This window comes from Carettochelys insculpta, chromosome 10 (assembly GCF_033958435.1).
Source record: "Carettochelys insculpta isolate YL-2023 chromosome 10, ASM3395843v1, whole genome shotgun sequence".
NCBI classification, from domain to species: domain Eukaryota; kingdom Metazoa; phylum Chordata; order Testudines; family Carettochelyidae; genus Carettochelys; species Carettochelys insculpta.
In genome coordinates this window covers 43263458-43499852 of record NC_134146.1, presented here as the reverse complement: position 1 = coordinate 43499852, position 236395 = coordinate 43263458, and the positions used below count along the sequence as shown (strand labels likewise).

The window sequence follows — 236395 nt, the reverse complement described above, 5'->3', positions numbered from 1 at the left end:
CCTGCGGGGCTGAACGGAGCTGGTTCCTTGTCACCGTTCCCCCGACGGCGTGGGTGGACTCGTAAGGCACAAAGTGCCACCTGTAGCGCTCCCGCAATGCCCCCCCGCCCCCACAGACGCACAAAGCGCGGGGCTCCTCCTCAGACCCTGCCAACCGTGGCCTAACTAGCTGCCCGGCCTTGCCGGTTCCCGGGGCGCACTGCCTCGCGGCTCCAGAGGAAGGTGGCTAGTCCCCAGGGGATGGGTCCCCTCCTTCCCCCCGCGGGATCGCAAAGGACTCCTTCCACGTTCCCCCCGCCAGGGTGGGAGCTGGCTGATCCCCAGGGGAAGGAGGGCCACCTCCGCCTGTTAACAGACACCGGTAATGGGGTTAAAATAATGGGAAGGGGCTGGTGATCACCCCGTATTCCAGGAGGGGGCTCTTTGCCATCAGACACAGGAGGGCTGTTTCCTCTCCCCTCCACACCCCGCAGCAGGAGCCCGGCTACATGTTTCATCCCTTGTTCAACACACGCCCCCTCTTTACAGACTCCCACAACACTGCATTGTTTACTCCCTGGTTCCCCCGGGAGCGGAATGCTTGTTTATGCCCTGCTACAGCTGAATAACAGTCGAAGCAGAGGGGTGGGTTGCTAGGAAGGGAAGAGCAGGGTGTTGAATGATGGAGAGGTGAGGCAAGGAGCCGAATCCAGTGTGTAGTTTGATAAACCTTGTGCCTGTTACCGTGTTCACTTTGTACGTGATACGCTTGTTTTTCTCAAGCTTTTGCTTGTCTGTGTCCCGGAGTACATGTGCTTTGGAGTAGGGACTGTGTCTTCTGTGTTTGGAAAGCACCTAGCACATTGTGGATGCTCCTATGAAGAATACTTAGGAAAAGGGGGATCTCTAAATGAAGAGTGCTTCACTCCAAGAAAAAAGGTTTGTATGATGTATATAAAGACACAGCAGTGCAGGATTTTCCCTCGCATACAAATGGAGCCCTGGCCTCCCAAACTGCAGCAGATTTTCCCAAACAGGAACATAAAGGGCTGAAGAGGTAGCTCTCCAAAAACCCTTAATCTGGGAAATGACTCCATAAGGAATCAAAGCTTAAATGAGTACATCTCTTAACTTCTAAAACAAAACAAACTCCTTGCAATTACAAAATGTCAAATAAGGAAGGTTTAATTTTCTTTCTTTTTTAAAGTGTAAATGTATTCTGTGATATGAACAGTTAGGAGTTGAGAAACTGCCTACTAATCTCAGACAAGTAGCCAAAATCCTGGTTAAACATATAAAATTACCTTTCCATAACCTCTGATGGTTCTAACACTTTTTTCTATTAATCATGTTCTCTCATTTATATGCTAGGAAACTATAATATACACAACCTCCATAGGCAATTTATTCCAGTGCTTAACTACCCTGACAGGAACATTTTCCAAATGACTAATCTACATATCCTTGCTACCCATTGCTTCTTGTCCCAGTCTCAGAAATTAAAAGAGAACACTTCTTCTTCTGCATCCTTATAAACTTGTACATATTTGAAGACTATGATCATGTTCCCCCTTCGTCCTCTCAAGACTAAGTAATCCCATTTTTTCAATGTTTTCTAGATTTTTAATAGTTTTTGTAGCTCTTCTCTGGATTATCTACAATTTGTCCACATTTCTTGAAATGTGGCTCCCAGCACTAAGAACACACTATTCCAGCAGAGGCCTAATAAGCACAGAGTAAAGCATGAGTATGACTTCTCATGTCTTTCTTACAATGCTGCTACTAATACACACGGCCATTCCTAGGAGTGTGTAGGGCCTGGGTCAGGGGGCTGCAATCTGTAGCTCCAGAGCTGCATGCAGTGCTTTAAGGATTCCTTTGTGGCTCCTGATGCTATAATACCAATGTTTTTTTTTTGTTTTGTTTAGTTTTTTGTTTTAAAAACACCTTCCTGATTATTTTGAATAACCAGTGAATGTCTAAAAGCCCAACAATGAACAACTCATATCTAAATAACAAGCAATATGTGATCTCAAAACATTGGATAATTCCCCCTACTGTCCTTCACAGAGAAAGAAGGTGCAGCAGTGAAAGTCGGTGCCAGTAGTACAAACACATAAAATGTGAGGAAATAAAATATGTTAAAAGTTTATGAATGTCTTCCAGTAAACATATGTCACATTACAAATCATTGTGTGTGCACTGTTCTTAAAATAGGGAATACAACAAGTATGGTTTGATGTTATTCTTTAAGGACCATCTCGTATTCATACACAGTGCAGCTCTTCAATTATTGAGCCTTTTACCGAATTGGAAAAAACGTCTCTTCTTGCTATTTTGGTTGCTGATCCCTGGCCTGGGGTAACCCCCCACCATCACCAAAGACTCCAGGACCCCACTGCAGGCTCTACCCCATTGCTTAAGCCCCTTCCCCTGAGCAACACAACATGGGGAATTACAGGGGGCTGTGACATGGGACAGCAACAGGGGTTTCTCCCCTGCCTCATCCTGCATTCACAGCAGTGGGAGCTGAAGCAGCCCAACAGCCTGCTCTGCCCCACTGCCCTCTCCCAGTCTGCTTTACTCTGATTCAGCTACAATAAATGTTGGATAAATATAGAACCAAACTTAAGTGGTTTTGCGTCACAAGGACAGACAATAAGGGCCCAGTTATGCATGATGCTGAATGCCCTCCATTACTATTACTTGAGGGCACGCAGCATTTTGCATGGCCAAGCAATGAGAGGCTCAAAAGAAATTTTATGTAATAAAGAGTTAAGTAACCAAAGACTTGATGACAAAAAATGCTTAAAATCCTCTGGGAAGTCTAGTATTTCTGATGCTATTCGTTCTTTCCATGTTAAATATTTTGACAAAATTATATCATGGGGGTAAAATGAAATCTTGAATACCAGAGATCATCCTCCACAGTAAAAATGGCAAACAAAATTCCATTGTGGAATAAGACAGATATGTACTAGGTATCAAATGAAGTTATTTTGTAACTGTAAGAAGCACCAGTATGACCATATGTGGAATACCATGCCCAGTTCTGGTCAATAATGATAACAAGAATTGGCTTGAGCCAATGTAATTTGCATGTGAATTTGACTGATTAAAATTGTTTTGCTGAAAATATGCACTTCATGGTGTTTAAAAGGACAAGCTTGTTTACAGACTAATACTGCAGCAGGTTGCTGCAGCTGGGTGAAAATGGGGCACAGGGCAGCTGTTTTCAGGAGGTTGGACAGCCACTTGCAACCAATCAGACTGAGAAAGATGACTGCAACCAATTCCACTTTCATTTAGATTAATGTAAATCAGGAGTAAGATTGCCAACTCCGACTGAAGCTATTCTGGCAGATTGTCTTTTCCAACAAGACATGATGTCATTTTCTTAAAATGTCCTATTAAAACCTCCAGGATTATGTTCAATAGTCACAGGGAGATTGATGCTAGTTCCAGGAGAATGCAGGCTTCTCCTGGAGAGCTGGCTCTCTAATCAGGAGTGACAACTGAAGTTAATTTAGCTACTTCAGATTTGCACTGGTATAAATCAGAACAGAAAGTTAGTCCATTCATGAACATTCTTTTCTATTCCATACAAACAAGTAAGCAGTTTGCAATAATTAGCATGAATAGAGCTCATCCTGGGCTAAAGCTTTTAATGTACTATATACAGCATAATTTAATTCAACAATCGTACTGAAAAGTGGATTTTAATGGTATTTCAATGCCTAGAAGGATTTTCAAAATTATGTAGGTGCCCAACTCACATTAACTTCAATGGCACTTTTATGTGCCTAAATTCTTTTAACAATCTCACTGAGAGTTTTACCTAATCATGGCCTAAATAACTGCAATTTGAGTTTTATGTAGAATTTGTATTAATAACTGGTTAAGGATAGATAAATATGTTCAAGTTTGAATGATTATCAGAAGTCAACTTGCTTTAGAGAACAGTGAAAATCTTGAGAAAAAAAATCTCCTGAGCTTTTTGGTAAACTGATGTTCTGCTTAGGTTGCAAGAACCATGAAGGTATTTTAATGCATCTGGTCTAGCTAAAACATAGGAAGTGAAGAAACATCTGAAAATAGTAAGAGAGTTATAGGAGAGAAGAGAAAGCAATTTTAAAATAATAGTGGTCTAACTTCAAAGTGTTTAAAGATGTGGCTTGGATAAATATCCAAAAGTTCAACTGTAAACTTTAATAGGACAACTTTTATTTCATGGTACACGCACTCTCAAGAGTATCAGTTCCTGCTGTCTTACTCACTCTGGGCCAAATCCTGCAACACTGTCTAATGCCTAACAGGCTAGAAGGTAAGACAGCCATTTTGCTTCCTCTGTATTTGGGCAGATGGTGGTAGTTGATCAGTGTAGTCACAGATTCACAAGAATCTGTCCTGTTCCTTTCCTACTTCATTTCACAAATCTCTTCCATAGTATTAAGAAGTAGGTAGCCTTCATGGAACACATCTTTGGCCCTTCAACTCATAACCTGTTTTTCACAGTTGAGAAAGTGCTTGCAGAAAAGTGGTCCAGATTCTGCTTTGCGGAATTAGATGTGGCAAAACACTGATTAAAATAATGCATTTATAGAGTATTTTTCCATTATGGGATATTTCCAAGGAATTTTTTCATGCTTCATACAATCTTGTAAACTTCATTTCTCAAAGGCAGTTCCATATAAATCAACAGAGCACTAGTCAAAAAAGAAAAATTTACATAATGGATTTTTTAAATATTCCTTAACAAAATCTGTGATAAAATTGAGTTAATATATCAATTATATAGCTGAAATAATTACAGGCATGTTGTTATCGCCTCGAAATCACCATTATCAGCCCAGAAAATTCAGAATTTACATTGAATTAAATCCAAATGTTAAAAGTATAGAAACACTCAGGTACAGCACCCAAATAACCATTATTCTGCGTTAGTGACTTTATGCAGTAATCATATGTGTATAGTTAAGGAATGGTCTGTGGTCCAAAACTAGATCAAATTGATTTTTATTTGAAGATACACTAGGTTCTTCCCATCATGGTTGTAGAAGAAAGCTTGAAAATTTGACCAGTACATAGTCTAAAGGCTCAGAGAAAAGAACGCAAATATAAAGAATTTTTTTATTTTAGTTTATCAACTTCTTGTTACAGGAGATATTAGTGTCTTCATTGACTTAGATGCCTTTCAAGGAAAATGAAGTTGGGGGGAGGGGATGTTGCATTTTACTAGGCATCATCCCAAAGCTTTGGTATTAAAAACACTATTTACCCTGATGATGAACAAGTAAGAAAATATTTACAGACAAATTTGCAGCAGTTTTCCAAAAATTTACTATACACTTGCACATGAATAAGCTTCTGTTTGTAGCTTGAATAAAAAAAGCTTAGGCTGTATTGGAACCAGAGCTTTTATCTTCTCCTTGGTTGACGTACCTGTGCTAGTTCTGATCAGATTACTGTACTAAATATAACAGTGTATATATGGTAATCACATCTGAAACTCTAAATTCATAGTCAAGGCAGCTAGCCTCTTCTGACGTGCTAGCTAAATCAGAGCTAAAACAGGTATGTCTACCCTAGCTGGAAATTACACCACTTGCTTTACTGGAGGCATATCTTGCGTGTACGAACCTCAAATACAATTGTAGAGATTGTAAGCTCTATTTTAGAGACAGGGCTACATTTTAAAAAGTGGTCTATGCAAATATGATTACAAATCCACAAAATTGATTCACATACAATTTCAAAGATCCCTTTTGAAAACAGTGAGTCGTGAAGCACTGCATTTCTAAACAATTTTTGTGGACTGCAGTTTCAAAGCTTTTTGTTTACTGATATGCTAAAGAAAAAGTAGTTGTCTAATATTGCAATTGGCAAAGGAAGGAATAATAAATGTCAAGACATAATTCTTTGCACTTCTTTTGGGATGCATAAGATAAAAGTTGAGATTGTAATGCTAGGTTATTTTGTGTGTATTAATATGGATATAATAAGGCATTTATCTGTCTGAGGTCTGGAAACATATTCCTTCAGCCACATTAAATATTTCACATACGTAGGGTTCAAATTCACTGTGTAGAGGATGAAGAGGGTATAAATAACTCACAAAATACAACAGGTGGCATATTATTATATGCTGGCTGCCATTGCTGGAATCTAAAAAGAGAAAGTGATTGATTCAATTCATCATCAACCATATAATGATGGCCTGAAGTATCCATGTTAAAAGAAAACATTTGACTGTGCTCCACATGTAGCCTGAAATAGTGCAGATGAGTAGGAATTTCACCAGTTTCACCCATTTGTTCAGAACTCAGGGACATACATGCTCACCAAAATAAAAAGACTTATTTGAACCAATAAAGTACTTGTGTGAAAAAGTAGTTTTAATGATGCGTAAAACAAACTCTTGTCCTGCTTTTGCCACAGTCATGAGCTTCAGATTTGCCACTGTGTAGCTGGCCTTCATATGCTGTAAAAACAGAACGGGCTGCTGTCATTCAAAAAGCAAATGGGAGCACAAGCACTGACTTCCCCTCTAGCCAGAGGGTGGTCAACCCCACCTCCCTCCATCCCATGTCCTACGCCATCCCTCCCCCCAAATCCCCTGCCTCTTCCCTTCCCTGCTCTGCCCCCACCCGTCTCCCTTCTACCCTAGCCTCCAATTCCGTGCCCCAACTCTGCCATTGCCCAGCCTCTTCCCCATCTCCTCTGCTGAATGCTCCCTGTGCCTACTCTCCCCTACCATCCCAGACCTTCCTGAATGCTGCAAATCAGCACAGCACTTAGGAGCTGGTTGGTGGAGCCTCAAGCAAGCTGAGAGGTGTGGGAGTGGATGTATCCAATGGATGTTCCATGCCCACTAATTCTTCCCTGAGGGTGCTCCAGCACCAGAGCACCCAGGGAGTTAGCATGTATGAGTGGGAGCACCAGATGACAGTTGCTCTTGGCTGTGGAGACAAGATTCCTGATATAAGAATGCATACTATACAGTACCAGATAAAGTCAGATAACACTAATGTTTAAACCTTTATCCTAATTATAAAAGCTTCAAAAAGCTATTGTCATTGAGTGGGAAATTAACCCAGTAGAGAGGGGCAACTTAAATCCAGCTTTGCTTCAGAGGGCACAGATGCCCTTTTGTAGACCCTGCACATTGGAGTGAAGTTCACCCATTCACAAAAGCTGCTTTGCATACAGTTGGCACAGAGCTTTGTTTTGAAAATTTCCATCCACAGAGTAGTACTAAGACCTCTGTGTATTTTAACAATTTTAACTAGTTAATGTGATGGGACAAACCACATTAGAACTATGCCTGAAAATAAAGTTTAGATAAGACATGTCTTTTTAAGTATGATGGCAATGCATCCCCTTCCAGAATAATCCCCAAGATATGTTAAAAACTGAATTAGCTAGAATTATTTTCAAACATAGTTAAATCACAATCATTAAATCATTTCCCAGACCAGTGCAATTAGGGCCTTGAGGGAATGGCAGCAATAATGTCTTAAGGCATAGCTTAAAGATGGGTGATAAATCATACTAAACTGAGAATTTCCTGTTTTATCTGAATTTGTCACTTTTAACAAGGCTTCACTGAGAGAGAGGGAGAGTGTTGGAGGGCGATTTAAACTTTTTACCGTTAAAAGTAAGATATCAAATTTATATTTAATTATCCAAAGATAAATATAATTTATTTCTTTTGTATCCCACTGGCCTTCCTAATCCTTCCTTGGAAAAGATGTTTAGAAAGCAAGGTAACAATTTAGAATCTAACATTGTGAGCATGTTGATGCAGGCTCCAGCAGTTCTCTTACTACTATAGGCTGATTTTCTTGAAATTTGTATCTATTATTATATGCAACATGTATATTACATTTTAACATCTATATTATAACTTCTGGTCTCTTGTTAGTCCTCTTGAAAACTGTAAGCTATGTGTCTCTGTGAACAAGAGCAGCTCTGATTTTGTTTCCAATATTATATTATTTTAAAAGAAAATAATAAAGATTATAATTATTAATTACTAACGTGTACAAGCATTGGAAGATAATTAGAACCATCGTCATGGATACTGCAACAATAATCGCTAACAAGTGTATACCACACCGTTTTTCTTTCTTTAAATTACTCTTTGTACCACAATATTCAGCTGAAAATCTTCCACAGAAAGCAGGCCCTTAGTGTATTGGGTAGTAACTAAGGCCCAAAATTGTGATTTTTTTTATTATTTAAGAATCACTCAGGCATCAAGGCCTTTCAGAAAAGCCAGAACAGACGGCTGACAGTATAAAAACCCAAGCTACATTAGTTCAACAGTCTGAGGAAATTCACAGTTGTTCTCCCTTTTGCAAAAAGGTACCACTGGGTGCAGCTAAGACAGACTTCTCCTTTTTCCCTGTATGTGAATGAATGAATTTTTTAAAAAAATCAAACATTAAGATATGCTATTATGTGCTTGATACAGTAGTGAAAGAAGGGAACTTGTTGGAATATTATATTGCAATTAAAGTTTTTATAAGTATAAACTGAACATCAACATGGAGAGTGGGTGAACCACTGGCTTGTGGAGGCTATGTCCCCAGCCACACTCCTACTCAAGCCCCACCCCTTTTGCACCCACCAGAGCCAGGCCCTTCCATTGTGTCTTCTGGCCCCTGTACCATACCCCCAGTTTCCCTGTTATGGGCACTGGCCACCACTGTAGGCTAGTACCCCCAACAAGCACAAGGAATCCAGTCAACACTGCCACTGCCTTCCTGGCTCTAGAGTGTGGAGAGACCAAGCAAGCACAGCCCCCAGTTCCTTCCCTGATGATACAAGTTCTGAAGCACAAGGTGGCGGGGCTGCCAGCCATGGTGAGTCAGAAGCAGGAGGACAACGGGGCATGGAATGTGGGTGGGGCCACACCTGGCTGGGGAGGCATAGCCTCCCCCATGCCTCTGATATCTGCTGCCCATGGATGTCAACTATTAGTGATACATTTTGGGGCAAAATACTGTAAAATTTAACAACAAGGTTATCACATAGGCAATTTTGTTAGGGAAAGAAAGGAATTATGTTCATATTGATTTCTTCAGGTTAAGTAATAAAGTAATGAAGTAAGGCTAATATTTGCAATCAAGCATTCATGTGCTCTGAAGTTAATTAAATGTATCTGGGATGAAAGAAGCAGTTAATAAAAAGAACTGAAATCAAATAATGCATTTATAAAGACACATGGCTACAGAGTAGAAGAATCAGAAATGAAACTAGTTAGTAATGCATGGATTCAACTCAGCCATACAACCACCCACCAATGTCATAAAAACAGAGAACAGAAATGGAAGATTTATATAGCTTTCTGATCCGCAGTTTTTGAGCTGTCTTTGCATTGTATAATGGACTCTTAAATAAATTTTAAGAGCATCAAAGAATATACATGGATTTTATATGTTATTAATTAAGTTTGAACAGAACATTTCAGCAACTAGTTAGAATGTTTATGGAGAAATTGAAGCCTGATCAAGCATAACTGCAAAGTTAGCCAAGGAATGCACAACAAATATGGAAAATGACTTGAAGAGGTAAGTTGTTGACTGGAGCAAACCAGACAGTGTTCCAAGTATGTCCCAAGATGGCTCTACCAACATTCAGAAACTAATTTCTCTTACATAGGACAGTGTGTAAAAATGTTTCATAATATGATTGGAAAATTCCAATCCCAATTCCAAGAACTGTAAAGCTGATGTCTCATTCCCTAATTGGATGGTTAGAGAGGATAGCTCTAATTTTGGGTGGATGTTTCAAATCTTCAGCACAAGTGTGGGTTCATGTTGTATGGATATTGATTTTAAAGGCCTTAATAATTTTAAATTAATATTAGATAGGTTTGGGGTTAATTTTAAATGGAGCTATTGTTTTTATTTGGTTATATAGTAAATACTTGAAAGCATTTATTTAAATTAAAAGTTGATTGGTTAAACATAAGAAAGAACAAGTAATTAAATGAGCATTTATACTGAAATTGTGGTTGAGTGATTCTGCAAAATTATCCAAAAAATTGAAAACAGTTAAATTTTAAGTTATTGTAAGTTATTTGTTTTAAGCTGAAGTATTAGTTTTTGTTTTTAGAGCAACTTTTTGATTAAAAAGTTAATTTTACATTTAGTTTTGATGTTAAAAAGGCATTTACTTACTCTGTTTTTAACAAACAGACAAGGTAGGAAACAGACAGGATAGAAAAGATGGATGAAATATGGCTTTTGACCATGTTTTTGGAATATTGGATAGTTACAAGTAGATTCTTGGGCTGACAAGTCAACCACAACACTTGCCATCATGGCTGACAGACTTAGCCAAGCCCTGGAGGGGGATGGGGGCTTTAAATGAAAACGGTGGGGCTGGGGGCTAGCCTACTCTAGCCAGCCCTTCAGCATTGCCCAGGGTGTGCGGCCCAGGCTCCAGTGGCAATTTAAAGGGCATGGGGATCCAGCTGCCGCCATTGCTGATGTAGTGGCAGCAATGCTTAGGAGTCTCAGGCCTTTTTAAATCACCTTCCACCTTTGAGGACCTGATACCTGCTGAGTAGACTTCTGGCTCGTTGTGACTTTGGGTGACAGGCCTGTCTTCACCTACAGACATCCACCCAGTCTCAAGAAAATATTCACAAGCAGCCACACGGCATACAACAGAAATTCTAACCAGGAACCTATCCCTGCAACAAGCCACGTTGCCAACTCTGTCCACATATCTACACTAGTGACAACATCATTGGACCTAACCACATCAGCCCACCAGCAGGGACTCATTTATCTTCCTGCACATGCACAAAAGTGATATATGCCATCATGTGCTAGCTATGCCCCCCTGCCATATACATTGGACAAATTGGACAGTCTATGCATTAGTGGATAAATGGACATAAATCAGACAACAGGAATTGGAATACACATAAATCTATAGGGGAACACTTTAACCTCTCTGGACATTCAATAATGCATTTAAAAGTTGCCGTTCTTCTACATAACAATTTTACCACAAGCTTACAGAGGGAGTCACCTGAACTGGAATTAATTTGCAAATTTGACACTTAAATTAGGCCTCAATGGAGATCTCAATTATTTTACGCATTACAAGGGCAATTTACCCACCTTTGACATTCACAGGAATGGCACACATTCTACTTAACTTATTGTGCTTCATCTACGGGTCCTATTAGTGACAGATAATCCTTTTTTTCCCTCCTTCCTCCCCTCCCAACTATATAAACCCTGGATTCTAATTGTCTACTCCAATAATCTAAGGAAGCAGCTCTTACCCACAAAAACTCATTACCTAATAAATTTGCTAGTCTTTAAGGTGCTCCAGGAATTCTTGTTACTGGTTAGGACAGTTATTTGGTTGGATTTTTTATAAGACAGGGCAGGGTTGGATGCAACATAACTGATTTCAGGATCTGATGAAATGTCAAGATAATGAGATAGGAAAAATATAGGAAGAAAGAAACCGCAGGATAGAAAAAAAAAGAGTGAGTAGGGTATAGCACACAATAGAGGACTTTACATGCCAATACAATGCTGGGAGCTATATCTCTTTACTGGTGGGCTGAGGCCTGAATGTCATGATAATGTGTGAAATTTTACCACTCAGTGAAAAAAAGTTTCTCAAACAAGGGAAAGGCCTATTGGCCTCCTCTCAGAAAGAAAGTCCTTTGGATGAGTCAGTCTAAAGATGAGCTGAAAGAAGTTGAAGATGTGATGAACTGAGCTGGGATGCAACATGCTGGCATGGGGATGAGAGTGTTGAACTGAACTAATGATGTTTTTCTGAAAAAAAGGTTTGATGTTTTCTTTTTCAGAAAACCAGAAAATGAAAAAAATGGGCAGCCAAGTGTATTCCCCTCACTATTTTATTTATTATTTGGGCTGTTACATTGATTCTAGTCTATTAACTTTTGGTTCTACACTTTTTGCTTTTACTAAGCTTAATTATAATAGTCTTTGGATTATATTAACATAGACTTTTGGGTTTAATTTAACTTTTGTGTTTGCTTTTTAGCACTTTAAAACATTAAATTTGTAAACAAATTATTTGTCATTAATATGTTAACATTTTAAGAACTTTTGACATATTTTATAACTCTCAACTTTCAAAAGGTGTTCATTTTGTAGTTCCGATAGTCAGAACAGTTACCATCTCAGTAGTCCTATCATCATCTCCAAGACGCAGCACCAAGTTGGACCACCCAACAGAAACTGGATAAGAAGGTCTGTCTCTTTCATCATATTGCTTCCAAAAAGCTGAGGACACTTGGAAGACAAAAGAGATCTGGGGCCATCAACCTGGGAGACCTCCTGGTGGGTGACATCAAGTATCTGTCTCTGATACGTACCTTTAACTGTGTCTATTTTGCTACTATTCAGGGTGTCTGATAGCATGCCAGGGTGAGTCATGTGAGTGCTTCATTCCATCTGTTTGTCCTTTTAACTTTGTCTGTGAATACTGATAGCTGAGCAAACACATGATGATAAGCAATAGATAGGCTTTCCCTTGAACAGTCACCCAAATCAGTCAGTTGACTGCTGTCTGAACCTGAGTACTTAATTAGTATACATGGATGTATATGTGCTTTAAAATCAACATAGAGTTACAATGTGTGACCTTGTTTTGCAACAAGCTCCAATCAAGATTATTGTAAAGTAGCTTTGAAACTGAACAAATTACTGCTGTTAACTAAGATTATGGAACACAGGATATCTGTCATATGTACCAATGGTTTCTTAATGCTGGTCAAGTTTTACATGCATACAGCACTAAACCAAATCAACTGTACAAGCCTCTTCTACTGCTCTGAGTTTATACAATGTCAAATAGAGGACTTTGTTGGACAGATCCTAGAACTAATACATTTTGTGAGGAATTATCGTAAAATAGTTTACTGCTCTAGATCCATTGGGAAAGAGATCTTGGAAATAATTGTACAACTTGTCTTTTGATATACAGTCGACACCCGACTTACATGATTTCAACTTACGCATTTCTAGCAATAATACAAGCCAAAATTGTGTGTGGTGGGAATCTGGGAACCAGGAGGCAGCCTGGTTCCAGGCTACCCTCTGCTTGCAGGAGCCTGGAAAGTGACTAGTGCTGCTGTGCCTGGCTCTGGGCTCCCCACCCCTCATGGGACTAGGGAGCCAGACACAGCCAGAACCAGGGACCTGAAGGTGGCAGGGCCCCTCCCTCACCAGGTCCCAACTTACACAAAGTGTGACTTATACATGGCTGCCCAGGAATGCAACCTACGGGTAAGTCAGGGGTCCACTGTAAATTGGATTTTTTTCCTTTCTCTCATTAGCAACACCACACCTGATAACCATTTGGTGCTGGGGCAGCCAACTTACTGGCATCTGGTCAGGAAAGTTGACAACCATAATTAACACCAGTGAGCCCTTATTTTGAGGGATCCTTACATCATAAATCTAAACGATCAAATTCCCAAGCTCATGTTTAAGTGTGTTAGTTTCTGTTGCACTTGTGTAATTTGATTCTCAAAACTTGAATTGTTATATTGACCAGTTTTCTAGTTTATTAGCCCAATCATATTTTTGCCTTCTTATATCATATATTATAACTTGCTGTTATATATAGTTAATAAAACTAAAATCTACTCTGATTCATTTTCCTTACCTAAGCAATCAAAATTAAGAGAGCCCAAAAATGTGATATTGATAAGTAATTAAGAAGTTTGTTAGCCAACAAGGCTCAGGCTTGAGCTACTGTAGGATGTTAGGTCAAGCTTAGGTGACTTAGGTTGATTTTCTACACCATCAGTAACAGAATCATAGAACAATAGAGCTGGAAGAGACCTAAAAGGCCATCAAGTCCAGCCTCCTGCCCAAGGCAGGATCAAACCCATCAGAACAGCCCAACCAGGGCTTTGTCAAGCCAAGAGTTAAACACCTCCAGGGATGGAGACTCCACTACTTTCCTTGGTAGACCATTCCAATGTTTCACTACCCTCCTAGTGAAAAAGTTTTTCCTAATATTCAACCTGGAGCTTCCCAACCGCACTTTGAGACCATTGCTCCGTGTTCTGCCATCCATGACCACTGTGAACAGCCTCTCTCCAGCCTCTTTGCAACCTCCCTTCAGTAAGTTGAAGGCTGTTATCAAGTACCCCGTCAAGTCTTCTCTTCTGCAGACTAAACAGACCCAATTCCCTCAGCCTTTCTTCATAGGTCATATGCTCCAGCCCCCTAATTATGTTGGTCGCCCTCTGCTGGACCCTCGCCAGTGTGTCCACATCCTTCCTACAATTGGGGGCCCAGAACTGGACATAGTACTCCACATGCAGCCTCACCAAAGCTGAATAAAGAAGAATAATCACTTCTCTCGATCTACTGGCAATGCTCCTCTCGATGCAACCTAATATACCACTAGCCTTCTTGGCTACAACGGCACACTGTTGACTCATGTCCAGCTTCTTGTCCATTACAACTCCCAGGTCCTTTTCTGCAGAACTACTACTAAGCCAGTTGGACCCCAGCCTGTAACAATGCCTGGGATTCTTCTGGCCCAAGTGCAGGACTCTGCACTTGTCCTTATTGAACCTCATCAGATTTCTTGTAGCCCAGTCTTCCAATTTGTCTAAGTCACTCTGGACCCTATTCCTACCCTCCAGCGTATCTACCTCTCCCCCTAGCTTAGTGTCACCTGCAAACTTGCTGAGGGTGCAATCCAACCCCTCATCCAGGTCATTGATAACTATGTTGAACAGAACAGGACCTAGAACTGAACCTTGGAGCACTCCATTAGAAACTGACCGCCATCCTGACATCGAGCCATTGATCACTACCTGCTGGGCCCAACCCAGCTTTCTATCCATCTTACTGTCCATTTATCCAATCCACATTCCTTTAACTTGCTGACAAGAATATTGTGAGAGATGTATCAAAAGCTTTGCTAAAGTCAAGATAAATCACATCCATTGATTTTCCCCTATCCACAAAGCCAGTTATCTCATCATAGAAACTAATCAGATTGGTCAGGCATGACTTGCCCCTTCATGAATCCATGTTGACTATTCCTGATCACTTTCCCCTCCTCCAAGTGCCTCAAAATGACTTCCTTGAGGAGTCCCTCCATGATTTTTCCAGGGACGGATGTAATACTGACCAGCCTATAGTTCCCGGGATCATCCTTCTTCCCTTTTTTAAAGATGGGCACTACATTTGCCTTTTTTCCAATCATCCGGGATCTCTCCCGATCACCACGACTTTTCAAAGATAATGGCCAAGGGCTCATCAACGACATATGCCAACTCTCTCAGAACCCTCAGATGAATTCGGTCCAGGTTCATGGATTTATGTATGTTAAATCCACACTGCAGGGTCCATTCTGCCACCTTTAAGGGCTTCTAAGGTCAACTTTTGTACTCCAGCTTTTTACATGGAGTAATGCCAAAATTGACATTCATTCATAAAGCTATTTTTCAAAGCCTCCTTGATTAGCAGGTCCCCCACCCCCACTGTACTCTCTTTATTGCCCGGGTGTTTGGCTGCTCATAACTAGTGGCCAGGTGATCTGCCTCTGCCCTCCAGCCTGGCATGGAATTCCCCTCCCCCCACTTACTTTCACATCACATAAATTACAGAGTACACAGCAGACTGCCACCATGAGGGGACTGTTGCTTTTGCTGAGGTCTAACCAAGGTAGGAGGCTCCTGAATCTGGCTTTTAAATGGCCAAATGCACATTCTACTCCACTCTTCACTTGCTCAGCCTGTAGTTGAACTGCTCCTTACTGTCATCCAGGATGCCTGTGTATGGCTTCTTGAGCCAAGAAGGCAAGGGGTAACCTGGATCTCCCAGGATCACTATTGGCATCTCTATGTCCCCAGTGGTGATTTTCTGGTCTGAGAAGAAAGTTCCATTCTGCAGCTTTCTGAACAGACTATTGTTCCTTAAGATGTACATGACACGCACTTTTCCTGACCATCCCATGTTGATGTAGGTGAAATGACCCTTGTGATCACCAGTGCCCTCAACACCATGGAGAAGTGCACCTTGTGGTTTATATACTCTGCAGCAAGGCATTCCATCTATTGCATCACCACAATTAGTGAATTCCATTGTGGCAAAACCATCCACTGTGTCCTGCAGTCATTGTCTTTTGTAGCAGAAGGGTATTGATTGCCTTGGCTACCCTGGATCACAGCAGCCCCCACTGTAGATCTGCCCATTGTGAATTGATTGCTCACTGACCAGTAGCTGTCTGGCATTAGGGAAGGGATAGCTCAGGGGTTAGAGCATTAGCTCTATAAACCCAGGCTTGTGCGTTCAATCTTTGAAGGTGCCATTTGGGGTAAGTTAGGAAAAAAAACCCACTTGACAAGGTCCTGGCTGGGATGACTTACTGGGGGTTGATCCTGCTTGAAGCAGGGGGCTGGACTAGATGACCTCCTGAGGTCCCTTCCAGCCCTGTGATACCACAGAGCTATTGCCACTCACTTCTTAACTATCAGAGTAGGTTTCATTTCTGTAGTGTTGGGCTTCAGGGTTGGGGAAAGCTATTTGCAAAGTTCCATGAAAGTGGCCTTATGCATGCAGAAGTTCTGTAGCCACTGCTGATCATTGCATACACACAGAACAATGCAGTCACAGCAGTCTGAGCTTGTTTAATGGCACCCAAACCTGCACTCCACTGTGTACATACGATCAAGCAGATCCAGCATCTCCCAGTTCCTTCTCTCCAGTGTTTTGCATTTGTGTATGTCTGTGTCCACCTCAGAGTCTTTATCACTCTGAAGGCTGCTCAGGCTCTGAACATACCACAGCACAATGCATGAGGTGCTCATAATACTTGCCACAATAGTTTGAAGCCGGATGGGTTCCATGATAGCCTTGCAATGGTGTCTGCGCTGATATGTAAAAAGGGCATGAATATATTTTTTGTCATTTTTTTCCAAAGGGAAGGGGAGTGCACTATGGGAGGCTGACAACACACCCAGAAGCACCCATGGTACTTTTTAGCCCTGTCGGACACTGGAAGCTTACTCCATAATGCAAGGGGGCAGCAGGAACTGTGAGACAGGTACCCACGGTGCATTGTTGGGGGTGCATTCCATTGACTTCATGTGCCAGTGTGGACATGCACCCTCAATTTTACAAATCTGGGTGCTACAAAATTGACTTTAACAAATCCAACCTGATTTTGTAGTGTAGATGCAGCCTTAATCCCTAGACTCCAGCCTGTGCTCCAGCCCTAATAGCAGTCTTTTCAGGCCAATAACTAAACACCTGGGGCCTGGGCCTGTGTTCATGTCTCACTAGGCCCCAGCTCTGGCTCAGGCAACAAATAATAATGGTTCACTAGGCCCAGGCAGGGTGGGATGACAAACCAACACAGTCTCCAATAACTAGTGGGGGAGACTGATACCCTGAGACTGGAGAGTGAAATGTGCAGGCCCACCCACTCCACTGCATCCTGGCCCAGGGCCATAGCAATGGCAGAGCGGAAAGCAAAGATCTGGCCCACAATACACTGACTCACTACAGTTCCCTTTGCTCAGCATGCTCTCACTGGCTGCCCCTGCACTACTTCTAGACTCTCCCCTCAGGTATAACTCAGGGTCACTGGGGTCTGAACTCTCTGGTGAGGCCAGGATGTCTTCCTCCTTGTCTTTTAAGGGGCTCAGAGTCCAGGCCAGTCCTCTGTGTCTGGCACATCCTCAGCAGCCTCCCAGCTCAGGAGTGTGGGGGAGGCCTCTGTTTCCTCTGGTGGCTGGAGCCTGAGTGGGCTTCTGACCTGGGCAATAGGTAGTCCCACCCCCAGACTTCCAGTTCAGTAAAGGGCCAGGGGTAGGCTCTGCCCACCAGGGCTTGGGGATGGGTTCTTTCTCATCTTGCTCTGAGAGCAGCAACCCCTGGTCCCTACACAGTTGCTTAACTAAGATTTGTTTTATATCCTATTTTCCCTAAAAATGTTATGCTGAAAGAGTGTTTTCAATGTGCCTCCATGTCAGCAGAGTACATTCTTCTCTCATTTCCACCTGTAAGGTCCATATTCAGTAAAACACTTAACTCTTGTTGACCTTGAAGTCAATGGGACTTGTTAGTCTTTAACGCAGAATGTCTTTGATTCCAAACATCGAAGTGCAGTGCTTTTGTTCATCTTTATGAGCATGTGGCTTTGAAAGAAGATTGATAAATATATTGATTGTGGAGAAAGAAATCAGACACAACTTTGGAGAAGAAAATAGGATGTTACTAAAGCTGTGCCTTGTCCTTTTAAAAACAGTGCATGGAGAATCTGTGACTCAGCCTACAGCTCCTCTACTCTCCTTCTGGGAGTGAAGTAGGGCCTTGGGAGTTGTGGGGTGAGCACAAGAGACAATCTATCTCGGACTATTATGAATCTAGTGACTTAGGAATTAGAAAACAGTCATATCCATAGTATGGACTTGTATCAGAGAGCAGACCCACCTAGGCAAGCCATAGTGTAACATGCAGCCTCCCTCATTTTCCCTGATCAGGTAACCAATTTAATCACTGCAGGCACTTCTCTCTCACAATAATATCACTCCATAGGGCTGGCTTATTATTAGACTTTGATCTAAACTAGTTCATAATAAAAGTCTCAGCATAAGGTCCATTCATTAACCTAGCATAAATATCCATTAAGATCACCTGACATCTCATTCCACAAGAGCCCATATATCACATCCTGATGCTTCTGACCTTACCCAACACATGGTCCTCTTCTGTCCTGCTGGTGTTGGACAGCCACCTGAGCCCTTCCAACTAGAGTGAAACTCTGCTCTTCCCACAGGAACCACCAAAGCCTTTATGCTGGGAGCATCCTTGTCAAGAGAGCATGCCTTACACCATATGGCTCTCTGAGTTCTTCTGGCTCCAGCTCCCTGGTCATGGAGATATCAGTGGATAAGCTCCTGCACTGTTCTTCTGCCTTTAGTTCCCTCCAGTCCTTGGTTCCAGGTCTTCAGAAGGCAACATGCTTTACTACCTCCTGTCCTTCAGCCCTTTCTCATTGGGATTCTCTGTCTTGCAGATACCAGACAGCAAATCCACTTCTACATTGAGCCTCCTCCCAGGAACCACCATCAGTCTCCTTGCTTTGGCAGCCCTCAGCTTTGGCTCTGCTCCTGACTGGCGCAAGCCATGATTCGTCAGGTCTCTCTTCTCCTAAAGCCCAGATGCTCTGATTTATGTGTAATTAAACGGCCAATGTGGAATGTACTGAGAAGGAAGAGGTGTACCATTCCTACTCCCTCTTCAAGGGCCAGGGTCACTCTGTGACAGGATGAAATGCTGAAATTCCATCAGGTGCACTTTGATGGAGCTGACCACAAAAGCTGACTTTTGAAAGTTTAACAAATAATCTGAAGTGTTTTGAATCATAGATTGTGCAGATGACAAATCATGGCAGGTTTCCCAGAAATGCTTCTATTTACAAAGGTATGTAGATTATTTGCTGTTATTAAGTAGGACTTCTTCTGAAGCGTCCTACTCTGAGTTTAAGACACCGAGGGACCAGATGGGCACTGCACCTCTCCCAGTATCTCTGCTAGATACATGAGTGCACAGCTTACATTGTCCCATCAGTGAAATTAACAGTCAAGAGGTTAAAATATGGCTTCAGGGACTTTATATTTACTGTCTCTGCTTATATAATCTTGTTCAGAATAATAGTTTGAGTACATGTATTGCAGAGATATCAGATTAACTGCAATCAAGTTGAAAATACTGAGGTGGAATCTGGCCATTTGCATACCTTTTTTCTGTCTTCTTCACCATATTGTATTCTCCACTTTGTATCTATTTGATAAACTCCAACAGGGATTAATGAAGCAAGCTCCTTTAGTTATAAGAGGGCAATTCTGGTGAAAATTGCAAAACTGACCCAATTTTTTTGCTTGGTGTCTTGCATTCCATTACGTTATTACAAAGGTGTTCAGAACCTTATGCCTTCAGAATACAATCATTTCATTTCTTCTTTGTTGTACTGGTACCAACTGCTCTAGGTCAACTGTGTGGCATGGTAACAACTGCATTTACTGATTCCACAACCACCTCATTGCTTCAAGACTCATCATTTTAGTCCTAAATATTGTTGGTGCCATAAACTATAATTTGCACTATGCTCCATTATTTTCCATACCTATCAGTTCTAGCCTATCTTAATGGTTTTTCCCTTGCTATGCTGAATTGGTATCTCTGAAGGTGCTGCCATGCCCAGCATGTGAAATGTTAATGAAGAGAATGAGGAAGAAAACTAGTGTCAGAGACAGAACATGTTAAGATACTATCAAAAAGTCGGACTGGAAAGGATTAGTGGGAAGAGCTGAAACATGGGAAAAGAGAAAATGGAAAGACAGAAAGGACACAACAGCTGAAAGGATCCAAAGATAAGAACAAATAAAGGAAGAGGATGGAGATCTGCAGATGAAAATAGAACAGGAAAAGGACAAAAGAGAACACCAGAGAAAGGAATGGAAACTTTGATAAGGAAAGAGTGGGAAAGAATGGGGAAAAGAGGGAAAAAAGGAAGATAAAAAGATAAATGGCAGACAGGAAAAGAAGAGACAGAAAAGTGATATATGTTAAATGGGTGGAAAGAAAGAGATAGGACCAGAGTAAAAAGAGCAGGTAAAATAGAAATGATTAGGAAAAGACAGATGACAGGACATGGTTGATGAGACAAAGAGAGAAGCATGTGGGAATAGGTGGGTATTTGTGTGGATGGCCGTGACCTACTGACATTTTTCTCCATCATTGACTGATGTAGGGTTTGTTCTGGAATCACTTAGGGTACGTGTACACAGCATTTTGGAGCCCATGGAGTGAGTCTGCCAGCATGGGTCAACAGAGTTGGGATAGTGGGACTTAGTTTAGTGCTCTGACAATACTTTGTACACAGTGCTTGGAAGTTGAAGCGTATGTTGAAGCATGGGCTCTGAAGCCTATCAAGGGGAGCAGGAACAGTAAAGAATTAAACATTAAGATAAAATCTCTAATCTTTAAGGAACATCAGGTCCCTTCCTTGTCTTGGTAAGGTCCCAATCACCAGGCCTCAACCAGCAAGAGTTCCTGTGGTGCTCCTCAAGAGCTCAGAGCATAGTTCCTTTTATTTTCACTGTTTACCAGTTACTGAGCTACACTTTTTAAGTTAATCTTCCAATCTGTGCACGCTTTGCAGCTGCAGTGGGAGGGGGATGCCTGGATACAGAGTCTCTTTTTAACACCCTTCCTTCCAGTGCATGATTTGTGAATCTTATCATAGGACATAAGGGTGTGTCTACAAGAATCAGACTGCAGGATCTGTGCTTTTAAAGGGACACCATTACACCCACTGGATAGTACCATTTAAACTGCACATCAAATACTTTGAAATTTATTATTATTAGTAGTAGTAGTATTACTGCAGTGCCTAGGAGCCATAGTCATGGTCCAAGATTACACAGTGTTAGACACAGTGCAAACAGAGAACAAAAAGATGATCCCTGCCCCAGGGATCTTACAACCAAAGTAAGACAAAATAAACAAACAGTTTTATCATTATTTCCAGTTAACATACAGACATTGCTGAATAAAATATTTTTATAAAGATGAAGTCCATGATTTTAGCTACCTATAAGAATTCCTCAAGGGCAAAAAAGCCCTAAAGCCCCAAACCTCTACACAGGAGCAATTTATGCCTTCACAGATTTGACAATTTGAATCACAAGTGCAATAAGGGCTGCATCCTGCTGTAACTGAAACATTTCCCAAGTCTATCTCTGCTTTTCAATCTCTGTAATTTTTCGTTAGATCAAGAGTTACTCATTTTTGTTGGCAGCAAAGAAATTCCAATTTGAACTGCCTTGTATCTTCAATAGGAATTTTCCCAAAGTGCAGAAATAAAAATGTAAAACTTTGCTGTGTTTCATTACTTTTATTCTTTTGAACATTGCTTCTCTGAAAGCTCTGTGTGAAATTATTAGAAGACAGGTTTTGAAATGCTTGTGAAAGTAGATGCATATATGGGGCTCAAAGGGCCTTATTTAAAAAAGAAATTTGCCAGTTACCCAGATCTCTGGTTGGTTATGGCCATTCAAGGATACAGAATCCATCATTCGTATGATTATTTTTACATCTGAACTTTTTTTTTATACTAGATAGACTTGAAACTTTCAGGGTCATTTGCCCAGCATGTAGTGGAATGTCCTGTGCTATCGATTCCAATTAGCAAGACCATGTTCAATGGTCTTGTACCACCAATGCTGTCTAACTGCTTTCCACTTGGCTTTATATGTTTCTTCTTTGTTGCAGCTGCAACCAGGTCTATCCACCCTTTGATGGAAAAATTTCAATTACCCCAGGGAGAAGCTTTTAGCTTTATTAAGCATTGAAGTCTATACATTTGTTCTTTAGTTGAAGAGCAGTTCAAAAGAAGAGTTTCTGAAGAAGTAATCTGATAAATTAGGATAAGTCTTGTGGACTTTCACTGCTAATGTTTTTCTGTAATCTGAGCCTAAGAATCTGCCAACTCAAATACTGTTAAGCATTTCTTTAACATTTTTAGCCCCTGAGAGATGTTTCTGACAAGTAAATGGCTCTTTAGTGGTTGTGAGACTGCTGTGCTCTTGGCATAAAATTGATGTCACAGAAGACTGGATAGCTCAGGCACGATATGACAGGATACAGAACAGTTCATTAATTATGTTCTAGCTTAGGTGGACACTGAGAGAAAATTGTCCCTATTGTTGGCCATATGAATAAACTGGTGGTTTAAGTTCCTAGCTGACATATGTGCATGTCACTGCAACTAATTTAGGTAATCTCAGAAGAGAAACAAAGAACTGGATACACATGGTGGCTGAACTACCTTCACATTGTAGAGGTGGGCCTGCTAAGACAGTATGGTAGCAAAGTGACATGGAGGAAAGCTTGTACTATTGCTATGTAAGTTATATCTTCCCTATAGATTCAAAGAGAGCTTCCTTTTCTAATGCTGTCAAGCTTGTAGCTTCCCTCATCAGTGGATTCATTTTTATAAATAAATGAGGCTGTCACTTATATTTTTAGTGTTTGAAAATCCCACAAAAGTTGCATGTCAGTGATTTGAAATGGAAACCTTCATTATTGCCTCTATCTTGCAAATTAATTTATTACTGCATTTGAAGTCCTAAATGCCTTTTGAGAAAGCTGAACATATACTCTAACAATCTACCCAAAAGAAAAAACATGAGAGTTAGAAATTTAAAGAAGATAATCTTTTCGTTGTATGAAAATCCTGTCATTCTTGCTTTGCTGTTTTTAAGCTTCACATAATGCTGCTTCTTCCCCTCCACCCCACCCCCATTTCGGTAGAGGAGCAGTTCTTCCTAACTCATTCTGTACTGAGTAATGGGGGGAAACAGACTCATTCTGAAGTGCTCAATAAATGTCATAAGGGCACTAAGTTTATTGTTAACATCAAATTAGTCAAGACAATTCTAGTATTCTGGTAGGAGTCCTGAAGAAAGAGTAGGGAGAGGAGACTTACATAACAGAGGAAGAATTTTAAAAATTTGCATCCCACATGTGTGGATTTCTGAAACACTCATTTTGTATATATAGGTGATAACAAATACCAGTTTCAAGAACAGGTGATAGAATTTACATAACCAAATAGCATTTTACCAGAAACAATACCCTTTTTAAGTGGTCTGTTAACGCAGAGTGTTATACCCTTGACATCAGACTACTACAAAAACAAACAAACTAATTAGCACAAACAACAGAAACAGATTTTGGTGAAATTCTCTTCTGTGCAGTGGTACAACAAGTGCTTACACCACTTATACTAAAGCCATGCGCTCTCCCACTGACAGGTATGAATTTTACTCTTTATTAGTAATTAAATTAATCACAAATAACTCCCTGCAAAACAATAAAAATGTAAAGTAAAAAAAGAAACCTAAAAGCTGTTTGAAGTCTTTATCATCTACTTACAAACTCCCCAGTTTGGGAAACCTAAAATGGAAGAGATATAATCATATACACATTACTTTTACATCTTAGTCCCTTCAAGGGTACCCACTTGGCATCAAAGCTTTGTCTTTTTTTTAAAAAAAATGAAATCCATCTTACATGAACTATTAAAGAGTGATTCTGATCTGTACAGTGGCTCTGTAAAAACTAGCTCTGGGGCTCCATATTTATTGTCTCAATGGTTTTATACAAAATCTGACTGCCTGACAAGCACAAAGATTTATTTTTTCTAACTGCTGTCTCTGCAAACTCAGCCTGGATTCACCAGGGTGGGTACATCTGGGTCCTTCTGATGCATCATCACCAGCAACAGAGGTTCACATCATTTTACACCCACAGTTCTATTTGTATAACACCTACTTCTTCAACCCTATGGCCTTTCCCCTAACTGCTTTTGGACAAGAGTAACTGACTGAAACTTCATTAGTAAAATATTCTTATGATGAGGCAAAAAAGGTATAGACTCCAAGGCTAACAGATGAAAAAAGCTGTACTTTTTTTTTCTTTTGGTCATTAAAGACATAAAGTAAGACTGAACACACAGCCTAGGCACTCAAACAAGGGGTGCCGCCACACCCCGTGGCTTGAAATAGCAGTGACAACCCAAATACTATACATGGTTTCTGCCTTCAGCACACCCACTATAAAAAATAGTTCCAGTACCAATGTAGCTCAAACTGTGGAGGAAGAAAGTGCTATATTTTCCTATTCCCTTTTCAGATCAAGTCTGCATTTTAAGGTGCATGCTAAGGATCTTATTATCCTGATTTTTTTTAAATAGCCTCTTAGAAACTTGAAAATGAACAACTTGTGTTACTGTTGTTTAACTATGATGTTTATTCAAGGGTGTATTATGAATGAAAGACTAAATATGAGCATCATTTTCTTTTTTACATATCAGGAACACCAACGATGGAAACACGTGTGTGAATGAGATTTATTAGCTAGCTTGCACCCCTCTCGAATGCAGCCTATTTACTAAGCCTAAGATAAAAAATTGCCCTCAGTATAAGATGTAAAAAATGTTGATCTCTTTTTTTTTTCTAAATCTAGGCACCTAAAATTAGCTCAGTACACACTGTTCAAATCAGTCTTCTAAATACACATCCTAATTTTCTAAGGGGTCCTTCAACTGCTGATCTCATTGAAATTAACAGAAATTGTGAGTGCTCAGCATTTCTGAAAATTAGATAATTTAGCTACCCAGATCTGAAAAATTTGGCCATGGTCTGTGCAATCTGAAGAGACATCACAAGTCAGACACAAAAAACAGTGGAGGGGTTACTTTTAGAGGGACTTTGTTTTGTGTGTTGTAATGGTAAAATGTGCACTAAATTCCATGAGACGGATCACAGCTAAGTCTATAAACTGTATCTCGGATAAAACAGGGACTTCAGAAAAAGCCTTGGATCAATTGTGGATCACCTTTATAGGTCAGTAAGAAAACTGTTGCAGCCGTGATGCACTGGATAAGAGAGGCAGTAGCCCTTGCCCCTGTGCTTGCCCATGAATACTATAGGATCTCAGCTCTGGAAAAGGCACTAACCTCTGTTCTCTTGTGTGGCTGCATTACAATCAGTTTCTAAATTACATGATCACAGGCACCATCAGATTAAGATGTCAAGCTGGCAGAGGTGTTAACCTTCAGTAGAGCATGTCTTTACTCTTATGGAGCATAGATGCTAGACTGAGAATTTTGCTCTGGTTTTAGCTTTCACGCTCTCTGATGCATTCTCCAGCTGATGTGATATTAGATATTATATCTGAATGTGTAATTAAAGATTACATCTTTATACAGTATAATCTTTATACATAATTACATATATACTGGGGAGAGTTGAGCACTTATGAATTCCTACCATACAGCCTTAACATCCTATTACATAGTGGTGGTGGTGGTGTTTTAAATGAAATATGTAAGTTTGAGATTTAACATCACTAATGTACAAGGCATATTGCAAACCAGATCTTCAAGTAAATCCTATTCACTGGGTATTACTTGTATTCTTGGCATTGGAGGTGGAGAAATCAAGCCACCAAATAATCAGATATATTCTCTTCCAAAAACATATTTTACTGTCTAATTGAGAAACAATAAAACATAGGGTAGGTCTACACAGCAAAGTTATTTTGAAATAACAGCTGTTATTCCAGAATAACTAACCTAGTGTCTACACATCGCAACTGCTATTTTGGTTCAGGAAAAAGGGTTCCTTCCAAAATGGGGCCTTTTTCTGAAGGAACCCATGGACACAGCTGTTTTTGTTTTTGGAAAAGTCTCTTCTGGAAACACAATTGGAAGAGATTATGCAAATGAGGCACGAGATTTGTAAATCAGTGCTTCATTTGCACTCTTGATCTCCTTCATTTGCACTCCTCCTCTGAAAGGGGAAGGTAGCATAGACACAGGTGACTTCACTTGCTCCTAGTGATGGTTTTGGGATCAATCAACAACCTACTTTACAAAGGAGAACTTCAAGGTGCTGGTGAACTGCCTTCTTCAGGGGCTAGTCTGGCAACTTGGTACATGGGTTGCCCAGAAGGACAGACTGTGAATGGAGGTGTCCATTGCTGTGGGAGAATACAAGAGAGATCTCAAAGTCTTTTAAGAAAAATAGCAGAAGGCACTCTGTAAGGAAGTCAAGAGGGTGACATCTGCCTAGCAGTGGCAGGAATGAGGAGGTCTGATCAGATCTGGGAGGCTGGACATACATTGTAGATCTCTTGACCACTCCATGGAAGCCCATGCATTGCATTGGGAAGATGAATGCTACTCTCATGAGTTTGCTGATCTCAAGAACGTATGAAGGAAATGTCTGTGTCAAGACAAAATCTAAATTCTCCCCACTGATTTTCCTCCTGCAGCCCATTGCCCCACCCTGTATTCCTTCTTTCCAGATCATGACTTGAGTTCCACCCCCATGCAGCAAGACATAAGCTCAGCAGAATCCAAATCATAATGATGGGAAAACTCACACATTAAGTAGCACTCCTAGTGATATTTTGGCTGTATTCAGCTACTGTTCATCAGATTAGTTAGATGGTTTTGGGAAATAAAATCATCACCAAGAGGGCCATCGAGCCAGCAGCACTCCCTCAAGGTAGCATTGGCTGCCCCCATTAATATTTCTAATGACAAGAGTTTCCCAGTACTGGAAAGTATGTATTTGAGGCAGATAATATGACACCACTGCACTCATTTTGTTCCTTCATCTCTCTACAAGAAGGGAGGTTGGTAATGGCACAAGAGTCCTCTTTCTCCCCTGCACTCCGACCTGGGACCCTATGAGGGGAAGTGATATTAAATATGCTGGAGGGCTTCAAGGCTGCCGTCCTGTACCACTTCCTATCACTCACCTCCCCAGGCAGTCTTAAAGTTCATCATGTTGAAGTCCAACAGAAGATAGCCCCAAACAATTAAATCTTCAGCCCAGCTGGTAGCCTTCTTTCCTTACAGACTACAACCGGCTTCAAACTGCCCCAAGATTTTTGGTTTCACTCCCAGTGCCTAGGGGCTGTCACACATTCTCTCTCCACTCAGGATTTTAGACTGGCTGCATTCCTTGATAAACTTTTCATCCAGGCTCCCATTGTGGGGCTCAGACTCTTAGGCTTCTCTCCGTCCTCAGAACAAGGGAGAAAAGTCCCCATTACCACTTACCTGGCTTGCCTCCTTAGTCTCTCTTTCAGGGGCTGCAGTAGCTGTCATTTGTAGACTTCTCCCTTACAGTAAGGACTTCTGCTGTGACTTTACTCAGGAGTTCTGTGCTGCTAATGTCTGCTCCTCTTATGAGCTGCCTGCTTCCTCTTTGCGCTCCTCTTCCAGCTGGCCCAGCTCTGCAGGTGTGGCAGAGTGTGTCATGTGGGCCTTAATTGCTCCTTAATTTCTTTACTTATTTGGGGTTTTACACCCCATCACAAGCACTTGGGTGGATATTAGTTGGGAGGGAAGTGTTCATTTTCCTCTGCAGCATGGGGCATGGTTCACTTTCAGGTTTAAATTAGTGTAAATAGTGGATTTTCCATAACTTGAAATCTTTAAACCATGATATGTGGATTTTAGTAACTCAACCAGAGGTTATGTGTCTATTCCATGAGTAAGCAGATGAAGTTCCATGGCTTGTTACCTGCAGGCAGTCAGACCAAATGATCATGATGGTCCCTTCTGACCTTTAAAGTCTATGAGTCTAAAAGCTGGAAGAGATCCTCTCAGCTGTCTGATTTTCACAAAAACCAAAATTCCACCATGAGCAGAACTGTCCCATCCAAACAATGCCATGCATCTCAAAGAAGTACTCAAACGTTGTGCTTTCTAACCCATCATGTCTGTTCCACCTTGAAAGTCAATCCCCTTTGTTCTCTTTCCATACCAAGAAAAATCTGGGCATGCCCCAGACAAACCTAACTCTTCAATGCTTACATCAGGCTTTGTCTCATGTGACAACTTTACTGGATACCTAGTAATAGAGAAACTATATTGAGTACACACTCACACCAGTCCACACAGCTGGCTTGTATACAAAATCATTCCTGATGAGGACTATGTGCTGGCAGTGAGGTTCACTGCATGCGACTATGTGCTTAGCTGGAAGAAAGTGCTGTCTACACTGACTAGAAGGGTGTGTTCTGAGATGCCAAACCTACATCCTCCAGTCAGTACAGAGAAACCATGGGAGTTGACATCCCTTGACGTTTACCTCCATCTCTCAAATTCAGAGCACAACAGCCTTGTTGCTGAGGTGGAAGCTGGAATAATTTTTAGTCATGATTTAAAAAAAAAAACAAAAAAGCTTGTAATCTAAAGCTAATATCTTTTATCCATGTATCTGTGACCTTTGCGTCCAGGAAAAAATAGCACAGGAACTCTTGTTGGGTGGGAAACATGCAATAATTTTTATATACACTTTTCAGAAATGAAGAGATTCCGTAATTACTGTTATTTCCATCACTTGTACAATCTGGATTTATCTTCAATACAGGGAGCAGCATTGTCCACACTGAGTAAGATGCTGATCCTAGAATCTATGACACAGGTCTCCTGTTCCTAGCTATAGGGCCTTTACATTCCCTAAGCCTCAATTTCCCTATAAGTAAAACAGGGATAATACTTATTCATCTTCGTACAGTGCTGTGAGATCTTCTGATGCCCTGTAAGTGTTAAGATTTATTAGTAGTTCTGGAGTGACTAGCCTCTAATTTTACATTGGTATTTAAAAGTTCAATCTCTTTTTTCTACTGTTTTACTAGCTTTTGAAAAAGCAAGTTGATGCACAATCCTCAAAAACATCCATTGTTTACACCAGGCCAGGTTGGGACTAGTCCGTTTATGAGTGTTTTTGAGATTAGGAGCAAAGAGTTTCTAATCAGTAGGGCTAACAGCCTCACCAGACCCCTGGTCAAGGTGGAAGGGGCCCTACTCCACACCAACGGAGGTTGTGGGGCTAGGGGCAGCCAGCTCTCAGCACTGTCCAGACCGTGCCCTCCGAGCCCTCAGTACTGCTTGCAGCATGCCACACAATGCTCTGGCAGCATTTTACAGGGCTCCAGTCACTGCCACAGTAATAGCAGTGGTGGCAACTAGGAGGTCTGGGCCCTTTGGTACCAATGGGCCACAGGCAAGTTGTCCTCCCTCCCCCTTGCCATCAGCAGATCTGCATCTATCTTCTTCATTCATTTTATACAAAAACAAGTCATAACTCCAGTCCCTGCATTCAGCAAATCACAGGCACTGCTTCTTCTCTACCACCCACTTGAGGGTACGCAACTTCTCAAAAGAGAGGAGGAGGCAGAGTGTCTCCCCCACCCCACTGGTCCACATATTAGACTGAATACAGTAGTATGGGGCCAATGCACCATGCTGTGCACAGGGAACGCTTGAGGTACCATTCTCTCCCAGAAGCTCCAGTTAGGACAGGACAACTTTGTTCCCCTTCTTGGGGTTGTGTCCGAAAAGAACAGTCTAACCAGTTCTGTACATCCTTAGCCTTAAGTATCTGACAAATAAACAGACGGCAAGACAACCTTTTCCTTTACATTTACAGGATTGACCCAACACACAAGGAGATCAAAGTAAGACTTGCCATGACTGCAATGGGCTTTGGATTAGCTGCCAAATGAATATCTCCTTCTTATCCATTTGGTGGATCCAGATCCTTAGCTATTAACCCTTGGTGAGAGGAAAGCAGTAAGAGTTTACCATGGAAAAACTGAGACCTATTCATAACAATACCAGTACAAAAGGGCTACCTCTACACGGACAGCTTTCTTCGACAGAGGTCACTGTTGACAGAGAAACCTCAGCAAAACTGTTGACAGATAACATCTAAACACAAGAGCAGATTGACAGAGCAATCCGTTCTGTCGACAAAGAGTAGCCAGACTGCCCTGCCATCTCTCAACAGAACCGCTGACTGGAAGCTCTGCAAACAGGGCTGCCAGGAACCGGAAGTCCTTAGTGTCAACAGAAGTGTCTACATGGGCACTCTGTTGACAAAATGCTGTCAACAGAGGCACTATACCTGACTGGGGAGAGGTATAACACTGCCGGCTGAACAGCTGAGTTTTGTCAACAAACTCTTGACAGAGCGCTTTAATTCTGTAGACACTCAGCAAGTTTTGTTACCAAAAACCCAGTTTTGTCAACAGAAGATAGCCATGTCGACGCGGCCACGGACATTACAATTTCTGTCATTGTAACAAATACATTTTACGATGCACCAAATACCAGGGTTCACTTAGTATCGTGAACCATGAAAAAATCAGTTTATTTAGTAACTCTGCCTTTAAATTTCTGTGACTTTTCTTTGTAACTTAAAACCTACTGAAAATGTGAGTACAGCAACAACAGAGAAAAAGAAATATTATCAGGCATTGAGCTGTACATTGTTCCACTGCTGCCACCTAGAGTATAAAAATAGTAGAGTCATGAGAAACTGTCAAATGCATTTAATTAGTGCCTGCTTGTATTAAATAGTGAATACATATAATATTAATTATTTTTAAAATATTTTGTTTCACTGCTGCCACCTAGGGATATAAGAGAAGTGCAGTACTTATCCAACTATAGACACATAATTAATGGTTATTTGAATTAATTGTAGATAATAGCTTACCATTCTAATGTTTTTACCCATTACCTTTGTCCTCAAGGGCATTTTTACCCAAGGAAGGACAGCAGAATTTGACTTTAAAATAATGTAACAAATCAGTTATTCAAAAATGTAATTTGCTTTTTTTTACTTAAAAATAGAATGCAGTTACAGAAAAATATGACTTTGCAAAATGCTTTTATAGCACAAACAAAGAGAAGTCCTGTGGCACCTTACAGACTAACAGAATTTTTAGAGCATAAGCTACCATGGACAAAGACTGACTTCATCAGATGCACTGGAAAGGAGATTCCAGAGGCTACCCCTCTGATATGTTTATGGCATACACAATTATATATACAGTAGACCCTTGACTTAAGCAGAGGTTGCGCTCTTAGCAACCTCCACATAAATTGAATTTTTGCATAACTCGGGAGCCGTGGCTGTCTGTCCACCTGGGCTCCTCCATCTCGGGGGAAGCTGGGCAGGCAGCCACAGCAGCATGGCTTCTCCCCAGCTCGGGGAACCTCTGGAGAAGCCATGCCTGTCTCCCAGAGTGGCAGGGAGCCCAGGCAGCAGCTGGTCAGTTTCCAGTCTCCTGGGAGCGCTGGGAGCTGGGAAGCAGGCTCCAGATCCCCACTGCTCACAGGAGCCAGTTTCCTGTCTCCTGGGAGCAGCAGAGAGCTGCAAGCCAGTCTCCAGCTCCTGCTGCTCACAGGAGACAGGAAACTGACTAGCTGCTGCCTGGTTCCCAGCTCCCCGCCACTCTGGGAGCTAGGTGTGGCTTCTCCCTGACTTCCCCAGCTGTGGGGAGCCAGGGTGAAGCCGTGTTACTGAGGCTGCCCGCCCAGCTTCCCCCCAGCTTCCTCCCAGCTGGAGGAAGCCAGGCAGACAGCCAGCCAAGGCAGCGTGGCTGTCTGTCTGCCTGGCTTCCCTCAGCTGAGGGAGCCAGGCAGGCAGGCAGTTGCAGAGGGGCTTCAAGTTGTGCTTAACTCGCATTAACGTAAGTTAAGCACAAGTTAAAATCATGCATTTTGGGGGTTTACTGTATGCCTAAGGCACTGTAAAGAGATTAATGAGTGCAATTAGAAAAAGAAAAGAAGTACATTACTATTAAATGACTGTGATGATAAAAGGAATCTGCAACAACTAATGTATGTGACCTAATACTGTATATGAAAGTATAAAGAAGTTCCCCTTTGATGCCTTGAGGACAGTTGCATAATGAGCAGAAGGAAATATTTTTTTTATTTTATTTTTGTTCTTTTGGCATATTAAATTTCTTGCAAGCTCTGAACAACTGAGCTAGAAGGCTGGACTTCTCAAAGGTCAAAGAGTGGTCACCAGTTTACTACCTGCACTGTTCCTTCTACTGGCTTTTGCTGACTTAATCACCATAATTATTACTTTTCTTGCGGCCCTTCTGCCACTTTACTGGGATTCCTCATCTTGTCATGTCCACTGTGAAGGTTAGCACAATCCATACCCTTGCTTGAAAATTCTGTTGCTGTGCCTCACACCTCAGGAATTTCATGCAAGGATCTTCTTAGTTTCTTTCTATAATAGTAGGTTTGACTGAAAAAAAACCAAACCAATCCAGCCCTTTTCCTGGATGTTGACCACAGGACGTTCTCAAGGTGACTCTGCCTCATGGAAATAAAAAAGAATCCATCCACAAGTCTTTGCTATTTGCATCACATAATCTGACATGCCTGCCCACCCACTCGTTATAAAATAAGACTAACTTATCTATGAAGTAATGTTATTTTCAAAACCACTCCCCTCTCTGATTTTTCCATACTTGGTCATAGCACTTGTCACAATGGCCTTAGCTGAGTAACATTAACTGGACAATAAAACATGTCTCCCTATTGCTTCCAAATACTCACAGCAAGCAGACTATTGTGAGAAACATTTAATATAAGTAACGTAATCATTATTTCATTCTAAAATACATGGGCAAAACCACTCATCTTTGACTTAGAGGCTTATAAACAACTATTGTAAAAAAGGTTTGACATACTGAAATGTTAGTAACAGATCTGCTCAAATCCCAGGCCATGTCACACATAGGTCATGCTAAAAAAAGCTGTCAGCCACTCATTTGAAAAGAGCAGTCAACTCCAAGACTTGCGGCTTTTTTAACCTAATCTTTTCCCTATAAGACTGAGGGCATGTTATGGCATGTTTGAATTGCTATTTTAAAGAGAATAACAAAAAGGAGGCACTTAAGGCTTGTGAGCCATTACTGGAATGTGATCTGAGATCTCACTATGGGCAAATTATTATTCAATATATTGTGTAACAGCTCAGTTTTTAAACATGAAGTACTAATTAATACTGGGTATGATTTTGGTGACGAGGAAAGTGTTTTTCATAAAAAAACGGGTTATTGAAAAAGAAGGTGTTTTGCAAGAAATTATTTTGGGGACATTTTGTTTTCTGTGATATTCTTCTAAACAAACTTTAAGGGAAAAAACTCAATTTATTCACATTTTTCATTTTGAAATTATGCATATTGTCTCTACTTAGCTCATTTTCCAACTATTAATAGTTAAAATACCTTGGGAAAAAAACATATTCCCTGACCATTACAACTGAAGTAAGAAAACAGGAACATAATACAGAATGTTAATTCTCAGAGTGAGAACAAAACTGTCATTTTATAAATGAAAATATGTGCTCTCTCTCTAGAACAGGCATATTGGGTCAAACCAATGGTCCATTTAAACAATATCCTATCTTCTGAGAGTAGGCAATACCAGATGATTCAGAGCAATGAACAGAAGAAGCAATCAATCATCAAGTGATCCATCTCTTGCCATTCTCTTCCAGCTTTCGGCAGTCAGGGTCTAGGGCCATTGACCAAGTTTAGGGCTACACTACAGATCTCTTCTGAAAAAACTTCTTTTGAAAGATCATGACCACACACAAAAACGTGGATTGAAAAATCAATCTGCTCTTTCAAAAGAGAGTGGCCACAGCCCAGCAGCTCTTTCAAAACAACGGGCCAGGAAACGCAGCAGATAGAAAAATCCAGCACCATGGAGGGCTGCTCTACGCATTTTCTTCTGAAAGAATCTTTTGGAAAAAGGTACTCTTCCTCATCCGGGAGTGGAAGAGGACCACTAGAAAAAGTGCTGCATTCTTCTGATTTAATATTGAAAGAACGCATTTTTTGCGTAAGTGCTTCATGGGATTTTTCGAAAGAGACCTGGCTTTTTTGAAAAAACTTGCTAGTGTAGATGCAGCCCAAGAGAATGAGGTTGCATCACTGACAACGTTGGCTTATCTCTATTGATGGACCTATGCTCTATGAATTTATCCAATTATTTTTTGAACCCCATTATAGTTTTGGCTTTCACAACATCCTCTGGAAAGGAGTTCCACAGACTTATGTGTATTGTGTGAAAAAATTACTTCCTTTTTATTATTTTAAATTTGCTGCTTATCAGTTTCATTGGGTGATATCTGGTTCTGTTTATGTGAAAGAGTAAATAGCATTTTCTTATTCACTTTTTCCATTCCATTCATGATTTTACAAGCCTCTATCTTATCCCCCCTTACTCTTCTCTTTTCCAAGCTGAAAAGTCCCACTTTTTTTAGTCTTTGCTCATATGGAAGATGTTTCAGACCCTTACTCATTTTTGTTGCTTTTCTCTATAACTTTTCCAAGTCTAATATAAATTCTAATTTCTCTCTTGCTTTTTCTTACAGTTACCCATTTTTTCCAGCTTGAGAAACAGTAACAATCTGTGAAAAGACAGGAAGAAAGCCATGTTCCCAAACTTCTCTTTTCCCAAAGGAAAACTGAAATTTTCTAACAGGAAAATTTCTAAAGTAGAAGTTCATATGAAAATCTTGTGTGGAAAAAATCTTTGTTTTCCAGACAAGTTCCCTTAGTAATCAAAGGACAACAAGCGAATAATTTCTGTGAAGTTATTTAAATATATTTGCATTAATCTTGCAACTCTCTGAATCATGAGTATTAGTTTCAGTAGGTTTTTTTAACATTGTTTTATGATTTTAAATGGTTTTAACCATTTTTTCCCCAATAACAAAACAGGGTCTGGCCTGAATAGAACTTCTGGAGTTCTCTTCTTATCATTTCCATTACTCACATGTCTGCTGTGTGTTATTCTTAGTATCTATGACTCAAACTGTATTCTATTCTGAAATAATGTCTACACAGAATCCCATAAACTGTAACAATCTCTTCTCTGTAGTCAACATGGCTATGTCTACGCTACAGAGATCTTTCAAAAGAAGCCCTTCCAGAAGATCTGTTCCAAAAGAACTTATTTCAAAGAGTGCGTCCACACGAAGAAAAAGCAGGTCAAAAGAGTGATTTGCTCTTTTGAAAGAGAGTGTCCACACAGGCCCCGCTCTTTCAAAGAATGGGCTAGGGATTGAAAAATTAGGTGCAATGAGGACTCATCTATCGAAAGATGGGCCCTGCAGAAAGGACTGCTGCATTCTTTTGATTTACTTTCGAAAGAATGTTTTTGTGTATAGACACTCCATACGATCTTTTGAAAGAGCCCCCTTCTTTTGAAAGATCTTTTGAAAGAACTTGCTAGTGTAGATGCAGCCCATATGTTTTATGTTTATAGATATCTGGATGTTTTATACAGAAGTTGGGTCATGTAGTATCTTAAATTCAAATGGTTCAATTCAGAAGAGAAAACTTTTAAAGGATATCTAACTGTCAGGGATTTTTATCCCTAAGGCATTATCGTCCCCGTGTGTCAGGGGAAACAAGCCTCTGGCAGTGTAAAAATCAATGCAGGTACATGGAAAATCTAAAGTCTCATAGGCTGCCATTTAGCAGCGCCCCCCCCGCCAACGGTCACTGTGAGTCAGTTGGTTTCCCCGGTAACCTGAACTCATGAATTATAAATGATCATGGGTTTAAATTCCAGGCCTCTGATTGGCCCAAGGTGGATTTTTCCAGCACCTTCGGAGCCTCAGAGGACCTGAGTGAAAACAGGTGTATAGAATCTTGGATATGGTAATTAGCTAATGAATAATCATGAGATTGCTCTATAAATTCAGGCCTGTCAGTCCATTCTGTGGCCCTTGGGAACACAGACAAGAACTCTGTGACCCAGTATCGCAGAGCGTTGGCTGCGAGAAGCGGCGTCCGCTGATCTTTAGGCCAGCCCAACTGGGTGAAGAAGCTGTCATCACTGCGGCGCCTGTCTCAGCGGCGCCGCCATCGCCCAATAGCAGTGCCTCACCGCTGAGGGGCTGAGAAGCACAAGATTGCTCATCACCTCCATCACAGCCCCAGCGTACACGAGCAGTGAGGGAGCAGCAAGCAGGCTCCTTGGCGTACCTGTCGGGTGGCGAACTGGCCCGCAGCTCCAGCCGCGGGTACTGCGTACCCGGCAGGGAAAGCGGGAGCCTGCCAGTGCCATGTTACTGCTACCGCTGTTCCCGCCGTTAACACCATCAGCGCATACTTCAACGACTTCCATACCAGACGTGACTATCGGACACGACCCCTCTTCATCAGCTTTGACACCGGATGCGACCAATTTACCTGATTTTACCTATCGGACAGGACACGTAATAAAACCACACACACACACACACACACACACTCTTAACTAAGATTACCTGGGACATCAGGGTCCCCACTGGGGAAGCAGTGGTCGCTCCTCTGTTGCGTGCTGGCCTGACGAGGCGAGTGCTGCCCCGATGAGGCGAGTGCTGCCCCCGAAGACCTGACTCACAGAGCCGGGCCCATGAGCCCCAGGCTAATACTGACTTAATATTGATATTTTTGTATATATTGTGTTAATTATTACAATAGAAATGTTAAGCATAATGTAATAATTAGTTTTAAGTGTAGTCAATGCAAGTATTCTAAGGTAGTAGTTAGCATAATTAGGTAGCATAGCTTAAGATATTAAGTATTATTGATTACCCTATCCAAGCTTTGTTGTCCACATTCCCATGCTTTCACTGTAACCCGGTGAGTAAACTTAAGTGCGCCCCGGGTTGCAGGCCTGGTGTGGACGGATTACCGGGCACCAGCCAGGGCCAGTTTGGCGAGAAGAACCCGGCCCTTAGGGATAGAGGTGGGGAGTAGCGCCCCCGCCTTCCCACTGGAAGTCTGGGAATCTGGACACTCATTCCCCGTTTCCTATTTCCCTTAATCGATATATATTTGTATAGCATAGTGAAATATAGTAGAATTTAGTTCCTATAAATGTGATTTAGTTAGTTAATAATATAAAGATTTAGTGCTAAGTCGTTAAGTTGTGTCCCTCAATAAATCCCCCAGTTTTGGCTTCCTCTAACTGGTGTTCAGTCTTTAGTCTCTCTCTCTCTCTCCCCCCTCTCGCCGGCTGCCGCTTGCCAGCGGGGCTAAGTGGGGTCACGTGCAATACCCCGGGTTCCCTCACTTGTCTGGGGGGTGGGGTGGGTCTGCACCACCGTCCCTCCTTGAGGGTAGGCTCCCAGGGTTCTGAACGGACAGCGCGGGGGTGGGGGGGGGCTCGTCATCTGGTTGGCTACCCGAGGCTGGCTGAAGCCGCCCAGAGCAGGCGGTGAGGCGCCTTTAAGTGGTTTTCACTTTTTACCTGCGACACTAACTAACAGCAAAGGAGCACTGTATAGCATTTCGCACTTCCTTTTTCAAGTTGGATCTACCAGAACTCTGGGCTAACAGCAAGGTCACTGTAACAAAACCAAGTAAGATAAAGCTGCAAGTTATGAATCCAAAAAATAGGAGCAAAGATACATCTGAACTTGCAAATGCACAAGAATTTCCATCTTGCATGCAAGCATATCACTTCATAGAATCATAGACTCGTAGGGCTGGAAGGGACCTCAGGAGGTCATTAAGTCCAGCCCCCTGCCAAAAGCAGGACCAGCCCCAATTAAATCATCCCAACCAGGATTTTGTCAAGCTGGGACTTAAAAACCTCTAGGGATGGAAATTCCAAAACTTCTCTGGGAAACACATTCCAGTGCTTTACCTCTCTCCTGGTGAAATAGTTTTTCCTAATATCCAGCTTACACCTCTCACTCTCTAACTTTAGACCATTATTCCTTGTTCTGCCATCAGTCACTACTAAGAACAGCCTCCCTCCCTCCTCTTTAGAGCCCCCTTTCAGGAAAGATTATAATGATCTAGAAAAACTGAAGAAATGGTCTGAGATAAATAGGATTAAATTCAATGAGGAAAATGCAAAGTACTCCACTTAGGAAGAGGAACAATCAGTTGCACACATACCAAAATGGGAAATAACTGCCTAGGAAGGAGTTCTGTGGAAAGAGATTTAGAAGTCATAGTGGACAATAAGCTAGTATAAGTCAACAGTGTTGCAAAGAAAGCAAACATCATTCTGGGACATATTAGTAGGAGTGTTGTAAGCAAGACACAAGAAGTAATTCTTTCACTCTACTCTGTTCTGATTAGGCCTCAACTAGAGTGTCTTGTTCTGGGATCCACATTTTCAAGAAACGTGAACAAAATGGAGAAGGTCCATAGAAGAGCAACAAAAACGACTAACAGTTTAGAAAATATGCTCTATGAAGGAAGACTGAAAGAACTGTGTTTGTTTAGTCTGGAAAAGAGAAGGCTGAGAAGGGATATGATAACAGCTTTCAAGTATCTAAAAGTTTGTTACAAGGAGGAGGAAGAAAAATTATTCTCCCCAACTCCTGAGGGTAGGACAAGAAGCAATGGGCTTAACTGCTTCCTGTCAGGGTGGTTAAACAGTGGAATGCCTAGGGAGGTTGTGGAATCTCACTGAAGATTTTTAAGAGCAGGTTAGACAAATACATGTCAGGGATGACCTAGGTGGTGCTTGGTCTTGCCATGAAGTGCAGCAGTCAGAACTCGATGATCTTTCAAGGTTCCTTGCAGTTCTATTGTTCTATGACTCCATGTGCTCCATTTTCTCAAAGTTTACTTGACTTCTCAAACAATTAATAGAGAGTGGCAGTGTCAGATAACATGAATCAAGGTCTCAAGAAGCAGCACCCTGCTTACAAGATAGGGACTAATAACCACTAAATACGGTAGCGCTCACTGCTCTAATATAGCAGATGCTTTCAAGATGCAACTGCATCTATTCCTATAGTTTGGCTTTTCAGTAATTTAAATAAAAGCAAACAAATTTCAGCCTACACTTTCTCCCCAGATTTGGCTGTACCTACCAGCAGGGATTTTCCTGAGGACCTTTCTATCCCCACTCCTTCTACACTAAAAGGGCATTTCAATCCCATTTATATACTGAAGCTAACCTGCTATAACTGCTAGCATGAGTCAGCATATTCTGCATTTTATGCAAGGTTATAGCACCTAAATTTAGAGTGACTCTATGCAGGGATCTAGAAACTGTCTGCCAGCCTTGTCACAGAGTCTTATTTCTCCAAACTAGTATCCACAATTTTCTTTAATCCTTTTTCATCCTCAGGTTTTTTCCGATAGCATTTTTCTCTTCTTCGTGGAAATCTCCTTATAACAGAAGGGTTCTCCCAGATGTAGTCCATCCTTCTGTGGGTCACAGATTACAGAATGCCTCTACTAGAACTATCACATTGTCCTGGTTAACATCCCACTTCCTTCTGCTTTTCAGATTTTTGTCTATGTTTTCACAGTACAGTCCTTGGCTCCTTGTGAACAGCTGTAGAGAGCCCTATTCTTTCTGTGATAAATTCCTGTCAGAATTGGCTGTGTGACCTAAGTGGTATTTTCAGCTGCAGCCATTCCACAATGACTACCCAGCCTTTTTTGTAATTTCCAGTTTAAAAAAAAAATTGACCAAATTCCGCGCTGGCAAAAGCAGGTGTACCTCTGATTGAGGTCAGTTAGAGATGTGGTTATCTATATCAGAAATGAAATCTGGCCCACTCTACCTTTTCCATTGCTGTTGTCTATTAATCCCTTTATGTCATACTGACCAATTAAAAGTACACCTGTGCTATTCACCGGTCAATATTATGTTGAATAGAGCAGGGTTCACCTTTTTTTTTATTCTGTACTTTTACAACTAGCTAGATTTCATGTGTTGGGAGAAGCTGGAACAGAATGGATGTGCATGTAACAAATTTGTGCAAAAAACAATTCTAATTTCTCTTTAGACTATTTACTGCTTCTGTTCACTTCTCCTGTATCACTCTGTCTGCAAGATTTAAAATTAATATAATTTAATCGACATTTCTCCAGAAGAGCGATTTGGAAAGAGTTCACGTTGAATGTATCGCCTGCTAGAAGCTCCTTAATTTTTAATCATCTGGTAATAATTCATAGTCCTCAAATTTTAGCAGCTCATTCTTGAAAGGGAAATGGGCAATGGGCTCTTTATAGTATTTAATGACATTGTAATCTATTGGACAGCATATTAAAGGAGTATCCATTTGGGTTTCCTCAACATAATCTTTCCTTTAACTCTTGGCATTTAAAAGAAAATATTAAACCAGGAAAAATTATTTGATGCTGCTAGGGCCTTGCCTCTGCACACAGGGATCTATATTGTCTTTTACACCATTGTTAAACAAACAGCAAACCCCTCTATGGATACACTTTATGTCTACACAGCAGCCTTATTTTTTGGAATACCTTATTTTAAAATAATATCGCTACACACAAAGGCTATGGCTACGCTACCCCTCCATTTCCAAAGGGGCATGTAAATTACGGCCATTCGAAAATGCAAATGAAGTGCTGAACATTCATATCAGCACCTCATTTGCATTTTCAAATGGCCATAATTTATATGCCTCTTCCGAAAGGAAAGGGTAGTGTAGTCATGGCCAAAATGCATTTTGAAATAGCATTCAGCTATTTTGAAATACAGCATCTACACACATAGAGCATATTTTGAAATAAAGCCATTGGACATACTATGGCTTATTTTGAAATAGCCTCTATTCTCTGTCTAAACAGCTCCTATTTCAAAATAAGCACTATTCATCATGCAATGAAGTTTACCAATTTCTAAATAAGCTAACCTCTATTTTGAAATTATTTCAAAGTAGTGGTTGCATTGTATAGATGCTAGGATAGTTATTTTGAAATAACAGTTGTTACAGAGACAGGCTAACCACACGTATATGTACTTAGCACATGGATGGGATCATAGTCAAGGCAGCTAGCCCCTCATGCTGCTAGCATCTCTTTGGCAACAATTCTGATTTTCATCAGATTTAGCACAGCTACGTCTGCTCAAGCTGGCCCCTGAGTAAAAAAAAAAAAAAAAAAAAAACAGAAAGGGGTACTTCTCCATGGTATTGCAGGCATTGGTAGATCACAAAGGTCATTTCACTGACATTAATATGGGATGGTCAGGGAATGGTCACAATGCCTGCATCTTCAGGAATTCTGGGCTATACAGAAAGCTCATGGATGGGACTTTTTTCCCAGACCAGAAAATGAAGATTGGCAATGTGGCGATGCCTTTTGTATTATTGGGCAATCCTGCTTATCGTCTGCTCCCTTGCCTTCTGAAAACCTACACAGGAGCCCTGCATCACATAGGAAAACTTCAATCAAAGAATCAGCAAGTGCAGAATGGTGGTTGAATGCATATTTGACCATTTAAAAGTGAGGTTCAGGTGTCTATTGACCCATTTGGGCCTTTATGAAACTAATGTCCCCACTGTGATTACAGTGTGTTTTATTTTGCATAACATTTGTGAATCCAGGCGGGCGAATTTCCTGAACACCTGGAATACTGAGGCTGAGGCCATAGGCAGGATTTACTCACAGCCACCTACATAGCCATTCACCAATAACCATGTGGAAGCAGAAGCAATCAGGGACACTTTAAAAAATAGCTTCATGAATGCTGTGCAACACATATGATGACAACGTATTTATATGCTGTAATAACAACCAACCCCCACTCACCAAACTCATTTGTGCTCCCTACCCAAAAAAAAAGGGGGGGGGGCAGCTACATTATCTATAGGCCCTCCCCACCCCCTGTCTGGGTGCCTCTGCTACAGGTTCTCTGTGGACCTTTGCGTAGTTGCAGGCAACTGTGCTATGGGCTATCTTCACCACTGCCCCCGCTCAGATGCCTCTGCCATGAGTCCTCTGCAGACCTTGGCATACTGGTGGGCACCTACGCAATCATCTCTCCCCACCTCTGCCCTGTTCCCAGCAATGATTTGTGCACCCTACCACTTGTGCATGCCAAAAAAATCACAGCAAGTTCAAAAGAATAAATTTATTTTAGGTGGAAGAGAGGTTTAAGTGACAGGGAAAAGAAGCACAGTCAAGGTTGGTGGAATAGCCTTTTGCAGTGGCCCTTGGGGCTGTAAAGGCAGTCTTCCTCCCCTCCTGCCTCCACCGCATTCAGGGACTGTGACATCGGACGTAGGGGAGTGGACAACCTCTCTTCTGCATTGGGAGCCCCTCTGCAGCTCCAGTATGGAGCACAGGACCCCCATTAGGTCGCTCACTGCCATTATGAGCTTTGCCGTGTTTTCCATCGGTGTTGCCGCTTGCTCTCTCTGGAAGTCTAGCATAATGTGCTGTCACTCTGCTGTACTGTGATGTCACTTTGTTTTCATGTCACTGGTTTCTGTTTCAGACAGCTCCTGTTTGCACCTTTTGCGCTTCCTCAGTCTGTTTCCCATGCTGGGCATGACAGCTGGAAAGCAAAGGTCACTATTGAGATACAATTCACACCAAGCCTTTACCCATGGAACGAATGAGTCTCTGTCTCTTCTATCAGGGAAAGTTTCTTTTTGCAAGGCCACTTAAGGCTTATTAAGGATGGCATTCAAGGTGTGCCTTGCACAAGCCATCATTTATCCAGAACATTTTGTTGTGGACATGGTAAGCTATTGTCCACTTTATCAAGGGATGGGAGGCTACAAAAAAGGGTAAGACATCCGTTGTCCTGGAGTAGGGGAAACACTTTTTTTGCCAGTTCATGGAGTAATCATTCACAAATAGCAAGGACTCCAGAGCCCAGCAGCCACGTGGTGAGGGGGAAGGGTGGGGAAAGGTTTGATTCCAGTTACATGGATGGCTGGGTGTGGAGGGATCCCTGTAAATTGAAAAAGAAATGCCAGGGGGTGGGGAGTGTTTCCAGTCATCTGCCAAGTTGGAGTAAAAAGGCCATGTACAGGAAGGCAAACCGGTTTGCAATAGTAGGGTCTGCAGAGCCCAGCAGCTGGGTGGTGAGGGTAAAAGGTGGGAAAGGGTTCGATTCCAGCCACATGGGCAGCTGGGTGCAGAGGGATACCTGCAAATTGGAAAAAAAAAAAAAAGATGTGGGAAGAAATGGAAATGGGAGGGGAGAAGGACTGGAGAGCCTGCCAGCCACGTGGTGTGCAGGGAGATGAAGCACCCTCCAGCCATGTAGTGCAACAATGTGATCCAGGGACATGTAAATGGACAGGAAGCACTGAAAAAAAATCCAATCCAAATTCCTGTGCGTCTTCAGGTTGCCAAAGACGACATCATCCTCCTAAAACTAACAGGTAACAACAAAGAAGAGCTGCTCATCCTGTATGACCACATGCCTGGAAAATTTGCCAAAACACTTTGTCTATCTGATTGCCTGGCATGGCAATGTGTGCTACTGTGGAAGCCACAATAAGTCAGGACTGCCCAAAAACCTGGTGCAAAAATACAAGAGTGCCTAGATGAGGCATTTGAGGAGATCTCCAAAAAGGAAGACCACTCCATCCCCAGAAATATTAACATGCTGTTCTGAGGAGCACAGATGCATAGAAAACCTGTACCCATACCCACCTGCAACCCACTTCTAGCATTCTGAAAAAAATACTCACCAGAACAGCTTGGTCCTGGGGGCTTGGGGACCAACATGGGGGGACTAGTTCCAACTCTAGGGTGAAGAGATCCAGGCTGTCGGGAAGAACTTCTCCGGGCCCCTGCTGTTTGCCCCCAATCCTCCTCTCCATTGGCCTCTTCCTCCTGGCCCTCCAGCTCCTCTTGGGTCACCCCATACTCCAGACCAGGGCCTCCACAACTGTTGTAATTAATACTGGGCTAAGTGGGGGTTCCCCCCAAGAAGCACGTGCAGCTGTTCATAAGAGTGGCAGGTCAATGGAGATGACCTGGAACCCTGGATGGCTTGTTGGGCTCTGTGATAGGCCTGCTAGAGTTCTTTCACCTTCACCTGGCATTGCATAGAGTCCCTAAAGTAACCTCTGGCAGTCATCAACTGTGAGATCTTATCATATATGTTCATGTTTCTGTTGGATACCCTAAATCTGCTTGTCAGTGATTCATCTCTCCAAACTGCGAGAAGATCCATAATCTCCTGATGGCTCCATGCTGGAGCTCTCCTGCGAGACTGAGAACTACCAGGCAGATCACTACCCTGAGTGCTCATGATTGAAGGAGATGGCTAGGTACGATAGCTACCAATGCAGAGTGATGTAATGGGCAAAACAAATTCAAATTCACGGGCTTCCTGTGCACCTGGAGAGCAGCGGCCATACCTGGCAGGCAACCATGTAGCTTTGTGGGATACATACGGGACACTTCTGGAGGCTAATACATTTGATTTTGATATATGGTGCTTCCACACTGGCCTTTGTTAGAAATTTTAAACTCAAACGTGATGCTACACCCAGCCAGTGCTGACAATATTATATCAATATTAGTTGTCCCTAATTTGAACTAATTGTATTTATGGTGAAGACAGTGACATTTTAATATTGAGCTAACTGCCTTAAATTGGAATTTATCTCATAGTATAGATGTAGTCCTAGGGATCACGTCAGGGAAAAAGACAAACCTTTACAGAGTGGCGGGAGGGCCAGGACTATCTCCACTACCCTCTTCAAACTCACTGAGCACCTTAAGTTAATTGCCCATAAAGTAACTTGAGGTAAAAAGCATTCGATGTAGATATACTGCAAGTCCCATAGATTTAAAAAAAATAGTTTAAAGGCAAACTTTTAACTTGTCTTCATTGCAGAGATAACACAAATGTTCCCTTTAACTAAAGTCCTGTCCACACATAAAACTCTTTAGCTCTAATGTGATTCTTTTAAACTGAACTGGCTGGCCCATCAGAAACTATGGGGTACAGCTGCAGTTAGCACAACTCACCAGCTAATAACACACAAACTCTTTTATTCAAATGTTATTTCACAGTGCAGCTGTAATCACTGGAGCTAGGTTAACTCAAGAGGAGTTAACTCAAGTGTAGATAAACTTCAGTTAACTTTGCAGTGAAGAAATACCCTTAGTGAAACTGATGCACTGATGTGTGTTGACTTAGCCTTAAATATCAACTTAGATCAGGGGTTAGCAACCCCTGGCACGTGAGCCAACTTTCATCAACAAGTGAAGCAGGAGCTCAGCCCTGCCCCTTCTCTCCCATGCAGCTGGGAGCTTGCTCACAGCCATGCTGCCTGTGGATTAACAAAAGACCAGCTAATGCTACCAACCATCAGCTAAATGGTAAAGCTCTGCATCCTAATGTCTTTATTAATGAAGCTGTTGTAAGTAGGACTATTAGTGATGTTAAAAAGTACCATGGGCACTCAGACTGTACACAGACGTTAAAATGTCAAATTTCAGCACTCCACCTTAGAAAGATTGCTGATACCCGATTTAGATAATTATTTTATTCTGGAACAAGTACTCTACTTCCAAAACAAAGGGATTATTCCAGAATATAATCACTGTTATTTTGAAATAAATTGTCCACATGGGAATTTGTTCCAGAATAGCTACAGAAAAACAGTTATTATGGAATAGGTATGCTAGCTGATTTCCCTTTGTAGACAACCCATGAAACAACAGAACGGCTACGTCTACACTAGCCAAAAACTTCGAAAGGCCATACAAATGGCCATTTCAAAGTTTACTAATGAAGCGCTGAAATACATATTCAGCACCTCATTAGCATGCGGGCGGCTGCGGCACTTCAAAATTGACGCCGCTCACCCAGAAGGGGCTCCTTTTCGAAAAGACCCCAGCTACTTCGAAGTCCCCTTATTCCCATCTGCTCATAGGAATAAGGGGACTTCGAAGCAGCCAGGGTCCTTTTGAAAAGGAGCCCCATCTGGACGAGCCATGCGGCGGCGAGCCGCGTCCATTTCGAAGTGCCACGGCCGCCCGCATGCTAATGAGGCTCTGAATATGTATTTGCATGGCCATTTCAAAGTTTTTGGCTAGTGTAGACACGGCCAACATGTCCAAGACACAGCATCTCAGACTGAAACACTGGGACATGCTTGCTTAAAAAGAAGTATTTCACTGGGTCAACCAGTCATGGAAAAAGCATACAACACTGAAAGTATTATACCGGGCCAGCAAAATTTCCCGAAGAATGGATGCGCTAAGATATTCAAAGGCCATTTGCTGTGTTTGCACTAGCATAGTGAAGGAGCACATCAAGAACCTTTATTTACTTGTATTATGGCAACATCCAGAGGACTGAATCAGGCATTATGTTAGATACTGTTGAAACAGATAGAAAAGGATATTCTGATTGCCATATTGTTTACAATTTAACTAGTAAAATTAACAAACAATAATAGATTAGAAGCATAATGGCCTAAAGCAGCGGTTCTTAACCTGGGGGTGCATGCACCCTCTAGAGGTGCATGATGCCCTTTCTGGGGGTGCCAGATTTTTTTAGAAGGTAAATCATCAAAAACACAAATTAAGCACAGGCATGTAAGTACAACTACTTTGTTTCATCAAACCTATGTATTTATTACCATTATACATTTTTAATGATTACTGTAATATACAAACAAAATATTTATTTTCAAGTTTTTAAGCTAATTGTAGAGAAATTATCTCGGTACAAAATACAGTGTACCACCATGTTGTGGGGTATTTCTTGATGCATGTGCAGAAGATGATGTGGCAGTAAAGCAGCTTTGTTTGAATTCACTTAGCCGCTAACTGTTAGTGTGTCAGTAACAATTTACTTCCACAGCAAAACCCTGCAACATCTCTGGGTAGTACTTGCATATTTTTGTATGCCTACTGTACTATTATTTGTGGTAATAACATAAAACTATTTTGCGTATATTTAATATGCATTTAAAAGTATATAGGCCCCCCATCTCCATTTTTGATAAGGGGTGCAGGAACATATTTTGAGAAACAAAGGGGTGCAAGCTGCAGTAAAGGTTAAGAAACACTGGCCTAAAAGGTCATGTTTTGTGAGTTACTTCATGCAGGTAAGTCAGTGAGGTTACTACAGGTTTTAGACCTGATTCTGGCATTGAAGTTGGTCCTTTGTCCTTAAATAAAGTTTTCTCCCTACTCTCCATCTCTTCTTTCTATCTGATCTTATTCGGAAGGCATTAAGTTGAATTTGCACATCACAGTATTTTCCCTAGAAACAGATTGTGATGTTATGATGACTACCAGAGCAAACAAAAGACAAATCTGAACTACTGGAAGTTAAAAAACCGTACTAAAACAATAATTTTACATATGAATATTTATATTAATATACGTACAGGTTGAACCTCTCTAGTCGGGCACTCTCTGATCCAGCAACAGCTGTAATCCGCCATGATTTTAATTAGCTGGACAACCACTTATCACAGGTGTGGCCTTGTTTCCCATAGTCCCATAAAGTTTGCTTACAGTCACCAGGTCTGGTTCTCAGTGTTCTATGCTATTTAGTTCTAATTTACCCCTAAACTCTTCTAAGAGCCCAATAAGCAGTGGAGGTGTTGGTAGTGTGCTAGACAATATCGTCCTTCCATGGTTTGACAAATTCTCTCATTTAGTACCATTCAGGTCAAGAAGGTGGCGAACTAGAGATGCTCATCCTGTATTTCTAATGCGTCCAGTACCATCTTCTATATGCAAACATGACTCTGCTGCACAAAATTAAGGATTGTAAATGAAAGGGCTGAACCATCATATATTACAGTCAATGGAAAAACTCTCATTGGCACTAAGGTGGCACAGATCAGGCCTGAGAGTATCACAATACCCATGTGAGATAAGTAAATATTATTATCCCATTATACAAAGGCAGAAAATGAAACAGAGTGACTGACTGGTCATGTGACTCACCCAAGGTTACCTAGTAAGTCTGTGGAAGAGGCAGGAGTGTATAGTAATATAGTAATAAAGGGTTCCTTCTCTGTACTGGAGACCTAGGTGTATTATGCTTTTATTATAGTAGCAGCCCAAAAGACTTAAAATTCCATCTGCCCTGCAGGTTTGTTTCTACTCAATAGAGTGAAGTTTATGCAGCAGCACTAAGAAACTATTGCCTCCCCAGCTCCCCCGCTACAGCCTTTTCTGCAGGACAAGAAAGGTCTGGTCATAAAAATACAGAGGGAAAATGAAAAGTGGTAAATAAGCATATATTCAACACACCGCTTGCAGTATAAAAATACTAAACTATATTTTTCCCCCGCTGAAACCATCAGCAGTTTTGTTACAATCATGCATCCAGCCCAACAGGCCCATTTTTAGGTTTGTATTTTTAAAATTACTTTTATTATAAAGAAATATATTTAAAAGAGCCCCTACGGTAAATGGGAGCAGCAAACCGGAATATCTGAATAAGCCCTTTGAAGCTTGCAGCTTTATGAGCTCAGTACCTTCTGAAGTAGTCAGACACAAATGGAGACATCTCAGGCTTTGCACACTTACTTCAAACGTAAGTGAGTGACTATCAGAAAATTGGAGTGGCCATTAAAACTTCAAAGGAGAATTGTGACATGAATTTTACATGCCATAGTCCAGAATTTATTACTGGAAGATCTCATCAACATTTTCCAATTATATTATCTTTATCTGATTTTTAGGTCATGACTCACATATTTTTTTCTGTCCAAAATGGAATTTTATTGTTAATATTTTAATGCTAATCTCATCCAAGGCAGCAGTTTGTAAACTATAGCCAGGGACTACAGCTGGTCTAAAGAGCACTTGCTGAAGGTCCGTAGCGAGCTGGGTGGTCACATGGTGTTGGCTGCTCATCCTCATTTCTAATCACTAATCACATAAACAGAAACTAAAATTACTTTAAATAATTTTCTGATGTTGATTCTCCAAATAAGCCATTACATTAGTTATAGCAGGGATGTTATGTGACTGTGAATCACAGATGTGGTGGTCTACTTGGTTGTAGGGACAGAAAAGGTGACATATTCATGAATGGGAGGGAAGGGGTACATGAAACAATCTCTCTACATTATGTAGGGAAAAGTGCTGTTCCAAAGATAACCTGGACTGTCAAGGGATGAGCAGATTAGCTAGCAGACTGGTAAACAGACAGACGTTAGGGTGTACGTAGTTTTATACCCAGATCAATTCCTTCTCCTCATTTAAGAGGTTCTGCACACATTTCTGCTTACACATCTTCTCATATCTCCCCCAACCCTACTGTTCTGCTTATTCTGCTTCCTCACATACCTCATATTACCTTTTCCTTGCAAACACCTTTGTGCCTTCTTCCATTATGTACCCTCTACCTGAAAAGTTTTATTTGATTCTGCATGAAATGCCATCTCCCAGTCCTCAAAATCCATTTATTTCCAGTATCTCTAACAATGACCAAACTCTCACTTTAGCCTAATACAAGCCATAATCCAATGCCCATACTTAAATAGCACATTGAATCCCAGAATCATAGGGCTGGAAGGGACCTCAGGAGGTCATCTAGTACAGCCCCCTGCTTCAAGCAGGATCAACCCCCACTAAGTCATCCCAGTCAGGATCTTGTCAAGCTGGGACTTAAAATCCTCGAGGGATGGAGAATCCACCACCTCTATAGGCAACGCATTCCAATGCTTCACCACCCTCCTGGTGAAGTAGTTTTTCCTAATATCTAACTTATACCTCTCCCTCTTCAACTTCAGACCATTACTCCTTGTTCTGACATCTGACACCAGGGAGAACAGTTGCTCACCCTCCTCTTTAGAGCTCCCCTTCAGGAAGTTGAAGGCTGCTATTAAATCACCCCGAAGTCTTCTCTTCTGTAAACTAAACAGGCCCAAATCCCTCAGTCTGTCCTCATAGGTCTTGTGCTCCAGCCCCTTAATCATTTTTGTTGCCCTCTGCTGAACCTGCTCCAGTATATCCACATCTTTTTTATACCAGGGGGCCCAAAACTGTACACAACATTCCAGATGTGGCCTCACCAATGCTGAACAGAGGGGAACAACTACTTCTCTAGCTCTGCTCGAAATGCTCCTCCTAATGCACCCTAGTATGCCATTAGCCTTCTTGGCTACAAGGACACACTGTTTACTCATATCTAGTCTTTCATGCACCATAACTCCTAGGTCCCTTTGCATCGTACTGCCCCCCAGGATAGGGACCATGTCTTGATTCCCTGTATAAAATGCCATGCACACCTTTTGCCCCACATACATATGTATCTATATCTATATCTATATCTATATATATATATATATATACACACACACACACACACACACACACACACACACACACAATATCTTTATGCTACCATTTGTTGAAACACAGTCAGAGAAATCTATAGAATTTGGGATGGTGACCCTTTAGATATTTGAACTAAGAATCCACTTTTTCAGGTACTTTCTGATAGGTGTCCATTTCTGTTACATCTCACAGATTATATATAAACTGTCAGGACTTGCCCACATGGTGTGTTAGTCTGCACCAGAAGGGTGTAAATTCCAGTCCACTAATATGTCATGTGCTAAAATCTGCCCATGGCATGTTAACAGTACTATCTGAAACAAGGCTACGTTTACATGCACTGGGAAACTTTTAGTGTAACTTTTAGTGTAACCATCCAGGTCCACATAGACCAATTAGTGTGTAAAACACAGTTGTGGACTAGAATTCACTAGAATGGATTAGAAGTGAACATCCCACTGGTGCAAACTAACACACCATGTATGCAAGTCCTCAGTCACCTAATGACAGACAAAATTCTGACCTAGATCCTGAATTTGCACAAGTTTGGACCATTGCTAATGAATAAGGAGTAGAGCTGGGCAAATATGGTTCAATGACTGAAAAAGTTTCATCTGAAAAGTTTCAACTAGCTCTAGTAGAGACTACACAAGTTCAGGGAGTTTTGCATGACTGAGCTACAGTTGTGTGTGATTTTAATAGTGTCAAGAGTAGGAATGAAGTGTCATGCATAGGGCACAAATTAATATTGCTAAAAATGTAGGTGGTTTTCAGCGGAATTTAAGAAATGTGGTTCTGTTGTGTGACGGCATATATGGGGACCTAATTATATAGCTGCAAACTAAAGAAAATACTGAAATCTGTAGTTTTAGAAAATGGAAACCTATTTATGGTTAACAATAATTCTATTTTCCCCAATTGAATTTTTAGCCTTTTCTAAGAGATATCTCAGATTGCCAAAGTAACTGCAGGAGCTTCAGCCTCTCAGCTGAAGATGATATAGCTCTGAGCTATACCCAGTGACAAATGGATACATTTCTTCTTTTATTGATTGGCAAACAAGTCCCCCTATTACTAGGAGAGTCTAAAATTCTGGGAATCAAGTGGTCTTGAGATGGGTCATTGCAAACAAGAAACCCCAAAGTAAATTATTGATGATGACAGGTATTTTCCATATAGCAGGAGCTGTCTGAAATTCTTTAAATATTATTATTTCAGCATGGAAAATGGCTTTTTTTTCCAAAAATGAAATGTTTAGACAACCATTTTGAGTTATTCTATAGCACTTCCACAAGCCCTGTGTATGGTATGGCATGCTGGGAGCAGCACACAATGTTTCAGGGTGAAATAAATGTGTTATGGGCTTATGACAGCAGAAGAGTCTCTGCCTCAGCTCAGGAGCACTGGGGCTGGGATGCAGACCTAATCCTCACATACCTGTTTGTGGGTATGGAAGTAGCAGGTACACCATGCCTGTTTATTCTTAAGTATCTATAGTCAAGGTCTAGGTATTTGGAAATCAATGGGACGGCTCATGGTAGAAAGCTCTATGCCCATATAGTAGTGCTTGCAGGGTTAGCCCTTCCATTGTAAATTCTTCTAGGCAGAGACTTTCTCTCCTCTTCTGCAACCTTCCTGGAATGTTTTTCGTGCTAGGTATATGAATGAGGGTCTGAAAGCTTCATGTAGCTTCTCCCAACTATTCTATTGCAGACAGGAGTTCCAGGATGGGTGTAGAGGTTCTCTGATGCTACACTTCTGCACTTCACCTCACTTTCTGGCCTCACAGCTCTAACATAAATGTACCAAGAGGCTCTTCTGGCTGTATCTGTTCCAGAGAATCTTTTTGAAGAGGTCCCATGGAACAAGCAACCAATCAGTATGTTCTTGTTTGAGGAATCACCATAGAATCAAAGTGAGGGATTCCATGTGTCCCCAGAGCCTAATCCCCACTCATCGTGGGGCTATTCACTCAGGTCTGATCCCTATCTCCTTCCCCACATGGATCCCGATTCCGTGGGATCCTAACAAGGCGGGTAAAGATGCCATTACAAAGATGGGAAAGGGAGCACAGAGAGTCACAGATCTTGAGATGATGGGCAAGCCGTTGGCAGGCATGGAATTTGCTCCACACGGATGGCTCAACTGGACTGACTAGAGCTGCCCCTCCAAATAGAGAAACTGAAGTACATCTATGCATGGGAACACAATCTGGTCTTATGTTGATGAATTACTAGACACTATGGTATCAGACATCAGTTACAAGCCTCTAGGAGCAGTTGTTATTATAACAACTGTGGGTAGAAACTTATTTAAAAAAAAAAACTAGCCACCTTTTTCAAGCATTAACCTCTTAGATGTAACTATGGATTTCCTCCTGTTCATACCTGGAAAGCAACTTCCTCTAAGTTTTCTGGAAGAAAGGAGTTTACTGTGGAGACATGTCCTTTCCCAGACTCAAAAGATGTGCCTTAGTTGTGCATTTTCTCTAAATCAGTAAAATTTATTAATTTAAGAAAAATAAATTAAAAATAGAGGAGATTGGTCTTGACGCTCACTAGGACCATGCCACAGTAGCTTGTGTTGCTGCATAATGAAGCACCACTAGACAGAATAGTCACTTGTGGCAGGTAGCAAAGAAATTTCAATAAAGTAAACTCTCAGTATTATCAAAATTATACATTTGGGGCTGTTAGCGTGGCCTAGAAAAAGATGAGGACAGGCTCATCTCATTAAATGAGAAGAAATAGTGGAATTAGCTTGAATCTAATTACAAGCCACACTATCTAATGTAAAAACATGACTGTTTTTTCACTCCCATTCATTTTGGCTAGTAATTAGTTTTGGCCTCTAAAATGCCACCCTTTAATCATCCAAACACAGATGTGATTTGCCGTGCAATTTAATCTTGCTTTAATGAAGAACTAATGGACGCATCGCAAATTACTTTCCCTGTTGGAGAAAAATTCTATTTCCTGCTTTTCAAAAGATCAAGAGTATCTTGTGATAATAGCCCAAGCGGCCCTGGCAGCCTCATCGCACAGAGCAAACAAGCTCTTTTACTCAACTCCCAATTCAATGGAGAAAAAGAGGCTACAATTAGCAACAAAGCAAGGGAAACGCAGCATTACAGCCGAATCACTTTCTGCAGTTCAACCCTCAGCAACCACTGCCTTGTTAGAGCCAGGTCTAAAGTGTCAGGAGCGAACAATGTGCTGTGATAAATTACTCTCTTCAAACAGCTGCACTGCTAATTTTCAATTATACACACAAATGGCTCTCAGATTGGAAGAAAATGGAGTGTGCAGGGAGAACAGTAGTAGATTTCTATGTTTGTTTGGTGGTGAATGTGGAGGCGGGAGAGTGACATCCTGAAAAGAAAGCTGTAGCATGTGGAGTCCGTGTTTCAACACCAGATGATGAGCCCTCCCCAAATCTTACAGAACCTGGTGGTTTCCTTTCCAAAGCTCAACTCGGCTGGGAGAAGGAAGGGAGAAGCCAAATTAGTTAGATCCATTTTTAGATCTAAAAGGCTTTGACCCAGACCACTGAGGTGACCAAAGTATCAGATGTGAAATACCTGAACTTTGGAGATGCAGTTTCAAATCCTAGCAGAGCTGAGTTACCCCCTATTTCTACCAAGGGAGATACATTGTATTCCATAAAATTCATTCTGTAGGGGTTTTTATATGGTGGAAGCACACAAAACTGAGGTTATGCCGGGATCCAAAAAGTGCAGAGATCTTCAGTAACAGCTGAGGTTTGACTCACGCCGTTGGTTAACAATCTCCATAATCCAAGCTACTGTTGCACAATGGCCTACTGCTTTCCCATCCCATAATTCAAATAAAGTCAATGTTGACACCTTTACTTGGGAAAAACTGTGACTGAAATCAACAGGAGTTTTGCTAGAAAGAGGGACCCTAATTTGGGGATGAAAAGGACAATGAAGAGGTGAAACAGTATATTGACCAAATTATCCTGACTGTAAAAAGACTGTAGCTGAGTGACAATGATTTATATGAAGGGTTGATTGCTGGGTCAAATACTCCTTGCCTTACTCAGTCCTACTGATGTCAGCTGGAGCACTTGGATGAAAGAGCTCACTGGATTTGGCCAACTACAATAAGATTTAAATGAACATACAGTCATGGTTTGTTTTCTAAAGAATGTGACTAAAGATCAGTGTTCCGTAAAACCAGCCAAGTTGCACTGTCATTTTTGTGACAATGAGAATATGTTAGTTTTGCCTCAGATAGTTTTGTTAGTCATCCCTTGTCAAAAGTGACAGCTGATTTGGAGAGCATAACTTTTTATCTTAAGTGAGGCAGACATCTTAAAGAGGAGTGATTTTCAAATATAAGGTGCTTGACACTTCGTTAAAATCATTTTTTGACATATCTCAAGTTGCTTTTGAAAAATTAGGCCAAACTTCTGTTTTTCATGAAAGAGAAGACAGAACTAACATGTGCAAGATGAAGAATTATTCTTTGAAAATAGTACAGGTCAAACCTCTCTAGTCCAGCACTCTCTCATCTGGCAACATCCATGATTCAGCATGATTTTATTAAGTCGGATGTCCATGTATCCAGGTTGTGGTCAAGTTACCTGTAGCCCTATAAAGTTTGTTTACAGTCACCAGTCCTGGCTCTCAGTGTTTTGTGCTATTACTTAGCTTTAATTTAACTCTAAATGTCTTCTGAGAGCCCAGTAAGCAGTGGAAGTGTTGGTAATGCTGCTAGATAATACTGACCTCCCATAATCTGGCAAATTCTCTCATCTGGCACCAGTCAGGTCCGAAGAGTGCCAGACTAGAGAGGTTCAACCTGTAGTGTCTTGCATGGGTCAGTGGCCAGGTTGGTAAAATAATTTGGTTGCTGCAGGACAGAATATCACCATTTGCCAAAAATGGATTCTCCTGAACAGCTCTCATAAAAATATAAGGAGAAAACACACAAGGCAAGATACTCAGTTGATATAATATAAAAGTCAGTGGAAATATAGCAATTCACATCGTGTCAAGATCTGGTCCATAATCTCTTCACTCTGTGCACAGGCACTCATGCAAACCTTAAAAGTTCAGGGTAAATTTTAGATTAAATTTTAGGGTAATCATAATTACACAGTTTTCTTGAAATGGTCAAACATGACATAATTAAAATGTTTTTGGAAAGGGCTGGCAAACTCATATGATTTGTTATATAAATAGCTCTCATTTTGAAAGAACGTGAAAAAAAATCCAGTTGATTTTAATACTTCTCAGGCTAGCTTTCCCCCGCTTCCAATAAATGCTAACATTGTATCTCCTCATTATGAAGCACATTACCATACAAAAAGGATTATTTTTAAATTTAAAAATGACAGTCACAATTTAAAATGACTTTTCTCAAATATGGCTACTTGGCCAAGTTAGAGAGACTGGTAGCAGTACTGAATTGTGACAAGACACCTTTTTTTTTTTTGCTGAAGTAGGATTTTACTCACTCTAGTTTATAATTGTTACAGAAATTTAAACCTCAAACCATTTCAGTCCATGCTTATACTAAGCTTGTTAGTGGTTTCTGATGCTGCATATGATAGTGCTACAGCATTACCATAAATCAGCAGAATTAACTATGATCTTCAGAAGCATGCCTGAAAGTGGGTGACAGAAGTCTGCAATTTGGTGCTCTGAATATTATGATAACATTCTACATTAAATGTTTATAATCTACTTAGAGCTGAGCTTCAAGTATATTTTATATTTGTGCTTTACCCAGTATAAGAAATCATGGGCTATTATGGCAATCTGTGGTAACATTATTTGCAAATTCAAAATTAAAGAAAATATAAAAACGTAAGGAAAGCAAGTGTTTATTTTCTTCTTGATACTGCATTTTTAAATTAAAGAAATTAGAGTTTAGTTGCTGGTTTGCAAATTTAAATAACATTAAGAATAACCATACTTCCTCTTTTCTATTTGTATATACAACAAACTGTACCACTGACTCGATTTTAGAAACTCCAGATCCATACACAATGTACAAACTCTCTTGGCTTTAGAGATACAGGGTCAATTTCACCATAGATTTTTGAAAATGACTTATCTACATTTTTCATCTAGGGGTAAATAATAATTAGAAGTTATAGACAATAAAATCACATACTCTATTCTTGATATTCAACCCCAAAAACATTGTTATGACATGTTATAAAAGAAGGACATGATTCTGAGGAAGTGGGACCCAGAAGTTAAAAAAGGGGATCTGCCTGCCCTGTATTTTGGGTTTCACAACCTCCCCACTCTTTTTGCTGCTCCCCTGCCCCCATGTGGTAATTCTACATCAACGCTTTTCCAAGGATAAAAATGGGTGTGGATGGTATTTTCCTTTTTAGAAAGTATCAGTGCAAGTACAGTTTTGAATCCCTTATTCAATTACATCATTTCACAAAAGCCCCCAACATCCTCTCAAAGGCTAATGGGTAACTACAAATGTGGATGTTTCACCAGAATGCCATTGGAGCAGTACCATCAGTCCTGATCCCGTAAAGACCCTTCAGAGATCATAAGCCAGAGCCTCATTTACTCCAGGGCAAATTCTCTGCCACCACACAGACATAATTAATGAATGTGTGTAGTTTTAATTTTTTTTGCAAAGAAAAAAAGGAAGTTGTTGCATTTCTGCCTTTTCCCTATCAGAGGGTACCATGCTGCTAGAACAGAACAGCGGATCTTGGCCAGCTAGGGAAGGAAAAGTGCCTCCTTTCTCCATAGTGCCTATCTGGCCAGGTTAGGAAACAGAACATGGAAAAACAGAAGGGGCCAGGGGGCGGGGCAAACTGGGGAAATAGCTGAATGGGAGTGGAAGCACAAAGACACAGGAAGGAAGTATAAGGTCACGTGGGGATGGGAATGTGTGGGGCCACATAGGGAAATGTGGTGGCTGAGTGTGAACACAAACACAGTGGGACGCAGAAAGGGATGCAGGGCCACCAGGGGATTGAGGAGAGGGTGTCTGAGTAAGAATGGAGGGACACATGCGGACAAGAATTGATGTCCCTGACTGCATGGAAGAAGCTAGGGGTCAGCCACGGTCTGCCTGTTGGAAGTTCTCTAAAAATCTCTCTTTCCACCCCACAAAAAATCTTTTTTCCATACTTTTCCCACACATACCCAACAACTCTCCAAGTGCACACACTGGCTCCTTCATAGCAATTACTTCCTTCTCCCTCACCTCTTCTATTACTAAAGCCTCCCTTCGCCAAAGCCTTTGCACTGCTTCTGACAGATGCAGGAAATACTGCTCTGTAGTGTTTAAATGAATTATTACTCAAGAATTCTGTATTAATATGCCTAATAGAGAATCTATTTATAAAAAAAAAATCCTGATTTTTTTGTTATTGTCTGTATTGTTACAGACATACATGCTGGCATGTATTTTGAAATAAATGACCAAAAATAATTGATACCACCCAACTCCAAGGAGCTACTGTAACTGCCAGATGCACAGTACCAGTTGGCTGTTGGTTTTTATAAGGGCCTTTGAGTTGGAAAAGTTTATGGTGATCTGAACAACTGATGAAGATGCCAGACTGTTAGCTTCTGAGAAATTACTAAACAAAATAGTTTGTCATTAGTGTACAAATATAATTTTGGAGTATCAGAGGATCTGATTGCTTTATAAAAGGGAAGTTTTCCATAAAAATGTTGCATGTTTCTGACTTTGTAGCCAGAGATTTCAAGTCATTAGGGCTTTTCTCTATGTCAAGGGGCAGGTCACAGGGGCTTAAGGGCTACCCCGCTCTGTGAGCCTACAGAGGTCATGACTTCTAATGGTGAAAGTCTCCAAGGCCATTCTTCCTCATCAGGGCAGCAAGGTATAGTGGCAAGTATCCCCAGAGCTTCTCTTCCACTCTGGGCAACAAAGCCTACTGCCAAAAGGTTACATGGTCACCTCCTCTCTTGGGGCCTCAGTGCTTGGTGTCAACAAACCAAGGCACCAATGCATAGTACCAGTAGTCTCAAGCAGTATTACCTAGCATTGACAGTCCATGGCAAGTATGGGGAAGGGTGGGGACCCCAGGCCCACCCTATTCGACTAGGTTCTGTTCCAGATCCCTACACTACCAATGACTCCCACGGAAGAGTAGGGGTCTCCAGCAGTGTCTGCAAGGTCACTTCTCTTACAATCAGGCCCACATCAGGCATCTCCTAGCTGTGAGTGGCTCAGCATCCCCTTCTTTTAAGTGGCTCTCCATGGCATATTCAGGGTCCTTAGCCTTATCAGTACGTAGTTTTGGTGGTTCTTCCATAGGAGCCTGCAGCTCATGCCCATTCTCTTCCTCAGCCAGCCCACATTGAGGTGAACAGCTCCCTTTCATATTTTCCCTCCACTAGAAGCACAGCCACCAAGGATGAGGGGGTTTTGGCCTGTTGAGAACGAAGTAATTGGTTAACACCAGCTTGACCTGTGCACTATTGGCCCAGGTACTCTCAAAATGGCTATAAAGTACTCTGGAGCTAATTTTTTTTCTTGCTGCCCTCATTGAGATGTGTTTTTGAGTTATTGCAAGTTCTGTCTTGCATTCAAAGAAGCATAATCTCTCTTAGAGGTCACTGAAACACAGGGGGTGTGCAGCACCCAAGTTGTACCCATTCAGAAAGTGCTAAATACCTCACTGCTCACCCAGACACAGCTCCAATAATCAATGAGTAGTGGCAGCAGTGGTCTGGCCCTGCCTCTACCCACCTCTTTGGAGTGTCGGGGAGTCATGTAAGCTGCGTCCACACTAGAGAGTTTTGTTGACAAACCCCGGTTTTGTTGGCAAAACTCACAGAGCATCCACATTAAAAATGCCTTCTGTCAACATACTGTCAACAGAACTTGACACTTTTGTCAACAGCCTCTGCCTCTCCCCCATGAGGCAGATTGCCTTTCTTGGCAGAATCTGTTGACAGAAAAGCCATGTGGATGCGCCGCGGGGGGGGGCGGGGGGGGGGGGCTCTGTTGACGGACAGGGCTTCTGGGTCAGCAGGCGGCCTTGTCTGCTGTGCTTCTGCTTGGCTGCTCTCTGTTGACAGAGTGGATCAACAGAGTGATCCACTTTCACGTGTGGCCACAATCTGTCAACTGACGTTTTTTCGGAAGATATCTTCCCACAGTAACTTCTGTCAACAGATCACTGTAGTGTAGACATAGTCACAGACAGAGAACTTCTTGATCTCTATGGTGTGCAGTGGCTGGAACTGTTGCATGCTAATGCACAGGCATTCCAGCCCTCCCCCGATAAGCCCCCACTGAGCAGCAGAGAACAAAGTAGTAGTAATTATACATAATTATATTTTCAAAGTACGTCACAGATTCACACACATATGCACATGCACATACGAGCGCACATTAAGTATGTACTATGATACCTCTATTTTACAAGTATGAAAACTGAAGTATCACAAAGTTTAAATCACATTTCTCAAAAGTGACCTCTGATTTTGGATGCCTCAATGCTGCATACCCAACTTGAGATGCATTAAAAAGACCTGATTTTCAGAGGTACCAAGTATCTACAGCTTTAAGGCTGTGAGTGACACCTGTGAGTATCTGGCTCCATCTAAGGCACAGCACATTAAGCATCCAAAAATCAGAGGTCATTTTAAAATGTAGATGCCTAAGTACCTTGCCTGTTATCATATGGTATGTCAGTGACAGAATTAGGATGCAAGAGTTCTTGGATCCTGATCAGGTGCTTAGTCTGTGACACTGTAAGAAAGCTCTTCACTACCTTATCTAGTACTAGGAAACTGCAGTTTCCACTCATGATCATATTGAAAATTTGGTTTGTCTTTTCTTTTCGTCCTTCTGTGTCACATGGCTCCACATCCAACAACCGCAATGAACATTTTTCAACATACAATATAGTGGTTTCAGAATAATCCATTTTGGAGCTTTTACTCCTTTCCTTTGAGGCATATGATGTTTACCATAATTGGAGGGTGGACACCAAAAGCGACAGATCATTGTTGTGATCGTGTATATCTATTCTTAAAATCCTGCATTCAAAATATGAGACTTGACTTTGTGTGTCAGCTAACAAGAATGGCCATCTTGGCAAAAAGGGATTTTACTTGAGAGATGGCAGGCTGTAAAGGAACAGAAAAGGCAACACTATGATTTTCAGTATGACCAGATTATTGTCCAAGAAGCAAACTTTCAGAACAGACAGTGCCATCAAAGATCATCTGTTGAATAACCTCCTTGTGGGTAAAATTCATAACTATATAGAGAGTCTATACAAGTCCTATGCTCCATTCAAGTCCCATAAAAAGCTGTATTTTGAAGATACAGGCCTTGTTAATTTCATACTGAATGAATGTTGTCATCAATGATCTAATGAGTGGTCACTTTACATGGATTGTGCCAGGACACCTTGTGTTACTGCAGTTATTGGTGTTTACAAATACTTAGATTAGATTAAATAGGCAAAAGGGTCTTCATAGGTTGTTGTCTGATGCCATCATAGTTTGAATAGAGAGCTAATTTCCACTGTTCAAGTTTTTTTAATCCAAAGTCTGAGTTAAGTGGAATCTAAAGAAATAGAGAATTTTTATACCTTATTCATCACTGTTTCACCAAGTTTTATAAAACTCTCAAGTTAGAAAACATCTTATGTGTGTGTTTCCTAACTAGATTAAAATCCAGAACTCTAGTTAGCTTTTGTCTAACTGTTTTGCTGAGGGTGTTCTTCTAAGAACATGAAGGAAATAAATGATCAACACTGAAATCCTTGACATTTCTTTAAAAACCTTATTTTCACTGTTTAAAAATATGACAGGAAGAATTAATACCGGTTCTTCTGTTTCAATAATGGCTGTGATGCTGAAATGACAACAAACATCATTACATTTATATGCACATTTATGTAGACAAAAATTGTCATTACTTATTTTGGTGGAACATTTCATCATCTGCCCTAGAAACAAATAAAATTAGTATAAGCTGTTTTTAGCCGTCAGCACTGTGTCAACATGAGTAACTTACAACTAGACATGCCAGAACTTACTGGAAAATATCCTATTCCATTTTTAAAACGCTTAAGATTTTTTAATGTATTTATTTTTGAGTTTGATAGAATGCAGTGAAACTACTTAACTTGCTGTTGGCACCAAATAGACAGCAGAGCGCAGACTGCCTTCAGACACTGTATATTTAAACAAAATGGGAGAAATAATGATTTCTCTTGATGTATCTATTAGCCTGTTTTGTCTTTAATATTTACAACTATGAAATAAAATATGACCAGAAAATAAAAAAGCAAACTTAGAATAAAAGCACCATGTTTTTATTCCATTTGCAAACTTCTCGGAGTTACATGTATCTCTGGCCTTTCTATTATCTGTTTTCTCAGTTCTTGTTTATCACATCTGCCCATGTGTTTTGCTACTAATTGCAGTTATGATTAATTTAGGTATTGTGTAGTGCCTTCCATGCCATGGACACTGTATATTCCTTTTTGGCAATGAATCAATGTCACCACTATTTAGTAATGAGGTTGTGGAGGTTCTCAAATGGAAAGAAGCACAAGTATTCAATACTAACACTGCAATGAGTTTACTTCAATGATAGTTATTTAGGTTTGAATTAAATCCATTGTTCTAGAATAAAGCCTGAATGTTCAGAATCTATCTGGGTGGAGTATGGAGCAATTGGAGAAGGCCAATGAACAGGACTGCTATCCAGCTCTCCACATAAGTACTATTCCAGACTAAGGCTGTGCCAACCTGAGTGTCCATGAGCAACAACTGGCAAGTAACATGGAAGTGGAAGACATGACCTGGAGGAAGCAAGACCAAGCACAGCCATTTATCACCAGTCTATTTTAGTGGATGGATACATTGCTCATGGAATGACTGCACTCTTGAGTTTGTGAGTGCATAGCTATGGATATTGGACTGATCCACTAAGCAGCCATCTTGCCCTGTAACAGCGGGGACAGTGCCTTTATGCATATGGGTGGAGAGTGTATCTATGAATAGATGCTGTGATGAACAACTTCACTGGCCCTTCCTTGCTGAAACCTACAACTGAGAACTGGATCTGTATATTGTTTGTTACTCCATATTAGTGCTTAGGGTATAGAGTAACGTCAAAGCCACTTGTTACAGAGGTAGAGAATGGGGAGTAATGAGTCTGAACCCAACACTTGCTCTCTTTCCTTGCCTGCACAGGTTAGAGCAGTTCCTTTTACACAGAAGGTTTGTATGTACCACTGTGCCAAATGAGAAGTATTATTTACTTCATTTAAAAGAAACCATGCCTAGAAGCAACATGCACAAACACAACATCAGCGGATGCATAGGCTATGTGCCTGTCTATCTTTGTGTGAACCTGGTCCTACACTCACGATTTTTATACTTCTTTAGACATTTCTTTCTTCAACTTTGCTTGATAATAAAACATAAATCAAAATAAAGCACTTCAGGAGCCTTTTGTGTCTGTCTGCACTAGGAAACTGGCACAAATCACAGACAATAACGTGGGAGACCTTTCCTTTTATAAATTATTCTCACACCCTGCATGAATAATTATCGAAACTCATGAGAAATCAAGATTCTGACCACTACTGGACATTAAAAATCCCATGGCAATTTTTGTATGAGTTGAGGTATCAGCCCCTGGGGGAGAAGAGCTAGTCATTAAACATGCCGATAAAATGGTGATGGGTGCAGTCTATGAAGACAGATAAATCTGTAATCACATTCCAGTAATTGCATTCTTCTGACCTATTATCAATTCCTTCTCCACTTGAAGTGGGTATGCCATGTTTCTTCAGTTTCTTTCATGAACTGCCTTACAATGTTGCTGTGAAGTTTTAAAGAGTTTGCTGAGCTTCATCCCAGAGGTGAGTTTATTTTAGTGGTAGGTGAAATGATCCAACAGAGAATAAGTTTGGAAAATAAGTATCAGAGAGGTAGCCATGTTAGTCTGTAGCTTCAAGAACAACAAAAAGTCTTGTGGCACATTATGGACTAACAGATATTTTGGAGCATATTTTGATTGCTCCAAAATATCTGTTAGTCTATAAGGTGCCACAAGACTTCTTGTTGTTTTGGAAAATAAGGTTTGTAAAGCTTTCTGACATCCTTCTGACTGAAAACTTTCACATAATACAAATCATTATAATTTAATACACTAGCTAAATCCACATCAAGATATATAGGGCCAAATTCAGCTCTCATTTACATTGCATTAAATCTAGAAAAAAAACCATTGACTTCAGTGGAGGTACACTGCTTTAACTGCAAGCTCACTGAGAGCATAATCTGTCCCACAGTGCCTAACTTACTGTTCATTGTGTTCATTTTAACTACAACTGTGTCCTGAACATCAATCACATTCAGAGCAGAATTTGGCCTGGTTACACCATTGTAAATATAAATAAGCTTCACTGAAGTCAATGGTGCTATTCTAAATTTACCCCATGATTGGAAGCAAGAGTTTAGTTCCATATTTCCTAGGCAGATATTTGTGGAAAGGAGATGTCTGTAAGGATCCTGAATGTGGATAGTAAGAATACTGAATGAACTCTGCTACTACAGCAAATCAAGAGAGAGCTCCTGTAATAAGTGTATGACGTACATAAGAGACTGAAGAATAGCTGAAAGTAGGTCAGGGTTACAAAGAATTAATATCTCTGTGTCATGAAAAACATCAGTACTACTCCAGTGGCTAATTTGTATTAATTCAAATGCAAAGTATATTCCCAACTAAAAGAACAAACTAATAGAACCAGTTAAAAGACCAGGAACTTCTATCTCCTTTAGCTGTTGTTACTGCCCCTAGAGCAAAGAAACATTGCATGGTTTGCCTTGCCTCAGACTACTTTGACAGAATATAATACAAACAGTTCTCATTCTCTTCCTTTGCTTGCCTCAGGGATAAATGTTGTGTGACATCATTTTTGTTAAACAAGATGTAACAGCTAAAGAAAGGTCCCAGACACACTTTTTAAAAAACCTCAGATATACAAGGGAATAAGGAAAAGGAAATATAAATTTGGCTAATTTCAAGTTGCAGCATTTTTGTTCTTGTGTTTAAAAATATCTTTGGTAAGCATGTGAACTGACCAGAAATACATTTGTGTGCCAGTGGATAATGGAAAAAAGCAACTGGGGTTTTGCTTCTCATCCCTGATTTAAGTTAGAGTATCATCCATAATACAGCTGTTTAGAGATCAGATTTAACAGTGTATAAGCTATTTCATTAATGCAGATCTATCCTCTGTCTAGGCAACATAGGTGAAAAAAGGCAGAGGTAAGGGTTTTAATAACTGCAGGTCAAATAAAGTGAGGAATAATTTGCATACAAGCTGATTTAAATGTTTAGGGGCACCAAGAGGAAACCAAAATAAAACATTCTTGTCAGGAAAAAAATATCATACAAAAACTTGTCATAAATGAAAACAATTTACTCATGCCAGTATCCTTAAGTGGCACAAATTCTTCTGCTGCTGCTATGTTCTCTAATGATATTACGGCACATGGCACATCTCACCTAATCTGTTAGTAAAATCCTAAAGTCACTTATGTCAGTCTCTAATGCAAACCAAATGAGTCTTCCCAGTAATAAGAAGCTTCGCAGAATTAGTTTTCATTTTGCAGAAAATTGCCATTGGGGATGGCACTTTTATCTAAAAATTTCACTCGTGCATAAGCAAAAAACTCATATTATTTGGTTACATTCCATCAGTATGAGAAATAACATTGTGAAAATTCTATGCATGCTAATGATATATAGAAATCCACCTGCTTTCAGATAAAATGAGTTTAATTTTCTGTTGCCCACTGCCTGGTTGGCCTTTCATAAATTACTTATGCACAGCTATTATTAAAATAGAGGGAAAGCAAATTAGAAAGTCCTCCTATCTCTCCACTGGATTTAACCAAGGCAGGGCTATGACAGCTAGAGTCAGCGTTTTTGAAAAAATTCTGCTCTCTTGAAAAATTTTGCATCTCTATACAATTCTATGCCACTGTTGTAAACGTTCTGACCTGCCTTCTTACCAAATTAACCTAAATCCTTTCTATTTTTCAACATTAATGGAATCCTCTAGAGTCCTGCTGATATATTTTAAAATATATTTATTGGTTAATTTGAATTCCAGCATTTTGTACCTCATTTCTCAGCCCTTCTGTTATATCTGAACAGCTTGGAGCTTTAGCATTAGAAACTTACAAATTAAGATAAATACATCTGACAATTATCAGATCAAAACAACTTAACTTTTATTGGAATGTATGATTGCAAATTTCCTTTCCTGATGAAAGAAAAAAATGAGGACTGTCTGCTTGAAATAGTTAATTGGATTTGAAAGTACTATACATTTCAGGCAATCGATGCAGTTTTTGATTAGTCAATGACTACTTGACCTCTTAGTTTTACAACAGACAACTTGTTTTCATTTCTTGAGGTTCGTCCAAATCCATAGTTCATGGGGCCTTTAACTTTTAACTTCTGTTAATAATATTATTTTGCTTTTTTAGGATAAAACTTGCTTGTGATGTGTTAAGCAGCAGTGACAATCCCATTACTGCGAGAGGAGAAATACCTTCTCAAATTCCACTCCTTAAACACCGTCTGTAGCATTATTTTAAAACAATTTATTTGGTATTTTAGGTCCATATGCTCAAGAGTAATAATGTAAGCAGCATCTGTGAGAAATGCTAGACAGACAGACAGATCCCATTAATCCTGCTATCTCTGCCCAGGCAACTATTTCAGCTAAGCCCAGGGGCCCAGTTCTGATCCCATTTACATCAGGTAAAAATATAACTATCTTCACTTCAGCAGAATCACTCCTGGTTTACATTGGTGTAAAAGATATCAGAATGTAGGTCAGGAATTGCATGGCAGGGACACTTTTTTGGAAAAGAAGTACAGTTGTGTAGTCTTTATTCACATTTGTAAGTACTTCCTCACACAGCTAGTCTAGTAGTAACGTGAGTGAGTAAGGGCCACACAATTGGGCTCTTAGGATACAGGCTAGAAATTTTCTCATAGAAACCCGTATCATCACCATTGAAGCACAGCAGAAATATTTAATTCCCAAGAATTCTTGATGATCAGTGGAAGGTGCTAAGTAATCAGTTATTCATAGCCTAAAGAAGTAGAGCTTGATTCTATTGACTATTTCATCTTAGTATATAAGCAGTTCCTTTGAGTTTAATAGAACTACTTGACTGGGTCTACACAGAGGGATATTGCTGGCAGCTTCATGCTAATGAGCAGTCTTGCAATTGCAAATGGCCATGTATTAGCATCATCACGGCTAATTAGAATAGCCGCACAAGATCTTGCTGCTGGCAGAAGCTGCTGCTGGCAGTAAACAGGCCAAGCATACATGCCTCTGCCAGCAAAACCCACCCCTGTAACCAGCCCCTAATGCATGGAAAAAATAGTACCTTGTGTCATAAGGTACTCCTCTAAAGGCTACGTCTAGTTTGCAGGCTTCTGTTGGGAAGCAGTACCCCTCCGTGTAGACCCAGCCCTTGTGCCATACGGTACTACTCTATGGCTATGTCTAGATTGAAGTCACCTGCTTCACAAGCATTCTGCGGCGATCTTGGTCTTCCTCGTTCCACAAGGTAGAAGGGATGTGTCAGCAGAGGGGGGTTTCCCAATATTTGGCCCCAGGTGGACAGCCCAAATGTCGGGAAAGCCTCTCCCAACAGAACTGTCAACAGGTGACACACATGAGTGCTGCATAATTTGTGTATCTTTTGCTGACAATTCTTGGCAATCTAGACATAGCCTATGAGTCAGATCCTGAGGGCAGATGTGTGCAACACTGCTGCAGTCATTGGAACTAAACAATCACATCAAATGTGGATCTGGCCTAATGTGAACACAGATGACTCATCGGGCTTTAAATTATTAAAATGAAGCAGCAGCTTCTGCCAGCAGCAAGATCTTGTGCGGCTATTCTAATGAGCTGTGATTATGCTAATACAAGGCCATCTGCAATTGCAAGACTGCTCATTAGCATGAAGCTGCCAGCAATATCTCTCTGTGTAGACCCAGTCAAGTAGTTTTATTAAACTCAAAGGAACTGCTTATGTACTGAGATGAAATAGTCAATAGATTCAAGCTCTACTTCTTTAGGCTATGAATAACTGATTACTTAGCACCTTCCACTGATCATCAAGAATTCTTGGGAATTAAATATTTCTACTGTGCTTCAGTGGTGATGATATGGGTTTCTATGAGAAAATTTCTAGCCCGTATCCTAAGAGCCCAATTGTGTGGCCCTTACTCACTCACGTTACTACTAAACTAGCTGTGTGAGGAAGTACTTACAAATACGAATAAAGACCACACAACTGTACGTCTTTTCCCCAAAAGTGTCCCTGCCATGCAGTTCCTGACCTATATTCTGATATCTATATCTAGACATAGCCAATGAGTCAGATCCTGAGGGCAGATGTATGCAACACTGCTGCAGTCATTGGAACTAAACAATCACGTCAAATGTGGATCTGGCCTAATGTGAACACAGATGACTCAATCGGGCTCTAAATTATTAAAATGAATTAAACATAACATCTGCTGTTCAAAGAGAATGATGAAGCATACAGAGTATATTTCCTTTAGACTGCTGTACAGAGCATTTGGGGCCAAATTCCTAGTGGCTGTGTCTATACTACACAGAAATCTCGAAAGGGGGAACTGTCAGCGCCCGGTGGTTTCTCCCCACGATGGGTGGCCAATAAGCTGCGGGTGAGCCAGGGCCAGAACCCAGGGTCCTCGGAAGGGGAAATTACACCACCCCACCCAGCGGGAGAAGGAACACAGTCACTGTTGGGGCAATGTAATCACACCTAAGGTTACCCTTATGTCCCCGGCAGGAGGAGGCTTGAACAGAAAGGGAAAGAGCCAACACAAATTAAAAGTGCCACTTACAACTAATTTATTAACACAAATAGCAACAAGCAAATGCACATAAACCAGTTCATATTAAATTATTAAATTAACTGTGCTCAACTTACAAATATGCATTTACGATCCATTTTGTGTTCCTGTATTATTTAGTTTTATTATTCCGGAAAGGAAAAATATACTTATTAGGAAAAGGGAGAGGGAAAATGGAAAGGGAGTCTGGGCCGGGGCGCTACTCCCGGCCCAAGTGGCTGGTGGTGGAGATCACTGGGATCCTGTCCACAGTCGGCCTCTCTACCCCAGCCTTTTCCCGGGACCTCTGGCCCACTCGGGAGAAAAACAGCAGGAAGGGGAAGGAGATAAGGAAAAGGTTATTGTTGCCCTTTTGGCATTAGCCTTCTTATCACTTATTTACCTTAACATTTACTTACTATCATTAAAATACTAGTTTAACTATGAACGACTTTAACCATGAATGATTTTAACCAAGTGTGGCTTATCTTGGGTAGGCTATGTAGGCCCGGCCTCGTGGTGTCAGGCCCCCAGGCACTGCCTTTCCCCCGTCAGAGGATGGCACAGCAGGAGCCGCGACCTCCTGCTCCCCCGTAAGGGGCCCTGGTCCCTACCAAGTGTCTCTAAATGAGTTTCAGTGTTTGCGACCCGGGCTGAGCCACAAGTTTAGCAAGATTTACGTGTCCTGGTGTGAGCGATGTCCAGTCCAGGTTGTGGGTCACGTCAGGTGAGTTGTCCAGTCCGGTGAGATATATTCGGTGAATGTCAATCCCAGCACAGGAGCTGCTTGGGGGCGGTGGTGTGGCCGGAAGAGCAGTGATGACAAGATGGAGTTGGTGGGCTACCGGTTTCCTCACCAGGTACACAGTACCCGTGGCCGAAGCCACGGGCCAGTTCGCCACCCGGTGAGTACACCTGAAAGCCCACTTGCCGCTCCTCGATGCAAGCGCGGTGCTGGGGTTCGGAGGGGCGCTCAAGCGACAGCGCCACTTCTTAGCTGCTAGCTCTCCCTCAGAAAGGGCTGCAGCTGTAGTGATCAGCTCTCAGGCAGCGTTGCCTAAAGGCAGATGCTGTAGTGATTTGTTCAGCTCTTGAAGCGGCGCCACCCAAAGGGTGGACGCCGCAGTGATTTCTTCAGTTCTGGCCTCAGGAATAGCGGACGCTTGATAGCCACGCTTTCATGTATAGGGTCAGCAGAATCCTTGCCTGGAGTACCCAAGGGCCCCGACTGAGCTGAGGGCTCAGAATTTATAGAGAGTTTTCATGATTATGTATGAGGTGATTTTAATATTCATGATTCTGTGTCGCAGTTCTCAATTAGGTCCTCCTTTCGGCCGAAGGTTCTAGAATCTCTCTCCCTTCGGCCAATCGGAGGACTCCACTTGAATCCTGGCTTCATGAGTTCAGGTTACCGGGAAAACCAACTGCCTCAGAGTGACCATTGGTGCTGCAACAAAATGGCAGCCTGTGACACTTTAGGTTTTCCATGTACCCACACTGATTTTACCTCAGCCAGAGGCTTGTGTCCCCTGACACATGGGGGTGATTATGTCCTAAAGGTGAAAAATCCCCGACAGGAACATCAAAAATCTAAATCGAAACAAGAGATTTTGAAATAGCACAGTCACACACACAAAGCGGATCACTGTACTGGTCCACTATTTTGAAAGAGCCTCCCAGTCTTTTAAAAGGGAGTGTCCACGCAGCAACACGTGCCCTCTCAAAAGAACAAGCCAGAAAACACCGTGCATGGGGTCACATGGCCAACAAGCCCTTCCTGGTCCCATAACCAATGGCTCCCTTAAAGGGCCCCTCCCAAACACACCCACCCTGCACACACAGAGCACTGCAGAGCAGCACACAGCACTGGAGAGACTGTGCTCTGGGAAAGTCGCTGCGCATGGAGCACCAGCAGCTGCTGCAGGCTGACGCCCCATCTGACACTGGGGCCCGGATGGTCATGGCCCTCCTGGACGTGGTAGAAGCTCTGCGGCACACACACCCTGCCCCCACCCGCCCAGGGTCCTGCAGGCCCTGGCCACAGGGCAATCGCAATACCCTGTTCCCTGTCCCCTATGGAGCCTCTGGAGCCACCCCAGCACCAGGGACTGGTGGGAGAGGCTGGAACTGGGCCAGTGGGACGACAAAAGGTGCTACAGAACTTGTAAATGTCGAGGCAGACATTCATGGAGCTGTGCCAGTGGCTCACTCTATCTCTGTAGCACATGGACACCCACTTGCGGCCTGCACTCCCAGTTGACAAACGTGTGGGATCGCGCTCTGGAAGCTGGCCACCCTGGACAGCCATTGTTCGGTGGGATGCCAATTTGGGGTGGGCAAGGCCACCTTTGGAGCTGTCCTCCTGGACGTAAGCCAGGCCAGGGCCTCACACCCACCCTGGGAAGAGGGGAGCAGGCCCCTGGGTAAGGGGGCCCTGCAGGGGAGAGGGACAGGGAGCCCTTGCAGGGGAGGGGAATGGAGGGCCACGGGACTCCCTGACATGCAGGCCCACATGTCAATGCACCCCTCACATAGGTGATCCAAGTGGTCAACAGCATGATCGTACGGAGGGCTGTCCGCCTCAGGGACCCGGATGACACCATGGTGAGATTCACAGCCATCAGGTTTCCCAACTGCTTTGGCGCCCTCGACGGCACCCACATAGTGATCTGCATCCCCAGCCACAGCGTGGGCTGCTACATAAACTGCAAGGGGTACCACTCGGTGGTGCTGCAAGCCCTCATTGACACCCAGGGCTGTTTCAGCAACATCTGTGTGGGCTGGTCTGGGTGAGCCCACAACACTTGGGTATTCTGGAACTCCTGGAGGGGGCGCCACATGGAGGAGGGCATGTACGTCCCTGCTAGGAAACTCCTTGTGGGGGGACACCACGATGCCCCCATGCATAGTGGCCGATGGGGCATACCCCCTACAGCCATGGCTGATGTGCTCCTACACAGCGCCGCCTCAACCACGCCCGCAATACCGTGAAGTGGGCCTTCAGATGCCTAAAGGGGCACTTCTGATGCCTCAACACGCAGCTGGACGTCAGCCTGCCCAATGTCCTGGGGTGGCCACAGCCTGTTGTGGTCTGCACAACGTAGTGGAGGGCAAGCACCAGCATTTCATGCAGTGGTGGAGTGTGGATGGCGGCCCTGCGTACAAGCAGCTGCCCGTGGCTCCATGCCGCCAGGCACACAGGAACGGAGTTAGGGTCCGGGAGGCTCTCTGGGAGGACTTTGACCAGGAATCTCACTGACCCTCCCCCTGGCACACTGCGGCCCCCACCCACCCTGCATCACAGCCCGCGCACACAAAGGGGACACCAGGGTGCACAACACAATGGTTTACTGAACATAACTTAACCAACACACATAAATAAACTGCACATGAACAAAAAATGGTGTGGGGTCATTGTAAACGGGAGATAGATATGGGGACGAATGCGGGAGAACTATGTACAAAGGGGTGGGGCATGCCCCTGTAGAAGGGGCCACAGGCACAGGCAGGTCTAGTCCTCTATGGGGGTGGAGGGGTGGAACCCTCAGTGCATGCAGGGGCCCCTGCCACCTTGGATGCAGGGACCCTGCTGGAGCTGGGACGACAGGGAGGTAGGCTTGGGCAGGGGCTGGGATGCTGAGGGAGTGCAGGGCGGGGTGCTGGGAGGGGTGGGGGAACAGGCTCCCCCTGGCCTGCACTGGTGATGAGCCAGCAGCCCAGTGAGATGCAGGTGGCCAGGGAGAGGGTGGCTGGGATAAGGGTGTTGAGTTCGGGGGAAGCAGGGGTGGGGATAGAGGTGGAAGGGGGTGGCATAGGGTGGGGTAGCAGTGGGCCAAGACACCGGAGGGCCACAGCCGCCTCAGCCCCGTCCTCCCGCTCCATCTGGAGCCACTCCTGGGGGACAGGCGTCTGCTCCCAGATGGCAGCAGTGTGTGAGCCACTGCGGCCTCCTCTGGGTCAAAGCAATGGTGACAGCGGGCCCTCCGGGTTGGGTGGGCAGCAGCCTGGGCAGCGGAGATGGGGGTTCCCTGGCCCCATCGGATAGTGGGGCTGGTGTGCTGGTGACTGGGACAGGACTGGTCTGGCTCTTGGAGGATGAGGCTGTGGAGACACAAAGGGGAGAGAGGCCACCCGTCCGTGCTGCTGCCTGCCCCCACCCCACCAACCCCCTAAATGTCCCCCAACTTGTCATCCTCTCACCTGACCCTCCTAGGGAGTCTCGTGTGGCTGCTGGGGCCACATCTGTGGGGTGCCTGCTGGCTGCAGTCCAGCCCCTGCATACGTTCCTGCTTGGGAGGGTCGCGATGCTGTCCACGGGCGCCGGTGCTGGATGTCGCCACACCTCATTCTGGGATGTGTGGCCAGGGGGATGCAGAACTTCTCCATTTCAGTAAAGTGTGAATAAGTAATACCACTTTTCAGGCATGTTGTAAATCTTAATCATTGCTTGTAAAGTGCTTTCAGATTTATTGAAAGAAAGTGCAATAGAAATGTAATTTACAGTATTTTACAACACTCTTACTTTTTCACTGCCATTTCCTGCATTTGTAGAACTGTTTCTAGAACGGTAACAAAGAGGAAGCCGTGCTAGTCTATACACTATCAAAACAAAAAGCAGTCAAGTAGCACTTTAAAGACTAGCAAAATGGTTTATTAGGTGAGCTTTCGTGGGACAGACCCACTTCTTCAGACTGGTCTGAAGAAGTGGGTCCGTCCCACGAAAGCTCACCTAATAAACTATTTTGCTAGTCTTTAAAGTGCTACTTGACTGCTTTTTGTTTTGTTTCTAGAACAGTTTTACAGTAAAATAATAGGCATAGACACATGGGTAGCGGATATAAGAGGCAGAAGAAGGCAATATTTTCTCAAACTGACAGCCCTTCCCCATCCCCTTCCACCACAATTCTCCCAGGCTCTTGGGGCTGTCAGGATTTCAGGTGGGGGCTGTTCTGCCAGCCCTCCTGTGGCTGGGAAGGTTGAGACCAGGTGCAACCTGTGCTCTGGGGCCAGGAGGGGTGCGAGGCTGGGGTGGGTGTGCCCTCCCAGGTTGAGGGCCACCCTTCCCATGCTCCATGGAAAGCTGCGGCTGTGTGCGGCTCTCCCTTATGCTTTGTATGGATGAGGCCATACACCTCCCACACTCTCCCTCATGTTTCAGCCAGGGAACACTGGGGCTGCACTGGCTTGCCCCTACAGTGTGTGGGAGGGAGACCTTAGCTCCCACAGAGCTCTGGGTGGGTGGCGTGGGGCTGGGGTCTTACCTTTCTCAGCCTTAGGTTCATCCACCCCACAGGCATATCCAGTTCTTATGCAGCAGCATGTCATTAAAGTTTCAAGAATTTTAGGCAACCCTTAGAACACAGGAGTGGCTTTATCTCTGTGAGTAAAACCAATATCTCAAACTCGTGCCAGTAAAAGCTTTACAACACACTTCACTACCATCTCATATTCTCAAGCTTCAGGTGCCCAATCAAGAGTGCAGAAATAGTACAATGTGACTTAGCTGGCCAATGACACAAAAGCTTTAGTGCCATCCTCAAGCGTTCAAAAAAATCATGAGTCAGGCAAAATTATGAAATTGCTTGAAATCATTAGGTTTTCTTTAAAAATAAACACTAAATTTGGGGTTCTTTTTTTCACCTTCAAACATGTAAGCGCTTAATCAGCACTCGAGTCACACGCTACATCTTTTCTCCACCTCCACCACCTCTAAAAATTATTTTTTTTTAAAGAAAGATAGATTCATATGACTATGGGAGAATCTCAAGAGCTGAGATGGGCTTAAATGAATACCACCTCTCTCAAGACTTGAAATAAAATCACAAGAACTAGCAGCAATGACAAAGTTTGAAATTCATCCCATACAGGGGATGAAGACAATGTCTTTTTCAGTAAACTACAGCAAGCTTTTATAAATAATTTGTTAAAAATCATAGACCACAGTAACCAGAGCCTAGAATCTGCAGTTTTCTGCTAATTGTCTGCAGTCCACAGATCCTCCTCTCATGATGAATCTCTGTAGGCACATCCCACAATCTTACACAACAAAAGTCACTACACACACACACACACACACACGTCATATTTTGAAGCCATACATGGGACATAAGTAGTGTGTAAGTTTTGTGCTGGTCTGCTATTCAGTGCTGAATTTTCTCAGTAAAATACGAATGTAAAATTTCATCTGTTTGCAATGCAGTAACATGCAGGAGTCCCAATCATGGACCAGAAACCCACTGTTTTAGGCACTGGCTGAAATACATTACACAAGCCACAAGCTGAAATGCACGTTCATAAAACACTGACCAACTAATTTTGAATAATGAGTCAATTAATAAAAATCTAACTTTGATTACTGATTATTTGTGAATAGAAGAAAGGGTTAAATAAATAATTCTCTTTATGTAGCTCACCCCACAATCAGCAATGAAATACTAACATATGGAAAGCATGACAAAAATGTAAAAAGTACCTTAAAATCAAAGTAAGAACCCATGACTTTTTCCTACACTCTCTGAAGTACAGCACGTCCTATGCACCCAGTAGAGGACATCTTACAGTATTAACACTGTTGAAATGTTATAATTAAAGGTCTGTCAAAATTCCCATTAAATCCCTGATTTTCAAGGTTTAATTAATAACAACAGTTAAAATTAATGTGAACAGAATTAGAGCTACTGTCACATTCTTACAGCACATTTATTTTTTATTTCAAGTCTGTACAATATACAGGGTTGATCCTGCTCTCTTTACTCACACAAAATTTCCTACTGAAGAAGAAACTCTTTGAAGATAAAGCTCCACATTGAAGTCAGTGGGACATTTGCCAGAATGAGAACTATGGTATCTGCCCCTAGAACAGTCACAGGTTTGCAAAAAATTAGGCATTAATTGGATGGACATTTATTCACAGTTTTCAAGGCCCAAAGGGATTGCTGTGGCCATCTAGTCTGGCCTCCCATATAAAACAAGACATAGACTTTCCTCAATGTAATTCTTAGTGCTGACCTTTTAAAAAAAAAACATGCAATCTTGATTTTAAAATTATCAATAATGGAGAATCTACCATGACACTTAGTAAATTGTTCTAGTGATGAACTATTTTCACTGTTAAACAGTGTTCACTTATTTTCAGTCTGAGTTTGTCTAGCCTCAACTTCCAGAGACTGGATCAAGTTATCCTTTTATCTACAAGCCTGAAGAGCCCCTTACAGGTTATACCTCCCTGGTCCGGCATGGTTGGGACCTGACTAGTCCTGAACAGGAGAATTTGCCAGTTCAGGGGAGGTCCCCTGTGTGGGTTCCGCCAAGCCTCAAGCAGACACTCTGCCTTCCTTGCCCCCACCCACACACTGGGCTGCTCACCCAGCTGCTGTGGGAGGCTGGCCAGAATCTGTCCACAGCCCATGCTATCCCTGTTTGTGGGGCTTTGTGCTGGCCCATCGGGCTGATGGGGGACACTGGCCCCAAGCTACACCCTCCTGCACCTACCCCGCAGGGCTGCTGAGGGATACTGGCTTTTTGAGACATGGCCCTGTGCTGCTGCATGCTGTGAAGCTGCTGAGGGACACCAGCTTGCCCTCCTGCCTGGACTCTTCGGTCCTGGAGCATCCCTGGTCCTGTTGAACGAGGGAGGTTGCTGGACTTGAGATTGCCAGTTATAAGAGGTGCAACCTGTATTAAATATTTGGTCCCCATATAGATAATATTTGGGTCAATTTCACAGTCACAGGATATAAAAAACTGTAAATTTCATTATTTAAATCTGAACTTTCACATAGTTGTAATTGTCCTTGACCCAAAAAGGAGATGTGGGTGGTTGCAAGGTTATTGGGAGGGCTTGCAATATTGGTACCCTTACTTCTGTGATGCTGCTGGGTGGAGTGGTGCCTTCAGAGAGAGGCAGTTGGATAGTAGTGGCTGCTTGTCAGGAGCCCAGCTCTGAAGGAGATGTCTGTCAATAGACGTGCAAAAGTAAGGGTGGCATGGTATGGTATTCCCAACCTTCAGCCCTGCTGCCAGTGGGGCACTGCATTCAGAGCTGTACATGCAGCCAACAGTCACTGCTCTCCAATGGCTCAGCTCTGAAGACAACACAGCAGAAGTAAGGATGTCATGGTAACTGGCCAACAGCCACTGCTCTCCAGCTGCCCAGCTCTGAAGGCAGCAGAGCAGAGGTAAAGGTGGCAATACAAAACCTCCACTTAATATAACCTTTTGACCCCTCTGCAGTTCCCTTTGGGATCAAGATCCCCAGTGTGAGAAACACTGGTGTCCCCTAAGAAATCTGTATCATATAAGGTAAAAGTACACAGAAGACCAGATTTCACAGGACAAAACAAGACTTCGCAGTCCAGGATGTTTTTTATGGCTGTGATTTTGGTAGGACCCTACCAATATCAAGTCACCCTTCAACCTTCTCTTTATTAAGCTAATTTGAGAAAGCTGATTATACAATAATATAAATACAGTATTAGAATGGAAGTTCAAGCCATAATTATTTGCATTATGAAGAATATCAAAACTGTCACCTTTGAGTATTATTCAAGACCCTTATTCTACAAGCACCCACGCCTACAGCTCCTCACTTAGGGCCAAGTCTGATTCACTGAAGTTACTGGAAATAGATCCATTTATTTCAATAGGAGTGGTATCAGACTCTTTGTTACTGGGCATTTTATCAGAGTCAGAACTACAGGGCTGGGTCACCTGTTTAAAAAAAGACTAAGTACTGATATTTTCCTCTGCAGGCATAAGAAGGAATTAAATGTTGTTACTGTAACAATGGTTGTTAGAATCTTTGGAGACTGATCGAACCACCTGATCATGTGACAAGGCTATAGAGTTTTTCTAACATGGGATAATGTCATATGACTAATGCTAAGATATAGACAATGTCTCACCATATCTGACATGTACGCCAGATCTATGGAGGGAAATGAGCATGAATCACTCAGCCCAAAAGGGAAGTTGGCAAAATACCACTTGAGATGGTGGCTGCACTGCTCAGTTTTCTCAGAAGCAAGTTATACTGTATCGAAATTCAAGAGGGTAAACTCCTTTAACATACTACTACTGCAGCAGGCATAGAGATACCAGAGATACGCAACATATGCCAGTAGGAGCATGAAAAGAACTGCAGACTTCATTCAAAAGTCATTTAAATGTCATCCAGAATACTTTAATATATACATCTCATAGGAAAAGCATGTATTCTTGATAAGAAAGAAGTTAAGAGTTGAGACTGTTAACCATTATGTTTCAGACAAATAAAAAAAACTAAATCATGAGAATTTTAATAGTTAACAGAAGAATTAATTGGACACCAAATTATTTGCTGTTAAAAACTGATATCAAGGTCAAAACAAGGTTATTGTAAAAACTAACTTCACATTACAAAAACCAAAACCACTGTAGATTAGTGAAAGCTAGCTGCGTGGCCACAGTACTACCAAGATTGGGTCCCCATTGTACTAAACACGGTACAATTCATGGTAAGAGACAATCCTAGGCCTGAACAGTTCATAATCTAAATACACAACACAGTTTTACAGATAGGAAATTATGGTGAACAGAAGTTAAGTGATTTGCCATAGGCCACATGTTAGGTCTATGGCAGAGTCAGGAATTGAAATCACGTTGCCTGAGTCTCCAGTCAGATTGCTTCATGTCTTTTCAGTACAAACTGCAAAGACATACAAACCCAAAATGAATTTGTGAAGCAAGACCATGAATCCTATGAGAAGAAGACCAGTTTATTAAAGTCAGATGATCAAAGTATGTGTCTTGTCTGCTGAAGAATATGAGGAGGTATTAGTAGACTGGATGCATTAAAGACATAAAACACCACACTGACATCCTGCCACAAACACACACATCATTTAATCACCCATTAGCACTGAGAAATAAAATAACAGTTTGACTAATTGCAGAACTGCAAAAAGTTGGGGAAAGACTTCTTTAAGCAATCTTCACTTAAATAAGCTAAATTAAATGTCAATACTAAACTAACAAGACAAAACTAGGACTCCAAGCTTGCAAAAACCTCATGCAAAATGTGATGCTTAATATAATTTATGCCAATGACCGTTAACAGCAATAAGGCTGCTGATTAAGGGTAGGCAATGGAGACATCAGTAGAGCTCTGTGTCTTTGGTGAAGAACAAATCCCAGCTCCCTTCCCGTAACACTGCCTTGCACTTAGGAACTTTCAGGGTCTAATGAACAAAAGTATACATACATAGGACATTATTCTTCTCTAATCTATGCCAGGAGCAATCCAACCACAGTGAAGAGTTACGCACTTGATACAAGTAAATACTTATGTGTAAGCAGCTACGGTTACTTTGCGAAGAGTTCTATTTAAATTAATCTTACCATCACTCAGTTCACTTCTGGCTTCACTTGCTCGGTCAGCTGCTGCAGCAGGAGTACTTGCCTGGGCTCTAATGTGTTCTGTGTTGATTCCTGAGCAGGTTGTGCAAACTGACATAAATTCATAAACAACTTTGACGGATGCACTGCAGCATGGGACAGCATTCTGCTTTCTAGCGGCCAGCACACTGTAGCTTGAAGTAACAAGACTGTCATCAAAGAAAAACAGAAATAAATGAGAATTTTACAAAGCAAAGCTGTTTGTAGACACATACTACAAGCATCACCAGGTTCTGTTTGCATATAAGTGTAGATCCCATTCAGTTTAAGGCTAGAGAAAAAAGCAACATCCTTCTCTTACGATTTCCTGAAAACCTCAACATTCTGTATTTGTTTAATAATGGATTTGAAACTATTGTCATGAAAAGGAGCACCTCAGATAAGGGAAATAGAATTCTATCACATTGGAACAAAGGTGAAACAAGGAAAACCAACAGATGGATTGCTATTTGCACCTGTGAACAATACATTATATTTTATTATGAGCTAAAGTAAACAGGTACATCTAAACTGCACCATAGATATAGAACCAAAATGCCGTTGCTAGGTTCAAATTTCCTAACCTTTATTTCTCTTATTACTCACTTGTCCATTTGTTGTTGTTTAATTTCAGTTATTTAGATGATGTAGCATGTGCATTTGCAGGAAGTTTGACAGTGGGTACATTATAGGACTTAGTCTTTTTATAAATTGTGATCAAATGCCTTCTAGTTTGTGTGCGTGTCTATCTCCAAATTCAAAAGAAGGGAAGGAACAAAACAAAAAAACAAAACAAACAAAAAATTATCCCCCCCAAGATATTGATAAAGAAGTTAAAAAAAACTAAGGACATGAAGAGAAAATACCATTTAACTGCCTATACATGAATGCTAGGAGCCTGAGTAAGAAACAGGAAGGGGCGACTGAACCCTCCTCTGGTTTGTGTGTGTGCCTGGAGTGACTTTTAATGATTTTTAACTCCTGGAGCAGCTGCTTTAAAATCCAGGTGCTGCTTTAAGCAGCACATGCTTCAGGCAACCCCCACCCCCATGCAAGCGGGCGATCAGTCACATGGTACCTCCCACCCGCCAACATCCCTGGGCCTGCCTGCAATCAGACTCTCCCCCAGTTATGTGTATGCCTGAAATAATTTTTCATGATTTTTAATTCTTGGATCGGTTGCTTTAAAATCCAGGTGCTGCTTTAAGCAGCACACTCTCCAGACAACCCCTCACCCGCACCCCCACTCCATTGGACAACCAGAACCTCCCCTGGTTCACTTGCAGGCCTGGAGCAAATTTTTATGATTTTTTAAACCCCCTGGAGCAGGTGTTTTAAAATCCAAGTGCTGTTTTAAGAATGCCGCAATGCAGCCACCCACTACCTGCCAGGCCAACATCCACCGTGATACGTGCCCCCCATTCATTGCTTTAAAAAGGCTGGGCATGGACAAGCAGCAAATTTTTTTTCCCCATGAGCTGAAGATAGCTTACCATAGTGTTTATGGTAAACTTCAGCTGCAGAAGAACTTAAATCGTTACGATTGGAATTATGTTTTCTGCAGTCTTAAGAGTCACCAGAGTGACTTTGCAGTTGCAATTATGTCCTTCCACAGAGACAGAGGGCCATTCATTCTGTCAGTACGATCATTGTTCTGAGTAAAGATAAAAATGTTGCTACTGACTGTGCCATTAATATTTCTACATTTATTTTATCAGGACCCAACCTTTCTAGATGACAGAGAGGCCCCAGTTCGGTCCATAAGAGGTTCCCCCAAACATGGAGGAGGAGGTAGTCCTGACATGAAATACTGGAGAGTTATTTTGATGTTTTAACAAAGGAAAAAAGGAGAGCTGACTGAAGGAAAACCGTGATGCACGGTCAAGCACAAATGCATGCTTCATTCCTGTCCATAATGAACAGGCAGACTGAGCTGATTGAGAAATCACAATCAGCAACATCTGCCTTAATTGAAGCAGTGGTTGAGAAAACAAAGTCATCAAACTCTGCACTCCCACTCCAACACATGCCCCATTATATGTCACACTATCTTTACACATTACTTTCCCCTTTTAGGGTCCCTGTATCCCAAGGCCACTCCAGGCACCACCAATATATTCCACCCTTATCCCATTCATTCTCCTCCTCTGGATGGGGCTCTGCATTTCCCACCCACTCCAGGCACCAACATTTTAGACCTCCCTCAACCCAATCAGTCCCTTCTCCTGCTCCTGTTTCTGCATTCCCTGTCCAATCTACGCCCCCTACTTCTATACCTCTCCCCGCCACTCATTCTTTCCCCTCCCCTCGTCATTCCTCCAGAACAAGGAGGGGAAGGTCATGGAGAGCTCTGCACTCTGTCCTCACAAAGTCACGCCCCCAGCAGAAGGCTAACCCACAATGAACCATGATCTTATTATCCTTATGTTTTCCTATAGCCACCACTCTGCCATTAGTGCCACCTAAATTAAAAGATTATAGTTTGAAAAAAAAAAAGTTTTGTTTATTAGTTAACATGCTCTGGGGTTGGATGGGTGGTGATGGTTGTCATGCAGTTGGAGGGGGGTTTCATAAAGGGTAAGGAGACAGCATAGGTTAGGAAGGGTGCCAGTTAACACCCTTCACAGTCATTCACAAACTTGGTTTTCAAAGCAGCCCTGACTTTCAGTGCTTCTTTCTGGGCTTTCCTGTTTTCCCTTGGGGTCTATTGCTGATCATTTCTTGCTAAGATCTTTGCCCTCAGCACTCTCACAAGCATGAAACTTTCCCCCCTCAGCTCGCAAATGTTAAGAATAATATAGCAGGCCCCAATGACATTCAAATTCAACTTTATAATATCTAGTGTTAAAAAGTGGACTTTAACAAATTTGATTTTTTATTCCCAAGTCTAGGTATACCCTGATTTTTCACCAAACTGCCCCGGCCCCTCTCCTTAATGCTGGGAATGCATTAGACATTGGAGGAGCAGTGAGGCTAAATCAATATGGAGAGAGACAGGAGATGGAGAATAGAATTACAGTTAGAGAGCAGATTCTCTCTCCTCACAAACCAAGTCTATTTGAAAGGTTTTACTGTTTTCCCTCTATGTCTTATACAAATGTATCACATTACATGGAGGAGACTAGGAACAGAATTTCTGATATTTCTGATGAAATGTTAGGAAGAGATCATTTTATCCATTTGCCCATATTGAGACAAGCTTCCAAGATCTTCATTGTTAAGAGTAGTGCCTTTTTTGTATTAAAAATAGAGGAACCAGGACTCAGCTGGCTCCCTGCCCCCAACCCCAGCCAATCCCATGGCTGGGGCTGCTGAGGTGCCAGTACTCAGTTAAGAGATTTTATATGTTTTAATCTGGATTCCTAGACTCAAAACTTACAAGAAATGCTCAATACCTCCCATGAAATATATTTCAAAAGGCCTGATTCACAATAACCCTCTATTTTATTTATTAATTTTATGCAAAATGGGTGTGTGGCGTTATCACTGTAACTTGGTAGCCTTTTATACCCACTTTGCACAGGCATCAATAATGACACAAATGCAGGACAGTACTAAGTTTGGCTCGGTGTCTCTGTATGCATCCTGCTCTGTGGCAGTTGTGGAATTCTTTCAGGATTAAAGTTATTTTATTGATCTTGTAGGTGTTTACACGTATGGGACTGAAGAGAAGACTCCCAAGAAAAGGAAGTAAAAAGACGAAGGGGGAAAATTAGATTGACTAAATATTAATAAACACATAGCAGCATTGTGTAGATGGTCATTCACGAGCATGACCTGACTTTCAATTTAAGTTAGTCAAAGACATAGCTATAATGCAAGAATAGCCCCAGAGGTATTAGAGGTGGATAGGAAAGAAATAAGTCATGTAACATTGAAGAATAGTACCTGATATGCTGTGTGATACCGCTGTATGTGTAATAAAACATTAAGCTGGTAAATATGAGAAGCCAAGCACCTGAAGATGCCAAAGACTTACTAGTTTATGATAGCCAAGGACTGTAATGGAGGATCTTAGTGAAAGAGTGCAAAACTGCCAGTCAATACCTATAATCATAGTTCTCATGATCTTTTGACCTCACTGCATATAAAACTGAGTGTATTAACAAACTCTAGCTACTGTTGGTTGATTTCTAAATCTTTTGACCTCACTGCATATAAAACTGAGTGTATTAACAAACTCTAGCTACTGTCAGTTGATTTCTAATGAGAGAATTCTGGTTCATCACATCCCGAAGAGAACATATGTTTACTTATCCAATTATAATAAAAAGCACACCTTTTTTCAAGTTATAGGCTGAGCAGACAGAAGAGATTCCAGAAATATTGCAAGTCTTTTTGGAAAATGTAGGAAGACTCCCAGGATCTACTGCCTTCAAGTGCTGCTGCGGGCTATTTTGCAGGGTTGTATGCATATGCTGTCTCTATTAAATAGCTAAATAGAGAATTTGGATTTCTAGTAATCTTGACCTGGCAAGAGTTTGAAAAGCAAATTTTCTATACCAAACTGATGTTTACCTGGCATAAAGTAACATAACACCAAAGACTAAACTGGAGCTATACTGATTTATATCAGCTGAGGATCTGGCCCATTTTTTAAAAAGTTTGTCCAATCTGAGAAAGTGTGTAACTGAGTGGACGTGCATGGAGCAATATAAAAACTGAGATTCAGGTAACATTTCTGGAGTTGTGGAAAGCAATAAAGCTGCCAAGCTTAAAGCACATCGAGAGAACAAAGCTATGTGATAAAAATTATCTAAAAGCATTTGATTTATGGCAGGATTTCTCTACTGGTATGTGATACCTTAACACAGCATAGCAAGTATATTGCAGAGAAATCTCTGTATATGCTTTAGCTGGTGCTTAGAAGCATTAATATTCCCTTATGCTAAACAAATCTTTGCATGATCTTTGCCATTACTAATTCATAAATAGGTCCTGGTCAAACTGAGTAGACCAGGCCACATGATCATATGACATAAGACTTGCTTCTGTGGAGGATGTTCTTGCTTCTTTTTCTCCTGCTGCTGCCTAAGCAAAAGCTGTTGCCTTGACAACACAGGGCTTTCTCCAGTTCCTCACAAGACAATGGGAAGAAAGCCAAGTCCTCTTCTCAAAAAAAAAAAAAAACAGAACTGTTGAGAAACAAACTACTGTCTAAGCACCTTGGACCATTTAATGGGGACCCTGCCAAAACAAGCATCGAGAATACTATTAAAGTAATGTGATTTCCAAAAACTAGACACGGGCGCATCATCAGTCAGATGTTGTAAAGGCCAAGACCATAACAAGGTTCAAATATTGAACTAAATAAATTGATGGAAGATAGGTCCATCAATGGCAATTAGTGGCCCCTAGCCACAATGAGCATGGATGGTGTCTCTAGCCAGGGGCAAATGCTGAGGAGGCCACCAGCACACAGAAGGGCCAGAACAATCTGCCTCTGCCGTAGGCCCCACCTGTCCACACCCCAACTCCACCCTACCTCTTCCCCGAACCAATGCAGCTTGAGGGGCTATTGGGGCTGGGGTCCAGAGCTGGCGGCATGGGTCTGCCCCCACACTCACCAGCAGTGGTGGGGGAAGTGGAGCAATACAGACCCAGTTTGCTCTTCTCCCCCTCCCATAATGCTCTGTATCCTGCTCCCTTCCCCAAGTGACATGGCTGGAGGAGCAGAGTGAGCTGGAGCTGTGTTGCTTTGCTTACCCTGCTGCTGCCAATGAGTACAGTGAAGGGTGGATCCCTGTTATGGGCCTAGGCTACTCTGCTAGTCCCCAGGCTGCTCAGAGCCTCTGGCCATGCTGGCTGGCCCTGTGTTCCTCCTGCCCATTGCATTTGAGCGCATGTTCCCTCCTCATTTCCCCACATGCATTATCCCTGTCCTTAGCCTCTCTTTTCCAGAAACTGTGAATGGGTGACAACAGATGGATCACCTGATGATTCCCATCTCATTCCAGGCTAAGATTCAGGAGGACTGAAAACAGAAACAGTCTTTACAACTGATTTTCCCAGTGACTCTGTGTATAAAGTCAATGCTGATTGATGGGGATTCAGCAACATCCTGACCGAGTACGTTCGTCTTCTTTAGGCTGATGGTAAGCCCAAAGTCCTTGCACGCTTTGGAGAACCAATCCAGCAGTTTTTGAAGCTGGTCTTCTGTGTGAGACACTACAGCAGGATCGTCTGCGAACAGCATGTTTCTGATGAGGACTTCTCGCACCTTAGACTTAGCTTTCAGCCTTGCAAGGTTAAACAGTTTCCCATCAGATCTTGTGTGCAGCAAGATGCCCTCTGTTGAAGATCCAAAGGCATGCTTCAGGAGGAGTGCGAAGAAGATCCCAAACAATGTCGGAGCAAGCACGCATCCTTGTTTGACGCCACTCCTGATTCTGAAAGCATCCGATAATGCGCCGTCATATTGGATGGTTCCTCTCATGTTTTCGTGGAACGACTGGATCATCTTGAGTAACCGTGGAGGACAGCCTATCTTGTGGAGCAGTTTGAACAGACCATCTCTGCTGATGTCCATGAGTTCGTTTACCTCGGGTCCACCATCACTGACACCCTGTCATTGGACACTGAGCTAAATAGGAGGATCGGAAAAGCGGCCACAACTCTGTCCAGACTCAGCAAGAGAGTGTGGAATAACAACAAGCTGTACACTCACACCAAAATGCAAGTCTACAGAGCCTGCATCCTCAGCACCCTTCTTTATGGCAGCGAGACTTGGACCCTGTATGCCCGCCAGGAAAAGAGGCTAAACGTCTTCCACTTGCGCTGCCTCAGGCGCATCCTTGGAATATCATGGAAGGACAGAGTTACCAACACTGCTGTCCTCGAGCAAGCTGGAATCCCAACCATGCACACCCTCCTCAGGCAGCGTCGGCTCCGCTGGCTTGGCCACATCCACAGGATGAATGATGGAAGGATTCCAAAAGACATCCTGTATGGTGAGCTAGCCTCTGGCAAAAGACCTCCCGGACGCCCCCAGTTGCATTACAAAGATGTCTGCAAGAGAGATCTCAGAGAGGTAGACATCGAGCTGGACAACTGGGAAGAACTAGCAGACGACCACAGCAGATGGAGGCAGGGGTTACACAAGGGCCTTCAGAAGGGCGAGTTGAAGATCAGACAGCTAGCAGAGGAGAAACGAGCGCACAGAAAGCACAATAAGGACTCGCCAGACACCCACTACATCTGCAAGAGATGCAGCAAGGTCTGTCACCCTCATGTGAGTCTTTATAGTCACAATAGACACTGTAAATGAAGTCCTCAATTGAAACTTTAAAGGGCGCGATCCATAGTCTATGCAGACTGAAGGATGCCTACTACTACTGTGTATAAAGACAGGAGATACAATCCTAAATGGGAAAAGATATTTTGCAATTAACACCTGCTTTGCCATTTGTTCTGGGAGATAGGACAAGAATGGCCTTCTTTATACTGTGTGTTTCTTCTCCTCTAAATATCATGGGTTACAATTTTTTACCAAGAAAGACTGAGTTAAAAAAGGATTGGTGGGTTGAGGGGTGGAACAGGTTCCCTAGGCAGGGGTTCTCAAACTTCACTGCCCTGCAACCCACTTGATAACAAAAATTATTACACAATCACAGGGGAAAGAATTGAAGGTCAAACTCCATCATCATGGGCAGAGGGGAGGGGCCCAAAGGTGAAACCCAAGCACTACTGCTTGGGGTCCAGGGAGGAAAAGCCAGGAGCAGTGACCAGAGCCAAAACTTGAAGGTTTCAGCAGGGTACAGGGAGGCTGTAACCAGAGCCCCACCACCCAGGGCTGAAGCAGAAGACTGAACTCTACCACATTTCAGCTTCAGCCTGGGGCTGCTGGGCCTTGCACTTTGGCTTCAGCCCTGAGCTCCAGCAAGTCTAACACCAGCCCTGGTGAACCCACTAAAGTGGAGTCACAATCTAGGGCCCTAACCCACAGTTTTAGAGAATGATGCTCTAGAGACAATGACGAACAGAGGCATTTTTATACTATTGGGGCTGGATTTAGGGGCAAGTGACTCAGTGACTGCCTGGGGTGCTGGGCTTGGGTGGCACCGGGCTCAGGGTACTGATTTTGTTGCTAGTGAGAAAAGGGAAAAATAGAATATTTGAAGTAAAATGTTTCAGGTATTCCATACATGGCCTTATTTTTCACTTAGGCTATGTTTATATTTGGAGCTATTACACAATACCGAAGTATCCTAAAATAGTAACTAAGTGTCTAGGAAATGCCCCCGATATTTCGACATATTTTTCAAAATACCAGGTACGCTATTTTGGCATCCCTCTACCCTTGTTGTGGGAGGGGTAAGGGATGCCTCTAAGTAGCATGGTATTTCAAAGTGAACTCAAAACAGGATACCCTATTTGCATATCTGCAAATTGCAAATTGCATATCTTATTTTGAGTTAGGAGCATAGTGTAAACATAGACTAACTTCCTAGGATGTTGTGGACCTTTGTAGAATTTCAGAGAACCTTCCTGACTTTCTGAGAACTGCGTTTTCCTCAAGCCTCCTAGAATATGGCCAGCCATCCCCTTGTGGGTAACAGAGAGGCAGGGCATTGCCATGCAGTCAGTGACAATTGTTTTTGAAAGTATTGAATGAAACTAAAGTAAAGCTTCAGGACTGCTGTGACAATGATGTGAATGTAAGCCACAGACCTTTGGGGCATGGTGTACTGTTCTTTCTAACCGTAACTGGCACAGTTGAGTAAAGCCAAGGCCAGAATTTTACACAAGGCGAAAAGCCTCACAAACCAGATCACTGAGTTCTGGTTTCAGTCTCCCAGCTGTTTTCTTGGTAGCAGCATAAGGTAGAGCTGTCACTCATTTTCTGTCCTAGGTCTTTCTGCCTCTCTTTCCTTTTCTGTATTTTTCCCTTTATAACAGGCCTTTTCTCCCTCTACCAGTTGAAGCTGAAGGTGCCTGCCTCTGTGATTGGCAGTGCTGGTAACAGTGTGGGGTTGTGATCAAGCTGCTTGCTTGTAACAGAAGAAATTCTCTCCTTCCTTCCATCTATGCTCAGTATGGGGCTTGTGGAACCCATTACAGTGATCTCTGTTCCATATGGGATGGACATACTATGTTATCAAATAACTTGGTACCAGCTACATTGTGAACACAACAGCAATTAGTTTCACACATAGAGCACAAATTGCTTCCCGAAGTAAATAGCAAGTGATAATTCTTGTCTCCTAGTTTGCACATAAGAAGAGGAAGCCAAACTTGCGCTGGGAAGCAGGTGAGTGGCAGTGGCTCAATAACAGTCTCTGGAAATGTGCCCTGGTATTAGGTGGCGTGTTGCAGCTACCTCTCCGCAGAGTCACAGTCAATTCCTTTAATGTTAACAGCAAGAGAGCCAAAAAGGGCAAACTAAATCTTCCTGGGTCAAATGCAAGGAATGCATATTTGCTATTTGCTAGCCTGGCAGAGTTCAGAATCCACCTTGGTAATAGCACAGGCTTTATTCACCACACAAAATTACAGTATGTATTATTCAACCGTAACTAACTATCATACAGTGTGATTCCTTACTACCTTTCCCTATATCTCCCCTTCATTAACTGTCAGCATATCCATTTGCAATAATTCAGTATTAAAGTTGTACATCTTGTAGGTGTAAGTTTATTGTTCAAAATGACTAAAATATCTAGGTCTTCCTCCTTCTGGTAGCTAATTATGTTACCCAGATACATCCATCTTACAAAAGCAGCCTTCACCCTTTTCTTTTGCAGGATGTTTTCGTGGTTAAGCTACTGAATTGGGAGTTGGAGGAGTGGGAGTGAATTCCTTGCTCTGCCACAGACTTTCAGTGTGATCTTGGGTGAGTCACTTACCCCCTCTGTTCTCAGTGTATAATATGAGTGCAATAACACTCTCCCCTGAGCTGCGCACTACACTCCTGGGCCGGCCGCAACCATGCTGCCCGCGTCCCGGGCAACCTCTGCCACCCTGCCCATGCTCCCAGGCAGGTGCTCTGCTCCAGGCCAGACCCTGTCATGCTTCCTGCACTCTGGGCCCCATCCCACCACGCTGCTTGTGCTCTTCTGGCTGGGCACTCCGCTCCCAGGCCAGCCCCTGCTGCGCTGCATGCACTCCTAGGCAGGCACTTCGTTTCTGGGCAGCCCCCGCCATGCTGCATGCTCCAGGATTGGGCTGGCTGCTGGGTGCGGAGCTAGGGCAGAGTGCTGGGCTCAGGGTTATTGTGGGGGACACCATTTTCAAGGGGCCGCCAAAATTTGCCTGCAGATGCCAATTGGCTAGGACTGGCCCTAATCCTTAGATTCACTTTTAGGGTATTATCAGGTATTCTGCCTATAAAAACGATTGTGCAGTTTAACCAATTAATGATTAGGAAGTGCTTTGAGATTCTTTATTGGAAGGCACCACATTAGTGCTAACGAACCTCAAAAACACTCTACAGATCTGTCTATACTATGAATAAAGATGTTTGAATGAATGGAATTACTGAACATGATTAGAAGAAGACCCTGTGCTACTCTGGATAAAAGTGATGCATCAGTCTTTACCTCAACCAAGGCCTATTTCTTCAGTCACTGTACCTTGCATTGTCATTTATTCGAGTGCAAAGAAGGTGTCAAATGCAACTCAATCAGAAACCACCATTGTATTACTGCAGTTTACAGAGGAGTATCTAGTCATTCAGGCCCACTCTGTATAGGTGCACACGATGTATTGTGCAAGGCAGTAGAGAATCAAGTGCTGTCTCTTCCTGCAAACTGGTAAGCATAATTCTGGGGAAAGACAGCCACCTGTGCGTATGTAACATTTTTTCTATGGTTTGCCATTCTTTAATATAGAAATCCATCCCTGCCAAAAGTGGTCTATCAGAAATACAGACGTAGCTAACCATTTTTGTGTTGCTGTCACTAGCAAGACTTAGATGCATGAGTGGATAAATTTGAACACGTTTTTTTTCATGAAATCTGACAACAGGAATTGGAATAAACATCAGCGTATAGGGGAACACTTTAACCTCCCTGGACAGTCAATAATGGATTTAAAAGTACTCATTCTTCTGCAAAAGAATTTTACCAGAAGATTACAGAGGGAGGTATCTGAATTGGAATTCATTTGCAAATTTGGCACTTTTAAACGAGGCCTTAACAGAGTTTTCAGCTGTCTTTCAACTGCATTAAAAGGACAATTGCCCCAACTTTGATATTCACAGGAATGTGTCACAACCTACTAAATTTGCTTCATTCACTGGTCTTACTAGCAACAGGTAACCTTTTTTCCTCCTCCTCATTCTCTCCCACTCCCTGTTCCCTGCTATAGTAAGCCTGGATTCTATGTGTCTACTTCAATCATCTGAGGAAGTGGGTCTTACCCCCAAAAGCTCATGACCTAATAAATTTGTTAGTTCCTAAGTTGTTACTGGACTGCTTGTTATTAATGAAAGAAGTAAGTTTCCCCTCATTGCTCCAGGAATGTGCTTTAACCTGGACTTTGAGGAATAATTTCTAGAGGTGAGAGAGCCGATCCGTCTTCTATAGTCAGTCCTTGGCTCCCCTCCTAAACCTTCTGACAAGACTCCTAATCACTATCAAGTGTGAGAATGGTTATTGATAAGTTTAGCACTTGAGAGCCTGTGGTATTTGTTAACTTAAACCAGATCAGTCCTAACTCCTCTGCATTTGCCCGCTGCCACTCAACTTAACCAGGTCTGTAGTTACCTTTCAACTGACTAGTATCAATGATACATTTTTATTTTTAGAGCACTCAAATAGAGCCTCTAAGCTCTGTGCATGCACACACATATAGAACTACTGACTGAACATTTCCAAAGGGCAACAAGTCCTTTTAGAATAGTAATGAATATAAAAATCATTTTGTGCACTGCATGGGAGAGGTGCATTTCAAGATTTTGCCATACAGCCTCTATGAAAATTGGCCCCTAAGCAAGGGCGTGAGTCACTGATGAATACAGCACTAAGGCTTCATGCTGTGCAGCAAGAGCTGTAAAAGACATTAGAGGAACACAGGGGCGGAGGAGGAGAGAGCATGGGGGTTAGAGGCTGTTAAATAAAACCTAGTAATGGGTTTTATGTGAACAGTTTCTGAATGTTTTGAAAATGTACCACTTGATCACTGGGCATAGATCTGACTGCGGTCTTGGTGCCCTCAACTGGATGATACTATCAGGGGCTATAAACCTTTGTAGCTATAACTAAGGTCATGCCTCCTCTACAAGTCCCTCACTGCTGAAAGTAAATTAATATACAGTACTATCCTCAAAAAATTCTGCTACTGTAGACACCTGTATACTGGTAAAACTGAAGCCTACAGCTGCATAGTTCCATCACAAAATTAAACAAGCTATACTAGTAAAAGTGTAGCAAAACATAAAAGCAGTCATGTAGCCCTTTAAAGACTAAAAAAAAATAATTTATTAGGTAATGAGCTTTCATGGGGTGGACCCGCTTCTTCAGATCTGGAGATAGTGCTGCACTGGAACTGCTTTTTTGGTTTGTTAAGATACAGACTAACACGTCTCTCTCTCTAGTAAAAGTGCAGTCATTGACTCAGCAGTGTCTACATTAGGGCTTTGGGCCACACCGCTATATTAGCAAAATATATGTTATGCTCCTAACCACCACAGATATACCAGAAAAAATTCTTAAGTGTAAAGAGATTTACTAGAGATGATCACATACTAGAAATGGATTGGGTCACAAAGTTCAGGTCCAGATCCAGATTTCCACAATGTTGAAGAGTGCTCGATTTTTGGTCCAAAGTCTCTTTATTATAGAAGAAACAAAAACTGGTACCAATTTTACTTTTTCGTTTATTAACTAACAATAATGGGTGTCCTATAATTGATTCCACAACAATTCTGGATATGAGTAAATCACTTTAAGGTGCATCAGTTTCTACCCATCCAGGAAGAATGTTACAGGGTGTAATAAAGAAATGTCTTCTTCTTGGTGTTTTCTGTTTGCTTATATTCATCTCAAAATAAATAACAATGCAAGAAACTTTGCTGTGACAGCTCCACATCTCTACTGTCCTATTCTTCTCATTCCTGCAGTCTCATTAATCACTTTTTTCCCCATTCCTGGCTTCTCTCATTTTGCTGGGTGACTTCAATTTACGTATTTGTAAAGCAGATCTTAAAAAACCTTCCTTCCCTGAGTGTTGTGAAGCTTTTTGAGGTCACCAGATTAAAAGAATATGTTATATACACAAATATATATTATCCTTTGGGTTATTTTTATTAACTTGCAATACTGTAGCATTGGTTTTAAAATACTCTACAGTCTTAATTTTAAATGCCCTTAGAAGTAGGCAGCCTTTTAAATAAGATATTGTTTTTCCTGATGACCTATACATACTGCAGACATTTTTAAAGAAATGTTTATATGCTTGTTTTCATTCTGTTTAAAAGTAACAAGTTTACCTCCACAGTCATTTTCAAAAGTCAAGCCATCATGAAAACCTTTATTTTCATGCAAATGAGCTGTTTAAAGCACTGTGCAGAATCAAAATCAGTGAAGTCAATAACTGGATTTTTATTAGATTTTTATTAGATGCAATAGAAACTTGAACTTCTTACAGTGCCGAATAACTCTGGTTTTGCAGTTATATATTTTGAACAAATTAATAGTGACCTGTCTAACCAAAGATTCAATCATTTCAGAGGGCAAATAAGCTGGGGAAATTGTTTGTCAAGTTACAGCCTTATTTTGTTCAAAATTACTTCTCTTTTTCCATAAAGCTCTAATATGGCACCTATAGATTTTACCAGCAAGGGAGCATTTTCTGTTTGTTTTTTTTCCCCCACTAAGAATTACACTCTCCATTTTAAAAAGTGGAGCTTGACAACTGAGTTCTTGTTTAAAAGAAAAAAAAACAAACACTGAAAAATACAGACAAGCAGCACCATCTACTGGATTAATATATTGTAGATTAATGCATGTTACCAGGTACAGAATATATTTCCATAAGGCAAAGAAAGAAAAAAGTCATGCACACTAAAGCTTATTATCGCGACGTATTTAGTCTACAGCAGTGCTCCAATAAAACCATGGATATGGAATTTCCATGAGTATCATGAGCTAATACTTAGTACTGATACAGCATTTTATATTGTCAAGGTACAATATAAATAGTACACAAAACATGTTAAAAGAATATTACTAAGATGCAACTTTGATTTGGCTTCCTTGTGTATACACACAATGATACAGTGTTTAATTACTTGATCAGATACTATTTTTTCTGTGGGACCCTTGTCTTATTCAATGCAGATGATGAGCATCTGTTCATGACCATCTATTTAATATCTTGTTTTCTTTTCATTGTTCAGTGTGCGATTCCCCTATTTACTACACACTATTCAAACCTGATCTGAAGACAGAATAACAAACTTCCTAATATCTGAATGTTTCAGGTGTTCTTTTTCCTGTGCTTGGAAACAAATGAACCATTTGGGCTAAAATTTTCCAAAAAGTAATCAGCTGGAGGCAGACACACAGCATGGAAGATTCAAGATCAAACAGTTAAAGTTTGGCTAAGTTATAAGCAACTGAAAACAGGATCTTATAATCAGAAGCATCAAGAAATATTCACAATAGATGATGCTACCAGATCCCCCAACAGCTACCTAATTCATTTTCATAACTTTTGTTGGGAAAGATGTGTTGTTATTTAATTAAAGATCTCTATAACAATCAGTCTTCCCTTCTGTGTGTTCTCGCTATGTTGCCAACTCTTAACTTCACGAGTCAGGATATTTTGGCTAAGGCTGCAGCCAATCTGGGGAGGGGGCCAGAAGCTCCAGCCCTGTGGTGAATTTCTGCTATAAGAAAATCCCTCTTCTATATTATACTGGTAGGCCTATGTCAGAAACAAGTTCTTCATGTACACATGGCCTAGTTGCCACGTACATACTATGGATGAACAGGAGGAATTCAAAAATTAAAGGATAGACTAAGAGACTTGCCTGAGACAAGCAGCATTTCAGCACTTCCACTTCAGCAGAGATCTTCAGCCTTCTCTTGGCATAGATATGACTTGCCCTCTTAGGAAAGTTCCATACCTGCCAGGGCAAAAGAGTCCTTGTAAGGACAACAAAAGTACAAAACAAAGGAATCCACAGACTCCAGTATCCACCCCTTCTTTACAGGAAAGCTCCCTCAGTCTCAACAGTAACTCACAAGTACCCGTGCATTAATCCCTTCAACAATTTAAACAGTTGAAGCCCATCTTCCAAAAGTCAAGGTTAGCTCCAACTAGTCATAACCCTCACATAGCTCCTGGCCCTCAGCCTGACTTATATTTACTGAAAAGGCACAAAGATGAGTTACGTAACATATGTTAAAAAATAGTTGATCACCTGATATGTGAATGCAGGGAGTGTTGAAGAATTTAGATATTTTAAGGTGAGTGAAAATATCAGGAAAGTAGGGTACTATTTTTAAAAGCTCTACTATGTTTATTTAATGACATAGAGCAGGGTAAGATTGCAGTGGCATGAATATATGAAATATATGGTAGGTGGCAATTATGCACTCAATAGATGAGTATGCCTCACAATAAAGAATAAGCAAAAGAAGTCCAGGGCTGGAGACTGGGAGGAGAGTGGATGGGTTGCTCTGATGTAGCATTAGAAACTGGTCTTGATTTGCCCTCAGTCCTTCCAGTTCCTTGCATTGCCCAGGCCTGCTGACCTGCGCTTGTGAGTCTCAAGCTTGAGGGGTGGTTCGACTGGGGTATAGACATTTGGGCTCTGGCTACAGCCACGTTCTGGGCTCCTTACACAGGGCTCTGGAGCTTTGGCCCCAGCGGGGGCCAGAGCTGAACACCCACTTCGCCCGAGCCGGAATCAGATTGTTTTGAACGGCAGCGTCAGTATATCTTGAGCGGCTCGGAAGCCAAGGCTGGGGTGCCAGATTTAAGGAGGTCAGTGAAGCCTCAGCTGAGGAGGCGCTAGAGGCTGGGTTAGAATTCATGGATGAAGGAGGGAAGCCCAGCAGGTGAAGGCTGAATGGGGGGGGAAACAGAATGACTGCTCCTACCTGGGAGTAAGAAGCCAGGCTGAGCTCCTGTGAGGAGCGGGGGGAAGGCAGTGGCAGCCGGGGCAGCACGCCACCGGATGTCGAGGTCTTTCCCGCCTCCAACTTCCTGTTTGGTCCGTAACCAAGGGCTTCCCGTTGCTAAGGGAGCTGGCGGCGGTGGAGCCTGCTCCAGAGTTCGGAGCGGAGGCGGCCGCAGGGATCCTACTGCCCCAGCATGAGCAGCGCCGCCACCTCCTCGGTCCTGGCCGAGCTGGACTGGGACGATGGATTCGCCATCCCCGTGGCCAACGCGGAGAACAAGGCGCTGGAAGAGGAAGTGAGTGGGGAGGCTGCAGCCCGACTGGCGGGCACGAACCCGGCCCCGCCGGAGGACTGATCCCTCCCAAACTCGCCAGCGGGAGGGAGGCTGAAATGGCCCCTGCCCCTAGCGGGGAGGAGCGGGAAATACGGAATAACGAACCCCTTTCCCAGTCGTCCACCCTCCTCCCCAGGGAGGTGGGGGAACATTGAGCCATCCGTCTGCCTCCTTGTCGGGCAGGACGAACCCCTCCGCGCTCCTAGACGAGGAGCCCCTGAAATAACCCCCGCCCCCATGAACTCCCACCTGCTTCCCTAGTGGAGAACCCCTCCCAGGCCAGAGGCGCTCCCCGGGTCTCATATTGAGGATACTACTGCTCAGTTTACGGCCTGACCCAATGGCTCGCCAGGGCGCTGTGCTACTGGAGGCACCATTTGACAGCTGATTTTATACCACCCGCCCCAAGGGCTATCCACAGAGCTCCAGTGACATTTTTCATAAGGACTGACCTGTTGTGCTGGACAAAATCTTCATCCTTCGTCACTCCTATGCTGGTTCTGTGTTTGTGGGCATGCTGACAACCTCGCGTTTTCTATTAATAGTCTTCCAGGATAGGAGCTTGATTCACCATTACCCTACACTTCAAGCAGTTATTCATATCAATGCACAGAGGGTGTAATGTGCTACAAAATTAGAAAAAATATAGGTTTCACACCTACTTTGTGCTGGTTAAAATGACCATGTAAGGTGGAAGAGAAGGATGATGAGGCCCTTGGAACAGTGGTAGCCACACTCTGGCCCCTGGTAATTTCAGTTGGATGCTGTATTTATCATGTCCTGCCTTATTTAAACTGTTGTGAATCATTGTCATGTACTTACTGTTAAACACTAGACGAGTCAATTGCAAGAGTAGAACCATAGTTTACATAATCAGTTACTTTGGGATGCATTTGGCTAAAATATGATATATAAATAAATGATGATAAACAGAATTCCATGTCAAATTGGGTTTTATTTAGGCATAAGTAATATTACTTTTAAAATATATTTTTCCATAGCTCAACTATATTTATTTTTCTCTACCTTTGTTTTCAAAAATCTGAAATATATTGGCTATATTTTTGTAGTTTACATGTCATAGTTTATATAGTTGTAAACAGGCAGTTGTGGCTTGTTAAGTACTGTGTAGTATATATAGCTATTTGAAGAAGTTTATTGAACACAATAGATTATTCTGTTTGTTTATAGTTGCAAAAGCTGCAGAAAGAAAAGGCAAATCTAAATAATCAGTTGACTGACTTTGAAGAACGTATTAAAGCAATGACATCACATTTGAAAAATGTCAGACAAGAGTTCAACTTCACACAGGTAGGTTCTTGTAGAGCCTCCTTATCCAGTTAAGGATTCTACTAGATATTTTTCTCTAGTTTGTACTCATTTGAATCTATTTTATTACTGATGAGAGATTGCCCAGCCTTATCTTCCACTGCTTGCCTAGGAAACAAATTAAGACATCTCAAATATTATTTTATTGTAATTAAAGTGAATAAATAATGATTGTGCATGGAATGAAGCCTGGAAGGATAGATTTTAGGATAGTGTAGCAATGGGTACTTATGGAAGTCATATAGATGTTTGGACCCAGAAAAAATAAAACTCCTCTGAAAGAGGAATGCAAATGAGGGAAATTGAAAATGCAAAGGAGACACTGATTTACATATCTTGCACTTCATTTGCATAATCTCTTCTCGGAAGAGATTCTTTCGAAAGGAAAAAAACAGTGTACATGGGACTCTTTTGAAAATAAACTCCATCTTTAAAAGAACTGTTCTTCTGGAAACAAAATAGGAAGAGATTATGCAAATGAAGTAAGATATGTAAATCAGTACCTCATTTGCATTTTCAATTTCTCTCATTTGCATTCCTCTTTCAAAAGAGGAATACAAGTGTAGAGGTAGCCTATGTGACTCAAATTTTCAAATGATAGTGGTTTAGGATGACTCCGTTTTTTGATACCCAACTTCACACACTTTTAAGGGGGCTAATATTCACAGGCAGGTACTCAGAATTTTCTGAAAATCTCCCCCTTTGCAGGGCCTCAGGCTGGATTCCCAAAATCAGTAAATCACAGCTTACAGTTTCAAACAGATGTCTGAGAAGAAACTTAGTAATTAATTTACTGATGCAGCCTATGCGGAAGAGCGCTGAGAGGCTGATAGATGGTTTCCCTGCAGCTGAACCGCCTCTTAGTTTTAATGTGCTAGATGCAAGTTTTAATTAGCGACTGAGATGAAGAACACTATGTGCTCCTTCTTCTGTAAGAGAAAAACCTCCAGAAGGTAAAAGACTAGGTATTGTATAGGGGAAAATAGATTAAAGTAGTTTTGCCAGACAAAGAGAGGTACCCAGCTGGCATGTGGCAATATCCGTGTCAGCTAATCCATCTCAGTTCAAAATAATAGAATACAGTTTGTTGTTTGGCCTACTGAATCAGACAGAAAACTACATGGTGATGGAGAGACTAGTTTGAATATGACTGTCTGTACTGCTGGTTGGCTCTGAATTAGAGAACAGTGAAAAAACGGATTCTGAATTTTACATGAAGTGTTTTTGAATCACTTAGGTGGATAGGTATTGGAGAGGTAGCTGTGTTAGTCTGCGTCTTCAAAAACCGTAAGAAGTCCTGTGGCACCTTATAAACTAACAGTTATTTTGGAGCATAAGCTTTTGTGGGGAAAGACCCGCTTCATCAGATGCATCCAACCAGCAGTACAGACAGTCATATTCAAACTAGTCTCTTCATCACCATGAAGTTTTCTCTCTGATTTAGTAGGCAAAACAACAAACTGTATTCTTTGCCCATGAAAGCTTATGCTCCAAAATATCTGTTAGTCTGGAAGGTGCCACAGGACTTCTTGTGGTTTTAGCTAGGTAGGGAAGGCTAATCTGAGAAAATTAGATACAGGTAATTGAGTTTTTCATATTAATTCCGTATGTAAAAGTCCAAACACCAGTAAGTGGAGTTGCTCTGAATTAACACCAGTGCAGATCAGATCTTGAATTTCAAGAGTATTCATAAGCATTATTACATTAGTTCTGTAAAATGCATAGATGTAAAGTTCATAGTTTTATATAAGCATTAGCTTTATTAGAATTCTGATTTTGGTGAAATAATAAAAACGATATGGAGTGTTAAATGCCTGTTAACCATTACATGCAAAATAATGAACTATGTTATTGCCTAGTCTCTTTACAGAGCCAGAGAGAATGAAATTGAAACTGAAGAGCACTTTAAAGCCCTTGCTGAGAGAGAGCTTGGACGTCTCAAAAAAGAGATTCAAAGGCTGGAAAATGAGATGGTTTCCTTAAGAGAAAAGAAAAATACTCAAGAGGTAAGATTCAAGAATATTGTAATATGTAACCTGTTTATCACTATTTTTCTTGCAATAAGCTGTTTTATTTTCCTTTAGACAAATAAGGTAAAAAGGCAACAATTTTAACAATAGTACTTTCTAATAGAGCACTAATGCCTGTGACATCCCCTGCCTACTTGGGACTCAGTCTCTTCAGCCCTTACTCAGGAACATGTTAAGAGTTTTGTATTGTTAGGAACTGGAGGAACAATTACTTAATGTGTTTTAAGTTTCAGACATAACTTTTATTTTTTCCATTAGAATTACTTGTCTTTCAAGTTTTAAGTTGCAGCAGTTTTAGCTGGTAAAGTTTCCTGTAGCAAAACTCAGAAATACTTACTGTTAATCATGAAGTGGCATAGGTCTGCATAGCATGTAATAAATGAATAAAATGTTCCTATCTTGAGAAGCACATAGTACAAACTGGAAAAAATGTAGCCGAAAATGACAATGAAAGATTCAGTTCCACAATGTGCACAGTATTGTCTTTTTTTTTTTTAAATATAGAGATACACATCTCATAGAGCTGGAAAGGGCCTTGGCAGGTCATCAAGTCCAGTCTCCTGTCCTCTTGGCAGAAACAAGCACTGTCCCTCCCTCCCCCTTTTATTTGCCCTGAATCCCATCGTTCTAGGGATTCAAACCACTGAGCTATCCCTCCCCCACCATCAAGAAGTCAGTGAAAGTTGTGGGCACTGAGGCCCTCAGAACCAGGCCCAAATGAAGAGAAATGGATGTGTATAGAGGAGGCTTAAAACCATGAGGTAGATGCTTGCCCACAGACACGCACACATATTATTTTCTCTTCAGCTATTTTCCTTGTACTTTTTAAAAAAGTTAAATTGATAGCATACTTATGGTCACTTCTGGTTTAAAAAAGATCTGATGGGAATCTTTTATGTATTTTCTATAAATAAATACGCTTATAACAACACTTGGATAGAAAACACGTTGGCTATATTTCTTTCACAAATAGTTGTCTTTTCTTTTTTCAAGCCATTAGGCTAACTCTTATTTCTTAAAGTTGGCTTTCTTCCTTTTAGCTGTCTCTTTCTGGTGCTCAAAATGGTCAGATACTCCTTCTGGTTGTACACCTATGGCCAGATTCTGCCATTCCCTCTCACATGGCAAGGTCCTCTCTCAGTCAGTTGGGACCACTCATGGATCAAGAGTATCCAAATTTGTCTTTTTTTTGAGGTCGGGGGGCAATGGAGGGTAAACTGTTACATGATGAGTTTTATGACTTTCAAACTTTTTTAGAATAATATATTCAAGACCACGCAGAAGCTGGAAGCCTTAAGATGCCAGATGAACTGGGATCAGCAAGCTCTGGAGGCTTGGTTAGAGGAATCAGCTCAAAAAGACAATGATGCAGTCACAATCCAGAAGTATGCACAACAGGACGATGGGAAATTAAGGGTATGTAGATATACCATTTTTTAAAAAAAGTTTCCATTGCAGTATGTATATTTTCAATAGGAAAATAAGGCCATTTTTAGCATCTAAGATATTATCATGTCCTTGAGTCAGGTAGACTGAGACAGAGAAAGACAGGACGACATGTTCAGCAGGACTTTGTGATGATTTTCCATTTAATATGTCAGTTACGTTTAATTTAAATTCTTTTTAAAGGTCATATAGGTGACTGCTGTTATAAAGGTCTACAATGCACAGTTTAATACTTAAAAGAATATGTTTATTCTGCTGGAGAAGGCCAAAGTTTAGCCTGAAATTACATGAATATTTAATTATGGCCAGTAGTCACAGTAGGTAAAATTTTGCCATTAGGTTTTAACAGCGAGTTTATCCTAGATATCTATGACATATGACCTTCTGAAGAAAACAAAGGCAAATAATTTAGATGTTCCTGTTTACACCAAACTGGGCTGGTTATAAACAAGAATAAAATAAGGCTACTAAAATGAAATTGGCTAGAGCAATGAAACACTGTGATTAAATATAAAGTAGACTCATCGAGAATCTAGTTCAGAATTCATATTGTTTTCATGAAGCTTATCACTTAGGAAAAATATTTTTGTAAATAAATTTAAGTGTTCTTTGTATACTTTTCAAAGTAATGCTTATTTTACTACCATCTGCATTGAATGAACAGACAACTGAGATATCCAAATAGTACCATCGATAACAGGACTCTATTAGGGTTTAAAAAAGAGCTTGATAAATTTTTGCAGGTTAGGTCCATAAATGGCTATTAGCCAGGGATAAAGTATGGTGCCCTAGCCTTCAGAACAAGGGCAGGAGATGGATGGCAGGAAATAAATCACTTGATCATTGTCTTCTGTTCTCCTTCTCTGGGGCACCTGGCATTGGCCACCGTCGGCAGATGGGATGCTGGGCTGGATGGACCTTTGGTCTGACCCAGTATGGCCATTCTTATGTTCTTATGTTCTTATGATATTGAAGGACTACTCCTATGAGTAGTGGCTCCTTGTATGAGCGAAGGTTTACAAGATTGGGCTCTTAAGCTTTTTTGCATTTCAAACACATGATATAAATGACTCCTTAACTCCTAACTTAACTGTAGTAGAGCTTTGTATTTATAATTATTTACATTACTCCTTAAATAATTTATTTTCAGGTACTGACCCACCAGGTGGAAAAGATGAGTATGGAAGCTAATCAGAAACGCAAAATTCTTGACAATGAGCTTACAGAAACCATAAGTGCTCAGGTTTGTGTATGACACAAGTAAAGATTATTTTCCATATTTGAAGTACCACTACTTCTGAAAATGAGAAACCATTTTTAATTGCGCTTTACTTCCTTACAGATAGAGCTGGATAAGACAGCTGAAGATTTTCGCAGGGTTCACCATGAAAGGCAAGAGCTCATCAGACAGTGGGAAAGTACAATAGAGCAGATGCAGAAAAGAGATCAAGATATAGATCACTGTGCTCTGGTAAAAGATGTACTCAGCATTTGTGTTATGTAAATAGTGGCCCTAACCTGTGCTATTGTCTCAAATGCAAGAACACTATAAAGAGAATGGGCCTTATTTTGTTCCTTTTGTCATAACTCCTATTTACATTTATTCAGGTGTTTCATACTTAAGATACATTACAGAAGATTTCCTATGCCATTGCATCATTTTGATAAATATACTTAGTTTTCAAAGGGGAGTCCGATTAGTAAAGTACGGTCCCTTTCAACCTAAGTGATGCTCTTCTGCACTACTGTAGAAGAGTCTTGAGTTTAATTTTCAGTTCCAGTTGCATGTTTTCTGTTCCATCAAGGACTGGAGTGCCTTGCAACTTCTCTCTTGTCTTAACAGCGCTAAGAACTGGTAAACTTCTAAAAATCAGTAGGCTGCAAAAGGGGGTTGGGTTAGAATCGTAGGTCTGGGACGTGATTCAATGGGAAAATAGGGAATGAATTGTTAGATTTCTGACAGAGGTGACGATTTTTGTCCTCACGCACATGTGTGGCCCCTTTAAAAGTCAGCTGCAATTAGTGCTTATTTAAGGCCAGAATTTAACCCTAAGTACTTTATACAAAGATGAAGCAACAGTAGCATTTTAAAAAAGCCCATCAGAGTATTGTTTTAATTATGTTTTGCAAGTTAATTCTTGCTTCTAGGGTTTTTTGCCTTCTTCATCATCTTTGGGCCTCAGACGTTTATGTTTCTGTGCTAGGAAAAAAAAAAATTATAATGAAAGTGAGGGTCAAGTAATGCCCATTTTGCTTTGCTTTATATGTGCGGCATTTGGAATACACGCAGAAATAAACCCAAATATCAAAGTAGAGTTTCTGTGAAGCTTCAGAAGCCTCATATGATAGCTTCAGATTCTCATATGATAGCTTTTGATTTTGGAGAAAAGTGTCCTGATGTGTCTGAAAGATAACTCTGGACTAAATCTTAGCTTTGTTAGTATGAAATCGCCCTGAAAAATGGAGGAACTTCGGATTTGCATGTTTACACTTGGATTAGAAACTCAGGGAAAAAGTGTTTTGAACTATTCTTACACAACAGTAAACAAGATAGCTGTTTCTACACATGCAGGAAACATCAAAATATGTGGCCCCCTTTCGAAAGAATGGGAGGAACATCTACATGTGCAATGTCTTCTTTCAAAAGAAAATTGAAAAAATGGGGTGCAGACGTCAAAATCTGAACTCCGATCCCGTATCAGGAAAATCATCCCCTTTCGGAAAACTAAATTGAAAGAGTATACGTGTAGATACTCGACATCCCACTTTTTCAAAAGAGGGGTCCACCATGGCACCAATCAGCTGGAGCACAGGGCTCCTCCAGCTTGCAGCAGTGGGGCTCTATGATCCCTGTGTCCAACCACCTTAAAACAGCACACATGCAGGAACCCTGTGGCAAGAAGCTGAGAATGTTCTAGGAGCAGCCTCTGTACGAGCTCCAGCTGCTTGCTCTGAGTGATGCGACGATGTCCAGCACACAGCCGCTTCATGAGCCCCAGGGCCCTCACTCTGAGTCCTCGCAGGGCTCCCAGGATTCCGTGGGGGAGAAAAAAAGGGCCCCCCACCCCCGGTGGAGCAGGAGCTGCGGGACCTCCTGGGCCTCTGGATAGAGGAGGAGGTCCTCGATGAGATGGGCATCAAGCAGCATAACGCCACAGCATTGGCCCACCTGGCCCAGGGCCTCCTCACAAGGGGCCACCCAGAGCATACCACAGAACAGGTATGCAGTAAAGTTAAGGAACTGTGGCAGGGCTATGCCCAGGCCTGGGACCAGGCCAGCTGTTTTGGGGCAGTCCCAGCTACCTGCCCCTATTTCAGGGAGCTCCAAGGCATCCTGGGGTCCTGGGACAGCTCCCTGCCCCAGCAGTCCTGGACACGTCGACAGATGAGCCGCAGCCAGAGGCAGAGGAGCAGCCCAGACCGGGGACCCAGGAGGCTGCCATGACCACCGAGTGGTTGAGCAAGAAGGGGGATCTTGCAATCTACATCCTCTAACACTCATCTAGCCGGGCACCCCTGGATGTCTCCAAGAGACCCTCCGGTATGTATGCGGCAGTGTGCTCACCCCGATCTGTCGGGTAGGAGTGATGCACTGGCCAGCTGGCCGCACTAGGACCAGTAGTCCCAGGCTGCACACATGCCGGCGTGCCATGGTACATGGCACTTGTGGAACCCTACCAGCGATGACCAGCACTCGTCCCCAATGGACAGCACGGTGAGCCACATATGGGGCAGCAGATGGTTGGTGTTTGACAGCACTCGGGGACCATGCACCACAAGCCGGGAAGGACCACCTGTCTGAGAAGCCCCCTGGCCACCGTCCTGTCGGATGGGATGCCGAGCCCACTGGGGGGGCGATTGCCCCGTGGGGGCGGCAGGTTCCCTGAGAATGGGGGCGGCCCATGACCAGACCCCACTCTCCAGGCCATAGTACGCTACCAAGATGCTGTCCCCTTCTCCCCACAGCTGCACCATCCATGGGCTGGGAGAGCCCAGCACTGTTCCTGGTTCCCAGGAACCCACCAGCAGATGTTGAGGGTGGCCAGGCCCCACCCCACGCCACACACTGTCAGGGCTGCAACCAGAGGGCCCCCCACCAGGCCGAGAAGGACCCAGTGAGCCACTGCCAGGCTGAGATGGCCAAGTGGCACCTGCAGCTCCTGGAGGCTGAGCTAGCGTGGCAGAGGGTGGCATGGAAGAGGCTGTTGAACACCTTGGAGGGCATTGGCACGATGCTCCAGGAGCATGCGGCCAATGTTGCTTGCCTCCTGCCCCCCCCACCCCCCGCAGCAGTCCCCCTGCCAAGCCTGCTCCCACACCCCTGACCCCTGCCAGCCTTACCTGCCTGTGCTCCCCGACCCCTTCCTGCCTCGCTGGGGAGGCAAGGGATCCTGGGGCTGACAGGGCTTGTGGCCTACCACTTAAGCCCTGGAATGAGGTCTCCCTGCCCCCTTCCAGGTTGAGAGCCGCACCCCCCCCCACTTTGGTGCCCTCCACCCCCCTCCACACCATGCTCCCCCACCTGTACATGGTTGCCCATACCATATAGTTATTGATACGTTTGTTTACTATACACCCTCTCGTGCTGTGTTCCTCGGGGAGGGATGGTGGGTGGTGGATGTGCGGGTGAGGTGGTGGTGGGGGCCAGGGCGAGCGTGGCAGGGACAGTGAGTGGTGGAAGTGTATGGCGAGGTGGGTGCAGGACACAGGTTGCCATCTGCAAAGGCCTGCCTGAGGGCCTGCTTAATGCAGAGGCCATCCTGGTGGGTCTGGCGGATGGGGATGGGGCCTGGCTGCTTGAAGCCGGCACTGGTCGTGTTACACTCCCCTGCACATAGGTGTCCCCCTTGTCCTCCATGAGCTGATGGGAATAAGGGGACTTCGAAGCAGGCGGGGTCCTTTCGAAAAGGAGCCCCGTCTGGATGAGACGCGCAGCGGCGAGGCGCGTCAATTTCGAAGTGCCGCGGCCGTCTGCATGCTAATGAAGCGCTGAATATGCATTTCAGTGCTTCATTAGTAATCTTTGAAATGGCCATTTGCGTGGCTATTTCGAAGTTTGGGGCACGTGTAGTTACGGCCAAGGTGTCCGAAGGTCCACTCCATGATGTTGTGGGCGTTGCTAAGGTATTGGTTAAACACCTCCCAGATGGGGTCAAGACATCCCTTGTATGGCTGCTTGAGCCATGGCTGGAGGGGGTCGGCCGCATCTGCCACCATGCAAGGCAGCATGGTGATGTCCCTCCCCCACTGGGATCTCCCACTGGGGGATGAATGTGTTAGTCCCCATGCACCGGCAGAGCGCGGAGTTCTGGTAGACCTGGGCATCGTGGGTGCGGCCAGCCCAACGCACATAGTTGTCCGTGAACTGGCCTCTAGCATCTGCCAGGACCTGGAGGACCACTGAATGGTAGCCCTTTCTGTTGACATACTGGCCAGCACTGTGTGCCAGGGCATGGATGAGGCTGTGCATACCATCCAACTTGATGAAGCAGTTCAGGAAGCCCAGGTCCTCAAAGCCTGCAAGGGCAGCATCTGCATCGCCCAGACAGAGGACGCTGCACAATATCATTGTGTTGATGGCTCTGACAACCTGCATGGGGGGGGAGGGGAGAGGGAAATGTGTGCTCCTGTGAGCATGTGGTGGGCCATCTCTCCCTGCCCGCCTGGCCCCTGCAGCTGTGGGTTCCCTTCAACCTGGCCCCCCACATCCGCCCATGGGGTGGGGGGGTGAGTGACCCGGGCCTGCCTTACCTCCATAAGTACGGCCCCGACTGTGGCCTTTCCCAGCCCGAACTGTTGTCCCCCAGAGTGGTCGGAGTCCAGGGTGGCCAGGTTCTAGATGGCAATTGTGACCTGCTTGTCCAGGGTGCGAGCAGGCCGCATTCCACTGTCATGGTGCCAGAGCTGGAGGTGAGCCAGTGGCAAATCTCCTCAAAGGTCTGCCTTGACATGTGGAAGTTCTGCAGCTACCTCATCATTCCACGTCCCCAGCACCAGGCACTCCTACCAGTCGATGCTGCTGGGGTGGCTCCAGAGGTGCCAGGGCACCTAGGGGGTTGGGGGAGATGACCCAGGGGGGCGGGGAGCTGCTTAGCCACCCGAGTAGATGGGGGATGGCTTTGGTGACAGTGCAACGTGCTGACAGCAGGGTGTCCAGGATGAGGGTGTCCTCCTGTGGGATCTGCTGCTGTACCTCCATCCTGGAGCACAAGTGGGCTCTGCCAGACTGGGGACAGCTGGGCAGCACTCAGTTCGTGTGGGGTGGAATAGGGTGGAGGGGGCCCTTTAAGGGAGAAGCTGGCTGTGGCCCCGGAGGGGCTTGTCGGCCATGCCCCCCCTCCCCCCGCAGTGTTTCCTGCCTCCCTTCTTTCGAAGGAGAGCTTGGAGCCATGTGGATGCTCCCTTTTGAAAGACTGCAGCGCCCTTGGAAAGGATTGACCCGTTGATCTACTATTAGCGTGTGGTCACTCCCTTATGACGGCTGCTAGTCTGACTTCCACAGGTCTTATGCTAGAGAAGGAATTCAGGAGGGACAATTTAGAATGTGAGTTAATGTAGAAACTTAGCTGGACTATGGAAAGTTCTGTAGTACTTTTGGCCATATATTTGCTAGTGGCCAGATTCTGCAATCCTTCCTCACATACTCTGCAATTATTCTTGTTGATTTATTTTTGTGATTAAAATAAACAATTGTGATTCTTAATATAGGGACCAGGTCAGTGAAGTGAGATGATGCCATTTTTATGCAGTCACATTTCAAAGAATAGGAAAGTACTTTTACTACACTGTTGTTTTACAATAATTAAATTCTTGCTAAACCTTTTTAACGATTCTTTAAGAATTAAAAAAAATCTGCAATTTCCAAAAATCTGCAGTGTTAAAACCCTTACACCTGCTTTGAGAATCATTCATCATGGCTATTAATTATTGCAACCTTTGCTATACCTTCTCTCCTGTGCTGGTATGTCCAAATGCTGTTTGTACCTATGGCCTCTTCCTTTCTTGTCACCATTTTTTGAAAATTTACAGTGCCCATATTGCTGATTTTTAATACTGAGAACAGAAGTTATCCAAAATATTTGTAGTCGTTGATGTTATATATGAGTGAAATGTGCTGCATATCAAAGGCACTTGCATGGATTTGCAATATCTAGGCTGCCACATTATTACTTTAAGGTATAGCTTGAGTTGTTTATTTTTGTTAGTAATAATTTTAAAGTAAAGTACTCATCAAAAGCTAAGCATAACAGTCCTGCATCAATGCTTGTTGCGTTGTTTAAACATTTCAAATGTTTTTATTATGGTAGTTATTAGCCCAAGTAAGACAGGAGATCCGAAAGAAAGAAGATGTGATTAAAGAGAAGATTTGCTTTTTGGCTAACGAGACTGGGAACAACATGGAGTATGAAAAGCGAATTTCTGCTGCAGACCGGCAAGCTGCCAAACTCAGATTAGACTACCAAAACCAAGACACTTACAGAGTTAAACTGCAGGAAGAGGTAATAGTGCTAAATGCTTCAGGTAAAAGCATATAAAAATATAAACTCTCTAACCTTTAATTAATGAAATTAATATGACAGCACAATGCAGAAGTATATGGCGATCTAGCCATCATTTTCTGGTACAACCCTTTCACATAGTAACAAAATGTTTGCACTTGCCAACCTAGTGCAGGGTGCAGGAGTTTGAGGTTGAGCTCTGGTCAGTAATTCTGCAAAGGAGGAAGCATTTCACTATTAAGGAAGTGAGTGCCTTTTGTAAATGTGTTGCCTTCCGATGGCTGGCTGAACTGTTTCCCTTAAACAGTAGCCAGTGACAGTGACTACTGGATGCTTCAGAGGAATGTATAATGCTCTGTCTTTACCACACATATAATGCATCTAATTCTGTAGTATTGTAACATGGTGAAAAATAATTTCTTCTCCAGATGACCATTATATGCTCTGAAGAATCAGGGTTGATAGCCTTATAATTTTGTCCTAATTAAAATAACTATAAAGTCTATTCATTTTCACAAAGCTATCCAATTAAAGAGGCAAGAAGGGATAGTGTATTGGGTGGTACATCTGTAAAAATAGGAACAATACCTGCATCCTTCCTTCAAAGGTATATTTTGGGGATTAATCAGCTAACGATTATCAAGACGTTGGCATGCATAAAATGCTAAATATTAGTCTCTAGATGAACTATTTATCTCAATTACATTTTGCTGTAAAAATTTCCAGAGGTCAATTCTGTGTGGCATACAAATATTTCTCTTTATATATCTTAGAATGTATTGGGTAATTTTTATGAAACAGCTACATGTCTTTGTACTTCACGAACCTCCCTCAGTTTAACTAAAAGGATGTTGTGCAATCAGCAAAGTTTGGGCTAGTGCTTGTTGTTGGATTCAGACCATTGCCAGTGTTCACATGGAGCCTCACTGAGGTCAGTGGGCCTACATATAAGCACAAAGGTTTACTAATGCAGATGAAATGTCAGGATCTGGTCCCATATTTTCTCCTTGATCATTAATAAATATGTATCTGGTCAAGATAAATAAATTGGAGATACACATCTCCTAGAGTTCGAAGGAACCTTGGGAGGTCATGTAGTCCAGTCCCCTGCCCTCTTGGCAGGACCAAGCACCATCACTCTCATCTATTTGCTCCGCTCCCTACATGGCCTCTTCAAGGCTTGAGCTTGCAACCTCAGGTTTAGCAGGCTAATGTTCAAACCACTGAGTTATCCCTCCCCGTGAGGGTCACCTGCTGTGAATCAGTATGATTTCACAGGCTTTGCTGATTTATACAAGTTGATAATCTGAACCATTTTTTCTCTCATTTAGAGAAAACACTTTAAAATTATCTAGAATAATGTTTGCATTGTAGAAATACAGATTTGTTAGCAAATCACTAGCAAAATCTTTGAAATTTTTGATGGGGCACTGACATCAGACTGTTAAGCTTTAGCTTCACAAATAATAAGCAGTCCTGGAGCACCTTTAAAGACTAACAAATTTATTTATTAGGTACTGAGCTTTCATGGATAAGACCCACTTTCTTACATTTGGACTTAGATTTATATCCTTAGAATGTATTATCCAGTTTCTGGTGTTGGCGAGCTTTCTGAAAACTGTTTATAAATGCACTAAATGTACAAAATAGAGTAAGCAATCTTCATTATTCATTTAATTATTAGCTGGATAATTTAAAAGCCACTGTGGACAGAACTGCTTCTGATTTAGAATCTCTGAGAACAGAAATGGCCAATCTGAAGAAGGAAATCCAGGAAAAAAACGCCAGGTAAGATCAGTAAATTCTGAGATAAAGTTTATAACATTCTATAACACTCAGATCTTTGTTCAAGTTCTTCCTATCAATAACCTTAAATAATGTTGGAGACTTAAGTAGCAAACTAGCAGGATATTTTCACACAGCTAGAGTGTCTTGTTAACCTTATAGAGGATATTGCCTTTAAATACTCCCTGAGACTCATCTCAGTGAGAGGGAAGAAATCTGGTCTGTAACAGCTGTTTGAAATTGACATTAGTGGCCTACACAGTTACATGGTTTTAGATTAATATAATGAATTGCTTTATTATTAGGTTTACTTAATCAACTGCTCTAAACATTTTAGCAGTGTTTTTTGTGTAACCTTCATTTCATATCATTGTGCCTTGTAACTGTCTTCAGGTTAAATCATGTTAAAGACCAGAATGTGAATCTTTCAAATAAACTGAAGTTTGTTACTGAAAAGACATCAAGTTTAGAAGAAAAAGCTTTCAGGATGGAAGAAATACTAAAAGAAGAGGAGAAAATTGTTAAGGTAAAACCCTGTGGACACTATCTTCCACTGAGGATTTGTGTAAACCTTACGGGTTGTGTTTGGGACAAGCATTTATATATAGATTAAAATGGAATATACTTATTATAGAGGCTGCAGCCATTTTCCCTCAAACATTAAAGTACACAGGATTCAGTTGGCTCAATACTTGGATAGGAGAGCCCTAGGGAAAGCATTGTTGATGGATGACGTGGTACATTTATGGCTAAATTGTAAGAAGCTTTTGCTAGAAATTGGCAAGGAATATTAATTCCATTTCATGGAGGATTTTAAGATTTTGGAATTTATTTTCATTCTGAGTCAGAATGAAAACCAAAAATATTCACAGTTCTACACAAAATGGAATGACTGTTCTCTATCCACCTTTACTGAGAACCAGGGACTGCAAGCTCTGAGAGCTTGGGCTGCTGAGGACTGGAAGCCTGGATGCTCTGGAGTCGAGAATTTTCAGGTCCTTGGCTCCCCATCAGCCTGCACATGAGCTTTCCTATAATTTATTTTAAAAAACAAAACAACAAACTCTCCATATCCCAAATTCATAGATATTTATGAATATATTTAGCTTCTGACAGCTCTGATATGAACTACTGACATTTTGCCTGATGACAGGGTATTAGATGCTCCATAGCTTGTAAGATGACCTCATTACACAAATGTCTGAGCAGGTGTCCTCCAACAAGTGACAACAAAAAATACAGTCATGAACACCATCACATATTTTGTTGCTGCCACTTATTTTTCACAAATCCTGTCTTGTTTTACAATCAGTAGCTGTGTGAAATACTGCCCCCTCAGTAGGATTTTGGGACTCACTTCATAAACTTAGCTTTTGTGTTATAAAGTTACCATGCACTTTAACTTGAACTTTGAATATTAATACACAGCTCAGAGAAAATGAGCCTTAGATATATAAATTTAAAATAAATTTTTAATTAAAAAAACTAAGTACTGCAGCAAATCTGAAAATTAGCTGGAATTATATAATGTTTCTGTAAATTGAAAACTGCATGTGCTTCCCCATAAATCTTTTTCTGGGGTGGCTAAGTCAGTAGTAAGTTTCCTTACTTGCATATGTGGCAGATAACCCAAGATGACACCAAGCTTGGCAGCTTTACAGCCTTGGGGTAATATTTTAAATAAGATGAACTGCTCTTGAACAATGTCTGTAATGTATTAGTCAGAAGCATACATTCCATCAACATTAGGCATGCACGTCTATTTTCCACATCTGTTAATTAACTGTGAAAAGATATTTACTGAGAACAATAAAGGCAAAATCCCATATGTCACTTGTGCTTCAGCTTCTTCATCTATCTTGGACTCTGTAGCACAGCACAGTGTTGTAGGGAATGATTCTTATTTAGTGCACATCTGTTCTGGGAGCCTCTTTGTAAAAGGAAAAAAGTGTTTGTTTTTTAAAATAGATAAATATTAAAAATACAAACAGCTTAAAACCCTAATGACATGAGGGCCAACATGTGATCCTATTTCAGTTGACAGTGTTGCCATTAGTTCAAAAAAATTGCCCATAACTGGACATACAGAAATTAAAAATAAATAAATTTTAATTAAAAATTAAAAATAAATAAATATTAAAAGCAAATTTAAAAAATCATTTCCTCTCTTAGGGCCTGATCCAAAAAGCCATTACACCATTGACTTCAGTAGGATTTGGATCAAGTCTATATATGTGCCCAAGTTCTTGAGTTCAGGGTTCAAAAATTCTCCTTTAATATTTATTTCAAAAATAAAACTTTTTCTTTCAAGCACCTGCCTTCAAGTCATGTCTCAAACTAACAATGATGGGGGAAAAAAACGCAATTCAGATCGGGACAAGTAGAAATTCTTTTTTTTTTTTTTTAAAAAAAAAAAAAGAGTAAATAATCAGAGGGGTAGCCATATTAGTCTATATCTGTAAAAACAACAAGCAGTTCTGTGGCACCTAATAGACTAACAGATGTTTTGGAGCATGAACTTTCATGGACAAAGACCCGCTTTGTCCGTTGCAATGTAGTGGAGAGTCAAGAGGCAGGTCCAATTATACATGCTCATGAAAAGGAGGGAGGCCCAATCAAGAGGAAGGCCAGAGTTGACGAGGTCAGTTCAGTCAGGGAGGATGTGGTTCACTTCTAGCATCTGATGTGGAGGGGTGACTATCAAGAGAGGAGAAACTGCTTTTGTAATTGGCCAGCCACTCCCAATCTCTATTCAGTCCTTTAATGATGGGGTCAAATTTGCAAATGAATTGTAGCTCTGCAGTTTCTTTTTGGAGCCTGTTTTAGAAGTTTTTTTTTTTTTTGTTGAAGGATGGATAACTCTAAATCTGTTAACGAGCGTCCAGGGAGATTGAAGTGTTCTCCTACAGGTTTTTTTTGTATGGTACCATTCCTGATATCTGATTTGTGTCCATCTATTTTTTTTACGTAGATTGTCCAGTTTGCCCTATATATATATATATCAGAGGGGCATTGCTGGCACATATTACGTTTTAGATGTGCAGGTGAATGAGCCCCTGATGGTATGGTTGATGCAGTTAGGTCTTGTGATGGTGTTGCTGTTGTAGATATGCGGGCAGAGCTGGCACCGAGGTTTGTTGTAGAGATTGGTTCCTGGGTTAGAGTTACTGTTGTGTAGTCTATAGATGCTGGTGAGAATTTGTTTCAGGTTGACAGGCTGTCTGTAGGAGAGGACTGGCCTGCCTCCCACGGTATGTGAGAGTGAGGGATCGTTGGCCAGGGTGGGTTGTAGATCACTGATGATGCCCTGGAGAGGTTTTAGCTGCGGGGGGGATGCATGTGATGGCTGTGGTGGTCTGTTATTTCCCTGTTAGGTCTGTCCTGTAGCTTCTGGGTAGATGTCTGGCTCTTTCAGTCTTTTTCTTAACGTCCTTAGGTGGGTATTGTAGTTTTAGGAAAGCTTGGTAAAGATCGTGTAGGTGTTTGTCTCTGTAAGAGGGACTGGAGCAAATGCGCTTGTACCTTAGTGCTTGGCTGTACACACTGGCTGGTGTTGCATGCCCTGGATGGAAACTGGAGGCATGCAGGTAAGCATTGCGGTCCATGGGTTTCCGGTATAGAATGGTGTCTGTGTGACCATCACTTATTTGCAGTTGTGTTGACTGATCCAGGCTGAGGTTGATGGTGGAGTGGAAACTGTTGAAATCACGATGGCACTCTTCTAGTGCCTCCTTCCCATGGGTCCAGATGATGAAAATTTCAACAGTTTCCACCCCACCATCAGCCTCAGCCTGGACCAAAACTGTATTGAATACACACATTCTGATATACATTTTACTTGTTGAACAATCTGGAAAAAATCACATGGTAAGTCATTTGTAAGAAATTCATAAAAAAGCAACCGTTTTTCAGGTAGTGAGGGGTTAAACTGGAAAGAGGGAAGAATTTATAGTTTGCTGAAATGGAGAAGTGATGACAAGGAACAAAAGTTGTTCAGATATTCACCCCAATACTTTTGCAAGGAGAAACTGTAGGGACACTTTATTATACTCCAGCTGCAAAGACTTTTTAAGATAGCAAACAGTTTCTGAAACTTCTGATACTGAAATTTCATGTTTCCAATATCTCTTATGTAGAATATTTTATATAATTTTTTTTATGAATGACGAAGACTTGTGTGTCCATATAAGGCTTTATCCAAAACTGATTGTGTGTGTGTTGTAATGAGTAATTTGTCACCAGGAAAAAGAAACACAAATGAACCAGTTGAAAGAGCTCCATTTCAAGAAGACTCAGGAGTTACAAGTACAAAGAGAGAAAGAGAAATGTGTTATTTCAGAAATTGAGGGAACCAGAGCATCACTTAAAAACCTTAACAGTCGGTTACGCAGGCTTGATGCAGACACCTTAAAGCAACAGGAAATCATGTATAATCAGGTAAAGATGTTAACAAGCCCCCAATTTAATTTGTGATCATTCTTTGAGGCTAACATACAAACAGCGTGTTTGGGTGTTTTCTGTCTTTAACTGCTTAGAAAATAGTTTCTGAAATGATCAGTGAGTGCTTGTGCATTCTGCAGTTCCATCTTCCCAAATGCATGAATGAAATTGTTTGTGTGTGCGCGCGCGCGTGTGCATGCGCAAATTATTTTTTGCATTCTCTGTTCTCCACTATAATTTCCCAAATCAATTCTTCACTTTGACTCCTCAGAACTACTGATCCTTCAGGGTAAATTTTTGAAATGATACAACAGAGGTACATGCCAAAATCCTGTTATTTGCTAATGGGATTTATGTGCATATCTCCTGTGCACTACTTTGAAAATTTGCCCCTTTATATCAGTTTCCACTGGTGACGCAAGATTGCAACGCTACAGTAAGCCTCCCTTTAGCTGCCTATTTGTGCACTATGTGCTTTGTTACACTTTTAGAAGATTACTTATGATCTATCATCATACACTAGTCATTTAAGAGCATTTTGTTAATGTTTCACATTAAAATGAGAAGGCTATAGGCCATGAATTATTGTAAAATAATAATAGCTTAATTAGGCAACTGTCCTAAAGCCAAAATTTAGTTCCAAAGTTTATGTGCAATGATGTAGCATTGTAGAAAGAGCTATAATTATTTATCTCAAGCTCTCAATTTATTTTTTAAAAATAATTTCAACAGGATTTTTACATTCAGCAAGTTGAACGACGACTGTCACGGTTAAAAGGGGATGTTAACACAGACGAAAGGCAAGTTCTGGAAGCAAAAGTTGTTGAACTTACAAAGACCTTAGAAGAAAAGAAAGAGGCATATAATCTTTTACATACCCAGCACAAGAAACTTCAGGTAACTTGCTCCCACTATCATCTTTGGGGACATAAATTGTAGAAATCTTAACAAATTAGCTCAGGGAGATTTCTTCTTTATTGATTAACCTGCTATATGAACTTCATTAAGTTACACTGATAGCCTCACACCACATTTCTCTGATGTACCTCATGGGAAATGCATAGCTACTGGACAACTGGAATTTCTTGTCATCTGTGGTACTAGATGAATGCTGGGCCTGATCCAGTATGACTGTTCTTATGGCATGAAGGAGAATTTGGGGTTGTCTGAGCACAAACTTACCTGGCTTTAAATCTACTTTATTTTCAATCAGTAGGAGCTAAAAATGAAACTTCAAATTTTGTCTTCACAATAGGGCACCACTGAGACCATAATTCAATGATAATGCAGGTGGAACCTCTCTAGTCTGGTACTCTCCAGTCAGGCATGATTGTTGGCTACATCCATGATAAGTGGGCATTGGGCTAAGTTTCCTGCAGCCCCATAAAGTTTGCTTACATCCACTAGTCCTGGCTCTCAGTGTTCTGTGCTGTTGTTTAGCTCTAATTTACACTTAAATGTCTTCTAAGAACCCAGTGAGCAGTGGAAGGGTTGGTAAGGTTTCTAGACAATATTGACCTCGAGATTTGGCAAATTCAAATTCTCTGGTTTGGCATTGTTATAGTATAATTGGATTATATGTGGTTTTGTGCAATTAGGATTAAAGTTAATTGTTTAAAGGGGAAAATATTCAAGCTCACAAACCAAAATGTTGACCCATTATTTGTACAAGCAACTTCTTCTGTTCTTTAAAATATTCTCTTTGCATATCTTATATGACAAGTCACCCAATATGCATACGTAAGTTACTTTACTTGAAAGCACAGTTACCGTGAAATGTATAAATGCACTTAACTTGCTTCTAAATCAGTCCATAATAAGGTTGGCACACCTGCATTTGTGTTTAATGTGTATATACGTATAACTTCTCAGGTCATCACAATATTATCCCCAGAATTTTAGCCTTTGTTTCTTTTTTTTTTTTTTTTAAAGTCAAACTATGAAGATTTGCTCCTTTAAGTCAGAAAAGCTTGATTTTAAATGAAGCATCAGCACTTATCATGAATAGTTTATCAACAAAAAGGTTAAGTACTAACCTGATCATGGTCTATAATTACCTATATTGGGAAAAGTTATTTGATGCAAAAGGGCTCTGTTGTCTAGTAGACAAAAACCATAACAAAAACTAATGGCTGGAAGTTGAAGTCACCAAAGTGCAAACTGTATAAAAGATGCACATTTTGAACAACTAGTGTAATTAAACATTGAAATGGAGTTCCAAGGGATGGGGTAAGTTCTCCACCACCTGTGAGTGTTACCCAAATCTGGACAGTTTTGAACTAGATATGGTGAAATTTCATGGCCTATGTTTTGTAGGAGGGAAGACTAGATGATCATAGTGGTCCTTCCTGCCCTTAAAAATCTATACTTGAATGAATATGAAGATTGTATTATTGTATCATAAGAGGGCTTCTCTTAAGCCACTAACTATTTCAGTATGACCAGAAGAACACCACTGTGCTTGGTACTGTACAGACTACAAAAATAACAATTCCTGTGCCGAAGATTTTATAATTTGTAATATTCTATTAACAGCTAGTATTTGGTGTAGTATGTTTCCAAATAATGAACTAAGAGCTATTTATTTTCTAACAGAGTGATGTCCATTTTATCAAGAGAGCAATGGATAAGACAGGAGAAGAAATGACTGGTCTGATGATCAGAATAGATGAACTAAATCTTTTCAATGACAAATCAGATAAAGAGTTAAAAAAAGCCAAAGCTCTTAAGCAGGTACGTTGACAGTCTGTGGCTTTTTACTGAACAAAGTGTCAGGGTTTTTTATTTCATTTTGTGTTTGAAAAATACCTTTCATTTTTGTATTATTTCTCTTTTTCTGGCATTTGATAGGATTTGATGATTGAAGATAACCTCTTAAAACTGGAATTGAAACGTCTTCGAGATACACTGTACAACAAGGCAGAGCAAGTTCTCTCACTGGAAAAACGAAAGCTACAGCTAAATACTGCTATGGAAGAAAGAACTGAAGAAATTAAGGTTCACAAGGCAATGATTGAATCACAAATAAGATTTGTGGAGCAGGAACGTCAAAGCGTAAGGTACTTATTATATATATTCAAAACATTATCTTTGACATTCTTAACAGTAAATGGAAAATAGAAACGCCCTGTAGAATAAATTAAGATGTTCGCCAAAAGAGTTAGGTGAGCTGTAGTTAGTATACAATTTTCCTCTCTTAAATGTGTCAAATATCAGCTAACAGATTGTCTTTGAGTACAGCATTAATAAATTATTTTCCAAGTTTTTAAAAATCACTTTCATATAGTGTTGTCCCATGTAGGATCCAAAAGTATTTACAAAGGAAAGTAAATTTTATCCTTATTTCCCAAACAGAGAATTGTAAGGGACTTGCCTAGAGTCAGTAGCAGTGTTGGGAAAAGAGCCTGGCTCTTGCTGTCATTCTCCTGCTTTAACCATTACCCAAATATGTCTGCTCTCTGACTTCCGATCCTGAAGAATCATCATTTATTCAATATGAAAATATGCAATCTGGTACTGCAAACAATCTGCAATTGCATACCTATAGCCAATCTCTTTAATCTTAAACAGTAGCCAGAGATCTGGGTTTCTGAAATCCTATGCCTGACCCTTAATTGCTGTGTTTGTTCAAGATATCTGGTGTCTTTATTGTCTGCATATTTGGAGTTATAAACTAAATTATAACAGCCAAATCATTATTATGAAAGGACCTATTCATCAGGATTAAGTACTTGAGAAAACTCTGGTCTCCATAGGTGACCCAGTAAGTGAGCAATTCAAAGAGGCATTCTGAGAATCTCTGTCAACAGTTCCACATAATAGCTTTCAATCTCATATAGATCAGAAATGGCACACACAGCTCAGTTAGTTGATTAGTGTTAAATTAATATTAGAAAGTTACAGTAAAGCACAGACTTTTGTTGCCTTCATAAGAGAATTAATTCAAAATATTTGCTATAATCTTTAGTTCTGACCTCCTAATAGTGGTCTTGGAGTGTGTGGTTAAATCCAGCTAAGAAGCAAACACTCAGCAGCTGAGTTGGCAGGCTTTTATTCACCCCTCTACTAACCACACCCCACGCAATAGAAAATTAGAGTGATTTAGTGTGACTAAAGCTTAACTCCTCATCCAGAGTGCAGACTGTATGGTTTTCCTTTGACAATTACACAGCTAATTAGTACTTGCATGTAATTTGATTTGGGGTTGTTGCCTGCTGTTGCTTCTTCTCATTTAGCAGTAGCAGTATTCAGAAATGATCAGCAGGGGGCATCTTGTACAGCTGTAGAACTTACATGCCAAAGCTTTAAAGATTTGGGGGAGGTGTATTTCAGAGCTTCCTGTGATGCAAGGGATCTGCAATTTGTCCATTTTTTTTGCATTAGCATGAGACAAGCTGAGGGAGTGGCAAGAGGACCAGCTGCCTGGAGTTGGGGAGAACTGGGAACAAATAAGCCTACCTAACAGCAGTAGCAGTACTACTTTCATGGCTGGCTCCCTGCACATGTTCAGTCTACTGCAGTAGCAGCTCCAAGTATAGTTTTAATAATAGAGGTAGTCTATAAAAAGGTGCAAAGACAACCATGTTTCCTTCAACATCTCATTTGATGTTTTCACTTTCTTCTATCACTCAGTGCTGAATTTCAAGACCGTCTAAGTAAAATTGAAAAATTAAGATGCAGATACGAAATTCTTACCACGGTCATGATGCCTCCTGAAGGAGAAGAGGAGAGAACTCAGACGTACTATGTCATTAAGGTAATTGAACTACTTTATTGTTGGAATGCTTTTAAATCAACTAAAAACTCGCACTTCGAAAGTCTTTGTTTAAACTATAGTTTTCCGTGTTCTACTCCAATCTCCACTTGCTCATCCCAAAGACCACTACCTTGACCTCCCACTTGTTGTGCCTCTTGGAGAAACGTCCTAGATGCATACTTTTCTGATGTGTTGGGGAAAATGGCTGTTTTCTCTTTAATCCCATTCTCAGAGTGCAGGATCTTCTAACTGGTTTGCTTTCCTGAATGGCTTGTGGATCCTGAGGCCATTGGTCAAAATTGCCTTGAAGGAGATACTACAGTTTACTGTCATGCTCCTTTAGCTAGATGCCGTTTGGAATAGAGTTTTTAATAATTTCCTGTGGTACAGATTTCAGCTGAAAACTACTTAGAAGCTAGATTTCAGTAGAACTGTAGTTTAGACCCCCATCCTGCAAGTTGCTGTATGTGGAAGCTTACACAGGGCTCTACTGACTTAATTTTTATTTGTAATGAACTAATCCGTTCAGTCTCTTTTACAGGTCACAGACGTTAGCCACTCTGTTGAAATCCTTATACAAAAGGAAAGAAGTAATCATAGTGTTCTCCTTTACTCTTAAATTTGTATAATTCAAGACTAGATTTACAATTAGACTGCTCTGGACAACTTATATCATACTGTGGATTTCAAACCTATAACTTTCTTGGTACTTAGTAGCTAAGGCTTCTGCTTTGAGGTCCTAGCTGAACCCCTGTGCTCACGCAGAACTCCAAGAAAATCAGCTCCTGACAAGACTGGGCTTTAAGATTGAATTCTTATAAGACTATAGAAAATGGTTTTGTTCCTAACTACTTAACATCAGGTATTCTTCTGTTTTTTGTCATATTATTAGTGTGCTTCAGTAAGATACATGCAGTCCAGGGACTGCCATTACAATGTCCGTTTGATTATCTGTCTTAGGTCTTTGTTTTTATTTTTAGGCTGCCCAGGAAAAGGAGGACCTTCAACGTGAAGGTGATGATTTGGATGCAAAGATCCGTAAGGCTGAAAAAGAACTCATAGCCTTGCAAAATACCATGCACGTGCTTAATAATTGCAACAGCAATTACCGGAACTCTTTTAAAGCAGTAACAGAAACAAGTATGTAAAATGAACATTTTTTTTAAGTTGTGTGAGTCAAACACGAAAGTATACACCAGACACAGGAGTAAAGCAACGATACACTTAGGCTACATCTGCACTAGTAGCATCTATCTACAGAAGTTACTGTCAGAAGAGATACTCCATCAAAACTTCTGTTGACAGACCATGTCTACGCATAAAAGCGGATCGAGCTTTTGGGCCACTCTGTCAACAGAAGGTCCTCCAGGGCTACGTCTACACATGAAGCCTACATCGAAGTAGCTTATTTCGATGTAGCAACATCAAAATAGGCTATTTCGATGAATAATGTCTACACGTCCTCCAGGGCTGGCAACGTCGATGTTCAACTTCGACGTTGCGCAGCACCACATCGAAATAGGCGCTGCGAGGGAACGTCTACACGCCAAAGTAGCACACATCGAAATAAGGGTGCCAGGCACAGCTGCACACAAGGTCAGAGGGCGGACTCAACAGCAAGCCGCTCCCTTAAAGGGCCCCTCCCAGACACAGTTGCACTAAACAACACAAGATCCACAGAGCCGACAACTGGTAGCAGACCCTGTGCCTGCAGCATGGATCCCCAGCTGCAGCAGCAGCAGCCAGAAGCCCTGGGCTAAGGGCTGCTGCCCACGGTGACCATAGAGCCCCGCAGGGGCTGGAGAGAGAGCGTCTCTCAACCCCCTCAGCTGATGGCCGCCATGGCGGACCCCACTATTTCGAAGTTGCGGGACGCGCAATGACTACACGGTCCCTAGTTCGATGTTGAACGTCGAAGTAGGGCGCTATCCCCATCTCCTGATGAGGATAGCGACTTCGATGTCTCGCCACCTAACGTCGAAGTTAACTTCGAAATAGCGCCCAACGCGTGTAGCCGTGACGGGCACTATTTCGAAGTTAGTGCCACTACTTCGAAGTAGCGTGCACGTGTAGACACGGCTCAGGAGTGTCTACACAGCTTTCTTGTCTACAAAACACACTTTGTGTGCAGATGCTACATGAGTTTTGTTGCGAAAGCTTGAGTTCTCTATAATACTCTCTACTGTGGACATAAATTTGGCTGTGGAACACATTGATAGTAGCAGAAGAAAGCAGTACCCAAAACTAAAGCAAAATAGAAAGCCTAGGTACAGGAAAAAGATTCTATTAAGCTTCAAGTTTTCTTCTTTTTATGTAAATTCTTAAGCTTAAGTAAGGCTGTGAAAACTCTTGTGCTGCAGAATCCCAATAGGAAGTCATAAAGTGCTGTACAGGAACTGTACAAAATGTTTCCCCAGAAAGCTCATTAATCAGTGGTAGGAAGAATGGTCAGTAGGTCTTCAAGTACTTGAATCCCAAGGCAGCATAGCAAGGCATAGTGGTTGCAAGACACTGAGGAAAGCAGGTCCCAAACAATTCTGACAGAATTGTTAGTGGATGACAGTAGTGCTGCATAATGAAAACAGACAACTAAGGTGAGCTGAGGACTGTGCACTGCTGTTTGTGTACTGGGTAGATCACTTCAGACAAGCTGAATTCCCACTGTACAGTCTGTGGAGTCCCGTGGGATGTTTTGTCATTCACCTTTTGTTGAGAGATCACTGAAAAGTTACAGCTTTTTTCAATCAATCACACTTAGTTTTATCCATGCATCAGTGTAAACTGGGATGTCAAGAACTGTGTGGCAACTGGGTTTATTTAACTTAACTTGTGTGCCCTCTGCTGGTTATACCAAAATGGATCTTAAATCCTTATCCTTGCAAAAACCAGTCACTTGTTTCCCTTGTGTTATGTGAGTACTTTGTGGAATGTTCTCAAAAGAATTTTGAGATGTTTTCTGTAAGTTTAGCAATCAGTTGAAAGCAGGCACTGTGAGCACTTAAGACAGATGTTGTTTAAAGCCTTCCTAACTGGTGGCTTTTAATGTATTTATCATATAGTACAGTTGCAGTATTTATTTTTAGTTACATATTTGAACAACAAAATTCTGAATCTCCTCCCCTACCTATGGTATGATTGTAAAGGGAAGTCCTAGAGACTTCTCCAAAGCACTGTACATGAGGATGTTCAAGGTTTCTCCTTGCCCTGGTAGATGCTTCCACCAAGGACAAATCGAAATTATTATGTTTCAGTTTCATAACATGATTCAGTGTTGTATCACTGACTACATATAATTTTTTTAAATGTACAAATTCATCTATTCAACAATTGATCATTGCAAGATCAGGCATTTAAACTGCTGAATATACTACCCAATGTAGTATAACGCACTTGCAGCGTAAGGCAGCCTGGCAGAAGATGTTTGTTACCCGAGATATGGCCATAACTGTTGTTTTAGTATATATTGTACTTTGAATACTTTTTGGTGCGCTTACTATAAAATGCAGCCGTAGTCCATTTTTTGGGATGAAGCTCTCAACACTGAAATATCTTAGTGTGCACTCCTGGAGCAATGTTTAAACACTAACACAAGGTGTTTGATATTGTAGGTGAGGAATACAAAGAAAAACTGCAGTTAGAGGAAGAGAAAAGAGCTGCTGATGAAAAACACAGATACAAGCGAAGACAGATCAAAGAGCTTCAAGAAGACCTTCAGGTAATGGGTTTATGAGATTCTTATTTGTACAGGCAAAGCCCTGGCTTTTCATAGTATGGGCTATTCCCCCCCCCCCGCCCTTCATGGATTAAGTAGCATTCTGGGAATATCTTTCCTCACTCTTGTTAATTTAATTCCCTTCTTCATCCTAGTGCTCATGATAAAAGGTACAATTTTGAGAAGTGTCAAACTCAGTGAAAATCAAGTCCCATTTTCAAAATGACTTAAGCACTTAAAACTTGTTGAAACTCACTAAGTTTAAACTCTCAAGTCATGTAGGCACCTCAAAATTTTACCCAGGATTTGTTTTCTTACTACATATGAAGGATACATACACAAACTATTGTAAGCGATTTATGTAGTTATTCATCTGTTGTCCAGCCCCCCTGGAAAAAAGACAGGAAGCAAATATAGCGGTTTAATTAGGCTGCAACATTATTCACTTAACGTATATGGGAATATCTGGCAATAGCTTGTACAGTGAAGATCAACCTCTCCTTAGTTTTTTCCCATATAATTGCCAACCTACCCCATGACCCTATAAACTTTCCCATTTGTGAAATAAAACTCAGCTGTAAAAGGAAGGGGTTGAATGAGATGTAGGTACTTCTCTGCATTCTTTGAAATGCTCTTTCATTCCATTTTACCAATAACTATATTCCTTCCATAATGACTACCTGTACTGGATATTTCCCAGGGGTTTTTGTAAGTTATATTATAACCCAGCTTCCAAACTTGCCTTATATGCCAAGGCTCCAGATTAACTTCCCCACTGGGCTGTTCTCTACCATCAAGTGCCCCCCAACCTGTGGAGCATGAGATCACACCCAACACTTGCTAATTACTATGCAATATGGAGAAATCCAGGTAACTGCCTCCCCATTCTTGCAAAGGGCCTACCATGCTTTAGGGAGCCCATTCTATTCTGCCCTACCACCACAAGGAGTCACTTTTTCCTTTTGTGGCTTAGGCTGTTGCTGCTTGGAAGGGGGAGAAGAGGAATTACTCCCCCCCCCGGATTAGGAACGGGGACTTAAACTCCCCTCCCCCCCCCCCCCGCCCCAAACAAAATAGACAACTTTGGATTGCTGCAGTTACCTTTCATGATGCTAGGCCTCACACAAACCCAGTGGTCACTGGGGCTCCCGGCAACCCCCAGTTGCCATACGGTGGGGCCCTGCAGTTCCATGTAAGTACGAAGCAGAAAAGCCTGCTGTAGTTAAAGCATCTGCTGTGGGGTGAATGAGAAGAGTCTATCACCTTTTCATTACATATTTTACTTTCACCCCTGCCTCCGTGACCCTGGCTTTACACCCCCCTTTTCCCCAAACCATGCAGAGCTTGCTTTCCCAGGCACTTTCGCAAGTGGTTTGGGGCATCTTTGGTTTACATGTCGATTAAAGGCCCCAGCTAATGCAGCAGCCTGCCTACTTTAGTTGCTGTGAGCCTCATGCATGTTTAAAAGAAAACCACATCTCTCAGTAACATGAGCTATAAATACCCCATCCCCACTCTTGCAGTCAGCAGAAAGGGCAATGCTTCCCCATCTCATCCAGCTGCTTCCTGCTCGTCCCTGTAAGATTTCTACCCGCTTACTCCTCTGACCCTATTATAGGAAAGCCCTTAAAAAGGGGCAATAACTTTTCTTCCAGCCAGCAAGACAAGGACTCCCTCCACCCCAGCTTGCAATAAGCATTTTATGTAAAACTGCTTAACTAATCATACAAGCAAGAAAACTGATGGTAGGGATTATCCAATCATAGCTCTAGCACACTTTAAAAGGGGAAAGCGCTAATTAATGGCCAGATTTTTAAAATTGATAGTCAGTGGGAGTTTGGCTCCTGAATCAGGTACCACAGCACTGAGTAGTAAAACCCTGGAACACCAGTTAAAAAAAAAAAATCTGTCAAAAAGCAACAAGACTAAAAAAATCCGAGTTGTGGTAAGAGCCTAATACCAAATATTAAGTGCAATGAACTACTGAAAGGATAAAATCACTGTATTTAGCGTTTAGCAAACAGTTTAAAGAGATAATAAAACATTGTTCTTTAATATTCATGTTTGAGCTGTACTTATTGTTTCAGAGTATGGAAAACACTTTAGACATCATGATAAAAGAAGAGGCTGTCTACCAAGAAAGAACAAAAGAAAAGCATGGCCATATTTTGCAGCTGAACAATGAAATAGATCAACAGAAGCCAAAGTTAGAAAGAGTTATGACACAGGTTGGTTTAATAAATGACAACTCTTGTTTTATTGGTTTGAGTTAAAGTTGGAATATAGTAAAAATGCAGCACAAACTTAAATTTTAACACCATTACTAAACTGTTTGGTCTTTCAGAAAAGGTATTCAATTTTTTTCACAATACTGAACATTGCTAAATTGCATTTACCTGTTACTTTATGCCAAAGTGTTCCAGGCTGTCCAAAGACGTTCGATCTTTCAAGAAAAGTAAAATGAAAACACAGGAAGAAGATGACATTGACCTCCGTGAGATGAAAGACTACAACAGAACCATCGATAAATTCTTGGTCGATATTTTAGAAGCAAACCCTGACCTAACTCTTCCCTTCCAAACATACTTTCAACAGGTAGCATCTCGATGACTTTACTGTTACTAAAAATGCTGACACTGTTATAGATAGTAAAGAACAATTTAATAGATTTACTGCAGTGATTCAAAGACAAATGTGCCTCAGTTTCATAAAATACAATAAGACTACTAGAAGTCCTGTGGCACCTTACAGATTAACAGATATTTTGGAGCATAAGCTTTCATGGGCAAAGATCTGCTTTGTCAGATGCATAAGACTACTACTGTAAGACACAAGGATCCTGCTGTTGGCAATGAAAATCAGGGACTATACTAAAAGTAGCTGTTATCACACAAAGTACTGCAGAAAAGTGTGTGCGTGTGTCATAGCCCACTTGCAAAGACAGACAAACACTAGTATCTTTTCTCTTCTAGGCCGGTTTAGAACTTCCTACAACTGCTTCCATAGGTAGTCATTACAGTTCTAGATCATCATCTTCACAAAGCTCAATGGCTTCTGTCAGGTGAGTGGCAAAAAAATACTGCACCTTGCTATACCTTGTACTCCCACACCCCATCTCCTGCGTTTGTCACATCTTGCTCATCCCTGTTGACTAATAAGTGTCACAGGAGTCTCCTCAAGTCCTTTGTTAGACTATTCTAGAAAACGAAACTTATCACTTTAGATGCGTTGACAAGTCCCATGCCTGTCTAACCTAGTCCATTCCTTTTCGAGTTAGGATAGCAATTAAAGATTTTCTTGGTAGTAGCAGTGCTCTGAAATTACTTATTCATTTTCCCCCCTATTCTCCCCCATTCTACTACTCTGCTCTTTCACTGGAGTATAGTTCACTTTTAGATGATTTTCAGCTGGATGGAGGACCCAGCTCTTCTCTTTACAGAAGAGGTTTTTGCAGTTGTCTTCTGGACTATCAGTCAAACTTAAGTTCCCTTTTCATTCTTACAAATGAAGAAAATATTTTTTTAAAAAGCTTGTCCTTGTGGATAACTTAACAAACCAAAGTATCTTCTCTTGTTACAATGGAAATGTACTTCACCTGCAATATTACAAATATTGTGGCTTGAGTAAAGTCTTCAGCCATGACCACATAAGTTTCCTGTAGTGGTCTAGGGTCTCATACTACTGCCCCAAGAAATTCTCATCTAGGATTTTGAGGAAAACATCAAACATTTTGCCCACATAGTTTGTAAAGCTCCTTGCTCAGTTTCTTCCTCCCTCTCCCCCAATCACTTCATTATCAGTTTGTCTGTTAAGTGGGGAACAGACTTCTACCTCGGAAGGTCATCCATGCATATATTAAACATAAACCTGTAAATGTGGTGCATTAGTCTTACAAAGTGCTCACTTACCTTCTCCTGTTATAAACTATGGTTTTCCTCTTATTAATCGAGAGTTTTGTCTACATTCTAATTTTACAGTAACTGCTTTGTCTTTTAGATCAACCAGGAGTACTGCAGGTTCAGCTTCTGGCCAGGCATCCCCACTTAAAATTGTGGATCTGAATTTTCCAGTCAGTTCGCCTGCAGCAACAGCTGGTTCACGGCCTTCCAGTACAGCTAGCAGCTCCAGTAGTCTTCATAGCAGAAAGAGCCTGAAATAATATTTTGAACTCCGCTATGGTTCAGTCCCATCTCAATACTGATTTTTGAATTGGTAAAAACAAGTTAATGCACGTTTAGAAGAAGTCTGGTAACTTATCAGAAATACTTAGACTGAAGTACATGTTTTAATTTAGTAGCTAGGAAAAAGTTATACTTGTACGCAATGAGTTAAAGGATTATATTGATAGAATGACTAAAATAAAACTGCCTAACTTGTTTTTTATTTCTGCTGTTATGACTAAAGGACTTCTGGGAAATCCTAAGAAAGCATCAGTGATTCACATTGAGTTGACACTTGGTCAAGTATGTATTTCTAGGGAAACAGAACTAGCCTTCCTACTTTCTCCTGCAACAAACCACTGATCACATGGAGGGAGAGTACCTGCCACAATATTGATTTATGATCATTTCATGGTTTAAAAAAAAAAAAAAAAAAAATCAAGTAAGCATTGTATCTTAATTTTAGACAAAAGTAGACTAGATTTCTTCCTATTGCAAAGTTTGGGAGGGATAGGGATGAAAATTTGTAAATAAAGTCAACTTTCAAAGCTTTTATTTCTACTAGGTCCTTAAATATAACCTGTCACAAACAACTAATGAATTTATGTTTGAAACGTTATTAAAGTCTAGAAAAAGTTATACCATTTTTCCTCTTCCAAATGACAGTAACTGACAAACAAAATGGGTAAAGCAATACATTTTACTGGACTAAATTTCTATTTGTGTGTGAGAGAGAAGCTTTTGCTCTTACCCAAGTGACTTGAAGCGTTCTATGGAAGCTTGAAAGTTTCTCATCCAATGAAAAATACTACTTCACCCACCTTGCCTAATATTCAGGGACCAACAGAGCTACAATACTGCATACCATAATCAAACTAATAGCATGTTATGGCCCACTGTTTTTAGCTTCACATTTCCCACCCCCCCAAAGTGATTTGTACATTCTGTTAACTACCATTTCTTTGTTGAACCATTTTGAAGGTTTCATGGCTTTTTAAACATGTCCAGCTATAGCAAAATTTATACTAGATGTTAATATGTTAACAGTGTTGGACAAGAACAGAATAGCTAGGGGAAAAAAAAATTGAATTGAAGCACTACGTCATTCTTTTAACAAGGAATTTTTTTGTGCTAGAGTAGGCAGATATGGTAGGACTGTCAAAGCTGAGAAGGGGCAGTTATATTTAAGAGGATCATTCCAAACCACGTCTCCCTCTGTCATTCCTTTTCCACTCTACCATGCATAATAAACACTGCACCACTTGAGTTACAATGTTGCTAAGGGAAGGACACATACCAAGTTTTTTTTATTTATAACTGAAGTGAGTATAACTACTCACATTTCTATAGCAGAGTATATAGCCTAAGATTACATATTGTTGACCAGGTTGCCTTGGCATATGATATTCCATGTAAGAAAGAAACATCCAACTTACAGAAAGGTAACAAAAACTTATCCCTAGAATCAGCCAAACCAAGTTCAGCAGGATAACCATTTACACTTTCGTGCAGACTTTCTGCAGCATATTTTGAATGCAAAGGAGACTTACAAGTTTCAATATTCATGATGAGTAACTTATGTTCACATTAAATGGACACCATGACCATCAAGTTCTTTATAAATTCCATTAAACATCCCCATTCAAGTATTAAACAATAAAAGTTATGTTCAGTAAGTATCTGTAGAAGGGAAGCCCGACATTCAAGTTAAGCCAGGATTGCTCATGTAACAAGACAGCTCAGATTTTCCCTATTTATTTAAGCTTTGTTACCCAGGGGTCTGTCCCATGAAAGCTCATCACCAAATAAATCATCTTGTTAGCCTTTTGAAGTTTTACATCTCTGCTGTTTTGTTAGAATAAAGACTAACATGGCTATCTCTCTTACTATTCTATACCAAGTCATGTTTTCAAGCACTGTGTACACCTCTCGCACCTTTATATATATATATATACACACACACACACACATATACACACACACACACGCTAGTGGGACATAACAGTAATTGAAGTGGTGGCAGCAAAGTTAACTACTGTGGGTGATCATGAGATGGGGGCAATACAGCACTGATTTGTATTAAGAAAGCTATTACTTGTATACAAATTCACAACTGTTAGGTGTAAACCCTTTTTTGAAATGTTATATAAAAGTAAATTTCCTACCTTTAAACATTCTCAATTTTGTATATTGTAGATCAGAGTAGGAAAAGTGCCCTGTGGGCCACATTGTTTTCTAGTCATAATCATCTACTCTCTTTCTAGACTACACAGTACCCATATAATAACTGTAGCAAATATTTAAACATATAAACAGTTGGCTTGCTTCTGGTAACGTATCCTGCAAACCACAGTCTGAAAATGTGTCATGGTATGTAGACGTTACATCTCATCCACCACAAGGCAGCAGTCCAACATCATCAGTTTCCTGAAACTATCCTTAAAATGAAAAAGACACCAGACAACTCCCATGACATTTCTGAAAGCAAATTTAGGCCAAACACCATTGTATGTATCTCTGCCTCACTTTCCCCAGCTGTAAAATGGGGGCAATACTTTGTTTCATGGGGCGACTAGATTCGTTCATGACTCTAAGGCACCATATGATCAATGGATAGGATGTCACAGCAAAACCACACAGAACAGAAATTCAAGATAAAAAGTGGCATCAAGCAAAACAAGCAAATTTTAATAAAATTTAATGATTAAACAAAAGTTTTATATACATTGCTAGCACAACTGCATCATTCAGTCAAATAATCCCTGTCAACAGCTAATCATGAGGGTTAATATTACTGGGTTACCATTTTTGCACCTCAGAAGAGATACTTAGGTGTTAACAGGCATGGAGTTAGCACATTAAACAGCTAGCTATATTTTAAGGGTAGCAAAGAAAAAAGTTTTCATCCAATCACAAACAATATTAACTGTACAGGAGTTTTTTGGTTTTTTGGTTTTTTTTTTTAAAAATAAAAATCAGTTCCTATGCTTTTAAAAATTGTCTGATATACACGATACTCTCGCATACTTGTCTGTCAAAAGGATTTGTAACTTGACTCATACCAACCCTTAAAGAAACATTTTTAAACACAGAAACAGCGATTCTGTTCTATTTTTCATAAAAATTTTAAGGGCACAAGCTCAATGGCAATTAAGATCTTATTTTAAAAAAAAAAAAAAAACCACAACAACTGCATCCACTGTAATCGTATTTTTCCTTAGGTACTTTGTTTTTTCTGCTTACTTCCTTTTTCTCTCTCAAATTCAGCAATTTGATTGAATATGTTGAGTAAGTTCTGGGGCAAGCTCTTTTTAACACCACTTTCTGATTGCCCTGTACCATTTTGTGTAATTTCCTCAGCTACCTCCTTTGCTTTAGTTGTTTCCCCATGACTACTTTCCCTATTTTTATATTCTCTCTTTTCATGTGTACTAGGGGTTAACTTGCACCTGTTACCAACATCATTTCCACTGTACTCATACAACCAAGTGCTGGTGTACTGTTTATTCTTTTCTACAGACTTGCCTGAGTAATCTGATCCTGATGGAGAAGTGGAACACATGCTGTAACTTGAACCATGCTTTCTAAACTGTTCTTTTTTCCCCTCTACTTCCTTTTCTAACCTTCTAGAATCCTGGCTCTTGTTTTTATCATCTGACTTCCAGTTGTACGAACCTGAGGAACCCCTCCTATAGGAGAAGGATCTGTCTGTTTTATCCCATTTTTCATTTTTGTTGCTGGATGACTGAGTCCTGGAGCTGCTGTAAGAATCCCTCGAATCTTCAGACCTACCTCCAAAAGCATCTTCATCATCAGCAGAAGTCCTTGATAACGAACAGTGTCTCTCTCTCATTTCTGTCTTTTGATATAATCTGTCTTGCCGCTCCAACAGTTTTTCCATTTCAAATTTTTGGTTAAGGAAAGAAGCAGAGGTATCAGCTGGGGGCGAGTACCATTCATCTTTCCTACTCTGATCTCGCTGATGTGAGGAAACCCTAGATGAATGTTTTTTGGAGCTGCGAGAGCACTCTGACCGATTTCTACTCTTCTTCTTGTGCTTTTTCTGATCAGAGGAGGAAGATGATGAAACTGATACATTGGATGAGGAATCACTTGAGGAGGAGGAAGAGGAAGAAGTTGATATTTTCCTTTTCTTCTTCAGCCTAAAAATGTAATTAACCTATGAGGCATCACCATCGCTATAATCATCTATAGACTCTATTAGTTTCTGGCAAAGCTCTGTCCTTTTCAAGGTCCCTAGAGCACATCTTTTAACTTAGAACAGCTCCAAAACCAAAATATTTAATACAAGCCTCCTTGGGACACAGAGGCTTTTCAGTTACACAGCATTTATGTACATTTCAGCAACTTGAAGCATGGTGGATCAGATGGGAAGGACACAGGATTGTATAGGATCCTGTGCAGATTATGCTCTTGAAATAGCTTAGCAAGCAAGCTTCAAATACGCTACTGCAATTAAAAAAAAAGAACCTTTGAACCTTGAAACATAAAACAACTAATTGACTAAGAGAAATCATTAGAAGAGTTTTGGCAAGATCCTGGATTGCACTCAAATCTGAGTAATATTTACAAACCACTAGTGTGTAGATTTGCCTGACTTCAGCTGACATTCCTAGGTATGGAGGACTTAACCAAACCAGAACCTTATACAGCATTGCTATTATCACAAGAGTTCTTCAGTTGGGGTATCCTGTTGTACTCCTTAAAAACCCATTAAGGCAGATACATACTATTTCCATTTATTTCTCCTGAAAAATCCCCAGTGTTGTAGTAAAGAACATCTGCTTGGAAAACTTTGGGGAAAAACATTAACTCATTAATTCTACCTAATAAAATTTTCTTATTTTGCTTATGAAATCTGTATGAAAATGGATTCTTCAAGGGCTTATCAGGTCATTTGCTCCTTTAGGCAATAAGCCTGCTTTGATGACCTCACTAAAGTAAACCCTCGAGTTACACACGGGTTGCATTTCTGCAACCACTGCATAACCAAATTTTCATGCAAGTCAAGGGGAGACAGGAACCAGATTGCATCCTGGCTCTGGGCTTCCCTCCACTTGCAGAAAGGGGAAACTGAGCCTTGGTCAGTTTCCTGGCTCCAAGGAGTGGCTCCCAGCTCCCCATCACTCCTTGGAGCCAGGAACTGACCAGGGCTGCTGCCCTGCTCAGTTTCCTGGCTCTGCAAGCAGAGGGGAGCTGGGAGCCAAGCTCTAGCCTGGTTCCCAGCTCCCCACCACTCCGGGCACTGGGCAACTGCTCCTGTTAAGGGTGGCAGCCTGACTCATGAGAGCAGTTGCGTTAATCAAACACACGAGCGACTTGACTACACGTACCTCAAGGGTTTACTGTATTTGTTGCTGTGAAAGCAATTACAATGTCACAAACAGATGGGATTACAACTTTATATGGGGATTGAGCAGAAGGAGCTAGAGAACTATTGAAATCAGAGATTTATGCTATTAACTCAAGTAACAGGGAGGGCAAAGAAAGCAGCATACAGGAATTTATCCATGTGGCATCAGTGATTGTTTAGCAGCTTTATTTTTTCAAAGAGCACCTTAGTTTATTCCTTTTATTAACTACTGCCTGATCTTCCTGTTAGCTGTTAAGAATATGGAGACTATGAACCACTAAAATAAATAGGAAGAGTAGCAGTAACAGGAACAGAAGTATCACCCATTTCAGCGACCAAACACTAACAGCAGTTTACTTACTTATGTTTTGTATAAAGTGATGCTGATGCTTTGCTTCTAATCAGCAGTAGATTCTTAATTATGATGTATATTGAATATAATAAGATTACCTTTTTTCTTCTTTTAAGAGCTTACGTAGTTTTTGTGCACTTGTTTCTATTTTCTTATCCTTCTCTCTCTCCTCTTTTTCAGCTTGCTTCTCTCTCATTTCCAAAGATTTCTTTTTTTAACCCCAGACATCAAAAGAAAATCATTAAAAGTAACAGTATGTTAACCCAACAGTCCCGCAAATCCCAACCCCAACCACCACCACAAGAAGCCATATATACACACACACCAAAGAATAAGATGCCAAGATTCCGAGAGGAAGATATTACATTGATCAAATAGAAGTTGATTGTGCAAGTGTTTGGCATGAATTGTTGTGATGATCAGTATGGTATTAAGGACCATATTGCAGTAAATATCATTTTAAAAAGGATATGACCAGCCATTGCATTGGTACCCATGCCAAAAGTCAAACAGGAAAAAATACAGAAAAATTAGGTATGCAAATGAAGATTGAAACAAGGACATGGGTATCATGGAAGATGATCATTACAGTTTGTATATAAAATGTACGTAAAAATCCAATTTTAAGATGGTGTTGGAAGAGGCCATGTTCAGATACAAACCATTTTGTAATTGTACCACAGCCCAGTTTGATGCATGTAATACATAAGAAATCATGTTCCAGTGGGTTGTTGATGAGCAGCACCGGATGTCAGACACAGCAGCAACGGTCCAGTTCAGAAGGAAATGCATTGAAGAAAAACATATCATCAGTATTACAGGAAAAGAGCATTTTATGTTTGAACTGTAAATCGTGTCATTCTAATAGGACAACTAAAAACAGATATATTAAACCATGGTTTACTTAGACGTAAAGGAGCCTTCAATTACTAAATGATTAATCATTAAAGGCATGCTAGCTAAATTCATTAGCTCGATAGACTTCTGCATGCCCCCTGAGATCTTTTAGGCTTTGTCTACATAACAACAACAATATGGAGTTGGAAAACAATTTCTAAAACATATTAATATGCTAACTGGTCCAAGCAGATCCTGCTGGTGTGCACTAGAAGTTCCCTGATATGCTTTAACACAACACTGTTTAAAATGGTTTGAAACAGTTAGAATTCATATCCAAGATGAGCAGCAAGTTTATGGATACCAGTTCTCGAGGAATGATAGTTATTTTTACAAATACTGCCTTGGGACAAGGAAAACCCTTAATTTATTGTGGGCAAACTTTACACAAACTGCTGAACAGTGAGCTTTCTGTTCTTCAGTTGCACCAATGAACCTCATTACTATCATCATAACTTGGAATGAGAGTAAAATCTTTGCCTTCACTTAGCTAGAACATGTAATTTCTTTATTTGTGACTTGCATTATAAGACTCCTTGTTTCAGCAATGATATTTTTGTCAGTTTACTGTCAAATACATTGGCAGTGCCCACATACTGTAAGTGGATATTTCTGCAGCATAATTTAACTGTAATAAAGGTTACCATAAATCTCCTCTTCCCTATCCTTCAACAAAACCTTTTCACATTATGGCTCCACCCACCTGCTAAAGCAGTGTCAATCAAGCCCTGCTTAAAAAGGAAACATCGTGCACACTTCTACCCCAGTCTATTTAGTTCCTTCAGCACAGAGGCACTGAGTACAGCAACCCTGTACCCCAGTTCTCTAACTTGAATGCACTCTTTTTGATCCTATCTGGAAGACAAAGTAAGTAAAGGAGATGAATAAAAAAGCCACAGAAAGAGACAGGCAACAGACAAAGAGCTTGGCATGGTGACTCATAAGGAGGAACGTGTGCTGAGGACAAAAACAAAAAAGGCCCTGGAATGTGTTTTCCCTATTATTTCCTCCAAGTCTAGTACCCTGGTTAACTGTTATTTTTTTCCTGCATTTTAAATAACTGCCTTGTTATTTTGTATCTCACAAGTTGAGCAGAATTCTGGATCATCAGCTGATCGTAACTGCTCGGGGCCCCATGACATTATGTCCCCAGCACTCACTGGGCCTTTAATTATGATTCTTCTTGTGCCATATGGAGGTACAAATTCATCCTTCTGAATGAACCTTGATCAATTTTACCCAGCTCCTCTCTGATTATTTCCAATTCTCTATTTTGGGATCTACCCTATAACAACTGTTAATTCTTTATCAGCTGTCCCACTCACATGGGCTGTTCTCTCCTCTCCTTCAGACAGTTATTGAGTTTTGGTCTTTCCCTGCATCTGATTGCTATGCTGTTGCTTTCCCTGCCCATCTGAAATGATCAAGCCATCTATAGGCACCTTGCTTGTTTGTAGATGCAGCCATACTACTTACTGTGACAGACGTGTTGTAAAGAGGGGAAAGAGGAGAATAAAAAGGAGTAACCAGTAAATAATTTCCCCTTCCGAGTGTTTATCTGCAAACCTCAAGCATCATACATAAAGTTCAGAAAAAATAAAGAATCACCTGCATATGTTTACGGAGTTTTAATAAGGCATCCTCAGCTTCTTTAAAAGTCTCATCCAAGCTCAAAGCTTTGTTATAATAATTCTGAGCATTTAATAATTTGTCTTCCTCTTCCAACCTAACATTCATATGACAAATGTTTACAAACAGAATTTGTTTTATCATAATGATTTATATCTTAATTCTCAGCCATACATTTTTAAAAAGGAACTCACTAAAATGCCAAAATGAGCTGATCCTCTCTAATGCAGCAACATCCGTAATCCAACATGATTTTAGTTTGCCGGACAACAAACTTATAATGGATGTGGCCAAGTTTCCTGTGGTCCCATGCAATTTGTTTATAGCCACCAGCCCTGGCGCTCAATGTTCTGTGCTATTATTTAGCTGTAACTTAGCCCTAAATGTTTTCTAAGAGCACAGCAAGCAGTGGAAGTGTTGGTAATGCTGCTAGATATTATGGACCTCCTGTGGTCTGGCAAATTATCTCATCTGGCACTGGGTCAGGTCCAGAGGGTTCCAGACAAAGTCTGGTTTCAGTTTTTAAATGAATAAAACATTATAAACTTCGGAATTAGTCTCTTGTTGTTTACTCGGATGGATAAGCTTTGTTTCCTGCATATTCTGAGAGTGTGGCTGTATGTGTATTTTACTTACACACACACACACACACACACACACACACACACACACTCAGAAGTTTAATAGAACATACAATCATAGCATAGCTACAAGGATTTAAAACGTTGTGAAATTGACTTGTTGAATATTCATCCAAGAATTTCACAGAATGTTACACATGTTTAATATTCCATCAGCTAATTTGTATTGGGGCAGGGAAGAAAGGAAGAGAAATTCAAATTGATGTACAAATAATTAGGGTTACATGAAAAACAAGGGAGAACAAACAGATTATACACCTACAACTGCTTTCACTGCAGATTTCTTGTTAATGGCAAATAGGAAAGAGGTAAAAACGTCCTGTCTTTTTATATACTTAGATCTGCCCAATTTAAAAAACAAAAAACAAAAAAAATTGAATTGCTCATATAATACATAGAATTCAACACTTACTGGCCTCCTCTTTCCACAAGTGTCTGACAGAGATATTTCCTTGCATTTCTATGGGTTGGACAGTTTTCTAATGCAACTTCAAAGTCATCTATGGCTTTGTTTAGACTTCCTTTTGTTGCATAACTATAAGAATTATAAATAAATGTCACAACTGATGTTTAAATAAATTATTGGAATCTTATTTCAAGTACAAAAGGGAAAAAAAGACTTACAGTGCCCCACGAGCTACCAAGGCTTCAACATTTTGTGCATCTATTTCCAAGGCCCGGTTATATTCATTCATAGCTTCCACATGGCGGCCAAGCTTAAAATAATCAACCCCAATCTTCACACTAGACAAATTGTTTAAAAAAAAAAAACTGTATTACACAGAGTCATCAAGCTAAACAGATATACATAATTACAGTTTGAGAAGCCTTTCAACTTGTATATTATCTTGCCACAGGCGTAACAGAGACTGGGAGCATTTTAGCACAATATAAATTTCAAGAGTTGCTACTTAGAGTAATGTCATATTTACATCACAACAACCCATAAGTTCTTTTTGTGTGAAAGCATGGAATTTGAAGACACCTATGCACAAAGCACACACACATGCTACACTATAGTCTCAATTTACAAATGGAATACTTAAGTAGAAGTGCAGCTGCTTTTGCTGGGGAGAGGGGGGAAATTTACTTACCATTGGTGCATGCAATAAAATAACTTTTTACTGTGAAATTCATTGTTTTCTGAGTTCTTAGTTCTTATGGAACTGTTGCCATCCTGATCGACTGTGCTGCATCAGGATATCATGACAAAAACAGCTGTACTTCTACTCAAGTAACTTTTGGGGTACTTTTTCCATCTCTGCTTGTCATGGTGCCTCCTAAATGGGAGGAGAGTTTCAGGCCACGTCTACACTTACAAAAGTTTACAGCAGCACATCTGTACTGCTACAGCTGTCTTGCTGTAAGACTGTTCAGGTAGCCACAGTATAGCAATGGGAAAAAGCACTCCCAGTGCTATACTAAAACTAGTTCAATGAGACAGAGTAGATCTCCTGCTGACATGGTGCTGTGCATACAAGTGCTTATGTTGGGAAAACTTACGTCGTTCAGGAGTGTGGTTTTAATTCACACCACTGAGCAACAAAAGTTTTGCTGATTTAATGTACTAGTATAATGTACAAGGACACATTCAAACACTACAGTAAGGGGGCACAACAATGCTGAAGTCATTTTGCCCCAGTGAAAGATTCTTTAAGACATATTTCACATCTTCCATACTGAAGCTTCTCATATTTATCTAAAGATTACTCACTGAAAGCTAAATTAACTGTTGGAGCTCTGAATGTCATATCAGATTTATGAAATTACACTACAACAATCAAAACCAACGATTCAATATAGCAATGTATGGCCATAGATTAAGTAAACTACTTTAATCTCCAATGAATAAGACCCTAGTTAAATTGCTGGATGATTGTCAAATAACTGTGGCTCAGTTGAAACCAAGACATGAAAAACTGCAGAAAAGCAGTAATGGATCTTTATTATTTTCAGTAATTTAGAAAAGCTTACAAACAGGACCCCTTTGGGCAGGAAGCCAAGACTCCCACTGTTGAAACTGTGGTGGGAACCTAATATTGTGGGATCCACAACTATCACAAATTAAGTGAGGCTTTACTAATGAAATAAATGATGTGCTATACGAAAACTGAGAACATTTCTAAGCCTGGTATCATGTCTACCACTACTAGTTCAATCTCATTCCCTTCCAAATGTATCGTGTACGTCTGGGACTACTTCCCAACTAATATTGCTTCTAGGTAACTGCCTACTCCTCTCAAGTTCCCCTGGTCAGATTTGAGACAAGAATGGCAAAGAGCTTGACTTAGATAAGGGCCAAGGCTGCTAAACTGAGAGAATATAAGCTTTCCTTATTCACCCCTTGCAATACTGAAACAGGATGTTCCAACAATTTTGGGAGTAAGGGCATTTTGAAGTTGTGCGGGGACTTCAAAGTGCTCACGGTTACACAGCTTGCCAGCACTTTGAAGTTGCACATTGCAGCGCTTCATTGCTATTCCCCACTCAGGCTGATTACCATGCCCCCCTTGAAAAAGGAAGCTAGTGTAGACAAGCCCACAATGCCTGAAACCAGCTCGGGCCACAGCGGAATTGCTTGCTGTGTCAAAATGAAGGAATTCAACATCACCTGATCGCTATTTACAAAAAGCTGAGCTGGGTATTAACTCTAGGATCCTATGGGAATACTGAGGAGACAAGACAGAGCACTGCACCAGTCTAATTTCAGGAGCCACTACAAGTTATGTGACCTTAACCTCTGGGAACTCACTAAAGGCTATCCCTTAATTAAAATTTTTGTGTTTTGGTTTTGTTTTGCTTTTAAAAACTTCATAAACAAAAAACCTCCTCCATCCCCATAACGTGGCAAGTTGCTCCCTGGGGGCTGATCATTGTGAACATAGATACAAAGAAATATGAAGAACTACGATAATTAATTCTAAAGGTAGATGACAGCTAAATTGACGGACAAGAAAATTAAATACTCTACCATTTCAAGGCCCAAGATGCAGACTGCTTTTTCCTCAATGCAAAGGCAAAATCTTCTTCACTGAAGTTTTTGCTGTTTAAAAAACAAACAAACAAATAAATCTAGATCAATGGAATACATTAACTGTCCAAGTCTCCTTCTAATTCTACATAATCAAAAATCTATCCTGAAGTATAAATAAAATTTTAGTATAACCAAAACCAGCATTATATTACTTTCTCTTCATATAAGCAACAGCACCTGATTTCCTAAGTCACAGCCTCCTCAACTATATTAATTTATTGCAGTCAAATGCCACCTATATTAATATAAATTAAATTTTAAGCTACCTAGCAAATGCGAAATAATGTACAAGCTCATTTTCTATATTTGAAAAGAAAAAAATACCAAACTCAAAAGATCAGGTCCATTAGTAAAGTAAGCTATTACTAATAAGCGTTAGGAATAACTTATTGGATGTTAAGTAACATGATTTTAATCTAATGTTACCAATAATATACAATGAACAGCTTACCAAATTAAACAATAGCGAGTAGATTACTGGTGGATGGAGTGGCTCCTTTTTTTTTTTTCCTTTAGCAAAGGAGCCAATTTTAAGTTTGTTGTTCTGGGGTGCCTTTTTTATACTTATTGGAGAGCTCACATTAACACCAATAATCATGCAAAAGAGGAATGATGCAAGGCTGAAGTAAAAGGACCACAGAAATTTTAAAATGGAAGCCACAAATGAAAACACATTTCAGGCAGTGGAATATTTTCTAGAAAGCAATAGACACAGTGCAATGTCACTGTACCTTTGCAGGCTTCTCATTAATGATGGTGGGTTGGATTCACTTAGTCCAAGTTTTCCTAATAAAAATTCAACTACTCCTGGATTAGCAAATCCCAGAGAACCATGTAAGAGGTTTTCATACGTTTCCGAAGTACTGGTTATTTCAACACTTCTCCTTAAAAGAAAATACGAACACTTGCAAATATGACTATATATGTCAACATTACCAAACAAATAGGTAAAGAGTTATTAATACTTTATCCATACAGGTTCAGAAGCAAGTTACATAGCCTCACTTACCTCAAGGGAAAATACAACACTATCTTTCTCATCTGAAATAAGAATGCCTTGACCTTTGCTGAGTTCTCCATCCTTATCTACAGGTTGTGCCTCCCTGGCCCAGCACCCTTTGGACCTGAGTGGTGCTAAACAAAAGATTATGCCAGACCAAGGTAGATCAGGCCTCCAGGCTTCTTTCTGGGGGGGGGGGGGGGGGGGGGCGGCGGTGGAGAGAGTGCGAGTGACAAAGAGGTCATCCATCACAGCTGCCACCAGCTCCCTGCCCCCAGGGTTGCCTAGAGGGCTCCCAGACACCAGTTCAGCTCTCCGCTGCCGTGGTGCTGTTACCTGAGGACCCCAGCTCAGCTCTCCAGAGGGCTCCCTGCCACCACAGGGCTCTCTGCCACCAGTGGGACCATCCCACCAGCCAAACCAGCTCTGGGCTACTGGGGCTCTCTTGTCTGGCAACATCCACGGCTGTGCTGGACAAGAGCGTGCCAGACAAGATAGTTTCAAACTGTGCTAGATGCAGAATTCTTTGACCAGTTTCCTTCCCTTTCTTCCCTCCTGGTTATCCCACTGTCTGTCTTACTGATTGACAAGCACTATTTGAAAACCTCATTATGGCTCTCCTCTCTGGAAATACCAACAGCTCCTTCTGGGCCTGGAACCAACCCCTACAAGCACTCTAAAGAGGTAGTTACTCTCTTGTACTTCTTGCTGAAGACACTTTGGCTGTGGCTACACTTGGCCAAAACTTCGAAATGGCCATGCTAAATGACCAAATCGAAGAATACTAATGAGGTGCTAAACTGAATATTCAGCGCCTCATTAGCATTCGGACACTTCCAGCCACGACACTGGGCGCGGCTACACAGGGGTCCTTTTTGAAATGTGTGGGATCCTTTTGAAGAGGACCCCCATGTAGCTGCACTGAGCTGCGCATGCTTGAAAGTGGCGCTTTCGAAGTGCCGCGGCTGCAAGCATGTGAATGCTAATGAGGCGCTGAATATTCAGTTCAGCACCTCATTAGTATTCTTCGATTTGGCCATTTAGCATGGCCATTTTGAAGTTTTGGCCAACTGTGGCCACAGCCATTAAGAGTCTCATATTTCTGCCTTTTAAGTCATTAATGGCCCTGTAATTTTCTGCAGTACAGGTTGCACCTCTAAAATCTGGTACTCTCTGATATGGCAACAGCCATGCTCCACGGAGGTGGGCTGGTCCAGTCCAGCATTAGCCAGGGAGGGGGCAAACCAGTAGTAGGGATGGGTGTGTGTGGCCCTGGAGGAGCTGGAGCAGTGTCCCTGTCCCCTGGGAGCTAGTGGCCCAGCATCAACCAGGGAGCCACAGAGCCAGCAGTTGAGGGGCATTGGTCAGTGATCAGCAGTAGGTGGCCAGGAGCGGTGGCCCAGGCTGGAAAGCCAGCAGCTTTGCAGCAGCCAGGAAGTTGCTGGGCCTGGAAGCGAGTCCACACCTGGCAAGAGAGCCTGGGAGCAGAACAACAGGGGACACTGACCTCCAGGAACACTCTAGTCCCAAGGGTGCCAGACCAGGGAGGTGTAACCTGTATATATGTTAAGCCTCTCTCTTGACTAAGATTAACCAATACTGCTTTTCGTTCTTCATCTTTGTGAAGAATTCTGAAGCAATTAACATCCATGCGTGAGCAGTGACACTCTTTTTTCTAAGAAAATAAGACAATAGTATAAAATTGAAGAATACATATCAATCATCAGCATAAAGGAAAATCTTGACAAAGACCCTGTTCTGCCTAAATGTCTGAGACATGTATATAATGAATCAGACCTAGTGAGTAGAAGAGAATGTATCTTCTTACCTGTGATGTAAAGGCAGATCGTCAGAACTAATTACCCCCAGTTTAGTACTAGACAGACTGGGTGGAAGAGCAGAGCTGTGCAATGATACTGTGAGTTTTTCATGGTAACGATCAATGTCCTTGATTGCAGCTAACAAAATAAAATTAAACAAACAAACGAAAAAATCAAAACTAAAGCAAAAATAGCAGACTCCACATCTTAAACTTGAGAACAAACTCAACACACTGGAAGGCAACAGCTTTAAAAACATTTTTAATATGCACTTACCTTGTATAAGGTCTCCAGTTTGATAATATGATAAAGGATCACCATGGCTGCTATGTGAAGGCACATCTCTCAATGGACAAAGAGCCTGCAGTGGAAGAGACCAAAAAATGTAATCCAGAACTCTGAGCTTAATACAGCAAAAAATAGTATTTGTTGCATTACAAGACAACTACCCTCAGAACAGAAGTATTAGTTTGCCCCAAGAAGATTTGTCACGAGTCAATATTAATTATGTTGCAATAAAAAAGCAAGGCTTGAATTAAAATGGCAATTACCCTGTTGACAAGAACTCATCTGTAATACTGATACTGAAGACAAATGTAATAGTTTTAATCTTTAAATAAATGTTTACAAACAAGTTTATTTTTAATAAAAAAGTCCATTTTGTCATTATTAAACTAGATGGAAACTAATCTTAGGCTATGTCTACCCTCTAGATCCCAAAGCAGCACAACTATACTGATGTAGCTAGACTACTCTAAGGTCTCCTATGTAGCCACTCTATACCACTGGGAGAGTCTCTCTATGGCTATGTCTAAACAGCAGTGTTATTCGTGAATAAGCTATTCCAGAAGAGGTATTCCGGAACAGCTTATTCAGAAATAGCGGAGCTGCACAAAATGCATTTCAAGGTTGCATTCAGTCATTTTCAAACAGAGCCTCTATGCACAATAGAGCCTATTTTGAAATAGATCCATCGGATGCACTAAGGCTTATTTTAAAATGTTGTTATCTATTCCCTCTCTGGACAGTTGCTATTTTGAAATAGCAGTTGCACTGTGTAAACACTAATTATTTTAAAACGGCAGCTGCTATTTTGAAATACCTTTGCTGTGTAGGCACACCCCCATTGACTTAGTGCTGTTCACATTTGCGCTTTTATCAGGGAAACTTATGTAGGTCAGAGGTGTCTTTTTCACACCCCAGCCAACAAGTTCTCAATGAAAATACTAGCGCAGACAAAAACCTAAATCTGCCCAAAACTGAGCATTAAAGACATGTAATGTTACTATGATTCAACTCAGACTGAGGCCCAGGTATCAACAAATACAGTCAATTTTCATTCTTCAGCAAAAATATTTGAGCTGTAAAGAAAGAAAATGTCTTGCTGAGAAAGCAAAACAACATCCACCTGAACCAAAGCCAGACTGGATTAAGGCTTTCAACTAATAACCACCACAGAGCTTAAGTTTATCCTTCATAACTCAGGTCTCAGGCACAAGAAGCAGCTAACATCAGAAAGCATGGACTGCCCTGCTTTAGTTTAATTGTTAGAGATCATAGTCAGGTCTTACAGTGATTTCTAAATCTGAGATCTCTCTTATGACTCCGCTGCCCAGACAGATCAACACCATAAAAAAGCCAAATTCACGAATAGAACTAATCCTTCCAAACACAACATCTCCACGCTCAACGTCTCGGAAAAACAGTTCTCTCCTGTCCTCACTTGGCACTTCCATGAACTGCTCCAAGGGTGGCATAACAGCATAACAATCTGCAATTAATGAGAAAAAAAAAGTTATGCAAAAGTGCTCTGCTGTCTGAATCTCCAATTACAATTCACTACAGTATCAGAAAAATCAACGTGAGTCTTAATAAAACACTACGTTTCTTTGTGAGGCATCATGCACAAGCAACATTCCTCAAAATAAAAAGAGACTACAATAGGAATCCTTGTTCCTTCTTGACCTCAAGGAACTAAGAGCTCTTTTCTCCCCTCATGTTCTGGCCAACCAGGTCCTCCATACCCATGTCAGAATCTTCTTCCCTCCTCCCACATGTATACTTTAATTGTCTGCCCCCAAATGGATTAGGTAACATTTGATGCTCAGAGTCTGACAATATTCTTTCTTTAGTCACCCAGAAAGAGTAATTTTTGATAAACACAAGGTCAACCTTTGCTTCTTATATGTACCCTAAACTCTGCCGCATCCAGCAGTTGGAAATACTGGTTTGCACTACCTGCATTTTGAGTTACTAGCAGAGCAAAGCACCATCCTGCATTCAACTTGAATGTTGCCTCACAGCTTCAGCCAGCTCTGCAATTGTCTACAGATCAAAGAACTGGCAGATGGCAGCTATTACTACTCTCAGCACAGTAATTTCCTTATCTCAGCTCCACCCATTCTCCCAATAGAGTTTAATATCTTAAATATCATCAATATCTTAACTCAGAGGTGTAAAGAAATGCTGGGAGTCTTTTGGTTGGGGTGGATGTAAAAAGTCTCTGAAATTTGAGAGGGGGGGGAGGGGATGGGGGAAGGGGGCAGAAGGGAAGGAAGGAATGGAAAGATATCACAGGGAGCCAGGGGGAAGACAAGGAGGCCTGCCATATGCAATGAGCTTGGACTATGCAAGTTATGATGTGTGTATTTTCACATCACAATTTTGCTCCCAGCCAAGTATCTCCTTGGAGCTTTCCTCTCCACCCACTTTATCTTCAGCTAAGGGCTGGTGGGGGAGTGGGGGTGCACTTTGTAAGGACCTATTGTTTTCTGTGGAGCCTGTTTACTCGGACAAAACTTCACCCATTCTGTTCCGATGGAGAATTCCTAGCATCACAACTCTTCCAGTCTCAGTTTCCATGCCTACTTTCTCAGTTATCTGGAGTAGAAATGTAAGATTCTATTCTCAGATACCTTTTCAAAGGGTCCTTAAACCTCCAAGTCCATTTGCCCTTAAAAAGCTGGACAGAACACAGCATTTGGCCTACTTAAACAACAAAGTTTGTGACCCTCTACTTAATGTAATGGAGTGGCACCAACTTCAGTAACCTTCACGTGACAGTAAGTACCTTTTACGGTTTATTTGAATATTAATATGATAAACACAATGTCCACTAAGTAATTGTGTGATGTGGTGGTTCCACCTATGCCCCCTCCCTGCTCCATCCCTTACCTGAGGAGGGGAGAAAGGACACGGAGAGCATGAGCTGAAAGGGTTTCAGGGGGCAGAGGAAAGGAGGGACAAGGTGGGTGGTGGCTATCTTGCAGGGGAGGAAGAAGAGGATGGACCGGGTGAGGGCACCAGGCCTGGCGCAATGTCGGGGAGGTGTGTGGTTGGGGCCAAAGATGGAAGAGGTATAACAGGAAACTGACCTCCCCAGGGGAAACTTTACCCTGCCATCTATGTATGTCCATATATTTTGCTTCTTTCACAATATGTAACCACATTTCTCCAACAATAGCAGGCAACTTTCAACTTGAATAGAGCTGCTTCTCTAACAAAGCACTTTGCTGGGGGGTGAGGCGAGAGAAGACAACTTGGAACATCCCCACACATCCACAAGAGAATGGCAGAATTCCCATTTCTTTTGTCATCAGCATTTAAGGTTATTTCAAGACATTTCCTGCAATAATTTATACGTTAACAGTTCATGCTTGAATTTTAGTGTTAAGTTTAAATAGTCTCCTCAATTACTGAGATAATACTTAAAGTTTGTTCAAACACAAAAAGTAATCTGGCATAAGGTTGGGTATAAAGTTAAAGCAGATTCAGCTATTTCTGAATAACTCAGTGTGTACTCCAGAAAAAAGGCACCCTATTCTGAATTAATTCAAACTGCTTCCAGACTGAGAGCCTCAAGAAATGACGTTAATCCTCTACCTAAGCCCTAAGGAAGTATGCTGTGACTTTCTGAACAGATTATGTTCCTTGCAAGAGGACGCTGTATTTCAGTAAACCAAGTCTGCGTCCACCTAGGTTTTAATTAAAATTGGGGTCTTCAAGATCGAACAATGTAGTATTTGTAATCTTGTAAAATTATGCACACTGACTTGATGGAAATCGTCCTTTCATCATATCAGAGTGAGAGTATGGAAGTGTGACAAACAACTGTACAAGGCTGACATGACAGTCTGATCAATGACTAATGACATCAGTGCTTTAGCTAACAGCACAGAGTACACTTATAAAATCTAAGGATGATATCAAACAGGGAGAGGCTGCAAGTACTTTCGAGGATAGGATTAAAATTTCATAGTTATCTGGGCAAACTAGAGAAATGGTCTGAAGCTAACAAGATTAAATTCAATAAGGACAAATTTGAAGTGCTCTACTTAGGAAAGAAAGGTCAGTTGAACACAAACAAAATGGGAAGTTACAGCCAGGAAGCAATACTGCAGGGATCCGAGGGTCAGACTGGATCACATACTAAATATGAGCCAAAAGCATAACAGTGTTTGGAGACTGAGAGGAGAGAGAAGCAAACATAATTCTGGGGATGTACTAGCAGCAATGCTGTGAGAATTATTTTTCTTGTCTTTCACTCTACTCTGCACTGATTATGCATCAAATAGAGTCTTGTGTCCAGTTCTGGCACATTTCAGACAATATGGACAAATTTGAAAAAAAAAAAAAAGTCCAGAGAAGAGAGCACCAAAAATAAAGCTCCGGAAAACATGACCAATAAGGGAAGATTGAAAAACTGAGTTGTTTATAGTTGCCAAAGACTTAGAGGGGGCATAACAGATTCTAAGTACATAAAAGGCTGTTTTCGTGGAGAAGAGAGAAAATTTGTTCTCATTAAACTCTGACAATAGGACATGAAGCAATGGTCATAGACAGCTGCAAGGATGGACATTACAAAAAATGTCCTAAATACCAGGGTTGTTAAGCACTGGAATAAATTGCCTAGGAAGGTTGTGGAATCTCCATTATTGACAGTTAATACTTAGTACTTCCATGAGTACAGGGAACTGAACTGGATGACCTCTTGAGTGCCCTTCCAATCCCACAATTCATGACAAGTCATATTTGAAGTGGTTTGAGTCAAAGGTGACAATAGGCTCAAAGAAAACCTATCCGAGGCCAATTTAAGGCTCAGTTCTGCAAATACACACTTGGGGAACTTGAGGATCCAAGGCCTTTTTTGTTCATCATTTTTTGAAAAATTTGAACATGTTTTGAGAGCTGGACACCTTCTGCTTCCTGACCTTGTTTTCACACCAATAGTACACTGTTTATAGAATCACTCAGGATGTTTACATTTTACATATTAGATAAACTGAAAACAGACTTATTTAAGCAAAAAAAAAAAAAAAAAAACATGGATGGCACCTTTTCCCAACATATTCCACCCACGATAGGCTGTAATCACGTTTGACTAAAATGACAAATTACTTGACAGGCTTACAAATGGGTTCATAATCTTCAAGTAATTAAATGATCTAACTCCATGCATTTTCTAAACATCAAAAAACTTGAAACAAAATAAACCCTCTTTTTACAAATACTTTTCATTTTTAAATGTATTCTGCACACGAGATCTTCATTGCACCCCGCGTGATTAATCTCTTAGGGGCTTTTTCACTTGTAATTATACAATTTACCTTCATTTTCTTCATTTGTTTCTGAACCTGTTGATGCATTTGGCTTCCATGAAAGAGCAAAAAGGAGATCAGCTTTTTTTGCAATAAAGTGTTGTATCTCAATGTTTTCAATTCTCTTCTCTTTCCTAAGAAAAATAAAGAAAAGTCTATTACTCTCTCTGCTGCAACTCCTATTTAAAAAAAACAAAACAAAACAAAAATAAAAACATAAAAAACTCTCCCCCTGTAAGGCACTGCATAAACATTGGCTGAAAAGTATCCCAACCTATTTCTCATCTTTAGTACAAAATGCTTTGCCCACGATTTTCTAAATCTAATTTAGAGCATGGCAGCAGAGACATTATTTGCGATTACACCAAGTACATCAACAGTGGTGAACTGCAAAGCTTCAAGATCTGGGGCATTTAGATTTTTTCTGCCAAACTAAGCCTCACAGGTTACACAGTTTGCTGCAAGGTGCCTTTTCATCAGCATTTGGATTGAGTGCACAGATTCTGCAAGAAAGCAGGACAAAGGAATAGCTCCTGCAATTTCCCTTTCAGAAGCAAGAAAGACATGCACCCTCAGTACCCTGAAGCTTTTCAACTCACATCACCAAAACACTGTAACCAAACAGGGTATCAGTGCAATGCAGCCCCGTACTTAGAGTCAGGTGACTGCGTGAAAAATCTCACCATCCCTTTTAAAAGAGAGCTTTCTAGCCTCATAGCTCCAGAAGAAACCTTGAAAATGAGAACTCTAAAGACCCAGGGACCAAAAGGTCCAACCGTTCGTTCTCAGTCAAGCCGACCATGATTTTTGGGGGGAAGGGAGAGAAGAGAGGAAACGGGGTGAGGGTGGTGGGGCGGACACTTTTCTGAATATCAGCTGATATCACTATTACAGGATAAGAGAGCTGCGCGTGACTGGGCGAGACTCTTCCCAAGCCTCAGGAGAGCACAGACGGCTGCTGCAGCGCCCCACAGGGGAGCGGCTCCTGGCTGGGAGGCGGGAACGGGCCCCTCTGGCCCCGGGATCGCCGACCAAGCAAACCGTCAGCGGGGACGGGCCGATAAAGGCTCCTCAGAGCCGACCCGAGTTGGAGATGCTCGCGCGAGGGGAAAGGGTCAGTTGCTCCATCCTCCCCCTGCCCGGATCTTTACCTGGTGGGCGGCTGATACTGAACTTCCCGGGACAGCTCCAAGCTGGACCCTCCCGGGGGCAGGATGCTCCGGAAGTCGGGGTTATCGTGCTGCTCGGCGCGCAGCAAGGACAGCAGCGAGGGTCCATGGAAACCCAGCGCCTGGCGCAGGAGGTCCCGCTCCATCCCATCGGCGGCCCCTCACGCAGCACAGCAACCGGAAGCATCCAAGGAGCGACCCGGAAGCAGAACTCTCTATCGTTGCGCCCACTAGCGGAAAAGGCCGAGGTTAGAGGGAGAGGCTGGTTACCCTGCCGCAACCCACCCTCAAAAAAAAAAAAAAAAAAAAAGCCCGCTCTCGCGCATGCGCATAGCGTGAGGCTGGGAACCTTGCGGTGGCGGGGCAAGAGGCAAAGTGACGACAGGGCGCAGAAGAAACCCCCTCCCGCCCGGCGTGCGCGAGACAGGGGAGATTGTGGTCTCTGGCCTCCGCCGTAGCTCCCCGCCCGCTGCTGCCACTACCTCTAACAAGAGCAGAAGCTGCCGGGGGTTAAGTACCTCGCCTGTGCAGGCCCGAACCTGGCCACACTCCTCCCCGGTGCACGCAAGGCCGTCCTGGGAAAAGCCAACGAGTTCGAGAGCCGCCCCCGGGCGAGTCGGCACCTGCCTTCAAGCCGCGCGCAGGCTCCCCGCCCCTTTCCCGGGGAGCCAAACAGCTCCCGCGCGCAGCTGGGATCGAAGCGAGACGGCACCACTGCAGCTGTCCGAGCGCCTCCTTTCACCGCCCCGCCCCTGCCAAGTCGTGTCTGAGCCCGCAAAGTGACCTCAGTGTTTCGGGTTGTGTTCACAGTGGACTGCATTGTCCTAGCAGCAGTCCGCAGCCGTGCACTGTGAACACCGGAATTCAGTGGGCCTGACATGAAAGTCCCGGACTTTATCCTGTGCTGCACTGGGGTCAGCTAGCTACAGGACGTCTTGTCCCTGCTGAAGCAGCATGCAGAGGACTCGATCAAAGGTCTCAGAGAGTAGTCCTATTAGTCCGTAGATTCACAAATAACAAGCAGTCCTGGAGCATGGCTGAGACCAGGGCCCCCAGCGACCATCTGTCCCGTATTAGGCAGGATGGTCCCATATTTGGGATGCCAAAAAGGCATCTCTACTTATGTTTTTAAAAGGGACTAATTGTCCTGCATATGGACCTTGCCCCCTCACCTGCCCTGCTCACCTTCTCTGCCACCAGCTGCGCAGGCACAGCTGCTGGCTGGAGAGCATTCTCAGGCTTGGGGAGGCAGGGGTGGCTGACGTGTCCTGGCTGCTTCCCTGAGGCTTGGGTAGTGCTGGGGGCTTTCACTTCTCCAGGGCTCCCAGGGAGGGCCAAGGGCTGCTACTTTCCAGGGTTCGGGGAGTGCTAGGGGCTGCCGCTTCCCCCAGGGCTCCCAGGGAGGGCCAGTGGTTGCTGCTTCCCTGGGGTTCAGGGAGTGCCAGTGGGTGCCACCTCCTTCCCACCTCCCCGGGCCTTCGTGGAGCTGGGAGGAGCTGCCCCTTCCTCCCATATCTCCCTGTCCCATTTTTTGGACAGGGAGACACGGTCACCCTACCAAGGCAGTTGTTGACAGAACTTACTGTCCAAAGAGATCTTCTGGCAAAACTATTGACAGATTACATCCAGACACAAAAGCAGATCAAAAGAGCAATCTGAACCAGGCCAGACTGCCTGGCTGCTCTCTCAACAGAATGGCCAACAAGAAGCTCAGCAAACAGGGCTGCCCAGTGAAGCAGAAGCCTGGTTTGTCCATAGAGAGCCCCCTGAAGCATCTACATAGCTTTTTTTTGTCAACAGAAATGGTCAACAAAGGCATTATTCCTCATTGTGGAGAGGCAGAACACTGTTGGTGGATGTGCCGAGTTTTGTTGACAGATTGTCAACAAAATGCATTTTGTGCGTATACACTCTGTGAGTTTTGTAGACAAAACCCCAGTTTTGTAGACAAACCTCTCTAGTGTAGATGTAGCCTAATAGATTTATTAGGTCATGAACTTTTGTGCGTAAGACCCACTTCTTCAGATGAAAAACAGTAGAAAAAAAATCTAGGGTTTCTATAGTGAAAAAGAAAGGTTAGCTGTCTCTAGTAGGACGAGTTGGAACAAATTAAATAGTATGTGTGCTGGGTTCCATGTGCACAAAAATAGGGCCTTATCAAATTCATGGTCCATTTTGTCAATTTCTCAATCATAGGGTTTTAAAAATCATAAATTGCATTATTTGAAACACTTAAAATTTCACAGTGTTGAAAGTGTCCTGAGCTAAAAGGGAGTTGTGGTTGGAGGGATGAGTGTAAAGGTATTACCATCATTCTGCATTGCTCCTGGTGGAAATATTGCCACCAGAGCAATGTGGCTAAGTGAGTGGTGGCTGGTGATTGTGAGCTCCCCCTCTGAAGACACCATCCCCATCAGAAATAGCACAGAAGAGTGATGTCTACACAACAGCCTAAACTTGAAGCTTATTTCAAGTCAATTTTGAAATAGGCTATTTTGGCACGTGACACTATCTAAATGGTGCCGTATGTAGAAATAAAGCACTGTTTTGAGGCATCCCTTAACTCATGTATATTTCAATAACAGATGCAGGGCAGCTATTTCGGGATAGCTAAGGGTAGCATGGTATGGGATCAGGGTAGGACAAGAAGTAGTGGGCTTAAATTTCATGGGGGAGGTTTAGGGTGGACATTAGGAAAAATTTCCTATCAGGTGATTAAGCACTAGAATAAATTACATTGGGAACTTGTGGAATTTTGACCATTAGAACTATTTAAGAGTGGGTTAGATATACATCTGTCAGGGATGATCTAGATCGGGGTGAGCAAACATTTTACATCATGCCCTGCCTTTTGTCCTTGAAATAAGCAGCGCCCCCTCAGCCTGTCTAATGTAATTCAAATCAACAAAAATTTTGGTTATCTTCATATGAAAAAAAAAAACCTGTTTTGGCATGTACAAGAAAAGAAGTGTGTAGAATGTAAAACTTCATTAGTATATAAACGTGACTACACATATATAAAAAGAGTAACGACAAAGAGATAGCCATGTTAGCTGGTATTCTATTAAAACAAAAAAACAGTCATGTAGCACTTTAAAGACTAACAGAATAATTTATTAGGTGATGAGCTTTCGTGGGACAGAAAGAAGGAGTGGGTCTGTCCCACGAAAGCTCATCACCTAATAAATTGTTCTGTTAGTCTTTAAAGTGCTATATGACTGCTTTTTTTTTTGATAACAAGAGTAACATATTTTTACATTTTTAATGAGATGGATAAGCCTGAAACCCAGCAGCTGATCGTGCTGTGCCCTTCTTACGAAATTTCATGAGCCCTAAGAGGGCCTGCCCCGCTCTTTGCTTGGTCCTGCCATGCATTCAGGAGACTGGACTTGATGACCTCTTTTAGTCTCTCCCAATTCTAATATTCTACCCTTCTGTACTGCTGCCTTCATAGCCAGGCTTTTGGCCAGCTGACACTTTCTGGCTGCTCCGGTCTGAAGATAGCAGTGCAGAAGTCAGGATGGCATGGTATGGCATTGCCAATGTTATTTTTGCATAGCTGCTGATGGGGGCGCTGCCCCCAGAGCCAAATGGCAAGAGAGGCAGCTGCTGGTCAGGCACCCAGCCTGAATGCAGCACAGAAGTAACAATGGCAGTACCTTCCCTTTGCAATGTCCCCTTCTCCTTGTAACCCTATTTTTGGTCAGAGCCCCAATTTCAGAAACACTGGTCTCCCCCATGAAATCTATATAGTTTAGGGTAAAAGTAAACAAAAGATCATACTTCATGGGGAAGATGAGTTTTCAAGATCCTTGACATGTAGAACAAGTCAGACCCAAAACACACAGAAATTCATAAACACGCTGATTTTGATTACATGCATATTGACAGACTGAGGGTCTAAAGATACAAGAGACAATAGGTATGTCCAAAAGATGAGGCACAAAAACCAGTAGTTAATTATTAGCATAATAGGTGTCATAGCACATCAGTGGTATAGCAGATCTTATCTACAAACACAGATAAACAAAAATCTTTACAAACGGACACTGATTTATATTGTGTGGAGGTTTTGCTATCATAGCTTTAAAATAACCTAACTTATATTACTTATATTACATTTGTTCATACTCTAGTGAGCACCAGGAGAATTGCTCCCAAAACATTTCTTGTCTCCTAAAATGAAAAAGTCTTGCCTATAATAAAAGCAAATATACAGTAAGCAGTTATTGCTATTTTAAATTTACTAATAGTATCCGTAAGAGAACAGACTTTAAATCTAAAATAGGCTTTCTAAAAACTGTTAATATAGGTAATCTAAAACTGCAGTATGTAACTGAGAAATAAACAGTTTTAATTATGGAAAGCAACAAACTTCCAAAATCATTGAGTTAAGCCTTAATACCCAATAACACGTGCCTTGTCATTAGTGCATCATACTCCCACGTTATTTTACAAAATGATAATGCTTTTATTATGTATTTCAAATTCTCTGTCCCAAAAATCTAGTTTTTTCTTGCTCATCACTTACTATTAGCATTTTTTATGAAGAAACTGTGTCATCCCATATCCTCCTCACCTCTGTTTTCTAGCTCATCATACCATCTGTTCTTTTAACAGATTGGCATCCAACTTCCTTGAACAGGAAGGTAGTTCACTAGAGGGTGCTATAAGACCACAGTGGCTGGTGTTCCTTTCTAAAGGAATCAGAAATGTATCTAAAAAGCCCATTGTTTTTGAAGTTTATTCTCCCAGAATTACATGGCTCACCTGTAGAATCTGATTTTCAGTCAGGTGCTACTTCTGCCTCTACTTTTTTCCTCAGACTAACTGACCGCCATCCAAACACATTAATGATTTGCTAAAGTTACACACACTGAATCCGTCACTTCATGGATTAGAACTAAAACAACAATCCTACAAACTGCTCCAGGCAGGTAGACCTCTGCACTTACTGATTTTCATGGGCACTATATGGGCAGAGTATCTTGCAGGACCAGGGCATGGGTTTCTTTTGCTTTGCTCTATGTACATGAATAGGATAAAATAGTACAAGGCAAGACCATGGCCCCCTAATAATGAAAAATGTATTCTGACAAGGGCTGTTTCTATATAGGCCACTTTCTTCGAAAGTGGCATGGTAATACACAGCCCAAAATATGCTAATGAGGTGTGGATGCAAATTTCCTGCACCTCATTAGCATATGGTCATGTGATTCGGAGTCCGGAAGACCGTTCTTCCAGACTCCAAAATGCCGTGTAGAAGCACAGCCCTGGGGGAGCTTCTGGAAGGAAGTCCTTCTTCTGGAGGCCCCTTCTTCCCGGAAATTTTTGGGAAGAAGGGGCCTCTGGAAGGAGGACTTCCTTCCAGAAGACCCCCCGGGGGTCACGCATCTAAACAGCGTTTTGGAGTCTGGAAGAACGGTCTTCCAGACTCCAAATCACGTGACCATATGCTAATGAGGTGTGGGAAATTTGCATCCGTGTCTCATTAGCATATTTTGGGCTGTCTATTACCATGCCACTTTCGAAGAAAGTGGCCTGTGTAGAAACGGCCAAGGAGTGTAAGGGAGTGAATGCAAACTAGGCATTTTGAAGAGGCTAGAATTCTGGAATCCTGGGATCCCTTCTTAATTAACTTGCTGAGTTACTTTAGTCAAATTACATTTCTCCACCCTTGGTTTACCCATTTATAAACCAGATCTAATTATACTAATCTAATTATACTTGGGGCTGAGATTCAAGCCATTGTGGGGGATATGAATGCTCAATCTTCATCAATTTTCTTTTGGAAGGGGGCACTCAAACCTCAAAGGCATCTTTGAAAAATCTAAACCAGGGGTCAGCAACCTATGGCACAGGTGCCAACAGTGGCACGCAAACTGATTTTCATCGGCACACAAGGTAGGAGCTCGGTTCTCTCTTTCTCCCCCACGCAGCTGGGAGCTTGCTCAAAGCCAGGCTGCCTGTGAATTAACAAAAGATCAGATAATGCTACCAACCACCACCTAGACGATGAAGCTCTGCATCTTAATTTCATTATTAATGAAGCTGTTGTAAGTAAGATTATTAGTGACTTTTAAAAGTATCACCAACACTCGGACCATACATAGAGGTCAAAAAGTTCATATTTCAGTACTCTGGCTCACAAAGGTTGCTGACCCCTGATCTAAACTCTTGTACACACAAAAGTTGCATATGCCTCAGAAGCAATGCTAGTGGCTCTCTGCTTACCATGTATTAGTAAAGCATGTTATTGGCTACGTCTACACGTGAACGCTACATCGAAATAGCTTATTTTGATGTAGTGACATCGAAATAGGCTATTTCGATGAATAACGTCTACACATCCTCCAGGGCTGGCAACGTCGACGTTCAACATCGACGTTGCGCAGCACCACATCGAAATAGGCGCTGCGAGGGAACGTCTACACGCCACAGTAGCACACATTGAAATAAGGGTGCCAGGTATAGCTGCAGACAGGGTCACAGGGAGGACTCAACAGCAAGCCGCTCCCTTAAAGAGCGCCTCCCAGACACACTTGCACTAAACAACACAAGATCCACAGAGCCGACAACTGGTTGCAGACCCTGTGCATGCAGCATGGATCCCCAGCTGCAGCAGCAGCAGCCAGAAGCCCTGGGCTAAGGGCTGCTGCACACGATGACCATAGAGCCCCGCAGGGGCTGGAGAGAGAGCGTCTCTCAACCCCTCAGCTGATGGCCGCCATGGAGGACCCCGCAATTTTGATGTTGCGGGATGCGCAACGACTACACGGTCCTTACTTCGACGTTGAACGTCAAAGTAGGGCGCTATTCCTAACCCCTCATGGGGTTAGCGGCTTCGACGTCTCACCGCTTAATGTCGATGTTAACATCGAAATAGCGCCCAACACGTGCAGCCGTGACGGGCACTATTTCGAAGTTAGTGACACTACTTCGAAGTAGTGTGCACGTGTAGACACAGCTATTGTGTTGCATCCAATAACTAGGAAAACAGGATTTGGTATTCTTTTTTTCCTATGGCATGTAATTAGGAATATTGAATTCATAAAAGAAACACAGAAACACAGAAACGAGTTGAAAAGCATGAGACATTTCCAGACAGTAAGATTTGTTAGGCCTCAGTCCATGCAATCAGAATCTTTGCATCTTCATAAATCCAAATGCAGAACTGAAGGTTTTGTCAATTACACTGTTTTAACCGAGGAAATGGTGTGAATACTTTTGAATTTTTTTCTGGATGATGACAGTTTTGTTTGGAGGGGAAGTATTGGAGGAAGCCTGAATTTGTGGGTTTAGCAAATAAAACAAGACAGCAGAAAGTTGTCTGAAGTACAAACTCTTTGCTGATGTAAGCATTTTTCCAGTCCAACACACAGCTATACATCGAAAAAATACAGTGAGTGGCTAAAAATAAATGATCTTTTGTTTCAGTTCAGAGGAAACATGATGATTAGTATATTAATTATGTTATGGTCTTCAGATTGTCATATCAGCAGAAATACATCTGCAAAGTGAACCTATCTGTACAATAATTATGGGCTTTTCAAGTGTTATAAAAGAAAACACTTCTGTGAATAGAAATAGAAGCCATTTCTGAGAAGAATATTAACAAATACAATTAGATCATATAATTAGATATAGTTTATTAAAACAGGTTAGTTGCCTCTGAACACCACACCACATCTTTGCTAAGAGGAAGTGATGATTTCTCATCCAAGTGCCTCCTGGACAGAGACATCTGCTGATTTTTATGCCAGGGAGGAAAAGGGCTGAGACACTGAAAGCATAGCGGAAATATTGAAGCCTCTGGAAAAGACAAGGAAATTGCCATATTCAAACCTGTTTTTTCCAGGTTGTACCTAGTTCCATCAGATTTGAATTCTGATATTATGTTTACGCAAGCATGTTGTAATTTTATTCTTATACTAATTTTTCATATCTCTAGCTATAAAAGTAAACTAATCTATTTAAGATGGCAATCCTGCAAATACTTACACATATATGCTTAAATTTAAGCACATGACCCATTTTTATGGATTCAGCTATAAAATTCTCTAACCAACAAGACTAATTTTAAAACATTTGATAAAGTTCCAAATCATTCAGTATCTGAAATGTATTAGGAGATTTCTAAATTACTTCAGATTTATTGATGTTCTGATACCTCTGGTGAAACAGCCTGGGTTTTTTTTAATGCCTGAATCAGTAATTCTAACACACCACTTGTGCACTGTGCATAATAAATAGTCACTAAAGTGCAATTAGAAGAAAATAACAATTGAACACTCAACGAGGCAGAAGTGTACACACTGCCCCAAAGTAATTAACAATCTCTTCACTTGTTTTGTTAGGTTGTCTTGCTACTTAAAATTATCTTAAAGTAACACTCAGAAGCACAATTTGAAAAACAAGACGTTTCAATAATATTCTCTAGATGAAGATTAATTAGTCAAAGAATGCTTTGGCAACTGTTAACAACTGATTAGTGGTCCCCACAGTATTTGCCCCCCAGAAAGCATTTTTAAAATGTTCTTGTATTGCATTTACTTCTTAAGATTTTAATGGACCAAATTTGGCCCCTCGCATAAATGGTTGGAATTCACATTGAAGTCAATGGGCTGAATTGACTTGATGTGGTGCCAGATTACTTTATAGTACCCATTAGAGATAGCTGAAAAATATAGTGACACAATATAATTTTTGTAAATCAAAGTGGCAAGTTCATGCCACCGTTGTTTGTAGCTGTAAGAACAGCCAAGGGAGTCAAAGGACTACTGGCATGTAATAGGGTTACAAATTTTCATAATGCATACTAATATCCTGTGACTGGGGCCAGTAAATAAAGATTAGTCTTTCTTATGAGCATGTCCATCTGTCATGCTGTTATCACAGGGGAATCGTATTATTAGGTATTTGTGAACTCAGACAACAGCTGCCTATTTGTGAATAGGTCCATGAATCCCCAAAGTTGCATAAATAAGTCATCTCAAATGTAAATAATTCATTGATACTTATTATTTGTTACTCTCCTGACTGTATGACTGAGTCTTTCCAATCATGTAACAGAAACAACAGTGTGCCACATAGGAAGTCATCTACATACCACAGAATAGTGAAAAAAATTAGAGTGATTAACATATAGGCAGAAATTTGCTTACATAAACTATTTTGTGAATGCTTTTGAATAAGAAATCCATTACAGGAAAGCAGGGTTGGTCCACAAGAGGGAAGGAAAAAATCTAAATTGGCAATGAATATTATTCAGAATGGCCATGTCTACATTAGCCAAAAGCTTCGAAATGGCCATGCAAATAGCCATTTTGAAGTTTACTAAAAAAGCGCTGAAATATAGCATGTGGACGGCAACAGCACTTCGAAATTGATGCGTCTCGCCGCCGTGCGGCTTGTCCAGACAGGGCTCCTTTTTGAAAGGACCCCTGCTACTTCGAAGTTCTCTTATTCCCATCTGCTCATAGGAATAAGGGGACTTCGAAGTAGGCGGGGTCCTTTCGAAAAGGAGCCCAGTCAGGACGAGCCACGCGGTGGCGAGCCGTGTCAATTTCGAAGTGCTGCAGCCGCCCGCATGCTAATGAGGCACTGAATATGTATTTCAGTGCTTCGTTAGTAAACTTTGAAATGGCCATTTGCATGGCAATTTCGAAGTTTTTGGCTAGTGTAGACGTAGCCAATATGTAATATATCTTCTTGTTAACTCAAAGTAGGTTATGACATTGCTCAAAGATTTTCATTTTGTATAATCTGACTTTTTTTTAACTCCAGGTAACCTTTGAGAGTCAGCATCTCGCCTTCTATTCTTGGCTCTGGATCAAGGAGTAAATCAATGAAGATTCAGATAGGCACACAACTCTCATTGTCTTTAGTGGGATCTCTGGTGCCTCATTAATGATCCAAAGCCTCCTGAATACTCTTATTGTGTTCAGTGAGCTTTCAAAAATCAGATTGTCCAGTCAACATTTAAACCTTAGACTTTCTGTGCATATATCCCTATCTATAAGGGGGATAAGACTACTAATCTAGGGTGACAGCAACGAAGGGTCCTGTGGCACCTTATAGACTCACAGAAAAGTTTTGAGCATGAGCTTTCATGAGCACAGACTCGCTTCATCAGATGCATCTGGGGCATCTGATGAAGTGAGTCTGTGCTCACAAAAGCTCATGCTCAAAACTTTTCTGTTAGTCTATAAGGTGCCACAGGACCCTTCGTTGCTGTTACAGATCCAGACTAACACGGCTACCCCTCCGATACTTAATATAGGGTGAATCTCTCTAATCTGGAACTCTCTCATCTGGCAAACTCCATAATCCAGCATGATTTTAGTTAGCTGGATGACCACTTATCATGGGTGTGGCCAAATTTCCCGTGGGCCAATAAAGTTTATTTACAGCCACTAGTCCTGGCTCTCAGTGTTCTGTGCTGTTATTTAGCTATAATTTACCCCTAAATGTCTTCTAAGAGCCCAGTAAGCAGTGGAAGTATTGGTCATGTGCTAGAAAATATTGACCTCCTATCATCTGCTCAACTCTCTCGTTCAGCACCAGTCAGGTCCCAAGGTTGTTGGACGAGAGAGGTTCAGCCTGTACTTTCCCCACAGCTATGTTGTGAGGCTTCCATAATTAACATCTGTAAACTGTTTGGAATGCACTGCTGAAACGTGAGGTCAGATTTACACTACAACAGAAGTTTGACAAGTTAAAATCATAGAATTATAGGGTTGGAAGAGACATCAGGAGATCATCAAGTCCAACCTCCTGCTCAAAGTAGGCCCAATCCCAACTCAATCATCCCAGTTGTGCAACTCCAACTACCAGAATTTCTTAGCTGGACTTGACCTACCTTAACTTGAATTTTCTGGGGCAGCCACACTGTGGAAAACTGGTAGCAGAAATTTTCCCATTGACTTCCTTTACTCCTTGTGACTGCAAGGAGTACCAGAGTCAACAGGAATGCTCTCAGTGTTTGATTTAGTGCATCCCTACTAGCTGCACTAAATCAAACTCCAGAAGATCAACTTCTGAAGTGTTGATCTTCACATAAGTACAGTTTGAACCTCTCTAATCCTTCATTCTTGGACCTGACAGATGCTGAACCAGAAAATTTGCCAAACCATGAGAGGTCAACACTATCTAGCAGCATGACAAACAAGTCCACTGCTTACTGGGCTCTTAGAAGACATTTAGGGGTAAATTAGGGCCAAACAATACACAGAACACTGAGAGCCAGGACTAGTGGCTGTAAACAAACTTTATGGGACTACAGGAAGGTTGCCGGACCAGAGAATGCCTAGGGTGACCATCTGTCCCAGTTTCGGTGAGACAGTCCCATTATTTGGGGTGCCAGGACAGTGTCCCATTTTATTTTGTCAAACGGGCTAATTGTTCCATATTTTCAGGCAGCTGCTGCCCACCTCCCCCCAGCTGGGGAAGCCAGGAGCTGGACTGCATGGCGGTGAGGCTGCCTCTCAGCTTCCCTCAGATCCTCCACAGTGGCACAGCTGCCCCCGCAACTTCCTGTGTCTGGGGGAGCCAGGAGCCAGACCTGGCTGCAGCTGCCCCAACCCCCCCTCCAGCTTTCCCCATTGGGGGAGCTGGGAGCTGGACCTGACCAGCAGTGCAGCAGCTCCCCAACTTCCTCTGGTTCCCCCACTGTGGCATTGCTGCCCCCCCCATCTTCCAAGACCTTATGAATCCAAGGCTAAGTAGAGGAGAAAGAAAGACTCAGTGTGGGATCCCAGAAAGTGCTGGTGTCTAGTGGTCGGAGTACTGGAAGGAGCCACATGGACCACTATCTTCACAACAAAAGAAGACACAACATGTTTTCTTCCTGCTAGCATTGGTGTCGAGTGGTAGAGGACTCTGGTGTGTAGTGGTTAATGCTGGAAGGAGCCATTACGCCATCAGAAGCAGTAGTGGCTCTAGAAGAGAAGAAAAAAGTTAAGCAAGTATTAGAAGATAGAAAAGTTGAGGAAAGATAAAATCTTGTGACTTGTCTGTTGGCCCCACTCAGGAATTAGTTAGCCTGCAAATGGCAGGGATTCCCTGGCCTCTGCTGGTAAAGGATCCCTCAAACTGCCTGTGTAGGAGAAGGAAGGAAGAAAGAGAGCCCACAAGCTCCATTCCTTCATAGGACATTGTCTCCCAAGCCACACACTTTGGGAATGCTGTGTGGCCCTTTGGGGAGAGCATACGAAACTCTAAAGAACATGTTGGGTTAGGGTTCTTGTTTAAAAAGGGACAGAAGACAATGTGCTTTCGAAAATATCCAATGCAGAACAGGGCAGAGGCAGATGCCCTGAAGCATGGTTCCAGCACGGATGGCTTACAAATGTAACAGCTGCATGGTGCCTTGGGGTGGGGGGAAGCAGCCCCTTAAAATGTACAGTACACAAAACAAGATTCTCAGCCTCTCCTGCTAAATCTTGTGCAGGGAAAAAGCCCTCTCAAGCACTGAAACCCCACGCAGGAGAGGGCATGCCACTGTCTGCAAGCATGGTCTGCACAACCTGGTAGCCACATGGTGGGGGGAAAGGCTAGCCTGCCATTTGCATAGCAGCTTGGGAGAGGCAGCCCCATACAATGTACATTGTTAAATACGTAGGGAAGTGTTTCCCTATTTCATCTGGCAACGGAACCCTTTCAAACTCGAAAGAATTTTGCAGAACCTTAAAGGGAGCTGAAAAAGTAGACCACAAATAATTAAGGATAATAATAAACAAATGTTAAACAAGGTCATAAGATCAACATTTAATTTAATTGCACATCTTTAAAAACAAAAATCACACTTAAGAGTTTAATAGAGTGCGTATGGGGATTTACTGTGGTATATGACGAACGATTGCACAACTGATTGCCTTATTGTCTCCACTCTCTGGCTAAACTGGCATTGCACAGGGACACATCATGGTAAACACAAATGAAAATTTTTTGAAATAAAATTCATAGATGCTTAAATATTAAATTATTATTTTTTAAATTATAAAATGTTATTGTAATGGAATTTTCTCACGGAACCCTTATTTTTGCTTTGTGGAACACTGGGATTCTGCGGGACACCATTTGGGAAACACTGTAGGGAATCTTCTCTTTACAGCTTAGCATGTGGACTGCAGTATTTCTTGCTAGCCCTGGGAAGGAACCACAAAGGTAAGCCATCTCAAGCACTGAAACCCCATGCAGGACAGGACATGGTGCTGTCTGGAAGCATAGTCCACACAGCCTGGCATCCATATGGTGTGTGGGGCAGAGGATAGCCATGTGGTGGGATAAAGGGCTAGCCCACCAGCCACATGGGGTCTTGGGATGGGCTGTCCTGTAAAACGTGAAGCACCAAAAACAAGTTTCTCAGCCTCTCCTGGTAAACTCTGAGCAGGGGAAAAGCCTTTTCAATCACTGAGACCTTACCAAAACCCCATGCAGGTCAGGCCATTCTGCTGTCCGGAAGCAGGGTCTGCACAGCCAACCATCCACATGGCGGGGTGGGAGGTTAAGAGGGGCAGGATTTCACTCAGCATTGATGGGCCTCCCTGGTGTAAGCTTTCTCCAGCATGGCCTGGGAACTCTTCTCATAAAAGTGTGCTTTTCTTTTGCTGGCTTGCAGTTTACTCAGCACAGATTACTCCTCATGCAGAAATCAGATCCTGGCTCTCCCGATGGCTCCACCCTGGGGCTCTTTTGAGACCCTGTTTCCTGTCACCTACTTCCTGCTCAGCTGGAGAGCAGTGGAGGTGAAGTGATGAACAGAAAGGACACATTGAGGGGCACTGTGGGAAAGTCTTGGAGGCTAATAAAATCAATTTTAATAATGTTGCTGTCTACATTTGCATAAATTGACATTGAAAAATTGATTTTCTGAGTTGTTCTTGGTGAAATCAGCAGTACAAAAGTACAAGCCCCCTTAAAATCGACCTATTGAGTGCTGTGGCAAAGACAGCTGGTTTATAAAATCGACCTAAGACCCTTAAATTCCATTTTATCCCCTAGTGTAGACCAGGATAAAGAAGTGCTTGTAGTTTCTGCTATCTGCACGTTCCTCTTTGTGCCTGACATCTGCTATACCATGCGTATTCTACTCCAGAAATCACAAGGCGTACAGCTGGCAAACTTGACATTCTGTCTCATTAGCAACTATGCTAGAACTCACACTATTACAAAGAGCTGGGAAGAGAAGCTGGTTTTTAGATGATATGATTCACAGTTCTTTTCACGGGGAAAATATTATTTTAAATAGTGACCGCAGAGAAAAAGTGTAGGATAAAATAAAAAGTATTTTAGGGATGTACCCTAGGTCTTCCAACAAGCTCCTCTGCTGCTAGAATAACAATGCAGACACGGTACAGTAAGTACAATGGAAGCTTAGCTGGCGAAAGAAAGACCTCCATAGGGACCAGACTGTGGCTTTCTTAGCTGGAAAAAAGTATACAATATGAACTGTTAAAGTTTTCAGTGACAAGCATCATGTTGCCATGTAGCGCAGCAGCATGACAAATCTTAGTGATTAAATGCCAGCTCTCTGGCAAAATCCAAGAACAACACGAATGCATTTTTCAGTGGAAAAAGCCACAATTAACATATCCTGTGCAGCGACTTTCCTAACAGAAAAGACATATGAGCAGGATGGTAGGAATTAAACTCTGTCGACAGGTGCATTTTTTGTATATTGAATACACCACTTCTGTAACTATACTGCTCAGAAAAAAGAAATCCAAATTTAAAATTGGTTTGTTTTTACACCATGATCATAAATCATAAAAAGATTAGAGCATTTGTAAGTGCCAAACCAGTAAAAAGTTCCATTATGATTAAGATGCACGGAATACTTATCCATCTCAAAGTTGGCACGCACATGAAACTAACAAAAATAATAGCAAGCAAGAATGGGTAGCAAAAAGGAAAAGCAAAACAAACTCCTAAGGCAGCAAATTCATAGATCTTCTATCTATCTAATCAAATCCATCTTCCATTCCAATAGGGAGGCCTAGCATAGTGTTTCTAAACCTTTTTGATATCAGCGACCAACTTGCTTCCTTCCTAAAGCGTGTCAGGGTGACCTCGGGCACTGATGCTGGTCCATACACCAGTTATTGGTTGTGTCTACACTAGCAAGTTCTTAGGAAAATCCAGCCCTTTTTAGAGAGAACATGCAGAGCGTCTACATACAAAATGCACTCTTTTGATCTGAATTGAAAGGGTGCAGCTCTTCTTCCAGAAGCCCTCTTCCCCTCCCGGATCAGGAAAAGCAACTTTTTTCGAAAGCTTCTTTATAAAAAAAGCATGTGTAGAAGATCCGTGGGCCCCTTTTTGAATGAGCAGTCCTCATGGCACAGGATGTTTCGATCCCCAGCCCATTCTTTTGAAAGAGCAGGGTCTGTGTGGACACTGTCTATCAAAAGAATAGATCAATTTTTCAATCCAATTTTTTGGTGTGCAGATGCGCTCTTTAGAAAGAAGACTTTTTCAGAAGAGATATTCCAGAAAAACTTGTTTTGAAAGATCTCTGTAATGTAGATGTAGCCATTGAGAAACACTGCACTAAGCAGGATCCAGGGACTCCTAATTTATATCACTGCTCTAAAATTGACTGACTTCATGGAGAAACAATTTCTAAAGCTTGCTGGAGAATGGGCATATATGTATGTATATGTGTATGTACTTCAATGAAAGATTTTAACAATGAAAAAATATATTTAACTGACATGTTCAATGGAAAACTTATATGTGTCACCAAACTCCAGTCTCCTTTCCTCCCTCCATTGTTTTTGTTTTTGGCAACTGGTAACTGTTCAGCCAGTATTTACAATATTTTGGGTTTTCAGGTAGAATGTCAGTTTGATGAAGATAATCAACATTTTAGGAAAAGCGGGCCCTTGCATTGTAAAATTTCATTAAATCCTTCACCAGTTCTAATTACGTCCCTTTGAAGTCAAAGAGAGTAGCATTTGTATTAAATTTGATTTGAATCTCTCTGAATCAACCCATCTATCAGAGAAGTACTTAGTTAATATTTTGAGCTTATTATTAGCTCAATAGATGCAAAGCAACATATAACCATAACACAGGCTGCAAATTTTCTGTAATACTGTTAAGAACAATAGGTGCAACAATATCTATGTCACCTGGTCACTACCCACAGCTCCTTCCAACTCACCATGTGAATTGCACTGAGCACCCTTTCTGCTTCTTTAATTACCCAAACTAGACTAGTTCAAACATGGACTACTCTTGCTGAGGTCAGATTTATTAAGTCTTTCTCTACAGAGTATAACTTAATTCATTAGTCACTCCAGTTAACATACACTCTTGGTCCATATGCATCCCGGTCAGCTTCCTTGGCTCTGTTGGTATGCTTGGTTTGTACTTCAGGCAGTCTCTCTAACTCTGCTTCTCCCTGGAGCTGGGTTATAATTCAAGACAGCTGAAGGCCTAAGCTATCCCCCTTTCCCAGTTTGTCAGGTTTGACCTGCTAGTGTTTTCCCACCAGCTTGTCCCCAACTGGTTCAGAGTTGGAGTGAACCCAACTCTGCAAGACCCCTTGTTATGAGCCCTTGAAAAGTCCCTGTATTTCTCTTAAACACTACATATTTCTGGGGCTACTTCGTTTCTTCTAATATGTCTTATTTCCTAGGGCTTTGCATATATCAAAATATCCCAAAATCATAAAAGACCAGGCCCTAAGAGCTGGGTTGACTCTTCAAGACAACTGCCCTTAAGGAGGCAGACCTTACCATGCTAACATATTGTGGGGAACTCGTTTGAATAATACTGAGAATGAAAATAGAAACCTCTGCAATGAATCTTTGATGGTTATTTACCTGACTATCCATGCATATATAAATGGGACTGCATGGTTATGCAGTTATGGGACAATCAGAAGTGGGTGCAAAACTTTTGTATGTGTAAGGCCACATTAATGAAACTTTGCAAACTGCAGTAAAGCTACTGTTGTTGAGAATTAATGAATCTTTATATAGGGAACACAAGGAAACAGAGGCTGAAAAGGAGTTCAGGGCACGAGCTTCACTGGGAAGAGGGGAAAGCAAGGGCAAGTGATACTTTGCAATCCCCCTGTTCAGCAATCACAGGAGTGGGACAGTCAGCCTCCTGTTCCAGGAGACATCCCTGGGAGTTGCGTTGTGATCCGTCATTCAGAATGTGCTGGGAAGGAAGGGGAGGAGCAGGTAAGTATGGGGCTTTGGTGCCCCAGTGCACAAGAAGCCCATGGAGGAGTGGGACACACAGATGAGCTGCAGGAGTGCTGGTGGAACCCAAATGGGCTGCAGGTTGCACCACTCGTGGTGTTTCTGGTTGCCCATCCCTGGTTTACTCCATTTGTAGATTGTTGACATATCTCTCAGCTCTTAGCCGTTGTGATAAATCAGGGCACAATGGGAGCAATGGGTGACTGCATCATTCCTCATCTCCTCAGAATCCAACCAATGCCCTGACATAACCAGTCCTAGCTTTCTTTTCCCATAACTTCTTTCCTGATTTGCCCCTCACAGGCTATGTCTACATGAGCCAAAAACTTTGAAATGGCCATGCAAATGGCCATTTTGAAGTTTACTAAGGAAGCGCTGACATACATATTCAGGGCTTCATTAGCATGCGGGCAGCCGCGGCACTTCGAAATTGACATGGTTCGCCACTGCGTGGTCGTCCAGATGGGGCTCCTTTTCGAAAGGACCCCGCCTACTTCGAAGTCCCCTTATTCCTATGAGCAGATGGGAATAAGGGGACTTCGAAGTAGGTGGGGTCCTTTTGAAAAGGAGCCCCGTCTGGACGAGCCGCATGGTGACAAGCCGCGTCAATTTTGAAGTGCCGCGGCTGCCCGCACGCTAATGAAGCACTGAATATGTATTTCAGCGCTTCATTAGTAAACTTCGAAATGGCCATTTGCATGGCCATTTCGAAGTTTTTGGCTAGTGTAGACACGGCCACATTGAATGTTTGTATTTTGGATTATTTTTCCTGAGATGCATTAGCTTGCATTTTTCCAAGAGGAATTTCATTTCATTATGGTGTTGTCCAATTCTTAAGAGCTCCAAGGGGCAGACTCTCCACTCCCAAGTTTCCTGATGTGATCTTTTTACCCCTTCCAGGCTACGTCTACACGTGAAGCCAACATCGAAATAGCTTATTTCGATGTAGCAACATCGAAATAGGCTATTTCGATGAATAACGTCTACACGTCCTCCAGGGCTGGCAATGTCGATGTTCAACTTCGACGTTGCGCGGCACCACAACGAAATAGGCGCTGCGAGGGAATGTCTACATGCCAAAGTAGCACACATCGAAATAAGGGTGCCAGGCACAGCTGCACACAGGGTCACAGGGCGGACTCAACAGCAAGCCGATCCCTTAAAGGGCCCCTCCCAGACACAGTTGCACTAAACAACACAAGATCCACAGAGCCGACAACTGGTTGCAGACCCTGTGCCTGCAGCATGGATCCCCAGCTGCCGCAGCAGCAGCCAGAAGCCCTGGGCTAAGGGCTGCTGCCCACGGTGACCATAGAGCCCCGCAGGGGCTGGGGAGAGAGCATCTCTCAACCCCCCAGCTGATGGCCGCCATGGAGGACCCGGCAATTTCGACGTTGCGGGACGCGGATCGTCTACACGTTCCCTACTTCGACGTTGAATGTCGAAGTAGGGCGCTATGCCGATCCCCTCATGAGGTTAGCGACTTCGACGTCTCGCCACCTAACGTCGAAGTTAACTTCGAAATAGCGCCTGACGCGTGTAGCCGCGACGGGCGCTATTTCGAAGTTAGTGACGCTACTTCGAAGTAGCGTGCACGTGTAGACACAGCTCCAGTTTAGTAAGAGCAACAAATTTAATTAACGTGTCATATTTTCTCTGCCCGAGCATTAATGTGTTCATTTAGACTTGAACTAACAGATCTCTATAGTACCTCCCTAGTCACCTAATTGCAACTGAGCACTTGACCATGTAATAACGTTGGGCATGAATTTTATTCTTGGTCTCCTTTAGCTTTATGATGTACACTATTAGTTGATTTATATTCTTAACTTTTAAGTTCATTGGATCAAACTCTGCTGTAGGATGTGCATGAAGCATTCCTGTCAAAATTAGTGGGATCTCACGTACGCATTTAAGGGCAGATTTTGGCCCAATAATAATGAAATTACTTCACCAGACCTACAGCTCTTTAAAGATCAACACAAGAAGTAGGTTAGGAAGAATAGGTTGCAAGAGTCATTCTTAGCACAGTTGTCTATTGACATGAAGTTCTCTTTCTATATGCCAGCCAGCCAGACGAGACAAGATCAGGCAGTTTCAGAAGCACAAACATCTGCATCTTTCTAGTTTAATACTAAATACTCTTTTTTTCTTTTAAGATAACAAATGAGATGCCCTGTAGCTCTGAGCCCAAGACTGTTTTGCACCTGCTAACAGTGTCTAGTCATTGCTAGTTAAATGGAGACCAGATTCTTTTCTTTTGTCTCTGTGGTACAGATCTTCAAGGTCAGCACAGCTCAGGGTCATGGAACAGAACAGAATTCTCCAATGTGCACCCCCATTGATTTCAACACACCCCTTTGTGCTTTGTTTCCTTGGTAGATAACACACGTATGCTACCCATTTTAGTTCAGACTACTATTTGTCTGTTAAAAGCCTTAAACAAAGGGATTCTGTGCTTGTGCTGCTAAGAGGAGTACACAAAACTCTTAGCCCCAAGACAGAGGGGGTCCTGTGGTGGCTTAAAGGCTTTATAGTGGCTCCTGTCTAAATTATGGCAGCTGCCTTAGACTCCAATAAGTTGCAACACTGCCCAGAATCTATGTACTATAACTTGATACGACCTTATCTTCAACATGCCCCTCCTGCCCCCAGCCTCATCGTCAGCATGCACTCTATACCAAGGCTGGCAATGGAATCTTTGGAAGACAGCTTTACATGTGTCTTCTGCGGTGCCTGTGCTGGAGGAATTCTCTCCCAGATGGAGCTGGAGCTTTTCCTTTAAGGGGCCCATTATGCCACTCCCACCTTTTTAATCAGTGTAAAAGCTGAAGCAGGGGCAAGAATCTCACCCAAGGTGAGGGAAAAGAAGTTCGAATATTCTTATTGAATAATGAATGCCTGTGCATAAGTGCTGTGCTTGGTATGGATGGAGTGCTGACAATGGGTTTGTGCCTTCTCACGTGATCAGCAGCTGGAATTATTTAGCAATATTTTATGATCCAGGAACAAAAGTTAAAAAATCAATAAACAGCTAAAACTGTGTTCTTTATCTTTTATCATGTATCTCAGTTATAGTTAAATATGAAGGGCCAAATTCTCTGGTGGAAAACTTCACTGAAGTTACTGGAGTTATGCCAGTTATTTATCCTTTGCTTACATGTTTAACATGGACTGGAAATTGCATTTCTGCTTGCTGACACACTACAGTGGTCCATAATAGATAATATCAATTATCTCTATGGAATCTTCCTAGCTTGTATAATCTATTAATTTTACACTATATTATTAGCTATTTTTGCTTATCTCTGAATCTGAGACAAGCAACATTTCACCTGTGGCTTAGGGCAAAAGAAGGGTATTGAAAGTAACGTCAGAACTAGGCATTTGACGGTCAATGGTCTATCTAACACCATATCCTGTCTTCTGATGGTTGCTATATGCTTCACTAGGAATGAAGAGAACAGGTCAATCACTGAGGCTGCATTTATACTAGCAAGTTCTTTCTAAAGATTTTCCAAAAGAAGGTGACTCTTTCGAAAGGTCCCACGGAGCATCTACACACAAAAATTGCTCTTTCGAAAGTAAATCAAAAGAATGCAGTGCTCCTTTCGAAACTGCTCTTCCTTTCCCATTTCAAGAAAAGCGTCTTCTTTTGAAAGAAGCTTTCTAAAGAAAATATGTGTAAGATGCTCCTCAGGTCCGCCTTTCGAAAGAGCAGTCCTCATGAGGCCTGATTTTTCAATCCCTGTCCCATTCTTTCAAAAGAGTGGGGGCCTTGTGGATGCTCTCTTTTGAACGAGCAGATCGCTCTTTTAATCCACATTTTTGTGTGTGGACACACCGTTAGGAAAGAAGTTCTTTCAGAAGAGATCTTCTGGAAGGGCTTCTTTTGAAAGATCTCTGTAGTGTAGATGTAGCTTGAGCGACCCTTCCCCTGTTATTCAGTTCTGGAATCTGGCATTTACACTTTTTTAAAGTAATTACATTAGCTTTGTATGTCCTTAAATCTTCCTTGGACTGCAGGTCCTGGTAGAGAGGCCAGTGTGTTACAAGGAGTTACCAGATGATGGGGAAGACACTACAGCAAAGGACTAAAGTATCAGACATATAGATAAACAGGATTTGTTGCGGAAGAGTTAAGGTGATGTTGCGAAAGAAAGTGATATTTCACCAATCTATTAGGATTACTTGAGAGCATCAACAAGCATGTGGATAAGGGTGATCCAGTTAATACAGTGTACCTGCATTTTTGAAAAGGCTTGGGAAAGGTGCTGCACCAAATGGCCATAAGGAAATTAAATAGCTATGGGACAAGAGGAAAGGTCCTTTCATGGAGCAGTAACTGGTTGAAAGATAGGAAACAGAGATGGGAATAAATGGCTAGTTTTTACAATGTAGAGTGCTCAATAGTAGGATACCGGGACCTGTGTTATTCAAAATGAGGCTCTGTTCTCAACTGGGACCTTTATGCACTACTGTAATACAAATTATACCAATAGGTGTACAAGGTAAACCAGGAGCATGTCACAAGGTTGATTTCTAAAGTTCTCTTGACAATTTCAAGAAGTCTTAATATCCTCTGTGTTCCCAAACAGACTGTTATCAAATGGAAACAAAATAGTTGCTACAAATGCATTTCTATAACCAGCACTTTCCTTCTGTTTCACTGACCTATAATGCTTGATCTGTTGGTCACATTGTATATTATGTGACAAACACTTGCAATACCCAGTAACAATAGGGGGTTCCTATAGCATTATTTTATTGCTATTTCTTTACATGCATATTTTCCACATTTTTTAATGTTTTAGAGAGCCAGTTATGTGCCAAAGAATGCAGAAAATGGCCTTTTCTCACCATTTCAGTTCCTTCATGAGAACATCAGACCAAGTATGATTTCAATTCCATTGCAAGGCTTGTAAGTCAAAAGAACCTCACTGAAAAACACATTCAATTACTGAAATACTCAGGTTTATTCCAGTCCTTGCAGAACTCAAATTCCCACCCGAAAACCGGTGACTGGGTCACACTACTTCATTATACTGATTGGACTGCCCTCGTCCAGCACCTTCAAGACCAAGGATTGAGGGAATTTGCTGGACCGCAGGAGGTGGCCTCTGGACTGTCCTGGGGGGTGTCTCCAGCCTGCTGACCAGGCTCCCCTCCTAGCCACCAGACCCACTTCCTACCCCCATGCTGTGAAAGGTATGAGGAAGCTCCACGCCTGGCCCACTGGCTGGGCTCTGAGCAGCAGGACCGCTGGCAGGCCTTCACTCCCTGTCCCTAGCCCAGCTCCCTGCAGCAGTGCTGTGCCAGCAGGGCCCTCCAGAACGGGGATGCAGGCAGGGCTCCCTGCCCACTGTTGGGCTCCCTGCTACCAGCCTGTCAGCAGTGCTCCACTCCTGGCCTGCCATCTGAACCAGCTTCACGCTCCTGGGGCTCTCTGGTTCACAGGCTGTCTGGTCCTGCAACATCCATGGTCCTGCTAGACCACAGATGTTGCCGGACCAGAGTCCTGGACCAGAGAGGTTCAACCTTTATATTATTTGTATGACAGTAGCATGTGCAACTAAGATTAGTGCCCCTGCTTATACTGGCCAATGTACATATACCTAATAAGATGCAGTTAGTCCTGAAAAACTTAAATTATAATTCTTTTGCATTATCATATGTTGTCCCGAGACTCTTTTTTAAATGTTGGCCTTTCTCTTGTTAATTCCATCTCAACTTTCTATAGTTACTCAATAACAGCAGTCAGTAGTGATCAAAGTTAATCAAAACAGAGGATGGAAGATCTATTATTTTAAAGACATTTCTGTGGTTCTGATCAAATCACATGGAGGATCAAAAGAACCACTGATAGAATATAGAGGAAAGAAACCATATTCAACTGACAAACTGAACATAATTTCTTCTAGTCTGTTGGGTACATAATTATGTGTTTAGCCTCATTGTGTCTCTCATCTTCATCTTACTTAGAAAGTTTTCAGTTACACATGTGCAATTCCATTTATTTCAAGTGTACCTAGGAGCAGAATCTTGACCGTAGGTTTATTACGGCCAGCTTTGGGTGTTTCTTTACCATCACATTCTGAAGGCCACATTCTGTCACTGACTGGGCACATCAGAGGCTGTAATAGCCTGCTAATTGTTTGCAGTTAAAATTCCTTTTGCAAGTAATAGAGTCTTAAAGTTTTGGTGCTTGTCATCCTGGCTTCTGTCTCTGACAATGGCAGTGGTACTTACATGCACGTGCCCATGACTCTGAGGGCAGAATACAGCGCACGGTTACATTTCATCATGCTGAGGAATGAGCCCAGAATCGCTACTGTTAAAAATTACATATGCAAATGAGTCAGAAATGAAAAAGGGCAATTTGCTCATTGCGTCCTCGTGCTCACTATGTTCAATGAACCCAAAGTTAAGACAACTAATCTAGGCACACATTTACAAAGGAGCCTGGAGCTGAGGATCTCATTCCTTTGTTCAAAAGATCACATAATTAATTAGAAAGGGAAAAGACAAAGGTCATCTAGTCTGAAATGTTACTTTCACTGTCTAGGCCAAAGTCCCTTACGTAGGTTCACCTGGCTAAACTATATTTCTTCACTTCCTGTTCTGGCACTCTGTAGTTCAGCAACATCTGTAATCTGGCATAATTTTAGTTAGCCACATGTCCACTTATCATGATTGTGGCCAAGTTTCCTGTGGTTCCATAAAGTTTGTTTACAGCCACCAGTACTGGCTCTCAATGTTCTGTGCTGTTACTTAGCTGTAATTAACCTTCTAAGAGCCCAGTAAGCAGTGGAAGTGTTGGTAATGCTGCTAGACAATACTGACCTCTTGTGGTTTGGCAAATGCTCTCGTTCAGAATTGGTCGAGCCCCTAGGGTGCCAGACTAGAGGGGTTTTACCTATATTGGTGCCAGTTATCTGCAAATGGCTGCATTTCAGTGGTGAAACATGTTGCTGGACTACAGAGTGCGAGATTAGAAAGGTCCAACCTGTACTACACAAAAATTAAGAACAGGAAGTGAAGAAATATAATGCATCCAGGTGAACCTACAAAAGGGAATTTGGCCTAGACAGTGAAAGTAATAGTTCAGACTAGATGACCTTTGTCTTTTCCCTTTCTAATTAATTATGTGATCTTTTGAACAAAGGAGTGAGATGGGCTACTTCTGGCTCCTTTGTAAATGTGTGCCTAGATTACTTGTCTTAACTCTGTGTTTCATTTCATTGTAAACTGCATCAAAATTTCTTAATCCAAAAAAAAAAAAGAAAACATGAATTTAGTGCAAAATGGTTAAACTGGTGCAAAAGGTTGGGTGGACATGATTCCTCCTTATTTATAAAGGTTCAGCATTTGCTTTTGCTTTTCCCTGTGTAAATCGCAAAACAAGAGTTATATAAATAATATGAGATGGTGATTTTATCATTAAAAGGAAAGTTTCTTAGTTTGCTTTTTAAGGCCCTGATTACGCACCATTCAAGCCAACAGAAGTTTTATAATTGACTTTAGCAGGCCTAGGATCAAGCCTGAGGAAGGATGCATCTCAAAACTGTTGAACTAACTATGCAATTAACCCTAGATTGTTGACAGATAGGGAAAGCTGTCCTGGATGCCAGTGAGACATAAAGAGGAAAACACTCCAGTTAATGAAGAGTTCTAAAGAGATGTGCCTCTATGTTAGGGTATATATGCAAAGCAAAGACAAGCCCCTGGCTGGCCTATGACAGTGGGTTTCATTGCTGTGTGGACTTCCAGGCTCAGGCTAGAGTCCAGGCTCTAAGATCCAGCAAGATGAGAGGGTTCTGGAGCCCAGGCTCCAGCCTGGGTCTATAGGCCTACACAGCACTGAAAGAGCCTGCAGTCAGAGACCTGTCAGCCTGAGACAGCTGGCATAGGCCAGGTGCAGCTTTTTCCTTGCTGTGTAGACATATCCTTAAAGCCGAGAGGCCAGATTCTGCTTTTAGGTTCACCTGTGCAAATCAGGAGTAATTCCCATTAAATCATGGGTCTTACAGGATGTAAAATCCAAGTAAACAAGAGAATTAGGCTTCAGGTGTTCTTAGAAAAGTCATTTCTTAAGGAAACTGGGACTGAGTGTTCTCATGTTAGCACTTCAGGACTGTTGAATTTAATCAGGCTGGAGCTGATCCAAGCTGCCTTTCTTTTGTTTCTATCGCAGGTCTTCTTTCTGTAGTTAGGGCCAGATTCTGAGGTTATGTGTGCTGCTGTAAATCAGGAGCTGCTCTACTGAAGCCAATGGTCTACTAGAGAAATATAAAAAAAGGAACATGGAAAAAAGGATCAATGATAAAAGAGGAAGAATTTCTTTTTCTTAACTGTGGCCTGGAGGTAAAGCTAATGACATACTTCATGGCCAGGATAGGAAAAATGAAGTGATTTTATTTGGAGTACTATTGGGCCATTGTGATTTAAACAATTTTGTTTTTAAAATACACAAAAGCACAAGGATGAGCTATGTGTGCACTGTCTGAAGAAACAACCTTTTCTGAAAACCGAAGAGCTTTGATAAAGAATGAGAAGCCTGTTGAGGCATTTAAAAGTTTTAAGGTAACAAAAGTTACATTGTGTTATTTAGTAAAAATATCAGGGGAATGGGGCTGCATGTAAAGTACCTTGTCAAATTAACTGTAAGCCATAAGGCAAAACAAGAGAATATACAGTAGAACACTGAGCTACGTGCACTCAAGTTTCATGACTCTCGGATTAACGTGACTGAATGGTGGGGAGCTGGCGCCTGGCCCCAGGCTGCCCGCCACTCAGGGGAGCCAGGAAACTGACCACTGCTCTTGTCAGGAGCAGCAGCCTGACTCGCTTTCCCTGCTCTTGTCAGGCTGACTTGAGCTCTCAGTTTCTGTTGCTAGTCAGTTTCCCGGCTCTCAGTTTCCACTAAGGTAACTATGATCAGATTTAAGCCTTTACAAAGGAGATGGTGGGGCTGGAATTACCAGACTGTTACTCTGAAATACCTAATACTCTTACTGTGGGGCTGTGTCTAGATTGCCAAGAACTATCAGCAAGATACACAAACTGCACAAAGCATTTGCATATCTCTTGTTGACAGTTCTGTCAGGAGAGGCTTTCCTGACATTTGGCCCATCCACACAGGGCCAAGTATCAGGAAAACCCCCTCTGCTGAGACATCCCTTCTTCCTCATGGAATGAGGAAGACCAGGATGTTAGCAAGATGCTCCCAACACAGCAGACTTGTGCCAAGAGACCGCCGTTCACCTGACTGAAGTCTGCAGTTTAGACATAGCCTAAGAGACAGACTATTGGGGCATTAAAAAAAAAACAAGCTCATTTAACCTATTGGAACAGGGACCTCAGCAATAGTTAAGTTTAAAAAAATCCTGGCTTGTCTTAAGGAGCATCATCAGTGAGACATGAACTGGCTACATGAAAGAATACAAATTTCTTTGTCTTGACTAGCAAGAGCTAAGCTAGTACTATCATTTTCCTTGTTCTCTTTGGAGGCAAAACTCCCATTCACATCAATGAGGCCAGGATTTTGCCCTAAATATTACATTTCCAATATCAGATTTATATGCTACCTAAGCACACCAGCTTATACTTGATAATAACATGATTAGAGAATAGATGCCCAGCTCCTGCATCCCGGCAAGAAACAGATAGGGAGGGGATGATGCTCAGCGAGGTTCCCCTCAAAAGAGCTTTTGCTCCCTAGACTGGCAGAAGAAGAGCTCATATTAGGTGAGACTCTTGGGGAGTACATGGAAGGGACATTCCAAGTCCAAGGATAGAAATCAGATTCGTCATGGAATGAATACAATTGTTAAAAATACTGGAAGTGCTGATAGACAGGAATGGGACAGAGTCTCTGCCCCACTGAGTTAACATTTGGTACAAGTCAAAACAGTTGTGTCAGTTCTACTCCCATGGGAAAGTCCAACCCACCAAGGGAGTCCCCAGTAGCAGAGTTAAAGCCAATGACTCTGACCCAATTATGTTCTTGATCAAGGCCCTAAGTGTGTTCCTGCCGTTCTTTTGTCCTGACCTCTTTGCTAGGATACCTGCTGAGATAGAATTTTACTCCTCAATGGACATTTTCCCTGTACTATATGAGAAAGTAGGAGCTACATAACACAAGCCTGCCGCTTTTCTTTATGAAGGACATTCTTTATAGAAAACTTCTCTGGAGAGAAAGTATCCTAGACCACATGTTAACATCTCCCAGCTGTTTGTCAGTAGATCTTAAAGCACTTAGGCTCTGTCTACACGTGCCACTTCTTCCAGAAGCGGCATGGTAATGAGCCATCCAGAAGATGCTAATGGGGCATGGATGTAAATTTCCCATGCCTCATTAGCATATTGGCATGTGGTTCAGAGTCTGGAAGAAGCTCTTGTAATTTTGAAGAAGAAGGGGCTTCTGGAAGATCCCCACAGGCCGCACATCTGCACATGTATTTTGGAGTCACGAAGAGCTTCTTCTGGACTCTGAACCATGTGCCCATATCCTAATAAGGCATGGAAAATTTACATCCATGCCTCATTAACATCTTCTGGACAGCTCATTACCAGGCTTTCATAATGCAGAATAAACCAACTAAAAGTTAGCTCAATTATACACAAAAACAACTCCAAGAATGCACAGTTCAAAAATGTAAGACAAAATTTTGAGGAAGAAGGGGCTTCTGGAAAGAGGGTTTCCTTCTGGAAGATCCCCGCAGGCCACGAGTCTGCACATGTATTATGGAGTCCAGAAGAGCTTCTTCCGGACTCTGAACCATGTGCCCATATGCTAATGAGGCATGGGACATTTACATCTGCACCTCATTTGCATCTTCCAGATGGCTCATTACCATGTCACTTCCAAAAGAAGCGGCATGTGTAGACACAGCCTTACTGTATTTAGCCTCACAATGCTTCTTGTGAGGTATGTGTTATGATCCTTGTAATTACAGAGGGGAAAAATGAGACACTAAGAAGAAAACAGAATTACCCGAGGTTAAAGAGGAAGCCTAAGTGAAGTAAGAAATTGACCCCAGATCTCCGAAGTCCTAAGTTAGTGCTCTAATCAGTTGATCGTCCTCCCTCTCTATGTAAAGCACCTGTCTTGCCCCCAAAGTGTTCAAATGTCCTTAACTCAACAGAGTCTTTCATCTGAATATTCATTACATTTATTTGGGTTAAATTTTAAGTCAGGAAAAATATGATTTGTACCAGTTGTCAGAATTAAACAGGTCATTTTCTCCGTCTTCACCAGTACTTCTTTTTTAAAAATAAAGGCCTCATCCTCGCAAGGATTTATTTATGACTACAAAGTGGTGGAATAACTCAATTCCATACATAATTTACTGACTTTTTGAACTGTGTATTCCTGGAGTTGTTCTTATGTATAATTAAGCTAATTTTTATTTGGTTTATTCTGCATTAGGAAAGCTCACATCCCTCAGCTGTATTCCCAAATGCTTTAGGAGCTCACTAAGGAGCCAGTCAAGGGCTCTTATAGATTTTAAAATGTGCCTAATTTTTCCAAAAAGAAATAGAATAATCAGTTTTCTTCTTTAAATCTACAAACAAACTTTTGTCACTGAGTATTTTCTCAAAATGTTTTTAGTTTGCAAATTTCCTCTGCTAGACATCATAACTGCCTATTGCCCAGTTTCAGCGTTTTGGTGAGTGTACATTTTATCAAGACAATACTGGAAAAATAGCAAAGCATTTAAGAAATAAACAAAGAAAAACAGCTTGGGGTGGTTTTTGGTGATTTGAAAGGCATCAAATCCCTCTTGTGCCTTTTACAGTTACTTGTTTTCAGGCAGATTTGTTTATTATTTGTATTATGACACTTGCCTTTGGGCCTAAGTATCAGAGAATCCCAGACTAGATGGGACTTCCACAGGTCATCTAGTTCAGTCCCCTGCACTCAGGGCAGGACAGAGGCCTGATCTACACTAGGAGATCAAATCAAACTTAGTTGACTTAGCTCAATTTTCTAAGCAATCAGCCAACACTACAGGGTCCATTCTGCTGATTTTAAGGGCTCCTAAAGTCAACTTGAGTACTCCTGCTTTTTGCGAGAAATAATACCAAAATTGACTTTGCATGGTTGACTTTTAGGTACTACGGACTGAGCAATGTGAAATTTGGTGTTCTTGGCCTCCTGGATGTGTCCCACAGTGCCCCAATCTGACCACTCTGGCCACCATTTTAACCTCTACTGCTTTCCAGGTGTGCAGGAAATGGCCTGGGAAAGTTTGAATTTTGTTTCCTGTTTAGCCAGTGTGGACTATGTACGTCTACACTGCAAGCAAGGCTGGCATGTATGATTGCAGCACCTGCAGGCTTCCCTCAGCTCTCTTGACTCTATCTAGCTCATGTTCCAACAGAAGCGAAGCTGCAGCAGCTTCAGCTTTAACTACCTGCCCATGTAATTACTGAGGGTTCAGCCCACACTGATGTCGTGGCTTCACTGGTAGCCATATGTGAGATTGTTCAATTAAAGCAAGTGTGGTTACATCTATTTGTGCTGCACTCACACGTATCAGCTGGAGCATACACATGCCTTAGGACTGACGCCACGCTGTGGTAGGCCCTGGACAAGCAATAGCAGAAGACAGCTTTTACCCCAAAGAACTTATTGAAGAGCTTATTTTGTAAAATCCTGTAATGTAGGAAACTGCTGGTAGAAGCCATGAATTGTATTTCTGGGGCAAAAATCTGGTTCTATTGAAGTCCGTGACAAAGTGACACTTGTGCAAAACAGTGTGCAACAGGACACAGACTGCTGCTGTAACGAGATTTCCAGTAGAAATGCATTTTACGCTAATTTAGTACTCATTTTGTACTGGTGGAGGTGACTACACACTCTGTGGAGCAAGAGCAAAATGGGCCCATTGCCCCTCCCTTGGTGGCATGACAACTCTGTATCACTCAAAATGGATCCCCAAGGCAAAAACAAAGCCCACTAGGCCTGATTCTGCATTGGCCTGCACTATGTGCAGTCATTTACAGTGGTGCAAAGTGAATGCATTTTACATTGACTACACTTTGTAACTGACAGCAGAAAGTGCTGGGCAACTAAGAATTGGGCAGGCTGCATTTAAATAAAAGTAAAGGCTTTAGTGAACAAATCCAAGTAGGTGCTTTGTGGTTCTGTGATACCCAACACTCTACATTTTGACAGCAACTTTCTGTCTAACCCTGCAGAGGCTGCTGCTTCAGAAGAGGTAGATCCTGCATTGTTTTGCATCATTCTGCACAGAATGAGATAAGGGGCGTGGGGGACCTGATCCATGGACCATGAAAATACAATGGGAGGGCAGAGCATTCATCTTCCTACTCTCATTTCTCACCACCCTCTCTCTACTTGTAAAATAATCAGAACTGCACACTATTGTTCCTATATTTAAGTCTAAATAAATTAGAAGTGCATGTTTCAGTTGGTTCCAAGCAACAGGCAGAAAGTATTTCAAAACCTGAGTGGAGCTCAGATTCATTTTAATTATGATTTGTCTAAGGTTCTCCCAGTTCTTCTGATCTGAAAGGTTTGGCCAGGGAGGCATTCTAAAACAGGCTTTCAGTAGGCAAGCAGAAGGAGAAGGAACTCCACTATGAGAAGCCTCTCTCTGTGTGTGTGTGTGTGTGTGTGTGTGTGTGTGTGTGTGTGTGTGTGTGTGTGTGTGTGTGTGTGTGTGTGTGTGAGAGAGAGAGAGAGAGAGAGAGAGAGAGAGAGAGAGAGAGCAAAACATTTCCCCAAGAGTATGCTAATGAACAGTGTGATCTTGAACCTTACACCTTCACAGAGCAACTGCAAGAAAAACAAACGTTGGTACAAAGACTGGGACCTTCATTATAGTTACACCTGCATCAGCACTTCTAGGGGACATCTCATTTTTCCCACTCTCTTTATCATTTGACCTTAAACACTCTCTGTGTTCTGAGACTTGGCATGTGGGGGGTTAGTCCAGGAGCTCTTCTTCTTTGCACAAAGTCTGAAAGACAATTCATCTTACAAATATAAAAACTGTGGATATCAATACATTTTAAAGTGCAATGTTGCACTGAAAAGTGATTGTGCAAAAATGTCACCTCATCACGCAAGCCACTCTCTGTCACAATTGCTTATTTCAGTGGTACAAAATAAGCTTCTACTCTGTCACTCCATTTAGCCTTTCAGGAGCCAACGCAATTAACAGAGCTCAGTTCTATTTCTACTCGTGCATCAACAGAAGTAATTACTAAGTTTCTATTGCTTACATCTGTGCAGCCTCCTTGAGGCACTGGAGCTGCACAGATATTGATGACTGAGTCTCTTAGGCCTGAAATAATAAATAACCAATGGCATAACTTTATTACAGTGTAGTTACACTAGGGATAATTTGAACTACAGCACCTTTATTACTGGTGGTGATGCATGACAAAGAAAGAATCCAGTTTAACTTTCTGAAACCAGAGTGAGTTTGAAGGCCTGATAGTTAGAAAAAAACAACTTGTAAATGAAGCACATTTAATATAGAAATCAGCAAGACAAGAAACCCCAAGATGCTATTTTTCCAGTGACTTGAAGAATAAAACTGCACTCTAAAGACTTTCTTTTGGCATCAGCATAATTCAAAAAATAAATAAATAAATAAATAAAACCGACTCCTTTGACATTTACCAAGCAGTTAGTTTTCCACTCTGATTTCACTGTTCTTCATTTTGCAAATAAAAAACACTACATACGTTGAAAGGTGCCTGCCACAGTGATAGGAATGATATCACAGCCAGAATTTTTAGAAGAGTTCAGAGGGCTCAAAAAAGAGCATTTAAAAAAAAAAAGGGTCCATAAATGTCACAATGGGAATTATTGGGTGTTGAGCTCAAAGTGGGGAGCTCAACTCTTTGGGTCAGATTTACAAAAGTATTTATCAATGAAGACTGCAGAAAGGCATTGAATGGGATTTACAGAAATGCATAAGCAGTCTAGGCACCATGCTCTCATTGATTTTCAATGGGCATGAGGAAACTCTCTGCATCTTTAGCACTTAAATACCTTTGTAAATCTGGTCCTTTTGCCTAGGCTCAGATCTGGCATCTTACTTTCCCGTTTTGGACAAATCTAGATCCAGATCCATATTGTGCAAATGGCTCCTATCTTTACAATGAGCCAAAGTAAAACCTGCCTCTGACTAGCCCTGAACTCTGAATACTGGCTCCCTTTTTTTTTTTAAAACAAAAAAAGCACTGAGTTTAATATCCCATTCAAGATATTCTGGGAGTTTTCAGAAAATCATTGTTTAATAGGTGTCTTTAGCATCACTTGTTGGACATGTGGGCAAAATCATTTATCCATAATGGACAAGGATCCTCACCTGGCTGAGTGTACTTGGCAGAGAGGAGAAAGTGATACAATACTACATTTCTATTCTGCTGATCCTAGGGTCAGGTGGGTGTCTGATTCGGTCTCTGACATAATTTAGAGCCACCTGAAGGATACTCTATTTACATGAAAAGAAATAGTCTTATAGGGACAATCAGGCCAAGTCCCTGTGTCGTATCACATGAAGCAGGAGTGGGGGCATAATAAATCAGCCTCCATTGACTTTATACTACACTAGTTAATAGAGGTTGGCAGCATTTTAAACAAAGATGCACATTTGGGTCTGCTGAAACATTTTGCTAATTTGTGTTGAATTTGTCAGGTTGTTTTTGGTAGAAAAATAATTAAAAAAATCAAACATATGGTTTTGACCTTTTCCAAATGAAGCATTGTGGCTTTTTTTCTTTTTAACAAGGAATTACCATTGTTTCAAAATTTGATTAAATTTCTTTCAAAATAAAACTTTTGAAACCCTCAAGTGAAACAGCTTTTTTTTTCAGCTCCAAACAATGTTGCTGTGTTTTTTTAATTTGATTTTGGTTTGGCCAATGAACTTTGGGGGGGAAAAACATTATTCACATAGCTCTACCTTTTTCAGTTGCTTTGCACTATCTGAACAGCACAAAGCAAGACACTGGGGGACCGGAATTCTGGCTTAGTTTTTTTTTTTTTTTTTTTAAATAAAACTTCAGAAAGTAAATAGTCACAGAGAGGTAGGTATGTTAGTCTGTGCCTTCATGAAATACATAAGCAGTCTTGTAGCACTTTAAAGACTAAAAAAAAAGAGATTTGTTAGGTGATGAGCTTCCATGGGACAGACCCCATTCTTCAGATCTGGAAATACTGTAAAATTGGGTCTGTCCCACAAAAGCTCATCACCTAATAAACCATTTTGCTAGTCTTTAAAGTGCTACAAGACTGCTTGTTTGTTTTGTTCAGAAAGTAAAATTGTCTGATTTTCAATGGAGATTTCAATTGTTTCATCTTTCTCAGCCTTGGTGTTCCAGAATACTGGTCTTTACTTAGCACTGATGACAGGAAAGTTGCTTTTTTACTTGCATTCCTTCAGCACACACATTTTTTGTGGAGTAGGTTCAGTTTCCTACCAACTGGACAACTCAAAAAACCCCAAAGCAAACCAAAACAAAAAGCCCATACACTTCACTTGGGTGTTTAAAAATTACTGATTACCAAACCAAGCCAAGTAATTCCACAGCTTTTTCACTGATTCCTTTTCCAGGAAAAAAACCCACACCCATATCACGTTTACCACAAATAAAAGAAAGACATATACAAATAAGTTTCTTCTGGGGCATTGCATATAGGCTATAATAATGCTTAATTGACATGTATCACTGTAATGGAGCAAAGTACTGTGAGATGGTCACTGCACTGCAGCTCTGATCTCAGGTGCACTAGTGTAAGACTAGGCAAAAATGATAATGCTGTGGGATTAATCTTCTCATTGTACAGAGCCCATTTTTCTTTTCAGTTTAATCATGACTCTGCATTTCTGAAAAAGTACTGGTAGGAATAAACAGCGGGAACAAAGGCTCTAAAAATAGAAACAAACTACTCTGAAATGAAATAGGTACCTTGCAAGTTGGTGTTGGTGGCATAAGGATATCATGGCTTTATGAAAACTGGCTTCTGAATATGAATATGTGTAACATGAGATACTTTCTGCAACACAGGCCATATCCTATATCAATTTTACAGTTAGGATGTGCAGAGGTGGGGGAGTTTGGGATAGAGGGGCATTTACGTCTCCAGGGTGGCTGGAGAGCCCTGTCTCCACCCGCTACTGTTTTCCTGCTGCAGCTACCTCCACCGGTCACTCTGCAGCATTGCTGTTCCATGCGCTCACTGCCCCCCAGTGGTGAGTCTTAAGTACGTCATCCCTCCTATTGGTGCCCCTCCCTTTCCATGTTCTGGGAAATCCTGAGATTTCAGGCATTTCCCACTTTCCAGGCACAACCAAACCCTGACCTTGGTTTCAGTTAGCGTAAGAAGAAGCTGCATATCACACTTGTTGGTTGTAGCTCTTACAGTTTAAGAACAGTTCTAAAATATATATAATACCTGGTGTTGCATACATCACTATGCTTGATCATATCGGTCAGGGTCAAACATAAGAAAGGAAGGATGAGATGAGCAATCCTAGAGTGCACAAAAACGTACTATTTTAATCATAGCAAAGGACACACTGGTTGTTCTGGCCTCTTTCCCTCACCTCCTATTCAAAAGAACCATAAAGTGAAACAGACAACATTGGGGCCAGGTCAATACAGCAGGTGGTATTGAGAAGGGTTAAGCTAACTTTGTTTATTATCTATGCCCAAAAACATTGTTGTGTTGCACACCTGCACCCAGGCCCACTGACAGGAGGGGCAAAGGAGGCAGATGTTTTGGGGCCCTGCAATTCAAAAGGACCTAGGGATCTCAGCCACTCTTACTGGGGCAGTGGTAGCAGTCAAAACCCCAGGCTCTTTAAATCACATCTAGAACCACATGTGGTGTGCCCTGGGTGGCTCTGAGGGCTGGCTGTGGAGGGGTCATGCATGGTCATGATGCTGCTGAGGGTGGGCCCTATCTGCCCTATGCCTCATCCTTCCCTGGAGCACAGAGCCAGGCACCTTGCCCAGGGGCCTGGCAAATCTGTTGCCCCTGCTCTCCCCCTCCATCTGCATCCATACTCTAGAGATTTAGGCCATGTTTTTAAGAGGATCCTTTCCTGCTCTTCTCTTTCTGACATTCAAAAGTAGCATGAGCAAATTTTAATCACCCACTTGTCTGGGGGGAAATTAATATGTTCCAAAGTAATGGGAGGCAAGTATATTTTGTTCCTGAGCTCAAAAATTCTGATGATGATTTCACAAGACTGTTATGAACCTTTCTCACTAAAGGCTTGATCTAGTTCCCACTAAAATCAATATAAAGACTCTTGCTGACTTTATTGTGAGTTGGCCTAGGCCCTAAAAGCCTGGGCAATTCCCAAAACCACTCATCAGCAGATTGTAATACACTTCACAATACCAAGGAAACTCTGACAAGGGAGCCCCTATGTATTTCTAGATCCATATTCTGGCACTCTTCAGTAAATACCCCATCAGCTCCAGTATACAAACATAAATTCTACATTTTACAAATGAGGAAACTGGGTCAAAGAGAGGGAAAATTATTTGTCAGAGATGACGCTATGGTTAATAGTAGAAGGGGAGGAGAATCCATACTGCCCCTTTCTCAGTACTCTGCTTATCTACTAAGCTACATTCTCTTTCATACAGCCTGGCTGGTGCTATTTCAATTTCCTCTGTAGTGGTTAAATAACCCAGAGAGATAAGCCAACAGGAAGCCCTCACCCCAGAAACATCAAGTTGTGTTTGCTAATCCTGTGTAATGAGCAAACAGGGGAAGCAGGCCCTCCTCAAATTTATGTCTTTTTGCCATTTGCCCTTTCCTGCGTGGCAAGGATAAAGAAAAAAAATCCATGCAGGCTTTGTATGAGCTCTGTAGCCAACTACTTTATTTAATCATCATTGATCACTGCATTATGTGATGTTATGGTTGATTCATATATGATCAATGTATGCTAAGTAGACTGAAGTTGCAGGACTATAGAAATACAGTACTAATAAATATGTAGAAGTGATTAATGTGTATTAGGTATATAAGTAAAGCATGACTGGAATACAGGGCCTAGAGGCTGACATGTAAGATGTTATCTTAGCCATACTAGGCCACAGGCTTGACATGAGTGGGTGACCTACGATTAACGCTCTGGTCACACAATTATTGCATCGTATGTGTTAGTAAGTGGAGTTATGAAAAAATGGATTGCAAGAGACTATAATTTATTGTACAAGAATATGCAACATCTGCTTGCAATATCTTTGAATGTTTGATGCAGGGAGCATGTTTTATGTAGAAGCTAACGAGAATAAGAGAAACTAAGAACAACCTATGAAAAATGGAGCCATACCAATATTCATGGGGTGTGGCAGTTCAGATAAGGAAAAAGAAGGGAAGCATATGTATACAGCGTTAGGTATAGTCACAATTACAACATAAAAAGGGTTCTTTGGGTAGGTAGACGTTAGAAGACTCAAGGGATAATCCCATAGAAAACCCCAGCAGGAATCACCCCTCTAACAATGATAGTCTATGGAGAGGTCCATCAAACACAAAAACTTCTGTGAGGAGGTGAGCATGACTACAGTTATAATACTGCAGAGTTTTCGATAGGATTTCTGTATGCCTGGGTAATTGTAATTTCACTCATTGCTTTATTAAAACTTGCAGTACGGACAAGACTTTGTACTTGTATGGTCACCGTCCTTGGACTTGGTATGTTCTTAGCATCTCCAAATTTGAAAAAAGCACCAGAGGCAATTGTCACTGCAAAACCAAAAAGAGGTTCTGTGGCACTTTATAGACTACGAGATTTTTTGGAGCATAAGCTTTTGTGGGCAAAGACCCACTTTGTCAGATGCATGATACTTGTCACTATGTACCACTTCAAACTGTAGCAACCAGAGCCAAACCCATGGTGATGTCATACAACATCACTAAATTCACTTTAAATAAAAGGCTACAGCTCCTTGCCTTTCCACCTGCATGTATCATAAAACTGCTGAGGGGGCCAAACACAAAATTTCTCTTAGGCAGAAATTTAATACAGGCTGTCTTCTCTCCATTCTAACTGAAAGCTTGGAAATGTCAGTTACCACGCAACTGCTGAAGGTTCACTAATTTTATATCTGTCCCTTGAGAGGTGACCAGCAGTTTGCTACTCTCTTGGCTAATGCTCAGTCCTCTACATCTGTGTAGCTACGTCTACACGTGAAGCCTACATCGAAGTAGCTTATTTCGGTGTAGCGACATTGAAATAGGCTACTTCGGTGAATAACGTCTACACGTCCTCCAGGGCTGGCAACGTCGACGTTCAACATCGACGTTGCGCAGCACCACATCGAAATAGGCACTGCGAGGGAACGTCTACACGCCAAAGTAGCACACATCAAAATAAGGGTGCCAGGCACAGCTGCACACAGGGTCACAGGGCAGACTCAACAGCAAGCCGCTCCCTTAAAGGGCCCCTCCCAGACACAGTTGCACTAAACAACACAAGATCCACAGAGCCGACAACTGGTTGCAGACCCTGTGCATGCAGCATGGATCCCCAGCTGCAGCAGCAGCAGCCAGAAGCCCTGGCCTAAGGGCTGCTGCACACGGTGACCATAGAGCCCTGCAGGGGCTGGAGAGAGAGCATCTCTCAACCCCTCAGCTGATGGCCGCCATGGCGGACCCCGCTATTTCGATGTTGCGGGACGTGGATCGTCTACACGTGCCCTACTTCGACGTTCAACTTTGAAGTAGGGCGCTATTCCCATCCCCTCATGGGGTTAGTGGCTTCGACGTCTCACTGCCTAACATTGATGTTAACATCGAAATAGCGCCCAACACATGTAGCTGTGACGGGCGCTATTTCGAAGTTAGTGCCGCTACTTCGAAGCAGCGTGCACGTGTAGACACGGCTTGTATGTGCAAGCAAGAGTTAGTTGTTGCCTTGATACCAAAGAGAGTGAGAAGCCCATGGGATGGTCCTCAGAGCTCGCACAGGATGTGTGGCCCCCAACACTCATGTTTTCTTTGCGCATAAAACTGGCCCTTGGAGAGTGCTACTTCCATATCTGAATTTCCATATTAATACAAGAGTTACAGTCAAAGTCAGGAATCCAAGATCTCTAGGGAAGAAAAATAGATTATTTCGACTCCTGAGGAAATCAGTATTAGACCCTTGGATGACTAAACTAGAAGGATGTAAATACTGAAACCCAAGGAATCTCTAACAGCAGCAAAAATAAAAAGCATCATCATGAAACAGAATTCACTGATTAAAAACTAAAAGCTCACACAAAGTCAGATAAACACCCAGGTCCCCACGTTCTACAGAAGCCTAGTTAAGAAATGCCAAGCCATCTGCTTCATCCAAGTTCTGTGTCTTCTTTATGATCGTTGCACTGGGAGAGGAGTTTCCAAAGGAAAAATGCTTAGTAACATCAGAATCCTCAGAGAAATATTTAAGATCCTCTAAAACCACACTCGGCTTAGCCAGGTCTGTGCCTTGGCTGCTGGGCTGAGCAAAGGGGTACTGTTACTGCTACTCAGGAGCTCCCTAGTGCAGTGGTGTCCAACTGAAATGTACCCAATTGCCACTGTTGTTCACCCCACTGCAGCCAGTCCCCCCCGCCAGTATCCCCGCACCCCCAGCCAGATTATTCAAGTGGTGGAAGCTGCGCAAGGGCTGGAGCTGCTGCTGCTGCACAAACCACCAGGGGCTGGAGCCACACCGCGGCTGGATTTGCGGCTGCTGCGTGAGCCACCCCAAGGGCCAGATTTATGCACAAAGAAAACATGAGTGTTGGGGGCCACACATTTTGTGCGAGCTCTGAGGACCACCCCATGGGCTTCTCACTCTCTCAGGTATCCAGGCAACAACTAACTATTGCTCTCTCTGCCTGCATGTACACAGATGTAGAGAACTAAGCATTAGCCAAGTGACTAGCAACCTGCTGGTCACCTCTCAAGAGAAAGATATAAAATTAGTGACTCTTCAGCAGGTGTGGGGTAACTGGCATTTCCAAGCTTTCAGGGAAAATCACCCCCACCCCCCGAGTGAGCGGTGAGGATGGGCAGCCTGACAATCACCCATCAAAGGAGAACTGAAAAAGTTCTGAAGAAGTGGGTCTGTCCCACGAAAGCTCATCACCTAATAACTAATTTTGTTAGTCTTTAAAGTGCTACATGACTGCTGGTTTGTTCTGTTAGAATACAGACTAACAGGGCTACCTCTCTGTTACTCTGAAAAACACAGATTAACACCTCCTAATTGCAGCATGACACAGCAAAACCCATAGACTCCAATGGGAACTTAACTGTATAAGATGGAAAGCTCTCGCCATGGGACTCTGGGTTTGCTCCTGCAAACCAAACTTTGGAGGAGTCTCAGAGGAACCTTGACTCCTCACTCTGTCAGCCTTGCCTGGCCAGTAAGATTCACTTGGGCCACCATGGACTGGTAACTATGCATGCAGGATGTGTGTGCTTGTCTTTATAAAGCACATGCTAATTGCTTCTCTACTGTATTCTCGATAAATGTGGCCTATTGCCTTTTCCCCTGAAAAAAGATCACATGCACTTCTTATAAGCATAACGTAGGCAGTGCATTTCAGCCAGAGGGAGACACTGAAAAAGCAACTCCATGTCGATTGCCTTTATCCTTGTCCTATCGCCTATACCAAATTGTTTACACATAGGAACAATCACTGAGGGGATAGGGTGGAGAATGGGAAGAAACAGCTATCTACCTTTCTGTAGCAGCTGTTCTTTGAGATGAGTTGCAGGTGTGCATTGCACTCTACGTGTGCACGTACCTCATGCACAGTTGTCAGTAAACTCTTCCCTTCAACAGTATCCATTGGGACAGCTCGAGCACTGTCTGTCATCGTGCCACTGTATTAAGGTATGCTGGTGGTGTTGCCCCCAACTCCCTAGGTTCCTCCTGACTGGATACACTTCAACAGAGAGGGGAAGGAGGGAGGGTCATGGACTTCCAGCTGAAGGACAGTCTCATGAGAGTGGTTCCTGGAGGGGGACTGGGAAGTGAGGGGGATATCCCTCATCTTCCATGCTTAAGACCCACTCATCTGATGTTAGGTGGAACCAAGCACTTAGGAAGTGGGCAAAGTAGTTGGCAAAGAAATAGGAACAGCTAAAACTGGTGAATGGTCCTTGAATCAAAAGGCCTCTTTAGATGAAGTAGCCGGAAAAGATGACCTCACTGATGAAGAAAAGGAAGGTGGGTGAGGTCAGCTCCTGTAACTTTTGCCTTTCTTTCCTGGTGGGTCCTAGGACTGCAAACAAAAGCCTTAGTGTCTGTAGGACTGTGGGGCTGAAACTGCTTTCTTGTCATCACTGTTGTACAGATTGCAATAGACTTTACAGTCTCTCTGGGATCTTTCAAATGGAATCAAAATGTTTCCTGCAAACCCTAAACAATTTTTTAAACTTTTGCAGTTCAGGCAATGGACATTAGTATAAGGTACGTGCACAATTCTGGTGGGTATCTAGCTGCTGATTCAGCTGCATAACTATACATGCAGGCCAGAAAACAATGGAGAGAATAATGGAGAGAATCCATTAGAGAGAAAGTTCTAGGACATAATTAAGAAAAAAAATGATCTTGTTGCCCAAAAACTACTTTCTTGATTCACAATTTTCATTTAGCTTAATTAAATTTATTCTTACTTCAAACACTTGCTGAGATTAGAAAACATGTGCTTCTTTTAATAAAAATATCCTTGTCTCTGCTAAAATATTAGGACTCTCCTTTTTTGAATAATAGCATTGAAATGGACTCTCCAAATGGGGACCAACTGCAATGGCCAGGCAGCCCAACAACTCTTTATCCTCCTCTCCCCAAGTTTGCACATTCTTATATATGGATTTCAAAGAAAAAGAAAATCACTTGAAAGTAATTGCAAGTTCTTTTTTATGACTGTGATTCTGGCCTGTGCTCAGCATAGCTCAGCGAGAAGGAAAGGGGCTATCCATCACTTTGTGGACCATACATTTTGGATTTTGCTGAGATTGATATGGTTCCCAGGAATAACTTGAATCAGTCTAAAGGCTGCTTTAATTTATGACAGACTGGCCACATCTACCCTACCATCTCTGTAGCAGGGAATAACTGAAGCAGAGAGGTGTTTCAGCACTGACCTCACTCCCAAACCAGGTGCTCTGTGCCACATGCTGGGAAGAGCTGGCAGTGTGATACTACTCTGGCTTTATGACATCCAGAGATTCCAGTTACTAAAGGGAATTCACAGGAATTCCTACATCAACTTTTTAACGATCTTTAAACGGCTGGCACAGGTCAAGCTGCAGTGGCCAATACAGAGACAACCAAGGGCCCAATAAGGCTGCCTAAGATTTTCCACCAGCCACCAAGCACCAGCCCAGGTTTTACCCCGCTACCTGGATCGATGTCAACGGTGTCTGATCCACAGGGGTTTACAGGGTGTGTGACAGAGCCCGTTTGTTCCCCAGAAAAGATGACAGACAAGGGGTCAACTGTCCACAACTAAGTTTCTTTTTATTCTAACAAGAGCTAGGTTTTTACAATGTAGTGTTTTCTCTTTCCTATTTATTTACTATGTTACCACACTTTATTTTACTATGTATCTATTTAATATCTCTAGAAGCTACAACTATATCCTTCCCTGTTCCCTGAGTCTCAGCACAGGATTTGGAACTAGTTGACTAATAGCCCCTTTGTTGTATTTGTGTAGTTACAACGTTTAAACTATACCCTTCTTAGACTTACTGTTGGCTCCACTGGGACGCACAACTTGGTGCTCTTCCGTGCGTGTGCTATAAGGGAAAAGAAATAAACCAGAACTGATAACAACAACTCTGCTATATATTTCCTTATGTATCTATTTGAATATGTGTATATCTTTATGTTTCTCTTTATGTTATATATTAATACGTTTCTATATATTTAATTATGCCAGGTTGTTTAATCTGGTAACGGGCTTCCAGAATGTCTATGTATACATATAATATGCCAGGTTATTTAGTCTGGTAACGGGCTTCCAGATTTATGGGATATTTTTACCCGAAAAGACCCCAGTGCAATAAATTAAGACTGCGCTGGCTTCCCTTCGCCTCAGCGTCCCAAACGCTTAATTATGGGTAGTTTTGGGCTTAAAGGGACTATAATACGACGCCTCCCGAGAGCTGCCTATGTCGGACCCCCTAATAAGGGAGCCCCTTTACTGCCCTGCCTCGGGAGGAACTATACAATATTATATTCCTCTTACTCGGGGCACCCGCCCCCTTCAGAGCACTTTTCGCCTTTTAGGAAAATGGCCGGTGATGCTCTACCCTAGGTCCCCCAGCGACCCAAGGGAACAGCTGGAATTTAAAATTGCCTAGGTGAGGTTACCCCTGCTGGCCAGGCAGATGGGGCCTCTAAAAGTGGCTATGGCTACTACCCTAGGACTTCTTATATGTATACACTTAATGAATGTTAATAGGATACCTGCCTCCTACGGCCGCCTCAGGACTTATTGGCAACGCCTGAGGTCTTATGTAACCCTACAGGGATTTATTTAATATGGGTACCCCCTTAATGGGGTGTCCCTTTAAATTACTCTTTTAGTTTAAGATTATGTGTAAAATTCTAATTGGGGTTCTCCCTTTACCGGGTTATCCCCTTATGCTTCAACCCCCGCTTGGGTGAGCTCTACCCAGCGGAGGGAGCAATCAGTTCTGGGTCCCTATGAATTAAAATTCTTATCTAGTCTTCTATTATGTATGCAAAAGGTAAAGCGGCTAGGTCAGTAGACCGCCTCCTGTGCTTTACAAATGAGAACCCTTGGAACAGGGTTCCACAATTTAAGACGATTTAAACCCTTGTAATATCAATAAGGGATCAGTATTATTAATGCTAACAATATATAAACCCTAACTCTAGTGATTTAAGCTAATATCCCTAATGTTTGTGGAGAGCAGTTATTAAATACCTATCCTCCTCCTGATCTGTCAGTCCGGGCGCCGGGCCCGAGGGTCTCCACAGGAACCTAGGAAGTGAAGCCCTCACGGCGCGCTTTTTACTGGCAGCCGCGGCAGGCAGATAGGATAGATAGGGAAAAGAAGAGGAGGCCAGGGGAAAAGGCCAGCTTGGTTAACAAAAACCCCTGGCTAAAAGCAGCAGCAGCTCCGCCGCCGGCCAGCAGAGGCCGCCGCTTGTGCGGCTCCCCAGGCAGGGCACCTGCCGGCGCGGTCTGCCTGACGAGCCTGCCTCAGGTAAAATCTGAGGCCTTTAGTGAGTTCAGCTCAGTTCTTGTTCACTGGAGCTCTTCAAAAAGGCTTCTCAGCCGGAGCTCTTCGAAAAGGCTTCTGTGTCCCACGGTGGCTGGGGTGCGTAGATTGACACGTGGGTCTGCTTCAGCGCTTCTCGTCGAATCTTCGGCCAAGGCTGAGTCCAGCTCTAAACTCAGTCCTTTTTGCTCTTCTGGGTCCGTTGTCCTCTTCTCCGCTGCTCCCCGACGGACTGGCAAAGCCGGGCTGCGCTCCAGAATTTATAGAGCTGGGGCGGACCTGTTTGAACACTCGCAGGTGTCAGGTCCGCACCTGCGTTGCCCCGGCAACCAGGATGCACGTTCCGTTTACATATTCATGAGCATCATAAATGGTCCAATCCGTGCATCTGAATTCAAACCGATGCTCATGAATAGGCAATTAGCTTATGAATATGCATAGGCAACGGGCAACCCTAACGGTCACTCCCTATACCTTGCATTTACCTGGGTTATATGGTTACCTAAACAGTGTTTTATGAAGTAAATTATTTTACAGTTTAAATTTATTCTTACCTAGATTAGTGGGGAAGACTGTTAAGTCCATATAAATCCTATTTTTAATTTAAAACTGCTTGACATCTCGAGGCTATCTGGTAAAGGGTAGTGGAAGGCACACACAAACCTCACAGCCCATGGCCAGGGACATGTTCTCTATAGAGGAATTTACAACATGCCCCCGTGGCCATGGCCATGGGATGTATGCCAACTCACATCCTACGCAGGTACGACTCATGAGGCCCAGGTACGATGACACCCAATAGTCAACTCACTCATTCCGCGCTCCTATTACGGGGAACCAGGTACAGTGGCACTTAACACACAGTGTCACTCATCCTGCCTCCCTAAAAAGCCCGGATACAGTGGAAGACCACGGATGACACCCATCCTCGGTCCCTACAGTCCAGCCTGCGCCCAGACAAGATGTATGGTGTTAGAGAGGACAGGCACAGCTGCGCTACATAACCGTATATGCTCACGCGGACAACTACGAATAGAATGCCCCCGTGGCACGGACAGAGGTAGCCCAGCTCACCCTGCACTCAATCACCTGCCAAGAGAATTAAGACTTGAACAGTCTAAACAACTGATGCCAATTAGTCAACAATTTTCCCCATTAATCCTATGTTATAGTTATTTATTTAATTAATACCATCTCTCTAGAGGTCGATGGACTACGACCTCTTTGACGACGACTTTTTCCTTAGGTTTACAGTACAAGATACAGGCAAGCACTACCTTAACAATGACATAAATAACCAATGCCAATACCACGAGTAGGAAAAACAAGGCTACACCTTTCATTATCTGGGTACCTAGGTATCCCAACTTTCCCGTCACCCATGACCAGAGGTCCCACACAGGTGGTGCTGGAGGGACATACGCCACTTGCATTATGTGTTCTGCGCGGTTAAAAATTTTGTCTTTGTTGTCTGGAATATAGACACAACATTGTTTGCCAAAAATAGCGCAGACACCACCTTTATCTGCCAGTATCATGTCCAGAGCTATTCTATTCTGGACAACAGCTTGCCTGAGCTCGTGCTGCTCAGTAGCTAGATCTTTCAGGGACTGGCCAGTTTCGTTTGCCACAACCTCTAGTACTGACTGGAGTCGGATGACAGCTCCACCGACTCTGGCCACTCCAACAGGTGGGATAAGCGCCCAACCTATTGTTTCTTGCATTGTCAGAGGTCTACGATTTCTGAGGTCTTGCAATGCCTGCTCGAGATCTCTCTTGGGTCTCTGACCTCCATAACTAGATGGGAACTCATTGGTCTCCAGGTGTGGAAAGCCTGCAACTGGGCTCCTTTGGCGAACTAGCCCAGCACCTGCACCATTTCTAGGTGCCAGTCTTATGGGAGGGAGCTTACGTCTGGTCGTTAGACGCTGTCCTAACACCAGCTCCCCCTCATCATAATCGCTGACACCAGGTACCTGTGGTCTTAAATAATCGGAACGACTCACGTGATGTTCAACACCGAAATCGATGCCCAAATGACCCAGGGCATATGGCACGGCATTACCTACTCCTCCCCTCGGCAGCGTTTTACGTAGATGTAAGGAAGGTAATAGATAAGCCAGATAACAGGAGCCATCCCAGAAAGCAGGGAGCACCTTATACGCCTTGTCGCCACACACCCAATAGTGACCAACAAGAGCATAAAGGGCTTTATTACAACCGCCGCTTCCCTGCTGGGGATTAGATTTTAAAGATTGCGCAGCTCCCTCATAATACCCTGAAAAGGGCCACGGAGCACCTCCTGAAGGTGTGCAATTGTATAACTGTGAGCCATTCACGTGTACACAGTTTTCGCCTGATTTATCGCTCTCAGACCAATAAGATTTTACATTTGGGAACCACATGTTCCCCCAAGGTTGTGGGAAAGACATGCCATGCTCCATAATGTATGTATCGCATTCACTCCTACCCACAGCAATGCCTTTATGTGCTCTTTTTATCCACACATGTCTTTGTCTATTAACATCATAACTTAGACTATACTGTGTAACGGGTTGTTTCCAATCATACAAGTCAGACCCGTTACAAACAAAACACCAACGTCCCTTTCGCTTCTCTACTAGCAGATAGTCAGATCTACTGATGGTCATAGCCCCCCATGTGGCGTTCTTTTGTCCTAAACATTTGGTCATGTTTCTTGTTGTTAGTGGGATTGGGAGCATCGGGATACCGACCCTGCTGGTTGCAGGAAATGCGCTGCAAATCCAGCAATCCGTTTCATTTAAGGCCGTAGCCACCAAATTTGCCATCCTAATAAATGTATTTCGTTCCCAATCTTGTAAAACACCAATATTGCCTACAACTAACATAGCTAGGATTAGAAGCAGCATGATCTGCAAAACAAGAGAAAAGGTTTGGTTATTACACAAGCTTCAAGCCCTTTGTGTTAACCAATTGTGATGGACTAACATGTTGTTTGGACTCAGATGGTACGTATTCGGGTACTCGCCGATTTCCTGAATAATACTGGGAAAAGGTTCACTTTTTCCTTCTCCCGGCAGAGTAACCCAGACTCTTTGACCCTGATGGTACATCGGCTTCCAAGGTGTTCTAGCCTTGGGCTCTATCTCCGGCCATCTAGAAACTGCCCTATTGATGTTTATCAAAGCCTCGTCCAAGTAGGCATGCCACCCTTTAAAATCAATATTGGGGTTGAGGATCTTGAGTTGCGTTTTCAAGACCCCTATTTTCCTCTCTACCACCCCATTGCTTTGTGGGTGATAGGGGAGATGGAAGTGCCAGCGGGTGTTCCAAATGCGCATTTGCTGGTCAACCTCCCTTGAATTAAAGGGTGGTCCATTATCTGATTGGATTTCAACTGGCACAGACCAGTTTGCCACACACTTGGACAGCAAACGGATAACATCCCTGGCAGTAGTCTTTTTGGTGGGAGCCGCCCAGACTTGGCGGGACCCAAGGTCCACCACTACCAGAGCCTTCGGAAACAGCTTAGCTCCTGGTAGGGGTCCCATAATGTCAACTTGCCAGGTTGTACCCGGGGCAAAATAGGCCGGATCTAGAGTATGCACCTCAGACCTAGGCCGGTTCATACGCTTGTGCGTATTGCATAGCAAACAGCCCTGGCTGACCTGCTGCCAGGTCTTGAAGGACACATATGGACTGCCCTTATCTTTTTTCCACATTTTGTTACAAACTTTAGGACCCCAGTGACCCCATTTATGATGGAACCACCTGGCCAGGTTTAGGGAATCACCTGAGTTTCCTAACAGTCTGTTTTGCTTAACCTCCAAAGTCTGCCTGCAGTACTGTTGGAGGTGCTGATCTAAAAACGTGTGGAATTCATTAGAATCTTTTCTGTGCGAAGGGCAATGTACGGGAAACCATGGTCTAGGTTTTAATTCTAGCTTTTGATAAATTATGTCCCAATGTTCAGGGTAAGCCGTTGGCTTGGCTTCCCTGGAGAGAACCCTGATCACATACTCCGAGTCGATACCAATGACCGGAGCCTCCAGCTTGTGTTTGTCGTTTGCATGCTGGACTGCATACAATACCCCTTTGACTTCAGCTTCCTGTGCAGATGTATTAGGTTTTTCCGTTACTATTTTTAAGTAACGACATCTAGCACAGAAGATTCCTGCTTTAGGAAAATGTTTTGTGGATCCATCACAGAACAACCAAGGTTCCTGGTCTTCAGTTCGGATTACCAGGGCCTTGGGTCTGCTTTCTGCAGGGTTTGGGGTATTGATTAGCAACCAGGAAGACCACAGAGTTTGCGCTTCGTAAAGCAGCTGACTCCATGTGGCCTGTTCTCCTCCAAACTCCAGTGGGTACTCTGTTCTTAACCACTGGAGAGATCTTACCATTGGGCCTTTTACAGTACCATGGTATTCATTCCATATCTTTGCCTCTCTCAAGGCGAGCAGCATTTTGCCATATATCCCATAGTTAATTTGGGTAGGCTGTAGTTTTTTAATAACACGGCCAACAGGTTGATCTTTTTGTGTGACTTCGATTACCAATTGATCATTAGCGAGATCAATTGATATCGCTATTGGGTCTGCTGAGTCTATACGGGCCAGTGGTTGAGGATCTTTTAGAGCCTCGAGTAGCATAGAATAAGCTACTCTCTGACCCGGCGTCCATCTGATCTTATCTCCCTTTTTCAACTTGTTTTGTAATAGGCTTAGACCTGCAGCCAATTTAATGGGTATTAAATATCGATGATAATTTAAATACCCTAATACTTCCTGGACCTGTTTTTTGGTCTCAGGTGGGTGAGCCAACCACTTCTCTAAGACTTCTACCTCGGGCTTAGTACACCAGTTAATCTCAGTGATGGAAATCCCTAAGAAAGTAAACTCCTTCATGGGCGTCATCTGGGACTTCTCCTCATTCACCCTCCAATTATCTTTCTTAAGCTGTACAACAACTTGTTGCAGCAGCTTCTGGACTGTGGATTGATCCTTCCCCACTACGGCGACATCGTCCACGTAGTAGAGGAGTTCACAGCCCGGAGGGATTTTGATTTTTTCTAGTGTTTTGGCTAACTGTTGAGTGGCCACAGCAGGAGAATTCTTATATCCCTGGGGGAGAACCTTCCACTGGTACATTTGGCCAGCAAAGTGGAAGTTAAGTACCCCATAAGGATCATGCATGGGGACTTGATAAAACATATCTTTCAAATCTAATGTACAACCCCACAGGAAATCTTTATTGCTCAGTACCTCTTCGATAGCTGGCCTATCCCATTTGACAATATAAGGTACCGCAGCAATATGGTCATTTGCTTTCCGATAGTCTATGACCATCCTAAACTTGGCCTGCTGTGGCTCAGTCCCAGGCTTAGGGATTCCCCAAGCACTACTAATATATTTAGATTGGTGTATTCTTATTAACTTACCCTCGGTCTGGAGATCTTGTAATAACTTTGTAATAGCTGCAACTCCCTCCTTGGTCTTAGTAGGGATTGCGCTATACTTCCAGACCTGGGGGTTTGTTATTTCTGGCTCATGAATATTAGCCCGAGTAGAGACAGGCTCTACTGGAAGTACTGCTAAAACTGGCTGCAATTTCAAGTCTCTAATGGTGTCTATGCCTATTAAATTCCTAACTCCTAGTATGGCTTTGTAGGTCTTGTATCTCCCTTCGGGGGTTTTAAAAGATGTTTTTACTACAGGAGCCTCCTTCAATTCATTAACTCCCTGTACCCACAGCTTTATGTGAGTGTTTTGATGTGGGACATCAGGAGAAATGACATTTATCTGTGCTCCTGTATCTATTAGGAACTGATGGCTCTTATTGTTTTTGTCTATTAGAGAAACGTACGGTCTAGTGTCAGTCACCGGTTGTAATTCATTTTGTTGAATTTGTACAGAGGGGGCATATCTCAACCTCTTAGGCCGTTGTACCATTTCTACTTGCCCCCGGGAATAACGGCACCCGAGGGCACTCACTGGTTTTTTGGATAAAAACGTGGCGTCCAGGTGTAAAACCACCACTCTGGACGCCAGCCATTATCCAGGGCCAACCTTTCCAGTTGATTATCATTTTTACCACTTAGCTGATGCTCATTAAAGCCCTTAGTTTGCAAAAAACCCCGTAGCGCCTCACGGTATTTGGCCACTACGGACAACGGCTCTCCCTCTTGCTTTTTCCCTTTCTCCTGCTGAGGGAATCTTCCTCTCTCCTGCTGAGGGAGTCTCGGGCGCATTTTTGGTGACTGTCTCCCAAGATTAGCTTTGGGAGGACCATTTCTCTGCTCTATAGTATACACCTGGTTAGTCTTATTAAAAGAAACTTTTCTATTTGATCTTTTATCTGTTCTATCTACGTTATACCCATCATACTCGTCTCCTTTCCTAAAGGTAGCTGGAAGCTCTCCCTCTAAGTCATAAAGGGCCCCTAGAGTCCGCCCTTCTAAAGCTCTTAAACACAGTTTTACCGTTGGGGACTTATAGGGCAAAGCAGATGCCCCTGCCTCAATGGCCTGGTTAGCTATCGGTAACTTTGTAAAATCTCGTACATGGACATACCATTGTTGGTCGTCTGCCTCCTCTGCAGACAGCTTTACCATCCCTCCTTCCACGGGGACCCAGGAGATAGTGGAGACCCCGGCTATGGCTCTTATTAAATCTCTTGTGGATGTAATAGAGCCTGGAGGAAGTGAATAGGCTTGCCAGGTTTTGGTAATTAAGGCTATAGCCAGAGCAGGAAGTAAAATAGGAAATCGAACGTTATTCAGCTGGTCGATGGACCCTTCTCCACCTCTCCAGCTGGATGTTCTGGCTATATAGTGGGCCTCTTTCTGGTCTACCCACTCCTGACCATGTTCTAAGATAAGACGGCCAATCCAGACCATTAATGGCTCCTGGTTTTTCCTACGTGTATCTTCCAAGAGGCTCTTTAGTTCTGCTACTGTGCGATCCTTCTCCACCATTGTCTGCGTAGTTTTACCTTTCGCATCTACAATGGTTTTGGTAATCATTACTGGGAGAGCCTCTGCCTGATCCTGATCTATGTCGTCTTGTCTGTTTTCTCCATAAAATGGAAATTGGATAACCTCCATCACAGATTTGCATAATGTTTTATCTAAAGTGGCTTCTATCCTAGTTAGATTATTAAGTGTCTCTACCCAAAGCTGAAGGAGAGTCCCTACTACAGCTTTCTGGCTGTAGGTCACTCCTCCAAACAGCTTCTTCTTTCCGAGCTGTTCTAATTTGGCTTTGGCCTGATCTAAGACTTCCAGGCCCCTTACCCCTGGTTTCAATAGTTGAGATTTAATAAACAGAGTGGTATCAATTCCACTTTTTTGTAGAATTTGTTTTATGTCTCTTAGGGTCTCCTCAGGGGTCCCTCTCTCAGGTTTTTTCTTGTATTCCACTTTTTGTGGCTGTTTATCAATGGGGTAAAACGTAAGGTTCTTATGGGTATTGATGAGACACGCTAAACCCTGAATAGTAAGGGCCTCAGTGAGGCTCCTAATGTTCTCTACACCTTCAAAATCTAAATGGTACTCTATTTTACTATCTCCCGGCTCTTGGGAGTGAAACAAAATGTGGGCCAGTTCCCTGCCCTGAATCTGTCCATCTCCCCAGGGACACAAACAAACGGCTCCTGACGTCACACGTCCTGTCCGTGACGCCATAACGATCTTTAAACGGCTGGCACAGGTCAAGCTGCAGTGGCCAATACAGAGACAACCAAGGGCCCAATAAGGCTGCCTAAGATTTTCCACCAGCCACCAAGCACCAGCCCAGGTTTTACCCCGCTACCTGGATCGATGTCAACGGTGTCTGATCCACAGGGGTTTACAGGGTGTGTGACAGAGCCCGTTTGTTCCCCAGAAAAGATGACAGACAAGGGGTCAACTGTCCACAACTAAGTTTCTTTTTATTCTAACAAGAGCTAGGTTTTTACAATGTAGTGTTTTCTCTTTCCTATTTATTTACTATGTTACCACACTTTATTTTACTATGTATCTATTTAATATCTCTAGAAGCTACAACTATATCCTTCCCTGTTCCCTGAGTCTCAGCACAGGATTTGGAACTAGTTGACTAATAGCCCCTTTGTTGTATTTGTGTAGTTACAACGTTTAAACTATACCCTTCTTAGACTTACTGTTGGCTCCACTGGGACGCACAACTTGGTGCTCTTCCGTGCGTGTGCTATAAGGGAAAAGAAATAAACCAGAACTGATAACAACAACTCTGCTATATATTTCCTTATGTATCTATTTGAATATGTGTATATCTTTATGTTTCTCTTTATGTTATATATTAATACGTTTCTATATATTTAATTATGCCAGGTTGTTTAATCTGGTAACGGGCTTCCAGAATGTCTATGTATACATATAATATGCCAGGTTATTTAGTCTGGTAACGGGCTTCCAGATTTATGGGATATTTTTACCCGAAAAGACCCCAGCGCAATAAATTAAGACTGCGCTGGCTTCCCTTCGCCTCAGCGTCCCAAACGCTTAATTATGGGTAGTTTTGGGCTTAAAGGGACTATAATACGACGCCTCCCGAGAGCTGCCTATGTCGGACCCCCTAATAAGGGAGCCCCTTTACTGCCCTGCCTCGGGAGGAACTATACAATATTATATTCCTCTTACTCGGGGCACCCGCCCCCTTCAGAGCACTTTTCGCCTTTTAGGAAAATGGCCGGTGATGCTCTACCCTAGGTCCCCCAGCGACCCAAGGGAACAGCTGGAATTTAAAATTGCCTAGGTGAGGTTACCCCTGCTGGCCAGGCAGATGGGGCCTCTAAAAGTGGCTATGGCTACTACCCTAGGACTTCTTATATGTATACACTTAATGAATGTTAATAGGATACCTGCCTCCTACGGCCGCCTCAGGACTTATTGGCAACGCCTGAGGTCTTATGTAACCCTACAGGGATTTATTTAATATGGGTACCCCCTTAATGGGGTGTCCCTTTAAATTACTCTTTTAGTTTAAGATTATGTGTAAAATTCTAATTGGGGTTCTCCCTTTACCGGGTTATCCCCTTATGCTTCAACCCCCGCTTGGGTGAGCTCTACCCAGCGGAGGGAGCAATCAGTTCTGGGTCCCTATGAATTAAAATTCTTATCTAGTCTTCTATTATGTATGCAAAAGGTAAAGCGGCTAGGTCAGTAGACCGCCTCCTGTGCTTTACAAATGAGAACCCTTGGAACAGGGTTCCACAATTTAAGACGATTTAAACCCTTGTAATATCAATAAGGGATCAGTATTATTAATGCTAACAATATATAAACCCTAACTCTAGTGATTTAAGCTAATATCCCTAATGTTTGTGGAGAGCAGTTATTAAATACCTATCCTCCTCCTGATCTGTCAGTCCGGGCGCCGGGCCCGAGGGTCTCCACAGGAACCTAGGAAGTGAAGCCCTCACGGCGCGCTTTTTACTGGCAGCCGCGGCAGGCAGATAGGATAGATAGGGAAAAGAAGAGGAGGCCAGGGGAAAAGGCCAGCTTGGTTAACAAAAACCCCTGGCTAAAAGCAGCAGCAGCTCCGCCGCCGGCCAGCAGAGGCCGCCGCTTGTGCGGCTCCCCAGGCAGGGCACCTGCCGGCGCGGTCTGCCTGACGAGCCTGCCTCAGGTAAAATCTGAGGCCTTTAGTGAGTTCAGCTCAGTTCTTGTTCACTGGAGCTCTTCAAAAAGGCTTCTCAGCCGGAGCTCTTCGAAAAGGCTTCTGTGTCCCACGGTGGCTGGGGTGCGTAGATTGACACGTGGGTCTGCTTCAGCGCTTCTCGTCGAATCTTCGGCCAAGGCTGAGTCCAGCTCTAAACTCAGTCCTTTTTGCTCTTCTGGGTCCGTTGTCCTCTTCTCCGCTGCTCCCCGACGGACTGGCAAAGCCGGGCTGCGCTCCAGAATTTATAGAGCTGGGGCGGACCTGTTTGAACACTCGCAGGTGTCAGGTCCGCACCTGCGTTGCCCCGGCAACCAGGATGCACGTTCCGTTTACATATTCATGAGCATCATAAATGGTCCAATCCGTGCATCTGAATTCAAACCGATGCTCATGAATAGGCAATTAGCTTATGAATATGCATAGGCAACGGGCAACCCTAACGGTCACTCCCTATACCTTGCATTTACCTGGGTTATATGGTTACCTAAACAGTGTTTTATGAAGTAAATTATTTTACAGTTTAAATTTATTCTTACCTAGATTAGTGGGGAAGACTGTTAAGTCCATATAAATCCTATTTTTAATTTAAAACTGCTTGACATCTCGAGGCTATCTGGTAAAGGGTAGTGGAAGGCACACACAAACCTCACAGCCCATGGCCAGGGACATGTTCTCTATAGAGGAATTTACAACACTTTTTAAGTACATTTAGGTGGGCAGAATGACATAAAGAAGCCAGAAAAAGGAATCAGAGCTTAGACCAGTGGTCACCAACCCATCGATCATGATTCACTGGTAGATCCTGGAGCCTCTGTCAGTCGATCACAGCCCTCAGGTAGGCTGGCTCTTCCTGGCCCCACGCTACTTCCAGAAGTAGTCAGCTGTCTGCATGCAGGTTTGTCTCTCCGGCTCCTTGCAGGACAGGTGATGAGGCTCTGTGCTGCCACCCCCAGCACTGCCCAAGCAGCTTCAGGTAACAGGCCAATAGGGGTGGCACTTAGGGGTGCAGGCAGCAGTGCAGCACATGAAGACTCCCCATCTTACCTGTCTCCCCATCCCAGGCTGCACACAGAGACTTGCCTGCACTCAGCCAGCCATTTCCAGGAACGATGAGGAGCCAGACTGAGGCAGCTTGCCTGAGCCCTGCTGTGCTGATGACTGGGAGCTGCCTGTGGTAAGCATCTCCCAGCTGCAGCCTGCACCTGGACCCTGTGCCAGCCCTGACCTGCACCCAAACTCCCCCCTGAAGTCCAACTGTTTACTCCCTTCTGTATCACCCTGCCCCAGCCAGATAAAAATGAATAAGAGTTGGGGGAGCAGCAATGGCGAGGAGTGGATGATGGGGTTGGAGAAGAGATGGAACCTCAGGAAAGGGGACAGGTACACCCTGAGTTATCTTTAAATTTAAAAAGTGATGTTGGGCTTAAAAAGGTTGCAGACCAGCATTCCCTGTAAGCTGAGCATTTGGACAGCCACCCAGCAGAGATTCAAATGCCACTCAGTTGATTAGCAGAGTGCCCACAGTTGCCCACTGCAAGCAGCATGTGTTTCTACTGGTGGCACACATCCACACTTGCCTCGGTGCACATACAGTTGTTCCACATATGGATGGAAAAATTGGAGGGAATATTGTTGGAGACCATTGGTCTAGATCAATTGGGCTGATTCTCCTCTGACATCCATGTCCCCTTTTACACCGATGCAAAGCAGATGCAATGTATTTAGAAATATTGTACAATCACATTGTATTGGGGTAAATGAGGACATAAGCTGCAAAGCACTGGTGCATCAGACCCAATAGTTCTTCAGTTCAGTACAAGAGGTGACCACTTGCTGAGTCGGGTTGCTGACTTTATGACTGAACAAAACCAAACACCCTTGTCCCATCCTTTCTCTGCCCTCCTCACTCTAGCCCCCCCCCCATCACTCATTCTCCCCCACCTGAGGCTTGTCTACACTTGCCCCCAACTTCAAAGGGGGGCATGTTAATCAGGGTGATGGGAGATTACTAATGAAGTGCTGTGGTGAATGCACAGCACTTCATTAGGCTAATTCTCCTCTGATGGGTGGTTGGTTGAAAACTGGACATCTGATAACCCAAATAAATATAATTGTTCATAAACATCAGTCCCAACAAGTGAATAATCTGGATAGCACAAATGCTAAACATGGCTCAGAACGGATGTTTACCACAAGGACCACTCAACATTACAATGAGTAAAACCGTCTGCTTAGCTGGGGAGCTCAGCCCAGTGTGCTCATTTGAGAGCAGAAAAAATACTCCCATAGCCCAAACATACTGCTCATTTTCACAGCAAGATGATTTAATGCTTCCATTAGAATTTACACAAAAACCTGATCAAGCTTGAAAACAAGGTTAAGAAAGCTGACATGAAGCTATGAGCCAGGGCAGCAAATTTAACACTGTTTTGTGTCTGGAGTCCTTCAGAGCTAATGATAAGCAATAACGGGCAGGTATAGCACGAGATCTCACTGCCTCATAGGTACTGCTCTGGAGCATGGCTTTATTGTTATTTTTTTGAGGGAAGGTGTTGAGGACAATGCAGCTATGCCTGAGAAAGATGCCTCCAGACCTAGCCTTTTCTGCAGATAGATGTTTGCAAAATATTCCAACTCAGAATCCAGTTCTGTGCCTGTGAGACGTTTCAGGTCTGCTGTGCATGGAGTTATGCCTCAAAATCAAGGCAGGAACTTTATTGGAAAGGGTAAATTCACAGCTTTCCAGTGGGGCATACACCATGGACCTTAATATTGCAACATCAGTCCTGTATTGTTTGTACTGCAGTATAGGTTAAACCTCTCTAGTCCAGCAGCCTAGGGATCTGAGTGGTTCCAAATGAGAGAATTTCCCAGACCATGGAAAGTCAATATTTTCTAGTACATTACCAACACTTCCACTGCAGACTAGGCTCTTAGAAGACATGTAGGGCAAAATTATGGCTAAATAACAGCATAGAATGCTGAGAGACAGGACTGGTGGCTGGAAACAAACTTTATGGGACCACGGGAAACTTGGCCACTTACAGGATAAGTGGCTGTCCCGCAAACCAAAATTATGCTGGATGAGAGTATGCCAGATTAGAGAGGTTCAACTGCTAGTACTTAGAGACACCATTGACACTGCCTCCCCCTGCTCCCATGCTAGGTATTGTACGCTTACATAGTAGAGCTCATACTCTAAATAGACAAATAGGCAAAGAACAGGAGAAAGGAAATGCTAATCCCCCATTGTAAAGATGGGGAACTGATGCAGAAGGAGATTTAATTAAGGGAGAGAAAGACAGGCCATGTCTGCACTACCACTTATTTCCGCAAAACTTATGTTGCTCAGGGAAGGGGGAAAAAAACCCAGAACAACTCCCTCCTGAGTTTTGCCAGTTTAAGTGGTATTGTGCACATCACTATGTCAGTTGGAAAGCTTGTCCCACAGACATCACTACTGCTGCTTGTTGGGGATGGTTTAATTATGTCCATGAAAGTGCTATTGCCGATGGCTTAGAGCAGCTACATGGGCGATCATATGGAGGCACACTTGGGCCAGTGTAAGGTCTCCAGTGTAGATACAGCCTACGTGACAGGCCCACAGGAAGTTTGTGGCAAAGCTGGGCCCAGAACTCAGCTCTTCTTAACCCTAGCCCTGTGCCTCAACCTCAAGACCCCTTGCTTCTTCTTGGTGCAGTAGAAGATACATGAAAAACAGTTCAATTAAAAACGATCAAATTCTTTCCATGACAGAGTGAGTAGCCTCAGAGCTTGTCTACCCTAGAATTACTACAGCAATGCAGCCGTGCCACTGTAGCACTGATAGTGCAGTTGCTCTGTGCTGACAAGGGAGAGCTCCTGTTGGAATAATTACCCTACCCCCTGACGGGTGGCAGCTATGGCAGCAGGAGAGCATTAAGTAGTAAGGGTTAGAGTAAAGTCCTAGAACCCAGCAATGTACATCTTGTGATAAGGATGTACAGATCCCAGGTTTCCCCTCCTTCTCCTTCCTCTCCCTTTTACCTGTCCTCAGCTGATAAACTGAACTACCTAATTTGGGAGAGAGGGGAATGAGGACTTCTACAGCACACTACAAATAAAACTATTGGTGTGGAACTTCCTACAGGTGCACCAGGAACTCTGTCCTGTGACATTCTCAAACATCTGTAAAGTTGTTCAGTGGTATGGATAGCAAAGTGGAATCCCTGATAGCATGGGGTGATATAAATGTTTAAATGGCCCTCATTTGGAATGATTTTCACAGCTGACAAACTGCTTCACACTGCAGCAGCCGAAATGCATCACACCATGCAGCATCCTCTTTTGATCTCCATATAGGACAACATAATTTTGGTGCTGCAAAACCAAACATGCAAAAGAGATGAGGGAGGGCATGCAAGACTTCCTTACTTCTACAACGGAGGCTTGAAGCCTGAGTAATCTAGGATGCAAAGTGCACCAGCAACCAGTTCTTTTATTGAGATGGCTTCTTAAAATTATTTAAAAGGATGAAATTGGTGGTACCCAGAAACAGAGACATGAGGACTTGACTAAAATCCAAACACAAGTATGATTATAGAAAACCAGGCACATGTAACAAATTGATCAATGTATTTAAGATGTCTTGAGGTCCTCTGATGAAACGAGCTACACAGATTGTAGACACATACAAACAGGCAAATGAATTAAATACTGAGGACTCTGTGATGCTGTACTTGAATTTCTTCATCATTTAAACATCACACATGTTACTCTTTACCTTGAATTATGCAAACTCAGTATTCTCTGTAGGGTTCCTTGCAGTAAATAAGAGACAGGGCTATTATAATGAATGTAAAAAGGGCATTCTTTATTCAGGCCACGCAGATGGACCCTGAAGTTCTGTTCATCTCTCCAGCTCCCAGATTAACTAAACATACAATCTGGCAGTGGGGGCTACTGCCCCAAGGCACAAGGAGCCAGGGAACTGGGGCCCACAAAATAAAGGTCAATTTGATGATTTTTCTTAAAAAAGTTGGGATGCCTGTGAGACAGCTTAAATAAGGGACTGTCCCAGGAAAAAGGGCAGATGGTCACCGTAGATACTACATCGACTCTTCTCCTCTAGATCAGGGGTCGGCACCCAAAATAGCAGGAAGAGCCATTTTTTCCAATTGGGTAAAAAACTCAATAATTCAAGAGCCACAATGCATGTGAATACAAAATGATCCTTAATAAATAACGTCAAACCAGACTTTTTGTAACCTCTATTTTAAGAACAGTGCACACACAATGATTTATAATGCGATATATGTTTACTGCAGGATGTTCACAAACTTTTTACATATTCTATTTCCCCACACTTTATGTTTGTGTTTGTACCACTGTCTTCCTCACTTTCGCTCCTGAACCTTCTCTCTCCTTGGAACACACTAGGGAGAGTTATCCAACATTTCAAGATATCATTTGCTATTTAGATATATGAGTTGTTCACCATTATTTGAAAATATTCAGGAGGTTTTTTTGTTTTTTGTTTTTTTTCACTTCACAATTACAGCGTCAGGAGCCATAAAGAAATCCTTAAAAAGCTGCATTCGGCTCCGGAGCTGCAGGTTGCAGACCCCTGCTCTAGATGATGAGTTATTATAGTAAACTCTTTCATATCTGGCATTCTGTCACCCGGAACACTCAAATAACTGTCATTTTAACCATAAGTATGTTTTAGTTATGTTTTCCATAAGTACAGTGTCGTGAAAGTATATACAAATAAATACAGCAAATACAGTATAAGTTTACAGTGTACAATTCTACTGTTGTTGGTAAATAAAGTACTCTGCATACATTTTTGTTTGTTTTTTAATATCGAATCTTATGTTTTTTAGTTATGCATTGCTAAGTATAGCTCTCTATTATCCAGAATATTTGAATATCTGTCAACCTCCAGTCCTGAGTCTGCTAGATATGAAAGCATTTACTGTATTGTTTTTTATTACATGCATTACAGTAGTACTTAAAACCCCAGCTGTGCTGGGGGCCCCACGGTGCTAAACACTGTATAAACACATAGTAAAAGACACAGTTCCTGCCCCAAAGAGCTTACGGTCTATATAGACAAGAGAAAAGGTAGAAGGGAAAACAGAGGTGTAAACATCAGAAGTGACTCGCTCAAGATCAGACAGCAAGTCAGTGGCAGAACTACAAACAGAAGCAAGGGCTCCTGAGTTCCAACCTACTTTAGGTGACCATGGAGAATAAATTTGCCACACACTCACAGGCCTTGTCTACACTAGCCCCAAACTTTGAAATGGTCACGCAAATGGCCATTTCGAAGTTTACTAATGAAGTGCTAAAATGCATATTCAGCGCTTCATTAGCATGCGGGCGGCCTTGGCACTTCGAAATTGACACGCCTCGCCGCCACACGGCTTGTCCCGACGGGGCTCCTTTTCGAAAGGAGCCCGCCTACTTCGAAGTCCCCATATTCCCATAATAAGGGGACTTCGAAGTAGGCAGGATCCTTTCGAAAAGGAGCCCCATCTGGACGAGACGCGCAGTGGCAAGCCGCGTCAATTTCGAAGCGCCGCCCGCATGCTAATGAAGCGCTGAATATGCATTTCAGCGCTTCATTAGTAAACTTCGAAATGGCCGTTTGTGTGGCCATTTTGAAATTTGGGGCTAGTGTAGACGTAGCCACAGTTTGACATGACTGGCATTAGCTATGTCTACACGGGGATGCTATATCGAAATAGCTTATTTCAATGTAGTGAAATCGAAATAAGCTATTTCGATGAATAGCGTCTATACATTCTCCAGGGCTGGTGCCGTCGACGTTCAACGTCGACATTGGGCAGCACTACATCGAAATAGGCGCTGCAGGTGAGCGTCTACACACCAAAGTGGCCCACATCGAAATCAGGGTGCCAGGAACAGCTGCAGACAGGGTCACAGGGCGGACTAGCACTTCTGGGGCAACAGCAAGCCGCTCCCTTAAAGGGCCCCTCCCAGACACACTTGCACTAAACAGCACAAGATCCACAGAGCTGACAACTGGTTGCAGACCCTGTGCATGCAGCATGGATCCCCAGCTGCAGCAGCAGCAGCCAGAAGCCCTGGCCTAAGGGCTGCTGCACACGGTGACCAGAGAGCTCTGCAGGGGCTAGAGAGAGCGTCTCTCAACCCCTCAGCTGATGGCCGCCATGGCGGACCCTGCTATTTCGATGTTGCGGGACGCGAATCGTCTACACGTGCCCTACTTCGACGTTCAACGTTGAAGTAGGGCGCTATTCCCATCTCCTGTTGGGGATAGCGACTTTGACGTCTTGCCGCCTTACGTCGATTTCAACTTCGAAATAGCGCCCGCCATGTGTAGACATGGCGGGCGCTATTTTGAAGTTGGTACGGCTACTTCAAAGTAGCCGGCTCATGTAGACGCGGCTATTCTGTTTAACACAGTCTTGTCTAGGCATATCTGGCTGTAACCAGCACTGGTCCTTTTAACAGCCTGATAACTAACTCTGCAAAAAATAAAATAAAATAAATAAAATAATTATTTACCCAGAATGGAGGAGTCTATTTTGCACAGATCCAGTAAATTAGAAAGAACATACATGAACTATTCCCACTGACAGGTAATAAACCATAGAATTGGCCTCCAACTCCTTTGTGCTGGTTAGCTGCCATGAAGCAAAATGTTTTGTCTTTTAAATCATTCATTTTCAGAGATCCAGCTCTCCTCCACTTTTTCTCCCTCCCAAGTGATTATTTTGATTAACTGTTTTTAAATGCTCATTTCCCACTGAGATTTCTTTTCCTTTTCCTGCACTATTTGTGTGATGTTAGCAGATGTTTCAGGGGAAATCTGGAATCATGGTGTCGGGGACTAAATCTCGGCTGTCCCATAGCCCCTCTTGCAGGAGAAGGGGGTCATAAAGAAGGTGCAGTCTGCTCCAAGGTCACAGCACAGGGAGTTTCCTCTCTTGATGTAGGTAGCATGGCAAGTAGGAGAGAAATTATATTGTCAGAAAGAAGGGGACGGCAAAGCACAGCGAACTGTGGCAATTCTTTGCTTCCCAAAGCACACAGAACACTATGGGCAGCAAAATATAAAGCACCTCTAACAAACATGTAATTTACACTAGGGGGCAGGAAGGATCTCAAAGAGCCCCATAAAAGATGCTTAAAATTATCTTGGCCCCCATTCAGCACAGGGGTGGAGAGGAATTCACATCTGGGGTGATGGGACCTAATTCTTCTCTCACAAGATTTTCATAACTGTGCAATTCAACTGACTTGAGGAGATTTTCTCCTGATTTATGAAGAGTCAGGCCCAAGAACTCACATGTGATAATTTTCTTTGAAACATTCGCTATTTGGCTCCAATCCTCCATTCCCTGTGCTTCCCAAACTGCCACTGGACTTGATGGGGGTTTTGGGTTTGCAAGGGATGAAGTGTCTGAGATCACCACTGGTAATACTTGATTTTAAACTAAACAGTAGTTATTGATTTTAAGATTACAAACACAAAAGACGATATTTACATTTGCAACCAAACTTCAATACTTGCTTGTTAAATTTGATTTGAAACATTAAAAAAAACCACATTAAAATAAGTCTATGCAATTCGCTTTAGGCCAAATGCTGACACTTTTCATTGGTGGCTTTGACCTAGTTTAAACCTTGGAAAGAGTGAGCTAAAGATGAGTAAGGCCTCAAGGTCTGGCTCAGTCACGAAAGGAAAAATGGTGAATGTATTTGCCTACCAAGTAACAAAGTAATTCAAGAATCAAATTTGTTCTAGGCTAAATAAGAATACTGTGTTAAATAAAATCAGCTGATTATTATGATGTATTTCTGGGGGATTAAGTCCAGATGAAACTAACTGATAATTAAAATGGAAAAAATAGTCAAACATTTGGAAAGTTGATATAATTCGAATTGCTTGTTTCACTGAAACCTTTTTCCTTTAGAAAATACCATTTTGATGAAATCTTCTTTTTTCAATCATTTTCATTTGTATTTTTTGAAAAAAAGATTTTGAATTTTTGTATCAATTTTTTTTCAAAGGTTACTTTTTATATATTGGTTTTTAAAAATTAAAAAGGGTCAAAGTTGAAATAAAATGTTTTAAATTTATCAAAAACATTTCAATAACCTGTGACAATTGCTTAAATATATTATGCAAATTATTTTGGTTTATCGTTGTGATAAGGGACATTTATTTCACCAAAGTTAGAATTTTTTGTGGAACATATAACTCATTGTTTGACCAACTCTGGGTGTAATTTTTTGTACAGGACACCTTGAAGTCCTCACTAAAAACAAAAGGTTACCCCCTACAGAACAACACACAGAGGTGGCCTGGAGCAGGCCCCAGTTGTGGCAGAAAAGTCATTACTGGCCATGACACCATCCCTGATGTAGATATGGGCAGGGGACAGGCCTGGAATAGGAAGGTGTAAGGTCCACACACATTATGTAGAGACACCAACTTTATAATACTGACATGAAACCAAACACTCTTTCCCTGACCTTTGCCCTGCCACTTCTCTGAGGTCCCACCACCCCTCACGCCATCCCCCCTCCAGCCATTGCCTGCTTTCTTCCACCCTCATTCACTCGTTTCAGAATTTGGTACTATGTATTTTTGTTTTTAAAACAAATGGTTTTTTTGCTTTCTGCTGTGAACGATGAAAGCCAGTATCTTCGAACTCTTTGTGGAGCCCATGCCCCTCATTAGTATAGGCTAAAAAAAATTGATAAGGAAAGTTGCCCAGATATCTGTGGAAGTTAGTGTCATTGGGTGAAGGCACTATGATTATACATTCTTTCCAAAATCTTCTCTTGAATTCTGGAATCTTCGCTGTGAAGCACTGAAGTTATCTGATGAGTTAGATGGAATATCACAAAGAACAGCTGCTGCTAACGGGTTTTAGATTGTTCCAGAAAGTAGCATAGTGGATTTTTTTTAAAATGGTTCATTGAGCTACTTTGTTCCTTTATTCAGGCTTTTGTGTTCGATTCTTCAAGGACCAAAGTTTGAAATGTCTGTTTATGCTTTAGACCTGATCCTGCATTCCTTAAACATCCAGAAATTCCCCTGCATAGCTCAGGTATTTGGGCATACACATTGTGTATCTGGGCATGTAATTAGTTTCACCTTCATTTCTGCACGCTGACTGAGATTGTTTGCTTTCCTCCCCCTATGTATAGAACAATTTGTCCCCGATGTACAGCATTTATCTCCTCCGTTCATTTAATTTATTTGGTTAGAAAAAGTTGATCAAGAAAATTCTCCAGCATGCCAGAGCATTTTATACCACGGCAGATTTGGGTCTGAAGTAGAGATAGCATTATAGGATCATACATTATGTAACTAACATTCAGCCAAATAAAAATCTCATTATAAACAATTATAAACATTCCATGCATTTTTAATGCTGCTCCTTACATTTTTAAAACCATGGGAGTTTGTTATAGACTGGTCACTGTATTTTATAATAAACTCAAATTTGTAAAAAATTCTCAATTCTTCCAGTCCACCCATAACTTGCATCCATTCCACGACTCTAGATTTGACCCTAACGGTCTGTCTACACTAGATGTGTTTACCCGGCTGCCATTTAATTCAAGTAATGAATACATTTTGAAAGGCTCGTACAGACCACCCCCAAATTCTGTCCCAGACTACCAACATCTGTGCATTGCCACATAAAGAGCATCTGCATGGATTTTCATCTGTTGTAAAAGATTGTCACACCACTAGCTGAGAACATGGGCCCCCAATTCAGATAACTTTAAACATGTGCTTAAGTCACTCCCTATTTAACAAAGCACTTGAGCATGTGCTTAATCACTGAATTCAGTAGAACTTAAGCAAGTGCTTAAGTACTATGCTGAGTTAAGGTAGGGCCCAGATCCTGCAGACCCTCCTCAGACAAAACTCCCACTGAAGTAATCTTCGCAGCAGTGCAGCTAAAATAAATGTCTTTAGTGCTCAGCTTCAATACAACCAGTAATAATGCAAGTGGTTAAATAAGTCATGTTGAGCTTTCTGTCTTTTTTCTTGCACAGTGGAATGGGCTTAACTGATTTCTATACTTTTGGTAGAGTACTCACTGAACAATCCTATTAGAGGAACATAAATTGAATGGGCAGCCAGTCGTAAAAATAATTGTCCAACCTCTATTCTCTCCAGCTTATTTGTTAGAATTTGAAGTCAAAAGTTCCATTAATGCTAAGCATGAACTGATTCACCAAAAACTGAATTAATTTAATTTATGAAGTCATGTTTGAAGGCAAAATGTTGCTTAATTTAAACAGCATTTTAACCTCTGATTGTAGGGCAAGATTGTTAGAAGAGAAATAAAACACTGGGCTCTACTTTGGAGTCTATCTTTATAACACCAGCATTGATACACCAGCATATTGTTTCCTACAGCGCAGTTTGAACTAGTGGTCAGGTCACATGAATTCTTGAGTTCTCATTGCATACTTGACTCTTTCTAAGGCTTTGGGAAAGCTTACTACCCTCTTTGCACTAGCTCTGTAACCTCTTTGTGCCTTGGCTCCTCCATGTGTATAATGGAGATCATATCTTTACTGTGCAACAACTGCCCAAGCTAATAGTCAGACATTCATATTCAGTGCGGCTTAAATCACAGACGTTTGCATCAGCAATTTTACTGGCATAGGTAGAAAGCCATAATCAAAGATCACTAAATATATACATACACGCAGAGTGTTATTATGCTGTCACTAACTTAATGCTGGAAAGTTGCATGATTACCTGGATTTACAGCATGGTAGAAACTTGTTTTTTCATTGAGTCCCGTTAAAAGAAACAACAACGTAAAAGGCCAATGAGAGAAGGTGATGTGAGCTTAGAAACTCCAAGGACAAAGGTATAGTCAGTTAATGATTTTAGATCAGTGGTGTCCAATAGGAATTCAAAGATCACCACACTTGTGGTTGTCGTCCTTCTATATTCACCACAGCTCTAAATAAATGCTCTACCCTCCCCCTCAAAGCCAGGCTCCCCCACTGCCCCCACCACATTCTAGTTTAATGCCAGTGACTCACCAGAACTGCCACTGGATCTGCTGCTGGATCCACCACTGGGGCCACTGCCAGAGCTGCAGCCAAAGCTGCCACCCTCATTGCAGCTGAAGCTGCTCCTGGGGCTGCAGCCGAAGCCATGTCCAAGGCCATGGCTGGAGCCGCCACCACCAGGGCCATTGCTGGGGCTGCTGCTGCTGTCGCCACGCACTTCTCCCACCACGCAGTGGGATGCGTGCATGGAGCAGGTGGACGGCACTCCGAGTCATAGTCATTATGAAAGTTGCCATTTCGGGGGATTATAACAACCTCTGATTTTCATGGAATATATTCTTTTATTTACAGTCATTATCTGGATATTATAGAGGTACAAATGTGCCCAACTCATTTACAAGCTTACTTCTCATTTTTAAAAATTAACATTTTCACAGTTTAACAAAATGTCAGGATTTTAGCCAATATCTGGTAAAGACCAGGATGAGATTTGTGTGAGGAGTATCTTATCCTACTTCTGCCTACTATGGCACTCTTTTGCCTTCCACTGAATCATTTCATATGGGTCACCATTAGCGACAGGCTATTGGATGGAACGGACATTGGGTCTGTTCCAGACTGGCAATTCCTAGGAGTCTGAATTCCATTTTCAAAAGTATCAAAGACACAAGAGCCTTTCAGTGAGAAGTTTAGGTCTAAGTCAATTGGGGGCTTTGGGAAATTATGCCCTATATAAATAAACTTGAAAGCCATAAATTATTTTCAAACTGTTTACTTCAACTATTCATTCTGTGTATTTTATGCTCAGTCACCTGAGTCACACGGTGTAAGTAGATGACACATTTAAAAATAGCAAATAAGGCATTTGCAGTCTGTGATTTTAGAAAGATAGTACTTATAAGTCACTGAGGATTTTGCAGAAATGTTCAATGACTACCCCTTGGTTGTCTGGATATGAATAAATAAATAACTTAACTCCATAAATAAATAACCAACAAAACTCAGTGCTTTTATTCTGTAAAAAAAAAAAATCTCTATATCATCCAGCTCACTGTTTTGTATTCTCAGCTCACTGGTTTTTGTTTCCATTTATAGCACATACAAAATATTATAATCTAAAAAGGATATATGAGAAAATTAAAGAAGAGCGGTAAGAGAGAAAAATGTTTTAGAGGCCATTTCTACAATCATTTTTATCTTGTAACTTTAGTCATACTCTGTTTCCCAGTGGATAATAAGAGTGGTAAGTGCATCTGCAGTGGCTGAATGGCACTCCCTATGTAGCACCACCGACTTGACATATGAAAAGATAACATTAGTTCGAGGAGCAGAGGAGGCTCCCTTCTGAGCTCTTAGCAACAGCATCTGTCTCATCCTCTTTACAGCCTTTGGGATTTTTATCTCCTGGAAGAACATCTTTTGCTTTCTGCGTGTCAGCCAATTTACATGAACAGGGCAGCTTTTTTCTCTCTCTTTTACAAAACTGGTCCCAAGTGCTGCTGGCTTAGGGATGCGAGGAGCCTGCACAGTAGGAATGGGGCATCCCTTAGGACTCACATCCAGAGGCACTTGACACCTCACCCAAGCTGTGGCTAGGTGAGGAATGGCCTGACCTCAGCAACCCTGAGGTCAGCAGCAAGCAGTCCCATCGACTTGAATGGCAGCAGGTTTGAGCCTTGAGTCAAGCCAGTATGTACTAAAAGCAAGTTGGCCTTTCAAACCTGAGCTGCTGACCACCACAGTTCCTCAGAATATGGTCAGTGGGAATTTTGTCATTCACTTACTGGACAAAGATAATTCTCAATGCTGGAAATACAGAATGAAGCCTTCCAGTTGATAGTCAGATGCAACTTATTTTTATTATACACAGCCTGCTGAAGGGGGCAGAGGCAAAGAGAGCTGCTACTTTGGCAGTGTGCCGAAGTGGGATGTTTGGAGATTTTATTCCCCTTGTTAGATGGCATGTGTTTCCTGATGCCCTGTGGTTCCCTGCAGTTCCCCTAAGTTTCACTATTCAGCATCAGTGAGTGCGTAGTGGTAATGGGAGCACACAGGTGACACCTTTGTTCCCTGGGAACAGGACAAAAGGGGTAGGTGGGGCTTGGCCAATTTGAATTGGAATGGGGAATTGGAAGGCAGTTAGCCTGGGCTGGGGGAGAGAGAAAAAGGGGGGTCAAGGCCCCAGCGTGTGGTCCCCACTTGGGGCCTCCTCTCCCCAAAATGGATTGGACTGTTTCCAGTTGCTGTACTGACAACTCTGCTCTACACTGTATCCCTGTCAACTAATAAACCTTCTGTTCTACCTGCTGAATGAGAGTCACTCCTGATTGCCAATGGGGTGCAGAGCCTAGGGACCCCCACACTTCATGACAGGCAACAGCGGCAGCTGGAGCTCCAGGATCCTTTGAAGTGCTGCAGCAGCACAGCTTTGGATGCACACAGCTGTGAAGGAGTCAGGGGGAGGAGGGGAGGACAGAAATGAGGGCTGAATGCCCTACCCCTGGCCCCTTCCAGCCTTGGCCCTGCCCCTTCCAGCCCACAGAGCCAGGCCCCCCTCCCACCATGCCTGGAGCTCACAGTGGCTGTTGGTGCCATTGATTATAAATCAGCTTGTCTACAGCATATTGCTGTCATTTTTATTAAGATCTGCTTGAAAACTGGAAGACAGTTCGTTCCCTGAAATGTCATTAGCAATCTTTCCTCCAGTGTCCTGGCCAAATCTCTGAAACAATTCCACAGAATCCATCCCTGGTTTTACACTAACTCCAGTGATGCTCGTACAAGACTTGGGGAATTTCCCAGTTTGAAAAGGTGACTAACAAAGCTCAGATATATACAGGTGCTGCAACTAGGGGTGTTGCCATACAACCTGGCTTCAAGTGATTTCCATCATATACAGGGTTTACAGTTTGGTTCAGAGGCTCTCAGCACCCCCACTATACAAATTGTTACAGCACCCCTGCAGCTATATACATATCACTGCTCAGTGCTTTGATTTAAGGAGCTCCTAGTACCCTAGACAAAACAGCTCCCCGAATTCATTTTTTCTGTAAAAGTATGTTTTAAGTTAGACAGTTTAGAAATGTGTATTATTATGTTTATATATGACATCAGTATTGTTGGATCTGTAGCTGTGAACTAGTGGTCTCTCTAGGAGGTGGTGGTTTTAACAAATAACCCTCAAACTGGCTTGAAAGTAACCTACCTCAGAGAATGCCTTTCCCTTGTGCCACACTTAGTGTTGCTCACTCTTGCAGTTTCATTGCAAATCTCAACAAATTTCCTAAATGCCTAGTCATATGGTTAGGTGAGAATGTATATAGTTTCCAGTCCTCATGGTTGGAACGAAAAACCTGAGAATGTGAACCAACTGAACCCAAAAGTTCAGAAAAGAGAAGGCAACACCTGATATTGGCAATAAATGTGCTGCCACAACAGAGATCAATGAAGGCATCCCTCTTACTTTTGAAGAGATAACAGTGTTTTCCAAGAGGGCTTTGCAGCTTATTTCCTCATCTCCCCTGAAATAGTCCTAGTTCACTGACCTTTAGGACAAACTGCTAATCCTATTTTCTCCGGCTTTGAAAGAAGGATGGGCTTGATGAAAGCAATGTTTGGAAGGGAGGGAATTTGGTTAGGAAAGAGTTGTGATTTGAAGCTGTTTATGTTCGATTGTTTTTTCACTACATCCCAGGCACATCACGTTATGGATGGGTGTTGGGTGCCCTTTTTAAACACTTCGTTAAAAAATAGTAAGGTAGTCAAAAACATGGCTCCAGTGGTGTTCCATATGCATTCAAAAACCTTCCTAACGAGTAAAAATGGAATTAATTCCCGAAACCAGAAATTCAACCAATACTTAGTTTTAAGTAGAGCCTGATGTCTTTCCTGCTGCAGCAAAATCCTTTAGTTTAAAAAGCCGTGTTATTTAATGTTGAAAAGGCTTGGCTGTGTACTCACTGTAATTACTTTAGAGAACAGCTTTGTCTGTGCTGTGAATGAGATAGCTGGCATAGTAGAATAAAATTGTAATGTTCCATTAACACCCTATTATGCCAGAGAGAGACTTAGGCAGGAACACCCTGCAGTATCTTCACCCTGAATTAGATGAACAAAAATATATTTCTGGAGGTTTTGTGACAGAGCAAGAAGTGATAGCCTGCTACATGATTCTGGGTATTTTCTGTGACTATATAAGGCAGCTTTTGCATGGGAACATCAGACAATGCACAGAAGCAAAGGCTGCCTGACATCCTTTTTACATGGGGCAAAATGAACGATCAGGATTATAACACAGTAAACCCTTGACATACATGCAACCAAGTTGCGTGTCTCAGGTTAACGCGACTGCCACCCCTGACAGGAGTGGCAGCTGCTCCTGTCATTGGCAGTAGTGAGATCAGGCTTCCATCCCTGATGGAAGTGGGGAAACTGCTGCTGTCAGGGGCAGCAGCCTGACTATCGGCTGCCACCCCTGGCAGGAGGGGTTTCCTAGCAGCCCTGGTCAGTTTCCTGGCTCCAAGAAGTTGAAGGGAGGGGGAGTCAGGCTGCCCCTCCTTCCTGACTCTCCTCCACTGGCTGGAGCCAGGAAACCGACCATGGCTGCTGCTCTGGTCAGTTTCCCAGCTCTGCAAGGGGAGGGGAGCCAGGACCCAGGAGCCAGGCTTCTGCCTGGTTCCCAACCCCCCACCACTTGCCAGACCTGGGAAACTGACCAGCTCATGTCTGTTCCATTTCCTGTCTCCCAGAGTGGTGGGGATCTTGGAACCACATGGCATCCTGGTTCCTGTATCTCTGCCACTTGTGGGACTCAGGAAACTGACCAGCACATGGCTGATCAGTTTCTTGGGTTCCACCAGTGGCAGGGAGATGGCAACTAGGCTACCCCCTAATTCCCAGCTCCTCATCACTCTGGGAGATAGGAAACTGACCGTCCCTGGTGGGCTGGTCAGTTTCCCTGCTCCTGCAGGCTCAGGGGAGTCAGGAACCAGGCTCCCCTCGACTTGCATGAAAATTTGAGTTATGCAAGGGTTGGAGAATGCAACCCCAGTGTAACTCGAGTATTTACTGTAATATTTAAATGTGACTCCTGCGGAATACAGTAGGATCTCATGATTTGTGAACTTAAGGTGTACAAATTCAATTATTCACGAGTGGCCAAGCGGCTGCTTCCCCAGGGCCCTAGGCAGGAGTGCTGGCAGCCACCACTTCCCCTGGGGCTTCAGGGAGGAGCACTGGCAGTCGCTACTTCTCCCAGGGCCCTGGCAGTCGTCACTTCTCTCAAGGCCCCACGCACCCCCCGTATTCACAAAAAATCAACATTCACAAGGGTTCTGGACACAGAGCCCTCAGAAATGTTGAGATCCAACTGTACTAGCTCATCTTCCAAGTACAGGAGTTGCAGTAAAAGCCAGCAACAACACTGGAAGTTGTGACTATTTTTCACAATTCTTCATTTGGCTATTTTAGATTAGCACTATACACACACACAAGTCAGATTGAAAATAAAGGTTGTGTTCACCCATGCATTAAGGCACCTAATGTGTTTTCAAAAGGGGGGTTTCCTTTCGAAGAAACCCCATCCTCACAGGTGCTTTGGCTTCTAAAAATAGCTCTCTGGAAGCCAGATCACGTGGGAATATGCAAATGAGGTGTGAGATATTTAAACCCATGTCTCATTTGCATTTCTGATTGGCCACATTTGCATGTCCCTTCCAAAAGGGAGAGGCCGTATAGACAGAGCTTTACTGTGTTTCTTTAATTTTAAGTTGGGCCTCTATTATGATGTCTTTGAAAAGTTTCCATGCACCTTGTAGGGATTTTACTTTCGATATTGTACCTTTTTAATTTCTGTTTAACTAACTTCCTCATTTTTGTGTAATTGCCCTTTCTGAAATTAAATGCCACAATGTTGGGCTGCTAAGGTGTTATCCCTAGTATGGGAATGTTAAATTTTATCACTTTTTCCAGGCGGTCCAGTTATATTTCCTCTTGTACCAGATCCTGCACACCACTTAGGACTAAATCAAGTATTGCCTCTCACCTTTGGGTTTCAGAAACAGCTGCTCCAAAAAGCAGCCACGAAAGGTATCAGGAAATTTTACCTCTGTATCCTGTCCTGGGTGACATGTACCCAGTCAATATGAGGATAGCTGAAATCCCACACTACTACTGAGTTTTTTATTTTGATGGCCTCTCTAATCTCCCTTAGAATTTCATAGTCACTATCACTATCTGGTCGGGTGGTTGGTAATATATTCTCAACTGGTATATTCTTCAGAATAATTCAGGATAATAATCTCCCCACCTCTCAGTCTATTTCCTCTCCCATTGCTCAAGAAGGTCAGGAGATTACTCACTTACCGATCTTCTAGCCCTCAGCCTCCCAGCATTGGCTCTCCTCCTTAGGAAGTTGAGCAAACCAGCTCCTCTCTCGCTTTCCTAGCTAATTCCCCTCTGTTTTCAAGGAGGGCCTGCAGAGCTTTCTAGTCTTTACAGCATCCAGTCTCTTCCAGGTATCCATCAGGTCTTGAGCCTCCAATTTATGCGACCTGCTTGCTGTCTTCTCTTGAAATGGCTTATATGACTTTTCTTTAGGTCATCTGCGGAATCGGCTAACCAGACACACATGCAGTGGGCCTACTCCCATGTAAAGGGGCAAGTCAGCCTGGACATGCCCCATCACCTGTACCCAATGGCCCCGTTTTGTACTGGCTTTGATCACCAGTGTCGCTGCTTCCCAAGCCACACAGTTCCTTAGACTCATACCATCAGGGGTCCTGCAGAAAGGATAATACAACCCTCGGTTGTATTCTCTTTTTCTAGCAAGGTCTGCCAGGCTAATGAATACAGTGGGCCCTGCCCTCAGACTGCCTGTTTCTATCACAGCCCATCCTGTATTGGTCATCCGCCAAGAATGACAAATAACAGATAAACACCCTCAACTCCAAACTCCGTCTTTTGCAACTACTGTCAAAAGGTTCCAGTCTTCACAGACACACAGCCAGGTGCATCCCTGGTGTGGGGAAAGGGTTATGAGGAGTTCAGAGGAGATGTGAGTACTGTTGGAAGGTAGCTTTGTCCCTGCTCTTCTCTGTGAAGACTTCACATGGCAGATCCCCTCCATGCATAGATCTTTGAGACACCACAATAACAGACACTACAGAGGAACCTAAAATGTCTATGTAGACTTGAGTGAATCTCACTCATTGACTTCAGTATGGGTTTTTCCTAAGTAAAGACTGAGTGAAAACTGAACAAAGGCACGGTAATGATTCAGCTAGCTGCTGAGTCAGCTATATGACTCTCTTATTAACAGGCAAAACTTTTTCAAGGATCTGGAAACTAACAATAAAACCACTTAGTAGATTTCCATACAGTTGCCATTATTCATTGTCACTGCTCCCCACATAAGCAAAGATTTTACATTTAATGCACTGATCAGTTATTTATCCAAGTAGGTTTCAATGCAATTATTTCATATCTGAACTAATTTCTCATGCAGCTTTTAACCCACGCTCCATTAAAAAAGGACATCCAATTACAAGATAACTGGAACATCTGAAAGGGGAAAAATAATCTATATTAGGAGCCAGAATGAAGCCAAAGTGTCACTTGAAGTAGATGAAATCCAGGACCTTAATTATGATGAATTTCAGCCAGCAGGCAAGTGTGCTGTTTGTGGTGGGGGATGAAGGCTGTAAAAAGAGACCAGAGAATACTGAACCACAGAGATGCAGAAGTACAGGGCTAAGACAGGGTGGAAAGAGTCAGAATAGCAGGTCAGAGGGCAGGTCAGAGGGCGGGTCAGAATAGCAAAGACAAAGACATTTGGTACCAAAGTGGTGTCAAATTTCCTAGAGAAAGGCAGACAGAAAAACCATCACATTGAAGTAAATGAAACCTGGCGTATGAGAGTAACTAGCGTCTGGGAGTGGCTTATTTATGAATTGCTTTTCTATAATAATTTCTCAGCTACCTTTAAGATACCGTGAATAAGATAAATCCAGTGATGACTGATATCAGAGGGGTAGCTGAGTTAGTCTGTATCCACAAAAACAACAAGAATTCCTGTGACACCTTACAGACTAGCAGATTTTTTGGAGCATAAGCTTTCATGGGCAAAGACCCACTTCATGACAAGCATTTGATGAAGTGGGTCTTAGTGCATGAAAGCTTATGCTCCAAAAAATGTTAGTCTATAAAGTGCCACAGGACTTCTCGTTGTTTTATTGATGACTGAGTGTATTACCCTAGGCCATGCTACTGTGTGCCAGGACATAAAATTTCTGCAAAGGCAGCACCTCTCAGAGACAGGGCATTTCTAAATACCAGCAATAGAATAGTGAGAACCACAAGTTCATATTGAAGTGTAATCAATGTGGCGATGACTACTCGGCAATTGCTGTTTTGGGGTACATTTGTATCATGAAATAGCAATGTCAAGGCTTTTCCCTGAGCTCGAAACCGCACTGCCATTTTGCGTGCAGTATTGCAGTTCCAGTACCCCTCCTTGTGTGAGGGGTAACAGAACTTTCAGAATAAGGAATTTTGAAATAATTTACACAATTTGCATAGCGCACATTGCATAAATAGTTGAGAAAACAACTCTCCATTTAGACACGGTTTAGTTTATTTCATCAACTATTTTGCCATGAATTTTTATTTATTATTAAAAGCAACCTCTTCACTACTGCTCTGACCATGTAGCTACGTTCTTTTAAACTGGTGATTTTAGGTCATTCTTTCATGCATTTTAAATACTCCAAGCTACAGCTACAATGGGTGCACACAAATGCCTACTTTATAGGAGCCACAGGGCACATCTGTTTAAGTGAAGTTGAGATAGTACAGTTAATCACTTGGAAATTCTTCTTAACTAAGCACATGCAAACGTAGCTCCTACATGGCATGGAATCACCTGCAGCCCCACTGTTCTCTCAGACAAATGGTATTGGGATATCACACAGAACATTTGGTTCCAGAAACACAAGATTATTGGTTGAGCTAAAAGAAATCTGCCTTAGTTGGCAGCAGTGTTAAGAGACTTCTCATCCTCTTTGCTGGCCCAGCCACAAGGAGACAGGAATTGCACTCAAGCACACCCACCCACCCAGTATGCTATTTGCTAAACACTTCTCTAATTGTACGTGACAATGCAAATCATTACACTCTGCTAGCCTAGCTTCCTTGTTATAAGAAGAGTATCACCATATGCTGATTCTGCACTACAGTCCTGCAGTTTTCATTTTAAAATTATTCAAAGAGATTATTAGCAATTATTTTGAGTCAAATTTCAACTACAGCCGCCTCCTTTGCCTTTTTCACTGGCAAAAAATTTTGGTGCTCCCCAGCAGTTTTGCAAATGCAGTACAGACATTTTCATAGCTCCTGTCACTTACTATTGAGATTTGGTGGGATTTTGTTTTTACAAATAACAATACAGCAGTCAGACACTGTCCAGCACCGAGGACTTTATTAACCACCAAGCCCTCATGGTTTGGGCCTTGAGCTTAACACTAGGGGATGATGGCTACTTTATTTTTACATAATGAGCAGAAAAAACCTTTCATACAATTTAGTACAGGAATGAAGGTGTTATTTAATAAAGAGAGAGAACCCAAAGGCTGAGCAAAAAGATATGACACTTGTCAATTTCATTGAAAAGTCATGGTATACATGCCCAAGAATAGATGCATCACCCTGCATTATATATCAACAGGGTGGCTTGCCATTAATGACTTCTGAGGTTAACCCTCGTCACCCATATTTTCCATTATGTGCAATGGTTGATATATTGCCAGGGTGTAAAGAGTCTCAGAATGATAGCTGTGTTAGTCAGCAACTTCAAAAACAACAAGCAGTCCTGTGGTACCTTAGAGGCTAACAAATGTACTAGGTCATGAGCATTTATGGGTAAAACCAACTTCAGCGTTTGGAGCAGAAATAACAGAATGCAGTGCATATACAGGATAGCAGAAAAAAAGGAAGGAAGGAAGGAAAAGGGAGTTACCTGTCATTAATAGGACAAGTTAATAAAGCAAATTAAGCTGGATGTGTTTCATTCATAGCATGCTATGTTGAAATGCAAATCTCAAAGGCAGGGAAATTTCCCTTGTAATGTATTAGCCAGGTAAGATCTTTATTAAAGCCTGAGCTAATGGTGTTAAATTTGTAAATGAATTCCAGTTCAGATGTCTCCCTTTGCAAGGGGGTGATAAAATTCTTTGGTAGAAGAATGACTACTTTTAAAGCCATTATTGACTGTCCAGGAAGGTTAATATATTCCCCTACGGCTTTATGTGTTTTCACATTCCTGAGGTCTGATTTTTGTCCATTTAGCCTTTGGCACCAAGACTGTCAGATTTGTCAAATGTACATGGCAGAGGGGCACTGCTGGCACTTGATAGCATGTATCATGATACTGCATGTGCAGGTGTATGTGCCCCTAACGCTGTGGCTTATGGGGTTATGTTTTGTGATGGTGTCACCGGTATAGATATATGGATGAGTACCAAGAAATCAATATAGGTCCATCAAGGAAAATAACAGATCACTGGTCATCACCTACAGCCTACAGCTTAAACCCCTGGAACACAGCTCTGACAATCTACAACCCATCTTGCAAAACAATCCCCCACTTTCGTAGACCTTGGGAGACAGGCCAGTCCTTGCCTACGGACAGCCCCACAATCTGAAGCAAATATTCACCAGCAGCCACTCACCACACCACAGAAATACTAACTCAGGAACCAAACCCCATTGCCAAATCCGCCCACATATCTATACATCTGTGGAAGTGGGTTTTACCCAGGAAAGCTCGTGATCCCATTGTCTCTAAGGTGCCACAGGACTGCTTGTTGCCAGGATGTAGTATTTCCTGTTGCCCCTGGGGTTCTCCAGTGTACCTCACTGCCACCAGGTTCTCCTACAGTTATAGTACATAGACAGCACCCAGCAGAAGGAGACATCACCAAGTTGGGAACACAGGCTTCTGCGGTGCTCTCTCCTTTCAGTCACACAGACGCAATGTATACAGCATATAGTCACTGATGCCTTGGCTCCCACTTGGTGCCTACGGTAACACCACCTACTTTGGGTGCCACAGCAAATGCAGAGAAACAAAGACGAAATGAAGATTAACACTGATCCCTTCCACCACTTTTAGAAGTCCAAAGAAGTGTGTATGTTTCTTCCTATAGCTCCCCTCTCCTGGTGTTTGGTGGATGTGAATGTATTAATCTAGCCCTGATTTTACTTGAGAAACTAAAATTACAAAAAAGGGTGGAAGCTCTTCCACTGGAAACTTTGAATGTGAGAAGCTGCAAGATCTCAACACTTTGAGGTGGAAGGAGACCACAGGTCAGTGTGTGAAAAACATGTGGGTCCATGGAAAACAAAACAAGCACTTAAAAACCCTACCCCGATGGACAGTTCATTCGAGCCAAGTCAGTATACAGGTCAATAATCAGTCAATGTGGAAGAGGTGTGTGTCTGGGGGAGATCAAAGAGGGGAGAAAAAAGGTGCCTGAAAGATTTGCAGTGTTGAAAATAGAAAAGGAAACAATGGCTGTGGCGTGCTGTATAAATGAGATGTTTACATATAGATAAGGGTCCAGTAGATGGTACTCAAGAATATATTGCATAGTTCATGGATTTTGTAGTATCAGTTAACCTTCTTGGATCCTGCAAATGACTGCCTCGAGAGTGTCGGTGGGGTGGGGGAGGCATGGAGGTGAGTGGGTCCTCAAGAGAAAGTTTGGTAGCACAGCCACTCGAAATCAATGAGGCAGGGGGACCATTTCAGATTGAGGGGGCAGCTTTAAGCATGATAAAGTAAAGAGGCCAGATAATGAGACACAATTAAAAATACTTAACAGAGAGCACAGAAAACCAAACCAGCAAAAATAGAGTTGCCAGATTTCTACTGACTCAATAGTCCACAAAACAAAGCAGCAGAAACATAGCACTTTGAAGACTAACAAAATGGTTTATTTGGTGAAGAGTTTTCATGGGGCAGACCCACTTCATTTTGTTAGTCTTTAACATGCTACATTTCTGCTGCTTTGTTTTGCTGGAGTACAGACTAACACGACTACCTCTCTGTTCCTATTCAATAGTCCACAATCCCTTAAAAAAAACAAAAGCAAAACACAACCGCCTACATCATCAATAAAAAAAAACAGCAGCCCAATTTATTTATTTAAACAATTTATAACTACATTGTTCTATGGCTTTAAATAGAATCACTATCAAGAGTATAACTAAATGATGGATGTTAGCAACATAGATCTACAGCAAACAAATTTTGTTAGCCAAATCTTGGTTGAATTTCTTTATATGCTCTGAAGTATTTATGCAAATAATTATGAATGAATACAAATCTGAAAGGAGGTTCATAGTGTGTGTATACTGTAAGGATTTGAGAGTATAAATATTACCTCCATGAACTTCACTGAAGGTACTCAAGTTTGTAAGACTGTAATTCTAAGAAATATTAAAGGCAAACAGGAGCTAAGATTACTTAGTGTTTGGAAAAGGAGGACACGCACTACAGCAGACACACAGCCATAAAACGACCGTCTGCTTAGGGCAGCATGTTTATATTTGCACACGTGAAAGACCAACAATTCCTTAAAAGGTGTTCTGGAGAAAAGTCCTAGAACTAAAAAGTGCAATTGCAACCCTGCTGAGAAATCAACATTTGTGTGTAACAGGTGGGCTTTACCTGGTAACCTGACCCAAAGACCACTGTAGTCAAAGGAAAGACTCTCACAGACAAGAGGGACTATGGTGGGGTCTGGACTGAGGGAATTGGTGGCAAAAGATATGCAAATTGCGCACCACGATTTGTATATCTTTTGCTGACAGTTCTGTCAGGAGAGGCTTTCCCAACATTTGGCCCATTCACATGGGGCCAAATGTCAGGAAAAGCCCCTCTGCTGGGACACCTGTTATGCTTTGTGGCACAAGGTATACCAGGGATGTCGGCAGAACATGCCCCCTTTTCCAAGAGTCATCTTAGAAAAGCGGATGCATTGTTTGGACATGGTAGGCGTCTTCCAAGAGACCTCTAGTCTCCCAGAAAAAGTCTGCAGTCTAGATGTAGCCTTAATGGAAGAATAGATGGCCATCCTGGGGTATTGCCATTCCCCAAAACATTGGAGATTTGGAAAAAAGAGGAAAGTTTTAAGTGTAATTTTAGCAATGCTTGTGGTTTGACAGCTCATGTTTGTTTCTTGACAGCAAAGATACCAGGTGGTGATTCTTTAGCTCTACTGCTCTTGCAGTGCAGCACTGAAACATCCAAAGCTGGGTTACCTTGCATGAGCACGGGGCACCAGCCTCCTCCCCTGCTTGAGCAGCCCTGCGTTTACTGGTATCTCAAGGGGCTTGCTCCTCCCTGCCTTGGTAACACAGCAACCCATAAGGGTGAGGACAGATCATGATGAAATCCGCAGGAATCATCTCCTGAGCTACCTTTCCTATTCACCACTCCCTGAGCCTGTTTGTCTCCACAGATTTGCAAAAAAAAAAAAAAAGTGCTGGAGAAGCTCCCAGCCCCACTACTGGATCTGCTAGCTATACCTCCGCATTCCTGTTGGTAGTACAAGGAATAGCCCGTCAGAGGAGAGAAAAGTTGAACTACCTTTTTGATCAGAGAGAGAGAGAGTGTAAGCTGGAGAGGAATATCAGCATGGGTAGCTTTTGGCTGGTGAGTGAGGGGAGATGAATAAGCCAAACGAGCAAGGAAGCACTATGATTGCTCAGCTTTGTATTTTGCATTTGCTACTGCAGTTCTGTTCTTGCCCAGAATGGAAGTAGTATCTCAGGAGCTGATTCTAACCCAGCGGTTCCTGATTTCAGACATGAGCCAAGCACCAGTGTGCCAGGGTACATGGGCCTTTTGCTTTGCTTGTATTCCTTTCACTGAGGGTGGGGTGGGGAGGGTATTAAAAGAAAGCTGCCTGCATTCTGCTCACTCCTGGCTACAGGAGAGATGGTCCTGCTGTGTTAGAAAACTTGGCAGTGGGAGCCTACAGCGTCTCCCTCTCCTCTCCCTAAATCTCACCCTTGCACTGAGGGATTTCCCATTTACTTTATGGGACCCTGGAGCAGGTTATCTCCATTCAATCTGCTTCTATTGTGTTAGTGTCAAAATTTCCCCTGGAGCAGAATGGTTCTGACTGGGCCATAATGGAGGAAGACAGGTGAAAATGCAATAAAAAGAAATCTGACTGCAGAGTGAGAGAGCCCTGAATAGAGCTCCAGAGAGAGATGCATCAGAAAACACAGGCAGAATCTAAAGAAGCTGCACAGGGAAGATGATTAAACTCCTGATGGCAACAATGGCACTTTTTTTCTTGGGAAGGTCCATGGGAAGGTCCATGGGAAGAAGAAAGAGCCAATGTCAATAACATAGGATTAATCAAGCTAATCAGCTTGATACGGTATAAGCCTGTTCATGCCATGAAATGGAGACCCAGTGCTAGCCCCTTTGGCAGCAGGGGGAGCAGGAGCAGACCACTAGTTAAAAGAAAATGGTGAGTTTAGCCCCTCCATCATATAAAAGGAATGATTCACTCTTGTTACCCACAGTACACACACCTGTAAGAGAGCAGTGATGAATTAAACAGCTTAACTGATCTGTAGTTTCAAAATAACTTTCTATGGGTGTCTTGCATTGTATGAGCTGTCAGAGTCACTATGTAAAAAAGAATAAAGATGGTTTGTAAGATATAGCAAATAAATAACAGATGCACTGCACAAAAAGAGTATTCCTCCTCTTTCCAATATCCTGGCCAAATGCAGAAAAACAGCCCTTAGGACCTTGGGCCATAACTACTCTGGTTGTCTGGGAAGAATATTAAATGATGAAATCACATTTTAGCTTCCAAACAAAAATGAAGAAAGGGTATGTATTTTACCTTATAAATAACACTTTTTATTGTTTTATTTTAAAATATTCTTTCAGAGCACCTCAACAGATGTTTCCATAGGAACCTAAGAAGAAAAGCAAAAAGAAATGTAATTTTTGCTCAGTTTAGGCACCTCTGATACACCTTTCTGCTTAAACCAATAGTCTCTCTTCTGTGGCCATTTTTATCAGTCAAAACATCTGGATGATAAAGTAAATTAAAACAGTTTTGCCTTTTAGGATTTACAGAGAGTAGGTGGGCATGGCAATATCTTTAATTGGACCAAGTCAGAGATATTAGCTATTCCCCCTTGTCTCTCTAATATCCTGGGACTGACATGGCTACAACACTGCATACGTTTTTGGATTTACCACTACCAAGAAGCGTTTTAGGAATTCCATGTATCAGTTATTTTAATTATGGCAGCCAATGGCATGAGAGTGTTTATTGCAACTGTTTGAAAGAATCTGTCAAGTAAACAAAAGACTAGGTGGTAAGCTGCTTTAGAACTATCAGAGCCTTTTGTTTTTCTATAGAGTTATTTAGGATGCTGTGCAAATAAAAGGTTTTAAATAGGTTCCCAAGTAAGAATCAACCTGCATTATCTCAGCTGTTTTTGTGTTGCTGACTGACAATACAGCATCTGTTCAGGATTGGCCCCTGTAAGAACACTACTAGGCCAGCCCCTTGGTCCCTGTCTAGCCAGTAAGCTGTGTTCTTTCAGTGCCTCTGCCAGATGCGTCAGACGGAATGAACAGGGCAATTTATCTAGTGAGCCATTCCCTGGTGTCCAGTTTATTATTAATCTCAGGAATGGGAAGTCTCCTCTTCCCTATTTTGGTTAAAAACCTCTTTGGGGGAAGGGAGAGCACTCTGAACCCTGATCTGAAAGGGTAGTGATGACAAACCTAACTTTTATTGCATTTTTAACTTCATAAACACAGGACTGCATGTAAAAATCCACTAAGAATGTGGTAAATTAGCATGCTGTATGTCATAGCCATTTAAACTTGCATTCCGCCACAATTTAACCTCAAGTAATTTACCAAAGATCATTTATGCCATCAGCCAAAGAGCATATATTAAAACCCAGTTTGCCTTACTTAAGTTTGTTTTATCCACTGGACTGTCATTATATGAGCACTATTTTTTAAGTCCTAAAAATAACAATTAGCCAGAGAACATTATATTACCTTTGCTAATGAATCTCAAGTGAGTGAAACACATTTTCCTGAAGATATAAAAAATCTGACATCTGTATTTACTCCTAACAACAGTTTAATGATGGTACAAGCTTAAACTATACTACAATTCTGACTATTTAAAGGAAGACATATTGGCCTATCTTTGCTTGCTCCCCAATATCAAAATGTAAAAATAGAACAACTCACTCCAGAGAGCTGCAAGAACTCCTTTCATTAAGGTGAAAAATCCATCATTTACAGCACTGGAGCAAGAACAGATTTTGAGATCTTTAGTCACTATTAAGAGAACCATAGCCCCATCCCAACTATGCAAAGTTATATATAGTACATGGCAATTAGTTCATGTTAATCGGAATAGCTTGATTTTTCCACATATTTCCTAAATTTAAAGGAAGGCAAAGGAGAATCTATGGAGAATTCATAGTCTGTAACAGAAATCTTTGAGGTAATATAGAAACATTTGAAAGTGCATGTGAAAGATGGAGGTTACTTGCTCAGAGTGTATTTCTCCCCAGCACTTTGAAGATGAGTTGAGCTGTATCTTTGATCTATATCAAACGTTTTCTTGACAAGTATACATGCAGCTGAAAAAAATCCTTTAGGTGCCAGTGCTAACATTAAAGATAGAAGCTCTAAATCACAGGGATGAACCTGCATTGTGTTGCTTTCAACATTAAAGCTTAGTACCCTCCTATCTATAGCAGTTCTGCAGAACTCTTTGCTTTCCAGCTACATGTGGTGGGAGACAGAAAAACTTTTGCTCTAGCCTGCACCTGATTTGAGGTGTCCTGTATATTTTTAAAGGAGATATAACTAAAGAACTAAACTTTTTCTTTTGGCTGGATACATAAAAACCTCCTACCAGTATCTTAAATGCCTTTTGTTATGAAATGGGTTTGCAGCCAAGTGTTCAATCAAGTACACCCTCCTGGGGTGTTAAGGTCTGCATGCCTTCTGCTTCGGGCAATCATTCCAAAGAATGTCATCACCACACATCCCAAAACTAGATTTACTGGATTTTGGCCACTGACTCCCCTTAACACCTGAGCAGTACTTTGAAGATCTATCCTTTATGTATCACCAGAACCCCATGCATAGGTGTATGCTACATAACAAGTTAAGGAGAAAATAATATGGAGCCCGTATTGTTTGGAAGTATGAAGCCACATCTTTGAGCCATTACCTTCCCAAATTTCAAATTGACTATGTCAGGTCAAAGGACACCTTTCAAAGTGGGCAGAGTCATAGGTGCTAGAACTAGGCATGCTGCCACACACCTGGGCTCAAACTGGTTTCCATAACTTAAGAACTTAGAGCACGGGTCAGCAACCTTTCCAAGGCGAGTGCTGAAATTTGACCTTTTGACCTCTATGTACGGTGCGAGCACTGAATGTTGATACTGAATGTGCCCCTCTTCCAGGGTCCCACTGTGCCCCGTTCCCACTCCTTCCCCCTGCTCTGTGCGGAGACTTACCCAGTGCAGGTTGCCTCCCTGGGCTGGGCAGGACACTGGCAGGGGACAGCCAACCACATGATTCCACAGGGGTGCAGCGTGTGAGCGAGGGGGACAGCACAGGCACACAGCCCAGGTGTGTTCCCTTCCGCTTGCAGGCAGGGCTCACCTGTCCCAATCTCTGCTCCCCTGCTGCATGGGGGGGAAGAGTGGCAGGGTTGAGCTCCCACCGCATGCCACCGAGAGCGGCTCAAGTGTCACACTCGGCGTGCATGCTGGGGGTTGCATCTCCGCAATACAAATTGTCCCAGTACTCTCGTGGGGCACAAGCACAGAGTGCAATATAAGAACTCCCATTTGCTGTCTCACACTCACCATTGGACTCCTTCCCCAACCCTCTTTACTCTCTTGCTGCAATAGCTCAGCAAGGCTTGATACAGTATTCAGCTCCTTTTGGCAGAAATATCTATAGCAAGATTTCCTCAGAACCGAATCACCAGGTGGAATTCTATATCCAAGAGCTATTAGACTATACATCACTGGGATCTTTTAAAGTTACCTCACTGGCCTTCTTGGAATTAAATAACACTCTGCTGTGTTCAAGAGGCTTTACGAACATTAGCCAATTCATCACCAAAACAGCCCTGGAAAGTAAATAAGATTTTTATTCTCATTTTGCATATGGGAAAACATATTGAGATTGAGGTTGTACAGTTGGAAAGTCAGTGTCCCAGCTCTCATTCCCATGTTTCCTTTGTAGTCTTACATTCTACTTTCCCACCCTACACCTCTTTATCCCTTCACCACACACACCAGAATGGGAAAGAAATCTTACCTTCTGTGGTGTTGCACCCCATATTTTTATGGAAATATGCCTATGAATATGACATAACTCAAAATGTTTCATGCAAAATACTTCATGAAACTTATTTTAAAATCATAATCAGCGGAATGTGTATATTCTATTTGTGTGACATATCCTTCCTCTATTTGAAGTTAGAAATGTGAAGCATAAACCTGTTTACTGACCTAGATATGCTAAATGAGGGCCATTATTGGTATTTCAGGAACTAAATGATCCAGTATTTTGGATAATAATCTGTGCTTAATCCTGCTTCTCCTGTAAACTTGGACTACGGTTGGTCCTACAAAGACATATAACTATGTCACCTGCTGCTGCAATCCATCTTGAATGTTTGTATTTTTCCACAGAGGTGTTTGGGAAAGGGAATCAAACAACTGCTCCCACCCTACGGAAATTCTACATAAGGCAAGGGAGTAAATAATGAGGGGCTTCAGCCAGTTTTGCAGATTGCTTCTCCACCCCAAGAGGATACATGAAAACACCAGGAAACAAAAGGACTGTAACAACAGAGGTGGAAGAGAACTGCTGGACCCAGGTCAGAAAGGAGATCTCAGATCTGAGAAGTACTTTACCAGAAATAAGAACCAGAGTGAGAAATTATCATCTGTACCAAGTTCTCTCAGCGTATTAGCTTTAGCTGGTGCATTTTCTTTTATTTTGCTTAGTAACTTACTTTGGTCTGTTTGCTATCACTTGCAACAACTTAAATCCTACTTTTTATATGTAATAAAATCACTTTTGTTTATTGGTAAACCCAGCGTAAATAATTGTGACCTGAGGCGGGATAAGATCTGTGCATCTCTCTCTTTCATTGACAAAGGGGACAAACAATATATATGGTTATGTTATATGCATTTTATGTGAAGTAAGATGGATTTATCTGGGATTCTGGTTTCACTGGGGTTCTACAACTAGGTGCTGTATCAAGTCCCATTGACTGATTGGCTAGTGCTGAGTGTCTCTCAGTGTCCATGTTGCTCTTCTGTGGGGTGTGAGCACCAACTCTAACTGGGGGAATCCAGAGGTCCTGGCTGAGCAGGATGGGATAGTGGAGTGCCTCAGAGGGCAGGTAGGTGATCTAAGTGGTATTTTCAACACCTCAAGTGACAGTCACAAGGGATTCTTTGTTATTGAACCTATCACATGTCCTTCCCCAACAAACATGTACTTGGGAAGGAGGAGCTTTTACTTTTGGAAGCACCAAACAAAGCAGCTGTTATCATTTGGTGAGCTATCCCACATTATCAGTTGCCCTCCCAGTTTCAGAGGACTGGTTTGTTTGCAACTCTCCTTGTAGTCTTTTTATGTTTAGGCTGTAACCTCTTCAGGGCAGACACTGACTCTCACTGTGCTTACACAATGGCACCTCGACCCCAGTTGTTACCTAACAATACAAATAATGTAGCACATGTGCAGCTAAATCCTATGTGATTTCATCAGGGAAGGGTGAGGAACAATTTCCCTAAATAAATCAAACATCTGAGATACCAAATGAGGATGCAAAGAGAGGGACATTTTCTTTCACCTTAAACAACCACCTGGAGAACAATGGTAGTTTTGCCAACCTCAGTAAATCAAAAATCATGAGTCAGGCATCATAATAAATAAGATTCTTCTGAAAAAATCCCACGATTTCTAAGTCAACTCATATATTTCCGGTTATTTTGTCTTCTGGTTGTTGGTCCTTTAGGTTGAACTGTGGTTGTGTTTTTAAGCTTATTATCTGCAACCATTAGAGTTAAGGACTTACTTTTTAAAAACAAATTAAAGCTGTTTTTTTCACAATCACTTCACTCCATGAGTAAGGGGTTTATTAAAGATACCAAATACCATGATAGAAATCACAAGTTGGCAACCCTATTATGATTTACATGAGAGATGGTCAAAACTGAATTCAATTCAACTCCTTTGGATAGGGTTTTGGTTCCATGATAGATCCAGCGCAGTAACAACTGGCTTCCTGCTCGTAGTTCACATGAAGCTGATGTCTTGCAGACCAATTCACAAGATATCTGTGTGTTGAATTTATATCCAAATACTAACCCTTCTATTCTTCTGCTCACGCTGATAATTTAGTAACCTCTTTCTACCACCTAGCCGTCTTCTTGGTTCACTTGTACCTAGAGTCTGCACAACCTGCCAATCAAAATGCTGGATAGCACAATAGGGGCCTGATTCTTGATCAGAGCTAGGGGCTCTACCATAATACAATTAAAATGATTCAACTTTGCACCCAAAGGCCAGTTTAAGCGTAATTCAGATCCAAACAACATATCCTTAGCCCTCTTCTAATCTATAAAAACATTTAGCATAGACAAATAAAATTCATGGTAACTGGGTGTCCCCTTTCTTTCGTGCCTTAAAGCACTACTGTACTGAGTGCTCTGCTGCCAGTATTTGAAAGTTATCAATCAAAGAGCCTGACTTTCCTTAAAGGGTTGGATGAGAAATTCACATGGCTGTTCCTTATCCTCACCTGCTGCTTAGAGCTGTGCAAGCTTAATAGGAACAAAGACTTGAGAAAACGATTAATCTGAAGCGAGAACATTTCTCATATGTAACCTGCCTGACAGATGTCAGACCGCAACAGACGTTTGTGCATTGCACAGTTAAGTTGAAGTACCAGTACACATAGCAAGAAATCTGTATACAGGAGCAAGGGCTGTATGAATCACGACAGGGGTTGTGAATGGACTGCTGAAATTTGGTTGACAAGGGCTGAAAGCAAACCATTATGTTCCTGAAGACTCAAACCACCAGAAGAAACACCCAGCTACTCTCTCTTACCCAGGACCACTCAACAGGTCCCAGATACTCTGGGAAATCCTCTAAGTTAACAAAGGGGCTTCCTATGGGGGAGAAGGGTTTGGGTGAACCCATGTGTAAGAGCAGAGCTGAAGTTTGTGACCGCATCAAACCTTAAGCCCACTCCTCAGTGTGAAGCTTTTATATTCAAGGAGAATATTTTGCCTAACTATGCTTACAAACAGGTTCTTTCCTAACTTCTATTGTAGGTGGAGCTGACCTCATTTAGTAAATACCAGCTACATAAAAATAATTACTGGCCTGCACATTGAGACATTTGCTTTAGAACCCATCTACATCTAGGTTGTATTAGACTGGGACCCTAATTCTTTCCTATCATGCACATCTTTCTCCCTTCTTTCTTCTGTGAGTTGGAGATTCATGATACCAAAGCAATCATACAGGGACCATCAGATGAGATAATTTTTGTTCCTTACAGTACCAGCAGTACCAAAAACGCAATGAAAAATATGCTTACCGTGGATGATGTGATGAGATTTTCATTGAGAAAGCTCCAATTTTGAACACAGATGTTACTTAAAATCTCGAACTAAGTCACTCAGCTCCATTGTTTTTGCTGATGATCAAATATTTGCATTTGCCATAGTACTTTCTTTTGTGTTCCCACTGGACCCTACAGATAAACAGGGTTAGGTTAAATCAGTTTATGGCTTGCATGGGATTCAGGAAGAGTTCCAACACCCACCAGATGCCTGTAAAACCCTCTCGGCTATAATTCTCACCACTCATTTCATGTGGTGGGGTGGTTTTACTGAAAGTGGAGAGGGAGGTAAAAGGTGGGTATCTGGTGCCTTTAAGAGTAACCAGATTGCTTAGGTCAGACAAGTAGGGTTAAACGAAACCTAGTATTGAGCAGTGTCAATACCAGTACTACTTGGCAGTCCACCAGATCTACAGCAATAAGTTGGCAAGAGAGTGGGCATATGCTTAGTGTAACTAGGGAAAGGCCCCTTCACTGTTATGACAGAGATCCCAACTGAAGCAAGTTGACTACCTCAACACAAGCAGTTTTCTTTTTAATTGCAAGTTACCAAAAGGTCAGTAACGCATAATGGTGATAACGAGGGTGAGACTGGCCGGCTGGAAATGTTGCCACCATGTGATCATTATGTGGTGCCTGAGACTGACAGAACAGAGGAGGTGGTGAGAAATGCAGTCCAGGAATTCCATAGTAAGGCACCTGGCATGGTGCAGTGATGGCAGACCAGCTGAAAGTCTTGGGCAAGAGAGGAATAAAATGGATGAGTAGATGAGTTAATGGCACAGTTCCTCAAGGCAGGTACAAGTCTATTCTGATCAATTCATGAGAAGGAAAGCGTCCATGAACGTGGAAACTACTAACTGATAAAGCTATTGGCATGTAAAATTAAGATACCAGAACGTATCCTAGATGCTAGAATTCAGAGAAAGAGGAAATGTTATATCATACATGAGAAGCTGGGCTTTACAAAAGGATGGGGAGGCATGAATGTCATGTTTGCAAGTCAGAAAGGACAGAGAAGCAGTTTCTGGGCTTCCATAGCACTAGAAAAGGCATACAAGAAAGTGGTCAGAAGGATACTTGCACCAATACTGAGGAAATACAGAGATTGTGAGGATTTAATAACCACAGGGAACACATTTTACAGATAATCTAAACCAGTGATTCAAACATGCTTCAGAGCAAGTCCTGTGAATTAAAAGTTGGACTGTGCAAGGACCAGCAACCCTAAATCCACTGCTGTTTATCACATTGATGAATTATGCCAGCAGAAAGATTGCAATGGGAAAAGCTAAGAAGGTGCTAGATGCAACTGACATAGTAATAAGGATATTCTCAAGAGAAAACCTAGAAGAAATACGAAAGCAGCAGTGTGACTAGCCATGCTGGTATTAAGTGATAATGAGCACAGTTAAGATGGAGGTCATGGGGGTCATAATGGAGCGAGACTAAACCACACCGACCAGTGCAGAGATCATGGTGACCACGCAAACATGAACATAGTTCCAGCACTCCCCAGCTTGGACTGTAAGGCTGTGTCTACACGTGCCCCAAACTTCGAAATGGCCATGCAAATGGCCATTTCGAAGTTTACTAATGAAGCGCTGAAATGCATATTCAGCGCTTCATTAGCATG

General features: G+C 42.1%; 2 protein-coding genes and 2 long non-coding RNA genes across 6 annotated transcripts; 1 reads left to right on the top strand and 3 right to left on the bottom strand.

Moving 5' to 3' along the window:
• Nucleotides 1-6356: 6356 nt before the first annotated feature.
• On the bottom strand, nt 6357-94927 carry LOC142018704 (uncharacterized). Of its 2 annotated transcripts, none has more exons than XR_012646892.1 (4): nt 94825-94927; nt 93750-93845; nt 78740-78945; nt 6357-6460 (listed from the first exon to the last, which is right to left on the bottom strand). It is a non-coding gene; the product is annotated as an uncharacterized LOC142018704 (long non-coding RNA). The 2 variants fall into 2 exon arrangements; XR_012646893.1 differs by lacking the exon at nt 6357-6460 and adding an exon at nt 77592-78047.
• Nucleotides 94928-94966: 39 nt separating this feature from the next.
• On the top strand, nt 94967-128863 carry CCDC39 (coiled-coil domain 39 molecular ruler complex subunit). The gene is made up of 20 exons (XM_075004685.1): nt 94967-95140; nt 96371-96490; nt 98368-98514; nt 99796-99954; nt 101135-101227; nt 101327-101455; nt 107292-107483; nt 109168-109271; nt 109662-109794; nt 113511-113705; nt 114441-114605; nt 116304-116441; nt 116559-116767; nt 118341-118464; nt 119445-119604; nt 122073-122179; nt 124264-124404; nt 124592-124771; nt 125149-125237; nt 126173-128863. Exons 1-20 carry the CDS (start codon nt 95039-95041, stop codon nt 126333-126335), a joined length of 2850 nt encoding a protein of 949 aa, XP_074860786.1. The 5' UTR covers nt 94967-95038; the 3' UTR covers nt 126336-128863.
• On the bottom strand, nt 122399-126307 carry LOC142018705 (uncharacterized). Its single transcript, XR_012646894.1, has 4 exons — nt 126085-126307; nt 124573-124619; nt 123278-123410; nt 122399-122565 (listed from the first exon to the last, which is right to left on the bottom strand). It is a non-coding gene; the product is annotated as an uncharacterized LOC142018705 (long non-coding RNA).
• Nucleotides 128864-129003: 140 nt separating the features above from the next.
• Nucleotides 129004-148545, bottom strand: TTC14 (tetratricopeptide repeat domain 14). Of its 2 annotated transcripts, none has more exons than XM_075004686.1 (13): nt 148368-148531; nt 147832-148079; nt 146690-146814; nt 142655-142854; nt 141360-141444; nt 141092-141221; nt 138995-139147; nt 138201-138272; nt 135854-135973; nt 135642-135764; nt 134568-134685; nt 132161-132270; nt 129004-130499 (listed from the first exon to the last, which is right to left on the bottom strand). In XM_075004686.1, exons 2-13 carry the CDS (start codon nt 147993-147995, stop codon nt 129554-129556), a joined length of 2346 nt encoding a protein of 781 aa, XP_074860787.1. In that variant the 5' UTR covers nt 147996-148079; nt 148368-148531; the 3' UTR covers nt 129004-129553. The 2 variants fall into 2 exon arrangements, 1 of the variants encoding a protein (XP_074860787.1); XR_012646891.1 differs by having other exon boundaries at nt 130473-130499; nt 132725-134685; nt 148368-148545.
• Between the last annotated feature and the right edge of the window lie 87850 nt (nt 148546-236395).

Excerpts from the sequence above, each read along its gene's own strand:
- TTC14 (XM_075004686.1), bottom strand. The coding sequence starts at position 147,995 with ATGGAGCGGGACCTCCTGCGCCAGGCGCTGGGTTTCCATGGACCCTCG. Across the intron at positions 138,273-138,994 it reads TTAATGAGAAGCCTGCAAAG|CAAAAACTTCAGTGAAGAAG; the intron begins GTACAGTGACAT and ends TTTTTTAAACAG. Across the intron at positions 134,686-135,641 it reads CTTGTGGAAAGAGGAGGCCA|GTTGGAAGAGGAAGACAAAT; the intron begins GTAAGTGTTGAA and ends TATGAATGTTAG.
- CCDC39 (XM_075004685.1), top strand. The coding sequence starts at position 95,039 with ATGAGCAGCGCCGCCACCTCCTCGGTCCTGGCCGAGCTGGACTGGGAC. Across the intron at positions 113,706-114,440 it reads AGGAAATCATGTATAATCAG|GATTTTTACATTCAGCAAGT; the intron begins GTAAAGATGTTA and ends TAATTTCAACAG. Across the intron at positions 118,465-119,444 it reads AGACGTACTATGTCATTAAG|GCTGCCCAGGAAAAGGAGGA; the intron begins GTAATTGAACTA and ends TTTTATTTTTAG.